At 43.2% G+C, this 279658-nt stretch overlaps 4 protein-coding genes and 2 pseudogenes across 20 annotated transcripts; 2 read left to right on the top strand and 4 right to left on the bottom strand.

The window, feature by feature from the left end:
* Window positions 1-5087: 5087 nt before the first annotated feature.
* RCC1L (RCC1 like) lies at window positions 5088-32062 on the bottom strand. 4 transcript variants are annotated; one of them, XM_036309341.1, is made up of 12 exons: window positions 31667-32059; window positions 30595-30724; window positions 24566-24694; window positions 23668-23734; window positions 23027-23078; window positions 21239-21323; window positions 18999-19180; window positions 14361-14448; window positions 13336-13509; window positions 10931-11016; window positions 5991-6085; window positions 5088-5872 (listed from the first exon to the last, which is right to left on the bottom strand). In XM_036309341.1, the coding sequence occupies exons 1-11, from the start codon at window positions 31988-31990 to the stop codon at window positions 6008-6010; spliced, it is 1395 nt and encodes a 464-aa protein (XP_036165234.1). In that variant the 5' UTR covers window positions 31991-32059; the 3' UTR covers window positions 5088-5872; window positions 5991-6007. The 4 variants fall into 4 exon arrangements, 3 of the variants coding, with proteins under 3 accessions (XP_036165234.1, XP_036165235.1, XP_036165232.1); XR_004967560.1 differs by lacking the exon at window positions 5088-5872 and adding an exon at window positions 12591-12669 and having other exon boundaries at window positions 6070-6085; window positions 31667-32061; XM_036309342.1 differs by lacking the exon at window positions 10931-11016 and having other exon boundaries at window positions 31667-32061.
* Window positions 32063-46839: 14777 nt separating this feature from the next.
* Window positions 46840-90226, top strand: LOC118656017 (general transcription factor II-I repeat domain-containing protein 2). 7 transcript variants are annotated; one of them, XM_036308675.1, is made up of 16 exons: window positions 47107-47405; window positions 53486-53589; window positions 53788-53861; window positions 55054-55192; window positions 62885-63004; window positions 64759-64942; window positions 65274-65302; window positions 66944-66998; window positions 67531-67574; window positions 74317-74394; window positions 78207-78263; window positions 81621-81698; window positions 82827-82910; window positions 83430-83613; window positions 84210-84238; window positions 85040-86874. In XM_036308675.1, the coding sequence occupies exons 3-16, from the start codon at window positions 53841-53843 to the stop codon at window positions 86791-86793; spliced, it is 2856 nt and encodes a 951-aa protein (XP_036164568.1). In that variant the 5' UTR covers window positions 47107-47405; window positions 53486-53589; window positions 53788-53840; the 3' UTR covers window positions 86794-86874. The 7 variants fall into 7 exon arrangements, with proteins under 7 accessions (XP_036164567.1, XP_036164570.1, XP_036164569.1 ...); XM_036308674.1 differs by lacking the exons at window positions 47107-47405; window positions 53788-53861 and adding an exon at window positions 46840-46996; XM_036308677.1 differs by lacking the exons at window positions 53788-53861; window positions 85040-86874 and adding an exon at window positions 88461-90226 and having other exon boundaries at window positions 47099-47405.
* A 5002-nt stretch (window positions 90227-95228) lies between these two features.
* NCF1 (neutrophil cytosolic factor 1) lies at window positions 95229-113632 on the bottom strand. The gene is made up of 11 exons (XM_036308680.1): window positions 113506-113632; window positions 103567-103647; window positions 102298-102373; window positions 101984-102149; window positions 100685-100746; window positions 99302-99424; window positions 98712-98819; window positions 97540-97657; window positions 96280-96387; window positions 95641-95786; window positions 95229-95494 (listed from the first exon to the last, which is right to left on the bottom strand). The coding sequence occupies exons 1-11, from the start codon at window positions 113575-113577 to the stop codon at window positions 95379-95381; spliced, it is 1176 nt and encodes a 391-aa protein (XP_036164573.1). The 5' UTR covers window positions 113578-113632; the 3' UTR covers window positions 95229-95378.
* Window positions 113633-121596: 7964 nt separating this feature from the next.
* Window positions 121597-250801, bottom strand: GTF2I (general transcription factor IIi). 8 transcript variants are annotated; one of them, XM_036308742.1, is made up of 35 exons: window positions 250623-250801; window positions 225405-225508; window positions 217395-217533; window positions 210714-210848; window positions 209276-209459; window positions 209070-209098; window positions 201232-201286; window positions 200724-200767; window positions 187314-187391; window positions 173169-173228; window positions 171140-171196; window positions 168715-168777; window positions 159427-159537; window positions 158497-158562; window positions 155318-155501; window positions 152790-152848; window positions 148634-148705; window positions 147956-148139; window positions 146861-146919; window positions 141918-141989; window positions 140718-140901; window positions 140016-140074; window positions 139600-139674; window positions 134850-134951; window positions 134181-134246; window positions 133466-133649; window positions 132486-132544; window positions 131740-131820; window positions 130683-130766; window positions 128890-129073; window positions 127840-127868; window positions 125870-125911; window positions 125033-125074; window positions 123442-123517; window positions 121597-122731 (listed from the first exon to the last, which is right to left on the bottom strand). In XM_036308742.1, the coding sequence occupies exons 2-34, from the start codon at window positions 225501-225503 to the stop codon at window positions 123459-123461; spliced, it is 3000 nt and encodes a 999-aa protein (XP_036164635.1). In that variant the 5' UTR covers window positions 225504-225508; window positions 250623-250801; the 3' UTR covers window positions 121597-122731; window positions 123442-123458. The 8 variants fall into 8 exon arrangements, with proteins under 8 accessions (XP_036164635.1, XP_036164636.1, XP_036164641.1 ...); XM_036308743.1 differs by having other exon boundaries at window positions 173169-173225; XM_036308748.1 differs by lacking the exon at window positions 250623-250801 and adding an exon at window positions 249128-249497.
* Window positions 177708-178816, top strand: LOC118655905 (annotated as a pseudogene).
* Window positions 182421-184679, bottom strand: LOC118656047 (annotated as a pseudogene).
* Window positions 250802-279658: the final 28857 nt, after the last annotated feature.

Genomic DNA, 279658 nt, shown 5'->3' with positions numbered 1-279658 from the left:
ACAGCATGAAGGACGGCCAAGAAAGAAATGTGTGCTGCTTGAGCACTCTCTGCAGTTAAAGGAAGTTCCTGTAAACACAGTGAAGCACAGCACGGAGGAGGGGGAGTGAGATGAAGGGAAGCACACGGAGGGAGGTCCTTACCTTGCAAAGCTTGGCAGGGGAGCACCTCCTTTGCGATGTGTTTCCAAGAGCTGCACCCGAGCTGAACCAGCAGAAGCTGTCAGCTAGACCTGCAGCCCATGTCTCCACACTGGGGAGCCCCGGGCAGGCGCAGAGAGGGTCCTGATGGGAAGAGGCCTGTGGAAGCAGCAGAGAGGCCATAGCCGGCCGGTGGGAAACAGCCACACTGGATTCAGGAAAAGAAATATTCAGTGTCTTGGAACTCAAGATGACTGTGTTAGGGTTTACATCAGTGGTTCTCAACCTTCCTAATGCCTCGACCCTTTAATCCAGTTCCTCATGTTGTGGTGACCCCCCAACCATAACATTATTTTCGTTGCTACTTCATAACTAATTTTGCTACTGTTATGAATCGTAAATATCTGATATGCAGGATGTATTTTCATTGTTGCAAATTGAACATAAAGCATAGTGATTAATCACAAAAACAATATGTAATTATATATGTGTTTTCCAATGGTCTTAGGCGACCTGTGAAAGGGTCGTTCGACCCCCAAAGAGGTCGCGACCCACAGGTTGAGAACCACTGGTTTACATGATCCAAGTGTCAGAGTTAAAAATTAAACGAATGCCTCAACAATTCCACTCGTAGGCATATACCTAAGAAAATTGAAAACATTCACACAAATGCTTGTGTGGGAATGTTCAAAAAAATACAAAGCTGGGCCAATATAAAACTGACACATGAATGTTTTGGCACTATTCACAATAGTGGAACCAACCGACATATTCATCAACTGATGAATGAGTAACCAATGTGGTATATCAAAAAGAAAGAAAAAATGTACTTCCCCCAATGACCCCATGGTCCAGCCAGGGTTGAAAAGCCGGGGTTAAGGGTACAGTCTGCCCAACGGCTGTCATGAACCCCCCCTCCTGGGCAGCTCTGTGGGCAGGGGGCCTCACTTGGAGGCCGACCAGAGGCAGCCAGGCCCCCGATGCACACGCTGGAACAGACACCTCACCACCGCGTCCCAGCACTGGCAGGGCCTGGAGTGCAGTAGGTGCCCAGGAGTACGAATACATTCCCCTCAAGCCTCTGCATCACCCGCAATATTCTCTCGCTGGAATGAGGGCCGACAGCTGCAGCTGTGGGACATCCTAAAGCCATGAACCTGAACTTGTTTCCAGCTCCAAGGTGGACTCCAACCGGGCATTGTCGATGGTCATGGCCTTGTGTTCCCTGGTCTCCTGGCATCTCAGCTGCATTATGCTACCAGAGGAATAGCAAGATGTTTCTCTGCTCCCCCAGGGGCAGCCTCCCCACCAGCTACAGCCCATCTGCTGGCCTCCCTAGCAACACAACTCCTGGTGTGAGGCGGTGACAACAGTCTGGATTTATCCTTTTAAACTTGACTGCTGAGCATGCACCTCCGTGTGGCCCAAAATCTGAGAATAGCACAGCTAGTACTCCGGACATTGTCTCCGGATCAAGTGTAACCTCAGCTGCTGCTGCTCCATGTTCAACAGCAATGTTTGTGTGAAAGGCCGGGATTTTGTTGTTGTTGTTGTTAATCCTCACCTGAGGATATATTTTTTTAAATATTTTTTATTGCCGAAACCGGTTTGGCTCAGTGGATAGAGCGTTGGCCTGTGGGCTGAAAGGTCCCAGGTTCAATTCCGGTCAAGGGCATGTACCTTGGTTGCGGGCACATCCCCAGTGGGGAGTGTGCAGGAGGCAGCTGGTCGATGTTTCTCTCTCATCGATGTTTCTAACTCTCTCTCTCTCTCTCCTTTCCTCTCTGTACAAACTCAATAAAATATATTTTTTTTAAAAAAAAATGTTTTTATTGATTTCAGAGAGGAGAGGAGAGGGAGGGGGAGAGAGAGAGAAACATCAATGAGAAAGAATCATTGATCAGCTGTCTCCTGCACGCCCCGCATTGGGGTTTGAGTCCGCAACCCGCGCAAAGCCTGACCAGGAATCAAACCGTGACCTTCTCATTCATAGGTTGACACTCAACCACTGAGCCACGCTGCCAGGCCCTCGGCCCACTGACCCCAGTCCCCACCCACCTCCCCCATAGGAGAAGCAGCACTAGAGATGGGAGTGGAGATGGGGCTGGAGCACCCGTGCACCCCCCACCCCTGAGTCCAAGGAAGCTCTGGCTACTGTGGAGCTCAGGTCCGGACATCAGATTCATCTGGGTCCCCAGCTCCATTGATTTTTTTCCTTGCATTGATTTTTAGAGTAGAAGCGGGGAGTTGAAGGGGAGAGAGATTGGTTGCCTTTTGCACATACCCCGACTGGGCCAGGGATCAAACCTACAACCCAGGTAAGTGCCCTTAACCGGTAATCAAACCCATGACCCTTTGGTGCACAGGTCAACCACTGAACTACATACAGGCCTGGGATTTTTTAATAGTCACCTAAGAATATTTTCCCATTGATTTTTATTTTTTAAATATTTTTTTAATTGACTTCAGAGAGGAAGGAGAGACAGAAACATCAATGATGAGAATCATTGATTGGCTGCGTCCTGCACACCCCCTACTAAGATTGAGCCCACAGCACAGGCATGTGCCCTGACTAGGAATCAAACTGTGTGTGACCTCCTGGTTCGTGGGTTGATGCTCAACCAGAGCCACACCGGCCGGGCTCCATTGATTTTTAGAGAGAGTGGGAGGGGGAGAGACAGAGAGAGAAACATCGATGTGAGAGACACATTGATTGGTTGCCTCCCTCACACACCCCAACCTGGCCTGGGGATTGAGCCTGCAACTGAGGTACATGCCCTTGACCGGAATCAAACCCAGGACCCTTCAGTCCTTGTGCTCTAGCCACTGAACCAAACCAAGTAGGACTGGGATTTCTAATTTATTCATTGATTTGAGAGAGAGGGAGAGAAACATCAATTTGTTCCACTTATTTATGCATTCATTGGTTGATTCCTTAATTGGGGCAACCTGAGTCCGAGGGCAGCTGGGGAGTCCACCTGGGAGAGAGAAAGGGTTTGGGGAAGGGGTAAGCCCCTGGGGTCCCATCGCAGGGCAGGACAGGTCCTGGGGTGATGGCTGCCTCGCGGGGACCAGTGCTGGGTGCTACCCCCAAGACCATCTGAAAGGGTGTGTCCCCCAGCAGACTGCATGGTAAACCATGTTGCTTCTCCTGTGGGGGAGGTGGGTGGGGACTGGGGTCAGTGGTTGAGCATCAACCTATGAACCAGGAGGTCCCTCAGAACGGTCTGAGTGGCTCCCTTGCTGGTCAGGAGAGGCCGGGCCCCCTCAGGTGCTGGGACCATTCTTCACCACTGGGCCATGTGGTACTCGGCCCAGCCAGGAGCTTCAGGAAGGACAATGACAAATCGTTTTCAATTTTATTTCAAGTTTATGGAAAAGCCTTGCTGTAATAACGTAAGAACTGGACCCCAGAGAGAAGTGAGCCCAGGCAAGGGGTCCTGGGGCCTCTCCCCAGACACTACATGGCTGCTTCTTGCTGCCTCAGGTCACAGCGATCTGCTCAGTGACAATTCCACTTTAAGCTGCAATTGTCTTGACATCACCGTCTCCTTGTGCTTTGTTTTTTGCCACAGCCCACACAACCATCTAGCGTACTTTGCATTCTGCTTGTTTACTGTCCACTTTGCCCCCTAAAATGTGAGTTTCATGAGACCTGCTTACAGAAACTCTTGTCACCATGACAGTGTGATAAACAGCCTGGCACACAAGGGACACAGGCAACAGTGAGAGAGCTCAGTCTGTGACATGATTACCAGGTGGGGTTTTCTGTTCCCCACCCTTGAGGGGTAGGAGGTATAGTTTACGTCGGAGGACAGGGGCCGGATAGTTTTGGGGGGGGGGGGGTCCTTGCTCTTTACCTCGGCTGGATGGGAACAACAGGGCAAGAATCCTGCAGGAAGCGTTTCCCCAGGCGGTTTCCTCCTGATACAGGGCAAGCACATATCCCATCCCATTACTGTCTGAGGTCCATCCAAATGGAAATGGGACCACCTGGGCTTCTGGCCTTCCTGCTGCGCAAACGTTAAGGGCGTGTACAGACTTTTAATCCATTCCACCCAGGCATTCGTTCCCTTACATCCTACTTCTATATGCACGGTGGCAGCAGGGGCCTAGGGCAGTGGTTGGCAAACTTATTAGTCAACAGAGCCAAATATCAACAGTACAACGATTGAAATTTCTTTTGAGAGCCAAATTTTTTAAACTATATAGGTAGGTACATTGTTATTAACTTAATTAGGGTACTCCTAAGCTGGCCTTTGCTAAAAACAGCCTCAATCTGATTGAGGTGCATTCGCTGAGGTCGACCCCTTCCAACTCTCCCATCCACACTCGTCTTGTATACTTGCTTCGTCTATCTCCTTTCGTTCATCCTCTCTATATGTCCACCCCCCACTTCCTTTAACGCCACTTCAAAATAGACTCGCCCAGGCCGAAAACCAACTTCTGTGCATGGGCCACGAAGTTTCAATTGCACTGTACTTGCGCGCCCGCACGTGGTATTTTGTGGAAGAGCCACACTCAAGGGGCCAAAGAGCCGCATGTGGCTCGAGAGCCGCAGTTTGCCAACCACTGGCCTAGGGCAACAGTCGCCAACCTTTCGGACCTCACAGACCACCAGTTGGCGACCGCTGGCCTAGGGGATCTTGTCCTGTGACATCTACTCCTAAATCTAGTCCTAGCCAATCTTTTGATCTAAAGGCTGAAATATCCAAGTCATTCAAGTTATCTATAACCAATAACTTTACTGGATTATCAGTTATTTTTATACTTCATTATTTTCTTCCAATTGAACTGTGGGAGTAGACTGTTTAGAAAATAGTTTTCAAACAGGACTGTCTTCTACCGTATTTTTCACTGGCATCTAGTAGCCTCTTTATCAAATGCCTTGTTTTTGAAAGCTAATCTCTATAAATGAGCAAGTACAATAAAAAGACCTCTCCAGCTCTTAAGAATAAAAATGCAGAAAACAGACTTTATTCCAAAAGAGGTTTTTAAAATATATTTTTAAAGAATAAGACAAGTTACATTACTCTTTGTTTTCCACAATTTCTGGATCTCTTCTCCAGGACTGGCACTGCAGCCAAGCTTCTGCGGATGTGTTCGGAGCCCTCAGCCACAAGAATCTGGCCTCCATCTTCTTCCCGCGGGGGCTTCTCCACTTCTCCCAGCCGGGCAGTGAGAATGGTTACGAGGCTGATGGCAGCCACGAGCCCATGGGGTGCCGGGCTGGCGCCCACTCTATTTTCAGGGAGAACCCCAATCCAAGCAAAGGATTTCGGCATGTCCCACCAGCAAGCTGGCTTTCAGGGTCCACTTTGGGAGGAGAGACCTGGATGAAAACCCCAGGCCGAAGCCAGCCGGCTCCCTCAGTCAGGCTGGGCTGCCCCGTGCCCACACACGCTCACCCTACCTCTGCTGTGCTCCAGGGGCTGCAGAAGCCGCCTGAGCACTGCACTCTGTCAGGCTCCTTTCAAGATCAAACAAAATGCATATCATGAGCAAATATTTGTGAAGACCAGTTTCTCAGGCCAGACGCGACTCCAGAGGCCATCCCGTGCTCCTAGGAAAGAGCCGAGACATTCTAATGATCCTCACCACGCTGGGGCCGCAGGGCCTGGGGCCCATCTTCCTGCAGACCAGCCCGATAAAGGCAGCCGTGATGTGCTGCACTGGCAGGTCTCACCAGAGCAGGGACCACGTCTCCGGACTTCAGGCTGCACCTCCTAAGGGCTTTAGGAGAGAGTGTCACACTTCATGGAGGGCTCTCGTCCTCTCTGAGCCCCATCAGAACCCCGCGGGCTGCCTCTGCTGAGCAATCCAGGTGGGTCTGAGGCCAGGGCAGGCTCACCTGGGTCAGTAGGAGATTCAGATGAATGACTTGGCCAGAGTCACCATGTGATCCACACCACAGGCCACATCCACGGGCTCCCCAGGCATCGTCACCTGAAAAACAAGAGCCAGCACACAGTGAAGGGAAATGGCCAACTGGGGGACAGACAGGCTTGGCAGTGGCCCCAGCTGGGCCTGATCCGGGCCCTGCATCTCGGTAGGTGACGTAGCCTCTCTGAGCCTTGGCTCCCTCCTCTGGGTGATAAATGGGGACACTGACAACCTACCGAGCAGGTCTGCTGGGCCGAGCAAACGCAATCACCATGGAAAGGCCATCTGAACTCCCCACCTGGTCAGCAGTGGGCGTTACTGTCCAGCCCCCAAGAGGCCACTGTGGGCACAAGCACGAACCCTGAGTGACATCCCACAGAGGTTAGTCCCCTGCAAGTATCACCCCGCCAGAGGGCAACCCTGTTCTCCGGCCAGGTGTTGAGTAGCCTTTCCTAGTGTCACCACCGTGGCTCACTAGAGTGGCTGGAAAAACCCTTTCTCCTGCTCTCAGGTCCACTGTGGGAACTAGGCCCCTGGCCCCGGGTCTTTACCCACTTTGCCCCCAGCTCCAGCTCCAGACACGGGCACGTGAGTCCTGTCACCCTCATGGAGGGACGCTGTGCCTCAGAAGGCGCCCAAGGCCTGGCCAGCAGACCTACCGACACTGCCCATCCACGCTGACAACACTCAGCACAGGAAGGCCCGACTCTCAAGGTAACAGCAGCCTCCCGGGATGTGGAGGCCTCTGTTTGCCTTTTTATTTATTTATTTAGGTTTATCCTCACCCAAGGATATTTTTTTTTAGAGAGAGAGAGAGAGTAGAAGGGAGGGAGGGGGAGAGAGAGAGAGAGAGAAAGAGGGAAACATTGATGTGAGAGACACATCAATTGGCTGCCTCCCACATGTGCAAGATGGAACCTGCAATCCAGGTATGTGCCCTTGACTGGGAATCAAACCTGCAAACCTTCAGTACACAGGCCAACACTCTAACCACTTAGCAACACTGGCCAGGGCCTGCCTGTTTGCCTTTAAAATGACTCATTGTTCACAGCCTGGCCTTGGAAATGAATGTGTCCATGACTCAAGGATTTCCATATCCACATGGCCACCCCAGTTCTCCAGAAAAGGGACACTTTCTACTTGGTGCGAAGAGAAGCAAATGCCACGTACACTGTTTTCTTAGATGGCAAGTTTTAAGACACTGCACTTGTACCACTTACTCCTCAGCCCTCAGCTACAATGGATGCTGCTTTTCTGACCAGATCCGAATCCTGCCATCCTGCCGGGGTGGGCAGTGTACAGCTGGAAAGGGGACCTGTAACAGCCTGTGGAGTTTACTGAGCTTAAGAGGGAGAGGCCTACTCCAGATGGCCTGGCCTAAAAGCCCAGAGGCAGCATTGCCGACCCTGCAGCTTGGCGCCTTTGGCATGGAGAGACAAGTCCATGAAGGGCTCCTGGCCACAAACAAACGGACGCTAGTAACCAAGTTGTGCTCCCCTTCCCTCCCTCCCTAAACAAACGTCTTTGGCAAAGCCTATTAGAGAAATCACTAAACAAACAAGAAGCCCTGCCCCAGCTCATCGCAAAGGCTCGGAGATGCAGAAAGCGTTCCAGGCTGGCCAGGGACGCAGGGGAAAGCCTGCCACCTCTGTGGTGACCAGGCCCAGGCGAACTCTTAGCAACCCCCCAGGGCCATTAGAGCACATTTCATTGACCACTGTGGGCGGGGGAAGTGCCCCTCTCCACAGTAACCTGCAGCCTGGCTACTGCATTTACCACCTCTGTCCTTGTTCCCCAAGTGCTCTGGCCATTAGGGCCCAAGGCAGAGTAGACCACTTGCCTTGGTTTACTCGCCAGGACTATGGCCTGGCCTCGGAGGCCCACCTCTCTGTGGCACAGTGGGGGGGGGGGGGGGGGGTGCCGTTAAGCAGGCACTCGCAGTCTGTCTCTGAACTGAGTCCAGAGAAGAATGCCCTCAGCCATGTTTTATTTTCGTCCTTGTCAAGGTTAAAAGGAGCTTCTGTTCTAAACCAATTTACGCTCACAACATTACTGCAAATGGAAACAGTTCTAAAAACCAAAAGCACCTTTAGCCTGAGTGACTGAAAGGTTTGAGCAAACTCAGTTTAGGAACATCTCTCTCCACAGGGACAAGTTCCTGAATCAAGCACCCATCAGGTGAAAGACACGGGAAGGCTGAGAGCACTGCCCCTGGGCAGTGGCCGGGCCCAGCAGACTTGCTGCTCCCACTTGGCTGCTTCTGAAATTCCCTTCCTGGCATAAGCGAGCAGGCTGGGAAAGGAAAAGAGCTTGACCGGCAAGGAGGCACTGCCCCAGAGTGCCCAGCTGCCACAGGGCACCTCTCCCCCAAGGTGGCCATGTAAGAAGGAGGCCTGAAGGCCAAAGGGTTTCCCAGCCTGTGCTCCCAAACCCAACCTGGTACTGACCAGAGGAGCCATGGCGAGGGGGCAGCACCGCCTGCAGCAAGAAAACATCCTGGAAAGCTTCGGAAGGAGAGGTTTAAATCAGGTGGCTATGATGTCACTACATGGGCCTACAAACTGAGGGAGAAGCCCAGGTTCTGTGAGTCCAAGAACAACTAGTTAGTGCCTTGTAGGCGCTATAAATAAGACTTCACTCTTCCTTTTTCTTTCTTGGAATCCTTTTTAAATGATGTAACACAGCCCCCACTGAAGATTAATAACAAAATACAGTGCTTTAAGCTTAAAAACCTCCTGTAATTTTTTTTAAGTGAATACAACAGAACAGACAGAAGGTCCAGCTACCCAACAACAGACAAATTGAATATTAAAGGAATCCAGCTTGGTTGATCCAAAACCTGGTTCCTGCCACCACCTTTGTCCCAAGCCTCAGCCTTGCACCTCAAGCTTGCAGAGTGGAAAGGCCAGGTCACCAGATCTCAGCACCATTCTTCAAGCTCTCTCCTCACCCATCCACAAAGAGCTCAACAAATGTACAAGAAGGAGGACAACAGTTTGGCAAGAAAGCAGCCAAGTGTCCCTTTGCTGATGGTACAGATGTAGAGAACAACATTCCCAAAGGGAGGTTTGACGAGTGATGAGTCAATGAAGGGGGGTCTGGTCTGAGTGGCAAGTGGTGTCAGCCCCCAGCAGCCTGCTCCTTCCAGCTTCACAGCAGGGCCCGAGGCCTGGCCCAGCCATTTCAATAAGGAACATGCTATCAGATTTCAAATCTCAGTTTATGGCTGTCCTACGTCTTCACTCTAATCTGGAGGAAATGGAGGCAGGTGAGGAGCCCCTCGTCACAGCAGTCATTCGTCCAAACCCCAGGTGCTTTACTGTTTCCTAAGCCCCCCTGCAGAAAGGCCTTTTGGTGAGGTTTGAGAGAGGGCAGTGAGGAACTACCAAGAAAACAAGCAGGATGTTTAAATCACATTATCGGCATTTCCATTACCTGCGGTACCATCCACTGTCCGTCAACTGCCTCCATTCCTCACACATGATGACATTTTCTAGCTCAGGGAATAAGCGAGGGAGCGCCAGCCAGCTCAGGGACAACTCTGGTCCACAACCAGTTTTTCTAACAAGTTCAAAGTCTCTATTTTGACCTATTCTCTTAGAAACTGCACCTACTGTAAAGGAGTCAGGGCCTGCCAAGTTCACAGGGACCAGGAGAGTCAGCAGCCGAGGGGAGGGCCAGTGGAAACAAGCCCCTAAAACAGTGATGGCGAACCTATGACACGCGTGTCAGAGGTGACACGTGAACTCATTTTTTTGGTTGATTTTTCTTTGTTAAATGGCATTTAAATATATAAAATAAATATCAAAAATATAAATCTTTGTTTTACTATGGTTGCAAAGATCAAAAAATTTCTATATGTGACACGGCACCAGAGTTAAGTTAGGGTTTTTCAAAATGCTGACACGCTGAGCTCAAAAGGTTCGCCATCACTGCCCTAAAATAACAAGGAGCCTCAAAACCTTCTGCAGTGAGTTCTGGACAAAGCCTTACTTCATTTCTTTTGCATTTTTACATGTGCTTTCAAAAGATATTTTACACAATTTCAAAGCACACTATTAAAATCAAACTTGTTAAATACTTAGACATGTGCACGCTCGCGCATGCACGCATACACACACGCACTTCCAAAGGCAGAGGCTGTCTCTGGAGGGAACATCAGACACCAATTCTGGTGGCTGCCTCCGGGATAAGACATGGGAAACTGATTTTTTCATAATACACTTTGTACAAGGACATATGTTCTGTATTCAAAAAAATAGCTTTTTTTAGAACTTAAAAAACCTAGTAAACAACACTAAGATAAACTACAATTGAAGAAAGAACTTTTTCTCCTTTAATTTTGAAATGAGCCTTTTTGTCTAATTGCATCTTCCCCCTAAGAAAAACCTTTCTTTTTTCACTTTGGTGCCTGTGGTCAGGCATTCTAAATATTAAACATCCGGCTTTCTTTTAAATTCACTGTAAACATTCCTCGGCACAGGCCTCTGCAAAAGCTCCTGGCATGCCAACCTCTCCATCCCAACCTCTGCGTCAGCATGGAGCCTCGTGCACCCAGCCTGCAGCTAGCTCCTCTCGGAGGCGTGTTTCTGTTTCCTGCTCCACATCCCCAAGGACAGCCTCCGATGAGGCTTCTTACAGAGCACCAAGGGATGGAACCGACACAGGCCATTCCTCCCACGGCTCACTCAACAGGCCACAGGAAGGAGCAAAGGGCAATGAGCCCACAGCCAGAGAAGCTGGTGCTGGGCGCTGGCTCTGCGGCCTCACCTGATGCCACAGAGCAGGAGGGCAGCTGGGACCCGGAAGCGGGAGGCAGTCCTGGGGACCCGGTGCTGGAGCGCTGCTGCCACATCAGGTGCATCTGCCCGGTGAGCCTGCCCGCAAGCCCGCCCAACCCAGTCTTACCCTCCATGGGAAATACTGGTCTTCTAGGCGGCCAATTCCCAGGCACCCTCGGATGTTTTTGCCCCAAACAAACAGCTCTCCTTTGTCTGCAAAGAAAGGAAAATGGTGGCTTGGTTGGGACTAGGCCAAGGCCAAGTCTCCAAGAAGAGGAAGGGTCATGAGAACAGGTTTTCCAGAACCTGGTACAGACAGAGCCCAATGTTAAACTTCAACTTCTACCAGACAAGTAATGCTTCCTTTTGAAGGGAAGTATACAGCCCCATACCAAAACCATGTCCAAGCCCAGACTTAGAGTGTCCATCATGTGGGAGATGAGAATGTGCGTGGAGCAGAGGGCCAAGGAGGCTCCCGCACAGACCACTCTGCTCGCATCCCATGTGGCCCCTCACCCACAGCTATGTCCAACTAAACCTTGCCTCCACAAGTCCTGAAATACGAGCATCCTCAAAGTAGGAAGATTGCCATTCCTTGTCTGGGTTTCCGCATGTCAAGTGAGTGACACATGGTGACTGGGTACCTCTATGGGCCAGGTCTAGGTCTGTGTGCTAGCAGGTGGGACAGGACAGTGACTACACATGCTTGGTTCCTGTCCTCATGGGACTAGTTGAACAGCTAGAAATAAACAAATGATCAAACCAATACATACATGCTTACACATTAACAGTACCAAGAAGGAAAAGGACCGAGAGGCTGTTATAGAGATAGCCGAGGGGACTGCATCTAGACCGGGGCTCTGGGAATGTCAACCTCCAGGAAAGGACCCAGACATGGCAGGGCAGCCTTCCCACAACCAGCCTTCAGTTCTGACTTCCATCCCCATCAGCTTTGGGCACTCCTTGATGCAGCGGCCCTATTTAGCTCCCCCACATCTGGCAAGCAGAAGTAGAAAAGGCAGGGGGAAAGCCAGGACCAAAATAATCTGGGCTGATTAAATAAGGAATCCTTTCGTTACAAGCTGTCAGAGCCCCTCTGGTCTGTCCAACACCCTTGTCCTCCAGCCTCAGATTTTACGTGTTTAACAGAACAATTCAGTCTGGTCCCAAACTGTTAGACTTCAGGGTAAACCAACCAATCCCAACTCCCAGCTGGCCTATGCAAACGCTGAGCATACAGTCAGGGGAGAAACCCACGCTCTGATGTTCTCTCTACTGAGGGACAGTAACTGGCACTTGGGGGAAAGCTACCTAGGGATTTCATTTCAGTGTGACCCAAAATGGCCACACGGATGACACCAAACAGAAAGAGTCTACTCTAGTGGAACACTTCATGTGGGTTTCCAGGTATGTGGCTTCGCATACCTGGAACAGTCTGGAAAATAGATCACTGACACCTCCAGAATTAGTCCACAATGACTCTTATTTACTAAGTTGAAGTAAGAACTAGGTTCATTTGCAGATGGCAGTGGCTGACTCTGCCTGAGTGGCAGTGAGCGATCCCCGCCCATCAGCGCTGCTGCCACCTGGTGCTGTAATGCACAGTCAGGCAAGACTTCCACCACCAGCACAATGGTCCGCACCGCAGCCCCAAGCCTGGTGCTCAGACAATTCTGAATGGTGATCGTCTGGAGCAGTCCTCACATAGCATGGGGCCAGAGCACACAAACAAGAATGACCCGAACTGACTGTCCCAGCCAGATGTTTAAAAGAAAACAATTACTTACCATGAGACAAGGAAATAGTGAATTTGCTTGAGAATCACAAAATGAAATTAAATTAATACAGTCTGATGATTCAAGTCAACTAAAGAGGAACAAATTGAACCAACAGTCACTGTGGTGGAACAGGAGATGTAATCAAGAAAAGCACACATTCTAGAGGTCTGCAGAGTAACTGGATATGTTATGGCTGTGTCACTTGGCAAACCTTTGCAAAAATCTCCATTTCAGCCTTCCCTTTGATCATTCTCTCCCCCAGCACTTTGGAGAAATTGGGCAGATTTACTTCCACAAAACCACGGACAGTCTTACAAGTCTGCCCCTTGCCATCCCACGTTCCTGGGTCAGATTGGGGTTTGGGCTTCGTCAGGCAGTGGGATTAAGCCCCACACATTCATTTCCTAATTATCTACCATGGATTTGCCAAACCTCTGCTGGTTTTCCCCCAAACCCCCAACACACTCAAGGGTCCCCTCTCCTACCACCAACTGGTATCCTCTTGAGAAAACTCACTTTCACATTAGCCTGACCACAAACCAAATGAACCAAGACAAAACTCCAGGATGAAAAAAAGATACACATTATACAACCCCAGGCCAAACAACTTCTGGATTAGCCACTCTCTTTAATTATCCGTACAAGGGTACCGCACCCCTGGATGGATGGAAACTGAGAGCTGCCACCGTCTGAGGTTGAAGCTGAGAGAGTGAAGCTCTGTCAGTCTCCGGGGCCGCATGGCTTGGTCACTTACTGGTAAGGGCAGCAAAGTGGCTGAGTCCACATCGAATGCGGGAAACCTGGACGTCTGGGTTGAACTCCGTTAAGCCAAAGAGAGTGGGTGGAACCATTTCTGGAAGAGCAGTTTCCACTAGGTTTGGTCCTTTCCCAAGAATTCCATAGCCCCAGACAAAAACATGTCCTTCTCCTACATTACAGGAAAAACAACGGTCAGTAAGTCAAACCAAGAGCAGCCCTCACTCACTAGAAATTCAAATTGCACCACCAACAAGCATTACATCCCCATGCATTTTTCCCCTCCTTGCTTGGCAAGAACATGCTGACAGATATTTCATGTTTCTTTTCTCCTCTTTCCAATTCTTGTTTGTGGAGTATGTCTAGCCAGCTCACCAATCTCAGAATACAAACTTCCTACATCCTGAAAGTAACCTGGACAGGACCAATCCATAAATCATCCAGAAACCCCATGTGAACACAGGACAGCCCTCGAAGGACAGTTTCTCCCAACAGCTCTGTGTTTCACAGTGATCAAAAGACCAAGCCAAGTAACTAAACAACTTTTGGGCAGATTCCTAAAACTCTAGAAATGATTTTTTGGTTATAAAAAGTTTAATGCTCATCAGTGGTACCAGATGTTTAATCCGAGAGGCATGGACCTCAGTATCTAAACCCTAGGCTCTTCTCCTCTCTGCCTTTGTTTCCTGGCAGCCTCCCTGGAGAAGGCAGAGCTGGAGTCTCTGGCCCAGGCTAAGGGACAGGGAGAAAGTTCACTCTCCATTTCAGAGGTCTGCTACAGAATTTCTAAGCTCTGTGCTGTCTACTTATATATCACGGCTATTACCTTTCTGTCAAGAATGTCACTGTACCCTCTATTAGCTGAACTCAATCTAACTAGATCTTCCTCCCCACCCCAACACTCCTCCCCCCGCCACATTCCCTTCCTCACCCAAGGTCTGCTGCCTATGAGTCCAATGGACACCGACCTTTCTCTATGCAACCCACCTAGAGCTGCCCAGTGACTCTGCAAGAGGGTCTCACCATTTAACACAGCACAGCCAGTGCCACCACATGCAGCCTGCTTCACCTTGCCCACTCCTGAGAAGGGTAAGCACCGCGGGACGTTCACCTAAATCAAAGGAAGGGTCCACACTGTTAGGAAGACAAACCAGTGAGAACTTGGAAATAATCTGGTCTTGTGTACAGAGTGTATAAGTCCCAGTTCATTTATTCAGCCCACAAGTATTTCCCAGACATTGAACATATGCTACCTATCTAACTAGGTATTAGGGATGAGGAGGAACAAGAGACCTGGTCCTCTCTTAGTCTAGTGGAGGAGGCAGCTGCCAGCCTAAATTAACATAAAATTAATTTGTGCTCAATGCAATGAAGGCAAGTACATGGTCTCTGAGAATGAATGTCAGGGAGACCGACCTAGTTTGAGGGGAGGAGCAGTCAGGGAAGGCTTCATTTTTCTCCTGCTATCTGAAGGATGAGTAGAGGTAACTAGGTGAGGGAAGAAGAACAGGATATTCCAAGGAGGCGAGATGGAATGTGTAAAGGGAATGAGGTGAGCATGGCACATTCAGGGAGGTTAAACAAGGTCAGAGTGGCTAAAGCAGGGAAACGGGTGGGGGGAAGGGGACACACAGTACAAGATGCCGGTGGGGAGAGGGCAGCCAGACCATGCAGGATGCTGCGGAACTTCTAGAGGGGAAGAAACATTGTGGACTTAGGTAACAAGGGAGAAGGACCAGAGCGTGGGGAGGAGCACGAGTTCACTCTTGAACGTATTGAACTCACAGTGTGTAGAGATGACCAAGTGGAAATGTCAAGCGCTACTTGGCGATGTCTGGGACTCTGATGGGTAAGCATAGATGGTAAGTGCAGCCGTGGGTATGGCTAGGATCTTCTAAAGGGGGACTATGGAGAAAAGAAGAGCAAAATCCACGCCATGAGGGTCTCAACATTTAAAGGCCTGGCACAAGAAGAGACCCAGTAAATGAGACCAAGAAGGGCCTGGCCAGCATGGCTCAGTGGTTGAGCTTTGGCCTATGAACTAAAAGTCACTGTTCAATTCCTGGTCAGGGCACATGCTCCGGTTGTGGGCTCGATCCCCAGTGTGGGGTATGCAGGAGGCAGCCGATCGATGATTCTCTCTCATCATTGATGTTTCTATCTCTCTCCCTCTCCCTTCCTCTCTGAAGTCAATATATATATATATATATATATATATATTTTAAAAATGAGACCAGAAAGGGACACTGAGAAAGCTAAGAGAGCACTAGAAGAGTCTAGTCATAGGGCAAAAGGAAAAATGGTTTTCACAAAGATGTCACGGTCAATGTCAAATGCTGCTGAGAGGTCAAGAAAGATACAGAGTGGAAATGTTCTCTAGATTCTTTATTATTATTCTTAGCAACATAGATGTCATTGGTGTCCCTATCAAGAGCCACTCAGCAAACTCGTAAGGGTGGAAACTAAATGGAATGGACTGACAATGAGGAAACAGACAGTAAGTCAATGTAGCTCCTGAGAAGCAGGCGGTAAAGCAAAGGGGTAGGGATGGGGAGAATGGAAGGAAATGGAGGAGCCACCTAGGGCTTTAAGATGGCAGACATACAAGTCAGGTGAAAAGACTGATGGAGGCAGCAGCAGAGAAGGACAGGTTAAAGTTTTGGGAAAGAAGGCCCAGCAGATAGAGGATGGCTCCTGAAAAGGTGGAAGGCGATGGGATCCAGGGCAGAGAGAGAAAAATCAGCTTCAGCAGGAAGAGATACACCTCCTCCACCGCTGGAAAAGGAATGGGTCTAGGGTGGGTACAGACACAGGTACGTGTATGTGAGCCACAGCAGGAAACTGAGGGCAGTCTCATCCAACAGCATCTGTTTTCTCTATTAAACAGGAGGCAAGATCTGCTGAGAGTGAGAGATGGGAGGGTCAGGGGTTTGGAGAGTGAAATGCGGCCAGCTTAGCCTTCCAGCAGGATTTGGTCTTGGCGCCTCTACTGAGAAATAACTTTGGGAAGATAGATTGTAAGTGCTTCAGTGAGAGCCACAAATCTTCATAGATTCACTTTCAAACGGAAACAGCTGAAAGATAACAGTCCCTAAGTTGACTCCAAAGGAATAAAGGAGCTTACCAGCCCAGAAAACGTAGGCCCAGATAAAGTGGGGCTGTCAGGATGGGGCGGGGCCTCTGCTGCTTGGCTCTCAGAGAGCTGCTTTACCTCACCGTGCCCTGGCATGGGGCCCTCGGCAAGTGCTGAGAAATGCTCTCGCACAGCCACTGGAACACACCACTGCTGTCACTGACAGGATGAGGCTTAGACCGCAGTAAAGAATCTTGGTTGTGATGGGCTACTTCTAAGATGACCCCTAATAATCCCAGGCTCCTCCTATTCGCACCCATGTGTAATCCCTGCCCTGTGTGGGGGCTGGACCTACTGACTTGCTTCTTCTTTTTCTTTCTTTCTTTTTTTTTTTCCAGAGAGGAAGGGAGAGGGAGAGAGATAGAAACATCAATGATGAGAGAGAATCACTGATGGGCTGCTGCACACCCCCTACTGGGGACCGAGCCTGCAACCCAGGCACGTGCCCTTGACCAGAATCAAACCTGGGACCCTTCAGTCCACAGGCCGACGCTCTGTCTGCTGAGCCAAACTGGCTCGGGCCGGACTTGCTTCTAATGAGCAGAATACCAGCATTAGGGAGGGAAAGTCACTGCCAAGATGAAGTGATAAAACACTGGCTTCGGTCTCACTGGCACTCTCTTGCCTTCTCATGTGCTCACTCTGATGAAGCCAGACGCCATGTTGCGAGTGACTACATGGAAAAGCCTACGTGGCAGGGAACCATGGGAGGCCTGGCCAACAACTCTGAGCTGGCTGACTGCCAGCAAGGAGGTGAGGCCCCAGTCCAATAGTCCACAAGGACCTGCATCCTGCCAGCAACCCCAGTGGGGTCCTGAAAGCAGAGCCTTCCCCAGGTGAACCCTAAGATGACTGCAGCTTTTGAAAGACTCAGAACCAGAAGACCCAGGTAAGCCAGCCCAAGATTCCTGCTCCACAGACACTGTGAGGTAATAAATGTGTGTTGTTTTAAGCCACTAAGTGTCGGGGTCATTTGTTATGCAGCAATGACAGGACACTGGACCTGTCCCCCACAGGAAGGCCGGAGAGACGTTTTCCTCAGGCCTTGGCATTAGGAAGAGCAGTACTTCTCCTGAACACTTTGTTTGCTACTTATTTTATAGAAACAATGAATCATTTCATTGACCATTTTCTCTCTGCTTTGGGTACTAGGAAACTCAGAGCCAAATCTACAACCACTTCTAGCCCCTGAGCCAGACCACAGAGAATGCATTTTTTCATCTCTTAGCTGATCTTAGTTTTCCTTTGTGCAAGTTTATCATTAACATATATTTAAAACCCCTTCTGAAGAAAAAAACAAACACAACCTTCTGTATTTTTCAAAGTTTGATATTAAAGAATGTAGTGTGTTTTTTAAATAGTCCTTATCTTTCAGAGATACATACTGAAACTTCTATAAAAGAAATATAATACCTAGGATTTAAAATAATCCTAGGATAGAGTAGATGGAATTATAGATGCAACAAAATTGGCCATTAGGGAGTATGGGCTTTTTTTTGGGGGGGGGGGGTATATTAGGGGGGCAGATGAGGTTAATGAAAATGTCTGGAATTAGATAGTGGTGATGGTTGCACATCCTTGTGACTATACTAAAAACCACTAAATTATATATTTTAAAATTGTGAATTATATCTCAATTTTTTAAATGGGCCATTAGTTGGTAATTGTTGAACATGGGTAATGGGTATATAAAGATTAATTAAGCAGTGAGCTCTACTTTTTGTTTAAATTTGAATTTTTCCTTAATAAAACATTTAAAATTCTACTGTATTGTAATCATGGTGGCTTGCTTCAGTGAGGAGGATGGGCTAGTGGTGAGGAGAGGCTGCAGGCATGGCTTCTGAAGGGCTGCTAGTATTCTACTACTTGACCTAGGTGGAGCTGCACAGGTGTCTTAATTGAGCTGCATGCATATGATCTGTGTGCTTTTGGGGCATATGTTACACTGCAACAAAACACAACAGTGTGACATCGTAGGAACTTAGGTAAATAGCCTCCTTATCCAGGCATACCTAAAATACTGCCCTAAACCAGGACTATCTCATCAAAGTATTGATTAAAAAAAATGGCTTTTGCACTTAAGCTTTCTTTCTGGGCTCCAATGAAATTGTCAAGAACTTGAAACCTTACCCAGCTGGTGTGGCTCAGTGGTTGAGTGTCAACCTATGAACCAGGAGGTCACAGTTCGATTCCCTGTCAGGGCACATGCCCTGGTTGCAGGCTCAATCCTCAATAGGGGCATGCAGCCGAACAATGATTCTCTCTCGTCACTGATGTTTCTCTCTCTCCCTCTCTCTGAAATCAATATAAATGTGTGTGTGTGTGTGTGTGTGTGTGTGTGTGTGTATATATATATATATATATTTTTTTTTAAGATCTTAGAGCCTTGAAGAGGCAGTCTTACAACAGGTTCGGTCTTAACATTCTAGCACTTCATACATCACACTTTGGTGAAGAACCTCTTAGAAATGTCCTTACCACGCTATATTTACAAACCTCCCAGCACCATGCTATAAGCGACCTCATACCTGTGTGGAGTCCGTGACAGAGGCCAGCTGCAGATACTCAGAGTTGCCCCAACCAAAGAGGTCTCCATCAGCTGACACAGCCAGGCAACAATCACCGTAGGTGGCAACCTGGACCACCTTCACTCCTGCAAGGTCTCCACCCAGCTTGGTGGGTACACTGGTGATATTGTAGTGACCCAGACCTAATACAATAGAAAATACTTTTAATAATTTATTCTACAACTTACACAGACTTACTATAGGCCAAACACATTTTGAGCTCTTTACAAATATCAAAAACCCTAACTGTTCCTCTGCATGCCAGGCAACTTCTATCTCCATGTGCTCTCAGAGGCAGAAAAAGGCATCACTGTAACTAGATCATATGAAAACTCCTGGACTTTTCTAGGTCCAATTCAAGTTAGAAAAGTTCTCAAGATGAAAGCCCACTATACAATGAACATATGAGACCTTGCATATATTAAAACGAGCAACTTCTAATGCACTGCTGAGCTTGCTGGAAAAATCAAGGAAATCTCTACAGTTCAGCCACCCAAAAAAAGTAAACAGAAACAGGCAAATCAGAGTGGTGAACAGTAAACAGGACAACACAGGGCTTGCCTGAAGGACAATGTCATTATCAGCATTTCAATGGAGGGTAATCCCTGAGCAGCATAGGGAGGCAAAACACTAAACCACAGACTCTGGCTTCCAGGGGCTTCCTCACAAGGGGCTCAAAGCAGGGTCATACTGGCATCAAAAGCTACTACCAACAGAGTAAAAAGGCAAAATGGGAGAAATACTTGCAAATCAAATATCTGATAAGAGATTAATATGCAGAATATACAACAAATTCAACAACCACAACAAAAACAAATGACCCAATTAAAAAATGACCTTCTTCAAAGATAATATACAAAGGGGCAAGCAATAAGCATATGAAAAGATGTTCAAATCACTAATCATTAAGGAAATGCAAATCACAAATGAGATACCACTTCACATCCATTAGGATGGCCACTAGTACAAAAAACACACAAAAATAACAAATGTTAGGGAGGATGTGGAGAAAGTAGAACTTCATACATTGCTGGTAGAAATGTAAATGGTACAGCTACTGTGCAAAACAGTATGGCAGTTCCTCAAAAATTTTTACCTGGAATTACCATATGACCTAGCAATTCCACCTCTGGGTATATACCCAAAAGAGTTGAAAGCAGGGTCTCAAAGAGATATTTGTACACCTGTGTTCACAGCAACATAATTCCAATAGCTAAAAGGTAGAAGCAACAGATGAATGGATCAACAGATGAATGGATAAGCATAATGTGTTATATACATACAAGGGAAAATTATCCAGCTTTAAAAAGAAAGGAAATTCTGACAGATTACACAATGGATGAACTTTGAAGACATTATGCTAAGTAAAATAAGCTAGTGACACAAAGAACAAATACTGTATGATTCACTTATACAAGGCACCAAGAATGGTCAAACTCATAGAGGCAGAAAGTAGAACAACAGTTGCCAGGGGCTGGGAGGAGGAAAGAATGGGGAGTTACTGTTGAATGGGTATAATAAAGTTTCAGTTTAACAAGACGAAAGAGTTCTGGAAATAGATGGTGATGAGGGTTGCACAACAATGCAGATGTGCTTAATATCAGTGAACTGTACATCTCGAAATGGTTCAGAAGGAGCCGTAACTGTGGAAGTTGTATTAACATGAAAAACTGTTTTATATAAATTTAAATGATAAAACAAACATATAAAAATCACACCAATGCTATCATTACAACATAAAAAGATATACTTATATGAACAAGGACTGGAAGAAAACATGAGACGGAACAAAGACAATTTGGTGATGGTAGGATTACTGAGGATTTAAACAAAGATTTAAATCTTAAATTTAAAGGCCCTTCAGATAAATTTCAAAAACAAAAAGATTAAATATACAAGGTGTGAAAGCTTATCCCTCATTCCTTCCTCCCTTAATGATATTCTTCTGAAATCAGTTAAAATGGAGCTCCTTTTAGGCGGCACTTGTTTCTTTACAAGGCTCAGAGCTCCTTTGTTGAGAAGTGGCTCCAATCCTCTATCCAATTCTTTATAATTCATTCCTATGGGAACGGGGACAGGAGAAACGTTATTGTTCCCCAGAGAGGTAAGAGTCAAATTAAGGAAGATGGGTTCTAGCCTATGAGAGCCCTGCAGCTCACAATGCCATACTGCACCATCCCCCAGGGTGAAAGGCACAATACCTGTTTGCCCATCCGCACCCCATCCACAGGAATAGACTTCTCCTTTATCTGTTAGGAACAGACTATGGTCCTGACCACAGGTGACCTATCAGACAAACAGAGGTAAGGTTGATGAGAATTCTTCGAAGCCCAGCATCCTAGTCAATGGACCTGAAGCCCAGTACCATTCCCTACCGCTCCGGAGCACCAAGCAGACGGGGTCCAGCAGGGAGGATGCCCCACACTGTCTCCATCTCTTATTCATTCTTAATGTACTGCACCTAGCCGTCTCCCACTCCACTGAAACTGCTCTTGCTAAAGTAAAGTGCCAGGTGTCCTAAGGAGCAAGCCTAAGAGCTCCTCCACTGCCTCCACACCTGAGGAGCCACTCCCTCCTCCAAAAGCCTTTCTCTTCACTATTCCCCTTCTGCCTCTCTCAGCCGCTACTTCCTACCCTTCAGCGGGGGACTCCTCCAAAGTTCTGTCCTCTGCCCTCTTCTCTCCTGCCTTCACATTTCCCAGGAGACTGCATCCATTCCCAAGGCGTTCACTGTCACCTCCGCATTGTTACCTCCAGTCCCAACAAACCTACTGAGTTTGGACCTATTTTCCTAACTGTCTAATGAAAAGCACTATTTATTGAACACTTAATATGTCAGGCACTTTGTGCTAAGTCAATAACCAAGACCACCCAGTAAGAAACTGAATCTCTGAGAAGTTGGGTAACTTATCCAAAGTCACCCAGTTAATATGTGGAGAAGCAAGGAGTTAAACTTACATCCCTGTGACTTTGAAACACTACATTCCACTGCAAATCCACTCTCTCACTCCTCCGAGCACCCCCTCTCCCAGCCAAACCACGCCTGCCCCTCCTCCAATAGGTCCCTATCTAGGTTGAGAACATGAGCAGCCAAGTCATTTGCCTATGCAATCATGCTCAGCTCCCTCTAGCACGCTCCCTGCCCCGCTAATCAAGGCCCAAACTAGTCAATTCTCCTTATCTGTCTCCCACCATCCCTTCTCCCCACAGCTTCCCAAGTGACCTTCATCCCTTCCTCGCCCCTCTACTCCATACCATGGCCAAAGTTACCTTTCTAAACAGATATTGATTTGGCTGTCACTCCCCTTGATTAGAACCTTTGATAGGCCCCAACTGTCAAGAGGATGAAGTCTAAACTCCTTAGCAAGGCATTCAAGACCTCGCACTGTCCACTCGGAACGTGTCTTCCAGCCCATCCCACACCACTCCCCCGTAAGCATACCAAACTCCAGCCCCACTGCACGTTCTCAGCAGTCAGCGCCTCCAGCTGCTCCCTCCCCTCTGCCAGAAAACTGTTCCTCCCATCCTTCCCCAGTCTACCTGGTCAATTCCTCTGCTACCTCCCCCATGGTGCCTTTTTTCCCTTCCATTCCACCCCTGCTAGACTTAACAAGTCCCCTTCTGCTACTTCTATAGCACTTTCTGTATACGTTCACTTATTTAGGTGTTCATTGTAAGTACCGACCATGTGCCAGGCACTTCGTCAGGAAAGGGAATAACATAAAGCCAGGCCTGATGACAGTGCTCTGATACAGCTGGTTTTTTAACCTGTGTCTCAGACTAGAGTGTTATCCCCCAAACCTGATTAAACTTTGTCCACTGGCGATCTACTGCGAATTGTGGCTACAGTAAGCAAGCAGTAATTTTTACTGAATGATTTATTAATTCAGAAAATCTGCCTACCAAGTTTGCCATCATTCCACCCATCTTTCCCCCTTTCAAAGTGCCCCAGGGAGCAGGATGAGTGGCTTTCAGCCCATGCCTCTTACCTGGACCACTTGTCCATCGAAGTCCTGCATCCTATGGACCTTGTGACTTTCACTACACCAGGAGCAATTTGGGGAGAAGCAAGAGGTATGTTCATGGCAAGCACTGTGGGGTTCTGGCCGCTCCCCTGTCCCCTTAACTGTGGCCCCCACGTATAGTAACTATTAGAAAAACTTTCAAAGTCAAATATAATGGCAGAATTAGGCCAAGGTGTGAAAGTAAAACAAAACAAACAAAACCCTTTGATGATTTTCATATGCTGCCGGAGTTGAGACTGGTAGTATTCAGAATCACCAGCACAATGCAATGAACTAGAGGGAAAATGTTTTTTTGTGTGTGTTTTTTTAAGACTAAATGAATAAGACTGAAATAGAGGGGAATTTTTGCAGTTAATCAATTTGGTTAAAAATACAAAACTAATTAAAAAAACTTCTACACATCACAATCAATGCTCATGCGCCCTCCCCTCCAACCTAGCTAATGAATGGCGTTCAACCTGCAACGGAACAATCTTCCCCACAGTTTCCAGTGATTTCTCACTGCTCCTCACACACATGAGGAACCCTCTTACTGCTCTGTGATCTATCACTCAAGAAATGTTTAATGTTTAACACAACTGGGGAAAGGGATAGCAGGAACTTACCTGTAAATTTCATTTTCGACCACTTTTCTTCCACACTGCCCATAAGAATTGTTTCCCATGCTGAAAACTAAAAAGTAACACACCCAATTAAATAAGTTCTTCAGATTCATGGAATCCTAGAATGTCAGGACTGGAAGGGGGTCTCAAAAGTGATCCTAGTCCAACCACTCACCCTAGCTGCCATTTGGTTTCCTTCTCCAACATTCGCATCCTGCACAGGCAGAGCCACAGGCATGTTGGGGTCTAGACCTGCCACAGCAGTGTGCGCCACCTTTACTGTCCCTTCTGCCCTCCCCTCTGGGCCCTAGTTCCACCTCTCAGCAATCCCACCTTACACAAGGTAAGCACCTCCTGTGAAGGCCTCAGCACCCCCATTTCTTAAACCTGTCACTAGGTTGCCCTTGATGCAAAAATTCCTCTTGAAAAAGCTCCTAAACACTCTCTTCACCTTTTCCTACAAAGCACACTTAGCCAGAAAATGAAATTTGAAAAATTTAGTCAAGTTGGCCTTTCCACAGATACTGCTGTTGTGGAGAGGGTGGGGGTTACCCAGAAGCCTGGACACTAAAAGGCCCCACCACCTGGAAGAAGTGTTTAGCCAACAGACTTCTTTCAGAAGCAGCCCAGCTCGGTGAGTTATGCAAAGGAAGGGAGAGGCCTTGGTAAGGCTGCCTGATGTGTGTTGTCACACCTATAGATAACCTAGATTTTCCAAGAACCACTGAGAGCAGAGAGCATAAAAGATTTAGCAAGATCTGCCCAATACAGCTCTCTTGAGCATTCTACTGATCTGCTCAGGAAATGCCAACAGCTTCACTAAACAGACCTGGCTCAATCAAATGAGCCACTTTAGGCCCAATGGCAAGAAAGAAGTTCCCCCTCCTCCATTAGTCCTTACCTCCTTCACTGTCTGTGAGGACAAGCGAGTGGGCTCTGCCACAAGAGACCTGCAGCACCCGTGTCTCCTGAGGCCTGTCCAGAGGCAGTGGGACCGGCGAGGGCTCCAAAACATACTCGTATCCCCTCGCTGAAACAAAAACAACCGGGCTTATTACACTGACTGAGAGTCACAGCACTTCCAGCATTAGAAATCGTATCATTGAACGGCCTCGTTTTCACTCAGTAAGACATCGGAATGACCTACTCAAGGCACATAAGCTGGTCGCCAAGCTAGGACTGGTCCCCAACTCCAACCCACTGCATCCCATTGCCTCCATTACACATTTATTGAAAAGCATAATAGTCTTTTAATACCATTTGAATTTTTAAGGAAAGTTGCTGGGGTCCAACCCCAGCAGGTCCAGGGGTCCCCAAAGGTGTGGACGGAGTCGGCGAAGAAGGAATGACACTGAGACAGCGTTCAGTTGATCAGCAGCCTAGCCAGGATCTGTAGCCAAGTTCTGGTTAGGATCTCCAGCCAGGTTCTGTGTCCATGTTCTCTTGCTAGGTTCTCCAGCCAGGTTCAGTCACCAGGTTCTAGTCAGGTTTTCTTGCCATGTTCTATCCAGGTTCCGTAGCCAGGTTCTGTCTCTAGGTTCTTCAGCCAGGTTCTCTCGCTAGGTTCTGTCTCTAGGTTCTGTCTCCAGTTTCTGTCCAGGATCTTTTGCCATGTTCTCTCCAGCGAAGTTCTTCTGTCTCTAGGTTCTGTGTAGGTTCTGTGTCTAGGTTCTGTGTCCTGTTGTCTTGTTACATCTGTATTTATACCAGTTGATTCCAATCCTATCAATCTCTATTCCAAAGGTTAGGGCATTTCTTATCTCCATTCCAGGGAGTAAAGATTATGTAGCTTAAGCATGATTGTTCGTAGTTAAAGTGATTACTTACCCGCCAGGCGCTTAGTTAAGGGGTTTTACTCCCTCCCTAACTTCAGGGGAAAATCCCTACCTGGGGAAACAACCTTTCTCTGAGAGGTGACTTTGGTTAAAACACATAGTGCCAAGAAGGTGAGCAAACATATTAAGAACAGTATGCCATATATGCCAGGTCCCTTGAAACAGCAAGGATGGACTGGCTCCCGGCAGAAAGTAAAAGCATTTTCTTCCTGAAATACCCACTAAAACTTCAGTGAACAATAAACATTGTTATATTAAGAGGAAGCAAAAAGAATACGTAGATGCATTTACTTGCATATACATTAAATCACTGTAGAAGGATAACCTAACAACTAAAAAGTAACCCCCCCAATTAAATCAGTTCTTCAGAGTCATGGAATCCTAGAATGTCAGGACTGGAAGGGGGTCTCAAAAGTGATCCTAGTCCCGTGGTCGGCAAACTGCGGCTCACGAGCCACAAGCGGCTCTTTGACCCCTTGAGTGTGGCTCTTCCTAAGCCTTAGAAGTACCCTAATTAAGTTAATAACAATGTACCTACCTATATACTTTAAGTTTAAAAAATTTGGCTCTCAAAAGAAATTTCAGTTGTTGTACTGTTGATATCTGGCTCTGTTGACTAATGAGTTTGCCGACCTAGTCCAACCACTCACAGGCTGTCTTCAGGGACATGTGGCTGGGAGGACAGAGGTGGAAAGCAGACTTTTCATCATATAGTCTACACTGCCTTTAGGATTCTGTATTATACAAAGAAGAAAATTTTAATATTCCAATAAGAGGAGAAATTTTTTAGAAGTCATTCTACAGAAGAACCTTACTGTTGTTTACAATCCTACTAAAGAAGCCAGATTGGTCTATGTAAAGAATTCCTTTTGTAGGTTTTAAATGATGGGCTTTTGAATATTTAAAATGTAGGCTGGAGTTAAGGAGAAAATCTGCAAATGTACTACTCCTCAACTTATACCCCACTAAATAACCACTCTATTTTTCTCTTTTGAACCTCATGCTAAAAAAGATCTTGCCTGCCTGGTCAGCAGGGCTCAATGGTTGAGCGTCGACCTATAAACCAGGAGGTCACGGTTCGATTCCCGGTCAGGGCACATACCCGGGTGGCAAGCTCAATCCCCAGTAGAGGGTGTGTAGGAGGCAGCGATCAATGATTCTCATCATTAATGTTTCTCTCTCTCTCTCTCTCTCTCTCTCTCTCTCTCTCTCTCTCTCTCTCTCCCCCTTCCTCTCTGAAATCAATCAAAATATATTTAGGAGGGAAAAAAACCAAAAAAAAATTTGCCTACCAAATAAATGATTACTGTTATAGCAATAGACCTGCCTATTTGTTTCATTGGTGGCTAATATAATTTTCAGACAGTTTTTGATCAGCATGGAATAATATGCTTATCACAGTAAAATTATATGACTCTAGGCAAAAATCAAAGAAACTAGACAATGTTGTTAGTTTACACAGCCTTATTAGCTGAAAAGATTCAGTACTTTAGAATATTGAAGAGACTCACATGCCCCACTACTATCTGTATAGAGCCCTAAGGGCCAGGAAGCTGTAAATACATAACATTTAAAGGGCATCTGGCTCTAGATCCAACTACCAGTTGACAGGAAATATAAAGGATCGTGTTAAGTGGAAATGCAGGCAGCAAACCCCAAACTGAAAAATTCTATAGGCTAAACAACCTGATTTCTTTAATAAATAAATTTCAAAGGAAAAAGATTAATACAGATTTAAAAGACTTTCAAAAGTCTTATCAAACAAATGCAATGGCTGGATCTTATCTGGATTTTGATTCAAATAAAACAAATTTTAATGTATTTTTATTGGTTTCAGGGAGGAAGGGAGAGGTAGAAACATCAATGGTAGAGCATCATTAATCAGCTGCCTCCTGCATGCCCCCTACTGGGGATCAAGCCCACAACCCAGGTATGTGCCCTGACTGGGAATCAAACCATGACCTCCTGGTTCACAGGTTGATGCTCAATCACCGAGCTACACAGGCCAGACTCAAATAAAATATTTTTATTTTAAAAAATATATTTTATTGCCGAAACCGGTTTGGCTCAGTGGATAGAGCGTCGGCCTGCGGACTGAAAGGTCCCAGGTTCGATTCCGGTCAAGGGCATGTACCTGGGTTGCGGGCACATCCCCAGTAGGAGATGTGCAGGAGGCAGCTGATCGATGTTTCTCTCCCATCGATGTTTCTAACTCTCTATCTCTCTCCCTTCCTCTCTGTAAAAAATCAATAAAATATATTTAAAAAAAATATATATATATATTTTATTGATTTTTTTATAGAGAGGAAGGGAAAGGGATAGAGACTTAGAAATATCCATGAGAGAGAAACATCACTCAGCTGCCTCCTGCACACCCCCCACTGGGGATGTGCCCGCAACCAAGGTACATGCCCTTGACCAGAATCGAACCTGGGACCTTTCAGTCCGCAGGCCGATGCTCTATCCACTGAGCCAAACCGGTTTGGCTCAAATAAATTTTTAAAATAAAAATTTAATGACATTTGTGAGACAACTAGCAACTTGAACACTATCTAGATATTTCATGATATTAAGGAATTATATTAATTTTAAAAAATATATTCCTTTTTTTTAATCCTCACCTGAGGATGTTTTAGAGAAAGGAAGGGAGGAAAGGAGGGAGAGGGAGGCAACATTGATCAGTTGCCTCCTGACCAGGAATCGAACCCACAATCTAGGTATGTGTCCTCATTGGGAATTGAACCCTCAACCTTTCGGTGTACAGGACGAAGCTCCAACCCACTGAGCACATTGGCCAGGGCTATTGTTAATTATTTTTAGGTGTGACAATGTTGTTTTACTTTCTTTTAAAGAGTTCTTACATTTTTAGATATGTACTGAAATATTTATGAATGAAATCAATAATGTTAGGATTTGCTTCAAATGTACTGAGGGGAAGGTGGTGGTAATTAATAAAACAAGACTAACATGAGCTGATGACTGCGGAAGCTGGTGACAGTACACGGGATGCATTACTCTATTCTGTCCATTTCTGCATATATCTAAAATTGTTCTTAATAGTATAAAAAATGTAATGTCACATCTTACAGCTAGTAAGACTTCAATACTAACTTAAATAAGAATTCTGATATAAAATTAAGTGGAAAAAAGGCAGAAAATTAAACATATGCTGTGATCAAAATAAAATACGTATTTGTATATGAATGAGAAAACAGAAAAAAATGAACAAAAAGGTCTGTTCTAGTATGTATATCTAGGTAATTTCTCCCTTAGTTTAAAAAACGTCTCTTATTGTTCTTAAAATACTGTTTGGCTAATGTGTACTTTTAAGAATGTCATTATAAATAATTTTTTACAATCCAACTTTCAAACAACTGGCATAAAGACTCCACCTTAAGGATTTAATTGAATTCCCCCCGAGACCATATCTAGGCACCGTAAAGTATTGCAGGCTCTCTGCAAGATAGGAAAGAAAGGTCATCTCTTAGGGGTCAAAAAGGAACATCTCCACTTATCAGCAAATGCCTTTTTGCCTAAAGATTCAATTTAATTACACCAAAGAGGCTGAAAAACAATCTACCCCAAATGATTTCAAACAACATCCTTCAAGACTGCATCTATTTTGTTGTTATGCTTTGGTTTATGTAATGACTAGTGGCCAGGTGCACAGATTCACACACTGAAAAGAAATTAATTAGAAGAAGTATTTTAATATCGCTATTCGCCCTTTCTCTATAATAGAAGTGTCAACCAAATTCACAATCGACAATGACAGATCGAAACACACGCGTGCTTTATATGTATCACGCATGTGCAAGTCAACTTAGTCTTTTATATATATATACTAGAGGCCCAGTGCACGAAAATCGTGCACTTGGGGGGGGGGTCCCTCAGCCCAGCCTGCACCCTCTTGCAGTCTGGGAGCCCTTGGAGGATGTCCGACTGATGGGGAGTGGGCTGAAGCCGTCAGTCGGACATCTTCGGTGCTGCCACAGGGGCGGGAGATGGTCCCACCACCGCCGCTGCACTCATCAGCCATGAGCCCAGCTCAGGGCTTCTGGCTGAGCAGTGCTCCCCTGTGGGAGCGCACTGACCAACAGGGGGCAGCTCCTGCGTTGACTGTCTGCCCCGTGGTGGTCAGTGCACATCATAGCAACCAGTCATTCCGCTGTTCAGTTGATTTGCATATTAGCCTTTTATTATATAGGATAGAATAAACCTGCTTAATTAGAACTGCTTTCTGATGTAGCTAAACTTTTTCCAGTCCAGTGAAGCACCCCAACTTCTCTTTCAGGTAAATGTCAGCAACTCAGCAGTAAATATCAACACGAAGCAGATTATTATTGTAGATCATGCAGGAAGAACAAAGGGTAAAATATTTAACTGCAGCAGTGTTTGACTATATTCAGAAAACCTGGAGTCATTTTCAAGGTCCACCATTTCTTACTTCTTTTCAGTCGGTCAAGTTTCTAAACTTTCTAAATCTCCATTTTCCGGCTAATGAAAAGAAAACAGGATTCTACCAAGTCTCCTATCTACCTACTACAGGACTTCTGAGGATCAAATGAGATGAGGCATGGGAAAATGCTTCACAGACATTTGGTTAAAGTGTAAAATGTTTGCACCTGGCTATAAAGCAAGTCGTGTTCCTGGGTGGAAGAAACTCCAAGGAGGCTAGGGAGAGGAAGCCAGACATTGCTACGTGACATCATTACCCGGCGCCCACAGCCACCGTTTTGGGCTAGGCTGAGCTGTGGGCTGCATTTTGTGCCATGGGGTTTTGGCAGCGTTGGCTGCGATTTGGTGGGCTGTCACTCCAGGGTGGTGTTGGGGCCTGTGTCCCACTGCGGGGAAGCCAAGTGTTGCTTTGTCAGCACCAGGTCCACGGTGCTGTTTCTTTGTAAATGGCCAGTGCGAGTCATAGCGTCTGACCCCTGGTGGTGAGTGCATGTCATAGCGACCAGTCAGACTCAGAGGGACACTCAGCATATTACCCTTTTATATAGATAGATAGATATATATAGATACACATGAAAATCCAAAGGGAGCTCTCAGACTAGTTACAGCAGAAAGAAGCCAAGTTGAGAACGCTCACTTTTATCTTTCCGGCTCCTGTGAAATCCAAGCTGAGAATCTTTGTTGAGGCCCATACCCCAAACTTTCGTAACATCCTTGGTTTTTGAGGACAGCAATGTGAATCCATAGCCACAAGCGGCTGATGAAATCTGAAAAAGAGTTCCCAATTTGTGATATCAAGTTTTACTCAGCAATTTATGACCGGTAACTTATTCAATTTAAGAACGCATACTGTTAATACAGCAACACACTGTTGATTTTTAAAAAGCCACAAACTGGCAGAAAATATCTGCACACATCATATATGTGATTAAGGACCTATAGCCAGAATACATCAATTACAACTCAATATTAAGAAGTAAACAACCCAACTTTTCATTCACCGTGAGCTTAAATTCCCTGTTTATCTTGAGCTCCTCTTTTCCATTAAAAGATCGTTTGTTATCCTTGACAGAAGTCAGGAGCCAAACTGGTTAAACCTGCTTCTGCTTCTCTTTCATCCCCCACCGAGCTTTACACAACCATCCATCCCAAAGCCTCCCTTTCTCTGAGCACTGGCTTCCGGGATACACGCCGGGCGGAAGCGGGGCGGAAGCGGGGCGGAAGCGGGGCGGAAGCGGTCCCTCGCTGCGATCTTTTCCATCCGAGACGTGTAAAGGCCTCCCGTGAGAATCACTAGTGTGTTCGGACACGCCCCCTTCACTCCCGTTCCCGCCCCAGCTAACGTTTCCTTTCCCTTCTTCACCGACTCCAGCTGGCCCACATTTTCTCGGACCTTCTGGAGTCTCGGGGTCCCAGTGCGAATCCCACTGCACGTGCACCTACCCGCTGTGGGGCCTCCCTTTCCTTCTGTCTAACTGGGGGGACAGCCCCGCCTCCCGAGGTGACGGGCGAATGACACGAGCGGGCCCCAACCGCTGGCAACAGTTCAGCCTCTCAGGTGAATGTCGGCGGCGCCCCCACCGCCCTCCCCTCCTGGGCCTACTGCTCGCTCGGGGGTCGTCCTCCGGAAGTGGGACCACCCAGTGTCGCTAACTCCTCCAAGAGGCCCCGTGCCAAGGGAGGGGGAAGAGGGGAGTGGCGGCCCGCACCTTTTGATCCAGCTCCAGGCGGTAGGGCACGGGCTGGATCCTGCGGCGCGGCCGCAAGCCGGCGCGGGGCTTGGGCTCGGAGCCGGGCAGCACGAAGGTGGGCACGCCCAGCGCCCCCGAGAAGCTGAAACCCCACACGAAGATGCGGTCGACGCGAGCCGCGCGCTCGCCCACGTACTGGAACACGGGCGCGTCCGCCTCAGCCTCCGCCGCCTCGCGCCGGCTCCGCGAGCGCCAGGCCGCGGTCCAGTGCCCTCGCCACGGCCCCAGCCCACGCAGCCCACGCCCCGGCCGAGATGCCGCCGCCAGCGCCGCCAGCGCCATCCTCTGCTTCTCGCCTCAGCGGCTCCTGGGCGCCGCCATCTTGCGTGACCCTTGACCCCACGCCCCGGCGGAAGAACTTGCGACTGCGTTTACCATTGGCTGAAGGCAAAGGCGCTGAGGGCAGCCCTGGCTCCTGGGTGGCGGGAGGGTTGGGCGGAGCCGGGTGCCCCGGAGCCAGGGTGAGCGGGCGGTGGGGACCCGGTCCGGGCCCTGGCCGCCTGGTGGGTGACCTTAGCCCGAGCTCCCGCAGGCGGCCTGAATTCACTTCCTTCCCGCACAATGCATGTTTGCTGAGCTTCTGCTCCGGCGGGCGCTTTCATTTTTTTGCAAGGCCCTTGACTTCTTAGCAATCAGCAAGAATACAACTTAGGGGTGGCCCATTCTGCAAAACTCCAGTGTCGTGCCCTCCCCTACCCTGTTTTACTCCCGTTGCCACGGTCCCTAGTAATTTCTTACCTCGGTGCAGCTATTCCTGCTCCCTTTAGCTACCAAGCCACGCAGTCCGTGCTGCAGCCACAGTGAGACAGAATGCAGCTCTTAATATTGTCATTCTCTGCGCAAAAGCCTGCAGCGGTTCCCTGCTGCCCTCCCCGGCCTCACCTCGACCCTCAGCCTGGCCCTTCACCTGCGTCAGTTCTTTCTACTTGTAATTTTGAACCCCGGTGCTGTTTTCAGGCCTCCCTACTTTGCCCACTGCCTCGAATACCCTGCCCACTGCCTCCTCTCCCTGCAGATTCTGACAAACTCCTACTCATCTTCTAAAATCCAGCTCCAGCACCTCCTTTGAAGTTCCATGAAGGCAGGAACTTCAGTTTATTCAGTTAATCCTCAACAATTTTGTATTAGTGTGGCATGCGGCCAGGAACAAGACACCCTCATGAATGAATAACTCGAAGAGTGTAGAGACCTGGCTCTGCTACTGACTTGCTACATGGTGTTAGGAAATTGTCTCCCTTCTCTGGATCTCACCTCCAAAATAAGAAGGTTAAAAAAATTAATAGATTAAATGAATTTTTTCCCCATAACTAAGGTGTTTGGACTTAATGGCCTGGCAGGATCTCTTGAAGCCCATTATGACCCATGAGGATGTTCCCAAATACTAGTCCCAAATGCTGAAGGCAAACTATTTCTTTCCTCCGTTGCTTCCTTTTTTTCTCGTTCTCTTTCTATTGCTTGATACCTGGAACTAATCCAGTTTGAATACACTCCCAAGACCAGTTCAAGTTACTTTGTTGTCCTGGAATGTACCTTGTATTCAGTCTGTGAAACGTTTTTACTGTCCCGGAGAAATGTGGTTGATGTTTTACCATTCTGTGGGGCTGTTTGATAGAGGGTACTGAGGGAAACTGATAAAATGTGGCAGCCACAAGACTGCTCCTCGAAGGCCTCCAGCTACAGGGGGTATAAGTAGTCAAAGCTAGGCGATCAGTAGTCTGCTGGGCTATCAACTCTATCCTCTGTCTACACGGAGCTCATGCTTCCCTTCAACTGCTCCCAGTGCCCGAGCAAGGCAGGAGCACACACTCAGGCAGGCCTGTTCCTGGGAGGCGTGGACTCCTCTGACCGTCACCTTTAGCTGGAGGACTCCCCAGTGCCCTTCCCAAGCCTTCCTTAGCCTGTATGGCACGAGGACTCTTATCCAGCCTCGCCTGTCTCTCTCACTCACTTAGGGTCAGACTTGCATCAAGGCCTGATGGCTCTCCCAGCTTTCCTAGGCTCCGCCCACCTCCATTTTCCCTTACAGAGGCATTTTCCCTAATAAAATCCTTGTTTAGCTCTTTGTTCTGAGAGGACACAACTAATATATAAGGAAATATTTGAGCCAAGGCATAAAGAAATGAAAGTGTGAGCCATTAGGTATCGTCGGAAGGGTGCTCTTAGACAAGGGGTGCAGCAAGTACAAACGCCCAGAGGTGAGAGACTGCCGGGTGCATGTACTTTTAACTGACCCAAGCCTTGTGCAACTCAGAGGTTGTTTTTGGTAGATGATGATAGCCACCAAAATCGTTGCCTTGATCATGGTTAGCTAAGCCCCACAACTTAATTACTAGGTTATAATAAAATCAAGTCTCAAACAAATCTTGTCACACAAGCAGATATTTAAAACATTCATTAGGAAGCAGGGATCATACGATCCCTAAAACCTGTAAGCTCAGGAAAGTTTTAGCTCTCTGTCCTTTGTGCACAAGATTTTCTCAAAGCAGATAGAACATTCCAGAAACAGAATTTCGTTTCCCTTTTAACAGCAGTTGGCATTATACGTGACAGACCACATGGTTGGTCAAACTTCAGGTGCCATCACTAAGAGTGAAGACCATACTGGATCCTCATACCCAGTTCTTTTTTGTTGTCGATAATCTTCACCTGAGGATATTCTTCCATTGTCTTTTTTTTAAATATATATGTATATTTATTTATGTCAGAGAGGAAGGAAGAAGGAGAGAGAGATAGAAACATCAATAATGAGAGAGAATCACTGATTGGCTGCCTCCTGCACACCCCCGACTGGGGATCAAGCCCACAACCCAGGCATCTGCCCCAACCGGGAATCGAACTGTGACCTCCTGGTTCATAGGTCGCCGTTCAACCACTGAGCCATGCCGGCCAGGATTTTTTTTTTTTTTTTTTTTTTAAGAGAGAGAGTGGAAGGAAGGGGGAGAGACAGAGAGAAACATCAATGTGAGAGAGACATATTGACTTGGTTGCCTCCCACACACAAGGCTAGGGGTCAAGCCTACAACTTGTGCCCTTAACTGGAATCAAACCAGGACCTTTATTCCACAGGTCGATGCTCTATTCACTGAGCAAAACTAGCTAGGGCTGGACCAGTTCTTAAACCAGAGTCCAACAACTGTAGGGAAGGCTGAGTCCACTTAAGGACCCTGCAGAGCCACCGAAAGCATGGTCAGTAAATATGTCCCTAATCATTTCCCACAGGAACCTGTGGTTATTTACCAGAGTAACTAGACACTGGATAAGGAGAACACCAGATCTCCCAGAGTTGGCTACAGGCTCTGCGTTGACACTGACACCGTGGGACCTGAAACATCAGCAAGGCCCCGGTTGGAGTGGGAGCTTGTGGAGCCAGGCACCAGATGTCTCACAGGCGGTCAGATGTGTCCATGCACCACCATGTGGAGATGTCCCTGGTTCCCGAGGACACGATTAAGATGGACGTACTGTGCAGCTTACATTGGTCCCTTCACCCTGCCTTGACCCAGCGAGTATTAAATCAGAACACATACTGCATCCCAGGTGGGACTGTGGCCCGGAGCACCATCTTCAAAGATAAAGGGATTCAGGAGAGGTAGTTCCCATCATATCCCCATGCAGTGCACCTGCTTGGCTCCTGCAAAAACCAGATGGATTATGGCAGATGACTGTGAACTACTGTAAACTTAGTGAGGTGCACAGCCCGATCATAGCTGCTGTGCCAGGAGCAGCAGTCTACTGGAACAGATCCACACCGCTTTGGGAACTTCCTAGGGCTACTGATCTGGTGAACAGGTTCTTCTCAATGCCAATGATAAAGTGGATGAAAGGCAGTTTGCCTCTATACGGGAAGGACCACATTATTCATTAATTCTCTCTGCTCTCACTTCTGATACCTCCCAAGTGAAGAATCTCTGTACAAGACTGTTTCCAGCTCTGCTTCTATTGATGAAGCTGCAACATATATTGATTCAGGAGAGTTACGTAAATATTATGGAAGAATTAGGTAAATATGTATTAGGATTATCCAGAGAAACAGAACCAATAGGAGAAAGAGGAAGTCCACTCTCTGCTCTCTGGAAGCTGGACTCAGGAAAGCCGGTGGTGTATTCCAGTCCAAGTAAAAGGCCTGAGAACCAGGAGCAACAATGGAGTAAGTCCCAGGCGCAGGGCAGGAGATAACCGATGTTCCAACTCAAACAGTCAAGCAGAGAGACAAAATTCAACCTTCCTCTGTTTTTTTCTTCTGTTTGGCCCTCGGCCTTCGGTGGGTTGGATGAGGCCCATGAGATTGGGGAGAGCAATTTTCTTTATTCAGTCCACCAATTCAAATGCTAATCTCTTCCAGAAACACCTTCACAGAAACACTAAAAAATAATAGATACCTACCTACCTGGGTATCTATCCTGTGGCATAGTCAAGGTGACACATAAAATTAACCATCTCACCCTAGCTGGCTTGGCTCAGTGGATAGAGTATTGGCCTGCGGACTACAGGGTCCCAGGTTCAATTCTGGTCAAGGGCACATGCCTGGGCTTAATCCCGAGGGGGGGGGGGCATGCAGGAGGAGACCAATTAATGATTCTCATCATTGATATTTCTCTCCTTCCTCTCTGAAATCAACAAAAATATATATTTTTAGAAATTAACCATCTCAATATTAAGGTATGAGATATTTATATATGTATGAAATACATATACAATTTTCAACTTTTTTTTTCGTAAGCAGGACTGTCCCTGTATATTTTACGGCCTCTCTGATTTTTTGGCTTTAAATATCTGTTCTTTTACAAACTAGTAATGCCAGTAGAAGGTAGGCTTTTAAAAAATTTTTGTCAGAAATAGCTAAGATCTGGAAACAGCCCAAGTGCCCATAAGTAGATGAATGGATAAAAAAGCTCTGATACATTTACACCACGGAATACTATGCAGCAGTAAAAAAGAAGGATCTCTTACCCTTTGAGACAGCATGGAGGGACCTGGAGAGTATTAACCAGTCAGAGAAAGACAAGTATCATATGATCTCACTCATATGTGGAATCTAATGAATAAAATAAATTGATGAACAAAATAGATCCAGAGACATAGAAGCATGGAACAGATTGGGATCTCAGAGGGAAGATGGAGGTGGGTGGGTGGGTAGGTGGGAAGAGATCAACTAAAGAACTCCCATGCATCTATGCATAACCCATGGACACAGACAATAGGGTGGTAAAGGCCTGGCAGGGGGACGGACAGGGGCGGGCTAGAGGGGTCAATGGGGGGCAAAGGGGGACATCTGTAATACTTTCAACAATAAAGATTTAATTAAAAAATTGTCAGAATTTTAAAATTTATAACCATATGTGGGTCTCTTGAATTTCTAAAACATTTTACTTTTCATGGATATCCAAAATACAGAACCTTTGGTTTGATATTTGGAGGACAAAAGGGTGCAGTGACAAACTCTGCAATGTGAACTATAGCCACTGGGTGGCGATGCTTGCCTATCAATTTTGTGGCACCTGTTAACAGAGAAATAGGATAAAAGAAGCTAAAAGCCAGTTGCTTCCAATGAAGAACTGGACTTAAAGTCACAACTGGGCTTTCATATTTTACCATCAAAGCCTGGTTGGTTTTATATACTGGCTGTATGCTGGTAAATACAGTACTTAGATTTTTGTCCAATTTGTTGCTAATACTCTGATACAGCAGAGTATCAGCTCCCCAATGTACTAAAATGTCTGCTGTTAGCCAAGCTAAATTTCCCCATCACGTGTAATGGCATGTTTCTACAGATGTTCTCATTTATTTGTTAATTTGGAGTAGCTGTAATTCTCTAATTTGGGAAAGAGTGAACTTAGTCTTATTTTCTAATTATTAACTTTCAATTATTCAATTAATGTATGATTTTTATCTTTGTAAAAAATTAACAAAACACGATATATGGTTAAGTCGAAAGTTCTCTTTAACTACAGCCCCACATATATCTGGTGCCACAGAAAAATATTATTTTAGTGTGTGTGAGAGTTTAAAGAAAATTGGAATAATATGTATTTCATTCTGCAACCTTGTCTTTTCACTCAAAACTATATTGGAGCCAGAACCGGTTTGGCTCAGTGGATAGAGCGTTGGCCTGCAGACTCAAGGGTCCTGGGTTCGATTCCGGTCGGGGGCATGTGCCTTGGTTGCGGGCACATCCCCAGTGGGGGGCGTGCGGGGGGCAGCTGATCGATGTTTCTCTCTCATTGATGTTTCTGGCTCTCTGTCTCTCTCCCTTCCTCTCTGTGAAAAATCAATAAAATATATTTTTTTAAAAAAAGATGACTGCAGCTAAAATACCTTATTAAAAAAAAAGGAAAAAAAACTATATTGGAGATAATTTTATAATATTTTTTAGGCCTACCCCACTATTTTTCACTCTTGCATTTTAGTATGAGTAAACTACATACTATTTAACCATTCTCTTGGTGGACATTAGGGTCATTTCTATTTTTTGCTTTTTTTTTTTTAAATATATTTTATTGATTTTTTACAGAGAGGAAGGGAGAGAGATAGAGAGTTAGAAACATCGATGAGAGAGAAACATCCATCAGCTGCCTCCTGCACATCTCCCACTGGGGATGTGCCCACAACCCAGGCACATGCCCTTGACCGGAATCGAACCCGGGACCCTCCAGTCTGCAGGCCGATGCTCCATCCACTGAGCCAAACGGTCTCGGCTATTTTTTGCTTTTATAAGGAATATACTTGTACAAGTTTTCTCTTGCACCTGAGTGAGGGTATCTCCTGGGTAGGCAGTGATAAGAACTGCTAGGTTATAGAAAATGCTCACGTTAAAAAAACTTAACAGATGTCTTTAATTTGTTTTCCAAAAGTTGTGCTTCAAATAGTTTATGAGTGGATCTATTTTTCCATACACCCAACCCCTGATACAAACTTTTTAAATGTTTTTCAGTCTGATACCTAAAGCAAATCTCAATTGTATTTACTTTGTACTTCTGTAATTTCCAAGAAGGTTGAACATCTAAGTTAACTGGCATTTCATGTTTCCTCTACTGAGAATTGTCTATTCATACCCTTGGCCACATTTCTGTTGGGTTGTCTCATTAATTTAAGGGAGTAATTTATATGTATATTCTGCATACAAACCCTTATGTATTGAAATGTTATTGTCTTCACTTGTAGTCTCTTTTGACCTACAAAATTTTTTTTATGTAGTCAGTTTTATTAATTTTATCCATTAGATCTTTTTCTTTCTTGTGTCTTGTTTAGAACGACATTCAAGATATAAAGATATTCTATAATAGTTGTAAAACACTTAATCTAATGCTTTTATTGTTTATATATAGATTTGGAGTTGATTTTTTTTAATTTTTGAAAATGTTTTTATTTTTTTCAGAGAGGAAGGGAGAGGGAAAGACAGAAACATCAATGAGAGAATCACTGATGGGCTGCCTCCTGCATGCCCCCTACTGGGGATTGAGCCTGCAACCTGGGAATGTGTCCTGACCAGAAATCAAACCAAACTGTGACCTTCTGGTTCATAGGTTGATGCTCAACCACTGAGCCACACTGGTCGGGCTGGAGTTGATTTTTATGAATGGAATGAGACAGGATTGTATATCACTATTTTTTTCAAACAGGTATTTTATTGTTTGAAAATAATTTGACTATTAACAGACTTTATCTGAAGGTTTGAAATGCCATTTATAACATATAAAAATTTCCATATACATGGGTCAATTTTTGGGAATTATTTCTATGATTCTTGAATCAATATGACAAGGGTTCAAGTGCTATAGCTTTATAACATGCTCTGATTTTTATTCAATCAAATTTCTCTTCTTTGTTCTCTTACAACATAGTCTTTGCTATTCATAACATTTACTTTCATATAAATTTTAAAATCATCTTGTCAAGTTGCATTAAAAAAATCCCACTGGGGTTTTTATTGGAATTGCATTAAATTCATGAGCTAATTGAAAGGAGGTAACTAGGAGAAAAATGATATTTTACAATCTTGAGTCTTCTTATATCACATAAATGTGGTATACTCTAATATTACCTCACTGGTTTCAATCATCGTCTTGAATGGTTTCAAATCTCTGCTTATACATTCTTCTCTTCAGTTTTCTGAGAACAGGATCTTCCAACTTTTTAGGGCAGTAGTCTCCAAATTATTTTGATTATATATCCCTATGAGTAAAATTCATGAGCATGAAAATAAATGCACACACACACACACACACACACACACACACACACGTTACTTACACCAAGCATGTCAAACTCAAAGGCTAACATGGGCCAAATGAAGAAGGTTCAAGTTTATGTGGACTGCAAAAAAAAAGCCTCAATTTTCATAGAAATGTAGGTTTATTTCAATAGAGACATGCTGAATACAAATGGCTGAAATAAATGAGTAATTGTTAACGTAAAATAATTGGACATTTTAATAAAAATTAATTTTTCTTGCCGTAACCGGTTTGGCTCAGTGGAAAGAGCATCGGCCTGCAGACTGAAAGTTCCCGGGTTCCATTCCGGTCAAGGGCATGTACCTTGGTTGCGGGCACATCTCCAGTAGGGAGTGTGCAGGAGGCAGCTGATCGATGTTTCTCTCTCATCGATGTTTCTAACTATCTCTCTCCCTCTCTGTAAAAAATCAATAAAATATATTTTTTTAAAAATTAATTTTTCTTGAACATTAACTTACCAGACACTGAATAACTACACAAATTAAAAAGCATAACGCAAATAAACCTATTTTTCTTGTTCTCCAAAAGCAAAATATTTCCTGTTGCGCACACCAAACAAGTCAGTCCAAGACTAATGATGTGGCAATCGGCTGCTAAAACATTTGCCGCTAGTATTAGTGGACAGAAATGGTGTGCCTGCATGTAAGGCGTGTAAGGGAAATGAATGCAACATGATCACAGTAATCAGTCGTTAGCCAATGTTATAGTTCATTATTAATAATTATGCCTAACAGGATATTGTAAAAATTAAGTTACAAAATTTTGATTAAAACGTTTCTTACATACCATTTTATTGGCTGGGCAACAAAAATATTTGTTGTGGGCTGCATGGTCCATGGGCTGCGAGTTTGACATGCTTGACTTATACCATTATACTAATACTAGAGGCCCAGTGCACAAAATTCATGTATGGGTAGGGTCCCTAGGCCTGGCTGGCGATCAGGGCCCATATGTGGGGTGACCAGCAGGACGATCAGGGAGGCGGGGCCAGCTGGCAAGTGATGGGGGGGAGGGCCCTGCTGGCACCAGCCTTGGCTGGACTGGGGCCTGCGGGCTGGGGGAAACTCCTGTGTTGAGCGTCTGCCCCTTGGTGGCCAGGGTGTGTCATAGCGACCGGTTGTTCCACCAGTCATTCTGCCATTCGGTGGATTTGCATATTAGGCTTTTATTATATACTAGAGGCCCGGTGCACAAAAATTTGTGCACTCGGGGGGGGGGAGGAGGGGGTCCCTCAGCCCAGCCTATGCCTTCTCGCAGTCTGGGACCCCTTGGGAGATAATGACCTGCTGGCTTAGGCCTGCTCCCAGGTGGCAGAGGGCAGGCCCAATCCCTAGGTGCAGCCCCTGGTCGGGTTCAGAGCAGGGCTGATTGGGGAGTTGGGGCGCCGCCCCCTGTCATGCACAGAGCAGGGCAGATTGGGAGGTTGCGATGCCACCCTCAGTCATGCTCAGGGTAGGGCCGATTGGGGGGTTGGGGCACCTCCCCCTGTCACACTCAAGGCAGAGTTGATGGGGAGGTTGCGGCGCCACCCCATCACACACAGAGCAGGGCCCATCAGGGGGGTTGGGGCTCCACCCCCTGTCACGCACAGAGCAGGGCCAATCAGGGGGTTGGGGCGCTGCCCCCTGTCATGCACAGAGCAGGGCCCATCAGGGGGTTGGGGCTCTGTACCCTGTCACACACAGAGCAGGGCCAATCAGGGGTGTTGGGGCTCCGTACCCTGTCACGCACAGAGCAGGGCAGATTGGGAGGTTGCGATGCCACCCTCAGTCATGCTCAGGGTAGGGCCGATTGGGGGGTTGGGGCACCGCCCCCTGTCACACTCAAGGCAGAGTTGATGGGGAGGTTGCGGCGCCACCCCATCACACACAGAGCAGGGCCCATCAGAGGGGTTGGGGCTCCACCCCCTGTCACGCACAGAGCAGGGCCAATCAGGGGGTTGGGGCGCTGCCCCCTGTCACGCACAGAGCAGGGTCAATCAGGGGGTTGGGGAGCTCCCCCCTGTCATGCACAGAGCAGGGCCCATCAGGGGGTTGGGGCTCTGTACCCTGTCACACACAGAGCAGGGCCAATCAGGGGTGTTGGGGCTCCGTACCCTGTCACGCACAGAGCAGGGCCAATCAGGGGGTTGGGGAGCTCTCCCCTGTCATGCACAGAGCAGGGCCCATCAGGGGGTTGGGGAGCTCCCCCTGTCATGCACAGAGCAGGGCCGATCAGGGGGTTGAGGAGCTCCCCCGTCACTCACAGAGTAGGACCGATAGGGGAGTTGGGGCACCACCCCCTGTCACACACAGAGCAGGGCGGATCAGGGGGTTGGGGCGCCACCCTCTATCACCCACAGAGCAGGGCTGATCAGGGGGTTGGAGTGCCTTCCCCTGTCACGAACAGAGCAGGACGGATAGGGAGGTTGTGGCCCCGCCCCCTGTCACACACAGAGCCGCAGGGCGATCAGGGGGTTTGGGCGCTGCCCCCTGTCATGCTGATCCCGGTGCAGAGAGGCCTCGCGGCTCCGCTGATCCCGGTACTGGGAGGCATATTACCCTTTTACTATATAAGATAGAGGCCTGGTGCATAGGTGGGAGCCGGCTGGTTTGCCTTGAAGGGTGTCCTGGATCAGGGTGAGGGTCCCCACTGGGGTGCCTGGCCAGTCTGGGTGAGGGGCTGAGGGCTGTTTTCAGGCTGGTGGGTGACTGAAGCTCCCAACCGCTCCTTTTTTTCTTTTCTTTTTTTCTTATTCTGGGCCAGCTTTAGCTCTGGCTCCAGCTCTGAGGCTTCTGCTGCTGAAAGCAGGTATCTGGTTTGTTTGGGTTCTAGAATCGAAACACTGTATCAACCCCAGCTCTGAGATCCCGGCTGGCTGAAAGCAGTTTTCTGGGGTTTTGTTTAGCTTCTATATTTGTAACAACGTTTCAAACTGCAAGCTCAGAGGCCGGCAAGGCAGGCAGGGAACGTTGGTTTCCTCCGTCACTGAAGCAAGCAAGTCTCATGTTAGCTTTAAGCTGCCTGACTGTCGGCCGCCATCTTGGCTCGCAGTTAATTTGCATATTGCCCTGATTAGCCAATGGGAAGGGTAGCGGATGTACACTAATTACCATGTTTCTCTTTTATTAGATAGGAGGACTAGAGGCCCAGGGCACACAAAATCATGTGCGAATAGCTTGCTTCTGCTTGCCTCAGCTGGCCACTCCGTCCTCCGCTGCTCATAGCTCTTAGTAGCTCACACCCTGCCCCGCCTGCCACGAGAGCCGAGGCTCTTGGGCAGAGGGATTGTGGGGGGACAGAGAGGTGCTCAATGCACTTCCCAGTGGTTGTTACAGCGTTACGGCCACTGGCCTTTTATAATATAGAGAAGATATAGTTTATATACAGAGTAATTATTTAAATGAGATAAAGATGAATAAACTGATTTTTTAAAAAATAAATTTTACTGATTTTTTACAGAGAGGAAGGAAGAGGGATAGAGAGTTAGAAACATTGATCAGCTGCCTCTTGCACACCCCCTACTGGGGATGTGCCCACAACCAAGGTACATGCCCTTGACCGGAATTGAACCTGGGACCCTTCAGTCCGCAGGCCAATGCTCTATTCATTGAGCCAAACTGGTTAGGGCTAAACTGATTTTAAAATAAATGTCTTATTTTGCTTGTTAAAACATTTGTTCTCATTAAAAAATGCTGTGGTTGGCCCAGCAAGTGTGGTTCAGTGGTTGAGCATCGACCCAGGAATCGATCAAGTCAGTAGGCTTGATTCCCAGTAAGGGGCGTGCATAAGACAGCTGATTGATGATTCTCTCTCATCATTGATGTTTCTCTCTCCCTCTCCTTTTCTCTCTGAAATCAGTGAAAATATTTTTTTAAAAAATTGTGGTAAAATATACATAACAAAATTTACCATTCAAACAATTTTTAAATGAAAAAAGTTTATTGAGAATTTTACATTTATGGTCATGATACAGGTCTGTGCTTTACTTTTCTTGCAATGTCATAGCAATGCTGGCTTCATAGAATGAGTTAGGAAGTATTTCCTACCCTTCACCTTTTGGGAAGATTTCTTTTTCCCTTAAATGTTTGGTAAAAATCACCAGTGAAGCCATCTGGACCTGTAATTTTCTATGTGGAAAGGTTTATAATTAAATTTCAATTTCTTTAATATAGGGCTGTTCAAGTTATCTATTGCTATTGAGTGAGCTTTGGTAATTTTTGTCTATCATAGAATTTGTCCATTTCACTTACATGGGCAAATTTAGTGCCAAAAACTTGCTCATAATATTCCCTTATCATGTATTTTACTTGTTTGTTTTTTAGTTGCTTCAGGCAAGAGGATAACTCTAATCCTTGTTACTTCATCTTAGCCAGAAGCATAAGTCAGGACCTGTACTCTTACTCTGAGATAAGGGTTATTGGACAACTTTGAGCAAAGTTGTGAAATGAGTTACTAGTTACAAAATTCTGGCTGTTGTGTTAAGAGTAATCTGAAGAGGGTTAAGGGCAGAATCAGGGAGACAAATTAGTTAACTGCAAGAGACTATATTGGCTTGGACCAGTGTGGTGGTAGTGTGGTCAGTCAGAAAGTGGTAGAATCTTAGTCAAGTTTGAGCTGACTGGGTTGTCTGAAGGATTAGTGTGGGGTGTGGGAGAAGTCAAGGATGCTTCTAAGGCTTTTGTCCTGAGTAACTGGAAGAATGGAGTTTTGCTGAGAAAGGGAAGAAAGACTGCAGGAGGAACTGAGGAGAGGGTGAGGCCTGTTCTCCTTTTTTAAAAAATATGTCTCTATTGATTTCAGAGAGGAAGGGAGAGGGAGAGATAGAAACACCACTGATAAGAATCATGGATCAGCTGCTTCCTGCATGCCCCACACTGTGGATCAAGCCCGCAACTGAAGCATGTGCCCTTGACCGGAATCAAACCTGGGACCCTTCGGTCCACAGGCCGATGCTCTATCCACTGAACCAAACCGGCTAAGACAATGGTAGGCAAATCGCGGCTCACGAGCCACATGCGGCTCTTTGGCTCCTTGAGTGTGGCTCTTCCACAAAATACCGGCTTCTGCGCATGGGCCACGAAGTTTCAATCGCACTGGACGTGCGCGCCCGCACGTGGTATTTTGTGGAAGAGCCACACTCAAGTGGCCGAAGAGCCGCATGTGGCTCGCGAGCCGCGGTTTGCCGACCACGGGTAGGGTGAGGCATGCTTTCCTTGAGATGCCTATTCATCCTCCAAGTGAAGATTTCAAAGTAGGCAGTTGGTTACATAGATTCGAGTCGAGGGGAATGGTCGGTGCTGGAGATACATACTGAGAGTCATAACCATTCCAATGGTATTTAAGGCCCCAAGACTGGAGACTGGATGAGGTCATAGAGGAGTGAGAAGAGGCGGGAAAGAGATCCAAGACTTAACCCTGAGTTAGTGCTCCATCCAACAGACTAAGAACAGCTGGAAAAGTAGACAGAAAACAGTCAAGTGTGGTTTTTTTTGGAAGCCTGCAAGTATTTCAGAGGGTGCAGTGATTGGTTATGTCAAACTCGATAGAACAAGTAATTTATGGACTGAAAAATGACTATAGGATTTAGCAACAAGGAAGTCACTTGTGACCTTGGTATCGTGTGGATTAACTGCAATGGCTTCAAGAAAGAATGAGAGAAATGTTGTATTTGTTAATTCGCCTCCTCACTAAAATGTATAGGTGAACTCAAAACCAATACTCACCGTGCTTTCCTTGGCCTTTGGCAGACACGTGCAGCCTGGCCAAAAATGGGAGTTGCATGCAGCACGTGGTTCCCAAATGAGACAGAACAAAGCAACCATCTTATTTCAATTATTGCACTGATCTGTTTCAAGCTGTATTTTTAATATTTTTGTGGTTTTTGTTGGTTTTGCTGTTTAAATGCCCCTCGAGTATAGTGCTGAGGTGTTGTCTAGTGTTCCTGAGCACAAGGAGGCTACAATGTGCCTTATGTAGGAAACACTTGCTAGATAAGCTTCTATAGGCATGAGCTCCAATGCTGTTGGTCATGAGTTCAACTCATGAATCAAACAATATACAGTAAGTTATCTTTAAACAGATACACACATAAAGCAAGATTATGTATTGATGGGGGGGGGGTGTGATGTCACAAAAATGTAATGACCAGAGTCCGGCAAAAACCTAACCTTGTATTTCCCCTGGGAACAGTGGTTCCGACTTGCTAAGTCAGTGTTTGCTATGACCTAAAAGAACATAACTCTACTGAAGAAGGAGAATCAATTCTAACAGAAACATTTTCAAACATCTCTTTTTAAAACGATGTCAGAAAGGCAGGTACTTACTCCACTAGTTCTTGAATTACCTTTACCTTGCAAGTCCCAATTTTTTTAAAAAGCCATCTGCTGGGACATATTTCTCACTTGAAAAACGTCAGCCTATTTGGGACACGTATCTTTGTGCAAAAGGAAGTATGTATTAGAGCACATCAACTTCAAGACAGCAGTTCTCTCTGGTCAAGGAAAGGCAGAGGAGTGAGGCTGTTGCCTTCACTTGTGTCTAGCATTTCTCTAAAATAGAAATAAGGCATATGATATTATACTTGAGCACTGGGTAGATGATTTATTATCCTATTCTTTTTGGAATATTTAAAATGTAACTATAACTTAATCAGATTAAATCACACTCTTGTAATATTTGACTACTGGCTAAAGTGCCACCGTCAACCGATGGACAGCTCCTGATGAGCCGGCGATGTCACTGACCACATGGGAAGGTCAGGGACACGCTGTTACAGTTCACAGCAAACAACTGGATGGCTTTAGGGCAGACTCACCCCCTCCAAAACGACACATTGCAATCAGGCTCAAGTATTAAATTACAGCCAGAAAGTACCGGTCCCGTTTGGGTTGGGGGCGGTTTCTAGGGCTGAGACCAGACCTGTGCCGGCCACTCACTCACAGGCTGGGGATGGTGAGCAAGTCTGGCCTCCGGCTGGACAGGACCGCGCGCCTCCAACCAGGCTGGGGACCGTCTGGCCGGCCGGCCATATAAGGCCCACAGAATCATGCGGTCCGGCCCTGCCAAGGCATTAGGGGTGAGTTAATTAAACGTTTGACCAAATATAGCAGGCTAAGTTGATAATTTTGTATGTCAAGGGAACGATGTTATAAATATCCAAAAGGCCCCTGGCAGAAGGAGGGTTCCCCACCCCTGCCGGAACTAGGAGCGTGCAGCAGAACTGGATTCGGCGGCACCGGAAACGGCAACTCCCACTTGGGGCTCTGCAGACGGAGTTGAGGCTGCCTTCCAGGAAGCCAAAAAAAAAAAAGGGAGAAAGAGAAAAAGGAGGGATAGCGGGGAACAGGCCCGCGCCCGCCGCCCACGCGCCGCGCCCCCACGTCTTCGCCTTCCCGGCTGCTGCCCTCGGCCTCTGGCCGCTCCCTGGTGGCCCAGCCCTCGGACGCCGCGGCCCGCCGGCCACTGCCCGCCGCTGGGGACCTCAGGTGCGTACCCCGCCTCCGCCGCCATTAAGAGCGGGTGCTTTCCTTGGAACTTTCTGCTCCCCCGGGCCCGCCGAAGGGGAGGCTTAGGGAGGCCGCCCGCCCAGGTGCCTGGAGGGAAGCGCCCCTTCGCCGCCGGCCCAGCGGGCCCCGAACCGCGCAGCTGGCGGGCAGGGCCCCAGGGGTGGGGGTGGGGCGAGGAAGCTCGGCCGCGGGGGTGACGGTCGCACGCACCGAACGCGCCTCCTTCTCCCTTCCGATTGGCCAGGCGGAGCGGTGGGGGCGGATGCTGCAAGCCCTGGGCTCTCGGGGGCCCGGGGTGCGTGAGGCCCCGCCCCGTTTGACGTACGCGGGCCTCTCGCGCTGTGGGCAGACGTGCCTGATTGGTTAGGTTAGGGGGCGGGCTTCCCCTGTTGCCTAGTAACTGCCGGGTTCCATGGAGTCCGGCGCCACCGCCGCTCGCCTTGCGAGTGGCCCGCGGCGTGGGTTTGTCGGGGGTGTGGCCAGTTGGGCTGTCTCCAGCGGCCTGCTGGCCGGAGAACCCGGAGGCCCGAAGAAGAGCCTATGGCCCACGTGTAGTTTAGAGACAAAGGGGGGAAAAGACCCCCAAGGCTGTATTTTCCGCCCTTCAAACCCAACCTTTGCTGTTTACTGAGGTACCCCAATGAAATTCACCCTTTAAAAGTGCATGATTCATTTGGTTTTTAGTTTATTCACGGAAGTTTTGTAACCATCACCACTAATTCCAGAACATTTTGATCACCCAAAAAGGAACCCGGATTCCATTAGACCAGCGGTTCTCAACCTGTGGGTCGCGACCCCTTGGGGGGTGTCCAACGACCCTTTCACAGGGGTTGCCTAAGACCATCGGAAAACACATATATAATTACATGTTGTTTTTGTGATTAATCATATGCTTTAATTATGTTCAATTTGTAACAATGAAAATACATCCTGCATTTCAGATATTTACAGTACGATTCATAACAGTAGCAAAATTACAGTTATGAAGTAGCAATGAAAATAATTTTATGGTTGGGGGTCACCACAACATGAGGAACTGTATTAAAGGGTCGCGGCATTAGGAAGGTTGAGAACCACTGCATTAGACAGTCATTTCCCATTTCCCACCCCAACCCCTGGCAACCGCTAATGTGCTTTCTGTCTCTATTGCTCTGACTCTTCTGCACATTTCCTGTAGATGGGCTAAGGAGCCATTTGGGTCTGGTTTCTTCCATTCTCTTTTATGACTGAATAATTATTGTATGGGTATACCGCATTTCTGTCAATTTATGGCAATTCGGGTTGTTTCCATTTTTTTGGCTATTGTGGATAAATGCTATGAGCATTCCTGTACACTTTTTTTGTGTGCATATGTTTTCAACTCTTGGGTATATACTAAGGAATGAAATTTCTGGGCCAAGCTCTGTGTTTTAATTTCATGCTGGTAATTTGAAGTAAACAGATGTCTAGGTATAAGATTGGATATTGCTCAAAGCTGCAACTGAAGAATTCAACAGCCTTTTCTCCCTCTTTCCTTCCACTTAGAGAGGAAGGCTGGATCAGTGGGACTGGCCACCTGGACGTTAGTGGACGCAGGGCTTGGTGCCAGCTGCAGCAGGTGTCAATCTGCAGTGGCGATTTGGAGTGGGTCACTGTTCTTCCTGCCTGCCTGCTGTCCAGCCTCTGATGTTTGCTGCCCACAGCTCCGAGTTTTTGCCCACACCTTCAGCCTGGAGCGTTTCTTTCCTTATTCTCAGGCCACAGGGCTCAGGTGCTCCCCACCCCACCCCAGTTGTTGATTCTGTGTTCCCACATGCCCTGGACCATTTCAAGGATGTCTGGCTTTTCATTTTGCCTTTATTACCTGCTACTCTGCCATGTCGGTCTGCCTCACTTGAGAGTGCAGGAGGCGGATTTTTCCACCTTTGTTTCCTCCCTGCCCTTCCTGACACTGTGTTGGTTTCACACAGCAGGTGCTCAATACATTTTTGGTTGGTGGCTGTTTCTAAATTTTTTATTAATTATTTGGTGAGGCTAAAGTTCTTGACTGTTTGTTAATCATTTAGATCTTATTGAAAATACATGTTATTTCTATTTCTCTTCCATACTCCTTGAATGCCAGAATATTTTATTGTCTTGAAATTTGTTGTTATTAGTTTAAAAAATTTTTCCAGTTTTATTGAGATATAATTGACATATAACATTGTATTCGTTTTAGGTGTACACCATAGTGTGTGTGTGTGTGTGTGTGTGTGTGTATACACACACACACACACACACACACACACACACATACTAGAGGCCAGGCTCATGGATGGCAAGTGCAACAGTGGTGGTGGGAGCCTCTCCCGCCTCCGCAGCATTTGGACATCCCCGAAGGGCTCTTGGACTGCAAGAAGGTGCAGGCCTGGCTGAGGGACACCGTCCCCCCCCCCCCCCCCCCCCGCAAGTGCACACATTTCATGCACTGGGCCTCTAGTAATTCAATACAGTAAATTCAATAATAAAAATAAGCAAACAACCCAGTTTTTAAATGGACAAAAATTTGAGCAGGCATCTCACCAAAGATGATATATGGATGGCAGATAAGCACATGTAAAGATGCCCAGCATCATTAGTCATTATGAAAATGCAAATTTAGCCCTGGCAATTTTGCTCAGTAGTTAGAGCGCTGGCCCATGGACCGAAGGATCTTGGGCTTGATTCCCAGCCAAGGGCACCTACCTCAGTTGCAGGTTCCCCAGCCCAATCAATGTGTTTTTCTCACGTGGATGTTTCCCTCTCTCCTCCTCCTCCTCCCTCTCTCCACTCTCTTTAGAAATCAATGGAAAAAATATCCTCAGGTGAGAATTTAAAGAAAAAAAAAATGCAAATTTAAACCACAAAGGATTTCACTACCAACATATTAGAATGGCTAAAGCAGCCGTGGGCAAACTAGGGCCTGCCGGATCCGGCCAGTTTGAAATGAATAAAACTATTGAAAAAAAAGACCATACCCTTTTATGTAATGATGTTTACTTTGAATTTATATTAGTTCACACAAACACTCCATCCATGCTTTTGTTCCGGCCCTCCGGTCCAGTTTAAGAACCCACTGTGGCCCTGAGTCAAAAAGTTTGCCCATCCCTGGGCTAAAGGTTTTTTTTTTCTCACCTGACAATATTGTTCGTTGACAAAGGTGTGAGCACCTGGAGTTCTCATGCATTAGTGATAGGAACACTAATGGTACAGTCACTTTGGAAAACAGTTTGGTACTTCCTTATAAAGCTAAAAATATACTTAAGCTATGTCCCAGCAATCCCACTTTTAGGTATTTACACAAGAGAAGTGAAAATTTAGGTTTAATCCAACCAGCATGACTCAGCCATTGAGCATCCACCTATGAACCAGGAGGTCACGGTTCAATTCCAGCTAGGTCCCAGGCCCAGGTTGTGGGCTCGTGGGGTATGCAGGAGGCAGCCGATCAATGAGTTTCTCTCATCATTGATGTTTCTATCTCTCCCTTTCCCTTCCTCTTTGAAGTCAATAAAAATATTTTGTTTTAAAGAACACTTAGGTTGACACAAAAGCCTACCTGTAAGTGGTTGTAGGGGCTTTATTCATAATCATAAAAACAAACTGTGAATAACCCAGAAGTTCTTTAAGAGGCAAAAAGGTAAATTGTATATCCCTACAACAGTGTACTTAGTGAAAAGAAAAAAAACTGATACAGTGAACAGCACAGCGTGGGATTCCATTTATATGACATTCTGGGATACCAAAAACTACCGGACAGAAACAGATCCGTTATGGCCGGAGGCTGGGATGCAGGTATGAATCGGCTACAAAGAGGCCTGGAGGAGTTTTGGGGGTGATGCAGCTGCCTTTGCTATACCTTGATTTTAGCAGTGGCTACAGATGTTATATTTGTTAAAACATAAAACTATGCACTAAAAAGGTGAAGTTACTCTATGTAAATTATACCTTAATCTTAAAAAGTTTTTATGACATGAGCAGGTATTTCACCTCTAATAATCAAAGAAATGAAATGTAATTTTAATGAGAGTCTAAGTTTACATCAGTTGAAAGAATTTTTATAGTAAAACCTTGTTCCTTTACTTTAAAGGAAAGAGTAAATGGTCTGTTTGACCATTTTTCCTCTTTTTTTTTTTTTTAAATATATTTTATTGATTTTTTACAGAGAGGAAGGGAGAGAGATAGAGAGTTAGAAACATTGATGAGAGAGAAACATCGATCAGCTGCCTCCAGCACATCTCCTACTGGGGATCGGAATCGAACCTGGGACCTTTCAGTCCGTAGGCCGATGCTCTATCCACTGAGCCAATCCGGTTTCGGCGACCATTTTTCCTCTTGCTAAATAAAATATGCAGACATAAACAATGATTGACTGAGCTCAGACATGAGCGTCCCAAGCTTTTTGGTCAGCTTCATGGAGAGACCTCTGAGCTTGGAGGTTGTTTTAAGGACACACAACGTCATGACCTCATGTTGTTTTTTTGATTTCACAAACCACCCACATGGGAACATTTTATAACGCGTCCTCCAGGCACCGGAGCGTGAACCGGCTTCTTCCCTTTCTGAGTGCTTGCATGGGAATAATTGGAGCATTAAACTGGATTATGGGAAAAGCACTGGCACCAAGTAGTATGTGTTCTCTGAGTGTTAATTTCTTTTTTCTCCATCCAACCTCTCTTTGATTTCATTTCATTTTTAAAAATAGCTTTATTTACCCCTAGCCAGTTTGGATAGTGGATAGAGCACAGTGGGTCCTGAGGACTGCAGGGTCTCGGGTTTGATTTTGGTCAAGGGCATGCACCTTGGTTGCAGGCTCGATCCCCAGGGCCGAGTGCAAGAGACAACCAATCAATGTGTCTCTCTCATGTAGCTCTCTCTCTCTCTCTCTCTCTCTCTCTCTCTCTCTCTCTCTCTCTCACCCCTTCCCTTCCACTCTCTCTAAAAATCAATGGAAAAATATCCTCGGGTGAGCATTAACAACAACGACAACAACAACAAAGCTTTATTTAGATAAAATTCACATATCACACAATTCACCCATTTAAAGCAATTCAGTGGTTTTTAGTGTATCATCACCACAGTCAATTTTGGAACATTTTCATCACCTCAGAAAGAAACCCTGTAGCTCCCCCTCTCCTCAGCCCGACGCCACACTGATCTTTGTCTCCGAGATTTCCCTATTCTGGACATTTCATATGGATGACTCATAAAATATGTGGTTCCCTTGATTTTAAATTGAGGGAGCTCAGGAATGGCCAGAGGTGAAGGTGGTGGATTTAGTGTATCCTTCACAGAAGAGGAGGCTGGGCGCAGCCCACTGGGGTCAGGGAGCTGGTGAATGGTCTGGGAAACCACAGCCTGCCTCTCTTGGCTGCCAGCTCTGTGGGGACCAGTGCCTCATGCCTCCTGCTGCATAAGCTTACATCACCGGCCTGGGCTGCTTTATTTACCCTTTGCTTACAGATGTAATTAGCCAACTATGGCAGGGGCATGACAAGTATTTATATAACACATGCTTTATTTAACAAAAGCTTTCTATGGTGTTGGAGAAACTTTTTCAAAGAAGCGTTGTAATGCTAACTTGATACAGAGTGTGGCAAAATTTGCAGTGAGCTTTTATGCAGGAGAAGTCCTAGCAGGAAAGGAAAGGGGATTTTCTCTTCCTGTCTTTAGTGTACAAAACCACTTATCTCCTTCTTCTGTGTATGTGAGACAGGATGTGGTGTCTGCCCTGCCATGCTGAAATATGACAAAACATCGCTGGATCGGTAGGGTTCATTTCCTTCCCTCCTCATCTAGGAAATGGTGAACATGCTTCTTTCTCTAGTATAAAACCTGAATTTACTTTATGAGAGGTGGTGTCTAGGTTTCGTGGGAAATACACTACATGAAAGTTAGCATTATTATACAGAGGTCTTGGTAGATCACTTATTGTGTTAAGTATCAATTTCTTCAACTCTACAGGAAGGTTTGAAGCAGGTCATGTGGAGGACCCCCACAGCTCTAAATGTGAGCAGGACACTGTGGATTTCTACCACTTATTTCTTTCTCCTTCTCTTGTACAGGGATCATGGCCCAAGTAGCAGTGTCTTCCCTGCCCATGGAAAATGAGGCCTCCTCAGAGAGCAGGATGGAGGTGACGTTCCTCATGTCTGCTCTGGAGTCCTTGGTGAGATGGTCTGCAGTTCCATCAAACATTCTGTGGTTGGATCACTGTAGAAATAACAGAACCGGGGAATACTTCATTTTTAATATTCAAATTCAGTTTTACGTCCTATCTATATAAGCATACCCTTCTTCATAGAGGATAATGGGCTTGTCATAGTTTGTTTTTCTTACATGATGGATATAATGATATAAATTTAAGCTTTCCAGATCTGACATTTTAATGAAGGCACCTGTGTTACCTTGTTCGAGAATATGTCTTGTCTGAATTCAAAGGTAAATTAATGCGCCACTTGCATGCATCTGTTTACATCCATTGGCAATAAGGGTCAGGCTAACAGCTCATGCCTCCTGGTATGATGCTCTGAGAAGGAGCAGAACCACTTCTGTGGTGTTCCCACTAAACCCCGAATCTAATGAAGAAACATCAGGTTAAGGGACAGTCTACAGATTGGACTTATATGTAAATGTCAGTGTCATGAAAGAAAGAAAAATCTGTTCCAGGTGGAAGGAGACTGAAGAGACAGGACAGCAAATAAAAAGTGTGACCCTGGATTGGATTTTTGATCAGAAAAAAATAGATATTTACTTATTTTTATATAATGAAGATTATTGGGTCAATTGCCAAAATACCAAATATTCACATACACACACACACCTTGACCTGTCATGTTCAGACTATAGAAAATCAAATATAAAGAGAAATTTTGAAAGCAGTCTATGATAACCTGAATAATGGCTGCCCAGAGACATTCATGTCCTCACTCCTGAGCCTGTGAATGTTCCTTGAACTGGAAAAGTGATTAAGTGAAATGTGATTAACCCTCTTGAGATGAGGAGATGATCCTAGATTTTCTGGTGGTAAATAAAACTGTTTCTTAAAAAAACTTGGAATAAGTTCTTTTGTCTTTTTTTAATTTTTATTGATTTCAGAGGGAAAGAGAGAGGGAGAAAGAGATAGAAACATCATTGATGAGAGAGAATCATTGATAGGCTGCCTCTTGTACCCCCCATACTGGGCGTGTGCCCTGACGGGAATCAAACCGTGACCTACTGGTTCATAGGCCTACACTCAGCCACTGAGCGACACTGGCTGGATGGAATAAATTTTAAAAGAAAGCATCAGGATCTATGTGAAGAGAACTAGAAATATCTTAACCAAGAACTGATCACATTCCTTCATTTGACAAATATTCAGGGAGTGCCTCCAGTATCTAGGCCATTTTCCAGGCACTGGAGCTGTAAGATTTGAGAGGACAGAAGAGGTCCCCTTCGCATAAATCTCATATTCTATTTGGGGAGATGGACAATAAGCAAATTCTTTGCATGTGTGAGGCCTAAGAGGTCTGCTTAAGAAAGTACAAAACTAGGTACAACATTTTTTAGAATGAGAAAAATCACCCAGAAGAAACCAAAACTAATTTATCAAGCAAATACCATAAACACCACTTCATTCCTTGTATTTCAGTGCAAAGAACTGGCCAAGTCCAGGGTGGAAGTGGCCTGCATCGCAATGTATGAAGCAGAAGTGTTTGTCGTTGGAACTGAGAAAGGACGAGCTTTTGCCAGTGCCAGAATGGACTTGCAGATGGATTTTGCAAAATACTGTAGGTGTTAATAATTTTATCCTTTGTATTCATAAACTGTAAAATATTTGCAGGCAAGTCTTGTGTCATGTTTTCTTCTAAGACATCATAAGCATTATTCTAAAAACGTTTCTGACCATCTCCTTTGACTTGGCAAACCAGTGCCAAGCCACACTGGCGCGTACAAGAAACATAGTGTATTTTGTGCTGGGTCCTCAGTGGGATGCTGGTTTTGTGGACTAAATTTGAAGTATATAAAGTAAGTTGTCTCTGATTACTAAAATAAACCCACATTTAAAAAAAAATGCTCTTATTTTACTCCTTCCCGAAGAGAAGGGTAGAACTCCTTCGGGGCTTGTTGGGTATTATTTTTGGTTAATAACCATTTTACTCCATTTCCCCATTTTTTACTATGTTACTTTCAAGCCTTCAATATGCAAATATGTGCTGCGAGTGCCCGGGGGCATTTATGAGCATGTGTGGTCATATTCAAGGGAAATTATACTCCAAGGCAGTGATTTCAACCTTTTTCATCTCATGGCACACATAAGCTAATTACTAAAATGTTGCGGCATGTCAGAAAATGTATTTTGCTGATCTGACAAGAGAAATAGGTATAATTTTGATTCATTTACACCAGATGACTATTGTTGTGTTGGCTGTTGTCATATTTTTATTTGACAATCTAAGGGAAAAGAAATCAATTATTACATGTTTTAAAAAACATTGCAGCACACCAGTTGAAAATTGCTGCTCTAAGGTGTTATCTTTACCACTATAAGTCATCTATTAAGTATTGAGTTAGCAATTTTGTATTTCCTGGAATCAAGAAAGGAAAGTTTAATCAAAGGTTAGATATAGATATGTAGATATAGATATATAGATATGTAGATGTCTTTAAGAATTAGCAGAGGATATATATATCTATATATATATTATCTTGATGTGTGTGTGTGTGTGTGTGTGTGTGTATAAAATCTTGATTTGATAGATATACATTTGTTTTGTAATAAAATTATATATATAATATTTTTTTGAGGAGGATGCCTATACAGCATCGATTGCTTTTGGTCAGACTGAAGGAGCCCCTAAGTGCAGTGTTTCCTGAGGGAAGCAGCTGGGGGAGGTCTGGGGGAACACAGAATAGGACTAAAGTTGGAGGGGACCTTAGAGATGCACAGTGAGATGAAAGGAGAGAGTAAGCTCCCTGGGAGCCGTCCCTCAGAAGCCAGAAAGGCAGGACATGTTATCAAGGGGCTCCGGGCCTGGGGAAGAGACTTGATGCCCACTCGGACATTAAGAAACAGGCTCACCGAAACCGGTTTGGCTCAGTGGAGAGAGCATTGGCCTGCAGACTGAAAGGTCCCAGGTTCGATTCCGGTCAAGGGCATGTACTTTGGTTGCGGGCACATCCCCAGTAGGGAGTGTGCAGGAGGCAGCTGATCGATGTTTCTCTCTCATCGATGTTTCTAACTCTCTATCCCTCTCCCTTACTCTCTGTAAAAAATCAATAAAATATATTTAAAAAAAAAAAAAAAGAAAGAAACAGGCTGGGGTGGGACTTGTCCACCAGGAGAATTTCATATATATGTGAGATGGATTCCAATTGACTTCTAAAACCAAAATTTAGGGTCTCTACTATCAAGAAGATAGATTAAAAAATGAAGCAGTGAGTATGGTATGTGATTGATGAACAAGAAGGGTAGTCTCAGTTCATGTCAGCTGGCAATTGGATTTCTAATTGTTGAAATTTAATTACAGCATTTTTTAAAATTTCACAATTGCATGCTAATTTTTCAGATACAGGGCTATTCATGTTTTCTATTTCCTCTTGTACCCATTTTGCTAAACTTTATTTTTAATGACTTTATTTCATCTAAGTTGTCAAATTTCTCATTAAATTTTTTATAATATTTGCTTTGTAATTTTAATCTATGTATTGATGTCTCTATTTTAGTTTCAGATATTGGTAATTTGTGTTTTTTTCTCTTTTTCTTGATAATCTTGAAAGGAATTCATCTATTTTACTTATCTTTCTAAGGAACCAACTTTTGGCTTTTGATTTTCTCTATTTGTCTTTTTTCTTTGTCAATTACTTTTGCTCTTATCTTTATTATTTCCTTACTTATAATTTTTTTGGCTTTACTTGATTTTCTACCTTTTTTGTTTGGTTGCCTAAGTCATTGACTTTTTAAAAAAATATTCATTTAAAATTATAATTTTCCCTTTAGATTCTGCTTTAGCTGTATTCCAAAGACTTTGAATATTGTGCTTTTACTATCATTTAGTTAAAAATATTTTCTAATAACCCTAGTAAATGATTTTGACCCATATTTTCTTAGGAGCATGTGCCTTAATTTCTTAATATTTGGGGATTTTTTGTTTGTTTATTTGTTTTTGTTTCTAATTACATTTTATTATGTTCTAAAAATCTACTCAATGTGATTTTAATCTTTTTTAATTTATCAAGACCTAATTTATATCTTAGCACATCATTTAAGCCATTCCTGGCTACCACTTGCAGTGCCATTACCTTTTGCATCTCTTTTGGTTATCATTTGCATGTAATATCTTTTTCCATCCTTTCATGTTCAGTCTATATATGTCTTTAAATCTAAAGTGAGTCTTGAAGATAGCATAATATCCCATTGTTCTTTATCCTTTCTTCACTTTTTTTTCATTTTTTTTCTTTTTGCTCCTCTAACTCGATGACTTCAAAGACTTGTTTTTGAGTTTGTTTATTCTTCTGCCTGATCAAGTAGGCTGTTGAACACCTCTAATTAATTTTTCAGTTCAATTATTGTATTTTTCAGCTTCATAATTTCCGTTTGGTTCTTTTTATAGTTTCCATATTTGTCAGTATTCTCATTTTGTTCATGTATCATTTAGTTGTCTGTATGTATTCTCTTTCAGCTCATTGAGCATCTTTGTGTTATGACATCATGACAGTTATTTTGAATTCCTTGTCAGGCAGTCCAGAGATCTGCATTTCTTTAGGATTGTTCTGGATTTTTATTTTGTTCCTTTGATTGGGCCTGTTTCTGTGTATGCCTTGTAATTTCTTTTCTTGAATTTGGGCATTTGAAAAAACAACCACACCTCCCAGGCTTTGCATACTGGCTCTGTGCAGGGGAAGACCTTCACTGATAATACTGCGGGCTGTTCTCGGACCTCCCTAACCTTTTTAAGTATCTTTCTCCCCCTGGTGTCTGCCAACAGAACTGCAGCTCTAACATGCTGACGCGCTTTCAGCAGCTACCAAACCGTAGTGCAGATCCCATCAGTGCTTGGAGCGAGACAAGACAGAAACCTCTTCCTCCTGCAGCCCCCAGACAAGCCAGAATGTTGGCCACAGGGTCCACTCTTTTGTTTCCATCCCAAAGGAGGAGCCCCAGCATGGGGGTTTCCTCCCAGTTGCTCTGCAACTATGCGGTGCCAAGCACAAGTAGACACACCAAATGCCAGGAATTTTCCTACCCCTGGAATCCCTTCTTGGTTTTACAATGGGTTAGACCAGCGGTTCTCAACCTGTGGGTCGCGACCCCTTTGGGGGTCCAATGACCCTTTCACAGGGGTCGCCTAAGACCATCGGAAAACACATATGTAATTACATATTGTTTTTGTGATTAATCACTATGCTTTAATTATGTTCAATTTGTAACAATGAAAATACATCCTGCATATCAGATATTTACATGACAATTCATAACAGTAGCAACATTACAGTTATGAAGTAGCAATGAAAATAATTTTATGGTTGGGGGTCACCACAACATGAGGAACTGTATTAAAGGGTCGCGGCATTAGGAAGGTTGAGAACCACTGGCTTAGGTGCTGTGGCTTCTCAGCTGTTCGGTGGAGTTCTCACAGAGATGTTCTGGTCTGTATTTTGTTAATTTGCTGTTGCTTCTTCGTCTGCCATATTGCCAACATCACTCTCCTGCTTTTGTTTTTGAAGAATGCATTTACTTGGTATGGAATTCTAGATTGACAGTTTTTTCTTTCAGCCCTTTAAAAGTTTTATTTATTGCCTTCAGGCTTCCATTGTTTTAGATACAAAGTCAGGTTAGAATCCTAACTTTTGTTCTTCTGAAGGTAATGTGTTGTTTCCCTTGGGTTGTTTAATCTGTGGTTTTCGGCAATTTGTCCATGATATGTCTATTTGTGGTTACCATCAATTATGGACATTTTGGCCATTGTCTCTTCAAATATTTATTCTGATCCATGTCTTCCTCATTCACACATGTAGAAGAAAATTTGATGTCCCGCAGGTCAGTAAGGCTCCGTTCCCTTTTTTTTTCTTTTTTCTTTTCAAGCTTTAGATTGAATTGTTTCTATTACCTTTTTTGAGGACATTGATTCTTTCTTCAACGGTGTGTTGTTAAGTCCATCCTGTGAAAAGTTCATCTCCAATCATTTTTTACTTCTAGAATTCTATTTCCTCCTCTCTCTCTTTCTTTTTAGTTGGCATTTTCATTTCTCTTTAGGGATTCCCCATATACTCACCCATTTTTTCAGCTCCCCTGAAAATTCTTAAATATATTTATAGCAGTTATTTTAAGTCCTTATCTGATCATTTCAACATCTGGGTTTAGGGGTCCTGCTTCTATTTTTTTCTTTCTCTTCATCATGGATCACATTTTCCTGCTTGTTCATATTTCTACTAATTTCTTATTTTATACTGGGTATTGTGTATGATATGTTATAAAAGTCTGCTAGTCTTGCTCTCTTTTTTCGGAAGGCAGTGAAATTACTGGCAGGTCACCTTGACCGTGTGGGGAGCCAGTGTACATTTAGCTCCGTGTCCTACGGCAGTGATGGCGAACCTATGACAGCGTGTCAGAGGTGACACGCGAACTCATTTCTTTGGTTGATTTTTCTTTGTTAAATGGCATTTAAATATATAAAATAAATATCAAAAATATAAATCTTTGTTTTACTATGGTTGCAAAGATCAAATATTTCTATATGTGACACGGCACCAAAGTTAAGTTAGGGTTTTTCAAAATGCTGACACGCCGAGCTCAAAAAGGTTCGCCATCACTGTCCTACGGCATCATTCTCAGTCTTGGAGTGTGGCCCTTACTCCTGGGGTGTACCCATTAGTTTCACAAGGTGTTTATCAAGCTTCTCTAACTTAGCAGAACTTGAATTCTAAACTCTGTCTTTCTAGCACCACACAGCTGTTTAAATCTCTGCTCAGCCCTTTAGCTTGTTGCTTTTTCCTTAAAGTCTCACCCTATGCTGACACAGTTGGGCCAATCAAGAATTCGAGGGAAATTTCTATGAAGACATTGGGTCCCCCACCTCTGTGACTCACTCTGTTCCAGGATTTCCCCATCAGTTTCTGGCCACGGTGGCAGCCCTGACATGTGACATAGATTTGAGTAGCCAGCTCAGCGAGAATCTCCATCTGTGTAAGCTTCCCTTTCTTCAAAGTCTCTGCCTGGTTTGGGTTGTGCTTCAGTGCCTTCAGATACTTGGTTTTAGTATTTGTTCCTGAGCCTATCACTGTGACTAGCAAGTACACACTTCTCTGCCATTACTGGAACTGGAACATTGGGTGTGATTCTTGAATAGGTGATGTTTGTTTCTTTAGAAGTTGTCATGGAAGTGAGGAAAAATTACCGTGGAATAGCAAAAAAGCAACAACACATTTACCTCCCCTCTGAAATTAGCAACCAACTCCCTATGGTATAAGTGTTCATTCACTAATTGAGTACTCAAAACAACAGAAATTTAGACTCAACCTATATTTGCGCTATAGGTGCTTAATAGGAAACAATACAGAGTAAACCAGGAATTGGCAAACCTTTTCTTTAATGGGGCAGAGAGGACATAGGCTAGTCTCTGTGGGGTATTACAGTCTGTTGCAGCCACTCTGCTTGCTATTGTGGTGGGAAAGCAAAACTGGGTAATAGGCAAAGGACTGAGCATGGCCAAGAAAGCCTTGGTTACAGACCCTGAAATTTGAACTTCAAATTTCATATGATTTTTATGTGTCATGAATGATTCTCTGCTTTCAAACTCTCTTAACCATTTCAAAATATAAAACCGTTTTTAGCTCACAGGTCGCGCAGAGGCAGGCAGGCAGTGTGCGGGACCTGGCCCATTGTCTCCTGGCCTCCGGAGTGAAGTCCGCAGGAAGTATTCTCACTTCTCTGCCACTCTGTTCCCTCTTCACCTGTGAGCCAGAACTGTTTCAGTGACCAAACACACATAGGTTTTCAACTGCTTCCTGCTTTGGGCCTCGTTGGCTGGTTCTAACATGTAAATGTGCATAAGCATTGCTTTGCAGAGTTGTATACACAGAACTCTATACTCTGAACCTAATGGATGACTGAGGGTGTTCAGGTATAATTTTGCCCGGCCACAGTTCTTGCTTTACATTCGACCTTAGGACATGACTCCATTGTATGGGCCTCTCTAGCTCAAGACATCGCTGTGTGACAGCTGTCAGGTTATTGCTCTCGGAGTCTGTCCTTCTCTGCCCTGCCCGGAGCTGGAGCTGGGCCCTGTAAGCATCGTCCTTGGGCAGCTGGACGGGGAGAAGAGATCAGGGCGCTGCCCTGGGGAAGGAGCATCTCTTCCTGATACCGCAGGGTTCCCGCCTGCTGGGCCTGCGGCCCCTGGCGACCAGCAGCAGTTGGGATTCCCAGTAGCTCCCCTGCCGCACTCAGCGTCCAGTCAGCTCCGTCGGCACCCCTGCTGGCTTCCCAGCAAGTCTCACAGAAGTCTTAGAAAGTTCCAGAAGGAGGCTTCCCAGTGAATCAGCGGCACACCTCTCCACTCCCCCCCGCCCCAGGCAGTTTCCTGGGGAGGCCCTCCAGTGCCCCAGAGAGTGGCTTCCCAGCTAGTTCTGTTGGCATCCCCCGCAGGTGGTTTCGGAGTTCCACCAGCATCCCGGAGGGCAGCTTCTTTGCAACACCCAGCGAGCCTTGCAGGCCCCTGGGGGCAACTGGCCCATGGTTTCAGCACCTCCAGAGGGTGGGTCCCTGCTGGCTGGCTCCAGCTTGCTGCACCCCAGGCCACTTCCCACTCTCGGACAGGCCATGGCTGCATCCGCCCCAGAGCTCTGCATCTCTCTTCCTGATCCACAGGGTCCCTGGGGGACCCTCTTCCCGATGGGCTCCTTCCTCAGCAGCGGTAGGGCTGCTCCCACGCCAAGCTGCTGTGTGTTGAGTTCTCATTACCCCTTAGTAGTCAACCCCTTGTTGCTAGTTAATGAATCTTACTACACTTCCCCGTTCAAATTAACGTGCAGTTTCTGTCTCCTGACTAGCCCTGATTAAAACCACCGGTTTCAAAACTTTTGGAATAGCAGCTGTAGGGGGCCGGTTGCGGGGAGGATAGGGACCTAGCTGGTCCTGAACGTGTGCAGTGGTGAGGGTCATCCTACACAATGACTGATAGCGAATATAACTATAACAAACACCGAGTCTGCTTGAAAATAATTTCCTTTGATCTACTATTTCCTTGTGTGATGAATCACTTATAATTCTTTAGCAATAAATTCATTTAAAAAATGCTCATCGTGTTATATTATCCTGATCATCCTAAGTAGCTTATTCTTATTTTTATTTAAATAAACAAAGATCTTGTTTTATGTCTATTACTCTTTTCCCTTTCCTTTCCTTATGCCAGAAGCATAGAGATTAAGGACGTGCACGGCACACATGCTGGGTACTGACTGTGCCGATGACTCGTTCACAGGCGCTGCAGAAGGCCTGCCTGAGACCAAACCCCTGAGCCCTGGGAAAGGGATGCAGCTCAACTCGGGAGAAACGGAAATACTCAGGAAAGCAGTGGAGGACTACTTCTGCTTGTGTTATGGTAAAGTGCATTCATGTGAAGCATTCATTCTCCGAATAGTTCACTGTGGAGTGTTAGGTCATCTTATGGTGTGATTATTTAGATGGTTTCTAACATCTGAACATCCACATTCTGATCAAACGAAGAGCCGTCCTTAATTAAGGACCAGCTCAGGTTTTCTTACAGAAGACAACTTGGTTTCTTCTGGTCCATTGAAACCTCTGGATTGATCAGACTTCAGTGTTGGCTCCCATTTGGGGGGCCCCAGATGCCCCCCACTCCTTGGCCAACCCAGTTATTAAAGGTTTTTATTGTTGCTTTGGTCACCAGCCTCTCCCTAACCCTAACCCTAACCCTAACCCTAACCCTAACCCTAACCTACCCACATCTTTCCACATCTACACAGTGTCTTAAAAAGCTAGATAACGGGCCCAGCCGCTGCCGCTGCCGCGTGGGTCTGGTCCAGGGGCGGCGGGCGGGTGGCGGCCTGCGCCAGGCTCCCGCCATGGGCTGGGGAGTCAGTGCCCGAGGCCGCCAGCAGTGTGGTCAGGCTGTGCCTCATGGGGCCCGGCGGCCGGCCCACGTAGGCCCCACGACGACTCGGCCTTTCACAATTAATATTCAGAATTTAAAACAAAACAACAAAAACTTGGTTCCAGTTTTGGTACCACCATTGAAGTTAATTTCTGACTTTTTCTTTTCTTCTCCATTGTGAGAATTATATCTGGTTTATTAAAATCACAAGGTGGTTGTGAACATCACAAGAAGTACTCTGTATGAAGTGACTTTATAAAGTGACTAATAAATGTTTAAATAAAAAAATAAAAAAAAAAGCTAGATAACGAGCTCTGGCCAGCATGGCTCAGTGGATAGAGTGTCGGCCCCTGCACCAAAGGGTCTCAGGTTCAATTCCTGGTCAAGGGCACATACTTGGGTTGCAGGTTCAAGCTCCAGTCCCAGCCAGGGCTCATATGGGAGGCAACCATCAATGTGTCTCTCTCATATCGATGTTTCTCCCCCTTCTCTTCCTTTCTTCCACTCTCTCTAAAAATCAGTAGGAAAAATATCCTCGGGTGAGGATTAACAAACAAACAAACAAAAAAGCTAGCTAACCAAGTACTATACAGGTTTTATATACTTATTTGCGATATAAGCACCTTAGCATCTTAGGGCCTTGTTTATCATTCCTAGACAGCTGCACACATTTATTGACCTGCAGGTCCCTGTGAGCGCTTGACTTTGGGGACCCCCAGCACAAGGGATCCTGGAATCTCAGGCTCTACTTGTCTATGAGAAATGGGGCTCCAGCACCTCTGGGCTGGCGGGCCAGTGTAGAAAGATACACGGCCCCAATGGTGACATGAGGCCATGTTGACCTCGTAACTTCCACAGGCAAGTTGGCCTGACTTGTTTGGTGTGACACAGGGACAGCTACACTTTGAGTGGAGGCTCTATCCAGCAGCCTGCGTAACCACGTGTGCTCTCTCAGCCCTGGGTGTGCCAGACCGAGCACCCCAAATTGCACATCTTCTAAGAGAATGGAGATAAAGACCTATTCTTTTCTCTTTCTTTTATGAAGGTTTAAATATTATAAATATTTTATTTTGGCCCTTTGGTTGGTCATTTTTCTAATTTCCGATATAAAGAAATAGGGTACCGTCTGCTTCTAATGTATCTTCAAATGATGTCACACTTGTGCTTATTACACTAAATGAAATTGGCCGGTAGGGGTGGTACGCGCCTGCCATTTAAAACCATCTTGCCTCTTCTCCTAGGAAAAGCCTTAGGAACCATAGCAATGGTGCCTGTTCCGTATGAGAAGATGCTGCGAGATCAGTCGGCTGTGGGAGTTGAGGGGCTTCCAGAAGGTGTTGCCTTTCAGCACCCGGAGAACTATGATCTTGAAACTCTGAAGTGGATTTTGGAGAACAAAGCCGGGATTTCATTCACCATAAACAGGTGACAGGCTCTGTCCCCTCGCAGCAGTTAGTATACAGTGGGACCTTGACTTACGAGTGTCCCGACTAACGAGTTTTTTGAGATACCAGCTGTCTCTCCGCTGATTTTTTGCATTGAGTGGACAGAGTAATTTGAGTTAATGAGCTCCTTAACGAGCTGGTCTTGGAACGAATTAAACTCGTAAGTCAAGGCCCCGCTGTATTTGAAGATAAGCTGAGAGCTTCATTTCAGTCGGTTCATTATGTTCTATTACATTAGAAGTTATTGTTCGGCTGTTTAATCTGACTTTCTTGTGTGTTCACGTTGGGTAATAGTGTTGGTTTTCTTGCAGACCTTTCCTAGGCCCGGCAGGTCCCCAAGGTAAGTGACAGCTTCTCATACTTAGTGACTGCCCTTGGCTGCTAAACCAGCTCTGCTTTTCTAATTAAAATGCAAGTTCGGCACGATCTAAAGCTTGTTCGTTCTCACTGAGGAGGTGGCCTCTGACATGGCAGGGTGGGTGGTCATGGTGTGTGCAGGGTGTACAGCTCAGGGAGACACACCCCACCTAGAAAGTGGAGACACCAGCCTCCTCGCAGCTCACCTGCTGGGGAGTTTCTGCACCCAGATCTCAGACAGCAGTAGACCCCCGTTGTCCTGGTGCACAGCACTGTGAGGGGCGTGGGGTCCCCTCCTGGTCTTTGACCACAGCCACGGGCCAGGCACGGCTGGGTTCAGGAGTGGGTCTAGGATGTGTGATGGCTCCCATGCTCCTGAAACTCACAGTCTAGGAGGAGGCATGAGACTGTCCAGCAGGGAGCCGGGTGTGGCCTGTGCTCTCAGGATGGCGGGAGGAAATCCCTGAGAGCCCTGCAAAGGGGTGAGAATTGTGTGATTGGAAGGGCTTCATGGAGACGCGGGGGTCAAGCAGGGTGTCCACAGGCTGTTCCTCCAGGAAGCCCATGCCATGTGACCACACAGAAAGCAATGAGGAAGGGTGTCTGAGGCCGCATTTGGGAACCAAGAACCCCTTATAATCTCCTGAACTTGGGATTCTGAGGGGACCAAAAATATAATAATTTAGCAGAAGTGTTTAGAGATCAACTTATGCTTACTTCTTATTTTCTCAGATTATTATTCTGAATGTAATTGGAAACCATAGCTGTATATGAAAGATCAGATCTAAAGAGGATGTCATACTGAGACTGCATAGGTAGGGATGGCCCAGGGGGGCGTAGGGTGGGATACACAGTTCAGAAGGCACACCGCGAGGTGGTTCTTCTGAGCATAGGTGACTCACGGAGCAAAGTCTGTTCCTGGAACAGCGCGAGCTCCTGGACTCCTCAAAGGAGGGACTTGAAGGTGAGGGTGGCAGGTGACAGGAGATTGTTGTGCAGATGACTTGTATTTTCATTAGAGGCTATTTAGTGCTTACAGTGTGCCAGGCACTATTTTAAGCACTTTGCATGTATTCTCACCCAACCACCATTTTCAGATGAGGAAACTGAGGCACAGGGCAGTTTAGTAAGTTGCTGGAGGTCACCCAGCTGGTGAGCAGCAACAGGGGATCCACACCTGTGCTCCAGCTCCGGTCTGCTCCTCGGCCCCCATCCTGCCCGCACGAATGGCCCCAGAACATGGGGTCAGGTTTGAGATGGTCTCTTCCCTCCACTGACCTGGAGATGAGAGTTCTGTTCTCTCTGTATTGGCTTTCATTTTATATATGCCTTTTAAAAAATATATTTTTTATTGATTTCAGAGAGGAAGGAAGAGGGAGAGAGAGATGGAAACATCAATGATGAGAGTGAATCATTGATTGGCTCCCTCCTGCACTCCCCGACTGGGGATTGAACCCGCAACTGGGCATGTGCACTGGCCGGGAATCCAACTGTGACCTCCTGGTTCATAGGTGATGCTCAACCACTGAGCCACACCAGCCGGGCTCATTTTATATGTCTTTGAATGTTGTCATATTTCAAGATGCGGAAAGGGGCTAATGTGTGTCTTTTCACTCCTGCACAGGTGGGCCTGGGGTGGTAACAGATGCTGAGAGAGCAATGTCACTGTCAAGTGAAAGGTAAGGGATGAATAAAAAATACAACCCACATCTAACCCCAAAGTGATCCTTTTTAGACTGGAAAGCCTTCCTTATTTTATTTTCTGCTGACCCTTGAACAGCATGGGTTTGAACCACATGGCTCTTTTTATGCCGCTAGCGGGCCAGCACAGTTCAGACCGTGCTGTTAAGGGGCACCTGTGTTTTTAACCTGCAGCTGGGAATACGCGTATGTGGAGGGCCGACATATGTTATATTCAGATTTCAACTGTGTGGCAGGTCGGTGCTCCTAACCCCCAAGTGTTCAAGAGTCAGCTGTATATTCTTTATTCTGTAAGATGTTTGGGATTCTATCGCTACAGTCAGTTAACACATTTGATTTTGTAACAAACCATTAAGAATGTTAATGTTAAACTTGTGGCAGTTTTGCTCTCAGTTTGGCGTGGGAAGGGGCTTCGGCAGCATGGAGATGTGGGGGTTGTAGCTCAGGGGTCCAGACACCTGTGGGCAGTCCTCACCGCCCGTCTTGACCAGGGTTCCCTTCTCCTTTCAGTGGTGGCCCCATCCATGTGAAAATGGAACCCATGGAAGATTCCGGTATGTATACCGATGCTTTTAGAATCCAGTGCTTATCAGGTTATCATCTGACACCTTTCTTTTGTTTAGTTAAAAAAAAAACATATGGGAACTGCAGTGGGAAGGCCGGGGAGGGTAGGGGGGCAGAAGGGGGGGTAAGAGATCAACCAAAGGACTTATATGCATGCATATAAGCATAACCAATGGACATAAGACACTAGGGGGTAGGGGAGGCCAGGGGATTGTCAAGGGCGGGGGGAAAAAGGAGACATATGTAATACTCTTCGTAATACTTTAAGCAATTAAAAAAAAACAACAGCTGAAAAATAATAAATAAATAAAAGAGGAACTGAAAAAAAAACATATGGGACTCTGAGTAAACTAAGAATAGAGGGAAACTTACTTGGTTTGATTTTTTAAGATCTACAAAAAAAAAAAAAAATACAACTAACATTATACTCGATGGTGAGAAACTGGAATCTTTCCCCCTAAGCGCAGGAACAAGGCAGGGCTATACCCTGTCATCACTCCTTTTCACTTTCATACCGGAGTCCTAGCTCCTGCAGTAAGGCAAGAAAGGGAAATAAAAGGTACACTGATTGGGAAGGAAGAAATAAAACTGTTTGGTCGTAGATGACATGATTGTCTATGCAGAAAACTGAAAGAATCAACCAAAATATGGGGTTTAGGGCACTAATTAACCTCAAATGGGACCTTATTTGCAGAATCATCATATTTTATTCAAATATCTAGAAAACAGCCTTCTAATGCAGTAAATGATTAGAGGGGAAATGTTAAAAGGTTAAAAATAGAATTTCTTTTTTAAAAAATATATTTTATTGATTTTTTACAGAGAGGAAGGGGGAGGGATAGAGAGTTAGAAACATCCATGAGAGAGAAACATTGATCAGCTGCCTCCTGCACACCCCCTACTGGGGATGTGCCCGCAACCAAGGTACATGCCCTTGACCGAATCGAACCTGGGACTCTTCAGTCCACAGGCCGACGCTCTAGCCACTGAGCCAAACAGGTCAGGGCAAAAAAATAGAATTTCTTAAAAACTCAAATGTTTAATTAAGAGATGGGAAAATATTGAAAGTATTAGAAGTGGAAAGGTCAGCCCAGTCAGTGTGGCTCAGTGGTTGAGCATCAATCCATGAACTAAGAGGTCACAAGTTTGATTCCTAGTCAGGACACATGTCCAGGCTATGGGCTCGATCCCCAGTAGGGATCTCATCAATGGTTGTTTTTTTTTAATGTAGATTTTTGGTTTTATTCATGGCTGGTGAAGACATTATTTTTTAAAAATATATTTTTTATTGATTTTAGGGAGGAAGGGAGAGGGAGAAAGAGAGAGAAACATCAATGATGAGAGAGAATCATTGATTGGCTGCCTCCTGCAAGCCCCCCACTGGGGATCGAGCCTGCAACCCCTGCATTTGCCCTTGACCGGAATCGAACCCGGGACTCTTCAGTCCACAGGATGATGTTCTATCCACTGAGCCAAACCAGTTAGGGCGACATTATTTTTTTAATTTAAATTCTTTATAGTTTAAAGTATTACATGTCTTCTTTTTCCCCCACTGACCTCTCCCCAGGCACTCCTACTCCCCAGCACATGCCCTCATACTGTCTGTGTCCATTGGTTATGCTTATATACAAGCATACAAGTCCTTTGATTGATATCTTACCCTCCCACACACACCCTCCCCTGCCTTCCCTCTGAGGTTTGATGGTCTGTTCGATGCTTCTGGCTCTATTTTTGTTCATCAGTTCAAATCATATTCCACATATGAGTGAAGTGAGATCATGTGATATTTATCTTTCTCCAACTGGCTTATTTTGCTTAGCATAATGCTCTCCAGGTCCATCCATGCTGTTGCAAATTATAAGAGTTCCTTCTTTTTTACAACAGCATAATATTTCATTATGTAGATGTACCATCATTTTTTTAATCCACTCATCTGTTGATGGGCACTTAGGCTGTTTCCAAATCTTAGCTATTGTAAATTGTGCTGCTATGAACAAAGGGATGCATATATCCTTTCTGATTGGTGTTTCTGATTTCTTGGGATATATTCCTAGAAGTGGGATCACTGGGTCAAATGGGAGTTCCATTTTTAGTTTTTTGAGGAAGCTCCATACTGTTCTCCACAGTGGCTGCACCAGTCTGCATTCCTACCAGCAGTGCACGAGGGTTCTTTTTTCTCGCCAGCACTTGTTGTTTGTTGATTTGTTGATGATAGCCATTCTGACAGGTGTGAGGTGGTACCTCACTGTTGTTTTGATTTGCATCTCTCAGATGATTAGTGACTTTGAGCATGTTTTCATATTTCTCTTGGTCTTCTGTATTTCCTTAGAAAAGTGTCTATTTAGGTCCTTTGCCCATTTTTTGATTGAATTGTTTATCTTCTTTTTGTTAAGTTGTATGCGTTCCCTGTAAATTTTGGAGATTAAACCCTTATCGGAGATATAACATTGGCAAATATGTTCTCCCATGCACTGGGCTCTCTTGTTGTTTTGTTGATGGTTTCTTTTATTGTGCAGAAGTTTTTTATTTTGATGTAGTCCTATTTATTTATTTTCTCCTTAGTTTCTCTCTCTCTCTCTCTCTCTCTCTCTTTATTTCAGAGAGGAAGGGAGAGGGAGAGAGAGATAGAAACATCAATGATGAGAGAGAATCATTGATAGACTGCCTTCTGCACGCCCCACACTGGGAATCGAGCCCGCAACCCATGCATGTGCCCCGACCAGGAATTGAACTGTGGTCTCCAGGTTCATAGGTTGATGGTCAACCACTGAGCCATACCAGCTTGGCTGACCTTTCCACTTTTAAAAAAAATACATGTTATTGCTGATTTTTAGAGAGAGAGGAAGAGAGAGGGATAGACGGATAGAAACATCGATGAGAGCCCTCATGGAAAGGTCAGAAAACCCCAAATAATCAAGTTCATAATATTCAGACCTCAAAAAGATAAAAATGACACCAGCTGGTTATAAAAGACTAAAACTAGAATTTAACAATGCTCACAAAAGCAACCTAGAATATGAAATGAAACAGTTTCAGAATGTGAAGTTAAAATTAAATCTAAGATAATCCAAAAGAAAAGCACTAGTCAATACTAAGAAGAAAAGATGTAGACAAAGGGAAAATAGAGACCTGCCACAGATAGAACAGGAGGCAGAGCACCAGCACCATAAAGCTTCCAGGTGTGGCTTATCCTCGCCGCCCCCAGGCACCAGGGGAACCCGGACATGAGTGGACCAGTCTCCTTGTTACACCCACGGGTCTCACCTCCACAGCTACAGGGGCTGTGTCCCTCCCAGTCACATGTAAATATGTGCTTAGTAGAAGCTCCACCTTCAATGATAGAGTCTGAAAAGTAATGGTGTGTGCCATGCCAGCACAGCCAAGGGTTTGGTGAGCCTGGGGGGGGGGGGGGGGGGAGTGGCGGTGAAGGATTAAAGGAAAGACAGATGAAGAGAATACAGCTGGGGCTCGGTGGATCTCCCGTGCCTGGATGAGGCCACAGAGAAGGATCCAGCCAGCAAGCTGAGGCTTTATTTTATAGTCAGAGAAAAAACAAGGTAGTGGTCAACATCGGTACAATGTTCTTGTGAGTTTCACTTGTTTTGACAGCACTTGCTGCACCTCCCAAAGCCCATTAGCTACCTAGGAAGGCTAGGGGGCAGCCATAAGGCCAAGCTTAATTATGCTAAGAGGGCTCTACCCTCTAAGCTGGGACTTGTTTGTGGCTCTGCCACAGGTCAATCCGAGGCTTAACTCTAGAGCAGGGGTGGGCAAACTTTTTGACTCGAGGGCCACAATGGGTTCTTAAACTGGACCGGAGGGCGGAACAAAAGCATGGATGGAGTGTTTGTGTGAACTAATATAAATTCAAAGTAAACATCATTACATAAAAGGGTATGGTCTTTTTTTTTCAATAGTTTTATTCATTTCAAACGGGCGGATCCGGCCCGCGGACGTAGTTTGCCCACGGCTGCTCTAGAGCCACTCCCTACATCTGTGCTTGTCCACCTTAGTTATTGTAGGTAAAACCAACAAGTCAGTGAAGAGAAACGAGCCGTTGATCTCGGCCGAGCAGCATTCAGCTGTGGTCTTAATCTCACTTACACATGACATGCCTTCAACTCTCACCCACTTAATCTTAGCCTCGAGTGCTTTTCAAGGCACAGATATGTTCTGCCTGCAGCCCCCACTTAGGAAGACGACAAGTGGGGGCAGAGGGAGTGGTCCGCTCTCCCAGGGTCCTGCCCTCAGATCCAAACCTAGACCTCCCTCGCCTCCCTCACAGCTGTTGGGCGTGAGCATGTCCCTCCCGCTTTAAAACAGGCGTCTAGTTGAGGCCTTTCTTTGGAGATGTGGTTCTGTTTAAACCAAAATATGGTCCCAGTGAATGAATTCTGCTGTGGATTTCATGATGCAATACAATTGCTTCCAGCTGCCCACCAGCTTCGGGAGCTGGCCATCAATCGGCCTATTTCTCTTGATATTTGTGTACACAGAACAAATGTTTCGCTGATTTTGAATTTTGAATTCCTTTCTCTGTCTCTCCCTTTCCTTCCTCTCCTTCCCCCTCTCTTTCTTTCACTACGAGGAAAGACAGCAGTAAATCTGTCTCATTAGCATGTCAAACAAATTCTGCGCTGTCCAATCTGGTTTCAATTGCCTGGATGAAAAAGAAATTGTTTCCCTGACAGCCCAGCTGTCGCTTGTTCATCAGTTGTTTCAGTTAGTAGGGACTTTAGTGCCTAATCAACCTGGAATGTGTACTTTGATTAAAATTTTATTATAAAATATTACAAAAGCTATATATGTTTAAATTTTTTTAAACATTTAATCACCTTTATTTTTTCTTTGTTTGTTGTTGTTAATCCTCACCTGAAGATATTTTCCCATTGATTTTTAGAGAGAGTGGAAGAGAGAGGGAAAGACAGAGAGAAACATTGATGTGAGAGAAACACATCGATTGGTTGCCTCCTGCAGGAGCCTTGACCAGGGCCAGGGCTGGGGAGGAGCCTGCAACCAAGGTACATGCCCTTGACCAGAATCGAACCTGGGACCCTTTGGTCCACAGGCTGATGCTCTATCCACTGAGCCAAATTGGCTGGGGCATGTTCAGATTTTTAAAAACTCAGATTTATAAGAGTAACAAGAAAAATCCCTTTTCACCCTTTTACTCTTTCCTTTCAAAATTCCATCCCCCTAAGTCTCCCTGCACACCTCCAATCCCTCCCCCATCTGAGGTGGCAACAACTTTTAACTCATTGGTGAAAATTCTTTCACATCATGTACAAATAAACACGTAAATGGCATTTTCCTTTTTCTTTTTTATGCTTAAGTGGACCTCCCTTAGTCAACTTTCCTTTGATCTTTCCATCAACTTACCTTTTTGTCCCATTTCTGAGCAAATTCCTCAACTTAATCTAACATTTCACTAATATGGCCATCAGCCCAGCCCATTCTGTTCCTCGGTTGTCCTAACAAGTTTTCCTTTTTGATAATCACATTTTAACTTTTTATTGATTAATTTGAGGGAAAGAGAGAGAAAGAGAAACATCGGTTCGCTATTCCACTTATTTATGCACTCACTGGTTGCTTCTTGTATGTGCCCTGACCAGGGACTGAACCTGCCACCTTGGCCTACAGGAATGATGCGCTAACTGAGCTACTCGCACTTTAAATATCCAGTCTCACTGTCCTTACACCAACAGCTATTACCTTTCAAAAGGCCCTCAGAGCTTGTCAATTGATGCTAAACAGGGAAGCCCGAGCCGTGCCACATTTTTGCTTTTGATGTTATTCACATTCGTGGTAAACTTGCATGTGTAATTCGGTAGCCGTTACCTTCTGCTGTAGTAAAAGGCACCAAAACTTAGTGGCTCAGTGATTCCATTTTGCCACAATTCTGTCTGTTGGCCTGGCATTGCTTCTTGTCTGGGCTGGCGCGGCGGGCTGCATCGCCTGGGAGGCCTGGCTCCTGGGTCTGAGGCCTCAGCCGGGAGAGCTAGACCCCACTCCCCTCCCAGCCTCCAGGAGGCCAGCCCAGGCGTGTTCACAGGGCCACTGAACTCCACCAACAGTAGGCTCCCATGCACACGCTTTCAGGACTCTGCTGTGTCCCATTGGCCAACGCAAGTCACGTGGCCAGGCCCAGCTTGAAAGGGGGAAGAAGTGACCCCATTTCAAGAGAACAGGAGTGGGCAAGTCTCATTGCAAACAGGTGTGCATACAGGATGGGCGCATATTGTGGCTGTTTTGCCAATCTACCACACCTTTCGCTGATAAAAGCTTTTGGTTTTACTAATGTGGTTTCTCCAGGTTTTCAAGTCCATTTCATTGTAGTGGGTTAAGATTATATGTACCTATCAGATCCCCGTGCAGAAGAATGTTTACATATTTCACGTAAATGCACGCATATATTCAGCCTTCTTAAAACAGGACATTTCCCCACACTAGATCTCTCTCTCCTTCCCATCTTTCCTCCCTCCATCCCTTCCTTCATCTGTCTCTCCCGCCTTCCTTCTTTCCTTATATGTTGACATATATAATATATATGTTATTTATGTTTTTTATATGGATAAGCCATTTGTTCACAGTGATGAGCTACAAGTTCTTTCGCTGATTATAATGTTGCTGTGTTCATCAGTACAGAACCCTGATGTTCTATCAGCTGGTCATCTTTCTGTGTTGGTGGGTTTGGCCTAACATGTAATTCTGTCATTTCCATTGCATTCAAAGGCATTTCTCTGAAAGCAGCAGCTGCGTCAGTCAAGAAAGAATCAGAGGATCCTAATTACTATCAGTATAATATGCAAGGTAATACTATTTTATAATCATTTTCTCCTCCCAAAGTTATTCAGGATGAAAAATTACAATTGCCACCCACCTGTGTGGGCTGCCCCTCACCGTCTTCCCAATAGCCCTTTCTCCGCCCACTCCCTGCTGCCACAGCCTCCCTCCTGCTCCTTCCTTCCAGTATGACCAAGCATGGGCAAGAGGCTGGAAAAAGGAAAAAAGCTTTCTTCAGGTAATTGCAAAACTGGCAAATAAACTAAAGGTCAACACTGTCATCAGGCCGTGGGCCCTCCTACAACACTGTTGGCTGTGTGTGTCCAACTTGAAATATGTGAGGAGTCTTCCATTCTGACCTCATTTGCTCTGGTTTCAGTCTTGAGAATGGGAATTAAAGCCCCACAGTGTTAGTCATCACACACTGGATAGTGATAATGTGACAGGTTTCTTCATTGGAAGAAAAACTTGATATCACTTAGTTCTGTGCCCATGTATGCACTTCACAATGAGGAAAAAAATATAAGAAAAGCATAAAAGAAATGCTTTTGTTGTTGTTGCTGGCACAGAAATATTGATTAGTAGAGTCACTGATAATAAAAACCAAAATGTATTGGGATTCAGTAATTTACCTTGCAAATAAAGTATTGCTGGATTCTCCCCTCCCTCTCTATTTTTACTTATAAGAATTTTGGGGCCCTAGCTGGTTTGGCTCAGTGGATAGAGGATCCTGGGTTTGATTACAGCCAAGGGCACATTCCTCGGTTGCAGGCTTGAACCCTAGCCACGTGTGGGAAGCAACCAACCGATGTGTCTCTCTCACAGAAAGAAGCATAAGATGTCCCCTTTTTGCAACCCTTCATGTAACAGTGCATCTCAGCTGTAATCACCAGTGGCCATTAAAACCAATTGTTAAATGTCAATAGGATTTTATCACAAGTAGATCAGGCTGACAGGTTCTAACTCACTCACTAGTCCAATGTTAACATAAAGTAGAGGTAACCAGATATTATGTGCCTCCAGGTGGGATCTAGTAAGAAGTACTCCTTCGGGTTTCTTGCCCTCCAAAATCAAACCTACCTCTGATGCAGTCTTTAGATTTACCTACCAATTTTCAGGAAATGTGGGAGATACAGAAACATAGGAAAACAACACTCCAAGGTCGCAGGCAGTAAACGCCAGAGTGGTAGAAGCTCGACCAGACATGTGCTGATTTCTTTTTCTAATATATTTTTATTGATTTCAGAGAGGAAGGGAGGAGAGAGAGATAGAAACATCAGTGATGAGAGAGAATCATTGATCGGCTGCCTTCTGCACACCCCCTACTGGGGATCGAGCCCACAACCCGGGCATGTGCCCTTGACCAGAATCGAACCCGAGACCCTTCAGTCTGCAGGCTGACACTCCATCCACCGAGCCAAACCAGCTAGGGCATGTGCTAATTTCTTCATCAAATAATTGCAAGGTTTTTTTAAATGGAGAAAAACCTGTTTTATAGTAAAAGACATTTCAACCAAATGCAATGTGTGGGCTTTGTTGGGATCCTGATTTAAGCAAACCAACTTCGAAAAGACAATTACTGCTTCCTGTTGAATGCCAAATAATCACTGATGGCAGGAATTGGAAAGTCCATTTGTAACCATTATAATAAAAGATTGGATCAAGAAGGAATCACCAGCCCTAGCCGGTTTTTCTCAGTGGATAGAGCGTTAGCCTGCGGACCAAAGGGTCTTGGGTTCAATTCCCAGTCAAGGGCACATACCTCAGTTGCAGCCCCATGGGGTATGTGCAGGAGGCAACCAATTGATGTGTCTCTCTTTCCCCACTTCCTCCCTCCCACTGAAAATCAGTGGCAAAAATATCTTCAGGTGGATGCTAAATCTAGAGAGAAATTTAGGAGTGGAATACTTATGTGATCTTAAAGTTTCTCCCCACAGGCTGTTGGCCAGTTGCAAAAGTGAGGAAAAAAACAGTAATTTTACATTGGAAACATCAAAAAATACCTTTATCAGATGATCAAAATTCACATCACCAGAGAGAGACATATGAACTCTTAGTTGGTCTGGGCTGCTATAACAGAATCCATAGAATGGGGGTCTTAGAAGCAACAGGCATTTATTTCTCACAGCTCTGGAGGCTGGAAAGTCCAAGGTCAAGGTGCTGGCAGGTCCAGTGTCTGGTGAGGACCCACCTCCTGGTTCGTAGATGATCTTCTCAATGTGTCCCCCCATGGGGTCCTCCAAGGGAGTCCCTGGCATCTCTTTTATAAGGGCACTAATGCCAATCCTGATGGCCCCACCCCCATGACCTAATCACTTCGGAAAGGCCCCACCTCCAAGTACCATCACATGGGTGTTAAGATTTTGACATATGAATTTGGGGGAAACACAGATATTCAGTCTATAGCAGATAGCATATGCCTCCAGATGTGATACCCTGAGAAGGATAGCCCATCATCTAGGCAGTATTCTGGCCCAAAATGCAAAACTTGAATCCTATCATGAAGAAACATCAGACAGGCTCAAAATGAGGAACATCTATTGTGAGGGAATGAGGGAGAGGGGTTTCTAGTCTTAAAAAATGGCAATGCCATAAATATCAAACACAGACTATGGAACTGTTCCATAAAGGAGACTAAAGAGACATGACAACAAAAACCATCCTGATCACACCCTGGATCCTTTACGGAACAGGGAAGAGCTACAAAGGACATTTGGGGCAACCGACCAAATGCGAATATGAGCCCTGGCCGGTTTGGCTCAGTGGATACAGCGTCAGCCTGCGGACTAAAGGGTCCCAGGTTCGATTCCGGCCGAGGGCACGTGCCTGGGTTGCGGGCTCGGTCCCAGTGTGGGCCATGCAGGAGGCAGCCAATCAATGATTCTGATTCTCATCTTTGATGTTTCTGTCTTTCCCTCTCTCTTCCTCTCTGAAAAAAAAAAAAAAATTTTAAAAATGGGAATACAAATGATAGATTAAGTAAAAGTATTGCCTCAATGTTAAAGCTGTGATTTTTATAACTATGCTGTGATCATATAAGAGAATATCCCTATTCTTAGGAAATAATCACTAAAGTGTTTAGAGATACAGAGCCATGGTGTATGTAACTTTCTTTCAAATGGTTGGGGTGGGGGAATATATATATATATATATATACACATACACACACCATATCAATAGATTGGGGGGAGGAATGGGAAAGATTACAAATGATAAAGGAAGTGATAAAATGTTAACATGTTATCTGAGTAAAGGGTATACAGATCTTTGTTGTATTTTATTTTTGCAATTTCTCTGTAAGTTTAAAATTAGTTCAAAATAAAAGCTCTTTTTAGAAAAACACGGTTCTGAGACAATTAAGAAAAGTTGAACAATGACTAGATGTGAGATGATGATAAAGAATAATTGTTCACCTGGGGCGTCATTATGATATTGGAGTGATGCTGAAGGCAGAGAGTTGTTGTCTTACTGGTACCTACACAGTATTTGCGCGTTGAATTCTACCATATCTGGGATTTACTTTGAATCACCAGCGGGGTTGGGGTGGGGTGGGGTGGGGTGGGCACAGAGGGAACAGGGGCACAGGAGTTGATGACTCTTGGCAATGGGGGATGGGCACGTGGCTTCATTATACCATCTCTGTTATGTATGTTTGAAAATTTCCCAAAGGACAAATAAAGGAACAATGAAAAAATGTAAAGAAAGGGTCACTGTACAAGGAGTCAAAATATTTCATGTACTGTACATCCCTGGGCGGATCTGGAATTATTTGCATTATTTTAAATGATTTTTCTTTTTGTATTTCCAGTTTTTTTACATATTGTTTGCTTTCCTTTCAGAAAGCCATCATTCTTCTGCGATCAAGGAAGTAATAGAAATGCAATTGCCAATGGAAGGTTAGAAACACAAAGCATTTAATTTCGTGTGTGTGTGTGTGTGTGTGTGTATTTTAGTTTACAGTATTTTACAAAGAACACACGTGTATGAAAATAAAGAAGGGGACTTCCTGGCATGCTTTTTTAGAGAGCTGGCTGGGTTCTAGTCCTAAAATGTCATCTTAAGGACTCTCTCACTCTTTTACTTGTGTAAATTGTGGTTTTGCTTAATGCACCTGGATGCAGAAGTTAAGTGGTAAGAAAACTTGACACTGGTGCCATTTGTGGTCTTATTTCATTTTGTCTTTTGGATGGGCATCCCCAGATTTTTTTGAACTGAGCCAAAAAGTATTTTAGGAAATTCTTTTTTTGTTTGTTTTGTGAATCCTCACCCGAGGATATTTTTTTTAATTAATTTTTAGAAAGAGTAGAAGGAAGGGAATGGGGCAAGAGTAAAAGAAATAGAAAGACACACATCAATTGGTTGCCTCCCACACATGCCCCACCAGGGGGCCCTGGATGGAACCTGCAACCCAGGTACAAGCCCTTGACTAGAAATCACAGCCACGAGCCTTCAGTGCACAGGCCACACTCTTAACCACTGAGCCACAGTGGCCAGCGCTTTTGTGGGGGTTTGTCAACGTGGCATAATATTTTAGTAAAACTAATTTAAAATTAAATTTATTGGGGTCACTGTTTGGTTTTATTGTTCAGTGTTTGTTTAAATGCTATACCCAGTAGGTACAAACATATTCTAAGGATATTCTTTATCATTAAAATATTTTTTATTTTTCATAGAAATGAGACCATTTATTCTGGAGTTTGTGGATTTTCAGCCCATTGAATTAAAATAACATACATTTTTTTTTTTATTGTGCTTCATTTAGTAATCTGCTAAAAATATTTTTAGCTCTGATGCTGAAATGTGAGCTGATCCATAGTGTCCTTTTAATATGAGTTCTTTTATTTTATGTCTATAAATAAAGTATATCATTCTATCCTGGCATTTAATAAAATGTCACTTATCTGAACAGATGGGATTTTGAATTAGTAAAATCGGAAGTATAAAATTGCAATTTTATCATTTTTCCAATCCGAAATGATTTAACAAGAAGACAGTAGTACTTGGACCATAGTGTATAAACTATAAAGATTATACTTTTAAAATAAACATTTATACCCTTGAAGTTGTATTTTTTTTTTCTGAGTGAGTCCTTTTTTACTTAGAGATATTACTTACCTTGAAATATCACAGGGTCTGAACTGGTTTTCCCATGACTAGGGGAATTTTGAGATTGAATGAATATTCCCATCCTAATTTGATAATTCCATCATACTTCACTTTTTTGAATTCTAAAAATGGTTTCATGAAGTTGTTTATTTTATGGGGAGGAAACCTCTCGTCATTATTTATAACAGAGAAAACTTGGTGCCATTTCAGTGTCCAGCAGGTAGAGAATGGATCGTGGTGACCCATTTGGAAAAATGCTCCCAGTAAGCTCAGGGAGAAACACGCTTGTCTGGCTCAAGACACGTTATACCCAAAACAGAGAGGGACAAAAAGAAACCACAGTTTACAGTGGGATCTCAATTTTGTTTAGAAAAATTAATATAGTCAAAATAGTGGAGTAAGAAAATGCCGTGCTCACCTCCTCCCAGGACCACATCAAAATTACAACTAAACTATAGAACAGCCATCATTGCGAACCCCCTGAAGTGTAGCTGAACAGAAGCCCCATAACTAAGGACATGTAGAAGAAGCCACACTGAGACTGGTAGGAGGGGCGGACAGGCAGACGGCTGGTCCCACACCTATGTGTGACAGTTTAAAATCTGGAGGGATTTCTTGGCTTCAGAGGTCCCCCATGAGGAGCGAGGGGTCCCAGCCCAGGGTTCCAGTGCTGGGAAGAGAAGTCCCGTAGCTTCTGGCCAGTGGAGATTGTGGCTGAGTGAGACGGAGGCTGCTGGAGTCCCAGGGGCTCCTCCTAAAGGGCCTACGCACGGACTTACTGGGACTCGCTTACTCTAAGCTCCTGTGCTGGGGCAGCAGCTGAAAAGGTGCCAGGGACATATGGAAAGAAACTGAATTGTCTGGTTTCAGGGCAAGGGCTAGAGGGACACTTCTCCCAGACAAATGTGCCGGGAGACACCATTGCTCCTTTGTTGAGCCCTCCCTCCTACCACAGCCTGCAGGCTCAGGCAAGTGCCACATCTGAGTCCCCATTGACTTGGCTAACACCCTTCACCCTGCCCTGTTGATTCCCTGAGACCCCACCCTACCCAACTTGCAGGCCCACCCAAGCTGCTTTCACTGGCTTTTCCATACAAACGGCCCGTCTTGGCTCATACTGCGGGCTTTACTGAAGTCTCTGAAAGGTTCACAAACCCCATACAAGCAGCATCTGGCCTCACCATGCACTGTACCGCTCGCTAAGCAGCCCTAAGCCTGGACTAGCTGCAGCCAGCCTCTCCCGGGCATGTCCACGCACAGCAGAAGTGACAGCCATCTGTAGATCACTGAAGCTCATACCAAGGGGCCCCGGGCAGGACATAGGCAGTGACTGGACCTGGCCTGCACCCCAAATCCCTCCTAAGAGGCCCCAGAACCAGCACCTGGTGGCCAGCTTCACACCACACCGGAGCACCACCCAAACACCTCAACAAATGACACACCCAAAGGACAGACTCGGCAGGCACCGAGGCCCTGCCAAAGTGTCTCCTGGCCCATAGCGTTAACCCCTGCACAGCACTCCGTTTGTAAGGATGGGTTGGTGCTGACTCACCTGTACTTTGCTGCCTCTGTGGCTCCTTGTGTCTGTCTGAAGTCTGGCTCTTCAGACGCATAATCTCAAACTCCCGAGTGATCATTCACACAACACGTGAAGTGAGCTTTGAGTTCCTGGGATAGGACTAGACAGGCTCATTTATATTTCTCACCTAGAATTTAAGTGAATGTTGTATTTATCATTTGACCACAAACATAACATCAACTCTGCTTTTACTCTCAGCCCTTGTTGAGCGTTTCTGTGACTCTGTTAAATCACTTTTCATGGGATGTCTGTCTACTACTTAAATGTCCTCCTGGACACACTTATATGTCTTATTTCTTTTCCCCCTTTTAAACTGAGAATAACAACAAAGGTAATATACCTTTAAACACCCTTCTTTTAAAATCTGCAGTTTAATGGTCAAAATCCCCTTTTGACCATTAAACTGCAGAGACTCAAATATCATCTGATGCCAAGCCATCTTGTTTTCCTGCAGCTAAATGTTCTCAAGGTTTTAAAAAATTCATTCTGGACCTCTGAGTAATGGCACATTTTTAGAGGAGAATTGGCCTAATTTTCTGTAAGTTCTAAATTTCAATTCTGTTTTAAGGAAACACAAATCCATCCAATACTACAAGTTCTGCAGCAGGTGTTGAAGATCTTAACATCGTTCAGGTTACAATTCCAGGTATGGAAGTTTATCTGGCTTCATCATAATTTATATTATACTAGAGGCCCCATGCACGAAATTTGTGCAAGAATAGGCCTTCCTGCCCCTGGCTGCTATCACCGGCTTTCCTCTGGCACCTGGGACCCGGGCTTTCCTCGCAGCTCCAGATTCATCCAGAAGGTCGTCCAGAAGGATGTCTGGTCTAATTAGCATATTATGCTTTTATTATAGACTTTTTATTTTGTTATATTTTAAACATTTTCTTACATGAATTAGTCTCTTGGAGTTGTGTTGTTGTTGTTTCTCCTTAGTTCATCCTATTAATTATGGGATGACAATTCAGGAATATAGAATATGCTGCAAATCCCCACTCACTGAATATCTTGCCTGTATCAAACATTGTTAATCAAATAATTGTTCTCCCAGCCATGCCCTGGCATTAATGGGAAAATACACCTCAAAGCAGATAACTCCAAACACTAGCTACGATTGAATTGGATTTGGCCACAGAAGTGAAATTTTCTTTTTCTGCCCATCAAGTAATCTCCTTTTCTGAGTAAGTGTATGTAAAAGATATCTGGAAAGCTACAACAGAAGCTAATTGCATAGTTCCTCCAGAGAAGGAAACTGAGAACTGAGATGAGGATGGAAGAGAGACATTCACTATGTACTATTTTATATCTCTTGAATTTTGAATCATGTTGTTGCTTTATTTATTCAAAATATTTATTTAAATATTCTATTTAAATTTTATTAAATAGAATAAAAATTTTAAGTATTGAAAAATATTCCCTACTAATCTTAATACATTTTATTTCTTTTACATGTCATATTGCTTTGGCTAGGATTTCTGTTATAATGTTGAAGAGTAGTGGTGAAAGTGGACATCCTTGTCTTTCATAATATTGAAAATGTCCCTGAGAGTAATATGTAGTATGTTCATATGGAGTTATAGTTTGGAAAATATAACTTTGTAATGTAATGGCTTCCATTTACAAATTTCCAAGATGCTTAATTTTTGCCAATACTAAACTGAATGATAAGCCACTTAAAGTGCTTTTTCATATGCTAACAAGCATTTCTTCTAACAGCCTTCTTGGGGGCAGATACATTATTAATCCTCGTTTGTTTGTTTAATTCTTTTAGATAATGAGAAGGAGAGGTTATCAAGCATGGAAAAGATAAAACAACTAAGAGAACAAGTTAATGACCTCTTTAGTCGAAAATTTGGTAAGTTTTTATATCGTTACATATCCAAAATTTATATATTTGAAATAGTTCTTTTTAATTGAATACTTTATCTGAGAAACTGATCTTTCTGTGAAGGAGCTATAATCAAAATGAATGTGTATTTTTACTGAAAAGCTTTTACATAGAAACACTAATTAAAATAATAATAATAATAATAATAGCTATCTTTGATTTACTGAGTTCTTACCATTGCTGAGCATTGTTTTTGATGCTGAACACGTGATTAAATATCTAATCTTCACAAAAACCTTTTTCAGTAGATACTATGATAATCCCTATTCGATGGATTGAGAAACTGAGTCTGCTATACTACCCACTGGCAATTTCAGAATCAGTAAGATTATTCTTACATCACAGTACTCCTGGAAATTAAAATAATAATGGCTCATCACCATTGTTGTCACTTGATGTGAATGCTTTTTAAATCTTAACGATAAAGCATAGTTTGCATTAAGTAAATGATGAATGCAATTAATTTTGCTGTTTGTCTCATCACAGGGGAAGCCATTGGAGTGGATTTCCCCGTGAAAGTTCCTTACAGAAAGATCACATTCAACCCTGGCTGCGTGGTCATCGACGGCATGCCCCCCGGGGTGGTGTTCAAAGCCCCCGGCTACCTGGAAATCAGCTCCCTGAGGAGGATCTTGGATGCTGCAGAATTTATCAAATTCACAGTCATCAGGTAAGTGCGAGTTCCCCTCTCGGTCATGAGAACTCATCTGCAGACAGTAACTTGCCTGCAGTAGATGAGGGCGGGATAGGGACTTTTACCCCCAGGAGGTGGGCGATGGGTCCCTGCAGTCAACTGCTGTGCCCTGCTGCCTCTCAACTCATTTTATCATATTCTGCTTCTCTGAGCTGTGTGTCCCTGTCCCTGTTTCTTTTGTTACTGTTATTTTTAATCCTCATCCAAGGATATATTTTCCATTGGTCTTTAGAGAGAATAGAAGGGAGGAAGGAAGGAGGAGACAGAGAGAGAAACATTGATATAAGAGAGACACATTGTTGGGTTGCCTCCTGCACGCACCCCGAGCAGGGGTCAGGGATCAAACCTGCAACCCCAGTACATGCCCTTGACCGGGAATGGAACCCACAACCCTTTGGTACTCGGCCAGGGCCCTGTTCCTGTTTCTTGGTGATCATGGGCAGCTGTCTCAGTTTTATATCTCACTGCAGTAGCATAGAGCTGACACTCACAAAAGTTTGTCAAATAGAACTAAATAGACAGGAGAGAAAAAATGAACACTGTTGCATTCACCAATATCTCTTTCTCTTCAGACCACTTCCAGGCCTCGAGTTTAACAATGGTGAGTATTCGGGAGATGATATCATTCCAGTAGCCGCTGTGAAGCGGAAAGTGTCTTGGTGGGAACTGACGATGGGGTCCTTGCTTCTTGAACCTTAGCGCAAAGCATGCTGCTCTTTATACGCATTTTCTTTTTCCTGCTTGTTGCAAAGTCTCTTCATTCTGTTCCTTGAATTTTCTTAGCCAGGCTTTTTTTTTTTTTAATCCTCACACGAGGATATTTTTCCATTGATTTTTAGAGAGAGTGGAAGAGAAAGGGAAAAAAAGAGAAACATTGATGTGAGAGAAACACATCTATTGGTTGCCTCCTGCCTGAGCCCTGACCAGGGCCCAGGCCAAGGAGGAGCCTGCAATTGAGGTATGTGCCCTTGACCAGAATCGAACCCGAGACCCTTCAGCCTGCAGGCCGACACTCTATCCACTGAGCCAAACCAGCCAGGGCCTTAGGCATTTTTTTCTCACACATGAGTTTGATGGACCTTGCTGCACAGCAGACTGTGTGTGATACGTGAGCCCTTTATGGTTGGGGCTCATATCATAATACAGTGGTGCCTTGACTTACGAGTGTCCCGACTAACGAGTTTTTCAAGATACGAGCCGTCTCTCGGCCGATTTTTTGCTTTGAGTTGCGAGCTAAAATTCGGGTTACGAGCCAGCTTCAGATACCCCACTGCTAGTTGGCGCAGCGAACGTCACAGTGAACGCCACAACATCAGCCCAGCATCACATGTCTCACTCATTCACTTTAAGCGGTTAGCTCTTAGTTGAAGCGTCAGTGTTGTGCTCGCATTTGTGCTTGCAGTTATTTTGCAAAACTTCGGTTTTTCAACCATGGATCTGAAGAAAGTAAGTGCGAAAGACAGTGCTGAGAAGAAGAAGCGGATGATGTGCATTGAATTAAAGAAAGAAATTATCGCAAAACATGACCAAGGTGTGCGTGTAATCGACTTGGCGAAGCAGTACGAGCGTAGCACTTCTACGATCTGCACCATACTGAAGCAGAAGGAGTCGATACAGGCTACAACTCCAGCCAAGGGCGTTAAAATAATTTCTAAACAGCGGACATCTACCCATGAAAATATGGAGAAGCTGCTAATGGTGTGGTTAACGGAGAAGCAGCTCGCAGGAGAGACCGTGACGAAGGCTGTAATCTGCGAGAAGGCACGAGCTATTTACGCTGATTTGCTGCAGCAGACCCCAGGCACTTCAGTGGACGAGGCACCGGGCGAGCCGTTTAAAGCCAGTCGGGGCTGGTTCGAAAATTTTAAAAAGAGGACCGGCATCCACTCCGTTGTCAGACATGGTGAGGCAGCGAGCGCGGATATAAAGGCAGGTGAGGATCACCTCAAAACGTTTGCTGAAATTATAGCAGCAGAAGGATACATCCCCCAGCAAGTCTTCAACTGTGACGAGACAGGACTCTTCTGGAAGAGGATGCCAAGGAGAACTTATATAACGGCAGAAGAGAAGAGGCTGCCAGGCCACAAACCCATGAAGGATAGGCTAACCCTCGCACTGTGTGCCAATGCAAGCGGCGACTGCAAGATTAAGCCCCTGCTTGTTTATCATTCAGAAAACCCCAGAGCCTTTAAGTCACATAAGATCCTGAAAGAAAAACTGCAGGTTATGTGGAGGGCAAACCCGAGGGCATGGGTCACCAGGCAGATCTTTGTGGAGTGGGTGAATTTGGTCTTTGGTCCTGGAGTTAAGAAATATCTCCAGGAAAATAACCTACCCCTGCAAGCTCTTCTTGTCCTGGACAATGCACCTGCCCATCCACCTAACCTTGAAGATGACATCCTCGAAGAGTTCAAGTTTATAAAGGTGCTCTACCTTCCACCTAACATCACCCCTATCCTGCAGCCAATGGAACAGCAGGTGATTTCTGATTTCAAGAAGCTCTTCACCAAGCACCTGTTCCGCCACTGCTTTGAGGTGACGGAGAGCACAAACCTCACCCTTCGAGAGTTCTGGAAGGACCACTATAACATCGTGACCTGCCTCAGAATTATCGATATGGCCTGGCAGGGTGTTACAAAGAGGACCTTGACTTCTGCGTGGAAGAAGCTGTGGCCTGAGGTAGTGTCTGAAACGGATTTCGAAAGACTCGAACCCGCAGCGGCAGTGGTGGAGGAGATTGTATCCCTCGGCAGGTCCATGGGCCTGGACGTGGATGAAGGTGACATCAACGAGCTCATCGAGGAGCACTCCGAGGAACTGACGACGCAGGAGCTAAAGGAGCTACACGCGCAGCAGCACACGGAGGTTTTGCAGGAAATAGATGACACGGAGGAGGAGGAGGAGGTTATCTCTGTGAGTGAGATAAAGGAGATGTTGGGAGTGTGGGAGAAACTTTCAGACTTTATTCAAAAGAAACACCTAGAAAAAATTGCAACTGGGCGTGCGATGGAGCTATTTAATGACACTTGCCTAACTCATTTCAGAAATATTCTGAAAGGGAGGATGAGACAGATCTCATTGGACAGATTTTTATCGAAAACCCCTGTAGATGAAAGAGAAGAAAGCATGGCGAAAAGGGCAAAAATCAGCAAATAAGATTCAGTTATTCAATTATTCAGTTCAGCCTTTCTCCTCCAACTCCATCAGCATCTTTAAGTCGTTTGATCTCCAAGGTAAATGCTGTACATTAAACTTAATAAAACAAGTTTATTGCACTACATTCTATTGTTCAGTATTGTGTTTTTATACAATATTTGTTATTTTTAAATACATTTTTCTTATTTAAAAACATTTAACAAAACAATTGCGGTGTTTTTTGGGTGTCCGGAACGGATTAATGGCATTTCAATTCATTGTAATGGTGAAAATTGATTTGACATACGAGTAATTTGAGTTACGAGCTCCGTCACGGAACAAATTAAACTCGTAAGTCAAGGCACCACTGTACTGAACTAGTCCATCTCAGTTGGTAGACAGTGATTCCTGGCCACCCCAGCCCCAATCCCTGGGGCCCCTACCCCCCAACTCCCACAGTTCAGAACTAAAAGTGGTACCACCTGGCACAGCAGTACTCCCAGAACCCTCCAAGCCCCCCTACCAGTGCTGAAAGTGACATCTGTTCTGACTGAGCAATGCCCCAGGCACTCTGCTGGTTAAATATTTTTAATGTCTCCCCTAGAGTCTTACCAGCAAGCTACTATCCTATAGGGTGAGTGAGGCAGGAGGTGTAGAGATGTTCTCAAGAGCTTGAATCCCTAGGGAACCTCCTCACTTAAAGTATTCTTTTGAAATGCTCAGTTATTAGTCCTAAACTCATCTGGTTGCTAAATGATTTTTACATTTTTAATAGCTTTATCGAGGCACAATTCACATGCCAGGAAATTCACTCGTGGAGAGTGTACACAATTCAGTGATTGATTTTTAGTAAATACTGTAAAGGGAGTTGTGCAGCTATCACCACAGTCTGATAGAAGAACATTTCCATTGCCCCCCAGACATTCCTCCTACCGATTTCCAGTCATTTCCCGTTCCCACCCCCAGGCCCAGGCATACCAACCACTAAATTGACTTTCTGTCTATATATATATATATTAATTTGATGTAAAGTTCAAGCATTTAATTTGCTATGAAAGTCTACCAAAAGTGAGTTTTCATGTCTGTGTTCTTTCGAAGTAAAGCGTACTTGCATCATGGCCAGGTTCTTTCAGTTTAAAACAAGTTAAGTTCTGTGCGGTCCTCTGGCCATCACCTGTGTCTTTTGTGACGCTCAGCAGGTGACTCATACACCTTCTGTGCTTGTTCCCTTCTCTGACTATAAAGTTCTCTTGAGAATCAAAAGAAAAAATATGTTCAATGCAAATGTACTTTCAAACCATTCCTCTTTAGACCAGATGTGGCAAACAGAGCTGCTTGCTGAACTTGACCAGGATGTCTTTTGTTGGGCTCATGGTACCTTTTAAAAATGGTCATCTGGCCACTATTAAAAAGCCTGGGACTTTTTCCTGAAAACCAATTTCCAGGTTTTCTTTAGAAATCTGCCGGTCTGGCCTCAGAGGCCATTTCCCTCTGGCAGCCCTTTGCTGGGGCTGAGTGTCCACCGATCCTGGCTTCAGGGGCGGCTTACTCTCCAGTTAACCACACCCCCTACCCACTTTCTCTCTTCCGCTTATCATCATGCTTTTGCTGCTGCTTTTCTAATAGCAGAGTTAAAAGAAAAGTGAACTATTTCTTTATTTCTTTATTCTCTATGTCTTTATCAAAAGTGGGAAAAAGAAAGATAGACCTTGAGGGCCGTGTCTTTCAAGAAAAGTGGGAGAGAGCGTATTTCTTCGTGGAAGTGCAGAATATTCCTACGTGCTTAATATGCAAACAGAGCATGTCTGTGTCCAAAGAATACAACCTCCGACGCCATTATCAGACCAACCACAGTAAGCACTATGACCAGTACACTGAGAAGATGCGCGATGAGAAGCTTCATGAGTTAAAAAAAGGCCTCAGAAAGTACCTCTTAGGGTCATCAGAAACTGTGTGTCCTGAGCAAAAAGAATTGTTTGCAAATGCGAGTCCCAACGACAACGCTGCCATGCAGGCTGCAGAAGATGTGACTGGGAACTTATGGGAGAAGTTACGTGAAAAAATCAGATCATTTGTGGCCTACTCGATTGCGATCGATGAGATCACAGACATTAATAACATCACCCAGTTGGCCATATTCATCCGTGGTGTCGATGAGAATTTTGATGTGTCGGAAGAACTTTTGGATACAGTGCCCATGACAGGCACAAAATCTGGAAATGAAGTATTTTTGCGTGTTGAGAAAAGTCTTAAGAAGTTTAATATCGACTGGTCGAAATTAGTGAGCGTGGCCTCCACGGGCACCCCTGCCATGGTTGATGCGAACAATGGGCTGGTGACAAAGCTGAAGTCCAAGGTGGCCACGGTTTGCAAGGGCTCGGACCTGAAGTCCGTTTGCTGCATTATTCACCCGGAATCGCTCTGCGCTCAACGGTTAAAGATGGACCACGTCATGAACGTGGTAGTGAACTCCGTGAACTGGATATGCTCCCGTGGCCTGAACCACAGCGAGTTCACAACTTTGCTCTATGAACTGGACTGCCAGTATGGCAGCCTCCTCTACTACACGGAGATTAAGTGGCTCAGTCGTGGGCTGGTACTGAAGAGGTTTTTTGAATCGTTGGAAGAAATTGATTCCTTCATGTCATCCAGAGGGAAGCCCCTGCCTCAGCTGAGCTCTCAAGACTGGGTCAGAGACTTGGCCTTCTTGGTCGACATGACAATGCATCTGAACACTTTGAGCCTCTCTCTCCAAGGCCACTCACAGATCGTTACGCAAATGTACGACTTGATTCGGGCGTTTCTGGCAAAACTGTGCCTTTGGGAAACTCATTTGGCAAGGAATAATCTGGCCCACTTTCCCACCCTGAAATCAGTTTCCAGAAATGAAAGTGACAGCCTGAACTACATTCCCAAAATTGTGGAGTTAAAGACCGAATTCCAGAAAAGATTGTCCGACTTCAAACTCTACGAGAGCGAACTGACCCTGTTCAGCTCCCCGTTCTCCGTGAAGGTCGAGAGCATCCACGAGGCCCTGCAGATGGAGGTGATTGAGCTGCAGTGCAACATGGTGCTGAAAACCAAGTACGACAAGGTGGGGGTCCCCGAGTTCTACAAGCACCTCTGGAGCAGCTACCCGAGATACAAGAGCCACTGTGCAAAGATTCTCTCCATGTTCGGGAGCACTTACATTTGTGAGCAGCTGTTTTCCATTATGAAACTGAGCAAAACAAAATACTGCTCGGAGTTGAAGGACTCCCAGTGGGACTCCGTCCTCCACATCTCGACATGAAGAGCATGCTCCCGGCAATGCCCCGTGGGCTATAAGACTAGAGTCCTCTAGACCAGCGGTCGGCAAACTGCGGCTCTCGAGCCACATGCGGCTCTTTGGCCCCTTGAGTGTGGCTCTTCCACAAAATACCACAAAATACCACGTGCGGGTGCACATGTACAGTGCGATTGAAACTTCGTGGCCCATGCGCAGAAGTCGGTATTTTGTGGAAGAGCCACACTCAAGGGGCCAAAGAGCCGCATGTGACTCGCGAGCTGCAGTTTGCCGACCACTGGTCTAGACCCAAGGGATTTTGAGATGGGGAAATGAGTTACTAAATGTTTCTGTTTTTTTCACTATGACTCACAAATTTGATTTGCAGTCTCATACCTGTTTTTATGACATTTTTGGCTTCACTATAGTCCAGTAAAAATCGAGAAAGTTTTCTTGTATTTCTAGTTGACTTTTCTTACGCCTGGCCCTTGTCACTCATTCACATGGTACTTGCTTGACCCCTGTAGGCATTGGAGCTGGCATCTCCAGGTTTAAATCAGTCAGCAGAGGCCAGAGGGAGGAAGACAGATGTGTGTGCTCATTGAGGGGCATGTATGCACACACATTTATCACACACACACACACACACACCCCTTTTGAGTGGTGTCCCTTGTGACCTAACATGATTACAAGTTTAAGCAGAGTTGGTTGGAGATGTAGTATTACTGTGTTATCAGCCTCTGCCTCCACATGAACCCAGAAAGTGAGGGTTTAAAATGGAAAACCCCAAAACAACATTTGCCTTGAAAAGGCAAAAAAAAAAAAAATAATTGAGGTTTGGAGGTTGTCTCTTTTTTCAACATTATTTTGTGTGCTGCGCCAGCATGGCCAAGGGTGACCCTGAGTGGGGGCGGTGAAGGATTTAGAAAAGACAGACAAGAGAATAAAGCTGGGTCTGAGTGGGACACTGCCCTCTCTGATGGAGAGAGCACCACGGACTACAAGCCATGTCTTTATTTTATAGCCAGATTCCACAAGGTAAAGTAAGGGCGTGGTCAAGATGTTTACAACATTCTCGTGGGTTTTGATCCTACTCAACTACATACAGCTGAACTCTATCAAGCCCACATCACTCAGACACGTGGTGCCATGTGTTCGGACCCTAGGTTCAAGCTTACAACTATAGCTGTTGGCTATAATTGTGCTGGGAGGGACTTGTACATGGCCATGAGAGGACTGTGCCCTCTCATTAGTCTGAGGCTTGAACCTGTCCAAACACTGTAGCCGCTCTTCACAATTTTGAAATAATTCAAATTTATAGAAAAGTTGCAGAAATGAAAATAGTATGAAGAACATTTATATGCCTTTTAGCCAGATTCTCATATTGCAACATTTTACCCCATGTTTTATTATTTGTTTGCTTTCTCTCCCTCTCTCTTTCATGTGTGTACAACATTATCTATAAGTGTATAGATGAATGAGTATATAACACATATGTAAACATATATACATAATTTCTTTCTGAACTATTTGAGGGCAAGTTGTACACATCATTTACCCCTACATACTTTATGGAGTATTTTCTAAGAGTAGGGATATTCTCTTAACATTACCAGGCTTTAGTTACCAACTCCCGTTAACCGAACATTGATGCAATACTTTCACCCGATTTACCATTCATACTCCAATTTTGTCAGTTGACCCAAGATGTCCTCATTTTTTTTAAAGAGTAATGTGTTTTTTGTTGTTGTTTCTTAAACATATTTTTATTGAGTTCAGAGAGGAAGGGAGAGGGAGAGAGAGATAGAAACATCAATAATGAGAATCATTGATCGACTACCTCCTGCACGCCCCCCACCGGGGATCAAGCCCACAACCCGGCACATGACCTGGACCAGAATCGAACCTGGGACCCTTCAGTTCGAAGGCCAATACTCTATCCACTGAGCCAAACCAGCTAGGGCCAAGATGTCCTCTTTTATAGCATATTTCCCCTGGAGGGTTGTCATTTGAGAGCATATATATATATACCTGTGTTCTTAGTCTCTATTCATCATTGGAATTAGGGACCCAAAATTGTGAATACTTTCCAGGTTGGAGGACTTAATCTGACTAGAATGCAAAAAGGCCGAGGATCCTGTCTTGGTGCCCCCCTCAGGAAGCAATGGAGAGAAGGCTTCAATACGAGTGAAGGGAGGCTGCAGGAGGGGGAGACCGGCCTCCAGGTGGTGGCCTGCTCAAGGCACCCAGCCCGCTGGAGCCTGATGCTTGTCCTCAGACACCCGGGAAATGACCCAGGCCGGTAGCTCCTGTCCCTGGAAGGTTGGCTACAGGCACAGCTGGGTGGACTGGTTTACAGAGGGGTGGGGGACCAGCTCCTGGTGCACCTGAGCAGGTGTGGACCCCGGATATCAGAGCTGGGGCCCTGCATCAACCAGGCTTGCCTGAGACCTAACTGATAGTGGTCACAGACTATCTTGAGATTTGGGATCTTAGGTGGTCTTCAAACAACGCAAGATGGCCGGCAGGAAAAGCTCAGCCTCCTCGATTTATAGACAGGCAGCTGAGGCCCCGAGTGGGTGAGTGGCCTGCCCAGGCCACACATCCAGTAAAGGAGTCTTCAGGATTCAAACCCAGGTCCGTGTGACTCCAAAGTCCATGGGGTTGTTTGTTGTTTGTTTTTCCTTTTCTAAGTGGCCACTGTGCCTGACCTGGTGTGCAGCCTCAGCTCATCTGCTTGTGTGTGGCTCCCTGGGGCTAGCCCATCGGTGACAGGAAGGGACAGCAGGGTTCAGCCTGACTTCTGTTGACTGGACCATTCATGGGGTGCTCTGAATCAACTCCTGAGGCCCCTGGATTCCTTCTTTACTCCGCAGTGTGTGTGGGGACCAGGGTGGCTTGACCACCCGTCACTCACATGCTGGGGAAATGACTGAAGGAGTGGGCTGGTTTCAGCAGTCCTGGTGAGGCGGTGTCTATAGATGGGAACACTTTGGAGTGCTGTGGTCACAGAGAGAGGGAAGGGCCCAGCACAGTTCCTGGAACTGGTGGGTGCCTGTGAGTTCTCGGGGTGAAGGAACCCTGTATTCCCATCCAGGTGGGCAGAGGAAAGAGCTGCTTACTCCTCCAACCCAGGAAACGGAAGGGGGGCTGCGGGGAGGGGGGGCTCTGGAGGTTGTCCCACAGCACACTCCCTCCTCTGGGCATCCCTCAACCACGGCACCGCCCACCAGGACTGACGCACAGATCATGAGCTCTGCAGAGTCCCGTGGGGCTTTGGAATCAGCAAAAGGAAAGCCTGGGTCCACCTCCCACCTCTGCCACCTACTTGCCCAATTATCGTAAAGAAATCACCCACATTTTCTGAGCCTTGGTTTCCTCACCGATAAAGTACCTACCTGACGGAGTTGTTCTCAGAACTAGACGCAGTGTGAAGAGCTCGGCACTATGCTTGGACTCCAGAAAACTGGCTGCACAGACAGTGCGGGCTAGCTCAGACCTGGCGCCTACCTCACGCCCCACTGGCAGCTGTAGTCAGCTTTCCTGTGACGGCAGAGACCTGCGGGGTTGCCCTCCTGATCGGGCACACCCACCACCGGGTCCTCTGCACTGGCAGGTGGCTGTGGGGCCAGCACAACACCAACTCGAGGGAACCAGAAATACAGGAAAATGTGGGGGAAAGGACTTTACCTCAAAAAAAAAAAAAAGAAAAAGAAACTGCTCTGGCTGATGTTGTCAGTGGTTACAGCATCGCCCTCAAACCAAAGGGTCATGGATTTGATTCCCGGTCAAAGGCATGTACCTGGGTTGCAGGTTTGATCCCTGCCCAGGTCAGAGCGCATGCAAGAGGCAACCAATCGTTTCTCTCTCTCTCTCTCTCTCTCTCTGCTCTTGCTCTCACTCTCGCTCTCTCCCCCTTCCTCCCTCCCTTCCACCCTCTCTAAAAATCAATGGGAAAAAATATTGTAGCCCTAACCAGTTTGGCTCAGTGGATAGAGTATCAGCCTGTGGACTGAAAGGTCCCAGGTTTGATTCCGGTCAAGGGCATGCGCCTTGGTTGCGGGCACATCCCCAGTAGGAGGTGTGCAGGAGGCAGCTGATCAATGTCTCTCTCTCATCAATGTTTCTAACTCTATCCCTCTCCCTTCCTCTCTGTAAAAAATCAATAAAATATATTTTAAAAAATATTGTAGGGTGAGGATTAACCAAAAAAAAAAAAAAAAGAAAAAAGAGAAAAGAAAGGAAAAAAATGAAACTAAAAATTATGAAAATAAATATTTTGCCGTATACTGTATTTAATTTTTTTAAGTTATAATTGCACTGAACAACCTAAAAGGTTGGGGCTGCCTGTGGTTAATCATTCCACAGCTTTGTATGACTTTTTCAGCAAACAAGTGTCTGCAAAATGCAAACGGAGTTAAGGGCCGAGTGGTTTTCTCAAGGCCTCTCTCCATCGTTTCATAGTCAATTATTCTCTTTTGAAGCACCTATCCCCTTGCTAATTTTCTCTGATCTCTCAGGGTGGCAGCCTTGTCTAACCTCAGGTAGCCGCTCCCCCACAGGTGCAGCTCTTCATGCTACCCATGGCCTTCATGAAAAACTCGGACAGGGCTGTGACCTCCGCTGGGGGGTCGTGGGGGAAGTTGTTGACGCCGAGGTCCGGTTGCATACTGCCCTGGCCTTGGCCCAGATCTGCAAGATTTGCAGCTCCAATGTGCACCTTAGAGTCTTCGCATTTTGGGAAAGACCTACAGCAAAGCCTTTGAGGCCATGGGCTAGCGACAATGCTGGGGTAAGTGGCGGGGAGCTGTTCATCTGAATATTTGCTAACTGAGCAGGTGCCTCCTCCCTCTACCTAAAGTGCAAATGTTTTGTCAACTAAGGCGCACACACGAAGTCACTCACTGCCCTGACTCCCCTCCCTGCGAACTGTGCCCAGCCCTTCTTCGGGGCTGTTCTGTGGTGGAGCCAGAGTTCAGGCAAACGGCTGACAAACGAACGGCCAGCGGTAGACACGAGTTCCCTTTGCATTTGGCCTTGTGCAAACCTGATCTTGGCCAAGGCCGGGGCAGTATGCAACCGGACCTCGGCTTCTGCAACTTCCCCCGCCTCCCCCCGCCCCGCCCCCCAGAGGTCACAGCCCTGTCCAATTTCTAGCCCAGCACCCCCTCGAGTCTCTGCGAAGCCACTGTCCACTCTAAGCAACATTTATTGAGGGTGGCGGAGAGCGAGGTGGGGCGGGGCCCGGAGTGCCTTAGGCAACCAGACCTCAGGCTCTCATCACATATAGACAGGGATCCCGGCGGAGGGCACAGAGCGCCATCGAGGGTGGTGCCCGGCCTCAGACGGGGGACGCCAGCTTCCGCTTCGTGCTCTCGCTGCAGCGGTGCAGGATGAGGTCTGCGCTGGGCCGCGGGGGTACCGCCGGCTGCGGCTTCGTGCGGTCGGTCTCCTCGGCTGGCAGAGGGCACGGCTGGGTAAGAGGCCCCGCCCCCGGCCCTGTCCCCCCCCCCCCGGCCCCGCCCCGCCTCGGCCCTGCCCCCTCCCCGGCCCCGCCCCGCCCGCCTCCGCGCATCCTCCCGCCCCGGCGTCGGGGCGCTCACCCAGCGGGCTCCCTGCGCTCTGCGGCCCGGGCCGCGCCTGGCGGCGGCGCTGCTGCTGGAAGCGGACGCTGTTGCGCCGATAGGTGTCCTGGCTGACGCGCTTTCGCGATCGCTGGTGGATGCTCTGTGCATTGCGGATGGACGACCTGGGCCCGGCGGGACGGGACCGTAGGTCATCGCCCCGCCCCGGCGTCCCCGCCGCCCGGCATCGGCCGCGTCCCTGCCCGCGGGGACTCGCCTGGCCCCCCGGGGGTCAAACGACTGGCCCGAGGAAGTGGGGGGCGGGAGGGGCGGGAGGGGCAGGCGGGGAAAGGGAGGTCCGGCGCGGACCCTTGCGGGGCCTCAGAGCCCAGGTCCATTTCCCACGCCCTCACCAGCCTTCAGCCAGCCCTCTCCCCAGGAAGCCCCCCGGACTGCCACCGCCATCACGGACCATCCCCAGAGACTCTAGACATAATGCCTTTACCCCGACCGCACACCCTGCTCTCCTACGCCCCAGTGAGGGTGCTGCCTTCCCCGCCAGGCTCGGAACCCTGCCCTGTGTCCCCTGCCCCAGTCCTGCCAAGCCAAGGCCCACAGAGGGAACCCGTGGTGCACCCTCCTGAGCCCCGCCCGGCGCCCCCAGCCCACAGGACTCACCGGCGGGGCGGCGCCCCTCGGCTCTTGATCTGGCGCTGGGCCTGAGCTATGTCCTGCCCCGACTTCTGCAGGTAAATGGCCGGGAAGTGGCCTGTGGCGTCTTCTTTCCTGCAGCAGAGATGGAAGTCCAGTCAGTGGGAAGATCGGGGCTCCCTCTACACGGCTGGGTTCAAGGCAGCTGGGAGTGGCAAATACCCGCTGGCCAGCACCAGACCCTGCCCCTCGGGGCCTCGGTTTCCTCATCTGTGCAGCACAGGCCCTCCGGGCTGAGACGTTGCGAGGAGGAGAGAATTAGCAGGTCTGGATCTTTCCGGGGACACGTGTTTGCTATCAAACATCTGCAATGTTGCATATGTCAGTTTTTCTTTTCTGGAGGTGGCCTGTGTGTACTAAGTAACTCCACTCATCACGTTCTCCTATGCTTTCTTCCAAAAGCTTTTGAGTTTAGGGTTTTTGAACTTTGTAAAACCCGTGATCCATCCCAAATGTGTATGGTGTGAGGTAGGGTTCTAGGTTTATTTGTTTGTTTCCATATGGATATCCAGTTGTTCCAGCACTGTTTGTTGGCTAGCTTTTCCCCCCTATTCTATTATATTTAGGATGGGGGAGGGGGAAACTTTACATAATACAGACTTCACTCAGTAAAACTGATTTTTCTTGGACGGTGGAAGAATCACAAGCAGATTCTCAGGGGTGTGTGATATGGGGTTCACTACGTGTGGATCTAAAAGTGTGGGAAACCCTGTCTTGGGTGGGTGGAGGTGGAAGAAGATATAGATTGGATAAATGGTGATGGGGAAAAAATAAAAATAATACAATCAAGAAAAAAGAAAAGAAAGAAACTCTGTCTCAAAGCCTCCAGCCCAGGACCATGCTGAAGATGGGTGTTGTGGCCACAAGTTCGCTGAGTCATGGCTGGCCCTGTGACCCGAGGCCGTGAAAGCATGTCAAGGACCTGGGGAGGCCCAGTGGCTCCAGGGAGAAGTCTCTGCTTTCCCTAGAACTGGGTCAGGGGAGAGGGCTGGGGGGGGGAGGGGGACAGAGGGAGGACACTGAACCCCAGAGACGAGGACACTGAACCCCAGAGACAAGTAGGGTGGGACCATCATTCATCGGCCCCCATTATGGACACTGAGCCCAGAGAGGCACAGTCGCTTACCCAGGGTCACACAGCTATGTCAACCCATGTCCACCCTGAGCCCAAACAGACCCTGCCCCAGGCCAGGGCTGGTGAAGTGGGAGGAGGGGGTGCTCTCCTACCTGATGACCCACCAGCCGTCCAAGAGCTTATGAATGACCTCGATGGTTTCGCCCTCCTGGAGGGATATCTCATCTTCCTCTACAGCAGTGTATGCTTTGATGGTGACGTAGGGCTCACCTGGTCCACAGTGGGGGGAGGGGGGAGCATGGTGTGAGGATCTGCCCTGCACAGGACTCATCACCCCTCCTCTCCTCTCTGGGCCTGGGGCTTCCTCCAGCTGGTCCTTCTTGGTCCCCTGCAGGCTCCTCCCAGCTCCTATGGGGACATCCTGGAGTTCTGCCCTCTCTACCCTCTCCAGCGGTTCTCAACCTGTGGGTTGCGACCCCTTTGGGGGTCGAACGACCCTTTCACAGGGGTCGTCTAAATACATCCTGCATATCAGATATTTACATTACAATTCACAACAGTAGCAAAATTAGTTAGGAAGGAGCAACAAAAATAATTTTATGGTTGGGGGTCACCACAACATGAGGAACTGTATTAAAGGGTCGCGGCATTAGGAGGGTTGAGAACCACTGCTCTAGACCCACCATCCATACCAGGGGCCAGGAGCTCCCACGATTTCAGAGCCCTGGTCAGGCATGGAGGCAGAGTGGATCTGCCGGAAGTGCGGACTGCAGCGCCGCCCACAGGGCACCTGAGCCACTCAACTCCGGCCAGCTGTAGGCATGGGGGCTGCAGGCCCCGCATACACACCTCTTCCAGTTTTAAAGAGGAAGCATAAATCCACATAAAATTATGAAATCTCTCCACTTTAACATACGGGTAACCAATTCTAACTGCTGACAACCTCCACAAGACTCCAAACAGCCCAGGAGCTGCCAGTTTTCCCTTCAGTCAGTATGATACCCCCTCCTCCAGGCAGCCCTCTTTCCTGAGCCTCAGGTCTGCTCACCATTCAGCTTCCCACTGGACCTGGCCCTAGCCAACTGCCACCCAGGATCCCAGGCTGACCTCATCACCCCCCACCTCTATTCCTCCTCCTGGTTCCCTGCCCTGCCCACTGCCTACCAGAGCCCCCAAGCCAAACTGTGGGGTCTCAGCCCTGACTCCCCCTCTGCCCAGCCCCCATTATATCCAACCCCAAAGGAGTCACTTCTGGCTTCTCAATATGCCCCTGCCCCTCCCCCGCTTCCTCCCACACCCTATGGCCATGGTGGACAGGGGGCACCTGCGTAGTTGGGCTCTGGGTCCTCTGCCTCATCAGGACTGTCCAGGGGCTCCAAGTAGGAGGCTGGGACCCAGCCTCGCTTCGTCTTCATTTGGCAGAACCACCAGCCTGTGCCCGGTGTGTGAGACAATAAGTCAGGTTGGGCCTGGCAGCCTCCCTCAGCCATCTGGGTGGTGAGGACAGTTGGACAGGCACACAAACATCCAACACTCGGATTCAGAAATGTCACCTTCGCCACACCCCACACCAAAATCACCCCCACCCCCACACACAGGGTCACAGAATCACAGCGTGGGACCCACTTCACACACACGATGAGGAGTTGGCCTGCCCCCCGGGGAATTGACCCTCAGAGATGCACAGTGAAGCCTGCAATATGTGCAGATGCTACGGCCGCCCCAGGGTCCACGCTCAGAGAGAGGGTGACCTGCAGCGTGGGGGGGACAGTCAGGGCCCCAGGGCCAGGCAGGGAGGAGGCCCGAGGCTGCCTGGAGGGCAGAGCCTTGGCGGGGGCGGGGGTGGGGCGGCTTGTGGCCACAGGCCCAAGCAGCGGGGGAGGGAGGTCCGGGCAGGGCAGGCAGGAGGCTGACCGCTCTCGCCCTTCTCCACGACGTCCACCACGTCGCCCGTGGCCAGAGCCATCTCGGTGCCCGAGCTCTTCTCGTAGTCAGCAATGGCCCGGTATGTCTGCAGGATGATGGGGCCGGTGATGTCTGGGCAGAGGGAGGACAGGGTGAGTGATGCTGTGGGGTGAGCTGCCCCTCCTGGCTCTCCCTGTGGTCCCCACTGTCCTATCCCCACCCAGCTACAGGCACCCACAGGTGGCTGCGCCCTGCCGGCGGGAAAGCAGCAGAGATGAGCTTTGCGGCCCTGCATTTAGTGAGCGCCTAGTGTGTTCCAGACACTGGTCACACTACACACGTTCCCTTTCTCATTTGATGAGGTTACCAAGCAGTCCTCCTCAACTTTAACTGCACACAAATCGCCCAGGGATCGTGCTGAAATGAGTTTCTGATTCCATAGGTCTGTGGTGAGACCAGAGAGTGCATTTTCAACCAGTCCCAGGGGCTGCTTCTGCTGCTGCCGTTATGGGCTGAATTTGCGCCCCCATATAATGAAGCCCTAACCCCCAGTACTCTAGAATCATAGTGTATTTGGAGATAGAGCCTTTAAGGAGGTGATTAGGTTAAATGAGGTCATCAAGGCGGGGCCTGACCCAATAGGACTGGTGTCCTTATAAAAAGAGGAAGAGCCAAAACCGGTTTGGCTCAGTGGATAGAGCGTCAGCCTGCGGACTGAAGGGTCCCAGGTTTGATTCCGGTCAAGGGCATGTACCTGGGTTGTGGGCACATCCCCAGTGGAGGATGTGCAGGAGGCGGCTGATCGATGTTTCTCTCTCATCGATGTTTCTGACTATCTCTCTCCCTTCCTCTCTGTAAAAAATCAATAAAATATATTTTTTTAAAAAAAAAAGAGGAAGAGTCACCAGGGGTGTATGTGCACAAAGGAAAGGCCATGTGAGGACATGGCAAGGAGGCAGCCGTCTGCAAGCCCAGGAGAGAGGCCTCAGCAGAAACCAACCCTCACACCTTGACCTCAGACGTCCAGGTTCCAGAACTGTGAGAAGTAAATGCAAGCTGCTGGCCTGTGGTACTGTTATAGCAGCCAGAGCTGGAAAGGATACTCTGTGTCACCCCTGAAGGCCACATTTGCCTTCAACCCTGTTGATTCATTCAACCACAGCCTCCCCCAGCATCTGTGCTGGGCTCTGCAGCCGCGGAGGCCGGGGAGGTACCTTTATTTGCAAGGAGCTCCCTTCGCTATCCAGGGAACCCCAAAGATCCCAGAGTGTAGCCACCAACACCCTCCACAACTGCTCTCGCTGCTCTTTCCCTGTGCACCCTGAGCCCGGCTCCCTAATCATGTCAACAGTCCCCCTGGGTGACCTGTCCTGGCTTCCCCGGCCCACTCACCGGCAGCGGCAGCGTTGGTCTTGCCATCTTTAGGCACCAGGTAGGTCTCCGGCTTTTTCACCCTGCAGCAGAGGAGGTCTGGGTTAGCCTCGGGTTCCCCGGGGAATGGGGGTGCGGGGGATGGGACCGCTGCAGAGAGAGGGCCGCGACTGGCCTGGCAAGGAAAGGGCATTGGGGGTTACGGGGGTTGCTCCTCCAGCCTGAGGCGGGGACCCCAAGGAGAAGGCGCCAACCGTCAAAGGCTGAAAGGGCCTCCTCCCAGCTGAATACTGAGGCCCTGGCTCTGCTGTCAGCTCCCCGACCAGCAGCCAATGGGAAGGCCCCCCCCCCCCCCCCCCGCTGGGAGCTGCCCTTCCCGGCAGCAGGGGTGAGTTCAGGGGCCAGTAAGCACCGGATGGTCTTCGGCAGCCCTTTCCTCCCTCCGGTCTCCCCCCCACCCTCAGTGGCCGGAAAGGGACAGAGAGGGGGTCCTGCCAGCCTGTCCCCTGAGATCCCACTCAGCCTCAGGTGCTCCCTGTGGACAGGAGACCCTTGGGGCGGGGCTGCCAGAGAACCAGGTGACAAAAGGGAGCCAGGGGCCCAGGACCTGTTCAGCAATTCACAGAGGCCGCGCACCCCACATCCTCTCACACTTCACTCTCTGTAAGCCAGTGGTTCTCAGCCTTCTGGCCCTTTAAATACAGTTGCTCATGTTGTGACCCAACCATAAAATTATTTTCGTGGCTACTTCATAACTGTAATTTTGCTACTGTGATGAATCGTAATGTAAATATCTGATATGCAGGATGTATTTTCATTGTTACAAATTGAACATAATTAAAGCATAGTGATTAATCACAAAAACAATATGTAATTATATATGTGTTTTCCTGCGGTCTTAGGCGACCCCTGTGAAAGGGTCGTTTGACCGCCAAAGGGGTCGCGACTCACAGGTTGTGAACCGCTGCTCTCCGTAGCACCTGGGACTACATTTGGCCCTCACTGCCCCATCACACATGGGTAAACTGTTTTCAAAAGGCTTTTGGACCCCCTGCCCCCAGTGCCTCCTGCAGCCTTGACGCTCAGAGGGGTCCAAGTGGAGACTTGGAAAGGATGCTGAGTGGCTGCAGGTCACACGAACCAGGGTTGGAATTTTGCCTCCTTCTCTTTCTGGCTGTGTGACTTCGAGCAAGTCAATGCCCCTCTCTGAACTTCAGCCTCCTAACCTGTAACCTGGGGGAAGTCCCACCCTGCTAGGGGGAGGGTTACCACCCCATTTCCTGTCCCACCTGCCTCGGAACAGGAAAGGAGGCCACTCACTGGCTGTCGGTGGGGAGCTTGAGGTCGTCGGGGCGCACCTTGAAGAAGTCAAGGAGTAGTGGGCAGCGGGAGATCTTGACCGGCAGGCCCATGAGTGCATTGCAGTACTCGGTGAGCGTGCCCTGGCGGTTCTCGGCTGCCCGCTGCCCGTCAAACCACCTCGGTGCTGACCGGATCAGGGAGGGGCACCAGAGAAACAGTGAGCACATTCTCGAGGTCCAGTCCAAGCAGGGGCAAGGACAGAGGGGGCAGCTTGGAGGGCAGGTGAGGGGAGCCAGGACAGGTGACCCCACCCAGGTGACTCAGCCCCTCACCTGGCAGATGGGGGATGATCCTGTCCTCTCGGTTGATGTCCCCGGCCTCAATAGGAAACATTTCCTTTAAGGTTTTCTAGACAGAAAAGAAAACGAGAAGGAATATTTTTTCATTGCAACACTGTAAAAGCACAACATTAGAAACGACCTAAATACCCTTCTAATCCTCTGGCCACAAACTTCTGGTGACGGCCTTGATTCCTCTTTTCCTCTCCCACCCCACAGCCAGCCACCAGCAGATCCTTTCGGTTCTACTGCAAACATCTATCCAGAACCTGACCCTTCTCACTACCCACACTGCCACCACCCTGGTCCGAGCTTCCACCAGCCCTGGATTTTATGTCCTTCTTATGTCTCTTTCCCCTTCTGCCCTTGAGGGATCCTCTTAAAACCTAAGGGATCCTCTCAATCCAGCATCCAGAGGCATCCTCTTAAAACCTAAGTTGGATCCTGTCCCTCCTCTGCTCAGAATGCTACTCGCCTCTCAGCTCCCTCAGAGTGGAAGCCAAAGGCCTCATGTTGGTCTACAAGGCCCTGCTAGACCTGGCCCTGCCCACCCCACTCACCCCTTCTGCCATCACGCTCCCCCTGGTACACTGTGCTCCAACCAACCTTGAACACTCCAGGCCCACTCCTGCCCCAGGGCCTTTGCATGGGCTATTCTCATTCTCACCCTACATACACTGAGTGGCCAGTTTATTACGACCAGCCAGATTATTATGACCACCCCATCAGTACTTCATTGACACTTCCAAAAATACTGCATATTGAAAACTTCCTAAGCAAATACTCTCAAGGTTTTGTTGTTATTATTATTATTATTATTATTTGCATAACTAATTCACTTCATTGTACTGATGGGGTGGTCATAATGATCTGGCCACTCAGTGTATATCAAGTATGTCCCTAAAGAATACTCTCTTGAGTTCGTGTGGAATGGGCACGGAGTTTCTGTGTGGGAAGATGAAGGCATTTTGGAGATGGATGCTCATGATCAGCATATGACATTGTGAATATACTGAATGCCACTGAGCTGTACTTAAATGGTTAAAATTGTAAATTTATGTTATGCACATTTTACCACAATAAAAATAGATTAAGTAAAATGTTTCTTAAAGTTTAAGAAATGCCCCCTTAACTGTGGGCTGGTGAGGACAGACTCCGGGCGCCTCAGCTCCCAGGCAGCACCTGGGTCTCTCTCCCCCCTGAGAGGCAGAGCTGGGACTGGGTGTGCCGTCCCTCCCTGCCCCCCTGCCCCCAGGCACTCACATGGAACTCATAGATCTCGGTGAACCGCCGGTAGACCAGCTTCTCGGACAGGTCCTGCCACTTCACCAGGAACATGTACACCTGGGGGTGGGAGGGCCTCGTTCAGCTTCCTAGGAGGCATCGCCCGCCCCCAAGTGAAGCCTGAAGGACTGGGGACAGAGCGCTCTGTGGGGCACCCTGACCATAGAAAAGGCACTGGATTCAGGGACCCCAGAGCTGCCACGCTCCAGCTTTAGGACCCAGGACAAGATGATCGCCTTTCTCCAATTCCTCACCTGTCATTGGAGATAAAAGTAGGACCTCACCATAGGGCTGGTATGAGAGAGTTTCAGGAGGTAAGATACAGAAAGCGCTGAGCTCAAACAGTACAAGAACCCAGTAAGGTACTATATTGTTCCATGTACATAAAATGTCCAGAATAGACAAGTCCATAAAGACAGAAAGTAGATTAGTGGTTGCCAGGTATGGGGAAAGAATAGCCACTAGCAGGTATAGGCTTTGGGGCGGGGGGGGGGGGGGGTGTTAATGGAAATCTTCTAAAATTGATTATTGCAATGATTGCGCAACTCTATGCACATACTAGTACTAAAAACCATTGTATGCTTTACATAGGTGCACTGTATAGCGTGGAAATTATATCTCAGTCAAGCCATTATTTAAAAAATAATTAAGCCTGGCTGCTGTGGCTCAGTGGTTGAGCGTCAACATATGAACCAGGAGGTCACAATTTGATTCCCGGTCAGGACACGTGCCCGGGTTGCAGGTTCTATCCCCAGTGGGAGATGTGCAGGAGACATCCAATCAACGATTCTCTCTTATCATTGATGTTTCTATCTCTCCCATCCTCTCTAAAATCAATTAAAGAAATATTTTTTTAATGGTGGAAATGGGCCCTGGGCGGTGTTGCTAAGTGGTCAGAGCATTAGCTGGAGCACCGAAGGGTCACAGGTTCAATTGCCGGTCAATTACTGAGGTGCAGACTTGATACGAGCCTGGTCTGGCTGGAGCACATGTGAGAGGCAACCAATTGATGTGTTTCTCTCACATCAATGTTTCTCTCTCTCTTCCTCCCACTCTTCCACTCTCTCTAAAAATCAATGGGAAAAAATGTCCTCAGTGAGGATTAACAACAAAAAGGTGAAATGGTAAATTTTATTATATATCTTTTTTAATCACAATAAGTTTAAAAAAAAACAGCAATGTGATACTATGAACAATAAAAATGGTACAAAATAGAAAATCTAGAAATAGATCAAGTACATATGGAAATTTAGGATATGAAAAAAGTGGCAATTCCAATCACAGATGTAAAGGTGGATTTTTATAAAATTGGTGTTGGGACAACTGACACGCCTTTTAGGAAAAGGGAAAATTGGATTTGTTTTTCACACCACACAGCAGAAATAAACTCCAAGTGGATCAGAGTCATAAATGTAAAAACTGAAACCATGTGAGTGCAACGAAACCGGCCCCCCCTACACTGAAACCAGGTGGCCCCCGAGGCACCTCAGACCGAAACCAGACCATAATGGTTTTTCTCTCTCTGTTTATTTTTAGTGTTTTTCAGCAGATTAACACCAGGCCTCCTCACCGTCCTCCAGGGACCACCAGACTTGGCTGGTCCCAGAGGCGGAGCAGGCGCAGTTAGCAGGCAGATGACCCTCGGCAGACCTGGAGAGCACGGCAGAGCCAAGCCCTCGGAACCCAAGTAGCAGCACCCTTGTTGGCCAACTGACTCTTTTTTTTTTTTTAATCTATATTCTTATTGATTTCAGACAGGAAGGGAGAGGGAGAAAGAGAGAGATAGACACATCAATGATGAGAGAATCACTGATCAGTTGCCTCCTGCACGCCCTACACTGGGGATCAAGTCTGCAGCCCAGGCGTGTGCCCTGACCAGGAATCGGACTGTGACTACCTGGTTCACAGGTCAGCGCTCAACCACTGAGCGACAGCAGCCGGCTGCTGCCTGACCCTTGAAGAAACTCGAGGTTTGTCAGTCAGGACGAAGGGATGTCTAGATCAAATATGGACACGTATAGGACTAACCAATAGACTCTGCCGGGCTGACATGACCTCATGCTGTCCTGCCCTTCCACGCTCCTTACCTTAGTTCCCACACTATCCAGGCCCTGGATTAGAACTGATGACTATGATAGCCCCTCCTCACCCTAATTCTTTAAATTTAAATTTACTTCAAATCTTTATTTGGGAGTCAGATTTGGGCTTTCTCCCTGTCTCCTCACCTGTCTACCTCAGGAATAAAACTCCCTTTGTCTGTGAAAAACCTGCTGTGTCAGTATCTGGCCTTTCTGTGTGCTGGGGCAAAGGACCCACCAACTTTAGTCTGTAACACAAGAAGGAAACATTGGTATACGGGACTTTCTAACAGACTCAAAACCAAAAGTCATTAGAAGATTGTTACTTCAAATACATTAACATTCTTTCAAATTTTGTGTATGAAACCATAAGCAATGCCAAAATGCAAATGATAAACTGGGAGAAAATATTTGCAATACACATCACAGAGGTTTATCTTCATTGTTCTTTACGGTAACATTATATAATGAATAAATACTCTCCTCCAGAGAGCAGAGGAAATGCAGCAGGAGCAGGAGAGCTGGGCAGGTGAGCTGGGCAGGAGAGCTGGGCAGGAGAGCTGGGCAGGAGAGCTGGGCAGGTGAGCTGGGCAGGAGAGCTGGGCAGGTGAGCTGGGCAGGTGAGCTGGGCAGGAGAGCTGGGCAGGTGAGCTGGGCAGGAGAGCTGGGCAGGTGAGCTGGGCAGGTGAGCTGGGCAGGAGAGCTGGGCAGGTGAGCTGGGCAGGAGAGCTGGGCAGGAGAGCTGGGCAGGTGAGCTGGGCAGGAGAGCTGGGCAGGTGAGCTGGGCAGGAGAGCTGGGCAGGTGAGCTGGGCAGGAGAGCTGGGCAGGTGAGCTGGGCAGGTGAGCTGGGCAGGAGAGCTGGGCAGGTGAGCTGGGCAGGAGAGCTGGGCAGGTGAGCTGGGCAGGTGAGCTGGGCAGGAGAGCTGGGCAGGTGAGTTGGGCAGGTGAGCTGGGCAGGTGAGTTGGGCAGGTGAGCTGGGCAGGTGAGCTGGGCAGGAGAGCTGGGCAGGTGAGCTGGGCAGGAGAGCTGGGCAGGTGAGCTGGGCAGGTGAGCTGGGCAGGAGAGCTGGGCAGGTGAGTTGGGCAGGTGAGCTGGGCAGGAGAGCTGGGAAGGTGAGCTGGGCAGGTGAGCTGGGCAGGAGAGCTGGGCAGGTGAGCTGGGCAGGTGAGTTGGGCAGGAGAGCTGGGCAGGTGAGCTGGGCAGGAGAGCTGGGCAGGAGAGCTGGGCAGGTGAGCTGGGCAGGAGAGCTGGGCAGGTGAGCTGGGCAGGAGAGCTGGGCAGGTGAGCTGGGCAGGAGAGCTGGGCAGGAGAGCTGGGCAGGAGAGCTGGGCAGGTGAGCTGGGCAGGAGAGCTGGGCAGGTGAGCTGGGCAGGAGAGCTGGGCAGGAGAGCTGGGCAGGTGAGCTGGGCAGGAGAGCTGGGCAGGTGAGCTGGGCAGGAGAGCTGGGCAGGTGAGCTGGGCAGGAGAGCTGGGAAGGTGAGCTGGGCAGGTGAGCTGGGCAGGAGAGCTGGGCAGGTGAGCTGGGCAGGTGAGCTGGGCAGGAGAGCTGGGCAGGTGAGCTGGGCAGGAGAGCTGGGCAGGTGAGCTGGGCAGGTGAGCTGGGCAGGAGAGCTGGGCAGGTGAGCTGGGCAGGTGAGCTGGGCAGGAGAGCTGGGCAGGTGAGCTGGGCAGGTGAGCTGGGCAGGAGAGCTGGGCAGGTGAGCTGGGCAGGTGAGCTGGGCAGGAGAGCTGGGCAGGTGAGCTGGGCAGGTGAGCTGGGCAGGAGAGCTGGGCAGGTGAGCTGGGCAGGTGAGCTGGGCAGGAGAGCTGGGCAGGTGAGCTGGGCAGGAGAGCTGGGCAGGTGAGCTGGGCAGGAGAGCTGGGCAGGAGAGCTGGGCAGGTGAGCTGGGCAGGTGAGCTGGGCAGGAGAGCTGGGCAGGTGAGCTGGGCAGGTGAGCTGGGCAGGAGAGCTGGGCAGGTGAGCTGGGCAGGAGAGCTGGGCAGGTGAGCTGGGCAGGAGAGCTGGGCAGGTGAGCTGGGCAGGTGAGCTGGGCAGGTGAGCTGGGCAGGTGAGCTGGGCAGGAGAGCTGGGCAGGTGAGCTGGGCAGGAGAGCTGGGCAGGTGAGTTGGGCAGGTGAGCTGGGCAGGTGAGCTGGGCAGGAGAGCTGGGCAGGTGAGCTGGGCAGGTGAGCTGGGCAGGTGAGTTGCCACTCAGCACCATCACACTTCCGTAGAAACAGCTCCAAGGATTGGGGGAAATCACAGAAGGGAAACGTTTTAAAAATTGACAGTTTTATCAAAGTCTCACAGGGTCGCCCATTTATTCGGGGTTGGGAGAATTATTTTACCTGTAGTTAATTCCGCAATCCAACTTTCCTGATCTACCCCACCCACAAAGGGTAAAGTTAGAAAAGAAGTAGATTTAACCCAATGCAGGAATTTTCGTCTGATGCAATAACTGAAACAGCTTTCAGGTAAATTGTCAGTCTCTCAGGTTTCTCCTCACCGCGCCTCTCCTTAAGATGACAGCAGGTTGGCAGTTACCACATAGCTTCGGGGTGTAAAAGTACAGCACAGGGAGTCTGGCCAATAATATTGTAATAACTACGTACGGTGTCAGGGGCACCGGACTTCTCAGGGCATCACTCCATACGCAACAGAAGCGTCTAACCACTGTGCTGTACACCTAAACTCATACAGTATTGAATGTCCGCTGTAATTGAAAAAATTAAATCAATTGACTGTAAAAAAAAATACACATCGCAGATAAAGGGTTAATATTTCCAATATATAAAGAACTTTTTTTAATTTGAAGAAAAAAAAACACCAAAAAAATCTGATAGAAAAATGAGCAAAAGGTATGAACAGACAATTCATGTCACACACGTGTATGTGTGACCCCTACACACATAAAGAGGTGTCTGGCTTTTCTCACAAGAACATAAGTGCAGGGTGACTAGGTAATTGCAAATTAGTGGAAACAATCTAAAGGGTTGTTTGAAGAAACAATGGTATAGTCATACAATGGGGTATTTAAAGATGAAAAAAAATACCCAAGAGACTCAGTGAATTTGGAGGTAACTCCAGGATGTTATAGGAAAATGAAAAATGAACATATGTCACCTTGTTTGTTATCTGTGGTCGTAAGGAAGAAATAATAAGAAAATTTCATATAGTTCCACTTATTTTTGTAAAGAGAAATACAGAAAAGATGAACCAGAATGAGTGTTTGGTCATGTTTTTATAACATTTTGATGTCTGGTCACATGTGAATATTTCACATATCTAAAAATAAAACTAAACCAACAAAGAGGGGCTTCAGCTCCAGGACAGCAACACCGAGCTCGTCTCCTCGCAGGAACACATCAAAGCTACACCAGCGGACGGGGCAGTTCCCCCTGAAGAAGAGCTGAGGGCTGGCCGAAGGGCTTCTGCACAGCAAACAAGAGAGGCCGCCCGGAACAGGGAGGAGCACGGGAGACGGCAGGTGGGCACCCACCCAGCACACTGGCCTGGGGCGCCTGCCCGGAGGTACAGCTTAAAACAGTAGTTTAAAGCAGCGGCTGCCAACCTTTGGGACCTCACCAAAAGGACCGCAGACCACCGGTTGGCGACCGCTGGTTTAAAGGGTACCCAGGCCACACAGGAAGGAAATCCACTCACTCATCCTAGAGCGGCGGTTCTCAGCCTGTGGGTCGCGACCCCTTTGGCGGCCGAACGACCCCCTTTCACAGGGGTCGCCTAAGACCAGCCTGCACATCAGATATTTACATGACGATTCATCACAGTAGCACCATGACAGTTATGAAGTAGCAACGAAAATAATTTTATGGCTGGGTCACCACATGAGGAACTGTATTTAAAGGGCCAGAAGGCTGAGAACCGCTGCTGTAGAGCCTTTGCCAAGTGGGAGAGGAACTGCAGAAACTCTCTCGGGTTGAGGGCAACAGAGCACCATGTGTGTCCCCACGTCTTTCTTTTGTTTCGTTAATCCTCACCTGAGGATATTTTCCCCATTGATTTTTAGAGTGGAAGGGAGAGAAGGAGGGATGGAGAGAGAGAGAGAAGCATTGACATAAGATTAGTTGCCTCCCACACATGCCCTGACTAGGGAAGGGGATCAAACCTGCAACCCAGGTACGTGCCCTTGACCTGGAATTGAACCCACAACCCTGCAGTGCGTGGGCCAACGCTCTAACCACTTAGCAATACTGGCCAGGGCTGTGCCCCACTTCTTTTTTTTTTTTCACTTGAAATCGTTACATTTATATTATGTGAATTTCACCTCATTAACAAAATAAGTTCAAGAAAAAAGAGGGCCCTCCCTCCTTATCTGCTGTGTGGCAGTGGGCAAAGCTCCTAACCTCTCTGGTCCTCTATTTCTTCAGCTGTAAAAGGGGACCACCGCAGTCCGACCTCACAGGAGGCTCAAAGATTAAAGGCGGAGCACCGTGTGCCCCCACTTCTTGATCCAGACACTCCAGCTGCAGGCCAGGGCCGTCCCAGTGCACCCCAGGCCCCCGGGCTCTGCTGCCTGTCCCCAGGACCCGCTGCGGCTGGCCCAGCCCCAGCAATAGGTCCGGCTGGCCTATCAGGCCGCCCTGCACTGCCTGCCTCCAGACTCTCCTCAGCCTCACACCTGCCACAGCTACTACTTCTGCCCAGGTGTGGCTTGCCCCTGAACTTGCTGTGGACCAGCAGTCGCCAACCTTTCAGACCTCACGGACCACCAAGTCCAGCCCCTGAGGCTCCCATTTGCTCCTGTTCAGCTCCAGACCCTGGTTCAGCTTCTCCCCGGGGCCTAAAAGAAACCTAAGCCAGCCAAGGCAGTCCTGCTGCAGCCTGCCCCAGTGACTTCCCTTGGCCCATACCCCTTCCAGCTCCAGCTCCAGGCCCCAGTGAACTTGCCCCCAGGACTCCCTTAAGGCCCACAAGTGCTCCAGCTCCAGGTTCCAGCACCAGCTGGCTTGCCAAGTGCACCTGGCTCACACACTCTGCAAAAGGGAAGTGGCTACACTGGGCCACTCATTCGAGACCAGGAGAGGTTGCTGGTTCACCTAATTCATATAAACAAACACAGAGACAGCCAAAACGAGCAGAGAAGTGTGTTTCAAATGAAAAACCCAGACAAAACCCCAGAAAAAGAACTAAATGCGACAGAGACAAAACATTCTAAAGAGTTCAAAACACTGGTTATAAGGCCGCTCAATGAACTCAGGAGAAGAATAGATGAACTCAGTGAGAAATTTAACAAAGATAGAAACCACAAAAAAGAACCAGCCCGAAATGAAAAATACAATAACTGAAATGAAGAATACATTAGGCCCTAACCGGTTTGGCTCAGTGGATAGAGTGTCAGCCTGTGGACTGAAGGGTCCCAGGTTTGATTCCGGTCAAGGGCATGTACCTTGGTTGCGGGCACATCCCCAGTAGGGTGTGTGCAGGAGGCAGCTGATCGATGTTTCTCTCTCATTGATGTTTCTAACTTTCCATCCCTTTCCCTTCCTTTTTGTAAAAAAATCAACAAAATATATTAAAAAAAAAAAAAAAGAACTGCAAAAAGCACTTAAATTTGCCCTGGCCAGTGGCTCAGCAGTTAGAGCATTGGCCCGTGCACCGAAGGGTCAAGGATTCCATTCCCATTCAAGGGCACGTACCTTGTTGCAGGTTTGATCCCCAGCCCCAGCCCCAGTAGGGGCTTGCAAAGGAGGCAACCAATTGATGTTCTCTCTCTCTCTCTCTCTCTCTCTCTCTCTCTCTCCCCTCCTTCCCTTCCACTCTCTCTAAAAAAAAACAATGGAAAAAATATTCTCGGGTGAGGATTTAAAAAAAGAAAACTTGCCCATCTGGCAGGGCTCAGCGGTTGAGTGTCGACCTATGAACCAGGAGGTCACAGTTTGATTCCCGGTCAGGGCACATGCCCAGATTGTGGGCTTCATCCCCAGTGTGGGGCGTGCAGGCTGCAGCCGATCAATGATTCTCTTTCATCACTGATGTTTCCATCTCTCTCCCTTCCTCTCTGTAAAATCAATTTTTAAAATATATTTTTTAAAAAAAGAAAACTTACATTTGACTTACTAGGTTAGTAGGTTTATTGTAATAGTGAGATGGGCATAGTAATTCTGAAACAAGTGTATGTGTTTTGTTGAATTGAGCAAAGAAGTAAATACATGGATGTTGTTGGGAGCCAGGCTTCTCACAGTGAGAGGAAGGAGCTACAAATATGAAATGGTGAAAGGCAAGAATGAAATGAAATGGCAATTTTCCCCAGTCTGTCTACTAGAAGGACACGAGTGATGACACCTCAGTGGCAATGAGCACACCTAGCTTCCAGATCTTGGGTTCTAATATCACTCCCCACTAAAAAGAATCAGGGGTCCTTAGCAACATGGCTGAGTCCAGGGGTGGGGCTGGGAGAGTAACCTGGACCATCTTGTGCCAGAAGTAAGAATGTGCCCAGGGAATGGCAGGCACAGAAGCCAGCTTGAAGGAGCTCCCACTGACCAAATCTGAGCATCAAAATAAGTTATGATAGTAATGGATTACAATCCATTGAATAAAATCAGAATCCATGGATCCATATCGGCAGAAGTAAACAAATAAAAGGAGAAGGGAAGGCCCTTACAGAAAATGTTGAGTGATAAATGCAGAAGGAATGATTGAGTGTAAAAATCATCATGTAGCAATCATTGTAGTCATCTGATTCAGCCATCAGCTACTATAAGGAACGGGATATTCACATATCTTCAAATATCTCCCCACAGGTCAGTCTATTTAAAACAAAGCGGGGGAAAGTAACTGTCCAGTAGAGGAACTTGGAGGACCTGCCCAGGACTTGGTGCCCAATGCTCTTGGCCAGTATCAGAACCAGTCACAGTCCCCTGCCACCTGGTAGGATCGATGAGAACCCAGCATCACCCAGAGCCATCTGTGCATAACCTGAATCGAGTGAAGTATCGGACACACCCAAATCGAGGGACAGACTACAAGATAACGGGTCCCATCTCTTCAAAACGGCCAAGTCGAGAGGACAAAGGAAGACGGACTGACCCGGATGAAGGAGTGCTGAAGAGACAGGACAACTGACATGGAACCGGTGATCTGGGATTGGATCCTGGACCTGAAATAGTCTTACAGCACAGAGGACAGGTGACATCCGAATAAGGTGTGCGGTCGGATTACAGTGTTTATCAATGTTCATTTCCTCATTTTGACACATTTGCACCCTGGCTCTGTATGAGAAAGTCGCTGATTTTAAGCAATACACACCACAGTGTTCAGAGGTTATGAAACAACTGCTCCAACTCAGCTCTCAAGTGCTTCAGGAAATTTATATTCAGAGACAGAAGGGACCAGGGAGGGAAGGAGGGAGAGAAGGAGGGGGAGAGGGAAAGGGGGAGCAGAGAAAAGAGAATGCAGGTCGTCCCTGGCCTTCCTCTGGGCTTGGGGACCCTATATGGGGTGCGATGTCTGGATAGACACTCCCCCAGGTCCCCATGCGGCTGCGGCTGCGGGGAGACTGCGGGGATGGAGAGCCCGCCCCCCTCCGGGAGGACCTCTCCCTAAAAGCCGGGGTGGTCAGGGAGGGCTGCCTGGAGGTGGAGGCGCACGCCCTGGGCCTGAGCGCGGGCTGGCTGCCGGGCAGGGGCAGGGTACGGGAGTGGAGAGGGGGCTCGGCTGGGCGCGCAGTGAGGTGGGCTGGCAGGGCCGGGTGCCCGGGCGCGCATCCTTCTAAGGGTCCCACGTCCACTGCTGACCCCGACGGGCAGACTGAGGCCCGGAGACAGGGAGCCCTTCGCCCGCGGTCTCGCCCTGCCACCCCCGCGGTCCGGGACCCCCCGCCCCCATCCACCGCTCACGTAGTGCTGGCTGGGGGCGTAGCGCTTCTCGAAGCCCAGGAGGGCGATGTGGCGGATGAAGGTGTCTCCCATGGCGGGCTGCGCGGCCGCTCTGGCCCCGGCGCCCCGGGCTGGGCCTTAAATGGGCTGGAAAGAGGAAGTGGCCCCTGTCAGCCGGGCTGGGGCAGGAGGGGCGGAGGGCGCAGAACGGGCTTCCTCCTTCTTTCATCGTCTGGGTCGCCCAGGCCCCCACCGCGGGGACGCGGACGCCACTCGCACGCAGGGGTGCGGGGACAAGCCTGTCCTCGTCCTTGTCCTCCCCGTGGCCCGCAAGGCCTCGCAGGTGGGGACTCCCTCACCACCGCTCCTGGCGGCGGCCTCTGCCCCCCCATGTCCTCTGCCGCCCCCAAACACAGCGGGCTGCCCCCCCCCCCATGTCCTCTGCCGCCCCCAAACACAGCGGGCTGCCTCCGCGCCCCCTGGCCCATCTCCCACAGACTGTAACTCCCACATAAAATAGCAAAACTTCATGCCTCCCCAGGCCGCCTTTCTGTTTTTATTCAGAGTACTTCCCACAACTGGCAAATTACCCATTGCACGTTTGCCGGAGTGTGAGCCCCGTGAGCACAGGACTTGGCCTGCTCAGGCCCCCAGTGGACCCCCTTCAGCATCTGGAGAGCGGCTGCCTCACTCACTGCTGAATGAATGGACGCCTCCAGGGCCGTGTGCGCAAGGGTAGGAGCACGAACACATCCCTGTGTGAGCCCGGCTGAGGGCCAGTGGCAGCTGGGACAGACTTTCTGACCTGAGTTCAAATCCTGGTCAAAGAATGGGCCCTCAGAGCTGGCTGTGTCCTCCTGGGTGAAATGGGCCATCTCTGCCCAGAAGGGGATTTGGGAGGAAGAGGTGAGGAGGGGAGCAGCACACCTGAGAGAGGCCAGTTTGTGGCCCAGGTGGGCAGATTGCAAAACTGAGACATGACAAAGGCAGGGGGCACCGAGAGCGCTCAGGGCCATGGGCCCCCCTGGACTATTGGGGGCGAGGGTTGGGTTGGTGTCTGGCTCACAAGAACTTGTTTGGGAGGTCCCCTTCAGCCGCTGCTGCTCCCTCCCACCTGCAGGTCACCAGCCCTGGGTGTGGCAAGCCTTGCAAATCCTTTCCATTGACGCATCAAGGATCTTCCCACACAGGATACACTGCTCAGCAATGACACGGAACCGCCACACACAGGGGCGAACCTTCCGACAGTGCAGTGGGGGAGACGGCAGGGGGAAAGCACACCTGCAGAACGTGTCTACCCAGCACCAGCTGCCCACGCCGGTCTGGGGGGTTGGAAGGCAGCGTGACCTGGTGGGAGCCGGTACTGCCGGGGGAGCAGGAGGCCGCAGGTGATGGGCCTTTTCTTGATAAGGATGCTCGTTCCACAAGTGTGCGCACTTTCTGAAAATTAATGTAGCCCCAGGCAAGGAAATTTGTGGATGGCTTTGGTCTCTGGGTCTGTTTTACTTTAATAAAAAGTTGAAAACAACGAATGGACTGAGTGACTTCACATCAGGCACAGAGCGCTGGGCTCACTGCTGAGCGGCTGCCCTTTAATTGTTCAGTAAGTGGCCCCTCCCTGACGGGCTCTGTTAGTCTCTGGTCTGCCCTGTCCCACAGGTGCTGCTTGGGGTCCCTGCGCAGAGGTCATACTCACAGCACTGCTTACCAGGGCATGTCTAGGGGAAGGGCAAGCAGGACCTCCTCCTGAGCTCAGGATCCGTGGCCCTCAGCACTTCCTTCCCTTCCTCCCAGAAGTCTTTCCACTCTTGCATAACTGCCTGGCTGGCTGCCCTGGCCAGAGGACACCAGCCACAGCGGCTGGGCTGGAGCCGGGAGCCGGCAGCTGCTACCTTTCCACTTCCCTCCTGCGGCCTCCCCATGGCTCGCCTTGCCCCTCACATGGCCTCCGGCAGAGAAGTGGCCAAGGCGCGAAGTGATAAGAACTCGTTTTACCCTGTGGTGACCCATCAGCAGACTTACAGCCTTTTGCCACCATGAGGTAGGACTGAGTTTTATGCACTGGCTGCCGGCGACCAAATGATTAGAAAAGGAGTAAACAGAAGTGAAGGAAGGAGGTAATGAATAAATATCAGATTGGGGAGTGTGAGATACAAACTTTTAAAGTTTTAAAACTTTTAAATTGTGAAATACATAGAAAATTGCAGAAAAATGTACAGTTTCTTATAAAGTAGATATCTAGTTCCGTGTCACCTAGAGCTAGGTTCTATGGGTCTGAGAACAATACCGAGTCCCCAGAATCCCCCCCTTCCCAGTGAAGTGCGTGTTAGTGAAGGACTTACCCTGGGTCAGGAGTGCTTTATATCTGTGATCACATGTTCTCCTCACAATGAGGTGATCAGGTAGGTACAACTATCATCCCACTTTATAGATGGGAAAGCTGAGGCTCAAAGAGGTAAATAGGTTGCCACAACTGGTTAGCAAAGAGCTGGGGCTTGAACCCAGGCAGTCTGGATCCCAGGTCCCTGCTCCTAACCACTGGGATCATCTGCTTTGTTTTTTAACATTTTTTTTAAACTTGATTTCAGAGAGAGGAAGAGAGAGGGAGAGATAGAAACATCAATGATGAGAGAGCATCATTGATCGGCTGCCTCCTGCACGCCCCTACTGGGGATTGAGCCCACAACCGGGCATATACCCTGACCAGGAATCAAACCGTGACCTCCTGGTTCATAGGATGCTCAAACACTGAGCCATTCAAGCCGGGCTCTTTTTTCTTTTAATCCTCACCAGGGGATGTTTATGTGTGAGGAAGTGAGGGGTGGGGGGAGGAGAGAGGCATTGCTCAGTTGCCTCTTGTATGGGCCTGGACTGGAGATGGAGCCTGCAACCTAGGTATGCGCCCTGACCGGGAATCAAACCCATCACCCTTTGGTACACAGGACAGCTGAGCCACCCAGCTAGCCCTGCTTGGTTCTTGAACAACATGAGAATGAATGGTGATTGGTGGTTCACACGGGAGGCCTCGCCAGCCTGCATGAAGCCCCAAAAGAGGGAAACTCTTACATTGGGACAGACTGGAGGAGAGGTGGGGCTTCCCAGTCTGGCCTCAAGAGTCTTGGCTTCTCTCTAGAGGCCACTTTCTCCACTCGGAGGCCTTACCCAGAGGAGCTGGGCTGGGCTGACCAGTTCCTCAACCAGGAAATCCCCGAGGCGGGCCATGGAGACAGGCTGTGTGAAGAGGTGTTTGGCATCTCAGCCTGAGGCCCAGGCAGTGCTTCCGAGGGAATCCTAGAATTGGAACAAGTCAGCCCTCGCTTAGGAGTTTTCCTTGAAGCCCTCCTGCCCCCTCTCAAGCGAGCAGCCTGGGTCCCCATGCCAGGCCCAGCGAATAAGGCCTCTGGGGCCAGCCCACAGGGCCAGTTCTCACCTGGTGCCTAGAGTAGATGGGGCCCCGAGTCCCTGCTGACAGGTAGGCAGAGGGGCCACTCAGTGGTGGTGCCAGCTGTGTGGGGCTGAGGCTCTAACCGCAGGCTGGTGTCTCTATGCAGAAATGTCAGCCGCTCACTATCCGCTTCCCAGGGGACCCTGAATCTTCCTTTCTCGCAAAATCAGACTAGGAATGGGCTCTGGCCAGGTCTGGGGTGGACCTCGAGTCCTCCTCAGAAGGGAACAGGTGCCTGCACTTAGGAGACAGGCTCAGGGCACAGAGTCAGTGTTGGGAACCATACGCCCTGGAGTCTCTCCCCCCCTTGGCCTCTGGAAGGTGGAGGGCATGCGCACACTGACCACTGGCTGTGGGCACGGTGGCTTGACAACCACATGGGCCTGCTTTGAACCCTGGTTCTTTCATTTCTGTGTGTCCTTTGGCAAGTTAACACTAACAGTGAACCTATTTCTTGGGCCATTGTGTCCCATGACAGCAGGCACTCAGGTTGCTGGGACCACCTGTGCAAGGCTTGGACCACGGGTGGGCTCACGTTCTCTGTGGGAACTGTTGGTGGGAGGTGGGCGGGACTGTGGGATACAGCCTCGGGTCTAGGGCTGGCAGAGCTCAGCCTTTCCTCTGCCAGGGATAGAGCAGAGGGCAAGGCCTCACACAGAAAGAAGCCTGGGAGTCTGTCCCACTGTAATGCAGCTTCTGACACCAAAAGGGCCTTTGGCAAATACCTAATGAATGGGGATCCTGCAAGCAAGTCCTACTCCAAAACCAGGAGCCCCAACTCCTCCCACTGTCTCCCGGGGCCTGCTGTGCCCGGCTCCAGACCCACCTCCCGACTCTTCCTTGCTGAGTGGGCCCAGATGTGGCATTCAGTGAGTTATTTGAAACTCATCAACCACCCACCCAAGGTTAATCCAGCAGCAAGCTAGGACCTCAGGGAGTTTTGTGACGATGCTTGAATTTGAAATGAAGTCCAGTACCAGGGAAATCCTGCCTCTGGATCCAGTCACCAGGGCTGGGCGGCGTTTCCACATCTCCCCAGCCCTGAGTGCAGGAGTCAGCTGGCGGCATGATGAGGCCAGGCTGGGATTTGCCAAGGGCTCAGTACCTTTGGCAATTCCAAGGGTACACAGGACAGTAAAGACACACAGGAACACACAGGTCTGGAGGGGTGGGTCTCCTGTAGACAGGTAGCTAACAGATGTGAAGTGGCCGGTCTTGCATGAAGCACCAGGATCACAATGATGCCACTTGTGGGACGGAAGCCCCCGAGAGCCTGCGAGGCCACACTTGCTTGCCATCTTCTACCAAGGGTTTTTCCTAGAGGATCTAGACTGGTCGCCATAAGGGAGAGGACACTTTTAGCCTAAATTGCAGAGCATCAAGTCAATAGGCCCTTTCAGGATTTATCTTGATCTCATGACCTAGGATGTGGGCTGTCTATTCTTTTGCTGCCTCTTGGTGGGTCTGCCCCACTCTTACTGAAACACGTGGGGACACCCTCACCAGGTCCTCTCGGGCACTGGCATGGTCTTTGATCGCTTTATGGAGCTTGAGGCACTGGAGACTTCAAATGAGCAGCCTTGAGACCACGCATGAAGTGGAAGCCTGTAAACCACCTTGCTTCTGAGAAGGAAATCTGGCAGGAAACACCTTTGCAAATGGATATTGTATCATAGCTTGCTTTCAGCACTAACTTTTCTGACACTTCCTCAAAACAAAACCAAGAGGTATGCGCGGCTGGGGGTGAGGCAGGGCAGGCGGGGGAGGTAGAGTGACACAAGACCCTATTAATCCTGCTGTGCTTTGTTTTTCTCAGCTCCAGGGGTGAGGAAGACCCTGGGGCAGCCAGGCTGGGCCAGCCCACTCTGTTTTTTAAAAGTCAACAGGTCATGAGGCTCCTAGGGAGTCATTTCTACAAACCAGCTGCAAGCGGCCTTAAACTGCTCTGAGCCAAGGTTGGCAGCCAGGAGGTGAAGCACAGAGAAGTTAATTACCTCTTATCCCATATTGGAGTAAAACAGAAGCCAAACTAGAGGCTGGGAAAGCAACTTCTGGGCGGGGGGCAAACAGAAGGATGAACAGCCCCATTTGTGCTCATCCCGCCAGACTCACAGGTCTGAGCAGCACAGTGAAGGGCCCATACACTAGAGAGCGGCCTACAGGCCATCTCAATTCCTAACATGCCACCCCCCCCCCCCCCCAAAGAACCCGAGGCATCCCTGGGAGAACGGCTCTTCTTCCAAACCCACACTTCCACTGAGGACAAGCACTGGGCCGTGCGTTCCAGAGATGCCCACTGGTGTGTGGCAATGATCTGCCCACTAACAGTTAAGCCAAGCAAGTTCCCGGAATTCTAGTCAGGGGCTGGGGTGCCAAGTGAAACTGGAAAGGCCTGTTCAGTCTTCCTCTCAGGCAGACCTTTCGGTCCCTGGGGGGGAAGAAAGCAGAAACGGAGGCAGGAAGGATGCTCAGAATGACCAACTGCTTCAGGAGGGAACTGCTGCCTGCTGTAAACAGCTGCGTTATGGGAGGACGAGGGCCACAGACCTGGGCTCAAGTCCTGGCCCCCCGCCTGGGAGTGAGGCTGAAGCACACGGAGCCCAGTAAACACCATCTCACTTCCTGTGTGCTAGTGATTAGACCAGTGAAAGAGGCAGGTCTCACGGTGCGCCAGCTGCTGGAAAGGGTAAGCTTATGTGCACTGGGAAGTTCAAGTCTGGGCCGGCTGGGCCACCCACAGAAAGCAGACAGGCTCCCCGCGCTGCCACAGTTGCTCGGCCCCACCCCCGAGGATGGCAGCTGCTGGAGGTCCAGAGCTTGGGGTGGCGGTTGACAGTATTCAATTAACACCATGTAGGCATTTCCTTGATTTTATGGTTTTTTTCGATGGAAATTCCCTCAAGAAAACTGCTGTCTACAAGTGGAGTTTCAGTTTGGTCACAAAGCCTATGGTCTTAGTCACTCTGCTCCCTGGTAAAATGTTTAACCTGGACTGTTATGGAATCAGGACGCTTCACAAACACTAAGCACATTGAAATGACTGGCAAGACCTATCTGAACAGGACCTTGCTCTTATGTCTGGTCCTTACTGACTGCATAAAGGTCTTGGTGGGCAAGCTTAACCCCCATCCCCGAAGGACTGTCTCGCTTATGGATGCACCGGCTATTCATTACCCCAGGAGCTGAAGGCTTCATCTTACAGAGGGGGCTCCGGTGGGGGGAGCCAGGGCGACACTGCCACCCCCGTCAGCAAGTGCATGGCGCTGAGACCAGGGCGAACGTTGCCATGCGGGTAAGGAGGCAACCTACCAGGAAACAACGCTGTTCTACGGAAGCTAAGATGCCTGACTGGACTGTAGAGGTGGAGACTGAGGAAGACATGTTAAAAGCTTCGGGAGACAGTGAGTTAAGAGAAATGACCTGCTCCCCCACCCGCCCCCCCCTCCAGAGGACAGACTGATGGATGGATGCAGCAACAGCATCCCTTGCCTGAGGCTCAACACTTTGTTGACGGAATTAAGCTTGCTTTGTTCAGGGGAGAGACAACATTCCTTCAGGAGAGCATTCCTTAAACCAGCGGTTCTCAACCTTCCTAATGCCGCGACCCTTGAATACAGTTCCTCATGTTGTGGTGACCCCCAATTTTATTGTTACAAATTGAACATAATTAAAGCATAGTGATTCATCACAAAAACAATATGTAATTATACATGTTTTCCGATGGTCTTAGGCGACCCCTGTGAAAGGGTCATTCGACCCCCAAAGGGGTCACGACCCACAGGTTGAGAACCACTGCCTTAAACCATGAGAAAGTTATGAGGGGTTGCAGCACTGATTCTGTACTGTTATCCAGAGCACAGAAGCTTGTCTACTTGGTAGATGTGAGAACATTAAAAAAAAATGCTAACAGTATATATAATGTGTATGTACACTGACTTTTTATATTGGATAGGAACACAAATCTCTGGTAAGTCTGTGATCCCACAATATTTCCGTTTTATAGTAATGAAAGATCCATGAGATTCTACTGTAAAAGCCATCCCCTGATTTCATTTGGAAGATAACAAAGTAGGTTTCCCTGAGCACAAATCTGTAGGGTACAGAAGAGGCAGAGGGCTGTGCTGGGAGAATGCCCTGAGCCAGTGTCATTTTCAGGTGGGAGGAGCTAATGTGTATGTGCTCTGTCTGGGAGGGGTTCCGACTTCACAACCATCTGTTAGCTGCATGCACTTGGCATGTACAGATAAAAAGTTGGGGTCTCTAGCCTCAGCTCCAACGAGACAGTGGTCTCAGAAATAGCATAAACCAGTGGTTCTCAACCTTCTGGCCCTTTAAATACAGTTCCTCATGTTGTGACCCAACCATAAAATTATTTTCGTTGCTACTTCATAACTGTAATGTTGCTACTGTTATGAATTGTAATGTAAATATCTGATATGCAGGATGGTCTCAGGCGACCCCTGGGAAAGGGTCATTTGACCACCAAAGGGGTCGCGACCCACAGGTTGAGAATCACTGCCATAAACGATGGTGTCCTTATGAGCACCTGAGCCTCTGAAGATGAATGCCAACTTAACCCTCACGTGCATTCCACGGACCACCGAACCACACCCACCAGTTTCCCCAGACATAATCATGAAAACACCTTAAAAAGAAATGAATTAGTGTGTGAAAGGCATGAATGGAGTTTATTTATTACCCTATATCTACATTTTAATTTGAGGTAAAATATAAGCAACACATAAAAATGCCTATTTTTGCTACCATGTAATATAATTCTCCATTATGAATATTGTGATAAAGCTGATGAACACTCTATGCCATCACATACTCCAGCTTTTCATATCGCTGGTATTTTACAACTCTTATTGTCTGTGAGATCTTAACACATGTAAGACTCTCCTACAAATGGCGCAGAACATCAGCGGGTGCATAATTAGCTTACGACCCCTCACTCCCCACACTGGAGCCTCAAGTTATAAGTAGAATTATAAAATAATGAAGGCAATAAAACCCCTTGAGATTGATCCAAAACTGGAACAGTGTTCCGAAAAAATCCACACCACAATAGGTTACAAGACAGTGAGGCTTTAGTGTCATTTAGCTTGCCCACTCATACCTGGTCTTAAACTTCTGGTACACCATGCACTTTATTTGGGTGAAAGTAAATGTGGAAGAGGTTCTCTGCATTCCATCTGTAAGCCACACGCTGAGATACTCATCTCTCATTGGCTATTAGGTACTCCAGAGAGTTGTGTGTTTTTAATTATGATAAAAAACGTATAAACCATGATAGATAGCTTAGGAAAAGGTTTAGTCAAATATACAGATACTAACTGTTCACTTAGTCATTAAGGAGAGCCGTGAACAAAAGGATCATTTAAGTGATTTTTTCAAATAGAAAAACTAAAGAACTAAACTATCGTAGGTGTCTTCTTCACTGCAGAAGCTGAGATGTTCCAGTAGGAGATATCTTCACTTGGTTGGAAAATAAACACCATAGCTGAAGGCTCTGCCGAATCCATAAAAAAGTCTGGTGAGATTCATCCCTGTCATTTTCCCTGTCGTTTTCCAGCATTGCTGTAAAATCCTTAAAATACATTCCAAAGTAAACCAGCCATTCCAAATCTACAGTCACTCTGCTCTTTAATTCAATTCACAGAACTGCTGAAAAAGTAGACATTTCTATCTAAAAGTAGAAAAAAAGGTTTGTATAGAAGGTATTTCTGTTATACAAGTATATTACACAGCTTGGGGCAGTAACAGGTCCGAAAAGCTCTTCTCACCCACTGATACTTTAAGCTAAAATAGGAGAGAGAAAACGAACAAGAAAACAGTTAATCTGGTTATAGGAATTAAACATTCACAAACACCATAACTTAGTACTTAAATCCATGAGTTGACAGTACGGGGCAGACCCCATGAGAAAAGAATCTATGAAAGCACACGGCCAGGTGCAGACGGGGACTGGGAAGCTGTCCTGGGACTATCGCCGAGACATGGGACAGGTCAGGCATAGTGAGATTCAACGGACGTGTGAACCAAGTTTTGCTGATTCCTGGTCCAGGCTGCCCCTCCTGCCACTAACCTGGCTAAGTTTAAGAAGTCTGGAATAATAGGGTCAGGCTTGTAACTTAACTATATAAGATGCACAATGAACTGTGCAGCTCAGCCAGACTGCGAATACTATCATTATGATTAGGGGGAAAGTCAGTGAAGTGATACTAACTCAGTGAATTCCAATGTGAGGACAAGATTTACCCTGTGAATTAAAATAAAACATTTTCCTTTTAAGGCAATAGTGCATTTATACCTTTGACTGACAGATATATTGATCCAAGGAAAAATCCTACTTGAATCTTCTAGCTAAAAACAGCCCCTTATGGCTTACACTTGGCCCCTGAAGGTGGGGCCACATTTATGGCTAAAGCAGGGAAAACACACTGGCTTATAAATATGCAGGTGGGCTCAGATGGTCATTATACACATCCTGGACACAGAAACCAAGTTACCCTAGGAGGGAAGAGGTCTACCACGTAGGGTCTGGTTCTTGCTTGATCTGAGAGCTTCCATCAGTCTCCTTTATTTCTATCAAGAAAACAAAAGGGAACTGTTTAATAGCACCATTAATGCAAATCTGCTCAATTATAAATCCACGCATACCAAACTATTTACTAACATAATTCAACAGGAATAATAAGATACTAAAAATAATTACATTTTCAGAGATAACAATGTTTTCCTAGCTATAAGTTCTAAATTTTGCTACTTACATATTCAAAGCAACAAACATCTTAATTACATATGTATGTAAATGACCTATACTATCCAGGTTATGTAGCAGTCAGTCATTCTATGGTTTCAGAATTCATTAACCCTTTGCGGTCATATTAAATTTGGACATGGGTGTCGTACTGGTCGGAATTAATTTCCATTGAAAGAGCAGTGATACATAACATGCAAGATTATGAAGGATAAACAAGATTTATTAATTCTTTTTTGAACATTAGATGTATGTTTAGACAATAATGTGTTTCAATAACATGTTTTTATGTAAAAATTATATTTTATATTTCTCCATTGTGTGGTATCTTTGAAAGCAGTCTCCAATATGCAGTCCTGGTTTTCGACTACATGTATCGCAAAAATAATTAGTTTGGCGTCTTCCGCCCTTAATCTTTCTGTTCGAACATACAGAGCAATCTTTACTTTTCACACCTTCACAGTGTCGCAATATATGCAGTTTCCCATTAAGCCTTTCATCTTTATCTGAGGCCGATGGTCTTCCTGCCAAAATAAAACTCTTCATCGTTACTTTCAGATTTGCAGTACGCTTCTTTCGGTAACTTTCTTTCTGCCATTTTGGAGTATTATTTTGAAATATCCTAACAAGCGAGAATGCCTAATTACAGTTAAACGTAATTTGTAAAGCTTTATTTGAAATTCTGCGAAGTATCTCCGAAGCTTGTCGATTTCTTCACTCTCAAAAGGTGACTGACTCGCCATGGTGTTTTGCATGGCGAGTGTGGAACGACCGCGTTTGTTTATATTGAGTTTCGATATCTCCGATTTGCCGGGGCAATGTTTTGGTTCGTGACAAGGTCACTTAGACACTTAAGAGCTTTCAGAGAAATTATGAACTGATACATGAATGGAGTTAAGATTCATACAGTTCCTTGCTGTGGTGGCTGAGAGCAGACATACGACCGGAACGGTAAAAAAGCTTTGGTGGCTGAGAGTAGACAAACGATCGCAAAGGGTTAAGAGTCATTTGGGGGAGCTCTGGCTGGTCTGCTCAGTGGTTAGAGCACCAGCCAACAGACCAAAGGGGTGTCTCCCTCTCTCTTAAAAAAAAAAAAAAAAAAAAAATCGAAGGGAAAAATGTCCTTAGGTGAGAATAATAATTAAAAAAAGTCATTTGGGGGAGATGGAGCAAAATAACCCATGAGTCAACTCTGGATACAATGTTTCTGGGTATAAACTACAAATCCAATACACCCAGAAACAAAAGAACCAAACCACCACAGTTCTAGTTTTTAAAAGCTGTAAAAACACAATTAATCCTTTGTCCTAATAAAAGACTTAAGGAACTTCAGATTTTACCTTCTGTTGCAGGAACCTCCAACTGGCTTGGCTCAGCTGATTCTGAAAAGAAACACATGTAGCTTTACTGTAACATTGTCCAAAAGTTGCTTTCAATTTTTTGAAGAGACCAGAGGGAAAAAAAGGAGAGAAAGCTCTCCAGCAGTGTACTCGAATCACAAGGCTAGAATAAAACAACAGCCATAGACTCTTGGGATTAAACACACAATTACTCAACTAGACTCTCAAAAATCTACTTTTATGAAATGTGTTTGTTAGCTTGCATAACCGAAGTCTTAAATAACAATCTTAATTAGCACAGCTCTAAAATGAAAGTAAGAAGTTCCATTTTTGTCTCCCTGCCCTTTCTTCTGTGAGTTCCCTTTTAATAAAAAGCCTTTTATTACTTTCAATGAATCACAGTAGCAGGTCTAAACACTAGTTTCGAAGGAACTTTTAAAACCACAATACACGTATTTCCACCCAATACAATTTGGCTTACAATTACTATTATAAACAAATGGCATGAAGAATAAATTTAAAAAGACAACCTTCTCACTGAAAAATTGTATTCTATGCCATGGATCTCAGGGTTCCTGACCTCAGACCTTCCCTGAGACAGTGGGATCAAATGGCATGTGGTCCACAGTTCTCAATTAGGATCTACAGACTGAGCTTACACAGGCTTCCAAACAAGAGTCAAAGAAACAAGTCTGGGTGCAAGTATACCTGGGTGTGCTGCGTAACTGACTCTTTAAAGTTACATAGGCGTAAGCATGTGAGGCCACACAATTTTATTTGATCTGTTTTACTAAAAAGGTAGGAATATTTCTATGTTTATTACCCTCTTCAATTTACCTTGTATCACTGGGCCTTCTGACTCACTCTGATCAACCAACTCTGAAAACAAAGCAAATTCATTTAATAATGTGATGGCACATTGTTACATCTGACAAGCATTTCTATATACATTCTATATTTTGATGCTCTAATTTTGCCATAATGGGCACTATTTTCCTTATGACAAGAAGGGAACAAACATTAAGAGTTCTGGTATGTCCCATTAATAACTAACTCATAGTAATCACCACAAAATTCTATTATAGACATGTGTAGGATGAGAACAAAATTAAACATTTTAACATAAAGTAAAAGGACAGAAAAAATGAAAACACAATGTTCTTTGAAACTTATACAAAAGACAGGGGAATTGAGATTAATTTAAAAAGAAAAAAAGAAAAGATGCCCTAGCTGGTTTGGCTCAGTGGATAGACTGTCGGCCTCGGACTGAAGGGTCCCGGGTTCGATTCCAGTCGAGGGCACATGCACGGGTTGTGGGCTCAATCCCCAGTAGGGGTGTGCAGGAGGCAGCTGATCAATGATTCTCTCTCATCATTGATGTTTCTACCTCTCTCTTCCTCTCTGAATTCAATAAAAAGGAAAAATAATTATCATGGGATTTCTTTAAATAATAAAGTTTCCTGGTGTGATTAAAGCTGAATGTCCCAAAGATTATTTAAAATCGATGAAGCAAGATATACTTCTCTTTTATACTGACATTACCAGATATTAACATACTTGACCATGAGAGTGCGTAAGCTAAAACAGAATCTATAAAAAAAGAACTCATGGATTGGGAGTATAAGCAAATGAATAAACTTTATGATAAATCAAAACTCAAAAGTTTGGAAGCAGAAGAGATGTAACCAAATCAATGATGCTGAAGAGTGAAAGCCAGAGGACAGGGTCAATAGAGTGAGGCAGGATGGAATGGCAGGGGACAGCTCTCAGGTCAGGGGGGCAAACCAACTACTCACAAGGCTGTCATTTAACGGTCACTGATAAATCCTGAACATGAAACTGAAGTCTTACACTTTCCTAAAGAATAAACTATAGAACTGAATGGATTTTTAAAAAATGAGAATAATAATGCTAATTGGAAAAGACTGAAATGCCAAAGGTATTAGAAAAGGATTATTCTCACAAAATTTTTAATAAAAAGTTAACAGAACAAAAAATAAATAAAAATTAAAAAGTTACCAGAACACAAAATATGCAAGCACAATTAAGTTTTGCTAAAAAAAAAAAAACCCCCCAAAAAACAAAAACAAAACAAAACAGGGGGCTATTTAAAATATGAACACCAGAGAAATGGAAGAACACGTATATGTTCACACAATAGTATTTGAGAGCCCAGTGTCTACCAGACACTGCTTAATATTAATAGAAGCAAGCTAAATCAGATTAAAAAGACCCACTTATTCAAGCACAGTAATTACATAACAATAAATAAAAGTAATAAAAATAACAACTCCAGACTGTATTTACTGAGGACATACTGTAAGGCCAGGCACTGTTCTGGGCAAGGGGTCCACAACTTCTTCATAAAGAGCCAGTTAGTAAATATTTTAGACTTTTCAGGTCACATAGTCTCTGTTGCAAATTCTGTCAACTATGCCACAAATTAGCCTGGCAGTGTTTTAATAAAACTTTATTTACAAACATGGGCCATAGATCTATGCCATGGATCTCATATATAATGAGTCATTTAAAATGTTCTAAAACTCTCAAAGTGAGTACTAATATTATTACCATTTTATGAATGAATAAACTGAGATTTTAAAAAGTTAAGCAAACTTGCTCAATATTATATCTAGAAAGTACCTAGTGCTTTAACACTGTGGGCTAAATTAACAATGACTTTGCATGGTTACTGCTATGGGTGTAGTAAAATTTTACATTCTTGTGAGCTAAATATGTGGGCACACACAGCCACACCCTCTCATATTCCAAAAAAGAAAAGATCAAAGACTTCACGAAATACTCACGGTTATTAATCACAAGTCCTGGAAACGGTCTAAAGAAACAAATAAATTATTCAACAGTTTAACTTTACAAGAATTACAGGTACACACAGCTTATACAACTAATTTTTAAACCATGTCACTTATGTGCTAGAATGAGAAATGTTATCTGTAACTTTTTAATCTTACATACTTTTTGATCAGTCAATTGTTAGATATACAGGGTGTCCCCCCAAAAATGTATACACTTTGCATAAAATCAGTATTTATTAACATAGTTCATTTTCAAAATTAAGTGAGTTATCAGCTGTTAAAGTAGATACATTTTTGGAGACACCCTATATATAGATGAATAGTTAAAATAGAACATGAGAAAATGTTACAGTAAAGATGGTAGAAAAATAAAAAACAGGAACAAAGAAAAGGGAAAAGAGTAATTCTGGTGAAACAATCCAATGGAAGAAGGCGTTTTGTATATCCCGGGGAATGGCATGGAAAATAAACATTGGTTAAGTGGGACAAAAACATGGAAATTGTAAGGAAAGGGTATTGGGAGAAGATGAGTGGGTGAGAAAAAGCTTTGGAAGGTAATGCTTTCAGCTATTTCTCAGTGTTAGTCCTAAGCCATGTACACTAGAGACCGTGGGAACTTGACAATGAACTGACTGGGTAGATTTAGTGATGGCTAAGTTTCTGTGAGTTGCAAAAGAAGAATAAAACACCTTGGGACTTTTAAGTAGATGGATGGAAAAGAGGACATTTGTTGTACACTTATCGTGACGAGCACATATTAATAATGTAATCCTCATAGTGCTGTTAGAGGGTAGGTATAATCATCATTCCTGCTTTGTAGATAAGGAGCTGATGCTCTCAAAGGGAACAATTACAATCTCACCCCTTGCCTTACCTCCAGAGAATGAAGAATCAACTCAGGGAGGAGAAAATCTAATAGTACAATAACTAAAGTATTTTATGTGTTCATTACATGGTAGACTTGATTCTATTACTACATATGACTATGTTTTGGATGCAGATACATTCATTCTTATGAGCAAACAGGTAACTCTCACTTACCTAATGACTGTGAATTTAATGAACTCAGCTGAATCTAGAATTCTTCTCATGGAGCTAATTTCCAGGTAACTGGGGGCTTTGAATGACACTCCAGGAGGCATGCCATCAACCACCACACAGCCAGGGTTAATTGTGATTTTCCTGTAGGGAACTTTCACAGGGAAACCCATACCAATGGCTTCTCCTGTAGTGACAGAAACAGCATAAAAGCATAGATTAACATACCACCTTAGTGAGTGTTTAAGAAGCACATGACCAACATTAATTTTAAAGACAGTCTCCACTATTAACTAAGGTCTTTGTACATTTCAAACAACCACATATAAACCTTAATTTTATTCACTTTAATATTGACCATCTATATTAATAATAGACATATATAAATTGACCATCTCTCCGTGATGCCCACAGCCAAGCAGGAGTGAGTATGCAGATTAACCCAACAAAGATGGCAGGCCTATGGGCAGCACGCATGCACGCAGGCTCCAAACGGCCAGATGGGACACCTGCCTACCTGCCGCGTAGCCGGGGCGACATGGCAGGCGTCCCCGGGACCCCGCTCGCTCCGAGCCTGTGGCCAGTGCACACGCACACCGAGCGGTTGGGGCCCTGGGGACGCCACTGGAGTGTCCAGTCCTGTCAGCCCAGCCTGGGGGCGGCTGGAGTTCCCAGTCCTTTTGGTTTCTGCAGCCCCTGGACTGGAAGTGGAAACCAAGAGTGCAGGGAGCACCAGAAAATCTGGGAATCATAGTTCTGGTGGCAGCCCCTGGACCAGAAGTGGAAGCCCAGAGTGTGGGGAGCACCAGGCATGCTGGGAGTTGTAGTTCTGGTGGCAGACGTGTTGCGGGATCTCCTAGACACTAGAGCAAAGTGAGCCTGGAGCAAGTTACTGTTGCAGGTGGGCGATGGAGGGAAAGCAAAGGTGAGAGACATTAAGTAAAGCCAGAATGTTGAGGAAAAATTAAAAGGAAGATATCCTGCAACTTCTAGGAAATCTCTACCAATGGAGCAAAGAAAAAAAAAAGACCTCTATTATTCTGTGAGCACCAAACCAAACTGGGTTGGGGTCTCAGACAATTATCTCATATGATTGCAAAGTCAGACAGAAACTCCTAGATTGGAGAGGGCTCCCCTGAGGGCTCCCAGATTGGAGAGGGAGCAGGTCGGGCTGAGGGACCCACCCCCTGTGCATGAATTTCGTGCACCGGGCCCCTAGTTATCAATAATACATTTAATGTTTTCTTACTAAAGGACTTTAGCAAAACCAAAATACTTATTTTACAACTTTATTTCCTTTTATATAAGATTATAATTATCTAAGCATAATTTACTGTTCTGTTTTTAAAGATATTTATTTTATTTTCCAATTTCACTTGATATTCTCAATCATAATTCACTGAGTACTATTTATGTTTGTTTTCTAGGGCTTTCATAACAAAACTAGAGGCCCTGTGCACAAAAATTCATGCACAGCGGGGTTCCTAGGCCTGGCCAGTGATCAGGGCTGGCCAGGGCCTTCCTTGGTTCCATGCTGCCCCCTGCTGGTCAGCGCATGTCATAGCGAGCAGTCGAACTCCTGGTCTGGCAAACTCCTGAGGGGACAATTTGCATATTAGCCCTTTATTATACAGGATATCACAGACTAGGTGGCCTAAACCAGATATATTCATTTTTTTCACAAGTTTGATGTTTGAAGTCCAAGATCAAGGTGCCAGCATGGTTGTTTTTGCTGTTTCTTATTGAAACAAAATTTCCTTGCTTGTTGCAAGCTGTACTATGCAAATGAAACTTACCAAATTTGCGACTGAAGAGGTCATTAACTTGTTCTCGTAGCTGTCTAGCTTTTTCAACTTTTGAAAGTCTTTCATTATCATCATCTAAAAAAAGTTAAAAAAAAAAACCTCATAATACTTTAATAATACAATTTTAATTCTAAGTAAATGTTTAGGTTCTCTTTGTAACTCACTTTGTTTTTTGAATATTCAAGTAATTTAAACTAATCAAGATTGAAATGATTTACATAAAAATGATTTAACAATAAAACCAAATTGAAAATGATACTTTATTCCTGTTATCAAGAAGTTTACCTGTTATTTCATACAAATTTATTTATTATTATTATTTTTTATTAATCCTCACCCAAATATATTTTTTAATTGATTTTTAGAGAGTTGAAGAAAGGGGAAGAGAGTGGGAGAGAAGGGGAAGGCGAGAAAGATGACCACTGATGTGAGATACATCTATTGCAGTGGTTCTCAACCTTCTGGCCCTTTAAATACAGTTCCTCATGTTGTGACTCAACCATAAAATTATTTTCGTTGCTACTTCATATAGCAACAAAATGTTGTTACTGTTATGAATTGTAATGTAAATATCTGATATGCAGGATGGTCTTAGGCGACCCTTGTGAAAGGGTCATTTGACCGCCAAAGGGGTCGCGACCCACAGGTTGAGAACCGCTGATCTATTAGTTGCTTCCCAAATGTGCCCCAGTCCTGCAACCCAGGTATCTGCCCTTGACCAGGAATCAAACCTGTGACCCTTTGGTCTGTGGGATGATGCTCTCACCACTGAGAAACACTGGCCAGAGCTAAACAGATTTTTTAAAACAAGACACTAGGTATCTGGGTGGTCACCAGGTTTTAGCTCACACCAAGTACAATGAACTGCCTAGAGTTACTTAGCAAAAAAACTGAGAAGATGATGTATTTGGTTAATTTCTGCGAGGTATGGGAAGGAGAACACACAATGTGCCTTACACTCAATATCCCCAGTAATCCATATCCTGAAAGTGAAAAAACTGAAAAGGAAACCACCCCATAAACTATGATAAAGGCAGAGAAATCATACCTGGAATTGTCACCTGAATGATGTTAAGATCTTCAACACCAGATGCAGTAGTATTAACATTAGGCGATGAATTTATTTTTCCTTAAAATTACAACAGATATAAAATAATTAAATCTTCTCTAATAATCTCTACATATAAAAGCCTAAGTGACTATTATGACCAGTCAACCGAACGATCGGTTGCTATGACACGCCCTGACCACCAGGGGACAGACGCTCAACGCAGGAGCTGCCCCCTGGTGGTCAGTGCACTCCCATAGTCAACCTCCTGCAGCCCCTTTCCCTTCCCCCCACAGCCCTGATTGGCCCCAATTGCCAGCCAGGCCAAGGGATTCCACCTGTGCACAATTCGTGTACCGGGCCTCTAGTGTGTTATAATTCAGACTACGCAAAATAGTATTTTAACCCAACTTTTGTTTAAGGTTTGTCCTTTTTCATGGAATGTTTTGTCATTCTGCGATAGTAAGCTTCCTAAAAGGTTTTTTACTTTTTTCTCTTCCTTGTTAAGCTTAGGGTAGCAGACACATAGAGATTCTCAATTATTAAAGAACTAAAAACCATAAACTAGTCACAATTCTAATTTTGTAGGGTTTTTTCTTTTTCCTTTCTTTTATTATTTTTTTTACAACCCCCAATTTTGAATGAGCTTTCCTGCTTTTAGCTCAATACTTGGTCTTTAGACAATTTTTAAAATCACTGCTGCAAAATAAATTTCCAATCACATGTTTTCTGTAGCAACAACTTACTTGGAGGGCTCTTAGAGGAGGAGGTGCTCTCCTTAATTGCTGTCTCAAACATTTCAGGCCTAAAAACAAAAAAAGAGAAAAAACATTTGTTAATTATCCAATAATAAAACATTAAAAATTAAACATGTAAAAGATTTTAAAACCAGTAATTCTCTGTAAATATATACTAGGTTCTTAGTAATGGAAAAACAGAAAAAGCTAGATTATCTAAAGGAACACATGCAAAAAGACTAATAATAATTGTGATTATAACATCCATCCAGCCCTATCTACTTTCAATAGCTTCTTCTTCCTCTGATTTCAAGATAACCTGGAGAGATTCAGCGTTAGACTTGAGAATGGGACAGGAAATGCCCTTTATGAAGGTACCATGGAAAGGTAAGACAGGCTGTGAAAACTTGAGCAAAAGAGTCTTTCTTCTTAGGAAGCCAAAGCAGAGCCATACCTCCAACAAACCTGGATGTAAGTACAAAAGGTGACCATTATGTTGGCAATGTCAGCTTTGATTATGTGACAGCATCTCTGGGCGACTCAAAAGTAAGCGTTAATAAACAAAACCTAAAATTCATTTCAAATAATTCTTGAGCATCATTATGTATTTTCTAATTTTAACTATTCCCATCGGTTTCAATTATGCTACAAGATCTCCAAGCCAACAGGAGAGAAATTTAAAATACTGTGTATGTTGGAGAAATAAAATGGTTTTATAAAACTGAATCACTGCTTAAATTCCAGCTGCATCAACCATTAAAAATACAACTGTGGGTAGATTTAACAAAATAAAATTGTTATCCCTCTGATGAATTAGAGCCCTCCTTCCCTCTTTTAACCAATTATGAAAAATTTTAAACGTATAAAAAAGTATAGCTTAAAGAGCTTTGTTGACACTAGGGCTAAAATGGCCCTATTACAAAGGTGAATCCATGAACCACCTCTCAATGTCGAACAGTATCAACTCATGGCCAATCTCATTTCCTTACTTTTTAATAATGAACTTAATTTTGGCTTTGTTTCTGAGTATCTTCTCCAGCCTTGGAATGCCAAAAGTAGATGGTCGTCGGAATGGCACACCCTCAGGTAAGCCTTCTACATAAAAGTCTTCTGGGAAAGACTCAAATAATGCAAATGGCACTTTCACAGCTTGTTTAAGGCCCAGAGCTTCACCTACAAAACACACATATATTTCTTACATTTATAACTTAAAAATGCATTTTAAATTACATTTTTGTGATAACAAAAATTACATTTTAAAAAATTCTCGATGCTCAGATTAAGTGGGAGAAATTATGAAATTCATGCCTGCAAGACCCACATACTTCCAATAACAAACAACATAATTTAAATGTTGAACATTTTACTCTGCTTACATTCTTCAATTTTTGTTGTTATTAATCCTCACTCAAGGATATTTTTTTTCCATTGTTTTTCAGAGAGAGTGAAAGGGACAGAAGCAATGAAGAGAAGAGAGAGAGAAACTTCAATGTGAGAGACACATCAACTGGTTGCCACCAGGGACAACCGGGGATGGGGATTGAACCTGCAACCCAGGTACCTGCCCTTGAATAGGAACTGAACCAGCGACCATATTTGCATGGGCTGACGCTCTAACCACCGAACCACATGGGCCAGGGCACATTCTTCTATTGCTAAAAAGGTGCTTTATATTTTAATAATAATGTTTCAAAATAAACTTACCACATTTTTCATTGAAAAGATTTTCAACTTTTTGTTTTAGATCTGTGATTTTGGCATTCCAGGCCTCTGTACATAAAAAAAACCAAGATAGTAAATTTGTTGATAATATTTACCAATATACTTCCATGGTCAGGGATTTATTTTATTGTACATCTTTAAGTACAAACTAAGAAAATACATAGGTTGTTAACACAGTCATGGTTTGACAACTACTCTAATCCTGACACATTATTTAACTGTTTTATTATATCATTGATATGTTGGCTACCAATAAATGACATATGCTAAAGCAAATATAAAACAAATAAAGCCCCCAAACCTCCCAAAAGACAATTATAGTATCTACTACGTATCAGGTATAATTCTACCCTGTAAAATGACTTCATATTTATAATCCTCATTATAACCCAATGAGCCAGGAAGTAATGTTATCCCCATTTACAAATAAGGAAACTGAGGCACAGAAAAGTTCAGCAGCTTACCCAAGGTTACAGAATTATATAGTACTGGCAGCAGATTGAACAAGCTGTCTGACTACAATCTGTGCCTTTAAGTACTAATTAATAATATAGTAATAAAAATAAAAATTCCCCTAGTAAAATAAAGCATTTTTGTAAATTCCTTTTATTTAAAATGACAAAAATCAAGAATAATAAAATCCATACTTACCAAAGGAAAACTCTCTCCCTCGAGGCTTAAAGGGCACATTAGAGCCATTTGTCTGAGTAGGGGTTCGAACAGCTGAAGTCTGAGGGCTGTTGTTATTAGGGCCTAAAGAAGAATGAAAAAAACAACAACATAATAAACACACATATTTAATTATGCTACTGAAGCCTAGCCTGCACTGGAATACAAAGTTAGGTCTGAATACAAGGTTAGTGCATAAGCACCCTGCAATGAAAACAGGCACTGCTGCTAGTTGCACAGACTCCCACCCATTTTTCTATTTCTATCCTGACAATTAGGCATTCTCCCCCAAACAGAATTAGCTTTCTGGCTCATCTTAGTTACATTCAATTCACTTAATGCTTCATCATGCCCTCTTGGAAACATGTAATTTTTGGTTACCTATGTTTGCTTATATGTTTTCCTTTCAACCCTTGAACACAAGCACAACTTTAGGTACAATTGTATTATCTTCACTATTAAGTTTTCCTTTGGATTCTCTAACTGACCATTCTTTGAATTCTTAGCACAACTTAGAAACAATCAGTTGTTTTCCATTAAATAAAAATGACTGTTAGTTTCAGTTATTCTTATAAACCCCAGGCCCCTAACTCTTTTTTATGTTGGGTCATCTAGTGATTAAACTGGGGTGGGGAACCTTTTTTTCTGCAAAGGGCCATTTGGATATTTGTCCAACATTTGTGGGCCATACAAAATTATCAACTTAAAAGTTAGCTTGCTAGTGGTTAAATAATGTTTATTTTTAATTACATATTAAAGAAATAAATTTAAATGTTTGTGTGGCCAAAAAAAAAGTAAAGTAAGTTTATGTAGAATGTTTGTTAATGGTGCTTATTTTTAAAATGTAATTCAAGTTTACAGTGTTACTGCTGCTTTAGAGAATTTTTTTCCTTTCTTTCTTTAGAAAATTTAATAGAAAAACATGGCTAGACTACATCTACATCCCAAAGAGCCTTTTAGAACTTCACAGTGTATGATGAGAAATTTTATGATTTTCCATCAAGTTGAGCAATTGACTTTTATGGTCCAAATAATGAACCTGTTATTAACAAACTAGAGGCCCAGTGCATGAATTTGTGTATGGGTGGGGTCCCTAGGCCTGGCCAGTGATGGGAAATGGGGGGAGAGTAGAAGGGGGGGGCCAGCCAGCTGGGAGGAGGGGCCACAGGAGGTTGCCTGGCTGTGGGAGCGCATTGACCACCAGGGGGCAGCTCCTACATTGACAGTCTGCCCCCCAGTGGTCAGTGCGCATCATAGCAACTGGTTGACTGGTCGTTTGGGCTTTTAAATATATAGATGACTGAGTTAACTGTGGGACTTCTCATTAAAGTACATCATTGCAACTATCAGTTGGAGAATATATAGTAAAAATTTCAGACAGTATACTAGTATTAGAAACTAAATGTTTTTATTTGTACTAATAGAGGCCCAGTGCATGAAATTTGTGCACTGGTGTGTGTGTGTGTGTGTGTGTGTGTGTGTGTGTCCTTCAACCCAGCCTGCACCCTCTCCAATCTGGGACCCCTTGGGACAGTCAGACATCCCTCTCACAATCCAGGACCACTGGCTCCTAACCGCTCACCTGCCTGCCTGCCTGATTGCCCCTAACCGCTTCTGCCTGCCAGCCTGGTCACTCCCTAACCACTCTCCTGCCAGCCTGGCAGACACCTAACTGCTCCCCTGCCGGCCCGATCGCCCCCAACTGCCTTCCCCTGCTGGCCCGGTCGCCCCCAACTGCCCTCCCCTGCAGGCCTGGTCACCCCCAACTGCCCTCCCCTGCAGGCCATCTTGTGACCACAAGGGAGTGGCCATCTTGTGCGAGGGCACGACAGTCAACTTGCATATTACTGCTTTATTATATAGGATAAAGAAAATGTAATTTTGCTGTTAACTCTACTTTTTTATTGAAAATGTTTTGTAACTTTGCTTATATCCCACCACTGCCACCAAAAAAAAAAAAAATTTCTTATGAAGCCATTTACAAATTACATATTTAATTTAATAAAATACTTTAGACACAGAAAAAAAAAATTAGCCTGGCCCTGACCGGTCTGGCTCAGTGGATAGAGCATCGGCCTGTGTGGACTGAAGGGTCCCGGGTTCGATTCTGGTCAAGGGCATGTACCTTGGTTGTGGACACATATGCAGTGGGGCGTGTGTGGGAGGCAGCTGATCGATGTTTCTAGCTCTCTATCCCTCTCCCTTCCTCTCTGTAAAAAAATCAATAAAATATATTTGGCTATATTTGGCCAAACATTTAATTAATTCACCCCTAACGCCTTGGCAGGGCCAGGCCAAATGATTTCTCGGGCCTTATACGGCCTGCGGACCAGACATTCCCCACCCCTGCTCTATAGAATAGTGCCTATAAAAACAGTGTGTATTAACTGGATGTTTGATTATCCCTGATTTTAATATTTAACATTCACAGATTAATTTGAGATCGGGACACTAGTATATACACGATATAACTTTACACTAGTCACACAGGAGAAAAAAAAGGTTAGCAGTGTAGTGACTTTTACTGCATGTTTTCTGTCCTCTATGTACAGAGTCATGTTTCATATATATATTTTATTGATTTTTTACAGAGAGGAAGGGAGAGGAATAGACAGTTAGAAACATCGATGAGAGAGAAACATCGACCAGCTGCCTCCTGCACATCCCCTACTGGGGATGTGCACGCAACCTAGGTACATGCCCTTGACCGGAATCGAACCTGGGACCCTTCAGTCCGCAGGCCGACGCTCTATCCACTGAGCCAAACCGGTTTGGGCTAGAGTCATGTTTCTTAATATCCAGAATGTTTTAAAATAAGAAAGTTTGTAACTCTACCAGGGTTCTTTGACAGCAGTCTCTCCTTTTTTGAGGTACACAGTTTTCTTATAACACCTTTACTCCTATCACGGGTATATTGTTATATTGTAAAATACCCTTTCTATCTCTTGATTTAAGCATTTTATTCAACTTCTTGATTCTTTGTCATGTCACCACCCCTCCTTTTCTTCTCTCTTTTTGTGACCTTTAATCTCACAACCTTAGTGACATTTTGGGGCCATTACTCCTTTATTGATTTTACTCATTAATATCAAATGAAGACAGCACTGATCATTCATATCAAGAATGCAACTATTATGACCCTAGAATTAGCTGGTTCCAGGACTTTTCTGGCCACTGAAGCCTTAAAAGGTCCTGAGATAACAAGTACAGTTGGAACAAGATGCAAAATGATGTGCCCTAAGACATGAGATTATTTGTCATCACTCAAACTGTGTTACTGTATTTACTAGTAATCAGTACCTTTGCTCACGCTATGCTCTCTCTGGAATGGCATTTCTGTCTCTGCCTAGAGATATTCTGCTCTTCCAGCAAAGCCTAGTTCACATGTAATCTTCTCTGTGAAGCTTTCATCACCATTTTATGCAGTATCATTGTTCATATTGTCAAAATCTATATGGTTTCAGACCCAGGTTTGTCTGGTTCCTCAGCATCTCGATCTTTTTACTAAAAGTAACACCCTAAGCATCTTACTTTTTACTTGAGTTCCTTCAGGAAAGCATGGAAAATTTGTGTATTAGAGAAAGCTTCCTCAGATCTTATCCTAAAAGAGGAAAGTAAAGGATTGAGTACCTTTAAACTTGTTTGCTTATTTGTTTTTATTGATTTCAGAGAGAGGAGGGGAGAGAGATAGAAACCTGGGCATGTACTCTGGGAATCGAACCGTGACCTTCTGGTTCTTTGGTCAACGTTCAACCGCTGAGCCACACTGGTTGGGCCATATTTAAATTCAATTTTTAACAGACATTACTAAACTGGTGTATGATATCCATAAATTGAACAAGAATTCCTGATGCCTTTCATGTGATAAAACAGGTTCTCTGTGAATATACAAGATAACTGAATAGGGATGGACTAAGGCTCCATTTAATATCAACATGAAAACTTAATACAAAACTTGAGGTTATATGACAACAAAGAATTACCCTCATGAAGTTATCTTTTTCTTCTGTATTAATGAAAAGATGGAAGGACATAGCCACACCTAAGATATAGGTTGAGGATTGTCTTTAATACTATATGAAGTACTTTCACATGTGATCCTGAAAAGGTATGAATCCACAAACCTAATGGAAGTGGAGAAAAGGAAGTAACCTGAGGATGTAGAAGGAACTAGTTTAATCCAAGGTACTGCTTTTTATTTTATTTTTTAGAATACATTTAATTTATTTATTTTTGTTAATCTTCACCTGAGGATATTTTTCCATTGATTTTAGAGAGAGTGGAGGCAAGAGACAGAGAGAGAAACAGCGATGTGAGAGAGACACATTGATTGGTTGCCTCCCACATAGCCTGCAACTGAGGTATGTGCCCTTGACAAGGGCTGCCTATTATACCATATCCCTAAACTTTTTTCCTGAAAAGAATAGGAAATAAAGGATATCAGGAAAAAAAAAATTCCATACATTCCTGTTACCTTAATAAGACAGGAAAAAATTTTAGGGATTTTCTTGCAAGCAGTTTACAATATGCTCAATGAACATCATGTTAACCATTTTGAAAATTTCAATTAGAAACATTCAGAAATTTAGCTTTAATCAGGTAGTATATTCACATCTAAAAGCAGTATTAAAAAAACTCATTTGCATAAAAATATACATAGTAATCTGAAGAATCAACAAACATAACCAGTGAAGCGGAAAATCAACAGAAGCATGCCACAGCGTGGCCTCACCTTCCACAGTGACCTCAATTTCAGGAACTTTTGAATTACTCCCAGGGCTTCGTGGTCTTTTTGGGGACTGCAGGGCTGTCAAGTAAGCACATAATTATTTTTGCATATTGTAAGAAAAACAGAAGGGGATGCTTTATAAGAGCGGAGTATTAAAATTCATACAGTTTGGCTCTTTTCAAAGAAACCTGAAGAATTAAACTGGTAGTGTTATCCTCCACATGAGTCTCAACAAAGCTGTGGAAACATGAACGGAGGATTGCAAACATGAAATTTTAAATGAATGTTTGAAAAACAAAAGGTCCATTAAATAAAATACCTTAAAAATATTGGTCAATGTTTCAGTATGATTTACGTAATGTTGAAAAACAATGTTTTAATGCACTGAAGTATAATAAAGAGTATATATAATCTCTTACCTTTAGTGTTTATTTTACTAGCCATTCCAGGAGGCAAGTAGGAAATAACTAGTTCAGGTCTAGAGAAAAAACAAAGAAACATTACAATAACCAGTATAATAATATTGGTCTTCACAGTTAGTAAAAATGATCATGACCAATATTTTTAATAAAGGTGATCACAGGATCATTCTGTAATGCAACAATAATGTCTACTTTACTGAACCTAAAAAAACTCAAATTTCCTTCCCACAACTATCTACTAAATGATTTTCGGAAAAATAAATAGCTTATTTCATGAAAACGAAAATTAACACTAGTTTCTGCAGCTACTAAAATTATGCAGACAAGTAATTAGGAACTTAATCATTGAGATTCAGTTGCCCCTAAGTTTAACAAGGAATAAGAGAGAAGATAAAAATGAACATTTTCATCCTCCATGCAAATATTCAGCCATATTAAGAGAGAGTTGTTTCTAACCAACTTGAATATCACCATTGTGAGGCAGGTGTTGTAATTCTTTTTGTACTAATGAAGAAAATCAAGTATAAGTTAAAGAACTTGCAAAGGCAATGGACAATGCCAGGGCTGTAGCTCAGAGCTATGCTTTTCCATCCTGGATGCCAAAGGCTTAGCTGTCACATGGAGCTAGAAAATAATTTAAATAGAAATAATAACTTTATCATAATTCCAGAAATGACTACATTGGCAAATAGAACTTACTTTTTAACAACAAACTTGATTTTATTACTGCCACGAACAATCCTTTCAAGTCGTGGAATTCCAAACCAGGTAGGGCTTCGGAAGGGAATTCCTTCTGGCAAGCCTTCTACATAAAGGAACTCAGGATTTGATTCAAACACAGGGTATGGTACTTTTACTGCCTCTGTGAGTCCAAGGGCTTGAGCTGAAATCGGGAAAACAAACAAACAAACAAACATATGGAAGATAAAATTTTACAATCTTTTATTTTTGTCTGACAGCATTCCTTTTTCATGTTTTATCTTTTCAAGAGGTGTAATTGACATATAACATCATATTAGTTTCCAGTGTAAAATATAACAATACAGTATTTGTACATATTGCAAAATAATTACCACAATTAACCCAGTAAACATCTGGACATTCTCAAATATGTTATGCAAAAGTTCCCTACAATCTATTAATATCCATTCAATAGGAAGGCTTAGTATATTGTGCAAAACTGAAGAACAAGCCTAAAAAATAAGTACTTTTAAGATGAACATTTTAACACTTCAAATCAAAGGGACAGATATATTTCTAGTCAAAATTATCTCTGTGCTCTGGACAGAATGAACTATAGCACATACCCAGCCTTTGTATGTCACCTAGATGCAAGTTTGCTGTTTAAAAAATAAGTTGCATATGATGTATCTAAGCATAACTCAAGTTAGAGATCAGAGGCCGAGTAAATAAGATTCCTGATATAGGACACAAACGTCAATACCAAGTATTAAAAGGACGATGGGACCGCCAGGGAATACTGCTATCTCTCCCACTCCCTACTTCCTTCTCCATGACAGACACACCCAGTCAACGGAAACACCTGCTGAGCCTCCTCAGAATCCCTCTCCAGACAGCGCTCCAGGAAACCGCTGTCAACAACTCTACGCCGAAACGTGGTGAAACCTAGTGGCCATTCGGTGTCAGCCAGATTGGAAGCACAGCAGAGGAACTGAGATTTAGCCCAACTCCTCCCTTGCTCTCCCATTTTGACATATGAGAAAACTGAATCCAAGAAAAATAAATTGTTCAGTTTGAATAGTGAATTTAGTAGCAGAAATAAACCAAAACCCATTTTCTGGGACTGTCCTTCTTTAGGTCATGAACTGATATAATTCATTCACAACACTGCCTTTCATTTGTTTTTCAGTTAAGACATAATCACTGAGTTTTACTTACCAAATTTCAAATTAAAAATCTCTTCCACTTGCTTCCGTAGCTTGGTAATTCTGACATTCCAATCTTCTTTGACTACAAAGCAAAAATAAAACTAATTAATAATGCTCCTTATTGGTTCTGACACAAAATTAGATTGAATGCTGTTCTTTCCAGTGATGCTCTTTTTAAAAAATTGAGATGTGATTGACATATAATATATTAGTTTTAGGTGTATAATCCAGGGATACTCTTAATTCAATTTTATTTAAGAATAAAAACATTGGATCTTAAGGAAATAATGATTTCCTGCCCTAGCCAGTTTGGCTCAGTGGATAAAGTGTTGGCCTCAGACTGAAGGGTTCCAGGTTTGATTCTGGTCAAGGGCATGTATGTGGGTTGCAACTAATCAATATGTCTCTCTCACGTTGATGTGTCTCTCTGTCTCTACCCCTCCCTTCCACTCTCTCTAAAAATCAATAGAAAAATATCCTTGGGTGAGGATCAACAACAAACAAACAAAAAAGAAAGAAAAAAGGAATGATTTCCTGCACTTGTCAAATATCAGAAGAACTGAGACAGACAGGGTTCAAATTTAAGTTCACATTGTAAACAAAGAACTTGTTCATGTTCAGCCCAGCCGGCGTGACGCAGTGGTTGAGTGTCAACCCATGACTCAAGAAGTAGCTGGTTTGATTCCTGGATGGGGCATGTGCCCATGCTTTGGGCTCAGTCCCTCTGGTGGGGGTGGCTGATCAATGTTTCTCTCTCATCAATGTTTTTATCTCTCTATCCCTTCCCCTTCTTCTCCCTCTCTCTAAATAATAAAAACATACTTGAAAAACAACAACACAGAACTTGTTCACAAGAGTGCTCTAAATGAGTGTTTTGTGTGTTTTTTAATCCTCACCCAAGTATATGTTTTTAATTATTTGAGAGAGAGAGAGGAAGGGGGAGAAACAGAAACACAGATGTGGGAGAGAAACATCTATCAGTTGCCTCCCATATACACCCAATTGGGGATCAAACCCACAGCCTGGGTATGTGCCCTGACCAGGAATGGAACCCATAATATTTTGATGTACAGGACGGTGTTCCAACCAACTGAGCCACCAGCCAGGGCTAGATAAGTGGTTTTCAAACATTCCTCCTTGGAGTCACATCAGAGAATCCTGTGGGGATTGGGAAGGCCTATACCAGGTTCAACCAACAACTTCACTTGCAATTGCTTTGCATACAGGCATTCCTTGTTTTACTGAACAGATAAGTGGCTAGAAACCCACACAAAGCAAACTTTACTAATCACAGCAAGAAATAAATGGTAAAGAAATGGAAATAAATGGCAGAAATAAATGTTAAAGAGATTTGAGAGTTGTCACTCAACACTATTCATATCTACAATGGGTTATTTCCTTAACCCTTATTTACAAGACAAACATTCTCTTTTAAATGTAATGTAAAAATTAAGAAAAATATGTCATTAAAAAGATGTGCAGGATGTCACTCACTGGGACAGATAATCAGGACTTGTCTGACAAAATTAAGTGTGAATGTCATTGTGTTTACTGACAAAGGCAGTAGGAGACGTTGGAGAGGTTCTGAAAATATTGCTAAAAGTTGGTGGCCTCAGAAAGTCTCTTAATATTTCTTTACCTTTACCGTACAAGATCATTAGAAGTTTTGCTTTAAAAGAAAACTAGCATCTCAAGGATTTAGCATGGTAGTGTAACCATTCAGCCAGAGTAACTCTGGTATAAACCAAATCTGAATTATTACTATAAAGATATCTAGCCTCTCCTTCTCCAAGGTAAAGAGCTTCTGTTAACTTGTTGCTCAGACACCCCTTCTGTCTCACCTCATCCTACAATTCCTTTTCTGGTTTTTTTTTTTTTTTTTTTTTTAAATATATTTTATTGATTTTTTACAGAGAGGAAGGGAGAGAGATAGAGAGTTAGAAACATCGATGAGAGAGAAACATCGATCAGCTGCCTCCTGCACATCCCCCACTGGGGATACGCCCGCAACCCAGGTACATGCCCTTGACCGGAATCGAACCCGGGACCCTTCAGTCCCCAGGCCGACGCTCTATCCACTGAGCCAAACCGGTTTCGGCTCCTTTTCTGGTTTTACAAAAGATCTCTGAACTACTCCTCAGAAGAGCCAAGTAATACCACCCCATTCTTCCCATTCAAAGCTCAATTGCCTGGCTAGCTCCACAACTTTCTCACAGTTGACATATTATCTTTTATCAAATTGAAGGTGAAGTACACCTACAGTGTATTTAGGCATACAACTGTTACCTAATCCCAGGTCATGCCAAGAATTAAAAAGACATTGCTGATGGCAATAGTGACTAACACAACTTTTTTTGTATAGTCTAAACTTGAGTTGGCCCAGCAAAAGACTAATGACTGGCTCACTGGAACACCAACTTAACGTTTTGTTGGGATGAAGAATGATAACCTTCAATTCTTTCTAAAATCTATGACTAGTAGGAGGCCAAGCATTGTCAATGATTCAGAGAATTGGCTCTTTTGACGACAGGACCTGAATTATCTATGCTAGGAGGCAGCAGATCAAGTACTGATGAAAACGCTGTTACTCGATCCTTGGAGTGGCGTCTGTGGCGCCAGTACACCCTTTCAATGACGCATGTTTAACATTCTCAGTTTGCAGTCAGTATGGAGCAGTGGTCATATTACTCACAAACTTGAATTTGAGGTCTGTCTTGAGAAATGAAAGGTCATTCATAGACTTCCATCATATTCTGGCTAATCAATATTAAAGCTCTACCTTTGGGAATACTTTTTAAAAATATATATATTACTTCCCTTAGCAAAATCTGTGTCATCTCCAATCTTCAATTCATCATCAATACATTGTTTCTTGCCTAAATCAAAAATGCATGCTGAGGCGGTTGCTGTGCTGATTCTGATGCTCAACCTGCAGGATTCCTGGCACAGGATAATTTTGTTTCCCTAGTTCAGTATTTCTCAACCAGTTTTCATGCCATGATTAACACAACATTATACAACCTATTTGGCATACTGGCTGACCTTCACCAGTTGCTCCAGGTACCCTAAGAGTTGAAAGATGAGTATTTTAGTATAGAAAATAACTCCATCTTGTATAATAGTTCATTTACCTTAGTATTTACAAGAATGGTTAACTACACACACAGAGAAACAGCCATTGGTTCTTGGCAACAAAGTCCCTAAGATTGTAAAAGATATACAAGTTGTGGTCACTTTTCTGACACTCTGCAATGGAAAACAAAAAGATGACAAAGAGCCAGACAGCATGGTTCAGTGGTTAAGCATAGACCTATGAACCAGGTCACCAGTTGATTCCCAGTCAGGGCATATACCCGGGTTGCAGGCTTGATCCCATGTAGGGAGTTCAGAAGGCAGCTGATCAGTTATTCTCATCATTGATATTTCTATCTCTCTCTCCCTTTTCCCTTTCTCCCTGAAATCAATACAAAAACATATTTTAAAAAAAGATGGAAAATAAAAGCAGACTTATAGCTTAAATAAAGAAAATAAACCATTCACATAATTAAAACTGAGACTTCATATATCTTTCTATTGGCCAGTGCAATTGCTGGAATTACAGTATTTGTCATCTGAAAAATAGGGTATAGCCCTGTTCAGTGTGGATCAGTTGAAGCAACGTCCTGTACAGCAAAAAGTGGTGGGTGTGATCCCCAGTTGGGGTCCATTTGGGAGGCAACTGATCTATGTTTCTCTCTCACATTGATGTTTCTTTCTTTCTCTTTCTTCTGTCTTTTCTTTTCCCTCCCTCCCTGCCTCTCCCCTCCCTCACTCCTTCCCTCTATCTCCTACCCACCCCGCCCCACCCCTTCCCCTCTCTAAAATCAATAAAAAGCATATCTCAGGTGAGGGAAGGAAAAAAGATGAAAAAACAGGGTTTGTATAAATAAAGATTAAAGTTTAAATCTGCATAGTCTGCAACATTTGCCACATCTGACAACTGAGCACTTAAAACATGGCAAGTTGAATTGAGATAAGAGTATAAAATACACATGGGCATTTCAAATAGAATACCCTATCCTATATCATAAAAGGCTAATATGCAAATTGACCGATTGGCAGAATGACAGGTTGCTATGACACACACTGACCACCAGGAGACAAATGCTCAACACAGAAGCTGCACCCTGGTGGTCAGTGCGCTCCCACTGGGGGAGCGCCACTCAGCCAAAAGCCGGGTTCATGGCTGGCAAGCACAGCAGGGGTGGCAGGAGCCTCTCCTGCCTCCACAGCAGCGCTAAGGATGTCTGACTGATGGCTTAGGCCTGCCCCCCAGGAGAAGCGGGCCTAAGCTGTCAGTCGGACATCCCCCGAGGGCTCCTGGACTGCAAATTTCGTGCACTGGGCCTCTAGTAAACATATGAAATAAAAAATGCAAATTCCTTTTTCATGTATATTTTATATTGATTAGGTTAAAACAGGTTTGTTTACTAGAAAATTTAAAAAGACATATGTGGCTTGCATTTGTGACACACATTTTATTTCTACTGAACACCACTGGTCCAAATTCAAAGCTCAAATTCTCTAAAACTGCTTATGTTCATATTGATAAATCAAGTAGTGTCTGTACTGAAATTCCTCAAAATATATTTTTGGAGAAAGAAGAGGAATTCCATTGCTTTAAAAGGTTTTTTAAAAGCTTAAAAATAATTTATCTAATAAGGTTTTATCCCTTCAATTTATTTATTTATTGATTTTAAGAGAGAGAGAGACAAAGGAAAGAGAGGGAGAGGAAGAGGGAGAGAGATCAATTTATTGTTCCACTTATTTATGCATTCATTGGTTGCTTCTTGTATGTTCCCTGACCAGGGATCAAACCTGCAACCTTGACGTATCAAGACAACACTTTAACCAACTGAGCTATCTGGCCAGGGCTTCATAAGCTTTTAAAAAAGAAATTCACTATTATTTTACCTGGTGTATTCGTTCTTGGCTGAGTAACTTCAGTAGTACTGTGAGTCAGAAGTTCTGGTCTGTAAAAATAAGTTGACATTAGTAACAGAGCATTTAGGAATGCCTTACAGGCCTTCTCCACACATATGTGCATATGGTTCATTCTGCCTTCTTGTGTAATGAAAAGTACCATTCTGGTGACTCCAGATTATTTTGAAAATAGCAATTTTAACAGATTCAGGTGGAACTACCTGAATGTCCTGAAATGCATTTTAAGCTTAAATGTACAAAACCTTTCCCTCCAACCAGCTCAACCTTCTTTTTTTAAATCCCGAATGAACTATATCACAATATAGCTAGAAATATCTAGCTATGTCATCCTAAAGTTGCCTCTCCCTTATACAATTAGTCCCAACAAACATACACAAATGCACAACCCCCAAACAGTAATAAGCAAGTAATAGAGTCTTCATCCACCACAATTCTTCCGTATTAAAAACAGGCCTTCTGTTTACACTCCCTGCTCCCAAATTACCCATTCTGCTATCCTTCAAACCCAAGCCAAAACAGCATTTCTAAAATGTAAATCCAAATTATTTTAAGGGGAATCAGCTTTAAAATTGTTTAATTACTCCACTGATTGTATAAGACATAAGGCCTTTCCTCCACTTGGCTGCCTCAATCTGTCTTTCACTCAGTGCACACAAGGCATCTCAGCCCACTCCGCACAGAATGGTGCGGTTAGGTAAACATTAAACTACATTCGATACTTCTTGCCCCCACTTACATTATTTCCTTTATCTGAAACACCTTTTCTCCAATCTCTATGTACAAGTGACCAATCTACATGCTACCCCTAGTCTTCTCCCCCAAAGTGCTTAGTAATACTTTATTGAATTTATGTCTGTAATAAGTCATCTGAACTGTCATACCCAATTTTGTACATCTGGTACCTGGCACTAAATAAACATTTGCTCCATAAATGAATCTAAATGTAACACCTTAATTCTGAATACTAGAATAAGTCCAACTGAGAAGCGAACATAAAGTCATCCATTTTCATTAAATTAATATTTAAGACAACATTAAATTTATTTCTGTAGACTATAATCTTACCTTTTAATAACAAATTTAATTCGATTGCCCACTTGAATAATTTTTTCAAGCCTTGGGATTCCATACCATGAAGGACTTCTAAAAGGAATGTTTTCTGGTAGTCCTTCCACATAGAGATCATTAGGATGTGCCTCAAATTTCTGGTAAGGTACAGCCTTGGCTTCAGTGCTCCCCAAGGCTTCAGCTTTACAAAAGAAAAACAATTCAGGAGACTAAGTTCCTGCTGCAATCATATTTTGGTACAACCCAAATCAGTGTACATGTCAATGTTTTAGAAAGCCAAGTACACTCTGGAAACAATACACTAACCACGAAATAGACTTAAAGCAGCAATTGCAGGTATAAAGGGCCGCTGATCAAGGGTAACTTGTGATGGACTTAATGTTTCCTGATTCTAAGACCATCTTAATAACATTAAGATCTTGTTATAAAAAACTTTTCTGTATCTTTTGAAAGAAATAAGAAAAGAAAACTATGACACAATAAAGAGTATCTGGGAGTTTGTTACACTATTCTCTCCCTTTGGTACAGGTTTAGAACGTTTCATTATAAATATATATTTGAAAACAATAGAGAAAAACTAGAAGTGAGTCATATTTATTGTATTTACTTTGTTAAAGCAAAATTTGGGGAAATTATTCTCTAATATACTTTAGTTGGGGGAAAAATTAGACTTACCAAATTTTTTGCAGAAAAGCTGATCTACCATCTTTCGTAATTTAGTAATTCTGGCATACCACTCTTCCTTTACTGTCAGAATAAAAAGGATACAAATTTCCTCAATTTGATGCCATTAATATAATTATGAAATAGGCAATATCATTTTGCTATTCTGACTAAAATTATTCCTATGATTTCAGAATGTGTTTATTAAAACAGTACTAACACTGAATAAAAAGAGTAAGAATAAAACAATTGACAAAATGGAAATTTATAAGATAATTTTACATAGGTAATAGGTGTTCTAAATTGTCATAATTAAAGATAGAAAATAATACAATTCAGTTTATTCAGAAACAGCTAGCAGATTTATGCAATGATAAATTTAGGCATTTAAGACTACTCGCAAGCATTCCACTACACAAACTCTAAGTGATGCAAATTGTATTTTTAAAAATTTTTTAAGAAAATATGTTTTTATTGCCTGGCTGGCATGGCTCAGTGGTTGACCATCGACCTATGAACCAGGAGATCATGGTTCAATTGCCAATCAGAGCACATGCCTGGGTTGCAGGCTCGATCCCCAGCAGGCATGCAGGAGGCAGCCAGTCGATGATTCTCTCTCATCATTGATGTTTCTATCTCTCTCTCCCTCTCTGAAAGATTTTTAGAGAGAGAGGAAGGGAGAGGGATAAAGAGATAGAAACACATATGAGAAATATCATTGATCAGCTACCCCCTTTACAGTCCCTACTGGGGATCGAGTCAGCAACCTGGGCATGTGCCCTGACTGGAAATCAAACTGGTGACCTCTTGGTTCACGGGTTGAAGTTCAACCACTGAACCACACTGGCTGGGCTTAAATTTTTATTTATTGATTTGAGAGAGAGACAGACAGAGAGGGAGAAAGAGACATTGATTTGTTGTTCCACTTATTTATGCATTCATTGGTTGATTCTTGTATGTGCCCTGACTAGGGGTCAAACCTTGGTGTATCTGGATGATGCTCTAACCAACTGCACTACCCGGCCAGGTAAATTTTATATACCCATCCCAGTCTACTCTCTTGCAAAAGCAAGCAAGAGAACAAATCACGATTGTATTTCCTTCAAAACACAATTAACAAACAACTGATAATACTGTTGCCTATATGCTTTAGTATATCTTTTTATGTCCTAGGTATAATGATGAATGATTATTTAATTGGCTAATGTATACTTGGGTAATAAATTGTTCAAGAGCCCTAGCTGGATTGACTCAGTGGATAGAGCGTCAGCATGTGGACTGAAGTGCCAGGAGCCGGTCCATGCTTGCTGTTTCAAGGGACCTGGCATATATGGCATACTGTTCTTAATATGTTTGCTCACCTTCTTGGCACTATGTGTTTTAACCAAGGTCTCTGAGAAAGGTTGTTTCCCCAGGTAGGGATTTTCCCCTGAAGTTAGGGAGGGAATAAAACCCCTCAACTAGGTGCCAGGTGGGTAATTAATCACTTTAACTACGAACAATCATGCTTAAGCTACATAATCTTTACTCCCTGGAATGGAGATAAGAAACGCCCTAACCTTTGTAATAGAGATTGATAGGATTGAATCAACTGGTATAAATACAGATGTAACAAGACAGCAAGACTCAGAACTCAGAATACAGAGCTTAGAACACAGAACTAAGAAGACAGAACCTACACAGAACCTACAGACAGAAGAACTTCGCTGGAGAGAACATGGCAAAAGATCCTGGACTGAACCTGACTACAGAAATTGGCAAGAGAACCTGACTAGAACCTGGTGACTGAACCTGCCTGGAGAACCTAGCGAGGGAACATGGCTACAGAACCTGGCTGGAGAACCTGGAGAACCTAGCAAGAGAACATGGACACAGACCCTGGCAGGAGATCCTAAGCAGAACCTCTCTGGAGATCCAGACCAGAACTTGGCTGGAGATCCTGGCTGGAGATCCTGGCTAGGCTGCTGATCAACTGAACACTGTCTCCGTGTCATTCCTTCTTCGCCGACTCCGTCTACGCCTTTGGGGACCCCTGGACCTGCTGGGGTTGGACCCCGGCACTGAAGGGTCCCAAATTCCGGCTGGGGGCACATGCCTGGGTTGCAGGCTCAATCCCCAGTAGGGGACATACAGGAGGCAGCCCATCAATGATTCTCTCTCATTAATGATGTTTTTATCTCTCTCTCCCTCTTCCTTCCTCTCTGAAATCAATAAAGAGATATATTAAAAAAAAAAAATGTATAATTCCAGGAAATGGAAGAAACTAATATTAAAAAAATAAAAATTGTTCAATACTTTATCCCAGATAATGTTTGCATCTCAAAAGAACAGATATGCTTCCTTTAGTCTACCCAAAAATATGATGCTGATTTGTACTTATTTATAATGGGTTACTATGAAGAAAATGAGTTTATTGTTCTAGAGAGTATTGGAAATATTTTGACATTGTATATTTCTTTTTTTTAATTAATATACTAGTGGCCTGGTGCATAGATTCATGCACATTGAAAGGAAATTAATTAGAAGAAATATTTTAATATCATTATTCACCCTTTCTCTATAATAGAAGTGTCAGAGATGAAAGAAAATGGGTAAAATGTATATGAAAATAATATATAAATTGATTAATAAAGAAACAGTAACAACATCAAGTAAATTTTCCATCAGTTGGTTTTTCATCGGAGAAATTTAGTGATAGGCAAAATTGACATGTGACATTCATTCCACCACAAATATGTTCGTTAACTGCATCCTCATTTATTTCATTTTCACTATGAAGGCAGTTCCTACCAGTACTGGTAGTACTTGTTGATGACTGTTCTTCAGACATTCTGTTGACAATGCTGGCTTTTTTTGGCTTCAGAGGTACGTTGTGCCAATAGTTGGTCTTCTGATACATTCTGTCAACATTGTCACTTTCTTTCAGCGTCATAAGTACATTGTGCCAATAGTTGTTCTTTAGAGATATTTTGTCGACAACGCCGGCTTCTTTTGGCTTCCGAGGTACGTTGTGCCAATAGTTGGTCTTCAGACATATTCTGTCGACAATGTCACTTTCAGCATCAGAGATACGTTGTTCCAATAGTTCGTCTTCAGACATATTCTGTCGACAATGTCACTTTCAGAATCAGAGATACGTTGTGCCAATAGTTGTTCTTCAGACATATTCTGTTGACAACACCGGCTTCTTTTGGCTTCAGAGGTATGTGTTGCCAATAGTTGGTCTTCAGACATACTCTGTCGACGATGCCACTTTCTTTCAGCTTCAGAATGTCAACAAAAACAACCAAATTCACAATCGACAATGACAGATCAAAACACGCATGTGATTGGCGCCAGCAAGAGCTTTATATGTATTGTGCATGTGCAAGTCAATGTTTATTTTTAAATTGCCAGTGCACATCCTATGTACCAGCTGGCCGGTCAGTCAGTTGGTCAGTCAGTCACTTAGCCTTTAAATATATAGACTAGAGGCCCAGTGCACAGATCCGTGAACACTGAAAGGAAATTAATTAGAAGGTGGCCGGTGGGGCGAGATGGGCTGGACATGTCCTGGAGCCATCTTCCCGCGGTCCCTCCCCAGCAGCCGCACCTGGGGTGGCGCCAGGGCTCGAAGGGCGTCTGTGGAGTGAGCCGGGTCCCTCCAGCAGGTGGGGTTCCTCAGCCTGGCCTGAGGGACTCAGGCTGAAACCGGCAGTCTGACATCCCCTAAGGGGTCCTGGCGTGCAAGAGGGCACTCTGCAAAGTTGCTGTCGCTCGGCAGCTTCTGGGTTGAGCACCTGCCCCCTGGTGGTCAGTGCGTGTCATAATTACTGGTCGGAGTGTCTGCCCCCTGGTGGTCACTGTGCATCATAGCAAACGGTCAGACGGTGGGACAGTCACTTAGGCTTTTATATATATATATAGATTTTCATTGATTTCAGAGAGGGAAGGAGAGGAAGAGAGCGATAGAAACATCAATGATGAGAGAGAAGCATTGATTGGCTGTCTCCTGCACGCACCCTACTGGGGATCAAGCCCGCAACCTGGGCATGTGTGCCTGAGTGGAACTGAAGGTGGGACCCTGACCCCTCAGTCTGCAAGCTGCTGCTCTACCCACTGAGCCAAACCAGTTAGGGCACATTGTGTATTTCTTATACAGAAGGTTCTGATATGACTTGAGACCTACCTCCTGAAGCTGGTTTATCAAGCTGTAAGTCCTCACGTGTTGAATTCAGAAGTTCATGTCTGCAAGGTAAGAAACAATACTAAATATTCACATGGTAATATTAATCAAAGTAGTAACTACTAGTACCTATTTAATATTCAGTCATTAAGACCAGTTTCTAAAGAAAAAGACAATCTGGACTCCCGAGTAAAATTAAATTCTAATTTCTTGAGATTTCCTCAGAGTAATAAAACTCAATGGTAATTACACATTATTTAATAAGATGCTTCATAGAGCCTGCGTCCTGACAGAAAAAGAGTTAACTTTGCAAGCCAAAGGCATTTTGTAAAAGCATAACACCAAAGAAAGCAAACTACAAACATTTTAAATGAGCACCTTTAATTTTACATTTCATTCAAGACTACCTTACTTCAACATATCTATAAATTAATGATAAAAATGCTAAACATATTTCAATACTAACATTTGTAGGACAATATACTTGCTTTTAAAGTTTTTCCTAATACACAAATGGCCCATAAAACATAATCTCAAGATGACATAATTTTCACAATCTAACTTCCATATCACTCTATTTTATTGTAATGGCCTAAAGTAATTGGGAGTGTGTGTGGGGGGGGGGGGGGGGGGAGAAGGAGGGGGAGGGAGGAGGAGGCAGCAAAGATAAGCATAACCATGTCTATATTAACAATAATTCCAGAAATGATAGAATCTAATACAGGATTAGGTCAATGATATACAAAATATTTGATCAATAGTGAGCTGTGAAATAAAACATTGCTAAACTCTATAGAATTACCCTTCTAAATAAACAAAATAGTTTTTGCTTATCAAGACCAACCACATTATCCTTTGGGGAAAGGCTTTACAAAGTCCCTTCCAAATGTGGAAGATGGTTTCCCATAAATGAGTATATTGAAAGGACTTGAAACAGGATGTGCAAAGCATAAAGGAACTTGTGATAAGCTTGCATGAACATTTAAACATCTAAACAGAGTTTTATATGCTTTAAGATTAGCAAACATAAGCAAAACCTGTTAAAATAAGTTATACATTAATTTTGTTATTAAAAATAAACTTCAAATAAGTTAAAAAACAATTTAATAAAATGACAATACAAAAGAGTTCTTAAAACAATAAACTTATTAATACATCAATATGTAGGGGGGAGGTTAATTCTTGTTTATGGCTCTTGGCTAGTGTCAGGATTTTAGAACAAGCCATTTTGTTTACCATTCGATTTCATAAGAGACTACTAAATCTTTTTTAAAAAATATTTTTTTATGGATTTCAGAGAGGAAGGGAGAGGAAGAGATAGACAGAAACATCAATGATGAGAGGGAATCACTGACTGGCTGCCTCCTGCACGTTGGACTGAGCCTGTAACTCAGGCATGTGCCCTTGACCAGAATCGAACCTGAGACCCTTTCGTCTGCAAGCTGACACTCTATCCCAGCTGTGGGCAAACTACGGCCCGCGGGCTGGATCTGGCCCGTTTGAAATGAATAAAACTATTGAAAAAAAAGACCGTACCCTTTTATGTAATGATGTTTACTTTGAATTTATATTAGTTCACACAAACACTCCATCCATGCTTTTGTTCCGGCCCTCCTGCCCAGTTTAAGAACCCATTGTGGCCCTCGAGTCAAAAAGTTTGCCCACCCCTGCTCTATCCGCTAAGCCAAACTGGCTAGGGCAAAGACTACTAAATCTTTAAATCACAACATATTGGGGGGAAATAAACTGTTAGCAACAAGTTCCACCTCGTGGATGACCTGGTTTTACTCCCTAGAACCAAATGATTTTTTCCCTATCCTTAGAGCACTGAAATTCTATGAGGTGACTCATTTTTGATACCTCTTTCCGTTCTAAGTCAGATGTTACTAGATGAGGACTACCAACTCTCTAGCCCTGTCATTGAAAATTTTTGTTTAACAATTACATTTTATCATTTCCAAACTATTCTCCATTGTTCTCCTTTACAAATATATCTAGTACTCGTTTCATGGGTATAACAGGAAATTTCTATTGCAAAAATATGTTGATAAATGCCCTCTTAGTTTTTAAACTTTTATTGTACTCTTCATAGAATATAAGAGAGTAGAAAATACAAAAATGGGTGATGTGGCTGCCATTTTTAAATGGAAGCATTTACACTTCCAATTCAATAGCTGCACTAATTTTTTTCAATTCTCACCTGAGGATATTTATTGATTTGAGAGAGAGAGAGAGAGAGAGAGAGAGAGCTAAAAAAAAACAAGACATTAATACTTTGTTACTACTTTCTTTAGCATACTTAGCAAAAAACTAGAAAAGAAAATTATATTTGTATGCAATCATATATGAGCAGGCGTTTATGTTCTAAAAGCCAACTCTGACATGACTGACACAGGCACACTGACAAGTGGAAAATAAAATAATATATATAATAATTAAAACTTAATTTATGTATAGCTTAGTGGTTAATAGTTGTCAACAATATTAAAAAATGCACTAATCATGAACAAAGAAGAGTGCAAGAGTCTTACTTCTTAATCACAAAACGAATTCTTTCCTTTGCAAGTAATATCCTTTCAAGGCGAGGAATTCCATAAGTAGATGGCCTTCTAAAAGGAATTCCTTCTGGAAGTCCTTCTACATAAAGGTCTTCAACATGTGACTGGAAAAGAGGGTATGGGATCGTCACAGGACCTTTGGCTTTTATAGCTTGAGCTTTAAGGTTGAAAAGAGAAAGAGAAAAATCATTAAATGACAAGGATTAAGCACAAAAATAGTTGAATATGTATTGCTCTGTAACTTATATAATTAATTTTTACTTTTGTTTATTATAATTGAATCAATAAAACAGTACAAAAGAATTAAAAAGAAAAGAACACCAAAGATGCCAATGGTCTATTTAACCAAATCTGCAATGAACTAATATATATTTTGAAGTAATGTAGACCTAGCTAGACTTCCTCTTGAAATCTGAACATAAATGAACCCAGAAAAACAAATCAGTTGATAACAGCTAACACATACAATATGTAATGAGAGCAGTATTTTTAAACATTTAAACATTAGTGTAAAAGTATTTTCTTTTAAAAAACTGAAGCAGAAGATTTACCTAAAAATTCTGCTAGATTTACTTATCCAAGAAGAAAATAATGCAACAGCTGCAAAAAAGTGGAAAGCATGGGGAGTGTTAAGAATTAAATATACTCAATATTGTAATATCTTTATATGGTGATAGTTACTAGACTTATGATGATGATCACTTTGAAAGATGTAAATGTCAAATCATTATGTTGTACACCTGAAACTAATAATGATGTATGTCGATTATACTTTAAGAAAAGAATAAACTATAATGAGTAGACATTGATTTTATTAAACAAACTCTGAAGGGTCAGTTTTTCTGAACAGGAGACATTTAAATATCACTGAGTATTAAATGTTTTTATTTGTTATAGTGGAACTGAGATTAAGACAATGCCTTCCTCTCACCCAACTCCCCATTTGAAATGACAAGGATTCAACACAAAATCCTTTTGAGAGGTGAAATGACATGACGCTAGGATACCGGAGTTTTAAAATATTCTTACATCAAAAAGAGATGGGACAGAAAAGAACAAGAAAGAAAATTCTGTAAAATGTTAAAGGTTGTTGATTTTGAGTAATGGATACTTAGAGGGTCTTTGATTCTTTACTTTCGTTTCTGTTTGGAAATTTTCATGATAAAAAGGTATTAAGAATATCAATTATGTTCATCTATAACACAGGCACATTTACACTTAGTACTGAAATTTTCACAGGTAAGCCTTTTGTCACTAACTAAAGCAATGCCACATTTTCTATGACTATAGACACATATCAGACACATTCCATTATTCTTTCCAAGACTTCTATATTATTTTAATACACACAGCACAGTTACCTAAAATGCTAAGTACCCTAAAAGAACAGCAGAGGTGCTAATGACACTGCCAACAAAGTCCCAAAGCTAAAGTGACTCCTATGGATTCCCTTCAACCTCTCCTCCCTCAGGAGTTCCCATCCAACAGCCCCACTTTATTTTGCTGGTACTTTATGTAAAAGTCTATTTGCTAAACATTAATATTTGTACTATAGTTTTGAGTATACCATATTACACATTAACAATGAGATAGATTTAACATCCTTTGTTGATATACATCTGGAAATCATGTCACATATAACAATGAAAATAGCTTCCCCTAAGGCAGTGGTTCTCAACCTTCCTAATGCTGTGAGCCTTTAATACGGTTCCTCATGTTGTGGTGACCCCCAACCATAAAATTATTTTCATTGCTACTTCATAACTGTAATTTTGCTACTGTTATGAATCGTAATGTAAATATCTGATATGCTATATGTGTTTTCCGATGGTTGCGACCCACAGGTTGAGAACCGCTGCCCTAAGGCAATCCCCATGTTGTGGTGCTTCCGGTGTAGAATATGTTATCTGTTGTTGCTTTCCCGTGGACCAATTAAAATCACTGGCAAAGGCTCTGACTATTGAAAAATGGGATAACTACTAAAAAAAACTTCTAAAAATGACTGAAAATATTAAGGAAAAGCTATTTAATTTATTATTAAATTTACTCTAAATCTTCATTGATGGTTAAGTAATCATCTGTGATAAAGAGAGAAATGTTCACTTTAAGTTTATTAAAGTACATAATGCCATTGTGACTTATCATTTAAAAACTTCTCTTAGAAAAATACAGTGAGACAGGAGAGTACCATAGAAATGAGATTGTCAAGTTAAAATTCAGAACATTATACAATTTCACAACTGACTGCAAAGAATCCTCCAAATGACAACAACAAAAACCCCCCAGCAAAACATGATCTTTTAAAATACTAGTAATTGTTGCACCCAGCCGGTGTTGCTCAGTGGTTGAGTATCAACCTATGAACCAGGTCACAGTTCGATTCCTGGTCAGGGCACATGCCTGGGTTGCGGGCTTGATCCCCAGTTGGGGTATGGAGGAGGCAGTCAATCAATGATTCTCTCTCATCATGGATGTTTCTCCCTCTCCCTCTCCCTTCCTCTCTGAAAAAAATAAAAATATATTTTAAAAAACAAAATAAAATAATCGTTAAGATAGAATATTATTTAAGAAAACAATCTTCCATTAAATCTCCAAGAACCAGGACTTCGCAACAAATACAGTGGGGCCTTGACTTACGAGTGTCCCGACTAATGAGTTTTTCGAGATATAAGCCGTCTCTCGGCCGATTTTTTGCTTTGAGTTGCGAGCTAAAATTTGGGTTACGAGCCAGCTTCAGATACCCCACCGCTAGTTGGCACAGCGAACGTCACAGTGAACGCCACAACATCAGCCCAGCATCACGTGTCTCACTCGTTCACTTTAAGATTTGACATACGAGTAATTTGAGTTGCGAGCTCCGTCACGGAACGAATTAAACTCGTAAGTCAAGGCCCCACTATACAGGGTAAGGCAAAAGTAGGTTTACAGTTATTCGTATAGAAAATAATACAATACTTACATGCTGAAAGTTTAAACAAAGATTCAAATATTTGGACAGATACTATCCAACGATCTTTCCAGGGACAGATATACAAGTAAGGCACAATTCACTAATAGAGCTGGACTTGCTTACTCACGTTAGAGGAACAGTAACTCCATTGTTAAAAAGCTTATAAACAAAATATTACAAGAATTTTTGAGTTTAGACTTACCATATTTTCTTTCAAACAACTCTTCAACTTGTTTACGTAGATCAGTAATTCGAGCATTCCATTTCTCTGAAAATTGAAAGTTAAATCTCAATAATAAATCCCTGTTTGGGGGCACTAATAAGTTCTTAAGATAACCCAACATCTAATGATGTTTTCTACATAATATGTCCTAATTTTTAATAATCCATCTTCATCTATATAATTTTACTGCTTTCCTAAGAACTTCTCCAATCTGGTAGTTCTTAGAATTGGTTCAATAGGAGATTATAGGGAAGGTTTTAAAGTTTATTTTCAAAACATTTCATACCAAGTACATCTTTTTAGCCTAATGTTTCTGAAAAGCAGGAGAGCAGAAAAGACCAATATAATACAATATTACAAAATGGAGGCCAAAAAAGGGGAGGTCTCCAAGGTCATTCAAGAAACTCTAAGTTGTATGGAAATGAGACTTTATGACAAGTTAAAATATTAACATGTTATCTTAAAAATGTACATAAGCTAAATGTTTTATCTATTCAAAATAGAGATCACAGCACAATTCACCACTAATATTTTATTTAGTCCCTTCAAAAGGCTACATACATCATCCATTGGAGTTTGGTTATATTAGCTGCTGGCAGTTACACAGAACAAGATATTAAAATATATCTTAAAGAAGGTTTTAAAGCTAAGAAAAATAATTGAATTACTAACTCATTAATACTGATTTAAAGTCTACCTATAACATCAGAAGATACAATGTCTCATGCTTTGGTAAACCCAAACTATGTTTAAATAATGTAAAGTTACTTCAAACTGCCTGTAGTTTTCCTCAGATTAGATTACAAGACAGTAATACATTTAAAGCATGCCCCTAAAGAATGCCTTTTATCACTAACAGAAAGAGTTCAGAATCAAAGAAAACAGGCCCGTATTTAACCAAGAACTTACCAAAGTTGAACTCCCTCACTTTCCGTTTTCCAGCGTTGGCAGGTTCGGCGGCTGGTGGCTGGGGTGGCTCGTTGCTCTTTGGTCTCTTGGTAGGTGGAGAATAATCATCATCTTGAAAAAGAAAACTGTCATCACTGGAGGAACAGACTAAATGACTGACAGCCACCACCTATTAAATCCTCAACAATCGAAAGATATGAGGGGACATGAAATATTTTAGTATTGTCATTTTCATCATATTTTTCCCAGTTACATTTCAAGTTTTCCTACTCTTTTGAGATGTGCTCAAGTGAATATATCTCATTTTCCCTGTTGTCTTCATTTTTTTACTTTGCTTCATTTGAACTGTCATTATAAAATTCCCCTTTTCCTCTCATACCTGCTCTGAGATAGCTGCTAGAATTATATTCAATTTATCTGTCAAGAAAAAGGATTTTAATGGAGACAGCTAGCTGGGGAGAGAAAATACAGCTTGAGCGGAAAATATTTAAATTTATATATAAAATTCAAGCATACATAAACAAGGGAGGTTGAGTAACTGTAACTATATATCAAACAACACACAAACAAAATTTATAGAATTAAAGAAATAGGACTACATTATTTGTGAAACAGGTAATATTGATTTGGTCAATACAAAACCTATGTAGAAATGAGCAATCAGATATTTAAGCACAGAATATAGACTTTTCAAGACATCTGTAGTAAGAGTTCACACTAATTTCCTCATGGATATGTCTGTAACTCAACACTGCTGATACCTTAATATAGCTAAAGCTAGAATTAAGGACATTTGGCCATCGTATAGTCTCTGAAAATGTCAAGTGGCACACTACTAAGATTTCTGCTTAAACACCATGTATAAATTATTGAAAATATAATTTAAGACATCTGTACTTAAAAATAAATGACAGAGAAGAACATAATTACTGTGTTAGACACTAGCAATAACAAAAAGATACCATTAAAATACAAACTACCTTTTTAGATCAGTATAACTTTCATTCTCATTTTATAGGCAAAGAAATGGGCTCAAAATGTTATGTGACTTAACCATGTCACATCATTAGATACTGTACCTGAGATTAGATCATGAGCAAAACTTTTCTTCCTAAACTAACAGGTAAACTATCAAACAGATAACATGAAATCCAAAATCAGCCTACTATACAATGTTGCCTGAGAGAGCAATAGATACTAATCAAGGAAAAAATCTGACGAATGCCTGAAATACTTGTATCTCATTGCTATCATTGCATCAGAGTAACCGACATTGTTGCCCTGGAGCCCTGACTTTGGCTTCTTCCTATAATGCCAACAGATATTCTGGAAACCTGTAATTATTTACTGACTATTCTAACCAACAGAAGAAAAAGGTACCAAAGTCACCAATACCAGATAAGGTGTTATTATGACTCATCTATGTGCTAGGAAAGACAAAGATGCTAATTTCAGGAAAACATCATATAGACAACTAATGACACTATGAAAATGTTCATGTGTTGCCCAGCCAGCGTGGCTCAGTGGTTGAGTGCCAACCCATGAAACAAGAGCTCACAGTTTGATTCCTGGTCAGGGCACATGCCTGGGTGGTGGGCTTGATCCCCAGTAGGGGACATGTAGGAGGCAGCCAATCAGTGATTCTCTCACATCACTGATGTTTCTATCTCTTCCTCCCATTTCCTCTCTGAAATCAATAAAAATATTTTAAAAAATTGTTTTTTATGTGAATACCACTGTAGAAATGCATGTTCAAATTTAGAAGAAAAAAACCCATCTATGGTAGAAAACTATTTAAAAAGGACAAACTGTCCTAGCTGGTTTGGCTCAGTGGATAGAGTGTCAGACTGTGGACTGAAGGGTCCCAGGTTCGATCCCGGTCAGGGGCACATGCCCGGATTGCAGGCTTGATCCCTAGTTGGGGGCATGTAGGAGGCAGCCAGTCAATGATTTTTTCCTCATCATTGATGTTTCTATCTCTCTCTCCCTTCTCTCTTCCTCTCTGAAATCAATAAAAATCTTTTTTTAAAAAAAAATTTTTTAAAATGACAAATAGTAAAATAAAACTTTTTTCTGTCACCTGGGCTTATAATTATTAAATTCCTACAAGAATTAAAAGTGGCCCTAACCAGTTTGGCTCAGTGGATAGAGCGTCAGCCTGCGGACTCAAGGGTCCCAGGTTCGATTCCGGTCAAGGGCATGTTCCTTGCTTGCGGGCACATCCCCCGTGGGGAGTGTGCAGGAGGCAGCTGGTCGATGTTTCTCTCTCATCGGTGTTTCTAACTGTCTATCCCTCTCCCTTCCTCTCTGTAAAAAATAAATAAAATATATTTTTTAAAAAAAAGAATTAAAAGTGGTCAAAAGATCTATAATAGATTATTAAGTAATTAGATTCAAACCCTAAATAGAAACATTTGAGAAAACATTAGGTATCTTTAAACATTTGGCGTTCGCCTGGCTGGCGTGGCTCAGTGGTTGAGCGTCAGCCTAAGAACCAGAGGTCACGGTTCAATTCCAGGTCAGGGTACATGCCCAGGTTGTGGGCCTGATCCCAGTGTGGGGCATGCAGGAGGCAGCCGATCAATGATCCTCTCTCATCATTGATGTTTCTATCTTTCTTTACCTCCCTCTCCCTTCCTCTCTGAAATCAATAAAAATATTTATAAATAAATAAATAAACAAGCAAATAAATAAAACATTTGGCCTTCAATTCTGAAAACATGATGCGAAAAATAAACACTTTTCCGCTGTCCAGATTTTTAGAGGCTTAAGAGTATTTATATGCTAGTTTCCAAAGATAAAATGAAATATACATTTCACCTACGAATATTATCAAAGCATTTTAAACATTCAATATTAATATTTCTGCCTAAACATTAAGCAATGGTGTTTAAAACAAAAGTATTTTCCCTATAGGATAATGTCATCTAAAATATCTATAGATCACCACTTAAACAGGTTGTTAATTGAATGAATTACATAAAATGAAAGCTGAAAGCGTATAAAATAAAAATATAGCTGTAGGATGGTAATGAAGAATTGCAGTTATTAATCTCAATTATAATCTAAACTGTTTAAAATTGAGGCCAAGATGAAAGGCCAAGAGTGCTTTTCTTAGTGTCAATACCTCACTTCTTCAGTCTATTTTACAAGAGAAAGAATTTAAAAGTATAAATATATTTACAAAAGTAACCTCAGTGATCATAAACAGGAAAAAGGCAAACCTGGGAGAGTATTTAACAAGAGAACATAAGATTTAGAATCTTTTTTTTTTTTTAAATATATTTTATTGATTTTTTACAGAGAGGAAGGGAGAGAGATAGAGAGTTAGAAACATCGATGAGAGAGAAACATCGATCAGCTGCCTCCTGCACGCCCCCCACTGGGGATGTGCCCGCAACCCAGGTACATGCCCTTGACCGGAATCGAACCCGGGACCCTTGAGTCCGCAGGCCGACGCTCTAGCCACTGAGCCAAACCGGTTTCGGCAAGATTTACAATCTTTAATCAATATTATAAAATATGAAAAAGTGATAAGTAATGAAGTTCAATCTACTAAATGGGAACAAATACAAAGAGATGAATCTAATTATTTGTGCTGATAAAATATCACGCCACACACATCATATGAAACATGGAATAAAGTCATAATAGCAATGAACTGAGCCACACCTTCCATTTTTTTCTCCAGTTTCTGCTAAAAAACAACTATAATTGGTGTTGAGAAAGGAGAAAATATGTTTATTGACCTCAAAATCAAAATTATTTCTCTGTATCAGAGAATATCAAATAAAGCTCCAAGAGTTACTTCTAATAATTGGGTCCAGCAATAGTACTGTTTTCTAAATAAGTGGAGTTTTAACATTATGAACCACTTTTGTGTAAAAAGACACTATTTCAGGATGCTTCAAAATTTAGCCCGAACTATTTATAGCATCAAAATTAAAAGCTTATAAAACAAGTTTCAAAATACTTAAATATGCAAAAGCTGTTATTCAAGACTATATAACAGTTATTCTACCAGTACTAACACAAGTGACTCCACACCTCAAAAAATGGCAGCAACAATTCCTAATTCAACATTTGTATTTAGAAATAAATCTTTTTTTCTTAGCATCGTATTTACAAATACACTTATCAATAAAACAGACTTCGGAGCTAAAATTTATTACTGCAATCTTATTGGTGAGTGCATTAATAGAATATAAAACATTTTCTGATACTCTAGTTTTCAATATAATCAAATTGGTAATTTTTTTAAAAATATATTTTATTGATTTTTTACAGAGAGGAAGGGAGAGAGATAGAGAGTTAGAAACATCGATGAGAGAGAAACATCGATCAGCTGCCTCCTGCACATCTCCTACTGGGGATGTGCCCACATCCCAAGTGCATGCCCTTGACCGGAATCGAACCTGGGACCCTTCGGTCCGCAAGCCGACGCTCTATCCACTGAGCCAAGCCGGTTTCGGCCAAATTGGTAATGTTTTATCAGATAATCTGACACTTATTCCAAGTAAACAAAAAAAATAAATTAAAATCAACCAGACTATGTATTTCCTTTAAAATTACTCAAAGCTATTAGTTTCCCTACACATTTCAAATTAATCCAGGTCATAACTCCTCTAAACACAAAATCTTCAAATGGGCCCGTGAGGCTTGGCTGGTTGAGTGTCATCCCATACACTGAGAAGTCACCGGTTTGGGTTGATTCTCGGTCAGGGCACATGCCCGGGTTGTGGGCTCGAGCCCCAGTAGGAGGTGTCCAGGAGGCACCAGATGGATGTTTCTCTCTCTCTCCCCCAATCTCCTTCCTTTTTCTTTAAGTTCAATAAAAAATACATTTTTAAAAAACTTTCAAATGCTAACCTACTCCACTACGGATTCTATGAACTGTCCAGTTACATTTATAAGATACGCACAATAATTAAACAATGACAAACAGCAAAGCTTATTGGCTCTATCTTTAGAACATACCCAGAATTCAACTCCTTATGTCCACTGCCACCGGCCACCTCTAAAGCACCATGTTATCTGCCCTAGACAATTGGAATAGCCTTGCAAGCTGGATTTCTTGCTGCCATTATGCTCTCCTCTCAGACTTTTGCAAGATAGCAGCCTTGCTTCTCCAAGGTAAAGGACAGAACCTGTCGCTCCTTTGTTTAAAACTCTGCAATGGTCTTTGCCTACCTTGCTCACTCCTAAATCTCTGCCACCTAGTACCTCCCAAGTACATACAAATTGCTGGCTATGTGCAGAATGATTAAATGAACACTTGATCTCTAGCTGGTTTGGCTCAGTGGATAGGGTGGCGGCCTGCGAACTGAAGGGTCCCAAGTTCAATTCAGGTCAAGGGCACATGCCCAGGTTGCAGGCTCAATTCCCAGTAGGGGGAGTGCAGAAGGCAGCCAATCAATGATTCTCTCTCATCATTGATGTTTCTATCTCTCTCTCCCTCTCCCTCTCCCTTCCTCTCTGAAATCAATAAAAATATTTTTAAAAAATAAATAAATGAACATTTGAATAGTATAATTTTTATTTATATGCAAGAGCCAAATATTTACCAAGGTCTTAACATGAATTTCACACAAGGATACCACCAGAAGATGACAGGTAAACAACCACTGAAACTCTAAAACAGAAATTATCTAAATGGCAGTCCATGTACCATATATGGTAATGTGAACCAATTATATGCAATATTTTGTTGAAATATTTATGTATATTTTTCAATGTATATAAAAAGGAAGTACAATTTAAAATGTCAAAGACAGTTTCACTTTGGAAGATGCAAAATTAATTTTTAAATGAATCCATTTAAAATCCATTGAAAGAAAAAACTTTAAGTAATGAATAGGATTAAGGTTTGGCCACAGCAGAATGAACACATGTGAATGACTCAGGTTTGGGAAACAATGCCCTAAGACCGTGGTTGGCAAACTGCGGCTCGCGAGCCATATGCGGCTCTTCCACAAAATACCACGTGCGGGTGTGCGTACAGTGCGATTGAAACTTTGTGGCCCATGCGCAGAAGTCGGTTTTCGGCCTGGGCGAGTCTATTTTGAAGAAGTACCGTTGATATTTGGCTCTGTTGACTAATGAGTTTGCTGACCACTGCCCTAAGAGAACTGCATGATTCAAAAACCTCTTTGAAAGCAAAAGACTTCCCATTACTAGCTTGCCCAAAATAGCTGGACCTCAAACAAGTGTGAGGTAAGGTTTTCTCTCCATGCATCAAAGATTTGACAGCAACTTGAATTTACTCTAATATATAGTCAGGATGTTTATGAAATGAAGGCTTGCACAGTGGTATTATTCCAAGGGCTCGTTCTCAAACCTAAGTTGCACAAGTTATAAATGTGTACCACTAATTTAAGTACAAGTGGACCACTACAAATGGAAGAGCACACCACCGGCAATGGGTAAGGAATATTATCCTGCAGAGATAATGCTCCTGCTCAACGCCATAACTCCACACAATCCTATAGAATAAAGAGGCAATATGCAAATTGACCCTCACATCATAACACTGTCACAAGATGGCGGCGGGCCCAGCAGGGGCAGGGCCGGCGGCCGCTCTGCACAACTTCTGTGGGCGTTTCCAAGGCCCCGCAGGGGCAGGGCCCGGCGGCCACTCCACGAGGCCTGGAGGCAGGGCATCAGGGCGGCACTCCAGGACTCAGGGCGGTCCCATGGCACACGGGGGGAGGGGGGTGGGAGTCCCGGGTCTCACGCAATTTCACATGATAGGTCACTAGTTTCAAATATAGATATCAGAGTTCAAGTACTGTGAAAAATCTGACAAACTTACGTGATGATCAAGTTCTTTTTTTATCTTTCCTACAAACTATTTGCAAAATGCAGAAAGATACAACAGGAGAAAATAAAAGTCATCCATGGGCATGCAGGATTATCTTCATTTATCTTCTTCCAGTATTTTTCTGAACAAAACTGACATCATTCTATATATACACTTTTTGTTTTAAACTTGCCTTGTTCATGAAGGGCAGGAACTTTTCCTCCAATTAAACAAATGACAATAGGGGTCTTTTTCTGGATCACTTATATATTTTTTTAAAACCACACTTTCAGTGCCTGTATATTTTTTTCTATTATAAGGATACTAGAGGCCCGATGCACGAAATTCGTCCAAGAGTAGGCCTTCCTTCCCCCAGCTGCCGGCACCGTCTTCCCTCTGGCACCTGGGACCCAGGCTTCCCTTGCAGCCCCGCCTTCGTCCAGAACATCCGGTCTAATTAGCATATTACGCTTTTATTTTTATAGATACTAAAAGTTAGTTCTCTAACTATAAATATTAAATGAGTTTCTACCATTTTGCAATAATCTTTCCAGAAAAACAATAACAATTTTTATCAAATAGATGTCCAAGTTCTCATTTGACCTTCCTTGTTAATATCAGACTTAACTTTATCCTCCTTAATGTATGGATAAAAAACAATTAGCAATTTAATTGAGGCTCATTATAGTTTGTTCACAAACATACATGCCATAGAAAATGCTACTCTGTAAAGTAATTACTTATACAGACCTGTATTTCACTGCTCTTCTGAACATATAGCCACCTATTTAGCAAAATTATATTACTTGTTGACAAATTTGGATAATGAAGCTTTTTATAGTATGTTTTAGTTTAAAAAAAATAAGACATCACTCCCTCCAAAGTCTTAAAATTGAAAGTACAGACACATTTCAGGTTCGTGAGCCATTTATTTTATCATTAACATCTCTTTAAAGGTCTTATACTATGAAAGTATATATTTACTTTCTAAACAAGTTTAATACAGTCTCTATCTCCTCTAAGATTTGATAAAAATAACCTGGTTATTTTCTAATTAAAGTTTTGTCCTAATAAATTTAAATAATAATCTAAATTTTTTCTATCTGTATAGAAGGAACGAAGTTCTCAGTATTTATAATATTTATAACTTCTTAAGATTTTCTTGATAGTTAATGAGGTTTATAACTAAAAACACAGACAATTAAATACAATCATTTAATGCTAAACTAGAAACAATTCAAAATTGTTTTTAGATTAGTAAAATTATATTAATGATAAAAAGAAATATATATTTATTATTTTGAGACAGGAAAGATGAGAAAAATTCTCATATTATGTGAAAGCTACCAATCAACTTATATTTTAGAAGCAATGAAGACACACATTTTGAATAGTTAGCTGTAAGTAGCCAAACACCATAACCAAGTGACACCAGGAGAAGACAGGTTGTTAAAGAGAGAAATAAAACCAAGGAAGGTTATGCAGCATTAAAAAAAAAAAAAAGATGAAGTACCAAGATGTATTATGGAAAAAAGCCAAACCTATGAGAAATGTGATATATGTGTATTTTAAATGTTCATTATAATGTTGCACATCATTTTTATAAAACCATATGTATGTATATACACACTCATATACATGTGTATACATACATCAAGTTATTTTTAGATTAATACACAATGAAATGAGTACAGGGGCTTTAGAGCAGGGCAGGTGTAAATATAACTTAGTACAGTTTAATTTGTTGTATTGTTTCAATATTTTTCCGTAAGAAAAACTTATTTTGAGGGGAAAAATTTATAGAGTAGTACAAGACAATTTAAAAGGAAAAAAATCAATATGCACTTAATAATTATGAAATGATAATGTTAATAATTCTATTAGCTGAATTTTTAAATAGCTCAGGACAAACTGGCACATCTGCATTCATGCATTATGAAGAAGAAAAAACTAGGTTTAAAGCAACCTGAGCTAAAGAGATTAGTTTAGACTATAGTATAGCTACTGATTCAAAAACAGTTTTTAAGAGCAGATTACATGTTAGCCTCTAATAGTATTTTAAGGGGAAAACTTGCTTTAAAAACTGACTGAACTATCAACACTCTCTTCCTCTACTTTACTCAAGTAAATATCAGTGTTACTGATATTAGATCTGGCTATCACAGCCTGTAACAGATTATAGAATCTGGTTTCATGTGCATCTAGTCTGGTCATAGTTTTGGTTTTTTATTCTCAATTCCCAATGATAGGAAGTATAGTCTGGTCCACCGCTCATTTTCATGGTTTACTTTTCTTGTCTAAAACTCCCAAAGCACTGGGTGCACTGTTGAGAAGTGGGCTGCTTTGGTCACACATACACATATATACTTCAATTTTTATCACAAGTTTCCTTTAAGAATGAATGAAATGCGTACTTAGAAATGTGAATGAGACAAGTGTTTTTATGACCAGAAGTAAACTTTTGGAATCAAGGCTTTTCAATAACTAACCTTCAATAGTCACCTCAACTTCAGGGTCCTCACTTGTTTCTGAAGGGACATGTTGAGTAGAATCTTGAAAAAAATAAAATTCTAAAATGACATTCATTATAAAGCACTTTCTATATGTTCCAACATTTTATTGATCTGATACTCAAAAAGCAGCCTACTATAAAATTTTACTGGCATTTTAATTCATCTCATATTTATTAAGATATAGGATCCCTTCAATTATAAATAGGGATAAAAAATAGAAAAATTCTGGAAAACTATTACATAATACCAAGTTAACTGCATTAATGGACTAAAAAAAACCTTGCATTTTTAGGAGTAAGGTTATAATGAAGTCACAGTTATTTTCCTGCTGTAACTAGAAAATGCTAGAATAAAAATTAAGACTTAAAAAAAAAAACCCTATTTCTCCTCCCCTTTCAGAAATCTGAGTGCTTTATATTTTTAAATAAAACCACAATTTTTTGTAGTGGGGCCCTTCAGACCAAGAAAATGACTATAAAAATGCATATAGGACTATATCCCCTAATTTTATATGCAAGATACTTTCTAAAATAAAATATTTTATTAATATTTGTTGTTACTGCACAAAACAAATATATGTACATCAGAATGTTAGTGCTAGAAGCTAGAAAGTATTTTTATCAACTCTCTTTGATTTTGCAAAGGTTGAGAGATTAATTGATTTGCCAAAGATTATGTTTATTGGTTAGTAAAAGAATAAAGACCAGAACCCAGGTTTGATTTAACTCTATTAACATTGCAATACAATAAAAATCTCCTCAAAAATACAGTATTTGAAAAGCCTAGTATCTAATGACAGAATTGTAAATTGTGAAGTAATTCATACTGCCTGATGAACCCTGTCCCATGTATCTTATATACAGGTATTTCATGGTAAATACTACCTATTCAAAATAGAAGGTTTTGTTACAGAGAAACACATAATTACCTTCACACAGTAAAACATAAAAAAAAAAAATTCATGCACATTATCTTCTATAAATAGATCTTTTAAAAAAACCCACTAAAGTATTTAAAATGAGCATCTTAGTATTTCTGCAAGAAATGTATTCCATTTAGAAACCCTAATTCTAAAATTGAATTTAGAAAGGTTAGCTAACATTTGAGAGACCTTAAGAACTCCCTCCACTCAGACCGGGTAAAATATCAGAGTAATAATTTTTAAAAATTAAATGAAAAAGCAAATATACGGAATAAAAAGTTACAAAATAGACTCAATTTTTATCCAGAAAATAAAGTACAATACAACTAGTTTATGAGAGAAATAATAATTCTAAAATAAGACTCAGTTATATTACCAGTCATTTTCCTTGGGAACAACCTACAAAAACTTTTTTGAAACTATATAAACCACTTAGAAATTGGAAGCCATTTTACATGCTAACAGTTTAACTCAAGAGTCCAGTAACTTAAAAATCTGTACCACAGTTAAATATTCATTCAATCCCGAGAGCAAAGGAGGATGGCTAGTAAATAGAAAAAGTAGTTCATGGGGTAGTTGTGGGTATAAAAATAAGCAGAGGAAATCTTTCTTTTATTAATCTTATATAGAATGCATTACTCTACTCTAAAAAATGGCACCATTAGCCCTGGCCAATGTTGCTCAGTTGGTAGAGCATCGTCCCATGCACTGATAAGTCAATTCCCGGTCAGGGCACAAGCCTGGGTTGCAGGCTTGAGATCCAATAGGGCGCGTGAAGGAGGCAGCTGATCAATGTCTCTCCATCTCATGAATGTTTCTTTCTCTCCCTTTCCCTTTCTCTATCTTTAAAATCAATAAAAACAGATTTGTTTTAGTGGCATCATTAAGTATGTTTAAAAAGGAAATATGAACCGAGCCAGTAATAATTGTAATTCTAAAATACTGAAACCTTTCCTTCTTTAAAAAATGTTAATATGGCACAAGATGACCAGAAAAAAAAAAAAAAGGTCAGCATTTTGCATCAGGAAGTACTACTTACCTAAGTTTTCATCTCATATGCTTTATTATTCATACAATAAAAGAGGTATATTACATCTTAGGACTAAGAAAAAAAACCTGTTGGCTAAGAAAGCATATCAAAATAATCATCTTTTTTTTTTTCCCCCCAAATAAGGTGTTTTAAGGATAGTATCTCTAGCCCTAGGTGGTTTGGCTCAATGGATAGAGCAGTCGGCCTGTGGAATGAAGGGTCCCAGGTTCGTCCCGTCAAGGGCACATGCCTGGGTTGCAAGCTCGATCCCCAGCAGGGGGCGTGCAGGAGGCAGGTGATCAATGATTCTCATCATTGATGTTTCTATCTCTCCCTCTCCCTTCCTGTCTGAAATTATTAAGAATATATTTTTTAAAAAAACAGTATCTCTATAATATAGAACAAACATAAGATAAATACAGCAAAATAAAAATCCCTTTATTTCTAACCTTCTGCTGGTACTTCCACTTCTGTTCCTTCATTGCCCTCTGAAGAATGATGGCTTCCTAAAATGAAAATAAACCACATATAATAAAGCAATAAAAACTGACATAGAAAGAAGAGAAACTAGGTAACAGTGCAAAAAAATTAAAACATGTAACACAACATATACAAACTAATTCTTTAACTCCTGAGTAGTTATTTCAAACAATGCAATCTAATTCAGATAACATTTAACACTTCACTTGAAAACTCAAAGAAATTATTTAAAAATGTAAAACATATAGTGTCAACCTAAGTAGGTTTGGGGATTTATAGTTAGTTACTATAACTACACAATATAATTACTAATAGATGTTAGAATTTGAGAAATAGAACAATTATGTTTCAAAGTACCATGCTCATCCGCCAATGACACGCACACACAGAAACACACAAATCAAAGTCTTCCTTTGCTCATAGACTATTCAATATAGATAAACAAGTTCAGGTTTTGCTGTGAAATGTTTCCTACTTTCTATTTTTACTGTGGTGGGAGCTATGGAAACTCAATCCTCATTATTTAGTCAAAGTTGTATTTAAAGGACATTTGTAAATTAAAATTTAAGATACTACCTTTAGTCTCAAAAGCATTTTAATTCAGGTAATATACTCTGCCTGCTTCTAAAAACTGGAACATAAAGCAATGTATCAAGTTAGGCAGTCACAAGGTAAACAGGCTCACCATAATAGAGCAGAAGCTTTACGCACAAATAGGAAAATAGTCCACTAAATTATTAGAGAGCCACTTAGGATTAAGTACCCAAACTGCCCCCAAATACTCATCCTCTGCCCTTGAAATGTCTGAGCTACCAACATGGAAAAGGTTAAAAGTCACCGCCTTTGTGTATAAATATATTACCTATGAGTAAATCCCATGGGGAGAAGGGAAACAAAATTGAATTTATCATCCACTGATAACTAATTTCAGAAACTATACATACAACTAAACATACAACAGTGAGACATAAGTTTTAAATATATTTTATCTTGATTTTTAAAAAGCATTGATTACAGTTTCAAAAACTCTCACTCAGTGTCTAGTACTTTTGAATTTAAAATGCCATAATTATCTTGGGATTTTTTTCCACTTCATATTATGAAAACTCACCTGAACTCAAAAGACTAGATAAACCTATAAATCTAGAGCCATGAATTATTCTTTAATTAACTTTTCAATATACTTTCTCAACAAACAGTCCCTTCCCTCAGTTTTTAAAACGTCAACATTTGGATTTATTCTTTGACTCCAATGTCGAAGAAAACAAAAATGTGAGGTCAAAGTAATGAGAGGTAATGAATAAGAAACCAGTACTTAAAAAAGGAAACATTAGGTAAAAAATAAGAACACTTAAGGTGGTTGTTCCACTTTCACAATATTACATGTAAACAATGATTCTTTGTGTCCTTTTGTTCTCTTTAAATCTAAAATAAGCAATTATATTTACATTAAAGAATAAAGCTAAAGAAAGTAAATCTTATGTGCTCAAAGCCAGAGTAGATAGAATTAAAAGCCATCACAAATAGCCTATGATCATCAAGTTAGGGAACACTATACAAAAATTCTCAAAAAGTATTCAATTTATAAACGTAGCGATTTACAAGTGAATTTTTACAATTTCTCAAAAAGCTAAGTATCAACATGACCTTATCGATATTCACATTACTAACTATACAATAAAAACCTTACTTCTGACTATTCTGATATAAGGTATAAATGTGTACTTTACCTTAAATATGAAAGTGTGTCATGTACCCATTTCGAGATTCATTACTAGATTCACAAAAGGGAAAATTGGTTTTGAAAAATTGTTGCTTGTGAAGTTCATTTATATGTTTTTCAAAAAAAAAAAAAAAAAAAGGCCAATACATTTTTTTCCTTTTCCATTTAGAAAAGTAATAATACAGATATAAATACTAAAATACAGTCTGTTCAATATAAAGAAACATTAAATAAAAACAATATGTGGAAAAATGGAAGTGAAAAGTTATATATACCTTGCAAAGACTTCGAAAGGGGGAGTTTGTCATCAACATCATCAGTTTCAGAAGGGCCTGCTTTGGAATACAAAGATAGAACTTCAACAGTAATCCCAAAAATGTATTTTGGGTCACTTAGTAAAGAAATGTGGGTGAAAGATATGGAATAACACAGCCTTTTCATGAAGGGGGGAAAAAAAGGCACAATTAAAAAAAAAATGACTGACAAAATGAGTGGTGCCAATTTATGGTCTCAGTGAGTGGGAAAAGTGGGCTCAGGCAAATTCATATCTAGACAGTGAAAAGAAATTTTGAAAATGACTAGACATATGGATTGAATGGGAATGATATGTCTAAAATGGTGAATGTGGCTTTTTTAAACACTAACGGGTACATAACAGCAAACTGCAACTTTTATGTTATACAGATTGTAAGTGCAGGTTTATCTTACAAGGCGTATTTGTTTCTTCCTTGACAAATATTTGTTTAATTTTTTGTCATACTGAAGAAAAGTGCAGAATCAAATTGTTAAACCTTTCTTAGGATCTCTACAATCATGTAATTAAACTATGAGTACACTTGAATCTCCTTTGAAATTGAAACATGACAAACTAACAGTTAATTCAGAATCTCCCTTTTCTGCAGATTCATCAACACCTTTTAATAACTTAACATGGTTTTTCCCAATATTAACATATAAAATATTTTGGGCTCATTAAGCCTTCACAAAATGCTATAGAAATTAAGGTAACACATAAGCATGTATTATTCAATCATTTTAGTAATGAAACATTTAAAACAGAAAAAAAAGTGTGTTCAATGATTAACATAAAACATGTTCTTGCATGAATATGAATACAAACCATCTCACTATCTGAATATTATTTGGAAAATATCCTAAGACTCTTAAAAGGTTTGGAATGCATAAGGAATTTCAGAGGCACAAACCCACACATTATTAAGCAAGGAACACATCATAGAGGAACACAATTTAATAGAAAATACAAAAATTATTTATATTTGGAATCTCAACTAAGAGCAAGACACTGAATGAAAGAGACCTGAATTCAAATGCCAGATTCACTGCTTCCTAGTCATGGGTTCCTGGGCAAAGATATACAGAAAAAAATTAATTAAATTATAGCTAAGGGTAGTAACTAACTTCTAAATACTGCTTAGTCACTTTTTCAAAAGTTTAGCTATGTCAGTGGTTCTCAACCTTCCTAATGCCGCGACCCTTTAATACAGTTCCTCATGTTGTGGTGACCCCCAACCATAAAATTATTTTCATTGCTACTTCATAACTGTAATTTTGCTACTGTTATGAATCGTAATGTAAATATCTGATATGCAGGATATATTTTCATTGTTACAAATTGAACATAATTAAAGCCTAGTGATTAATCACAAAAACAATATGTAATTATATGTGTTTTCCGATGGTCTTAGGTGAACCCTGTGAAAGGGTCGTTCGACCCCCAAAGGGGTCGTGACCCACAAGTTGAGAACCACTGAGCTATGTGCTATTTCCAATATTGATCTGTTCCTAAATTCTTTTTCATGAGGTCCTCTTTAAGTCAAAGTATATTTCTTTTTTTAAAAATAAATCTTTATTGTTCAGATTATTACAGTTGTTCCCCGTTTTTCCCCCCATAGCTCTCCTCCACCCAGTTCCTACCCCACCCTCTGCCCTTATCCCTCCACTGTCCTCATCCATAGGTGTACGCTTTTTGTTGCCGGGTCATACACATGGAAAATGTAGATATTTCCATCCGCGACGTGTCCCTGTGTGACCGTCGCAGCCTCACAGGGGCCATCTCAGCCACACAGGGGCCATCTCAGCCACACAGGGACCGTCTCAGCCTCCCAGGGGCTGTCTCATCCTCACCGGGACTGTCAGCCTCGCAGGGGCCGTCTCAGCCTTGCAGGGGCCGGCGCAGCCTCGCAGGGGGCGCCACAATCCACGTTGGAGGTGAAGGTGCGAGACAGAAGCTCTCTCGCTGTCTCTCCTGCTGCTTCCTTGCGTATCGCCGATGTTGGAAGTTTCTGAGAGCAATCTGCAGGTGCTGGACATCATACTTTAACTGGTCAACACGAAGTTTGGTATTCTGTCTTTTGTTGGGTGGCTCCTTGCTGGACAAAATCTCCAGGCATTCTTGCTGGCTGAATATCTGGTATGCTTGCTTGGATTTCATTTTCTACTAAGTGCACAGACTGCTTGTCTGCCGTCTCCTAGCTTCCCATGTGAGACTGGATCTGGTGGACCTGTTTGTGCATTTGCTGGTACAGCGGTTCAATGTTGCCAGCCCAGCCGGGACCCATTCTGGCTTCCTCCAAACCTGATTCTGCTTCTTGAGTGTGTTCCTTATGGGTGCGAGGAGCTGAAATATGCAGTATGTTGGGTTAAGGTGCAAAAGCGCAGGTGGTTCTTTTTGTGCTGCTGGCACAGCTTGGGCGGGGATGTAAATTGAGTAGGGCGGGTTCTCAGGGAGTCACCAGGGCGGAGCAAACAGCAATGGCGTCTCCGCGACTCCGCGTCCCCGGGTGCCGGACGCCGGAGAGCAGCCCTGAGAGAAAGCCGCCCTTGCTTTCCGACCCGCTGCAAGGCTGTCCCGCCTCTCCCCGTAGGGGTCTGGGACCTCAGAATCCCGCCCCAAACAAGCTCAGTGGATTTGAGAGTTTGTAACCCCTTTTGATTGAAAACAACCGCGCATCCAGTTGCAGCCCGCCTGGCGCGCGACTCTGTACCTCTGTTCTTGGAGCCTCTGCACATCCTACTCAGTCTCAATGCTCTTCTTTCTTTCCTTCCAGCTGTAGAACTTCCACTGGGGCAGCTTTCCCATGGTTCTGAATGATAGCTGTTTTGTCTTATAGTTGGTATTTTCAATGTTGTTGTGGGAGGCAGCACGCACAGGTCTGTACCTTACGCCGCCATCTTGGTTCTTCCCAAAGTATATTTCTTAGGATTTCCATTATACAGAATTTCTATTTTAAATAACCTGTTTATTACTGAGTTCTAAATTACATTATGTTCAGGGAATTTTTAAAGGCTATCTGTGAGCAAGTATAAAGTCAATTTTTGTGAAAGATCCATGCTTTGTAAATAAACACTTATTTGCTAGAGTTCTAGATATACATCAATTAGCTCATGTTTTTAAATTGTACAGTTCAAATATTCTATTTATCATGTATAAGTAACTCAATGACTAGAGATCTGTAAATATACCCTAATTCTGTCAATTCTTTATTTCTATTTTTATTATGATGCTACCATTTTAGGTATATAAAATTAATGATGACTTTATCAACTTAGTGACTTATCCTATCTAGAGGCCCGGTGCACGAAATCCCTGCATGGGTAGGGTCCCTAGGACTGGCCGACCATCAGGGCCGATCTGTGGGGTGACTGGTGTGGTGATGGGGTGGGGAGGAGTAGAGGAGGGCGCCGCTGGCACCCACCTTGGCTGGCTTGGCACTGCCTGCTTGCTGGCCCCGCCCCCTGACTCCCACCGGTCACCTCCCCCTGCAGGGCAACCAGCAGGGAGATCAGGGTGCCCCCACTGGCACCCGCCTTGGCTGGCCTGGGGCCTGAGGCTGGGGGCAGCTCCTGCACTGAGGGTCTGCTCTCTGGTGATCAGTGTGCATCTGGTTCAGCTGGTTGTTCTGCTGTTCAGTCAATTTGCATATTAGGGTTTTATTATGTGGAATAAAAGGCTAATATGCAAATTGTCCCCTCGAAGGGGAGTTCAACCTGGGGATGGGGTTGGCCAACCAACAGCTAGTGGCCCCCCACCCATCTGGCCAATTGGGGCTGGCCACGGGACCCCTATGGGTGCACGTGCACCAAGCCTCTAGCTACTATACATATTCTGTAGTCTTACTCTTTATACATGTTACTTTTTCTTTTCGATTTCCTTTAGCATACTGACATAGATCATTAAAATTTCTAATTATCTATGATGTTTCATTTTAGCTATAAAGGTGGGTTTTTAACAAATGTTTTCATTGATTTTTTTTTTTTTTTTAAGAGAGAAAGGAAGGGAGAGGGAGAGACAAAAACATCGATATGAGAGTGGCTGCCTCCTGCACACTCCCAACTGAGGACTGAGCATGACCTGGAATGGAACCACCCAACCAACAGAGCCACAGGGCCAGGGCTTACTCTGTATCTTTTACCAGCATACATTTGGAATTTGATCCTCACACTCAAAATGCTAGTAATGTCTACCAGGCATTGTGAAAATCGAGTGTTACCAACAGTCACATCTGAGGACCACTACCTTAGAAGAAGACTGACATGGGAATACCGAAAGTTTTGGAGGAAAACATAAATGTCCTTATGTAGAAGAATGAACACATGACCACACAATATAACCACCACAATAAGAATATTAAATCTACATGTGACAAAATACATATACCTTGGAAACATATATTGAAGGACTGATACATAAGAACATATACAAGTGGCCCGGGCGCCGAGCGGGGGCAGCGGCAGCCCCCTTCCAGCGGGGACAGCCTGTGTGGGCGCTGAGGGGGCCGGGCCCAGCCTTGCGCATGTTGCTGGGTAACGGTCCTGCTCCCCACCGTAGTGTACCCCAAGAGTCGGCCTTTGCGGGGGAGGCCGCGGTGTTTTGGAGGAAACCGGAAGCCCGTGCTGACCCCTGGCGACCTGTTTGGAACACAGGGGAGCTGGGGAATTCAAACTCAGAGGCCCTACCTAGCCTGACAGGCTTACAGGCGCTCTATTAGATGAAGAAACAAGTTCTATGGGACGAGAACAAGTAAATAAGGCCTATATGCATATCAAGAGGTTTGTACCGATAGAGCTAATTTAAAGAGCAAATTGGATTAAATGAACAGACAACTCTGAAACTTTGAAAGTACTGAATGAACAGCTGCAGTCTAAAGAAGTAGAAATCCTCCAGCTAAGAACAGAGGTGGAAACTCAGCAGGTGATAAGGAATTTAAATCCACCTTCATCAAACTGGGAGGTGGAAAAGTTGAGTTATGACCTGAAGATCCATGACTTGGAACAAGAACTAGAACCAATAAAGAAAGAATTTAACAATCTCAGAATAGAACTACAAAACACCAAACAAACGCATCCATCTCAGGAAGACAATCTGCAGAGCAAAGCTCTCCAAAGACTAAGCATTTCAAATGATGATATGCAAAATGTATACTGGGAGCTGAAGAGAGAAATGTCTAATTTACATCTGGTGATTCAAGTACAAGTTGAACTACTGAGAAAACTGAAAACCCCAACTGCGATCAAGAAAACCTGCACTCCTGTAGGATTTATGGAAGACCTTGGGAAAGACAGCACAAAACTGCACTTGATGAATTTCACTGCAACATACAAAAGACACCCCCTCTATCACCAAATGGTAAAACTCTTTGTCGTAAAGATTTTATCAGAGAAAGCAATTCTGCAATCATGGACAGATAACGAGAGACCCATTCCTCATGACTATTCAAACTTTCAGGAACACTACTCGTATGACAGAAATTCCCTGGAAGATAATTCTTGGGTACTCCCAAGCCCTCCTAAATCAAGTGAGACAGCATTTAGGAAGACTAAAAATAAAACTTTACCTTTACCCATCCTGCCACCCCCCTTTAACTTGGATCAACGTAATCAAAACTGCCTTTATAAGAATTAATTCTGAAGAGATCTGTGACTTGGTCATGAGGTTGCTGTCCTCCCACAAAGATACTCTTGAGAAATTATTTAATAAACTGAAAGCAGGTTTTGATTAAACTTTTGCAAAGTTCTTCAATGTACACATTTGCACATACTGTACTGTATTATATAGTTGACTTCCCAGTATACGAGAGCAACCCTCCGGCTTCACATTCTGGCTAAGAATCAGATATATACTACTAATAAATTAATAAACTTGAGGTGTTTCAAAAAGAAAAGAGAACATATACACAACAACATATACAGTATGATACCATTTGTATCAAGCTTAAAAACAGAAAATATTATACATATAATGGATATAGATAGATAGATACTTCTCTGGGGATATATACACAGTAACAGTATAAAATCATTATGAGGAAGGACGACCATCATTTCAAGACAATGGCTAACTCAGGAGGAACATGGGAGAAAGTGGGAATCCGAAGAGCTCAAAGGAGGGTGTCAATTACATTTTTGGCATGTTATGTCATGTGGGAATGGGGACAAGAAAATATTAAGATTCAGTAAACCTGAGCAAATGTACATTTTGCTTGTAGATTTTAAACATTTCATTTTAAAAAGCATTTTAGAAATTATAATACAGCAATGCAAATAAATGAAGTATACCCAACAATACGTCTCACAAATTGCTTTACAAAAGAAGCCTAAAACAAAGAGTACATGCTGAAGGATTCTATTTACATGAAATACAAAACAGAAAAACTAATCTAGGCTGTTACAAGTCAGGACAAGGGTTGGTTGCCAGGAAAGTAGTCAAAGGGAAAGAACTTCTAAGATACACTTAAGAGGCATAAAGCACAAGTGACAAATCTGAAAGGAGAAACAGATAAACCCACAGAGACCATTTGACATTTTAATACTCTTGCAATTTATAGAACAAGTAGACAGAAATATCAGTAAGGATACAGCAGATCCGTACCACTGTATCAACCAACCTTAACAAAGTTAAAATAACCAAAATTATACAAAGAATGTTCTCTAAACACAATGGAAATAAACTAAAAATTGGTAACAGAACCATATCTGAAAAGTCCACAAGTATAGGGAAATTAAACTACACACTTCTTTATAAATCACAGAACAAAGAGGAAATCACAAGAGAAAGTAGAAAATATTTTGAATTGAATGAAAATACAAATCAAAGTTTATGGGATAGTGCAAAAGTAATGCTTAAGAGGGAAGTTGCCGAAACCGGTTTGGCTCAGTGGATAGAGCGTCGGCCTGCAGACTGAAAGGTCCCAGGTTCGATTCCGGTCAAGGGCATGTACCTTGGTTGCGGGCACATCCCCAGTGGGGAGTGTGCAGGAGGCAGCTGGTCGATGTTTCTCTCTCATCGATGTTTCTAACTCTCTATCCCTCTCCCTTCCTCTCTGTAAAAAAATCAATAAAATATATTAAAAAAAAAAAAAAAGACGTTATCTTTAAAAAAAAAAAAGAGGGAAGTTTATGGCATTAAATGCTTGTATTAGAAAAAAAATCTCAAATCAATGATTTAAGCTTCTATCTTAAGAAATAAAATAAAAACAGATAAAATTAGGCCAAGCAGAAAAAAAAAGAAACGTAAGAGCAAAAATCACAAAGTAAAAGCTGGGTCATTGAGGAAAAAAATTGTTTGAGAAAACTATAGACCTGGACCAATGGTCTCTAGAGATAGTTTTAATTGTCACAACTAGAAACTGCTACTGATACCTGGTGGTTAGAGATCACAGAGGCTACTAAACATCCTATGATACACAGCATACAACACATATCCACAACAATGAACGGTTTGATCTAAATATCAATATTGCCAAGCTTGACAAAACATGAGCTAGGCCTACCAAGGAAAAAAAAAAAAAGACACAAATTACAAAATTGGAAATGGGAGATCAGTGATAAACTTTACAAATATTAAAATAAAAAAGAAAACAAGACAAAGTAGACAAGTTCCTTAAAAGATACAATTTGTCAAATCAATCAAGAAGAAATTTTATAAACAGTCCTAAATCGATTAAAAGAAATTTAAAAATAACCAAGTAGGGTTTATTATCCCAGGAATACCTAGATGATTCAACATTTGAAAATTAGTATCAATTACCATTTGAATATTCTAAACAAGAAAAATTATTTAATCACCTCAGATACAATAAAGGACATTTACAAATACCCAGCATAAAAATTCTTCACAAACTGACACAGAGAACTTCCTGAAACTGATGAAGAGCATCAACAAAAAACCCACAGCTATTATACTGAAAGATTTCCTTATAAAACTGTGAACAAGGTAGGGATGTCTGCTCTCACTACTCCAATTCACCATAACACTAGATGATCGAGCCAGTACAATTAATATAAAAAAAAAGAAAAGGAAAAATAACAATATCTACTAAGAAAATCCCTAAGATTTTACAAAAAGTTGCTAGAATAATAAGTGAATTTTAACTAGGTCACAAGATACAAGGTCAGCACATAAAAAACCTATTGTAATTCTATATATTAGCAATAAACAGTTGGAAGCTGAAATGTAAAAGAACAGTACCACTTAAGGCAACACAATAAACATTAACAACTTAGATATAAATCTAACAAAGTATGTACAAGATCTCTATACTGAAAATAATGCAATGATAATGGAAATCAAGGCAGAGCTAAAATGATGATATGTATGCCATGCTCATTAATTAGTCTATATTAACACACTGCGGATGGATCACAAGAATTCTTGTGTTTTCATATTACACAGTGTTTTACAAAGTATCATACTTTAAAAAGCTATTAGTTGTAGGAACATGTAATAAATAACTATAAAATGCAATGGGTATTTAATTTTAAGGCATGCCTTTAATATTTATGCAAAAATTTTTTTTTATACTCATTCAATAGAAACTTATCTGGCCACTGGGTAAAGCTAGCAATAAAACTACTAGCCCACATTAAGATATTCAAGCCAAGTTTGTCTATAGATTCAGCAAAATCATCATTAAGATCCCCAAAGGACTTTTTAACCAATCAACAAGCTGATTTTTAAAATTCATATGAAAAGGGGCTAAAATAGGCAAAATAATTTTTAAAAAGAACAAATTTGAAGGACTCTCACAGTCTAACTTCAAGACTTACTATAAGTTACAGTACTCAATGTAATTTTTGCAAAAGGACAGACACAGAGATCAATGTAAGAGAATATACTCAAGAAACAGAAAGATGTAAAGGTAATGCAATGGAAAAGGGACAATTTTTTCAACAGATGATACTGGAAAACCTGAATATCCATAGGCATTAAGTGTCAGCTCAGTATCTTGAACACTATACAAAACCCAGGTCTAACTAATCACAGACCTAAGTGTAAAGCTATAAAAACATTTATGAAATATAGAAGGAAATCTCTGTGATGTTGGGTCAGGCCAAGATTTCTTGGCTATGATACTTAAGCACAATCCATACAAGGGGAAGAACATACATTAAAAATTTTTTAAACATATTTTTATTAATTTCAGAGAGGAAGGGAGAGGGACAGAAACATCAGTGATGAGAGAATATCATCAATCAGCTGCCTCCTCCCACTGGGAATTGAGCCTGCAACCTGGGCATGTGCCCTGGCTGGGAATCGAACTGTGACGTCTTGGTTCATGGGTCAATGCTCAACCACTGAGCCATGGCAGCCAGGCAGAAAATACATACATTTGACTTCAAATTAAACTATTTGCAAATCACTCCACAAAGGACTTTTACTCAGAATATACAAAGATTGTCAATTCAATTATTGGGAAAAATATGCAAACTGTATCTCAGCTTGCTAAGTAAAAAACTAGTTGTCAAGCTCTCATCTTCTTCAATTGCATTTAAGATATCATTTCATATAATCTTTTACCCTCTCAAAATATCCGATTTCCAACCCTTTCCTCTTCTCCCCCTTCACTTGCTTTAATAGCTCTAAACACCGAAGAGCAGGGGCTTGGGTTTCACTGGCTCTGCTTTAAAAACATCATGGCTTTCTGTTCCATAAGCGAGGAGGGGACCGCAGAGGGCCCAGCCCACGGCGGGTGACTTTGGTTAAGTCCCTGGTCTTGCTGCATAGACGAGGCTGGAGTACGAGAAGACACGGAGACACAGCTTCGAGGTTCCTGGCTGGTCCGACCCAAACCTGACAGTGTGCTACCTCGTTCCACCACCAGGAGGCGACTGTTCCATCTGGCTTTTCTGCCTTTGGGGCTGCTGCTGCAGATGGAGGCGGTCTCCCCAAGCACCACCATAGCACAGAACGAGCTGGGCTCGACCTTCTGTGCCTCCTGGATACGGGGTGCCTGGGATAGCCGCGGTGCGGGAAGGCCACGTCACCGCTGGTCAGCAGCCCCAAGAGGCAGAAATCATTGGCGAGGCGCTCGAAGTGCACGTCTTGGGTCCGCCTGCACAGGTAGTCGCTGAGCACCTTGTGCTTGCACCATGTTGGTGGGGCACCTCGTGCAGCTGTGCATGTGGAAGGGCCGCAGGGCCAGCAGCCCCGTGCATCAGGCCCCGACGGGTTGCTGAGGATGCGGCCGAACACACCCAGAGCGCTCTCCACGCTGAAGGTGCTGGCATCTGAGATGAGAATCACCTCGAGGCAGGCACCCTACTGGGCCACAAACTGCAGCATGTCGCCCAAGCCCGGGGAACTGGGGAGGGCTTAATAAACAGCACGCAGGTCCCGCAGTTGCACGCCCTGCTCACCCAGGTACTTGAAGCCCTCCTGCATATACTCATAGAAGCTCTTGCGGAAGGTGGCGCACAGGCCCTCCAGCAGCCTCTGGACCGGCGTGGCGCGTACTATCAAGTCGCCGCTGTTTTTGTCCACGATAGTCCCGTCAACATCGAAGGTCAGGAGGAAGCACGCAACGTGCCCTGCACCGCCATCCCGCCGTCCAATTCCCCGGAAGGACCGTGTCAGCGGGTGGAGTTTGTGCCAGAGTCCGAAGCAAGCGAGCAGCAGAAGCAATGGAGCTTGGGGAGGTAGGAGCCTCCCACGCCAGACCCCGACATGCCCTAGACGGGCATCAGAGGCCAGCAACGGAAAATACCCAGTCATGGTTGGTACACCACCCTGAGCACTACCCGTAGGGACTGTTGGTCTCCAGCCCTCATCCAGAGCTCCTGTAGGGCAGTTTTGTGCAGAATGATCAAATCATTCCATGTCGTCCCAAAGAGTTCCTCAAATAAAAGGGGCACAGGATCTCTGAGCTTCTCCAGCAGGGTGCGGCGCGGTGGCTGCAGAAGTCTGTCCCGGCTGAGTCTGAAGTGCAGAGTGGAGACAGAGGCTCGCAGAGGTATTCGGGCGCAGGATGAAGCCTGGGTGCTTACGGGAATTGGAGGGGACGCGGTATCTTATCCTCCCTCGGATTTCGGGGCTCCGGCTCATGAGTGCCTCCGGTGTGGAGGGGCCGTGGATGATGTGCTTCTGGGCCATCCCCTCCACCTGCCTTCCATCCCCTTGCCCGGGCCACCACGCGTCCCCTTTACATGCCCGGGAGCCAGAGCTGGAGGCGCTGGCTCTGCAGCTGCTGCAGCGCCCGGGTCCCGTGCACGTCACAAGCGGCTGTCCCTGACTTCCAACTCTTACTATTCAGTCATCATCACTCCCAATTTCAAAAGGGGACAGAAAAAAGCTTCTATAATCATGGATGACATAATGGAAATGTTAAAAAGGCAGTAACGCCCGGCCAGAGTGGCTCAGTGGTTGAGCGATGAGGATTCCGGGTCAGGCCATATATCCGGGTTGTGGGCTTGATTCCCAGTATGGGGCATGTGGGAGGCGGCCAATCAATGACTCTCTCTCATTGATGTTCCTATCTCTCTTTCCCTCTCCCTTCCTCTTTGAAATCAATTTTTAAAAAAATATATTTTATTGATTTTTTACAGAGAGGAAGGGAGAGGGATAGAGAGTTAGAAACATCAATGAGAGAGAAACATCGATCAGCTGCCTCCTGCACACTCCCCACTGGGGATGTGCCCGCAACCGAGGTACATGCCCTTGACCAGAATCGAACCCGGGACCCTTGAGTCTGCAGGCCGATGCTCTATCCACTGAGCCAAACTGGTTAGGGCGAAATCAATTTGTTTTTTAAATGGCAATATCAAAAACAAAAATAAACCTATTTTAAAAATTAATCATAATCTGTGTAAAAAAAGGTGAATATAACAATATTAAATGTATGCAAATGTTATTAGGGTACCAACAACTGCTTAAAGGCTAAATATTTTCCAAAATTTTAACTTTTAATTAAAAATCCTCAAAATTATCTCAACCTTTCAACTATGCAATTCCAAATGTCACACAAAATGTTCAAAACTGACAGATAAAATTCACTATGAAATGGTTTAATATATGTATCAGTTATTCATTCACATGATTACAAACCAGAATAAATTTATTCATAATATTTTCATGTTACAGAATTGATAAAGGCTAATCATCTTCTTTTTTTTTAATATAGTTTATTGATTTTAGAGAGGAAGGAGGAAGGAGAGAGAGATAGAAACATCCACGATGAGAGAGAATCATGGATCGGCTGCCTCCTGCAAGTCCCCCACTGGGGATCGAGCCCACAACCTGGGCATGTGCCCTTGACCAGAATGGAACCTGGGACCTTTCAGTTTGCAGGCCGACGCTCTATCCATTGAGTCAAACTGGCTAGGGCAAGGCTTATCTTCTTAAATGAACTAAACCTATTAAGCAAATGCATATTAAAAACAAAATGAGGTTCCATAAGACACTCACTAAAATGGCTAAAAAGAACAAGACTGACTGTATAAGTGTTGACAAAGATGTGGAGCAACTAGAACTCCCATACACTGAGGAAGGAAATGTTAGTGCTATATGCTCTCTGTAAAGTAGTTTGGCAATTTCTTAAAAAGTTGAATACCTACCATATGTCCCAGCTATTCCATTTTTAGCAATCTACTCGAGAGAAATGAAGGCATATTCCACACAAAAATTTACACACAAAAATCAACAGCAGCTTTATTTTTTAATAGCCCCAAACTGGAAATCAACCAAATGTCAATAAATAGAAAGGGATAAACAAATAGAAAGGGATAAACAAATAGAAAGGGATAAACAAATTACCGTATAGCCATACAGTGGAATAACACTCAATAATAAAATGGAATTAGCTAGTGATATATGCAACATCATGGATGAATTTCAAAACAATTATGTGGGATGAAGGAATTCACAGAACCCTACCCCAAGAAATAGTACATACTTGATGATGATTCCATTTATATAAATTTCTTAAAAATGGAAACTAATTTAAAGTAATAGAAAACAGAGCAATGATTGATTAGAGAGAACAGTGAATGACAATGGGACACAAGGAAACTTGGAGGTTAGGGACATTTCATTATCTTGATTGCAGTGAAGATAGCATGATAAGCATATATAAAAAAACTAATCAGATTTCACTCTTTAAATGTTTTGATGTACCTTATGCATCTATAAAAATTAAACTTATTATTAAATCTAGAAAATATTCTTCTAAACTAAAATCCATTGATGCATAAAAGAGAACTCCATTGTGAAATTATAACCTTTAATTCCTTCCTCATAATCGAGCAAAAGGTAACAAAATAAAAAACAGCTAAAATTTGTCTTACCTTTTATAGATTTCTAAGATAATGATAGTTATTTTTATTGCACAAATAGAACTATTAAAGTTTCAGAAGACCATTTATGCCTTAAATAATGTTAGAAACTGGAGTTGAATTCTAAATTGTGCCACTTTTGTTTTTAAGAATATTAGCCCTGGCCAGTGTGCTCAATGGTTAGAGCATCGGCCAGTGCACCAATTGCAGGTTGGCTCCTTGCTCCCAGTCCAGGCATGTGTGGGAGGCAACCAGTCAATGTGTCTCTCTCACATAGATGTTTCTCTCTCTCTCTCTCCCCCCACTTTCCTCCCTCCCTTCCACTCTCTCTGAAAAGCAGTAAGAAAAAATATCCTCGCCCTAACCAGTTTGGCTCAGTGGATAGAGCGGCAGCCTGTGGACTCAAGGGTCCCAGGTTCGATTCCGGTCAGGGCATGTAACCTTGGCTGCGGGCACATCCCCAGTAGGGGGTGTGCAGGAGGCAGCTGATTGATGTTTCTCTCTCATCGATGTTCCTAACTCTCTATCCCTCTCCCTTCCTCTCTGTAAAAAATCAATATTAAAAAATATCCTCAGGTGAGGATTAACAACAAAAACAACAACATATTTATATGTATATATATATGCATAATATATATATTAATTTAATGGCTACTTTACATTTCCTCTGTAATTGTTTAAGTTTATTATATTGCCCTGTTTTTAAAATCTGTTTTATTCTAGTGCTAAATTACAAGTATACATGCCAATCAAGGAACAATAAATAAAAAGCATCTCAAGAACTCAGGCAACTGATAAATTTAAATTTTCACCACTAATAACTTTTGGAAAGAAAAACTATTAGATAGTATTACCTTGAATGTTATATTGATAGTAATCGGGATCTTCTGATTCTTCCTTTACTGTCACAGCTGCCATTTCCAAAGAAATACCTGTTAAAGCAAATAAAATCACACAATTACAGTGGGGCCCTGACTTACAGAGTTTAATTCGTTCCACGACCGATCTCGTTAAGGAGTTCGTTAAGGAGCTCGTTAACTCAAATTACTCTGTCAACTCAATGCAAAAAATCAGCGGAGAGACAGCTGGTATCTCACAAAACTCGTTAGTCGGGACACTCGTAAGTCAAGGCCCCACTGTATACTTCAGGGCACTCAGCTAAATGGTGCAGGGAAATCTATTCTGCCCTCCTAATAATGCGTGTAACACATATATAATTTTAAAACTTTGAAAGGACAAAAGTATGCTAGGTAGCAGGGGAGGCGGGGGAGAGGTGTGAATCACCTAAAACCCAACCAACCTAGACAAAGTTTTAGCCACTGTCTATATTCTGGGATTATTTACTGCCAGATTTTTTCTCTGACAGTGCTTACCTTTGGATTTAAAGAACATTAATCACACTCTATATTCATTCACTATTAAAAATACTTTGCCAGCCACTGGAAATTACTCATAAACATTAGTTTTAAAAACTCAATGTTTCAGAGTAAAGGTGGCAAAATTTTTACCCATATTATAATGAGATACACTAATGTTTTTTTCCTCCTAAAAAATCCCTTTGTTAACTGGTACAAAGCACACTTTTCTGCATAATCCTTTGCCCACTATCAGGACAGATAATTTGAAGTGGACCTTTGTAGCCAGTTGTAAACGAGTGCATAGTATACAATTCCACGCATAAAAAGGTCAGAATTAGAGAAAAGAAATCTTTGTGATTAAAACTCAAGTAATGTCAATTATACCTCAGTAAAGCTGAAGAAAAAATAAACTAAAATGCACAAAACTCTAGCTAAAAAAATACTCAAGCAAGTGGCTGACTTTGGGAAAAGAGTAATGAGAGGGGGAAAGAGAGGGACTTCTTGGGGTGTTATTAATGTTCAGTATGGTCATGGGAGTGTTAGATTACAGAGGTGTGTTTACTTTTTACTTAAACTTTATATTTCAATTTAAAGTTTTTTGTGTGTTTTTTAAAAATATATTTTATTGATTTTTTACAGAGAGGAAGGGAGATTGATAGAGTTAGAAACATTGATGAGAGAAAAACATTGATCAGCTGCCTCCTGCACACCCCCTACTGGGGATGTGCCCGAAACCAAGGTACATGCCCTTGATCAGAATCAAACCTGGAACCCTTCAGTCCGCAGGCCGACGCTCTAACCACTGAGCAAAACTGGTTAGGGCCAATTTAAAGTTTTAAGAAAGAAAAGTATTCTTAACAAATTCCTTAACAAATTCTTATTAAGGATGTATTCCTCATATATTAGGTAAGGCAAAAGTTTAAAGTTGTTCGTATGAAAAATAATACAATAATAATAAATAACACAAGAATAAACTATTTCAAGTACTCACAATTGTAAACCTACTTTTGCCCTGCCATGTGCTGTTCAAAAATAGGGTAAACAAGGTAAATAAAATAAAAAGCACAAAGTGGGCCTGGCCGGTGTAGCTCAGGGATTGAGCATCAACCTATGAACCAGGAGGTCACAGTTCAATTCCCGGTCAGGGCACATGCCGGGATATGGGCTTGATCCCCAGTGTGGGGTGTGCAGGAGGCAGCCAATCAATAATTCTCTCTCATCATTGATATTTCTATCTCTTTCTCCCCACTTCCTTCCTCTCTGAAATAAAAAAAATATTTTTAAATATATTTTTATTGATATGAAATCAATAAAAATATTGATTTTATATTTTATAAAATCACCAGGGGGTGGTGCAGAACAAAGGAAGGCCCCAGCCAGCAGCCGGGGGAAGGCAGGTCCCGGCCAGCAGCCAGAAGGCCCCAATTGGCCCTGATTGCCGGCCAGGCCTAGGGACCCTACCCATGCAAGAATTTCGTGCACCGGGTCTCTAGTATTGTAATAATTAGGTCTGTTGTCAGGAGGGTTCTAGACCTACTTATGGGAAGGATCACTTCATGAGGTATGTAAATGTCTAACCACTATGCTATACACGTGAACTAATATAATGTTGAATGTCAATTGTAATTGAAAAAAATGTTTAATAAAAACAAATAAGTATCCCTTGCTAAGCAGTCTAACAGGGCTAGACTACAGGAGCTTTCAAGAAAGAAAGATTTCATCATATGATTGCATATGCGGGAGTAGATAATACTCTCAAACAGCTTTAAGAAATGAACAAGGAGAGTTTAAAAATGGCGGCAGAGTAAGTGGATGCGGCATGGACACGCTCCCAGGACCAAACAGGAATTACAAGTAAAATACAGAAAAACTTCCTAAATAATCAACAAAAGACTCACTGGAGAGAACTCTGAAAACCAAGATGGGAAGTGGACACCGCATAGAGATTGGATGGGTGAAAGTATGAGAGGGCTGTCCAGGCGCCTGCAGATGGCAGCTGATGTTCCAGAGAGATAGCTGTGGGGGGTTGCCACTGAGAACTCTGGGAACTAATCCCCAAGCTAAGCCGCCCAGCAGAGGCACCAGAACTGAGAAGGGTACCCACATAACATACGGCTGGGAAAAGCAGTGGGGTTGCTATCTGACAGGGAGAGATGGCTGGAAGGCACCCTCTTAAAGTGCCAGGACACAAAATTCCCTGTGAAGCCACTCACCTTGTGCTCCGGCAGAGGGAGGGCAGAGTGCACTGGAGCTGTGTGAGCAGAAGCCAGGACTGGGGGCTCTGGGGTAAGAGCTCAGAAGGCAGACACCCTGGCTTCCTGTGCAGAGGTCATCTTTCTCACACAGACATTTGCTACACAGGTGGCTTTGCCTGGGGTGAAGACCGCTGACCCACCATATTGGAAAATACCTTGCCCCACGGTAGAAAAAAGTTTCTGAGGCCCAATAAGAGACTGAGAATAACAATTAGCGTCCAGGCAGAAGCAACTGCCCCACCCTGTAGAAAAAATTCGAAGTACCTCTGTGGATGATTGCCTGAGGGCAATTCAAGACAGAATCCTATCAGTCTGTAGACCAGCGGTTCTCAACCTGTGGGTCGCGACCCCTTTGTGGGTCGAATGACCCTTTCACAGGGGTCGCCTTAGACCAGTAATGGCGAACCTGACACGTGTGTCAGAGGTGACATGTGAACTCATTTTTTGATTGATTTTTCTCTGTTAAATGGCATTTAAATATATAAAATAAATATCAAAAATATAAATCTATGTTTTACTATGGTTGCAAATATCAAAAAATTTCTATATGTGACACGGCACCAGAGTTAAGTTAGGGTTTTTCAAAATGCTGACACGCCGAGCTCAAAAGGTTCACCATCACTGCCTTAGACCATCGGAAAACACATATATAATTACATATTGTTTTTGTGATTAATCACTATGCTTTAATTATGTTCAATTTGTAACAATGAAATTGGGGGTCACCACAACATGAGGAACTGTATTAAAGGGTCGCAGCATTAGGAAGGTTGAGAACCACTGCGTAGACCAGCCATGGGCAAACTACGGCCCAAGGGCCGGATCTGGCCTGTTTGAAATGAATAAAACTATTGAAAAAAAAGACCGTACCCTTTTATGTAATGATGTTTACTTTGAATTTATATTAGTTCACACAAACACTCCATCCATGCTTTTGTTCCGGCCCTCCTGTCCAGTTTAAGAACCCATTGTGGCCCTCGAGTCAAAAAGTTTGCCCACCCCTGGCGTAGACAGAGGCGATCTCTGGAGGTATTGAGTCTTTGCCTAATCTAATTAGACAGAAACAGTGTTTGACACTGTCTACACTAGAGACTGAGAGGCATAGCAGATCTACCTAATACACAGTCACAAACCCAAACAGGCAGCCAAAATGAGGAGACATAGAAACAACACCCAAATGAAAGAACAAGAGAATTTTCCAGAAGAGATAAATGAAATGGAGATAAGAAATTGATCTGTGCCCTAGCTGGTTTGATTCAGTGGAAAGAGCATGACTCAGTGGACAGAGCATTGGCCTGGGGGCTGAAGGATCCTGGGTTTGATTCTAGTCAAGGGCACATGATGGGTTGCAGGCTTGAACTCCAGTAGGGGGCATGCAGGAGGCAACCAATCAATGATTCTCTCTCATCATTGATGTTTCTATCTTTCCCTCTCCCTTCCTCTCTGCAATCAATAAAATATATTTAATAAAAAAGATTTATCTGATATAAAGTTCAGAATAATGCTGGTAAAGATGCTCAACAGCATGAGAAAAGATACAGTAACTATGAAAATAAAGAATGGCACAGCACAAATAAAGAACACATTGGAAGGAATACACAGATTAGGGGAATTTGAGGATCAAATCAGTAAATTAGAAGACAAAGTTGAAAAAAATCACTCAGAGAACCAAAATGAAAAAACAATTAAAAAATAGAAGGACATCTTAAGGAAGCTTTGGGATGTTAAACTTAACAATATTCAAATAGCAGGTGTGTCAGAAGAGGCAGAAAGAGAGAAAGAGATAGAGAATGTGTTGAAGAAATAATGGCAGAAAGCTTCCCTAACCTGGCAAAGGAAAAAGTCACACAAGTTCAGGAGGCACAGAGAACCCCAAACAAAAAGAATCCAAACAGACCCATGCCCAGACACATCATAATTAAAATACCAACAATTAAAGACAAAGAGAGACTCTTAAAGGCAGCAAAAGAAAAGCAAAACTGTTACCTACAAAGGAGCTCCCATAAGGCTGACACCTGATTACTCATCAGAAACTGTACAGGCCAGAGGGAATAGCATGAAGTACTCAAGGTAATGGAAAGCAAGGATCTGAAACCAAGATTACTCTATCCAGCAAAGCTATCATTCAAAACAGAAGGTCAAATAAAGAGTTTCCCCAAAAAAGGATAAAGGTGTACATCACCACCAAATCAACATTACAAGCAATGTTAAAGAGATTGCTGTAATGAGAAGAGAGAGAAAAACCTAGGCATACAGAATTAAAATGGCAACAAATAAGTACCGATCAGTAATCATCTTAAATGTAAATGGATTAAATGCTCCAATCAAAAGACAGCATAGCTGAACAGATACAAAAACATGACCCAACTATATGCTGTCTACAAGAGTCCCACCTCAAAACAAAAAACACACACAGGATAAAAGTGAAGGGATGGAAGAAAATTTTCCATGCAAATAGATAAAATTTTTAAAAAGCCAGAGTAGCAATACTCATATCCAACAAACATATTTCAAAATAAAGGCCATGACAAGAGACAACAGAGGTTACTACATAATACTAAAGGGATCGATCCAACAAGAGGATATAACTCTGATAAGCACATATGCACCCAACATAGGAGTACCTAAATATATATATATAAAAAACTTCTAGAGGACTTTGAGGGAGAAATCGACAATACAGTCATAGTAGGATACTTTAACACCCCTCTGACTTCACTGGATAGATCTTCAAGACAAAAATTAACAAAGAAACAGTGACTCTAAAGGACACGCTGGATCAGATGAATTCAATTGACATTTATAGAACATTTCACCTCAAAGCTGCAGAATATACATTCTTTTCAAGTATGCATGGATCATTCAAAAGATAGACCACATATTAGGACACAAAACAAATCTCTACAAGTTCAAAAAGATTGAAATCATATCAAGCATCTTCTTAGATCAGAGTGGGATGAAATTAGAAATCAACTATAGTGAAAATACCCAAAAACATTTAAACACATGGAGGCTAAATAGCATGCTATTAAACAATGAATGGGTTACCAACGGGATCAAGAAAGAAATAAAAAACTTCCTGGAAACGAACGAAAATGAACACACAACAACCCAAAATCTCTGGGACACAGCAAAAGCAGTCCTGAGAGGTAAGAGAGAAACTGAAGTTATAGGCTGAAAAAATATACATGTAAATGTATGTAAACACGTACATACACAGATTCCCTAGCTTTGTCTTGTCCACTTAGAAGCAGTGACATCCCAATTGCAACAGCACATCCAGCACCAAGATACTGATTCCTTAATACCACTGTCCTCAAAAAGAAATTGGGGCTTCTTATGAAACAGATGAAAGAGAAAGAATAAGATAAACCCTGACCACCCTGTTTTCGAAGAAATTAAAAATGAAAAGTTCTATACAACTGATGGTGATATTTTCAAATGACATAAAGATCAGGAATGGACACAGAGGACATCCTGAAGTGGCTCCCAATAGCCAGAATAAGGATTATTTGCAAATCAAAATAAATATTGATAATGGATTGGAATGCATTGAATAAAATAGAAAAATATGGCCCTGGCTGATGTGGCTCAGTTTGTTGAGAATCGTCCCGTAGCTGATTCCATTCCCGGTCAAGGCAAATACCTGGGCTGGAGGCTTGATCCCCACTAAGGGGTGTGTAGGTAGCAGGGGTGTGTATCACCACCAAACCATATTACATGAAATGTTGAAGGGTATTCTTTAAAAAGAGGAGGAGAAGAAAGGAGGAGGAGAAAAGAGGAGGAGGAGGGGGAGGAGGAAAGGGAGGAGAAGATCAAATATATGAACAATAAAATGGCAATAAATACATAACTATCAACAATTGTATTTAAAAATCAAAATAAATGAACAAAGAATCTAATGAACAAAAGGAACTGATGAGCCCTGACTAGTTTAGCTCAGTGCCGAGAGCATTGGCCTGTGGACTGAAAAGTCCCAGGTTCGATTCCGGTCAAGGGCATGTACCATGGTTGAGGGCACATCTCCAGTAGGGGGTGTGCAGGAGGCAGCTGATCGATGTTTCTCTCTCATGGATGTTTCTAAGTCTCTATCCCTCTCCCTTCCTCTCTGTAAAAAATCAATAAAATATATTTTAAAAAAAAGGAACTGATGAATAAAATTGAACCAGAGGCATGGAAACATGGAACAGACTGACAAATCTCAGAGGGAAGGAGGCAAGAGGGAAGGGGGAGGAGGGAAGGGGAGGCAAGAGAGGTTAACAAAAGATCTTACATGCATATATGCATTACCTCTGGACACAGACAATAAAGTGGTGAAGGCCTGGGGCAGGGCGGGAACCAAGGGGGGGGGGTATTAGGGGGGAGGTGGGGACATCTGTAATACTCTCAACAATGATTTAAAAATAGATATTCCTTTAATAAGGAAATACTGTAAATACCCATTTTTCTTTGCCAATCAGAGGCTAATTGTAAAATACATACAAATAGAGGCCCAGTGCACAAATCTGTGCATGGGTGGGTTCCCTTGGCTTGGCTGGTGATCAGGAATGATTGGAGGGGCTGGCCGGCCAGGGGGAGGGACCGTGGGAGGTTGGCCAGAGGGCCAGGGAGGAGGGACTGCGGGAGGTTGGCCGGCCAGGGGGAGGGACCGAGGGAGTTTGGCCAGCCGGGGGGAGGGACTGTGGAAGGTTGGCCACTCACGGGAGGTTGGCTGTGGCAGCTCACTGACCACCAGGGGCAGCTCCTGTGTTGAGCCTCTGCCCTCTGGTGGTCAGTGCACGTCATACCAACCAGTCAACTGGTCATTCAGTCGCTTAGGCTTTCAAATATATAGACTAGAAACCTGGTGTATGAATTTGTACATGAGTGGGGTTCAGGTGACTGGCCCTGATGGGGGCCCAACAGGCGGGGAGCAGGGACCGCAGGAGTTGGATGGCCGGCCCCACCCCCAATTGGAGTGTTGGGGGCCGGACTGGCTGGTGGGGGGTTGGGGGGTGATCAGGGCCCAGATCAGGCTGGTTGGCTGCCGCAGTACACGTCATAGCCAACGGTTGTTCTGCCATTCCAGTCACTGGGTTTTTATATATATAGATGATCTTTTAAAATTATGTATTATTTTTAAAAGATGAAATTGCTTTCATTCTGAGTTTTATCATAAAAGCAGGATAAGAAAAAATTGTAAGAATAAAATTTATAATCAAGTTAGGAAGAGCTATGTCCTCTTTAAATAAGCAAAAACACTTGTGCCCTAGAAATGGAACATTGCAAGAAAGCAAACATTAAGTAAAATTTCACAGATCACACTCAGAGCTGAAAGTACTTGAACAGTAAAAATCATTTTAACTATAACCCTGCCGATGTGGCTCACACACCGAAGGGTTGCGGGTTCCTGGTCAAGAGCACGTACCTGGGTATCCCTACCCCGTCAGGGAGCATGCAGGATGCAACCAATCAATGTGTCTCTCTCACATCCATGCTTGTTTCTCTCTCTCTCTACCCCACCCTGCCACCACCCACCCTTCCAGTCTCTAAAAATCAATGGAAAAAATATCCTTGGGTGAGAATTAACAAAAAAATTTCAAAAACAACATTTAAACTATACAGTAAAAGTGGGAAAAGGAAAGAAGGATTGAAAGTAAACAGTATAATAATGATATCCTCATTTTCCCTATATTCATAGCCAACAAAACCAAACTTTAAACTACATAAAATACAATGTGGTATTGTCATAAAAATAAGTACTAGAGTTCAAGGGAATAGAAATGAAAGCAAATGTAGCTAACTGATCTTTGACAAAGCACAGGCAATCACAGAAGAAAGGAAATCTTTTCAATAAATGGTGCTGAGCCCTAGCTGGTTTGGCTCAGTTGGTAGAGCATCGGCCTGTGGACTGAAGGGTCCCGGGTTCGATTCCGGTCAAGGGCACATGCCCAGGTCGTGGGCTCGATCCCCATTAGGGGGTGTGCAGGACGCAGCCGTTCAATGATTCTCATTATTGATGTTTCTCTCTCTCCCTCTCCCTTGCTCTCTGAAATCAATAAAAATATATTTTAAAAAATAAATGGTGCTGAAAAAACAGTATATACACACACACACACACACACACACACACACACACACACACACACACTTGGAAAACTAGGTTGCACCAAAATTTTAAACCTTTAGGCTTCAAAGGAAACCACTGACTCAAAAAAAAAGGGCAAGAAAACAAACAATCCAATTTAAAAATAGATATGGCCTTTGGGAGATCATGATGTGTCAAAGTAGGTTCATCAATGTGCACAAATTTACCATTCTGAGGTGGGCTGCTAATACCAAGGGAGGCAGAGCATGTGTGGAGGTAGAAAGTATAGCCGGTTTGGCTCATTGGACAGAGCATCAGCCTGCAGACTGAAGGGTCCTGAGTTTGATTCCGGCCAACGGCACATGCCCAGGTTTTGAGCTCGGGCATGTAGGAGGCAGCCGATCAATGATTTTCATCATTGATGTTTCTATCTCTCTCTCCCTCTCCCTTCCTCTCTGAAATCAATAAAAAATATATAAATAAAGAAAGTATATAGGAACACTCTGTAGTTTCTATCCAATTTTACTGAGAAACTAAAACTGCGCTAAAAATAAAATGTCTATTTAAAAGCAAAAAAAGAAAAGAAAGAAAAACCCAATAGGACAACTATAATAAAAAAAGACAGAGAACAACAAGTGCTAACCAAGATATGGAGAAACTGAAACCCTCATACACTGCTGCTAAGAACATAAAAAAATGGTGCAGCCACTTGGTAAAACAGTTTGTCAGTAGCTCAAATTAAGCATAGAATTACCATAAAACAGCAATTCATTCCTAGGTATCTACCCAAGAGAAATGAAGATATATTTCCATACAAAGACACATATGTGGATGTACATAGCAGTGGTAGTCAAAACAACCCAAAAGTGGAAACAACTCAGATGTCTACCAAACAGTCCAAGGATTCTAAAAAGGTAGAATATCCATACAATGGAATAACATTCAGGTCTGAACTACTTAAACACACTACAACATGTTTTAAAGATGAGCCTCAAAACACGATACAGAGTAAAAGAAGCAAAATGTGCCCTAGCTGGTTTGGTTCAGTGGATAGAGCAACAGCCTGTGGACTGAATGGTCCCAGGTTCAATTCCGGTCAAGGGCACATGCCCAGGGTGCAGGCTCGATCCCTAGTAGGGGGAGTGCAGTAGGCAGCCGATCAATGATTCTCTCTCATCATTGATGTTTCTATCTCTCTCTCCCTCCCTGAAATCAATAAAATTATTTTTTAAAAAAGAAGCAAAATGTAAAAAATAATGTGTTATTTGATTTCACCTGTATTAAATGTCTATAATAGTGGTGGGTATAGGGAGTGACTGAAAATTGGAACTAGGTTTCTAGAAGTGGTGATGGAAATATTCTAAAAGTAGATTGTAGTGAACATTACAAAACTTTGTATACGAGGGAGCAACTAAGATGGCATAGGTAAACACCGGGAAATTGTCGCCTCACACAACAATTGAAAATTACCGCAAAGGACTGAGCAAACATCATCCAGAACAACAGGAAGGCTGGCTGAGTGTAAATTCTACAACTAGAAGGAAAGAAAAGCACACTGAGAGCCAGAGGCGCTGCGGAGGTGAAGTGCAGAGGTACGGCGGCGCGCGCGCGCGCGAGGAAAGGGGGTAGCACCTGAGGACGCGGCTGACTTTTTGAGTCACAAGCTCCTGACTGCTCTGAACTCCGGTTCCGGGAAGTCTCTGGGGACCCAGGACTCATACGGGGAGAGGCTGGTCTGTCCGGCAGCGAGCGAACTTGAGGGCGGCTTTCCCTCAGAGGTGCTTGCAGCCGTTACCGGGACACTGACTGAGACGCGCGACTCCGGGCGGAGAATCGGCCATGGCTGCTTTCTCCGCCCTCTGACTCCCTGAGACCCCGCCCCACCCAGGCTGCGGCAGAGGCTTTTGCATGTGAATGTACCTAACTGCAGCCAAACCAGGCAGACCCTGAACTTCCAAGAGAAGGCCCAAGGCCCCGCAGCGGCTTGCATTGCTTCACAGCTGAGCCTCTTCGTGGCTCCTGCTGTGTGGCTTCAGGCAGAGGCTGAATTAGCACCTCCTTAGATCCAGGAGCCACTGTACCCAGTGGTCAGAGGGGGTCCATCCAGACTGCAACTCCTCAGACCCATAAGGGACACACTCAGGGAGCAGACTCAGTGAGCACCAAAGCCCCACTGAAGCAAGTCTTGCCCCAGAAGGGTGTCTTCAGCACAGAAGTTCTCTCACTTTAGACACAGCTGATTCTCATAGCCAGTTGGCCTGGAGGTCAATTCCTCCCAGTGATTCTACAACAACCAAGGCACCAAGAGTGCACCAAGAGTGTCCACCCCAGGTAACTGGGGAGGCTGAGCTACTGGGCCCTACAGGACACCTGGCGCACAGGGCCACTCTATCAACACAGGGAAGCTGCCAAAATGCGGAGACAAAGAAACAGGTCACAAATGGCAGAAATGGAGGAAAGCAAACGATTGGATATAGAGTTCAAGGCCACGTTTATAAGGTTTTTCAAGAATTTTATGGAAACCGCCGATAAATTTAATGAATCCCTCAATAAGTATAGTGAGACCATGGAGGACATGAAAAAGGACCAACTAGAAATTAAGCATACACTGACTGAAATAAAGAATAATTTACAGAGATCCAGCAGCAGACAAGAGGATCCCAAGAATCAAGTCAAAGATTTGAAATACAAAGAAACAAAAAATACCCAACCGAAAAAGAAAAAAGAAAAGAGATTCCAAAAGTATGAAGATAGTGTAAGGAACCTCTGGGACAACTTCAAGCGTACCAACATCAGAATTATAGGGGTACCAGAAGGAGAGAGAGGGCAAGATATTGAAAACCTTTTTGAAGAAATAATGACAGAAAACTTCCCCTACCTGGTGAAAGAAATGGACTTACAAGTCCAGGAAGCGCAGAGAACCCCAAACAAAAGGAATCCAAGGAGGACCACACCAAGACACATCATAATTAAAATGCCAAGAGCAAAAGATAAAGAGAGAATCTTAAAAGCAGCAAGAGAAAGACAGTCAGTTACCTACAAGGGAGTACCCATACGACTGTCAGCTGATTTCTCAACAGAAACCATGCAGGCCAGAAGAGACTGGCAAGAAATATTCAAAGTGATGAATAGCAAGAACCTGCAACCAAGATTACTTTATCCAGCAAAGCTATCATTCAGAATAGAAGGTCAGATAAAGAGCTTCACGGATAAGAAAAAGCTAAAGGAGTTCATCACCACCAAACCAGCATTATATGAAATGCTGAAAGGTATTCTTTAAGAAGAGGAAGAAGAAAAAGGAACTCTTACCATTTGCCACAGCATGGATGGAACTGGAGAGCGGATAAATACCACATGATCTCACTCATTTGTGGAATATAATGAACAACATAAGCTGATGAACAAGGACTGATCCAGAGACGGAGAGGCATTGATTGGACTGTCGGGACTTGGAGGGAAGGTAGGGGAGGGTGGGGGTAAGGGGGAAAGATCAACCAAAGGACTTATATGCAAGCATATAGGCCTAATCAATGGACATGGACAACGGGGGGGTGAGGGCATGAGCGGGGGTGGGGGGGGTGGGGGGTAGAGGGTAACGTGGAGACAAGGACACATATGTAATATCTTAATCAATAAAAAATATATTAAAAAAAAAAACAAAACTTTGTATACTTACATAACATCATTGAATTACATACTTAAGATAGGTAAATTCTATGGCATATAAATTATATCTCAATAAAGCTATCCAACAAAACCCATATGAAATAACATTATAAACATAACATTTAAAAATAAGGAATCAGCTGATTCCCTCTCGTCAGGGATGTTTCTCTCTCTCTCCCTCTCCCTTCCTCTCTGAAATCTATAAAAATAAATATTTTTAAAAAATGAAAAAAAAAAATAAGGAATCAAATAACAAAACAAAGATTAGACTTAAAAAGTTTCCTTGCTAAGTAGAAAATGGGTGTGCAAAGAGAAAAGGAGAATAAGAGAGTATTACACTGAGTTTTGTAAAAAGGACAATAGAATTAGCTGACATTTTACACTATTATTCCTCTATAACTGGGAAAAAACTATTAATAAATTTTGTCTACAAATGTGTAATTAGCAACAAATTTCTAGTTACTATTTATCAAACACGTTATCTTTTAAGGTTTTGTATCATATGATAACAAATGTCACCACTGAAATAAATTTGTCCGCTTCTCATCAAAACAGTAAGTAATGAGTCAAAATATAACCTACTAAATTAAAGGCTTTCTTACTTAAATTTCATAATTATTTTTAAAAGCAGTAGTACAGCCTTGGTTGGTTTGGCTCACTGGATAGAGTGTCAGCCTGTGGACTGAAGGGACCCGGGTTCAATTCCAGTCAAGGACCCATGCCTGGGTTGCAAGCTTCATCCCCAGTGGGGGGCATGCAGGAGGCAGCCAATCAATGATTCTCTCTCATCACTGATGTTTCTATCTCTCTCTCCCTCTCTCTTCTTCTCTGAAATCAATAAAAATATATTTTAAAAAATTAAAATTAAATAAAAACCTACCACTATTAAAAGAAAAAAAAAAAAGCACTAGTACATACCAGAATCTTCTGTGGGTTCAGTTTTCACTTTGATGGGGCCACAACTGAAAGGAAAAGGAAACTCTGATGAAGCTATAACTGGTGAGGGCCACTCACACAGTATTAAAATGCACTGGATCTCCGTATAAAATCACCCACCTGACCAAGCTGAAAAAAAAAAGGCTCAACTTTAAAATTTACATTTTTATTTCTTGCATAAATATGACTTGCCAACTGAATTTAGTATTTTAATACCAATCGAATTTTTTTTTGGGGGGGGGGGGGAATAATTGAAAAAATATGGAGTAGCAATTAACTTTCAAATTCCACTTTACTATAACGCCTTACTATCACATCAGTTTCCCCCAGTTACTACTGTCATTCAGAACTATTAAGTCAAAAGCTGCTATTTTCACAGGATCCCCAAGTGATTCAACTGCATATTAAACTTTAAGATGTGTGACATGGGTCTTTTTAATATTCTAATACCTCAATAATCTAAAAACTAAAACTTGGTGAAATGTTTTACCTTCCACCTGGAGACAGCATTGACCTTTCAGCATCTGTTCCCATCACTCGACCACCTATATATACAAAAAAAAAAATTAGATTTAGGTTCTTCCAACACTTTAAATATGACTAATATTCCCAAAGGACCTAAATATAGAATGCAGTGGGAAAGGGCGAGTTCACAGCTCTGGGTCATACTAGACTGAATATTGCTTTAGCTTATAGAAGTGTCCTTTGTTCTCCTTTATAAGGAAGATAATTAGGGATGACAATCATCTAACAGTTTTTATCCCCTCACCCACAGCAGCCTCCCTTTAATAAAAATAATCTTATTTTTATCAATGAATGAAACAAATACAGCAATATACTATTACTCTAATAATGAGAATAAGACTCTACTGATGTATAAAAGATAAAGATTTCTATTAAGTGTATATCTGGCTCTGACGAACTGAAAAAAAAAGGGACTGCTGACAAGTACATGGTTTCTTTTAAGAGTGATGAAGATGTTCTGGTTTTCTATAGCAGTGATAGCTGTACATCTTGTAAATATACTAAAACCCAACGAATTGTACATTTTAACACTGTAAACTTTAAGTTTAAAAAAAAAAGAATGAAAAAGACTGACTTCTTCAAATACTGATGAAAATGTAGCCTTATATACTGCTTGTGAGAATGAAACAAATTATGCAAAAAAAAGTCTGGCAGTTTCTTTAAAAGTTTAATGTAAAACTACCATATGAGCTAAGCATTCAAACATTATATATTTACCAAAGAGAACGAAAATGTATGTATGCCCAGGATGGCAGTGTCGATAAACGCTGGTACTTGCCACCTCTTACAACAACATCAAAATTACAACTAAAATACAGAACCATCATCATTCAGAACTGGCTGAATGTCCTACAACTAGAGAAGTAAAGAAAGTACATCAAGACATATCATAATTAAAATGCCAAGGTTTAAAGACAAAGAGAGAATCTTAAAAGCAGCAAGAGAAAAGCAGGTAGTGACTTACAAGGGAGAGCCCATAAGACTGTCAGCTGATTTCTCAACAGAAACTTTGTAGGCCAGAAGGGAGTGGCAAGAAATATTCAAAGTAATGAATAACAAAGACATACATTGAAGATTACTCTATCCAGCAAATCTATCATGTAGAATTAAAAGTCAGGTAAAAACAAGAAAAAGCTAAAAAAGAGTTCATCATCACCAAACCAGTAATACAGGAAATGAAGGAAAGAGGAAGAGAAAAAATAAAAAATATGAACAATAAAATGGCAATAAATGCGTATCTATCAACAGTTGAATCTAAAAATCAAAATAAACGAACAAGAAATCTAATGAACAAAAGAAACGGATGAATAAAATAGAATCAGAGGCATGAAAACATGGAACGAACTGACAAATCTCAGGGGAAGGTGGGGGCAGGAAGAGATTAACAAAAAATCTTATATGCATATATGCATTACCTATGGATACAGACAATAGGTTGGTGAAGGTCTGGGCTGGGGTGGGAACATGGTGGAGTGGGGTAAGAGGGAAGGGAAAGGAAAAAGGAGTATCTGTAATACCCTCAACAATACTTTTTTAATTACATTGGGGGGGGGGGAAATATATATAGATATAGATATAGATATAGATATAGATATAGATATAGATATAGATATATAGATATATATCCTATATAATAAAAGGCTAATATGCAAATTGACCGCCTGGGGAATGACTGGTCGCTATGATGCGCACTGACCAACAGGGGGCAGACGTTCAATGCAGGAGCTGCCCCCTGGTGGTCAGTGTACAGCAGCGGAGGCGGGAGCAGCCTCCACGGCAGCGCTAAGAATGTCTGACTGTTGGCCATCAGTCAGACATCCCCCCACCACCCAGGGCGGCGGTTGGCAAACCGCAGCTCGCAAGCCACATGCGGCTCTTTGGCCCCTTGAGTGTGGCTCTTCCATAAAATACCACGTGTGGGTGCGCACGTACAGTGCGATTGAAACTGCGTGGCCCATGTGCAGAAGTTGGTTTTCAGCCTGGGTGAGTCTATTTTGAAGAAGTGGCGTTAGAAGAAGTGGGGGTGTCGGTCAGTCTGGTGATGGGAGATACGGTGCAGGCGGGCCGTGGAATACGCAGCGCGGGGGAGGCGCGCGCGATTCATGCAGAGTTGAGTGAGCCAGTCAGTCAGCAGTCTCATTGTGCAGTGGTTAGAGCTAGTCGCGTCCACAACTCGCGCACAGGTGACAAAAGATAGACAAAACAAGTATACAAGACGAGTGTGGATGGGAGAGTTGGAAGGGGTTGACCTCAGCGAACGCACCTCAATCAGATTGAGGACGTTTTTAGCAAAGGCCAGCTTAGGAGTACCCTAATGAAGTTAATAACAATGTACCTACCTATATAGTTTAAGTTTAAAAAATTTGGCTCTCAAAAGAGATGTCAATCATTGTACTGTTGATATTTGGCTCTGTTGACTAATGAGTTTGCCCACCACTGCCCCAGGGCTCCAGGACTACAAGAGGGTGCAGGCTGGGGGCTAAGGGACCCCCCACCCCCCCGCAGTGCACAAATCTCATGCACTGGGCCTCTAGATATAGATATAGATTAGATATAGATATAGATATAGATATATAGATATAGATATAGATATAGATATAGATATAGATAGATATATAGATATATCTCCACATGAATATCTGAAATCAAATATTCATAGCACTTTCTTTATAATAGCCAAGTAATGGAAACTCAAATTTTCATGGACAGGTGAATAAGTAAACAGATTGTAGTGTATATACAATGGAATACTACTCAGCAATAGAAAAACAATAACTATTGATACATTAAACAACTTGGATATCTCAAAGTAAGAAATCAAACAAGAGTATATACTATATGACTCCATTTATATTAAAATATCTAGAAAATGTAAACAAATCTAGAATTTCCGCACAGTGGTTGCCTGAGGACAAGGGTAGGAGCAGATGGAGGAATTACCAAGGGGTGTAAGAAAACTTTGGGATGAAAGATATGTTCACTATCTTGATTGTAGTGATAGTTTCACGGTGCCAAACCTTATCAAGTTGTACACTTTAAATGTGTGTGGCTTACTGGACATAAATTATATTAAAGTAGAAAATATAATCCCATTACAATCACAACTTTTTTTTTAAATCCTCACCCAAGGATATTTTTTTGCCAATGATTTTTAGGGAGAGCAGAAGGGAGGGAGGAAAGGAAGGAGGGAGAAAGAGTGAGAGAAACAAACATTGATGTGAGAGAGACACATCTGGTGGTTGCCACCTGAGCCCCAACCAGGGCTGGGGAGCGAACCTGCAACCCAGGTACGTGCCCTTGACCGGGAATCAAACCCAAGACCCTTCGGTGCACAGGCCAACCTTCTAACCACTGAACAATACCAATCGCAACTTTTCAATTACTTTGAGAGTTGGTATGGCAAAGAAGCCGAACCATACAGACCCATCTACTCGGACTACTCATTATAAAACACCCTATAATCTTTAATTAATGACCAGGCCCCAACGTTTCAAAACAAGTTTCTAGAATAAAAAATTTCACAAAATACAAATGGCAGACTAAGGCTAACCTAGAAAACTTAAAGGAAAAAGAATACTGATGATGAAAACATCTGAATTTTAATTTTAAACATGACAAAGAAAATTTTTTCTCTCAGTCTTAAAAAAGTCACATACAAAAAACAACAGCTACATCATAATGGTGAAAGCCTGAATGAATCCAGCCAGCATCTAGGACAAGGCAAAATATTGTATTGGCTATCCTAGCCCAAGCAACAGAATTAAAAAATAAAAAGTATTCAGATTAACCAAAGAACTTATATGCATAACCCATTGCCGGGAGCCGGTCCATGCTTGCTGTTTCAAGGGACCTGGCATATATGGCATACTGTTCTTAATATGTTTGCTCACCTTCTTGGCACTATGTGTTTTAACCAAGGTCTCTGAGAAAGGTTGTATCCCCAGGTAGGGATTTTCCCCTGAAGTTAAGGAGGGAATAAAACCTCTTAACTAAGTGCCAGGTGGGTAATTAATCACTTTAACTACGAACAATCATGCTTAAGCTACATAATCTTTACTCCCTGGAATGGAGATAAGAAACGCCCTAACCTTTGGAATAGAGATTGATAGGATTGGAATCAACTGGTATAAATACAGATGTAACACACAGAACAGACAGACAGAACTTAGAAGACAGAACCTACACAGAACCTAGAGACAGAAGAACTTCGCTGGAGAGAACATGGCAAAAGATCCTGGACTGAACCTGACTACAGAAATTGGTAAGAGAACCTGACTAGAACCTGGTGACTGAACCTGGCTGGGGAACCTGGACAGAACCTGGCTGGAGAACCTAGCGAGGGAACATGGCTACAGAACCTGGCTGGAGAACCTGGAGAACCTAGCAAGAGAACATGGACACAGAACCTGGCTGGAGAACCTAGCGAGGGAACATGGCTACAGAACCTGGCTGGAGAACCTGGAGAACCTAGCAAGAGAACATGGACACAGAACCTGGCTGGAGATCCTAACCAGAACTTCGCTGGAGATCCAGACCAGAACTTGGCTGGAGATCCTGGCTAGAGATCCTGGCTAGGCTGCTGATCAACTGAACGCTGTCTCCGTGTCTTTCCTTCTTCACCAACTCCATCCACACCTCTGGGGACCCCTGGACCTGCTGGGGCAGGACCCCAGCAACCCATGGACACAGACAATAGTGTGGTGAAGGCCTGGGGGGAAGGGAGGGTAGGAACTGGGAGGGAGGGGGTCAATGGAGGGAAAAAAGGAACACTGCAATACTTTCAATAATAAAGATAAATTATTTTTTAAAAGCATGCAGATTGCAAATAAATAAACTGTCTTGAGTCACATATAGTACGATTCACTATGTAGAAAGTCCAGAAATAAACAGTTATGGTCAACTAACTTTTAACAAAGATGCCAAAGCAATTCTGGAGGAAAGGATAGTCTTTTTAGCAAACTGCACTAGCACAATTGAAATATGAGTGTATACCCTTACCAGGTACCATATAACAAAATTATCCCAAAATTAAAAGGATATCTAAATGTAAGAACTAAAGCTACAAAACTTAACAGAAGAAAACATAAGAAATCTCCATGACCTTGGTTTAGGCAACAGTTTCTTAGATATTGATGTCAAAAGCACAAGTGATATAAGAGTAAAATGAACTTCATAAAAATTAATAACTTTCCTTCCTCAAAGAACATTATCAAGCAAGTAAAACGGCAACTTGTAGAATTAAGGAAAATATTTATAGGAAGAATATATAAAGAACTCTTACAACTCAATAATAAAAATATAAATAAACCAATTAAAACATGGAGAAAGAATATAAATAGACATTTCTCCAAAGAATATGCATACATGGCCAATAAGCACGTGAAAAGATACTCAACTTTAGTAATTAGGGCTGCACAAACCAAAACCACAATGAAACCATTTCACACCCATGAGAATGGCAAAAACCAAAGGAATGTAGAGAAACTTCAACCCTCAAATGATGCTAGTAAGAACATAAAGAGGTACAGTCACTGTGGAAAACAGTTTAGCAGTTTCTTAGTTAAATGAAAAATTACACTATGACCCAGCACTTCTACTCCTAAGTATACATATCCAAGAGAAATTCAAGTATACATGCAGATAAAAACTTGTTTAATTACATTAATAGTATTATCCTACATAATAAGAGCATAGTATGCAAATCCCCTCGACGGGGAGTTGGTCCAGGAGTTCGACCAGGGGGCGGGGGCAGGGCCGGCAGGGGGAAGGGAGGGAGGCCCCGGCTGATGGTGGCAGCAGCAGGCAGCCAGGGGAAGGGAGAGAGTACCCAGCCAGCAGCTGCTCGGGACCCTACCAGTGCACGAATTTCATGCACTGGGACTCTAGTTGTTAATAATAGCTAAGTAGGAAAAATTTAAATGTCTACCAATTGATGAATGGATAAATGGGTGGTATATTTATATGCTGGAATCCTATATAATAAAGAGCTAATATGCTAATTAGACCAAACAGCCGAACAACTGTCCAGACGACCATCTGGAAGACCTTCCGGACGAAGCCGGGGCTGCAAGGGCCGGCAAGGGCTGGCCAAGGCAGCTGGGGCTGAGAGGGCCGAGCCCCTTGCATGAATTTCGTGCACTGGGCCTCTAGTACTTTATATTCAGCAATAAAAAGGAAAGAACTATTTGATATACCCAACAACCTGGATGAATCTCTAAGGAATTATGTTGGGTGAAAAAGCCAATTTCTAAAGGAAACATACTGCCCTAGCTGGTTTGGCTCAGTGGATAGAGTGTCAGTCAGTCTGGGGGTTGAATGGTTCTGGGTTTGATTCCAGTCAAGGGCACATGCCTAATTTTAGGCTCGATCCCCAGGAGGGGGCATGCTGGAGGCAGCCAGCCGATCAATGATTCTCATCATTGATGTTTCTATCTCTCCCTCTTCCTTCCTCTCTGAAATCAATAGTAAAAATATATTTTTTAACAAAAGGAAACATTGTATATTTCATTTATATAACATTTATGAAATAAGAGATGGGATGATGAAAATATTCTAAAATTAGATTGGGACAGTGGTTAGAAATCTTTTTTAAACTTTTTTAATTGTACATTTTCCAAAATTCATTGAATTATGTACTTAAAACAGGTGAATTTTTTGGCATGTCAATTACACCTCAATAAAGCTTCTAAAAAAATAATCTTTTCATCATGGTGAGAACAAAATAAAGATTATTTAAGAGAAAACAAAATATGTTTGGGTATCTATACATTATTGTCCTTTCATCCTTACATCAGTTAAGAAGTTGTCAATAATAATGGTTATTTCCTTTCAAAGGTCTCAAATAAGCTTGGCTCCAAAGAGTGTCAGTCTTCTAAATATCACTTTTCCCTTCAAATGGAATGGCTGGACTTCCCCGCCCCCCTGCCCCCGCCAAAAAAAAAAAAAAATCCTTCCTCATTTCTTCAAGAGCCCATCCTTTCTCTTTCTCTTTCTTTCTCTCTCTCTTTCTTTCTCTCTCTCTCTCTCTCTCTCTCTCTCTCTCTCTCTCTCTCCTTCCCTCCCTCCCTCCCTCCCTCCTTTCTCTCTCTCTCTCAGAATAGTTTATTGATTTTTGAGAGAGAGAGAGAGGAAAGACACATCAATGTGAAAGCCTAACGTTGACTGGCATCAAACTAGGAGCCTTTTAGTGCCTGCAGAGAACACCCCCCAACTAACTGAGCCACAACAGCCAGGGTTTGAAGGGTCCCTCTTAATGCCCTCTTTTTCATGAAAGCCTTCTGGGGCTATGAAAGAATCCTTTCTCCAACACACTTCCACAGTACCTTCTCTAACCATTCCTGTGGTGTGTACCTTATGTTCTTGCTATGATGACTTTATGGACTTTTTATCTTTTCCATTAGACTACCAGACCTTAAAAGCTTTAACACTTACACAGAGTTGTGTATTCCCTCCCCACCCAATCTTGTGCCTAATAATTCCATGCCTGGTCTATAAACATTAGGTAAATTAAATCATACTCATAATTCTTAGAAATGAGGGTACATGCCAGTATATGATCTTATATATTACAAACATAAAACCTTGAGTACACATCATAAAGCAAGAAGCAGAACCAAATCAATTCTACTTTTTAAGCTCAAAGACTTTTCACTGGTTTATATAAATATCAGAATACCCCACTCCAAAATGTCTTACATCATATTCTCAAACAAAGTAAAAGAGAAATCATTATAAGGTATTAAATTTGGCAAAAACAGGTTTAGGAACCCATTCAGCTATTGGGTAAGTAAAGCAATCACTTACCTAGGTGCTTCTTTGGCTCTAGGAAAGGTCTGCATTAAAACAAAACAAAAAAAATGATAGATGAATACACAAACAAAAATTATTGTGAAGCATAAATTTAAATGACTTCTACAGTAAACATGAACTGTTAAAATATATTAAAATAAGCTGAATATTCAATTTTATACAAATAAACTGTTGGTGGGCAAGGGAGAATAGTACTTTACCTCTTAATGGTAAATGAAATTCCTGCTTTGTTCTCTAAAATCCATTTCAGAGTTGCAAGATCATAGTTCTCAGGGTGTTTAAAGGCAACTCCTTCTGGAAGCCCCTGCACTACCACAGCCGACTGATCTCGCAGCATCTTCTCATATGGAACAGGCACCACTGTTGATTTTCCTAAAGCTTTCCCTGGGGTGAGGGACAGTGGTGAGGTGAGAGGAAAAGAAGATAAAAATCATTAAATGTTAAGATATAAAAAACTAAACCATCAGTTTATCTTGACTCAATAAATGGCATTCATGCTATCTTGTAATACCTGATTTCCAAACTACTTTGAAAAACTATAGGGCTCTACTCTCTTGTTAGCAGAAATTCTAAACCTGAAAGAAATCCAAAGGGCCATAATGAAAGTACATAAGATATTTATATAAAACCTACACAAAAGGAGAGAAACAATCAATGGCTGATTTCTTGGATTATTCTCTTTCTTCACAATAGCCTCACTCTGGCATAACACAATCTTTCCATATCAATTCAGCCTCAGAACATGGAAGCTCAACAAATCCAACTGTTACCATAAACTAGGCAATTTTGGGCTAATATTCTTACTGAAAACTTATTAGAAGAACACAACGTACGTTTACTAATGAACTGTATTTTGTCAGGCTGCCAGTGAGTATAAGGCAGTGAGTCCATAGATCAGTGGTTCTCAACTTTCTGGCCCTTTAAATTGAGTTCCTCATGTTGTGACCCAACCATAAAATTATTTTTGTTGCTACATCATAACTGTAATGTTGCTACTGTTAGGAATCGTAATGTAAATATCTGATATGCAGGATGGTCTAAAGCGACCCCTGTGACGGTCGAACGCCAAAGGGTCGCGACCCACAGGTTGAGAACCGCTGCCACAGATGATAGAAACTCCATTACACAGAGTAGAATTTTACATAAAATCCAGTATAACCTATATCTTTGCCCTCTGCCCATTTTTGTTTTCTTAGAAGAGCTTTGTTTATTACATAATTGGATTTACAAAAGGTGGTTTTTCAGGAAATTGGCACCCATGTCAAAAATAAACAATTCTCTTTTGATGATTATGATGTGCCGATGCAGGTTCTCTGCTGGGGGATACTGATAGTACACAGCTATGCATGTGTGAGGGCAAGGGTTATATGAGAAATCTCTATGCCTGCCTCTTAGTTTGGATATAAATCTAAACCTGCTCTAAAAAAAAAAAAAAAAAAAAAAAAAAAAAAAAGCACAGTTCTAATAGCTATATTTATTTCTTAGTTCTTTCAAACTGAAAATAGAAAATAAGGTTGATCCTAATGTTAATCCAATATTTAGAAATTCATTCATTCAATTTGTGAAAGTGTGTTGTATGTTCTTAGAAAACTCAATTAAATAATGTATCTTTTAGAAAATTCAAGTGTATAACCTTACCATAGCAAAAGCAGAAATAGTCCTCGACTGTTTTTCTCAGTGTTTCAATCTCTACAGCATCTACATTCATCCGATTTGCCTGGGTTGTAGATTTCATTTTATGCATCTCTGCAGCCTTTTCTTCTTCTTCAACACCTGTAAAATTAATGATATACAAAGGCCAGTATCCATTACTTGAATATCTTGCTTTTAGTAAGAATATTTTTCTTATATTCTAACATTAATTATGTATTACATAAAGACAGGGGAAAAAAGGGAAGAAAGGAATCTTTAAAAATAAAAAGCTGCCCAGCCTGTGTGGCTCAGTGGTTGAACATCAACATATGAACCAGAAGGTCATGGTTCGATTCCTGGTCAGGGCACATGCCCAGGTTGCGGGCTCAATCCCGTGTGGGACTTGCTGGAGGCAGCCAATCAATGATTCTCTCTCATCATTGATGTTTCTCTCTCTCCCTTCCCTTTCATCTCTGAAATCAATAAAAATATATTTTTAAGAAACTAGGTTTGGCTCACTGGTAGAGCATTGGCCTGCAGACTGAAGAGTCTCTGGTTCAACTCCCGGTCAAGGGCACGTATCTCAGTTGCAGCTTCAATCCCTGGACCCAGTCAGGACCATGTGGGAGGCAACCACTCAATGTGTGTCTCACATTGATGTTTCTCTCTACCTCTCCCCTTCTCTTCCACTCTCTCTAAAAATCAATGGGAAAATATCGTTGGGTGAGGATTAACATACATACATATATACATACATAAATAAAAGCTAGCCTCCCATGCACCAAGAGGTCATCAGTTCAATTCCCCATCAGGGCATATGCCCAGGTTGCAGGCTCGATTTCCAGTATGGGGTGTGTAGGAGGTAGCTGATCCATGGGTCTCTCTCATTGATATTTCTTCCTCTCCCTCCCTTTCTCTCTCTATTAATAAAGAAAAAAGGATTTTAAAAAGAAAATATGAATACTAATAGGGAGGGACTACAATTTACAACTGAGGACAATTCTCCTAATTCTTAGTTCTAACCACTGGAGAACCACATAAGCAAGGCAATAAAGGAAACAAGAATATAAATACAGCTGCCAGTGGAATTATGGTATTCATGGGACAGATGGCAGCTGATATAAACATAATCAAAGCAACATTAGTATAAATTTAAATACACAAACATAATCATATTCTTAAAAATTATCAAAATGAGTCCTAGCTGATTTGGCTCAGTGGTTGGGTTGTCGGCCCTTAGCCTGAAGGGTCTCGGGTTTGATTACAGTCAAGGGCCCGTACCCTGGCCCTGGTTGGGGTGCATGCAGGTTCGATCCCTGGCCCTGGTCGGGGTGCACGCAAGAGGGAACCAGTCATGTTTCTCTCCCTGTGCCTCTCTCCCTCTCTTATACTCTCTCTAGAAATCAATGGAAAAAATATCCTTGGTCCAACCTGCATTGACCTATGAAATAGGAGGTCACAGTTCGATTATCGGTCAAGGCACATGCCCGGGTTGCAGGCTTGATCCCCAGTGTGGGGCATGCAGGAGGCAGCTGGTCAATGATTCTCTTATCACTGATACTTCTATCTCTGTCTCCCTCTCCCTTCCTCTTTGAAATCAATATCCTATATAGTAAAATACTAATATGCAAATCGACCAAACGGCTGAACGACTGGTTGCTATGATGCACACTGACCACCAGGGGGCAGGCATTCAATGCAGGAGCTGCCTCCTGATGATCAGTGCACTCCCACAGTGGGAGCACCACTCAGCCAAAAGCCCTAGGCCGGGCTCATGGCTGACAAGCGCAGCAGCGGTGGCGTGAGCTTCTCCCACCTCCACAGCAGCGCTAAGAATGTCCGACTCGCCCTGACCGGTTTGGCTCAGTGGATAGAGTGTCGGCCTGCAAACTGAAGGGTCCCAGGTTCGATTCCGGTCAAGGGCATGTACCTTGGTTGCGGGCACATCCCTGGTAGGGGGTGTGCAGGAAACAGCTGATCAATGTTTCTCTCTCATCGATGTTTCTAACTCTCTATCCCTCTCCCTTCCTCTCTGTAAAAAAAAATCAATAAAATATATATATATATATATATATATAAAAGAATGTCCGACTGCTGGCTTAGGCCCGCCCCCATGGGGAGTAGGCCTAAGCTGTCAGTCAGACATCCCTCAAGGCCTCCTGGACTGCAAGAGGGTGCAGGCTGGGCTGAGGGACCCCGCCCCACCCCCACGAAGTTCACATATGTCGTGCACCGGGCCTCTAGTATATGTGTGTGTGTGTGTGTGTGTGTGTGTGTATTTTTTTTAATCCTTACTCAAGGATATTTTTCCCATTGATTTTTAGGGAGAGTGGAAGAGAGAGGGAAAGACAGAGAGAAACATCGATGTGAGAGAAACACAGAGACTGGTTGCCTCCTGCACAAGCCCTGACCAGGCTTCGGTCCCAAGGAGAAGCCTGCAACCAAGGTACGTGTCCTTGACCAGAATTATACCCGGGACCCTTTGGTTTGCAGGCAGACGCTCTATCCACTGAACCAAACAAGCCAGGGCAATAAAAATATTTTCTTTTTTTTTAAAAATATGATCAGTTGAGGATTAACAACAGAAAATTTTTTTCTCAAAAAAGATTTTTTTTCTCAAAATGATACTAAATAAAAAAATAAAAAAGAGATTACTGGCAAGCTGGAATTACATCTGAAATATAGAAAGGCTTCCTGCATAATCAATTAAAAACACACAGGAGAGAACCCTGATACCCAAGGACCAAAGGTGGAGAAGGCATAGAGACTGGTAGGAGGGGCGGAGGCACGAAAGGGCTGGAGGGGCACCCACAGACAGCAACTGAAGTTCCAGAGAGATGTCTCAGCTGTGGGGGGCTGCCACTGAGAACTCTGGGATCTATCCGAAGCCGAGAGCACCAAACTGAGGAGGGTACCCACATAACATCTGGCTGTGAAAAGCAGTGGGGTGCTGTCCACCAGGGAGTGGCAGCTGAAAGTTTGGGCACCCTCTTAAAAGGCCAACCCACAAAAATTCCCTGTGGAGCCACCCACCTTATGCTCTGGCAGAGGGAGGGTGAAGTGGACTGGAGCTGTGAGAGCAGAACCCAGGACTGGGGACTTGGGGGATAGAGCTCAGAAAGCAGAGATCCCAAGTTTCCTGTACTGAATCATTTCCTCACACAGTAGAGGACATCTTTCCCACATAGACATCTGCCTTGCCTGAGGAGGAAGACGGTCGACACACCCTATTGGAAAACACCTTGCCCTGAGGCCACTTAAGAGATTAAAAGTAACAATTAGCCTCCAGGCAGAAGCAACTGCCCACCCTGTTGAAAAAACTCATACCACACCTGAGGATGATTGGCTGGGGGCAATTCAAGTCAGAATCCTATAAGTCCGTAGACAGAAGCAGTCTCTGGAGGTTTTGAGTCTTTCCCTGATCCAATCAGTCAGAAACAGCCTTTAACACTGTCCTGCACTAGACACAGTGGTTCTCAACCTGTGGTCTCAAACAATGAAAATACTTCCTGCATATCAGATATTTACATCACAATTCATAACAGTAGCAACATTACAGTTATGAAGTAGCAACGAAAAGAATTTTATGGTTGGGGGTCACCACAACATGAGGAACTGTATTAAAGGGTCGCGGAACTAGGAAGGTTGAGAACCACTGTGTGACTTGAGAGGTGTAGAGGATTTACCTAAAACGTAGTCACAAACTCAAACAGACAACCAAAATGAGGAAACAAACCCCAAATGAAAGAACTAGCGAATTCTCCAGAAGAGATAAATAAAGCAGAGATAAGAAATTTATCTGAGCCCTAACCAGTTTGGCTCAGTGGACAGAGCATCAGCCTGAGGACTGAGGGGTCCCAGGTTCGATTCCGGTCAAGGGCATGTACCTTGGTTGCGGGCACCTCCCAGTTGGGTTTGTGCAGAAGGCAGCTGATTGATGTTTCTCTCTCGTCAATGTTTCTAACTCTCTATCCCTCTCCCTTCTTCTCTGTAAGAAATCAATAAAATATATTTAAAAAAAAAAAAGAAATTTATCTGAAACAGAGTTCAGAGTAATGATGTTAAAAATGCTCAACAGCATGAAAAAAGATACAGGAACTATGAAAAAAGAACAGTCTGAGATAAAGAATGACATAACACAAATAAAGAACACATTGGAAGGAATACACAGCAGATTAGGGGAAGCTGAGGATCAAATCAGTGAATGAGAAGACAGAGTTGAAAATATCACTCAATCAGAGAACCAAAAAGAAAAAACAATTAAAAAACAGGAGGACAGCTTAAGGGAACTGTAGGACAATGTGAAACGAACAATATTAGAATGATAGTAGTGCCAGAAGAAGCAGAAAGGGAGAAAGGAATAGAGAAGGTGTTTGAAGAAATAATGGTAGAAAACTTCCCTAACCTGGTAAAGGAAAAAGTCACATAAGTTCAGGAGGCACAGAGAACACCAAACAAGAAGAACCCAAACAGACCCATGCCCAGACACATCATAATTAAAATGCCAAAAATTAAAAACAAAGAGAGAATCTTAAAGGCAGCAAGAGAAAAGAAAAATGTTACCTACAAAGGAGTTCCCATAAGGCTGACACTGATTTCTCATCAGAAACTCTACAGGCCAGAAGGGAATGGCATGAAGTACTCAAAGGTAATGGAAAGCAAGGATCTGAGACCAAGATTACTCTATCCAGCAAGGCTATCCATCAAAATAGATGGTCAAATAAACAGTTTCCCAGACAAAAAAAGGCTAAAGGAGTTCATCACCACCAAGCCAGCATTACAAGAAATACTAAAGGGATTGCTGAGAAGAAGAAACAGAGAGAGAAACCTAGCCATACAGAATTAAAATGGCTATAAATAAGTTCCTCTCAATAATAACCCTAAATGTAAATGGATTAAATGCTCCAATCAAAAGGTGTAGGGTAGCTGACTGGATACAAAAACATGACCCAACTATATGCTGTCTGTAAGAGACCCACCTCAAAACAAAAGACACACACAGGATGAAAATGAAGGGATGGAAAAGTTTTTCATGCAAATGGGAAAGAAAAAAAAGCTGGAGTAGCAATACTCATATCTGACAAAATAGACTTTAAAAGCATCATGCTAAGCGAAATAAGCCAGTTGGAGGAAGATAAAATATCATATGATCTCACTCATTTGTGGAATATAATGAACAACACAAACTGATGAACAAAAATAGAGCCGGGGTGGGGGAAAAAATATTCTAGAATATAATAGAAGTAATCCTTTTATTTGCAGATTTTTAATATTTCCTACAACTTTGTGATATCATACTATGTTAGTACAGTTTTGGTAATAATATTATACTTAAAATCCTTTTATTCTTGAAATATTAATGTTATTCCATATAATATTATTGTATGTAAGATCATTTTTCTTGAATAATTGGTGTTTATTGCATGAAACATTATTATATTTAAGATCATTTTCCTTGAAATATTAAGGCTAATTGCAGGTAACATTATAGTTTAAAACGTTTTTCTTGAAATAAAAAAACTGAGGAAAAAACATGTAAAACTGATTTTTATATAGCTGAAGTCAGCAAAACATCAAAGACTACTAAATTCAGTTGTTATTATTGCACATCTGGATGTTATAATGATGGATTAGTTATGTTTGGAAGAGTAATAAAATAAAAACATATGTAATTTGTAAATTATTACATTTATTCCATAGTTTCTTTTTCTTGCTTTCATTTCAGCAGAATTATGAATTATACTGTTGTAATGAACATTATCACAAAATCTGTATTCTGTTAGCAGTGTTGCCAAATTACACCACTATTCTTGAGTCATTGAAAAAAAAAATTACTACCATTAAATTTAAATGATCATAGCTGGGTGGGGAGGAAGGCATATAGCGAAGGGGAAAAATACATTTTTTAAAAAGGACTGAAAACACAAGAAATGAAATTAATGAATTAAGAAACCTAATCTAAGTTGATAATGGAAATTTAAATTTGGATCTTAAAAACATATACCTTACATGCCAATATAGATAAATATACCAGCCATTGCTGTTTTCTTTCTGTGTTTAAAAAAAAATGCTGTATCACAGAATTAATATAAAATCTCTGGACAGTGCTAGGTTAAACACAGATACAAAATTGTCATACTGTAGAAGGCCATAGGTATAAATACCCTACAGTGAATTTCTCTACTGCACTGGTTCCAGTGTCAAGTAAGTTTACCAACTGGATGAACTCCCAATTGGAGGATCACAGAACTCAATGAAGACTGACAAGTTGATTCCATTGAGGGAGCTGAAGAGACCTGTTTACCTTTGCATCATGCTTACAAAAAATTAATGCACAGACTTGTTTTCAACACGCCTATTATCTATCAAGAAAAGAACTCCTTATGTGAGTAAGAACTTTCACTCAATTCAAAATTTACCTTCTCTTTAATCTGTTTCACCAATTCAGAGTAATGCCTTGCTAGGGGCAGAGTATAATTAACCATTTTCTTAAACTCTTCAGTATGTACCCTTATATATTTCCATGTCAGTGATTTGTTTTGAGCCTTTTGAAATGTCTCCATGGACATTTCAGAAAGTATATTTTTAGTATAAATCTCATTCTGCTTTAAAATACCACATGTGTTAATGCATAAATATTTAGGTTTAATATTTATGAAATACAAAAGATGAAAATACAATACTCACAGTATTTCACAAAATCTTTCTGAAAATCCTTTCTGGTGTTGACAAAAGCACGTCCTCTCTCCGTTCCAACAACAAACACATCTGTTTCGTACACTGCAATGCAGGCCACTTCTGCCTTGGACTTGGCCAGTTCTTTACACTGAGATAGAAACAATGAAGTGTTATATACAGATATAAGTTAAAAACATTGTTTGTGCTCGATGAATAAAAAATCTCATCACCCGGCTGGCTTGGCTCAGGGTTCAGGTGTGTGGACCTATGGACCAGAAGGCCATGGTTCAATTCCTGGTAAGGGCATATGCCCAGGTTGCAGCCTTGATACCCCGTAGGGGGCATGCAGGAGGCAGCTGGTCAATGATTCTCATCATTGATGTTTCTGTCTTTCTCTCCCTCTCCCTTCCTCTTTATAATCATCAATAAAAAATATATTCTAAAAAAAACACCTTATCACTTAATCTGTCTTAATATATAATCTGGAAACATAAAGTTCCTAGCTTCTGGCCTTAAAGTTATACACAAAACAAGTCCCCATTTTTTTAAGGAACTTCTCTTTTTTAGTAGTTTTTAACCCTGATTTTAAACAGAATAAAACACAAAATTTATAAGACAAAGGGCAAAGACCTCTTGTAATCTGTTAAAGGCCGAATCCCCACCCCCACCCCCAAAAAAGGACTCAGATATGCACACAGACTTACTGGAGAGTACTCTCAATAATAACATCTGTGAAGTGTGAGGGGAGCAGGATTCGGCACCTGCATCAGGGGAGCTCTGGAGCTGGAATGGTCCTTCCCAGAGAAGGGGAGAGATCTTGGGCAAGGGATCTTCTAACATGCACGAAGCTGGGGTGATTGGTGCCTTTAGTCCTACAGAAGGGTCTGGAAGCCATAGCATAACACCCACTACATAATCCCACCTCTACAAGTTTTCCATATATATACACAATTGGGATAACTTTTAGGTGTGATACTTATTACTAAGAATGATGTTTACTAAGTATATTCCTAAGAGATTAAATATTACTTAAAATCTTAGAGTATATAACATAATATTACATTTTATGAATATACAATAATTTATTTCATGTTAACCTTATTGAAAATGTTCCTGATTCCAATTAGCACTCCTAAAAATAACATTGAAACAATAATCAAAATCTTTATGTGTATTTTTAAAAATACATTTTTATTGATTTCAGAGAGAAAGAAAGAGGGAGAGAGAGATAGAAACATCAATGATGAAGAGAATCATTGATCGGCTGCCTCCTACATGCCCCCTTCTTGGGGATTGAGCCCACAATCCAGGCATGTGTCCTTGACGGGAATCGAACCCAGGACCCTTCAGTCTACAGGCCAACGATTTCTCATCAGAAACTCTACAGGCCAGAAGGGAATGGCATGAAGTACTCAAAGGTAATGGAAAGCAAGGATCTGAGACCAAGATTACTCTATCCAGCAAGGCTATCCATCAAAATAGATGGTCAAATAAACAGTTTCCCAGACAAAAAAAGGCTAAAGGAGTTCATCACCACCAAGCCAGCATTACAAGAAATACTAAAGGGATTGCTGAGAAGAAGAAACAGAGAGAGAAACCTAGCCATACAGAATTAAAATGGCTATAAATAAGTTCCTCTCAATAATAACCCTAAATGTAAATGGATTAAATGCTCCAATCAAAAGGTGTAGGGTAGCTGACTGGATACAAAAACATGACCCAACTATATGCTGTCTGTAAGAGACCCACCTCAAAACAAAAGACACACACAGGATGAAAATGAAGGGATGGAAAAGTTTTTCATGCAAATGGGAAAGAAAAAAAAGCTGGAGTAGCAATACTCATATCTGACAAAATAGACTTTAAAAGCATCATGCTAAGCGAAATAAGCCAGTTGGAGGAAGATAAAATATCATATGATCTCACTCATTTGTGGAATATAATGAACAACACAAACTGATGAACAAAAATAGAGCCGGGGTGGGGGAAAAAATATTCTAGAATATAATAGAAGTAATCCTTTTATTTGCAGATTTTTAATATTTCCTACAACTTTGTGATATCATACTATGTTAGTACAGTTTTGGTAATAATATTATACTTAAAATCCTTTTATTCTTGAAATATTAATGTTATTCCATGTAATATTATTATATGTAAGATCATTTTTGTTGAATAATTTGTGTTTATTGCATGTTGTAACATCATCTTTAAAATCATTTTTCTTGAGATATTAATGTTTATTGCATGTAACATTATATTTAAGATCATTTTTCTTGAAATATTAAGGTTTACTGCATGTAACATATTTAAAAGTTGTTCATAAAATAAAAAACTGAAAAACACCACTAAATATTCAAAATTGAATGTGAAAAAAAAAATCTGCTCATTTTATCTTTCCCTTAATTAATTAGTAGTAAGAATTACCAATGTGTGAAATTTTTAATAGAACTATAAAGTCTACCTAACCCGATAATCCTTTTACTGTTTACCAAACTTTACTTTGATATGCCTGTATGCATTGCTAAACGGCAAATGTGTATTCAAGTAAATAAATAGCGGACCAGGCCAGAAAAAAAAAAAAAAAAAAAAAAGAACTATAAAGTCTAAAAATATATATAAAAATAAAAATATATTTTAAAATAAATAAATAATAAAACATCATCTTAAATAAATGTTACACTTAGTGCAATGATCAGAAATCTTTTGAAGTATTATAAAGCCATAGTAGAGAACTTCCTACCTAGAGGTGAAACCAAAGTTGTTTCTAGTAGGAAGATCATGCTGTACTATAATTTTGTTACACTACATTTATATCAGATGTACTTAAGCTGCTCACTGTAATAGTATTATTACTTACTTTGTGATAAATGAGACTGCATTTTTACTGCATTATTCACCCTCTTATTTGGACAGCCCTGTCACCAAAGGCAGTATTTATGAAACAGCAAAGTAAAGTTCATGTGCCATCTAAGGATTACATCAAAAAAACTTATAGGCAGAGAAACCAAGATGGCGGCATAGGTAAACAACAGAGTTTGCTGCCTCAAACAACCACTTCAAAAATACAACTAAAAGACGGAACGGACATCATCCAGAACCACAGGAAGGCTGGCTGAGTGGAAATTCTACAACGAGAAGAAAAGAGAAAAGCATACCGAGACTCAAAGGAGGCACAGTGCGGAAGTAAAATATTAAGGTACAGAGGTGCACATGGAGAGGGCTGGCGGCTGAGGGTGTGGTTGTCGTTTTCAATCGGGAGGGAGTCTCAGGCTCTGAGCTCCAGTTCTGGGCGAGTCTCTGGGGACCCAGACTCATACGGGAGAAGCAGGACTATCTGGCATCAGTCAGAACTCCAGGGCAGCTTTCTCTCAGAGGGGCATGCAGCGATTGCTGAGACACTGAGAAGTGGAACCTCTGAGAGCAGCCAAAGCTGCTAGCCCGGCCCAGTTGATCCCCTGGGACCCACCCCACCCAAGCCCTGCAGGGAGGCTTTTGCTGGACAGCCTAAGGCAGAGGCTGGATTAGCACCTCCCTAGAGAGCCAGGAGCCAGTGTACCCAGAGGTCAGAGTGGGACCATCCAGTTTGCAGCTCCGTGGAACCACAAAGGACACACTCAGGGGGCAGACTCAGTGAGCACTAAAGCCCCAATGAAGCAAGTCTTGCCCCAGAGGGGTGCCTCCAGCACAGAAGTTCTCCCACTGCAGACACAGCTGATTCTCACAGCCAATTGGCCTGGAGGTCAATTCCTCCCAGTGATCCCTACAACAATCAAGGCTTAACTACAACAAGACTGTGCACAAAGACCACAAGGGGGTGCACCAAGAGTGTCCTCCTCAGGTAATTGGGGAGGCTGAACCACTGGGCCCTAGAGGACACTTAGCACAGAAAACCACTTTATCAACACAGGGAAGCATAAAAAATGCAGAGACAAAGGAAAAGGACACAAATGACAGAAATGGAGGAAAGCAAACAACTGGATATAGAGTTCAAAACCACACTTTTAAGGTTTTTCAAGAATTTTCTAGAAACTGCCGATAAACTTAATGAGACCTACAAGAAATCTAATGAGACCCTTGAGATTGTGATAAAGGACCAACTAGAAATTAAGCATACACTGACTGAAATAAAGAATATTATACAGAATCCCAACAGCAGACAAGAGGATCACAAGAATCAAGTCAACGATTTGAAATACGAAGAAGCAAAAAACACCCAACCAGAAAAGCAAAATGAAAAAAGAATCCAAAAATACGAAGACAGTGTAAGGAGCCTCTGGGACAGCCTCAAGCGTACCAACATCCGAATTATAGGGGTGCCAGAAGATGAGAGAGTGCAAGATATTGAAAACCTATTTGAAGAAATAATGACAGAAAACTTCCCCTACCTGCTGAAAGAAATAGACTTACAAGTCCAGGAAGCGCAGAGAACCCCAAACAAAAGGAATCCAAAGAGGACCACAACAAGGCACATCATCATTAAAATGCCAAGAGCAAAAGACAAAGAGAGAATCTTAAAAGCAGCAAGAGAAAGAAACTCAGTTACCTACAAGGGAGTACCCATACGACTGTCAGCTGATTTCTCAACAGAAACTTTGCAGGCCAGAAGGGAGTGGCAAGAAATATTCAAAGTGATGAATACCAAGAACCCACAACCAAGATACTTTATCCAGCAAAGCTATCATTTAGAATTGAAGGTCAGATAAAGAGCTTCACAGATAAGAAAAAGCTAAAGGAGTTCATCACCACCAAACCAGTATTATATGAAATGCTGAGAGGGATCCTTTAAGAAGAGGAAGAGGAAGAAAAAGGTAAAGATACAAATTTTGAACAACAAATACACATCTATCAACAAGTGAATCTGAAAATCAAGTGAATAATCTGATGAACAGAATAAACGTGATTATACTAGAATCAGGGGCATAGAAAGAGAGTGGACTGACTATTCTTGGGGGGGAAAGGGGTGAGGGGGATGCGGGAAGAGACTGGACAAAAATCATGCACCTATGGATGAGGACAGTGGGTGGGGAGTGAGGGAGGAAAAAAAGAGGAACAACTGTAATAATCTGAACAATAAAGATTTAATTAATAAAAGAAAAAAAAAAGAAAACCTATAGGCCAAGCAAAGAATGAGGTCAACCTAAACACCTATAATTATACTTCATAATATACAACTAGGAACATAAGGAGAGATACTTTTACCCTGCTGATGTGGATTAAATAAAAACTAAGAATAATAAAGTGACTGCCAAAGATGAGAAAACTATAAAGATATTCGACAGAAGAGAACGCATCCTATGTGACCCTATATTATTCTATGTAGAGATTAGTAGGAAAGAAAATATTTTAGTATCAACAGAATAGGATTTAATCTCTAAATTAATATTTAACATTATGGGCCAAATTTGGCTGAGTTTATGATCACAAGGCAGAAATAGTGACTCTCAGAAAATAACAGTAAGTAGCCACTAACCATTCTGAAATTTCTTTCTTTAAGGAGATACTTTTTTAAATTCTTAAATAGCAGAAAAAAGAATTGCCCTAAGGGGAAAACAAAAAAGAATCTACAAACTATGTCATACTGAGACCTGTGAAGTTAAATACTATCTAATACCAGTTAACACTTAACACAGAAAATACATAGCTTCTGCCCCACCAGTATGGCTCAGTGGTTGAGCTACAACCTATGAACCATGAGATCATGGTTTGATTCCCAGCAGGGCACAAGCCCAGATTGCATGCTCGATCCCCAGTAGGAGGCATGCGTGAAGTAGCCCATCAATGATTCTCTCTCATCATTGATGTTTCTGTCTCTCCCTCTCCCTTCCTCTCTGAAATCAATAAAAATATTTTTTTAAAGGAAGAAAATGCATAGCTTTCTCCTACTTACAATATTTAATTTCAATATGTCAAAAAATACCTAAATCTGATGTTTTATAAATCTACTAGAGGCCCATTGCATGAAATCCGTGCACTTGGGGGGGGGGGGTTGGGGATTCCCGACTGATGTGGAGGCAGGAGAGGCTCCCATCACTGCTGCTGCACTCACCAGCCGTGAACCCGGCTTCTGGCTGAGCGGCGCTCCCCTGTGGGAGCGCACTGACCACCAGGGGGCAGCTCCAGCATTCAGCATCTGCCCTCTGGTGGTCACTGCGTGTCATAGCAACTGGTCATTCCACTGTTAGGTCGACTTATATATTAGCCTTTTATTATACAGGATGAACTCAAATAATAGGTTTCCAGCTACATATCCATAAAAACATGATAAGTAAATTATACTAATAGTTTGCTATAATTATATACGATATAGGTCTTTGGAAAATAAAGAGCTAACACACTACATATTTAGGTATCAGGTGGCAGGGTAAGGACAATTATTGATGCATAACACAATAAAATAAAGGGTATAAAATACTGAATATGCTCTTGTGACCCAAAATTCTGATGTGTTTTTATACAGATACTATAGACAACAGTACCACATTATAATATACCAACTCATTCTGAGAAACTTCAAATATTACACATAAATTCAAAGTTAATCACTGTAAAACAAGGGATTGCCTAAGATATTTGTAGGTAAAAAGTTAAAATTAAATGTAAAATATTAAACATTTAGAGAAGTTAACACATTGTATGCGGGAAACGTATTTATACATTTTACGTTGACTGGTAGTAGAGCGGCGCGGGACACGTAGTATTAATACAGGCTAGAGGTAGAATGCGGGTAACGTATAAATACGTAAACTAAAGTTATCGTAATTTTCCTGAACGTTGCCATTTGTGCAAAAAATTAGCAAAAATGGCCCGCGCCACCTGTTAGTGCGCGATAAAAACTACCCGCAAACAATGTGTTAAGAAAATTCTGGCCCAGCAGCACGGCTCAAAGGCCGAGCATCGACCTATGAAGAAAGAGGTCATCAATGCACATGCCCAGGTTGCTGGCTAGATTCCCAGTGTGGGGCGTGCAGGAGGCAGCCTATCAGTGATTCTCTCCCATCACTGATGTGTCTATCTCTCTCTCCCTCTCCTTCCCTCTCTGAAATCAATGAAAATATATATTTTTTAAAAAAAGAATATTCTGAAAAATGGTAATAAAATTTGATTTGAAAGGCTTAAATCCATAACTATTATTCAAGCAAAAAAAAACTACTCTTACGCTGGCCAGTGTTTCTCAGTGGTTAGAACATGAGCCAACCCACCGAAGGGTCCTAGGTTCAATTCCTGGTCAAGGGCACATGTCTGGGTTTCGATTTCAATCCCAGGCCCAGTGGGGGTTGTTCAGGAGGCAACCAATTGATGTGTCTCTATCACATCGATGTTTCTCTCTCTCTCCCTCTTCCCTTCCTCCCTCCCTTGCACTCTCTCTAAAACTCAATGGAAAAAATATCCTCGGATGAAGCTGAACAAAAACAAAAACTACTCTTAGCCTGGTTGGTGTTGTTCAGTGGTTGAGTGTCAACCTATGAACCAGGAGGGCATGCTTCAATTCCCAGTGAGGGCACATGCCTGGGTTGCAGGCCTGATTCCCAGTGTGGGGTGTGCAGGAGGCAGTGATGGATAATTCTCTGTCATCATTGATGTTTCTCATCATTGATGATCCTCTCTCTGAAATCAATTTTTTAAAACCATTATTTATTTATTTATTTTTTGCCTTGGCTGATTTGGCTCAGTGGATAGAGCATTAGCCTGTGGACTGAAGTGTCCCAGGTTCAATTCCAGTCAAGGGCACATGCCCGGGTTGCAGGCTCAATCCCTGGTGGAGGGTGTGCAGGAGGCAGCCGATCAATGATTCTCTCTCATCATTGATGTTTCCATCTCTCTCTCCCTCTCCCTTCCTCTCTGAAATCAACGAAAATCTATTTTAAAAAAAGCAACAAAAGAAAAAAGTGTGTTTTTTGAAAAAGAAAAACTAGAAACATATTACTAGTATATGTTTTGTAAGAACAAATCAATCTCATCCACAAATCCAATCTTATACAAACATGGAAAGTTTACAGAAGTGTAAAGCCATCTCACCATGGACTCAAGAGCAGACATGAGAAACGTCACCACCATTCTGCTCTCTGAAGACTCTTCATCTTCAACCGGCAGGGCAGACATTGCTACTTGGGCCATGATCCCTGTGCAAGATAATTAAGAAGAAAGTGAGTAACTGAAACACAGTGTTCTGCTAAATGTAAGGTTATAGATGTAAGGTCTTCCACAAACTGCTTTCATTTATATCGCATAAGAGAAAAATAAGGCTCAAAAACCAAGTGTTATTTGCCAAAAACTCCTACTTCATAAAATAGAGCTTCTATCTCATAACTTTCCATCTAGTTTTATTTCCATAAAATTAGTTCAGCATCATCCCCCAAAATAAATTCCGAACCAGTTAAAATTTCTCCCAAGTAAAAGATACACGTCACAGCCGAGCTGTAGTTTAACAAATTACATCATAGAAAACAGATGCAAAACTCCCTTTCTCCCATATACACACTGACTATAGAAAAGGGGGTAAAGTAGACTGAAGCTGGATAAAGATTATTTCTTCTTTCTTACTAAAGAGGAAATAGGTTGCAGAACAAATGCCATCTAAGATTCCTTTACAATACAGCATATTATTCTCTTTAGAAAACATTTCTGATACTCTGATATCAGCAAAAAGCCTCAACTGAATTGCAAGCACTATAAAAATATAACACATAAATATCAAAGAGTTAAGTGCTGACAAGGATGTGGAAAAATCTGTCCCCTGTGCACTGCTGTTAGGAACGTAAAATGGTGCATCCACTGTAGAAAACCATTTAGCAGTTACTAAAAAATTTAAACAAAATTACCACCCTGTCAGAGTTGCTCAGTGGGTTGAGCGTTGTCCTGTGCATCGAAAGGTTGCCAGTTCAATTCCTGGTCAAGGCACATGAATGGGTTGTGATTTTGACCCTCTCTCCCTTCTCCTTTCTCTCTAAGCTTGTCCTATGACAGGGGTGGGCAACCTTTTTGTGAGTGCGTGCCAAAACCAGCAAAATCTGACTCAAAATTCTTCTGTGTGCCAACCCTAATTTTTTGAGAACATGTTATGCCTACTTGATATCTCTTAAGATGTACGTATGTGAAGAACCTTGAAGAAATAATAAAATTCATTCGAGTGACAAAAACACAGTATCTGATGATGAAAAATACATTTATTTTTTAACACATTGTTTGCGGGTAGTTTTTATCGCGCGCTAACAGGTGGCGCGGGCCATTTTTGCTAATTTTTTGCGCAAATGGCAACGTTCAGTAAAATTATGATAACTTTAGTTTACGTATTTAAACGTTACCCGCATTCTACCGCTAGTCTATAAAAAAACGTATTAATACGTGTCCCGCGCTCTACTACACTGGTAGAACGTATAAATACATTTCCCGCATACAATGTATTTAATGTATACATGTTCACTGATAGTCCGACAGAAAACTTTGACTCCGTTTGATATTATCAGTGGGACTTCTGCTGCTGCATCGCTGATGACAGAGATTTTACATCAGGTTTATATTTCGTGACCTTCAGAGATATGCACGAGCTACTACTTTCATCTGTCAGGCTACTCCTATTACGAGACTTAACAAAATTCATCACTGAGAACAAAGATTCACAAGTGTATGTGGATGAAACCCAAACACTGGTCGGATCTAGGAAGGCAGGGAGAGTTAAGGTAGAGGCATAGAAACTGCTCTTCCCCTCTCTCATCAATCCATGTCTATGGTCTTTAAGATAACTTGTTATGTAAAATTATTTATTTATCTAAAATGCACCTACACTGAATTTATCTGAAAAATAAAGAAGTCGATATTAAGAAAAAAATTGTAAATGGAAGATTATAAGAGCGGGTTTCACGTGCCAGCAAAAGTTACTGGCATGCCATGTTTGGCACGCGTGCCAGGGGTTGCCCACCCTGTCCTAGGATAAGGATTAATAATAATAATGATGATGGTGATGGTGATGGTACATTTAAAAAAACACACACAAAATTAACATGCTGCAGAAATCCCACTTCTGTGTGTATACCCAAAAGAACTGAAAGCAGAGACATGAACAGATATTTGCATACCCATCTTCATAACAGCATTATTCACAATAGCCGAAAGATGGGAACAACCCAAATGTCCACTGTCAGATAAATGGATAAACAAAATGTGATCTATAGATGCAATGGAATATAATTCAACCTTAACAAGGAATGAAGTTCTGATACATGCTATAGGACATACAGTGGGGCTTTGACTTATGAGTTTAATTCGTTCGGAGACTGAGCTTGTTAAGGAGCTTGTTAACTCAAATTACTCTATCAACTCAATGCAAAAAATCGGCCAACAGACAGCCGGTATCTCAAAAAACTCGTTAGTCGGGACATTCGTAAGTCAAGGCCCCACTGCAGATGAATACTGAAAATATTCTATTTTTTAAAATAAATGAATAAAAAATAAGAACATTATTCTAAGTGAAATAAGCCAGACACAAAAGGACAAATATTATATAACTTTTCTCACATGAGACATCTGTAACAAATTCAAAGAGACAGAGAGTAGAATGGTAGTTGTCAAGGACTAAGGGGAGGTGATAATGGGGAGTAACTATTTAATGCATGTAGAATTTCAATTTGGGATGGTAAAAAAGTTCTGGAGATAATGGTGATGGTTGTACAATAATGAGAATGTACTTAATGCGAGGAATAGTATATTTTAAAATGGTTAAAATTGTAAATTTTGATATAAAATTAAAAAGCAAAAACATACCACGTAAGACACTCTAAGGCAAAAATCTAAAGCAAATTTTTAAAAATTCTCATACCAGCCCTGGCAGGTGTGACTCAGTTAGTTGGAGCATCGTCCGTGCACCAAATGGTCTCAGGTTCGATACCTAGTCAGGGCACATACCTAAGATGCATGTTCAGTCCACATTCAGGATATGTTCAAGCGGCAACCGATCGATGTTTCTCACATCAATGTTTCTTTCTCTCTACCTCTCCCTTCCTCTCTCTCTAAAATCAACTTTTTAAAAATTAAGGACTAGAAGTATAAATGGGAATTCTAAAAAACACATCTATATATATTTAATTTACTGAATACTTGGGTATCCCTTAACTGAAGCCCCAATATTTCAGGAAACATACAGAGCTGTTAACATGAAAATCATCTTGGTTAAAAATGTACCTGAATCTTTTCCCTATTTTTAAACTGGATGATCTATTTCCTTATTATTAAAAACTCTGATCTATTTCCCATCTGCTACCACGTGAATCAACTGCTAGACTAGAATTAGGCATCAACATATAGTAAAGTATATATATACTGAGGAAATGAAAGTTAGTAATAGCCCTGGCCAGTATGGCTCAGTTGGTTGAGCATTGTCTCATGCACCAAAAGATCCCTGGTTCAATTCCCAGTCAGGTTTCAGGTTTGATCCCCAGTAGGGGACAAGCAGGAGGCATGTTTCTCTCTCAAATTGATGTTTGTCTCGCTCTCCTAGGTGCACAGGACAACGCCCAACCAACTGAACAACACCAGCCAGAGCTGTATTTATTAATAATCTAACTTTTCCTTTAATTCTCCAGCAAAAGAAAAAGGAAATGTGTTCTCATTTTACAAATGCAATGACTTGTCAAGGTCATTGCCCTAGCAGGTTTGGCTCAGTGGATAGAGTGTCAGCCTGGGGACTGAAGGGTCCTGGGTTCACTTCCAGTCAAAGGCACATGCCCGGGGTTGCAGGCTCAACCCCCAATAGGGAGCGTGCAGGAGACAGCCAATCAATGATTCCCTCTCATCATTGATGTTTCTATCTCTCTCTCCCTCTCCCTTCCTCTCTGAAATCAATAAAAATGTTTTTTTAAATTATTTTAGCCAAAACCGGTTTGGCTCAGTGGATAGAGCATCAGCCTGTGGACTGAAAGGTCCCAGGTTCGATTCCGGTCAAGGGCATGTACCTGGGTTGCGGGCACATCCCCAGTAGGAGATGTGCAGGAGGCGGCTGATCGATGTTTCTCTCTCATCGATGTTTCTAACTCTCTATCTCTCTCCATTCCTCTCTGTGAAAAATCAATAAAATATATTTAAAAAAAAAAATTATTTTAAATGTGAAGCCCATGCTAAAAACAGCTTCTTCTAGGTATCTGGGAATACTACCTGCCTGGGATCACCATAATCCCAGTTCAAGGATTCAGGTTCCTTGGACCACCAAGAAAATGTTAACCCAGAACACAAATGGGGATGTAGGCTGATTTAATTCTCAATTACTCCTTTTTTGTACTCCCAGTTTATTGAAGAGAAGGGTCCCTATATGACCCCTGAATTTTGTACAAGTTCTTTTTTTTTTTTTCTTAATTAAATCTTTATTGTTCAGATTATTACATTTGTTCCTCTTTTTTCCCCCCATAACTCCCCTCCTCCCAGTTCCCGCCCCTCCATCCGCCCTCACTCCCCACCCACTGTCCTCATCCATAGGTGCATGATTTTTGTCCAGTCTCTTACCGCATCTCCCACACCCCTTTACCCCCCAAGAATAGTCAGTCCATTCCCTTTCTATGTCCCTGATTCTATTATGATCACCAAATTATTTATTCACTTGATTCTTAGATTCACTTGTTGATAGATGCATGTTTGTTGTTCATAATTTGTATCTTTACCTTTTTCTTCTTCTTCCTCTTCTTAAAGGATACCTTTCAGCATTTCATATAATACTGGTTTGGTGGTGATGAACTCCTTTAGCTTTTTCTTATCTGTGAAGCTCTTTATCTGACCTTCAGTTCTGAATGATAGCTTTGCTGGATAAAGTAATCTTGGTTGTAGGTTCTTGGTATTCATCACTTTGAATATTTCTTGCCATTCCCTTCTGGCCTGCAAAGTTTCTGTTGAGAAATCAGCTGACAGTCGTATGGGTACTCCCTTGTAGGTAACTGAGTTTCTTTCTCTTGCTGCTTTTAAGATTCTCTCTTTGTCTTTTGCTCTTGGCGTTTTAATGATGATGTGGCTTGGTGTGGTCCTCTTTGGATTCCTTTTGTTTGGGGTTCTCTGCGCTTCCTGGACTTGTAAGTCTATTTCTTTCAGCAGGTAGGGGAAGTTTTCTGTCATTATTTCTTCAAATAGGTTTTCAATATCTTGCTCTCTCTCATCTTCTGGCACCCCTATAATTCGGATGTTGGTACGCTTGAGGCTGTCCCAGAGGCTCCTTACACTATCTTCATATTTTCGGATTCTTTTTTCATTTTGCTTTTCCGGTTGGGTGTTTTTAGCTTCTTTGCATTTCAAATCTTTGCCTTGATTCTTGCAGTCCTCTGGTCTGCTGTTGGGAGTCTGTATAATATTCGTTATTTCAGTTCGTGTATGTTTAATTTCTAGTTGGTTCTTTATCATAACATAGAGGGTCTCATTAGATTTGTTGAGGATCTCATTAAGTTTATCAGCGGCTTCTAGACAGTTCTTGAGAGACCTTAAAAGTGTGGTTCTGAACTGAATATCCTCCATTGACAGTTTTGTCCTGTTTCTTTGTCTCCGTATTTTTTATGCTTTCTTGGTGCACCCCCTAGTGGTCTTTGTGCGCAGTCCTCCTGTAGTTAAGCCTTGATTGTTGTAGTTAATACTAGGGGGATTTGACCTCCAGGCCAGCTGGCTGTGAGAATCAGCTGTGTCTGCAGTGGGAAAACTTCTATCCTCTAGGGAGGTGCTAATCTAGCCTTTGCCTGAGGCTATCCGGCAAATGCCTGTGTGCAGGGCTTGGGCGGGGCAGGTGGGTCGCTCGGGCTCGGGATCAACAGGGTGGGCCGGAGAGAGCAGTTCTAGAGGCTCTCAGTTCCGTCCCTAGGGGCTCTGCCTCACAGAGTCCCAGCAACCGCTGCAAACCTCGGAGAGAAAGCTGCCTTCGAGTTCCGACTGAAGCCAGACAGTCCTGCTTCTCCCGTTTGAGTCTGGGTCCCTAGAGACTCGCCCGGATCTGGAGCTCAGAATCTGAGACTCCCTCCCAATTGAAAGCACCAACCGCGCCCTCCGCCGCCAGCCCGCTCCGCGCGCACTCCGTACCTGAGTATTTCACTTCAGCACTGCGCCTCCTCTGAGTCTGGGTATGATATTCTCTTTCCTCCTAGTTATAGAATTTCCACTCAGCCAGCCTTCCTGTGGTTCTGGATGATGTCCGTTCCGTCTTTTAGGTGTGTTTTGATTTGGTTGTTCAAGGCAGCAATCTCCGGCGTTAACCTATGCCGCCATCTTGGTTCCTCCTCCTGTTTTCTGTACAAGTTCTGAACTTTGATTTCTAAGACTCTCATCTCACAATGTTTTCAAAACTCAAGTTCATGTCCGGCCAGTGTGGCTAAATGGCTGAGCATCGACCTATGAACCAGGAGGTCATGGCTTGATTCCCGGTTAGGGCACATGCCCAGGTTGCAGACTCAATCCCCAGTGTTGGTATGGGTGTGGGGCATGCAGGAAGCAGGCAATCAATGATTCTCTCTCATCATTGATGTTTCTATCTCTCTCTCCCTCTCCCTTCCTCTCTGAAATCAATAAAAATATATTAAAAAAACAAAAACAAAACCACTCAAGTTCATGTGGTAAAACTGGCAAACGCCCACAGGACAAAGGTAATTCTGAATTCTAGTATCAGTATTCCCACTTTTCTTTTAATATTAGCCTTTTCACATTATCCCTCCAAAATGTATCTCAATTTTATCAACTTTTTGGTATTTTTTACCAACATTTTACTTTATAATTTTATAACATGCTTATGAGTTCCACCAACTCCAGGAACCACACCTTATATTATTTATTCTCAAGAACAAGTTATGAATTAGCCAGAACTAGTAGATTACAAGGTTATAAATTCTCAATTCAGACCATCTCAAGTAAAGAAGGGAATATTTATTGGTCATCTCTATTCCCTCCCTGTGGACCTGCCTCACTTCTTGAGCAGATGGGTTTCTTCCCTAAAACAGAGATACAGACACATGTTTCTTTAAGTTTACCACACACCTGTACTATATAATCCAGAGGCAACAGACTATCATATCTTCCTGCTACTGTTTACACAAACGTTTTAGGGGTCTGTGTCACAAGCTTATCCTACCCAAACCCAATCAACTATGACTAGTCAGAAAAAGATCACCTGGGATACCCTGTGATTAGCACAACAGCTAGAACCACATGAAATAGAAAGACAGGCAGCTACTCAAAAGGCAAAGCAGGACACTTATCTGGAGGAAAGAGATGAGAAAAGCATGCCAGGAACACAAACATAACAGCTACCTGAGTCTGCCATATCATCTTTCAATTCCCTTAATTCTTCCATTCTGAATGGTTTTTTAACTTTTGTGACTCTAACTTTGATTTTAATACTTTTGTGAGTTTCAAATATGAACAAATTGGATTGTTCCTGTTTCATTTCCTTAGCTTTTATCCTTGTCAACTATTGTTTCATAGATGTGATGGCCTTCATTTATCTTTCTGAAAACGGACTCCAGCCATTCTTTAAAATCTCCTTGAGTTTCTTGTTGGAGATCCATTTCAGGGATTGGGCTTATATGTGTCTTTACTATTCTGTTCTACCTCAAAATATGCCAATAATTAATTCCACATAATTTTTTTCATTTCCCCATACTTCTGCTTTGAATTTACTGATCCTTGTTGTTAATACTGCACAGCAAAATAACAACAATTATAGTGAGTGGAAGAGAACTCTTAGAGATTTTCACACACACCATCATCACTCTAACAAAAAAAAAGACCCGATGTTCTTAATATTATTTATTATGCTAATCTCTAAAATATTACTAAATTTTCAACATATATCTGCTTCCGAGTAAGCTTCAGGTAAGACTGGTAAGTAGAGGAGACACGATCACCATGATCTTGTTTTTTTATTATATTCATGTCCTATTTCTTTCTTGTGCTATTATGTTGTTTTCAACAAACATCTTTCCATTTCAATCTTACAACATGCAATCTTAAATCAAGATATTAAAAAAAAAGATATTTTAGTACAATCACTTTATTCTATTATTTTAGAAATGAGAAGCCCAACCCAGAAAGATTAGCCATCTTGCTTAGGTCATACAGTTAATTTTATAGTAAGAGACTAGAATCCTATCTCAAAATTCCAAATTACCTCTCTCATGCACAATAATAATCAAAGAAAGGCAAGTAAAAAAAAAAAAAGAAAAAGAAACCAAGGTAAATAATTATATAGTAATCACACTGTAGGCAATCTTTTTTTTTTTTTTTAAATATATTTATTGATTTTTTACAGAGAGGAAGGGAGAGAGATAGAGAGTTAGAAACATCGATGAGAGAGAAACATCGATCAGCCGCCTCCTGCACATCTCCCACTGGGGATATGCCCGCAACCCAGGTACATGCCCTTGACCGGAATCGAACCCGGGACCTTCCAGTCCGCAGGCCGACGCTCTATCCACTGAGCCAAACCAGTTTCGGCTGTAGGCAATCTTTATGACACAGTAAATTAACTGCCATTCATCATAAACAAAATGAAGCAAAAGTGTACCTCTTTGGCCATTACATAAAGATTATGGTTGGCATTGAGGAGTACTTTACATATCAACATCAGTCAAATTCTACAAAGAAAATAAAGAATTCAGTTCAAAGAAAACCATGAGTGTGTTACAGAACAACTATCTAGATCAGTGGTTCTCAACCTCGGCTGCACATTAGAATCACCTGGGAATCTTTTTAAAATCCTGATTTCTGGGCCTCATCCTCCGGAAATTTTGTTTCTTTGTTATGGGGTGGGGCCACAACATTAGTAACAAAGAAACAGAATTTCCGGAGGATGAGGCCCAGAAACCAGGATTTAAAAAAGATTCCCAGGTGATTCTAATGTGCAGCCAAGGTTGAGAACCACTGATCTAGATGAACACATAACTTACGTCAGAAAACGCTGCTGACAGCCACCAGCTGGCTGGTGTGCTTAATACTTACAGCATTCGCCTGCGCACCAAAAGACTGAGGGCTCAGATTCCTGATCAAGAGCACATACCTGTGTTGCAAGTTCGATCCTCATCCCTGGTTGATCCCAAGCCTTGGTGGGGGCACATGTGGGAGGCAATCAATACATGTGTCACTCTCACATCAATGTTTCTCTCTCTCTTTCTCTCTCCCTCTCCCTTCCTCCCTCCCAATCTCTCTCTAGAAAAAAAAAAATCAATGGAAAAATATCCTCAATGAAGGTTAAACAAAAAAAGGTTAAAATAAAGACGATGCTCCTCCAATTTATTTAGTTAATATCATTATCTACTATGAACATTAGTATCAGAACTGCAAGTTAGTATAACTTGGTTAAAAGCATGGGTTCCAACTGCCTAAGTTTATATTAAAACTATCCTTCACAATAGTTCTGGATTAATTAGCATCTCAAATTCTCATTTATTTCAACTTTAAAATGGTAATCCTAACAGTCATCTGCTTTAGGACACAGGATTGCTGTGAAGATTAAATGAAGTAATGTAGGTAGCACTTAGAACAGTAAACTTATTATGAGCTCTCAAAAAATGTAAATATTTGTCATTGGTTTTATTGCCTAATTCTCCCACCACCATCCCCAGTTTTGACATGTCCTCCAGTAGAGAGCTTGCTATTTTTAAAGTAACAATTTGCAATTACAGTGGGGCCGTACTGAACTAGTCCCTACAATGAGAAGAACCTTCTTGTACAAAAAAGGCCTTTCAATGAACTGTGTTCCCTTCACAATTCTCTTCTCTAAATTAAGCATGCCCAGTTTGTCTTCTGCTTTCCTTGTAACATGATTTCCAAAACATTTCTCAGCTGCAATAGCATCAAAATATTCTCTATTTTGTCCAGTGTCCCAGAAGCGGACATAACATTTTGGATAAGATCGGATCACCAGAGACTACACTGGGACTTGTAACTCCCATAATTTCCTTGTTCCTATTAACACAGAAAAACATTTTAATTCACATTTCTAAGAGATTATCTCCATAGATTTAATAAATACTTTCCAAAGGGAAATAAATTAGGCTGGTGTTTCATTGAGATGTTCCATTTCATAAATCTATATATATAAAAGCGTAAGCGACCAGTCGATTGAACAACAAAACGACCAGTCAACCGGTTGCTATGATGCACACTGACCACCAGGGGGCAGACACTCAACGCAGGAGCTGCCCCCTGGTGGTCAGTGCTCTCCCACAGGGGGCGTGCCGCTCAGCTAACCAATGGTGCCAGATGTCGGTCTCACGGCTGCAGTGTCGCTCGCCTCTCTGGATGGGGACTGGGCGCGGGCAGGTGCAGCAGGGCTGGGATGAGCGGGAGCAATGCGGCACCAGGCTTGGGCTCGGGTTCCTTTCTGGCCGCTTGCCACTTCGAGCACTACTACATCCCTCGGGGGATGTTGGGCAGAAAGTGGCAGTCCGACATCCCCAAGGGGTCCCGGATTGCAAGAGGGCGTAGGCCAGGCTGAGGGACCCCACCAGTGCATGAATCCGTGCACGGGCCTCTAGTACAGTATTTAAAAACAGAATATAGCCCTAGCCAGTTTGGCTCTGTGGACCAAAGGGTCCCGGGTTTGATTCCTGTCAAGGGCACATACCTCAGTTGTAGGCTCCTCCCCGGCCTGGGCCCTGGTTGGGGAGTGTGCAGGAGGCAACCAATAGATGTGTTTCTCTCACACCAATATTTCTCTCTGTCTTTCCCTCTCTTTTCCAATCTAAAAAACCAATGGAAAAACATCCTTAGGTAAGGATTAAAACAGAAAACAATAACAGAATATAATGTGTCATTTATATTAACATATAATGTGTTAATTATATGTTAACATACATATTTAACATATACACTTCAGCAAACAGGAAAAATAGAGCCATATAGCCCATTTTAGTTCATTTAACTTTCATTCACTTTTAGAAATTATATATAACGAGAGGCTCAGTGCACGAAATTCATGCATGGGGGCGGGGGGGTGTCCCTCAGCCCCGGCCTGCACCCTCTCACAATCCGGGACACCTTGGGGGATGTCAGGCCTAAACTGGCAGTCTGACATCCCTCTTGCAATCAAGGACACTGCAGTGACCATACGTTTCATACAGGTAAAGGCATCTTGCTGTTGTATAGGCAGCTACATTTTTTTGCCCTAATTATAAAAATATAGTACATAACATGATCCTTCTGAGGCAGTAGAACCATTTCCCCCATCTTATGGGTGGAAAAACTGAAGCAGAGAGAAGTTAAGTAATTGGCTTTGTCACACAGTTGTGTCAGAATCAGGGCTGACCACAAAATGTGCAAGCCAGAGTGCATGCCTGTCATCACTGCATCATCCTGTTTTTTCAGTGTTAGAGTAGCCTTGCCAGGTTTTAAGTTTTAAATCTACCAGGAAGAGACTGTTTCCAATATATACGGTAGGGTCCCTAGGCCTGGCCAGTGATCAGGGCCATCTGTGGGGCAACAGGCAGGCGAAGCAACCAGGGGGCCCCCACTGGCACCCACATTGGCTGGCAGCCTGGCGCTGCCCTGGCCGGCCCCACCCCCCAATCATCACCGCCAGTTGCCTCCCTCTGCGGGAGGTGACCAGCAGGGCGCTCACCAGCCCGCCCTGGCCCACGACCCCTCCCCGATCGCCACCGCCAGTCACCTCCCTCTCAGGGGGCACACGCTCAACGCAGGAGCTGCCCCAGGGTCAGCTCCTGCATTGAGCGTCTGCCCCCTGGTGGTCAGTGCATGTCATAGCAACTGGTTGTTCCACTGGTTGTTCTGCCATCCAATCAATTTGCATATTAGGGTTTTATTATATAGGATGGCAAGTACTTAAAAATAAAATTAGAAATCCCTAAGACAAAACTGATCAAGACTGATTTTTGTTTCATTTTGTTTGTTAAGCCTCACCAGAGGATACCTTCTCTATTGATTTTTAGAGAGTGGAAGGGAGGGAGGAGGTAGGAAGACAGAGACAGAAACATCAACATGAGAGAGACACATCAATTGGTTGCCTCCCCAATGTGCCCCAACCAGGTATGTGCCTTTGACCAGAAATCGAACCCTTGACCCTACAGTCTGAAGGCCAATGCTCTAACCACTGAGAAAATCAGCCAGGGCAAGATTCTTCTTCTTCTTTTTTTTTTTTTTTTTTTTTTGATTTCAGAGATGAAGGGAGAGAGAAAGAGTGAGACAGAAGCACCAATGATGAGAGAGAATCATCAATCAGCTCCCTCCTGCATACCCCACACTGGGGATCGAGCCTGCTACCCAGGCATGCGCCCTGACTGGGAATCAAACCCTGACTTCCTGGTTTAAGATCAATGTTCAACCACTGAGCCATGCCGGCAGAGCAAGATTGATTTTTGAAGTCAAGAATTCTAAGTTTTTATAGCAGACTATGCTTACATTTATTTTAAGATACTAAATTCTGAAATTCTATCTGCTGAAATAAAGCTGGTAATTATATCAATAAAAAACAAATGTTCCCTCAAAAAGAAACAAAATATACTTAAAAGGTTAAGATTTGAAAGTATTAATACTTAAAAATTTATTCCCTTCTCCACTCAATTTCCAAAAATTTTGAAAGAGCTAACAGCAATAGATTTCTAAAAAATGTAAGCCTGGTGAAAGGAAGAATGACAAAATAAATGAGGCCAGGGAAAGAGGATTTGCCCAATTTGAGGATCACATGTTCAATTCTGAGTTTCACAGTAGCCAAAACAATGTCCTTGAAAGACAAATAAAAAAAACCTTATCAGCTATTCAGGAACACCCACACTTTTCTTGGCATTACAGTTTAAGAGAAAATCTTTGTGCCGAAACCGGTTTGGCTCAGTGGATGGAGCCTCGGCCTGCGGACTGAAAGGTCCCAGGTTCGATTCCGGTCAAGGGCATGTGCCTGGGTTGCGGGCACATCCCCAGTGGGAGATGTGCAGGAGGCAGCTGATCGATGTTTCTCTCTCGTCGATGTTTCTAACTCTCTATCTCTCTCCCTTCCTCTCTGTAAAAAATCAATAAAATATATTTAAAAAAAAAAAAAGAGAAAATCTTTGCAATGCAAATATGCAAATTTTTGTAAATTATACATTTAAATTGTCAATCCGGATTTTAAAAAGCAGTAGCTTGTCCTCCCAATAGACAAAGAATGTGTCCATTTGACCTTACTCCAAGTTTAAAAATCATTTGGTATTAGAAAAGCTGGATCACTTGTTCTTTTTCTAACTGTATGAATTGGAAGCAGAAATGAAAATCAAGTAATTATGGTTTAGAAGTCCATCTTTATTTTTTCAAATGTACTGTTCCCAGAAGGCAGGCAACAGAGCAAAGCTATTATGAACACCAATTTTGGAATCAGGCCAAAGTTCTGAATTCAAGTTCTATCTGCAATACGAGATATGGCTGACCTTGGAATTTGTTTTTTGTTTTTTTATTGTTTCTATTGATTTTAGGGAAAGAGGAAGTGGAGAGAGAGAGAGAGAGAGAGAGAGAGAGAGAGAGAGAATCAATTGGCTGCTCCCATACACACTCCTACTGGGAACCCAAAACCTAGATATGTGCCCTGGCTGGGAATCAACTGGCAATCTTTCGGTGCATGGGATGATACTCCAACTGAGCTGCATGGGTCAGGGCTCACCTTGGGATTCTTTTTTCTTTTTTTTAAATATATATTATTGATTTTTTTACAGAGAGGAAGGGAGAGAGATAGAGAGTCAGAAACATCAATCAGCTGCCTCCTGCACATCTCCCACTGGGGATATGCCCACAACCAAGGTACATGCCCTTGACCGGAATAGAACCCGGGACCTTTCAGTCCGCAGGCCTACGCTCTATCCACTGAGCCAAACCAGTTTCGGCACCTTGGGATTCTTTAATCCTAAATTTACCAGTCTAGAAAAAGACAGTAATATGTATACTTACCTCACAAGGTTGTTATCAGAATGTATTTATTTACCTTTTTATTGGGGGGGGTGGGAGGTAGCGATACAATAAAGACAACTTTATTATAAACTGGGCGTTAGGCCCAGCCGGCATGGCTCAGTGGTGAACCAAGAGGTCACGGCTTGATTCCCAGTTAGGGCACATGCCCAGGTTGCAGGCTCAGTCCCCAGTGTGGTGCGTCAAGGAGGCAGCCAATCAATGATTCTCTCTCATCATTGATGTTTCCATCTCTCTCTCCCTCTCCTTCCTCTCTGAAATCAATAAAAATATATTTTTTTTTAAATATATTTTATTGATTTTTTACAGAGAGGAAGGGAGAGAGATAGAGAGTTAGAAACATCGATGAGAGAGAAACATCGATCAGCTGCCTCCTGCACATCTCCCACTGGGGATATGCCCGCAACCCAGGTACATGCCCTTGACCGGAATCGAACCTGGGACCTTTCAGTCCGCAGGCCGACGCTCTATCCACTGAGCCAAACCGGTTTCGGCGAAATCAATAAAAATATATTTTAACAAAAAATTAAACTGGGTACTAGAAGACATTAGGATATTATTAATTTTGTTAGTTGTGATAACATTCTTGTGAATATATTAAAAATGTGTTTATTTTTGCCGAAACCGGTTTGGCTCAGTGGATGGAGCGTCGGCTTGCGGACTGGGGGGTCCCGGGTTCGATTCCGGTCAAGGGCATGTGCCTGGGTTGTGGGCACATCCCCGGTTGGAGATGTGCAGGAGGCAGCTGATCGATGTCTCTCTCATCGATGTTTCTAGCTCCCTGTCTCTCTCCCTTCCTCTCTGTAAAAAATCAATAAAATATATTTTTTTAAAAAAATGTGTTTATTTTTTGGAGATGTACACTGACATGATTAGGAGTAGATATTCAGAATGTATTTAGTGCTGAGTAGTTCACACAAGCATTCAGTAAATTTTTAAAATTCAGTAAGCATTTAAAATTTAACTAAAATGGCTATTTTAAGAACACATTTATATTTATCTATTGATTTACATATAAACTCTCAAAATCCAAGTTTAATAAAATGAAAATTTCCCAACTAACTGCTTTAATTATCACTACTAAATAAAATAACTTATTTTCTGATGGGGCAGGAAAATTAATCAGTAAAATGTTAAAATAAATCAGTGAGGTTTTTTCATATTTATTTTTACTTATTTATTTTTCACAACTTTATTGAGATATAGTTGACACAATGTTGTATAAGTTTAAGGTATACAATAAATCACTGCTTTGAAATAAAGTACGTACACCTTTTAAAGAATGCATATGCAACCATGAAAATTTACTTACATCTAATATACTCGAGATTATGTTTTAAAATTTAAGTTAAAGTCACCTTACTCCAAATATCTAAACAAGTTAACTAGACTGAATATATAAACTAAACTAGTCTTTATCCTGAAGCTCTCAACAAAAAAATATTATATAATTTGTTCAAGAAACAGATTGTGTTCTGGGGCCTCACAGAATACCTATCCCAAAGGCCCTCAATATGTTAGGTAAATGGATAAATGAATACTGTTTCAAATGTAAAAAAGGATCCCTTCTTTTTCAAAGCTTAAAATAAAGAAGATGAATAGTGAACAATAGCTCAACCACTCATTTTGCTATTTTTTTCTGCAGATAAGGCTACAAATGAAGGATAAAATTATGAAATAAATTCAAAAAGTGAGTATTTAGTTGGGTAAAGTAACTAACTACCTCACTGTTTTACAACATACGCTTATACACTTCTCTAAAAGCTACAAACAATTCACCTGACAAAAATACCTACTCAGAAATTAATTAACTTACTATAAAAATACTAAGGCCCATGTATGCAAATACAATAAAAACACACAGTAATTCTCAAAAGTATGGAACTTATACAATCAGAAATCTTCATAGGCTGTCTAACCAGAATTCATTTTTTTAAAATATATTTTTATTGATTTCAGAAAGGACGGGAGAGGGAGAGATAGAAACATCGATAAGAGAAAAATCATAGATCTGCTGTCTAGTGCATGCCCCTCCCTCACTGAGGATCGAGCCTGCAACCCCAGCATGTACCCCGACCAGTAATAGAACCATGGTTCATAGGTCCACGTTCATCCACTGAGCCATACCAGGTGGGCATAATCACGACTCATCTTAACCAACTCTTCACTACTCTCCACTTCTACAATTATAATATAATCTTATACAGTAGTTTTTTTCAAACATTATTTCCTGCCCTGGCCAGTGTGGCTCAATTGATTGGCCATCGTCCCATGCACTGAAAGGTTGCCAGTTCAATTATCGGTCAGGGCACAAGCCTGAGTTTCAGGCTCCATCCCTAGTAGGGAGCTTGCAGGAGGCAACAATTGATGTTCCACTCTCATATTGCTGTTTCTCTCTTCCTCTCCCTCTCTCTCTAAATCAATTCTTAGAATCTTTTAAAAAATAATTATTTCCTTTGCCATACAATAAAAACAAAAACTTCAAAAACCCAAAAATCATAATGAGGATTAAAAAGGAAATTCAGACACATCCTACAACATGCACATTATGCTAAGTGAAATAAATGTCAAGATTCTTTATACTACTGAGAGATTTCTCCAGATCCATCCAAATTCATCTGCCCTAAGAAAAGCATTAAAAAGGAAAAAAACAATAATGCAGCAATTCCACTTCTAAGTATATACACAAAAAATTTGAAAGCATGGATTCAAAATACACGTGTTCACCAATGTTCATAACTGCAATATTCACAACAGCCAAAAAGTAGAAACAACTTAAATGTCCTCAACTGATGAATGGGTAAATAAAATGTGGTATATCATAAAAAGGAACCTTATCTATATATATAAAAGCCTAAGCAATCGTTACAACCTGACGACCAGCTGGTAGCTATGACGTGCATTGACCACCAGGGGGCAGATGCTCAATGCAGGAGCTGACCCCTGGTGGTCAGTGCGCTCCCACAGCCAACCTCCCATGGTCCCTCCCCCACCAGCCTGCCTGCCCCAACTGGCTGAGGGACCATGCACAAATTCATGCACCGGGCCTCCAGTTCAGTTATAAAAAAGAATGAAGTTCCAATACATGCTATGATACAGATGAACCTTGAAAATAATATACTAAGTCAGCGGTTCTCAACCTGTGGGTCGAGACCCCTTTGGCAGTCAAACGACCCTTTCACAGGGGTCACCTAAGACCATCCTGCATATCCTATATTTACATTACGATTCATAACAGTAGCAACATTACAGTTATGAAGTAGCAACGAAAATAATTTTATGGTTGGGTCACAACATAAGGTACTGTATTTAAAGGGCCAGAAGGTTGAGAACCACTGTAAGTGAAATAAGCCAAACACAAAATGACAAATACTGTACGATTCTTCTTATATGAAATATCTAACATAGGCAAATTCTGGGACAGAAAATAGATTAGAGGTTACCAGGGACTAGGGAGAGGGAAGAATGAAGAGTTATTGCTTAATGGGTACAGAGTTTTTATTTGGAGTGATGAAATTTTAGAAGTAGTTGTGATGGTTTTGACACTGTGAATGTAATTAACGCCAGTGAGTTAAAAATGTTTAAAAATACCTAAAATGACATATCAGAAAGAAAAAGAATGAAAAGAAAAAACGGAACTAATAAATCTCCTTTTACCCCTTTAGCCCATTTTAAACAAATTCCAACTCTACAATTACAACTGATTAATTGAATTTCTTATGTTCTTTCAGTTAGTAACAATGAATAAGCTTAAGCTCAAATAAATGTATACACCTTTTAAAGAAAATGCTATGAATGAGCTTTAATAGATTGCTGTTAATAAAATTCTTCAAATTATCTTTCAAATAAATTGCTTCTAATGCATATCTGAAAAGTGAAATACCATTCGCAAAGTATTCTCAAACTTATTCTTCAATAAAATGCTTTCCCCAGACCTACATAAAAATTACTTGATTGGCATCTGCTGAACCCAAAGGTTAAGACAATTTCATGCTAATTGTAACCACAATCGTTTAGAAAGAGATTGCAATATTTAAAAACTCATGTTTTCAATGAAGAGTAAAACAATAGAATTGAATTAGGTAGAATGCAATGCAAATAGTTAGTCACCAGTAATAAGAGAAAAGGTTGTGGTTAGTGATTTTTCAGTGTTTTACTTACATCATCAATCTATGCATTATCAAAAATGATAGAGCATAATTGTCCATTAATCCCATCCCTCCTGCCTAATTTGAGATTACTTTCCCCATTAAGAAATCCAGCCCAGCCGAAACCCGTTTGGCTCAGTGGATAGAGCGTCGGCCTGCGGACTGAAGGGTCCCGGGTTCGATTCCGGTCAAGGGCATGTACCTGGGTTGCAGGCATATCCCCAGTAGGAGATGTGCAGGAGGCAGCTGATCGATGTTTCTCTCTCATCGATGTTTCTAACTCTCTATCTCTCTCCCTTCCTCTCTGTAAAAAATCAATAAAATATAAAAAAAAAAAAAAAAGGAAAGAAAGAAATCCAGCCCAGCTGATTACACTGAGCAAGGTTCAATTCCCGTTCAGGGCACATGCCCAAGTTTCAGGCTCTGCCTGCAGTGAGGGGCAGTGCAGAAGGCAGCCGATCAATGATTCTCTCTCATCACTGATGCTTCTCTCTCTCCCTCTCCATTCCTCACTTTGAAATCAATAAAAGCAGCCCGGCCCACGTGGCTCAGTGGTTGAGCGTCGACCAATGAACCAGGAGATCACAGTTTGATTCCTGGTCAGGGTACATGCCTAGGTTGCAGGCTTGATCCTCAGTGTGGGGCGTGCAGGAGGCAGCCAATCAATGATTCTCTCTTCTCATTGTTGTTTCTATCTTTCTCTCCCTCTCCTTCCGTCTCTGAAATCAATAAAAATGTACTTAAAAAAAAAAATCAGCCAGGGCTGGTTTGGCTCAATGGATAGAGCATCGGTCTGAGGACTGAAGAGTCCCAGGTTCGATTCCGGCCAAGGGCACATGCCTGGGTTGCAGGCTCAATCCCCGGTGGGGGGTGTGCAGGAGGCAGCCAATCAATGATTCTCTCTCATCATTGATGTTTCTGTCTCTCTCTCCCTTTCCCTTCCTCTCTAAAATCAATAAAATATATTTCATAAAAAAAAATCAATAAAAGCATATTAATAAAAAAAAAAGAGCCCGGCCCATGTCACTCAGTGCTTGAGCACTGACCTATGAGCCAGAAGGTCACAGTTTGATTCCCGGTCAGGGCACATGCTTGGGTTGCAGGCTTGATCCCCAGTGTGCAGGAGGCAGCGAGTCAGTGATTCTCTCTCATCATTGATGCTTCTCTCTCTCCCCTCTCCCTTCTTCTCTGAAATCAATAAAAATATATTTAAAATATATTTTTTAAAGAAATCTATTATAATTTTAAAAAACAAAATCTTTCTCAACAAGACTTGTGCCCCAATAAGTGGAGGGGGTACAACAGGGGGACAGGAAGATGTTAATCAAAGAACATACATGCATATATGTATAACCCATGGACACAGACAATAGTATGGGGAAGGCCTGGGGTGGGGGTTGGGTGGAGGGGAGCAAAAAGGGAGAAAATGGGAGACATCTGTAATATTGTCAACAATTAAAACAAACAAAATAGTAAACCAAATTCTTGGATGTGCAAGCGGCTGGGGGAAGTAGGGCAGGAGCCCGGAGCTTCCCAGCCTCATCCTGGCCCAACCTATCTCAGTGCCATGCTCAGGCCCTATGACCCCCACCTATTCTGGGTTCCCAGACTTTATACTCAAAGGTGTAGATGGGATGCTTTAGACATCCCTGGAAGGAGATAAATGCCTGTGCCGTGAATAAATTAATAATTGAACGAGAGTGGGGGAAAAGCCAAAATTATTAGGTTTCTAATTTTATTCTGTACTTAAATATCCTTGACTCTTTTTTAAACTGGACACTTTATTTCTTAAACTCTTAATTTTCTAATCATGGCTAATAAAAATTCTTAACTCTCAGTTTTCCAACCCAAACTACAGTAAACAGCTCAAATTATTTTTGATTTTTTTAGAGATATATTTTTAAAGTAATGAAAAGCAAATATCTACAATAAATTTTCCTCACTTAAAACTTTAACTTGCTGTTCGGCAGGTGTGGCTCAGTGCTTGAGTATCGACCCATGAACCAAGAGTTCATCAGTTAAATTCCTGATCAGGGCTCGATACCCAGTAGGGAGCATGCAGGAGGCAGATCGATGTCTCTCATTGATGTTTCTATCTCTCCCTTCCTCTCTCTCAAAAATAAAAATAAATAAATACCAAAAAAATAACTTAATTTGCTATTGTGACTAGTTCTCAAGCATCAACACCACCAGGAAACCGGGTAGAAATGCTAATAACAGGCCCCACCCGAGACCTGCAGAATCAAAAGGAGGGGCCTAGCAACTGGCCCTCCGGAGGATGCTGATGCTTACAGGAGTTTGAAACCACTGGCTTCGAGGTTAAGATTCCGGCTGCCTAGATTCAAATCTTGGAATCAAGAGTTACTTGACTGGATAATCAAGAGTAAATTACCCAGCTTCTCTTTGCTTGTTCCTCATCTATAGAATGAAATTATGGGGTTGTTCTGAAGAGTAAATAAGAAAATATACAGTAAGAGCTTAAGAGCAGCCCTGACTGGTTTGGCTCAGTGGCTAGAGCATCAGCCTGCGAACTGAAGGGTCCCAGGTTCGATTCCGGTCAAGGGCATGTACCTTGGTTGCGGGCACATCCCCATTAGGGAGTGTGCGGGAGGCAGCTGATCCATGTTTCTCTCTCATCAATGTTTCTAACTCTCTATCCTTCTCCCTTTCTCTCTGTAAAAAATCAATAAAATATATTTAAAAAAAAAAAAAAAGCTTAAGAGCAATTCCAGGCACATAAAAAAAATATTCAAATGTTAGCTGTAGTCAAAGCACCTTGACAGTTGTAGACTGGAAGGGGAAGAAAGGCAGAAAAGCCTAATCCTTACCCATCTAGGAGTTTAATACCTAGTGACTAGGCCAGACACACGTAAACAGAAACAAACACACTCCTAGAGGAAATAAAGATGCCCTCCTTGGCGCGGCAATCAAGTTGACTGGGATACTGTAAGAACAGCAAATTCTGACCGAACAATACAGGCTTTAAGCGAGAAGAGCCCGAAGAAAAGAAAAAAATCATTCCAGCCTACGAGATCCCAGAGGCAGGCCAAAGGAAAGCACAGGCAGCAGACTACAGTGGCTAAAGAATGGACAAAACAAAAACATGTACAGTAGTCCCCCCCTTAGCCACAGGAGGTATGTTCCAAGACCACCAGTGGATGCCTGAAACCACAGATAGTAGCAAACCCTGCACATACCATGTTGTTTTCTATACAGACATACCTTCCTGCTGAATCAGCTCCTGCACCTCTCCGGGAGATGTGGCAGCAGCTTCTTCAACAGCAGGCGCAGCCCCTGCAGGAGCTCCTACATTTCTCAGCCCAAACCTATTCCTGAACCTGTGCAACCAGCCCTTACTTGCAGTAAATGGCTTGGTGTCCCTCCTCTCAGAGGATCCCTCGCTCAAGTCTTCGTACAGGCTCAGTGCCTTCTGGCGCAGCATGCTGCCATCCACTGGAACACATTTTCTGTTCATGTCTTCCACCCACAAACTTAATGCCTTTTCCATCTTAACTAAGCCCTTGTCACGCACGGTGGCCGTAACTTTTGCAGTCTGAGGTGCAACCGCAAAGCTAGCACGGATTTCTTTTTCCTTCTTCACAATTTCACGGATAGAAGATTCGTTCTTACTGTAGATCTTAGCCACCTCGGCATAGGATTTTTTTTCTTTCCTTATCAAGTCAAGAATTTTCACCTTTTCGCTTAAAGGGAGCACTTGGCGGCTTCTTTTTGGCATCTCTGAATTGCCAGCATCACTACTCTTGCGCCTCGGGGCCATTAAGGAAAGCAGGTGTTACTCGAACACCAGCACTGCAGTATCAAAACCGAGATGGCAACAAAGTGACTATGGGCTGGTAGCTTACACGGCGTGGATACTCTGGACAAAGGAATGATTCACATCCAGGGCGGGACAGAACAGGACCTCATCATGTTACTCCAAACGGCGCGAGAAATTTAAAACTTATGAATTTTTTATTTCTGGGAATTTTCCACCCAATAGTTTCTGACCTCAAACTGGAACCGCGGGAAGTGAAACCGTGGATAAGGGGGCGGGGCCTACTTGTGGTAGAAAATTAAATCAGTCATCCCAAATCATAGGCTTTAGAGCAGTGGTTCTCAACCTTCCTAATGCCGCGACCCTTTTAAAAATATATATATTTTATTGATTTTCTACAGAGAGGAAGGGAGAGGGACAGAGAGCTAGAAACATCGATCAGCTGCCTCCTGCACACCCCCCACTGGGGACGTGCCCTTGACCGGAATCAAACCGGACCCCTCAGTCCACAGGCCACGCACTATCCACGGAACCAAACTGGTTAGAGCCCCGCGACCCTTTAATCCAGTTCCTCATGTTGTGGTGACACCCAACCATAACATTTTCGTTGCTACTTCATAACTGTAATTTTGCTACTGTGATGAATCGTAATGTAAATATCTGATATGCAGGATGTATTTTCATTGTTACAAATTGAACATAATTAAAGCACAGTGGTTAATCATAAAAACAATATGTAACAATATATGTTTTCCGATGGTCTTAGGCGACCCCTGTGAAAGGGTCGTTCGACCCCCAAAGGCGTCGCGACCCACAGGTTGAGAACCGCTGCTTTAGAGGGAGAGAGGGAGGGGAAGCCCTGCCTCCTCCGGGCACTCCAACGCACATTCTGACTTGCAAACTCCCCCTTTTGTTTCCTCAGCACCCAGAGACTGCTCTTAGGCACTGTGGGCCACCAAGCCATCGTCTGCAGCGAAGTTGAATGCAGAGAAGAGAGGTTGACTAGTCGGCAGGGGGTCCCGCATTCGCAGGAGCGAGCACGGCTTGCACAGGACCCAACATCTGAACACGCTCCGCCGCAAATCAGCGCAAAACCCTAACACTTAAAAAAAAAATCTCGCTTTACTAAAGGAAAAACTTGCATAAGCAAAAGTGGAAGGGGGAGGGAAGGGAAAGAAAGGCAGTTTTTTGTCCTCTTCCTCCCCTGAAACCCGTCTGGGTGCCGGCCCAATCCTGACGGCTTATTTTCGCGGCCTGGAGGCAGAGGTTTTCCTTCCGGTCATTGTGTTTATTTCCACCACAAAAACCGGCCCCGCGGGCCTGGCGCGCCCGCCGGGCCGGGACAAAGCCCACTCCCTGTTCCACCTGAGGGAAGGGAGGGAAGGCAGGGAAGGACCGGGACGCAGACGAGGAGGGGCGGCGCTCCCCAGCCCGCCCGCCCGCCGGCCGAAGTTACCGAGCAGCGTGGCGCCGACCCCGCCCCCGCCGCCCGCGGGCCAATCCGGCGAGTCTGCTGCCCAGGCGCACCAGCCCCGGAGACACCAAGCTGAGCGCGATCCCACCGTTCGGGCCTGGCACCGCGCGCGCTCCCGCAACGCCCGAGCCGGCCAATCAGCGTCCGGGCATGCGCAGCCGCAGGCTCGCTCGCGCGCGGGCCTCACGCGTGAGACCACCCCCCCTCTCGCGGCGCCAGCGCGCGCGCCCCTCCCCCATGAGCACCCAGGCGCGCGCGTGCAACTGTCGTCCCCCGCGACCGCGTCTGTTCCTGCCCCACCCCCAACGCCGGCGGCCCGGGGTACCCCAACACGGCCGCCCACGGTCCCCAGACTTCCGACCGTGCAGGCCCGGAGGGGTCGTCTCAAATAAAGGCTCGGCTCCAATGGCAACTGGGGCGAGGGGCAGGGGATGAAGCTACAGGGACTCACCCGAGTGCAGCCGCCTCCAGGCAGCGCCGGGGTAGGGGTGCCGAAGGGAAGCGAGAGTGGGTTGTGCGCGAGCTGCGGCCGCGGAGGAGCCGCCTCGGGGCGAGGCGAGCTGGTAGCGGGCAGGAGGTGAGAGGGCGAGGGGCCCGTGCGTCTCCGCCGAGCTTCTGTCACCGCCGCATGGCCGCCCAGCCGGGCCCCGCTCAGCGCCTAGATCCAATGCCAGGGACCGAGAGAGAGGCCGGGGTAACCGCAGCAGGCGGGCGGCCGCGGCTAGAGAACGCGTGCGGGGAAGCGGGGGGGCGATCGGTGGCCCCTTTTCTCTGCTCTCTGAGCTTCTCTCTCACCCTCCTCCTTTTTTTTTTTCTCCTTTTTTTTTTTTTTTTTTTGTTCCTCGAAGGCTTGCTGCGCTTGCGCACCCGCAATGCCGCCCAGCGGGAGTTGTAGTTTCTGACTCTTCCCCATTAAAGCGCTAGCGGGGGCGGTGGACTACGAGTCCCAGGAAGCATCGCGCCCGCGAACCCCGAGCCCGGGGGACGCCGAGAGCGCGACGCCCGGCCCTCTCCTGCAAGGACTGTCAATGGAGGCGCGGGGTGGTGGGATCGAGAACATGGCTGCACCTGGGGCCTGTGCGGCCGCCCGGTGGGGGAGGGGAGCTGGGGTGCAAGGGCGAAAATCGAGGCCGCGGGGGGCTCCAGCCTCCTCTCTGCGGAGCACCAGCCGGCTTCAGCCGCCGTGCGAAGCTCGCGCTTGCTCCTGCACCCCAGATTCCCGGAAAATTGCGAGACGGGAACACGGCGAAGGCCGGGGAGCCCCCGAGCGGCCCGCCGGCCTCCGTGCTCGCCAAGGGATTTCCTCCGCCCTGCACCGCCCGCGGGGACACAAAGAACTGAGTTTTGAGAGCGAGCCTCCGAGGAGACGGTGTGCCCGGACTTTGGAGGGGGAGGGGGGGGGACTCTTCGGTGCCCCCCAGAGGCTTTTCTCACGTGTCTACACTCGACATTTAGAAAGAAAAGTTGAGAAAAAGCCATGGGGCGGGAGCAGATATCCTGATTTGTAGCCAGGTTCGTTCTGTCAACCACTAAGGCTTTCGAGTCACATCCATCACCCCCCCCCCCCGCCTCCAGTTTTTTCTTTTGCTTCTCAACTTTCATCAGCTCATGAATTTCCAGAAGGCTGAGACATTACTGTACACTTAAAGTTTAAAAACTTTGAGGTTTCAGACGTGAATGCAAAGCGCAAAGTCGAGTGGTTTTGTGATTTCCCTCCCCATGGGGGATTCAAGCCACGCCGGCCATCCTTCCCCTCCCCCTCCTCCTCGGTAGGCGGCGACCACATCGTCTTTTCCAGCCTCTGTCGCTGGCAAGAAAACTTTCCAAACAGCCATTCTTTGGATGTACAGCAGTCCCCCTTATCCGCGGGAAACACCTTTCCAGACCCCCCCGATGGACGCCTAAAACCCCAGATCGTACCAAGCTCTTTTCCTGTGCATACATACCTTCCTCCTTAACCCACTGCACCTCTGCGGGAGATGTGGCAGCAGCTTCTTCAACAGCAGGCGCAGCCCCTGCAGGAGTTCCTACATTTCTCAGCCCAAACCTATTCCTGAACCTGTGCAACCAGCCCTTACTTGCAGTAAATGGCTTGGTGTCCCTCCTCTCAGAGGATCCCTCGCTCAAGTCTTCGTACAGGCTCAGTGCCTTCTGGCGCAGCACCGTGCTGTCAACCGGAGCGCATTTTCTGTTCATGTCTTCCACCCACACACTCAATGCCTTTTCCATCTTAACTAAGCCCTTGTCACGCACGGTGGCCGTAACTTTTGCTGTCTGAGGCGCCACCGCAAAGCTAGCACGGATTTCTTTTTCCTTCTTCACAATTTCACGGATAGAAGATTCGTTCTTACTGTAGATCTTAGCCACCTCGGCATAGGATTTTTTTTCTTTCCTTATCAAGTCAAGAATTTTCACCTTTTCGCTTAAAGGGAGCACTTGGCGGCTTCTCTTTGGCATCTCTGAATTGCCAGCATCACTACTCTTGCGCCTTGGGGCCATTATTAAGTATTAAAAAAAAAAAGAAAGAAAAGGTTACTTGAACACCAGCACTGAGATACCGAGACCGTCGATCTGATAAGGGAGACCGCTACAAAGTGACTCATGGGCCGGGAGCCTCTAGCGTGAAGACGCTAGACAAAGCATTAGAAAGTGAGTTGTTAGGCAAAAGTTCATTCAGTCACGATTACCCTTGTCATCATTAAAAACTTTGGGAGATAGTTCCCTGCTTCTGTGAGTTTGTTTAAGGCTTCAGAATGGAACTGTGCTCCTTCTTCATGAACGACTCCAACTTCTTTGATGTTGAAACAAGTTTCTGAAACTCTTAAATCCGAAGCAGTTTCTAACACTTTAGCTGGTTTTGAATTGCCTCTAGACGTAAACCTGGCCCTTTGGGGACAATGAACAGTACTGTATATAAAATGGTGTGTGGTTTAAATAGCAAGTGAAAGCCGAGCCTTTTTCTCAGTGTACTGATTGATGATGGGCATAACCCTCAAATTTATGTCCATAACAGTGATTTACAACCTTTTTCATCTCATGACATATATAAATTAATTACCAAAATTCTGCAGCACACCAAAAAAAAGCATACTTTTTTTTTTTTTTGGTTAATCTGACCAAAAAAATAGATATAATTTGATTCAGTCACACTGGGTGGCTATGATGGTGTTGGCTGTTGTCATTTTTTAATTTGACAATCTAAGGGAAAAGGTCCCTGGCTAAAGAGTCAGGTATTAACATGTTTTATAAATTGGCACACTAGTGTGACATAGGACACCAATTGAAAATTGCTAGTCTCTAGTCATTAAATATGCTTTTCAGTCTTCCCTAAGGCCTGGCTCACTATCTTGGCTGTTATTGGTATACTTGTTGCTATTTGTTAGCCAATTTCTACCTCACCTCATTGGTACAGATACTTTGTTAATTGTGATCATGTTATAAGCCACTTTGGATACCATCTCTCAGCACAGCCACTTGTTTTTTTCCACACAGGATTGAATTGATGTCTTTTGGGTTGAGCAACAAATGAAAAGGAAAATTATTGATTTGTGTTTAAGAATGGTATAGTATGGAATCCTCCTTTGTTTAAATCATATTCAACTTACTTTAGAATAGCGGTTCTCAACCCGTGGGTCGAGACCCCTTTGGGGGTCAAACAACCCTTTCACAGGGGTCGCCTAAGACCATCGGAAAACACATATATAATTACATATTGTTTTTGTGATTAATCACTATGCTTTAATTATGTTCAATTTGTAACAATGAAATTGGGGGTCACCACGACATGAGGAACTGTATTAAAGGGTTGCGGCATTAGGAAGGTTGAGAACCACTTAGAATAACATTCAACATAACAAGATATGTGTACCATGACTAAGATTGTAGGAAGAGCAAGTTCGCAGCACTTTATTCATTCTCACTTCAGTGCACAGATAACAACAGGTGGCAGAATCTTGCATGTTATTTATTTCAAATTATTCCAAATATTTCTGTTGTTTATGTTTATTGTTTATTTATTATATCTTTATTGATTTCAGAGAGGAAGGGAGAAAGAGAGATAGAAACATCAGTGATGAGAGAATCATTGATTGGCTACCTCCTGAATGCCCCCCACTGGGGGTTGAGCCCACAATCCTGGCATGTGCCCTCACTGAGAATCAAACTGTGACCTCCTAATTCATAGGTTGACATTCAACCACTGAGCCATGCCGGCTGGGCTCTGTTGCTTATGTTTAACCTAGTGTATGTAATCCTGCAGATAAGTGTCCATATAATATGACACTTCCATTCTATTGTATACTTGGGAATCAAAAGCCAAGTCAAACTAGTCTAGACCAGGCTAGAGATGAACTTAAATCAAATTTGAGCTCTCCCACCAATTCAAATTCATCTTCACGTAGACTCTGAACTTACAGTCTTGTTGACTGCTTTTAAAAAACAAGGGATTGGCCTGACCAGTTTGGCTCAGTGGAGAGAGCATCGGCCTGCGGACTCAAGGGTCCCAGGTTCGATTCCGGTCAAGGGCGTGTACCTTGGTTGCGGGCACATCCCCAGTAGGAGGTGTGCAGGAGGTGGCTGGTTGATGTTTCTCTCTCATCGATGTTTCTAACTCTCTATCCCTCTCCCTTCCTCTCTGTAAAAAATCAATAAAATATATTTTTTTAAAAAACAAGCAAACAAGGGATCTGTGCCCTGGTTGGATAGCTTAATTAGGATCCTTCCAATACACTAAAGTTTTGGGTTCAATCCCCAGTCAGGACACATATTGCCGGGGTCCAACCCCAGCAGGTCCAGGGGTCCCCAAAGGTGTGGACGGAGTCGGCGAAGAAGGAAGGACACGGAGACAGTCTTCAGTTGATCAGCAGCCTAGCCAGGATCTTCAGCCAGGATCTCCAGCCAAGTTCTGGTCTGGATCTCCAGAGAGGTTCTGGTTAGGATCTCCAGTCAGGTTCTGTATCCATGTTGTCTTGCTAGGTTCTCCAGCCAGGTTCTCCAGCCAGGTTCTGTAGCCAAGTTCCCTCGCTAGGTTCTCCAGCCAGGTTCTGTCCAGGTTCTCCAGCCAGGCTCAGTTACCAGGTTCTAGTCAGGTTCTCTTGCCAATTTCTGTAGTCAGGTTCAGTCCAGGATCTTTTGCCATGTTCTCTCGCTAGGTTCTGTCTCTAGGTTCTGAGGCCAGTTTCTGTCCAGGAACTTTTGCCATGTTCTCTCCAGCGAAGTTCTTCTGTCTCTAGAGAACGTTCTGTGTAGGTTCTGTGCCTAGGTTCTGTCTCTCTTGGTTCTGTCTTCTTACATCTGTATTTATACCAGTTGATTCCAATCCTATCAATCTCTATTCCAAAGGTTAGGGCGTTTCTTATCTCCATTCCAGGGAGTAAAGATTATGTAGCTTAAGCATGATTATTCATAGTTAAAGTGATTAATTACCCACCTGGCACTTAGTTAAGAGGTTTTATTCCCTCCCTAACTTCAGGGGAAAATCCCTACCTGGGGAAACAACCTTTCTCAGAGACCTTGGTTAAAACACATAGTGCCAAGAAGGTGAGCAAACATATTAAGAACAGTATGCCATATATGCCAGGTCCCTTGAAACAGCAAGCAGGGACCGGCTCCCGGCAACATATAAGAAGCAACCAATGAATCCATGAATAAGTGGAACATTAAAATACCAACAGCATATTTCACAGACCTAGAACAAACTCTCCAAAAATTCACATGGAATTAAAAAAGACCCTGAATAGCAGCAACAATCCTGAGAAAGAAGAACAAAGTTGGAGCGATCACAATACCAGATATCAAACTATATTACAAAGCCACTATTCTCAAAACTGCCTGGTACTGGCACAAGAACAGACATAGACCAATGGAACAGAACAGAGAACCCAGAAATCAACCCAAGCCATTAGCTCAATATTTGACAAAGAAGGCAAGAACATACAATGGAGTCAAGACAGTCTCATCAAAAAATGGTATTGGGCCCTAACTGGTTTGGCTCAGTGGATAGAGCGTCGGCCTGCGGACTCAAGGGTCCCAGGTTCAATTCCGGTCAAGGGCATGTACCTTGGTTGCAGGCACATCCCCAGTGGGGAGTGTGCAGGAGGCAGCTGATCGGTGTTCTCTCATCGATGTTTCTAACTCTCTATCCCTCTCCCTTCCTCTCTGTAAAACATCAATAAAATATATTTTTAAAAAAATGGTATTGGGAAGATTGGACAGATGTATGCAAAAAAATGAAACTAGAACACCAACTTACACCATACACAAAAATAAACTCAAATTGGATAAAGGACTTAAATGTAAGACGGGAAACCATAAAAATCTTAGAAGAATCCATAGGCAACAAAATATCAGACATATGTTATAGAAATATCTTCACCTGTACAACTCCTAGGACAATGGAAACTAAGAAGAAAATAAATGAGACTACATCAAAATAAAAAGCTTCTGCATAGCAAAAGAAACCATCAACAAAACAACTGCATGGGAGAACATATTTACCAATGTTATCTCCAATAAGTATTTAATTTCAAAAATTTACAGGGAACTCATATAACTTAACAAAAGGAAGATAAACGATCCAATCAAAAAATGGCCAAAGGACCTAAATAGACACTTTTCGAAAGACGACATATAGAAGGCCAAAAGACATATGAAAACATGCTCAAAGTCACTAATTATCCACGAGATACAAATCAAAATGACAATGAGATACCATCTCACACCTGTCAGAATAGCTATCATCAACAGTACAGCAAATGACAAGTGCTGGAGAGGATGCAGAGAAAAAGGAACCCTCAAACACTGCTGGTGGGAATGCAGACTGGTGCAGCCACTATGGCAAACAGTATGGAGTTTCCTCAAAAAATTAAAAATAGAACTCTCATTTGACCCAGTGATCCCACTTCTAGGAATATATTCCAAGAAGCCAGAAACACCAATCAGAAAGGATATATGCACCCCTATGTTCATAGCAGCACAATTTATAATAGCTAAGATTTGCAAACAGCCTAAGTGCCCATCAGTAGAGTGGATTGAAAAACAGTGGTACATCTACACCAAGCATGTCAAACTCAAAGGCTAACATGGGCCAAATAAACAAGATTTAAGTTTATGTGAGCTGTAAAAAAACAAAAGCTTCAATTTTCATAGAAACGTAGGTTTATTTCTATAGAGACATGCTGAATACAAAGGGCCGAAATAAATGAGTAATTATTAACAAAATAATAGAACATTTTAATAAAAATTAATATTTTTTCTTGACCATTAACTTACCAGACACTGAATAACTGTACAAATTAATAAGCGTAATGCAAATAAACTTATTTTTCTTGTTCTCTGAAAGCGAAATATTTCCCATTGTGCACACTACACAGGTCAGTACAAGACTAATGACATGGCAATTGGCTGCTAAAATATTTGCTGCTAGTATTAGTGAAGAGAAGTAGTGTGCCTGTGCATAAGGCACGTAAGGAAAATGAATGCAACATGATTATAGTAATCAGTCATTAGCGAACATTGTAGTTCATTATTAATAACGAGTAGCCTGGTGCATGAATTCGTGTACATTGAAAGGAGATTAATTAGAAGAAATATTTTAATATCACTATTCGCCCTTTCTCTATAATAGAAGTGTCAACCAAATTCATGATCGACAATGACAGATAGAAACACACGCGTGCGATTGGTGCCAGCGAAAGCTTTATATATATAGATAACCTTGCTTAATTAGACCTGCTTTCTGATATAGCTAAACTTTTTCCAGCCCAGTGAAGCACCCCAACTTCTCTTTCACGTAATTGTCAGCAACACAGCAGTAAATATCAACACGAAGCACATTATTATTGTAGATCATGCAGGGAGAACAAAGGGTAAAATACTTAACTGCAGCAGTGTTTGACTATATTTTGCGTAGTGAGAAAACCTGAAGTCATTTTCAAGGTCTACCGTTTCTTACTTCTTTTCAGTCGGGTCAAGTTTCTAAGCTTTCTAAATCTCCATTTTCCGGTGAATGAAAAGAAAATAGGATTCCACCGAGTCTCCTACCTACCTACTCCAGGACTTCTGTGAGGATAAAATGAGATGAGGCATGGATAAACGCTTCACAGACATTTGGTTAAAGTGTGAAATGTTTGCACCTGGCTATAAAGCAAGTCATGTTCCTGGGATGAAGAAATTCCAAGGAGGCTAGTCGTTGCTAGGGAGAGGAAGCCAGGTGTTGCTTCATTGTGGACCACAAGTTTGACATGCTTCATCTACACAATGGAATACTACGCTGCTGTAAAAAAGAAGGAACGCTTACCATTTGCAACAGCATGGATGGACCTGGAAAGCATTATGCTAAGCGAAATAAGCCAGTAGGAGAAAGATAAATATCACAGGATCCCATTCATTTGTGGAATATGATGAACAACATAAACTGATGAACAAAAATAGAGCCAGAAGTATCAAACAGACTGTCCAACCTAAGAGGGAAGGTGTGGGGGGGGGAGGGGAGAGGAGGAAGGGGCGAGGCGGGGTAAGAGCTCAACCAAAGGACTTGCATACATGCATATGAGCATAACCAATGGACACAGACAGTAGAGGGGTGAGGGCATGTGCTAGGGTGTGGGAGCAGCTGGGGAGAGGTCAATGGGGGGCAAAAGAAGACTTGTGTAGTACTTTAAACAATAAAGAATTTAAATTAAAAAAAATAATAAATAAGTAAAACAACTAACCAATGTATCTCTGGCTCTCTCTCTCTCTCTCTCTCTCTCTCTCTCTCTCTCTCTCTCTCCCTCCCCCACATCCCCCTCATCAATAAATAAAATTTAAACTAAAAAACAACAACAACAAAAACCAAGGGTCCTGAAGGATAATTATCCTCTCCTTGGGTTTTCAATACTTGGTGTCAGGAGTGGACCGTCTCCATTATCATGTGACCCACCCAGAATAGGAACCCCTGACCACCCATTCTGACAGAACTACACTTACACCACTTGGTCAAGGTCATTGTTGTTGAGATCATTTATGGCAGTGCTCCTTTTAAAGATGCTCTTTCAAATCCAAACTGAATAATCTTTTTGCCACTCTGCCATATAGTTTAAATTGCCCAAAACCATAGTTGAGAAGCTCTTGGCACAATTATTTTTTGCAACACATCAGTATTTTGATAAATACTAAACAGAACTCTTTTCCAACACTTCCTAATGCAGTCCCAATATGTTCTGAGTTCAATTTATTGGTTTTTCTTTATAGTACATATAATGTGATATAAAATATATATCACTTGTAAGATAGCAGTTTGATCTTTTAGATCAATGTTCCCAGTTAGGATTTGTATGCCTAATTTCCATCACATGGGTAAGGTTACAGTAACATCTTTGGCTGTTAAATAGTGTCTGGACTCCTGGAGGTAACATCTTTGTTATTATTACAAAGATGCTTTTTTAACCGATTACAAAACACTGTTTTTGAACAGTTTTTGTTTGGATAATAATATTCAGATCATATTTAGAATCCTGGATAAATGACCTCTTCCAAAGGTAGAGAGAAAATAAATCCAACTTATAATTTATTCATAATAATTAATAATGTAGAAGTGATCTAAATAGACCTTCCAGCTCTTACTATGCCTTTTGTGCAAATATCTGCCCTATGCAGTAAACCTAATCATGTAACACCAGTTGAAATAGTTTTATTTGTTGAGTTAACCAGATTTAGATGAACATTATTTCCTATTTAGTATTATGATTATATTTTTGTGATTGTTCTGTAACTTAATTTTTAAAAAGTAAAATCTCTGTAGTATTTTCTCTGCCTCCCTCAAGGATTTGGGGGATCAGATGATATGCAAATGAAAGTACTTTATAAACTCTTAATTAAATGTTATGTAAATATTAGGTGTAATAAGTTAACATTCAAAACATTATTTACAAATATCTTACGAACAAAATGTCCATGTTTTGTTTCTTTTTCTTCTCCTTCTTCTCCTTTTTTCTTTTTTGTTAATCCTTACCCAAGGATATTTTTTGCATTGATTTTTTTTTTTTTTTTTTTTTTTTTTAGAGAGAGTGGAAGGGAGGAAGGGGGAGCGAGAGAGAGAAAAACAGCAATGTGAGAGAGACACATGGATTGGTTGCCTTCCAAACTCACCCCTACTGGGCTGGAAATAAAACCTGCAACCCAGGTACCTGCCCTTGACCTGTAATCAAACCCAAGCCACTGGGCCACACCAGCCAGGGCTCCGTGTTTCATTTCTTTTTTAAAAATATATTTTTATTATTTCAGAGAGGAAGGGAGAGGGGGAGAGAGATAGAAACATCAATGATGAGAGAATCATCTATCGTTTGGCTGCCTCCTGCACTGGGGATCAAGCCCACAACCTGGGCATGTGCCCTTGGCTGGAATGGAACCTGGGACCCTTCAGTCCACAGGCCGACACTCTATCCACTGAGCCAAACCAACTAGGGCTCCAGGTCTCATTTCTAACTAAAAAAATATCTTGCTCATTTTAAAATTTTACTTTAAACATTTTTCTTTTATTATTTCCAATATAAACTTAACTTTGTTTCTTTTCTTTTCTTTTCTTTTTTAAAAAATCCTCAACCAAGGATATGTTTACTGATCTTAGAGAGAAGGGAGAGGGAGAGTAACATTGATGTGAGAGAGAAATATCAATTGTTGCCTCCCTGACAGGGAAATGAACCCACAACTTTCTTAGTGTAAGGGCCAATGCTCCAACCCACTGAGCCACCCTGCAGGGGCAAAGTTCTGTTTCTTTATTCTTTTTTTTTTTTAATTAAAAATTTTTCCCAATTACAATTTTCACTTCAAAATTACTTTGTATTAGTTTCAGGTGTACAGCATAGTGGTTAGGCAATCATATACTTTACAAAGTGTGCCCCTCAATATTTCCAGTAGGTTTCTTGTTTTGTTTTGTTTGGTTTGGTTTTTAAGAGTGAGGAAGACAGACACCCAGCCGGTGTGTGACTCGGTGGCTGAGTATCTACCTATAAACCAGGAGGTTAGGGTTTGATTCCCAGTCAGGGCACACGCCCAGGTTGCGGACTCGGTCCCCAGTGTGGGGCATGCAGGAGGCAGCCGATCAATGATTTTCTCTCATCCGTTCCTCTCTGAAATCATAGAAATGAGTTCATGCTATGCATATTATTCTTTTTTTAAAATATGTTTTTATTGATTTTAGAGAGAGGGGGAGAGAAATATGGATGAGAGAGAAATATCAACACCTACCAGCTGCCTCCTGGATGCCCCCCACTGGGGATGGAGCCAGCAACCCAGGCATGTACACTGACTGGGAATCTAACCGGTGACCTGCTGGTGCATGGGTTGATGCTCAACCACTGAGCTATACTGGCCGGGCTATGCATATTATACTTATCAGTTTCCTAATGACGGATATTTAGGTTGTTTTGTTGTAGGCAGCAGGAATGGCACCCGGTGTTAGACCAGTGGGGTCAGATCAAATCTGGGTTTAGCAACCTTGGTACTTGGGTTCTGGCTAAGAAAGAATTCAGAGTCCAGACCCCAACTGTAAGAGAGCATTTATTGGGTAAATTACAGAGGTAGAAAAAGTAATTCACAGGAGAAATTGGTTTAGGAAACAAGTTATAGAGGTAAAGGAAGGGTCCTTGGAGCTTGGAAGTGAGGAAGCTAATGGTAACTTGCCTGGGGCAGGGAGGGGGGAAGGGAAGGGAAAAGAAAGGCACAGGTGTGCTCCCTGGAGGGAGAGTGCAGTGGGTCCTTCCTTCTAAGGATTTTAAGGGCGGAGATTTTAGGGGAGAGTCCCAGGGGAAGATCTCAATAGAATATTCAGTAGCTTTCCAGGTGTGTCCATTTAGGGTTGTGGTCTCCGCTGATTGATTTAAAAATATACTCATAAAAATGACCTTGGAGGAGGTCATTATTCCATGCAGCTGGTCCTGACCTCTGCCATGGCTGACGCTGTTTGCTTATCTGGGCCTGGAGCTGAAATACAACTTGAGACCTAGGTGTTATCGCTAGGAAGGAAAGGCCAGGGGGTCCAAACCTCATGACCAGGGATATGCTGGGGGAGGAAAAGTTACCCTGGGGGCAGGTCCCCCCCTACAATTGATTGTCCATTGCTAGGCACCTGGGGCTTTCCATCCTGGTGACCTTCTGTGCCTGGCCCATCATTCTTGCTCTGCTCATATCTGTCTAACTGCCTACAGCAGTTTCTTCTTTTTTTGCTACATTATTGCTTGGCATATTTTTATGAGTATTATTTTTAAAGCAAATTCTTAGTAAAATTATCACAAAGCATCTGTGCACCTAAAATGTTGATGCACATTGCCAATTTACCCTCCAAAAAATTGCACGACTGTTAATTCTGGTGGAAAGCAGCATTTTTTAGCAGTTTTGATATACATATTAGTTATGAAAAATTAGGTATCTTTTCACATTTTTACTATCCATTTGCATTTATGTTTCTGCAAACAATATGTCATTTTCATTTCACAATTAGATCCTATGTGGTTTTCCCTTATTCTCTAGTATAAGTTCTTTATAAATGAAAGAAAATCGCCTTTTGTTTGTTATGTATGTTACAAATATTTCTCTGGTTTGCCTTTTGACTGTGACATCTTTTTTTTTTTTAATATATTTTTATTGACTTCTGAGAGGAAGGGAAAGGGAGAAAAAGATAGAAACATCAATGATAAGAAAGAATCATTGACTGGCTGCCTCCTGCACTCTCCCTACTAGGGATTGAGCCTGCAACCTGGGTATGTGACCTTGACTGGAATCAAACCTGGGACCCTTCAGTCCGCAGGCTGATGCTCTGTCCACTGAGCCAAACCAGCTAGGGCTGTGACATCTTTTTTATGTTATTGTTATACTTATTGTTATATTATCATTATGTTATCTTTATATTTCATTTTTACATAATCAAAGTTATCAATTTTTTTTATGTCTTCAGTATTGTAAAATCAATGGTGAGAAAAGCCTAGCTTACATCAAGATAGATAAAGAGATAGAGACAGACATATCCTATATAATAAAACCCTAATATGCAAATTGACCAAATGGTGGAACAACTGGTAGAACGACTGACCGGTTGCTTTGATGTGCACTGACCACCAGGGGCAAACACTCAACACAGGAGCTGCCCCCTGGTGGTCAGTGCCCTCCCACAAGGGGAGAGCGGCTCAGCCAGAAGCCGGGCTCATGGCTGGCGAGCGCAGTGGTGGCAGCGGGCGCCTCTCTCTCCTGCCTCTGCGGCAGCACTAAGGAGCAGTGAGCCAAGCCGTGAGGAGTGAACAGGCGGGTGGTTAGGAGCGAGGGGTCCTGGATTGCTAGAGGTGCAGGCTGGGCTGAGGGACCTCCCTCCCTTCACTAATTTTGTGCATCGGGCCTCTAGTATATTGTATGTATGTATATACAACACACACACATATTCTTTTCACAGCAAGATTTCTACATTTCTCTATCTCTAGCATCTTCCTTGTTTGGGTGAGCTGTCTGGGACTTTCCATTTCAGGGGCCCTTTAAGGCTCTGCCTCGAGGTAAGCCATGCACTCCTGCTCCAGGGGCATCCTTTTCTGCGTCCCCTCTTGGAGCGGGGCAGCTGCCTATAACTTGCTTGCTTTCCAGCACCGAACCCACAAGCTCATCACTTCCCTGGCTGCCTCGGGGCCATCGTTTCCCAACCCAGAGTGAAAGTCCTCCTCTACCCTGCACCGAGAACTCCGTGCTTCCCTGCAGGCTCCCAACACCAACTTATCACTTCTTTGATGCCTGGGATTGCAGTGGCTCTGGGCAGCCCAAGAAATCCCAGGCACAGGCACATGGCCAGTGGAGTGTTTTGGTGGGTACTTATGTACTGGTTGAGGGGAGTGGGGAAAAGGACCCATGATCCTCCTGAATCCTGCTGCAATCTCAGGCACCTAGCCAACTAGTGAGGAAATGCCTACTTAGGCATATTCATACAGCTTTGAACAAAAGCCAGGTTGGACCTTCTGGCAACTCGGTTCCTCAGTATAAACTGTGAATAGATATTCTGACTTTATAGTTCAGTCTTTGTGACTTGCTCAGGAATTACCCTCCCCATTTACGCCGCTGTAAAAAAGAAGGAACTTTTACCATTTGCAACAGCATGGATGGAACTGGGGAGCATTATGCTAAGTGAAATAAGCCAGTCAGAGAAAGATAAATATCCCATGATCTCACTCATATGTGGGATATAACGATCAACATAATTTGATGAACAAGAATCCAGAGACAAATGGCAGGGGAGGGGGTGGTTAGAGAGCAACCAAAGGGCATATTAGCATAACCAATGGACACAGACACGGGGGCAGTAGGGACTTGCCCGGGTAGGAATGGCCGGGGTGGGGGGGCGGGGGGTGTCAATCGGAGAAAAAGGAGACATATGTAAAACTTTAGACAATAAAAAAAAAAAAACATAAGGTAGCCCTAACCGGTTTGGCTCAGTGGATAGAACATCAGCCTGCGGACTGAAGGGTCCCAGGTTCAATTCCGGTCAAGGGTATGTACCTTGGTTGCGGGTACATCCCCAGTAGGGAGTGTGCAGGAGGCAGCTGATTGATGTCTCTCTCTCATCGATGTTTCTAACTCTCTATCCCTCTCCCTTCTTCTCTGTAAAAATCAATAAAATATATTTTTTTAAAAATATAAGGTAAAATGTTGGTCCTAATTTCTAAATTGTATTATTCTGGGTGGTACCATGAAGTAAAATATGGAGCACAATTTTTATCTGCTCTACTAATCACTTGGAAAGGAGGAGAAAACAAGTAACACTTGGCTGCAAATAAAAGATTTACTTTGTTTTCAAGTGAGGTGAAATGATCTATAATCTGTTTCCTGACAGATTGAGGACAGACATGGTAAGTTAAAGATTTTTTTAAAAAAAATATGACTAGGAAAGTTCACTCTCAAAACCAGGTTTCAGAAAACAAAACGGACAAACCTTATTCACCACCCATATCTGGACATTTACTGCAGCCCAGCTGTGTTCTAGGGACCAGCAGAGACATTACATTTAGAAACTGACAGAGGACTTTGTGTTTTGCTCCTTACTTTTATGATGGCCACATAGTCTAGACTCAAATTCTAGTGAAAATGCAAGCAGTGCTGGCATGAACCTAGTTAATGAAACCAACCAGATTTTTGTTGTTGTTGTTAATCCTCACCCAAGGATATTTTTCCATTGGTTTTTAGGGCTTGGAAGAGAGAGGGAAAGACAGAGAGAAACATCAATGTGAGAGAAGCACATCGATTGGTTGCCTCCTGCATGAGCCCCGACCAGGGCCCAGGCTGGGGAGGAGCCTGAACCAAGGTACGTGCCCTTGACCAGCAATGAACCTGGGACTCTTTGGTCTCCAGGCCTACACTCTGTCCACTGAGCCAAACCGACTAGGGCTTATGATAAAATACAAAACACAGCTGTGACTGAAAGCCCACCGAGGGACTGTAAATTCAGTGGCCAAACTATTCCCTTCGATCCGTAGCTGGCGGCCTCCTCTGAGATGGGGCATACTAAGCTTCCATGGACTAGGTCCCTCTGGGGTGAAGGGGAGGGGCTTTTTTAATGAGAGCCAAGGGAGAAACCCTTGTCAGGCTTTGAAGGATGAGTGGAACTTTCCTTGCAAAGGAGGTATGGGGTAGAGGTATTGAGGGCAAAGAGAAGGTGGGTCCTGGGCATGCTGGTGCATACAGCAGAGGGGAGGAAAGGCAGTTTGTATTCATTCATTCATTCATTCATTCATGTTCCCATCCAGTATATGTTTCACACTGTGAGCTTTTCTCCTATATGAGCTCCCTGAAGAGAGGGACCAAGCTTCATTCATGGACCTTCCCTGTGAGCCTAGGACAGTACCTGGTGCACAGTATCACTGAGTGTTTGTTGGCTGAGTAAATAGGCTTTGAAACCTTAGATTTGACTCTGCCACATCCTGCCTTTAAGATCTTCAGCCTAAACTCTCTGAGTCACATTCTTCTCACCTACCAGTTGGGGGGAACATTTATTTCTTAGGGAGGCTGTGAGAATTTATTTAGCAAATTTATTTTGGCCTACCATATTGCTTAACAGGCATTCAAGGAACACTTTGTTGCTATTTTTGGGAGATGTGCTATGTATTGTGGGGGATGCAGAGAGAAATATGGCACCGTCCTTGGCCTCAAGGAGATTACAGACCTGTGAGAGGACAGAGCAGTAAACAGGTTAAAATACAGTAGGACCGGTGCAACTGTAATGGGAGCCCAGGGAGAAACATTTGAGTCAGGTTTTGAAAAATGCATGGAACTTGCCTAGCAAAGGAGGTGGGGTGGGGGGTCTTGAAGTCAAAGAGAAGAGCATGTCAAAGGAATGGAAATGTCAAAATGCTCAGCTCACAGGGGGAATGGCAGAGTTTGGGCTGGCTGCGGCTCGGGGCCAGGAGCAGACCAGGGCTCAGGGCTGGAGACAGACTTTGGTCTGATAACAATGAGCCTTCTGTGCCACTTCAGTAGTTTGTGCTGAACATGTTAGTCAGGATGCCTGTCATTCCAGCCTCCATTTCCAGGAGAAATTGTTTCACCCACTCAGGGAAGCTGGAATAAGCTTATTTAAACACACACTCACACACACACACACACACACACACACACACACACTTATATTCAAATATTTTATTTACATAGAATAAAATGATGCAATTTTATGTGTTTCCTTTATATATATATATATATATATATATATATATATATTTTTTTTTTTTTTTATTGATTTTTTACAGAGAGGAAGGGAGGGAGATAGTTAGAAACATCGATCAGCCACCTTCTGCACACCTCCCACTGGGGATGTGCCCGCAACCAAAGTATATGCCCTTGACCGGAATCGAACCTGGGACCCTTCAGTCCACAGGCCGATGCTCTATTCACTGAGCCAAACTGGTTACAGCTGTGTTTCCTTTTTTTTATATATATATATATTTTATTGATTTTTTACAGAGAGGAAGGGAGAGAGAGATAGAGAGTTAGAAACATCGATGGGAGAGAAACATCAATCAGCCGCTTCCTGCACACCTCCTACTGAGGATGTGCCCGCAACCCAGGTACATGCCCTTGACCGGAATCGAACCCGGGACCTTTCAGTCCGCAGGCCGACGCTCTATCCACTGAGCCAAACCGGTTTCGGCTGTGTTTCCTTTAAATGAGTTTTGACAAATGTATTTACCTCCACCACAATCACGATATAGGACATTTCCATCACTCTAGAAAGTTCCCTTGTGCCCCTTTATATTCGGTGAGCCCCTCGCCTACACTCTGGGCCTTGCAATCCCTGATCTGCTTTCACTAGGTTGCCTGCCCCAGAATGTCATATAAGTGGACTCATCCAGTATGTAGCTTTCGTGTTGGCCTTAGTCACTCCCTCGGCCTGCTGTTCTGGAGATTAATTCTTGTATGGTATGCATATGTATCAGCAACCGGATCCTTTTTACCACTGGAGCGGTATTCCTCTGCATGGATGTGGCACATTTGTTCCCCCATGATAAACGTCAGCTTGTGCCCAGTGGGGTTGTTAGGGGACAAGCTGCTATGAATGTCCTTACACAAGTCTTTGTGTGGCTATGCTTTCACTTCTCTTGGGTAAATAGCTGGAAGGGGCATTGTCCACTTCTCTTAGGGTAAATGTACACTTAACTTTAAAAAACTGCCAGACTGAGAGAGAGTGGGGGGAGGAGCGAGGGAGGAGATAGGGAGATAGAGAGGAGAGAAGATAAGGAAGAGGAGGAGGAGGAGGGAGAGCACACGCCAGCCGACATTCAGTTCGTAGGGCCAATGAGGGGAGTTAAGGTGGGAGGAAAGCAGCCAGGTTATCTAGGTGAGGGGCGGAGATGTGGGCCTTCCCTCATCACTCATCCATGCACCCACACCTCCATTCTAGCACAGGTCACCATGGCCTCCTCTAGCATCCTGAGCAAATCACCTCTCCTAACGCATAAGCCGTGCAGATTGTACATAGGACCCAAGGACCCCTCATGAAGATGCCAGGGCAGGTAGGGCTAGGAATCCTCGGAGGCCTAGGGACAGACAGTCTGGGGCCTCCAGGGAATAAGGCCCAGGGAAGGCCGGGGGTGGGACAGGGTGGGAGCTCGCAGGACCCTGGGCTCTGATTGGAGGCACCTCCCTGGTGAGCCCCCTGCCAGGCTCCGACAGAGGCCTGTTGGTGCCGCCCCAGGACACTCACAGCCCTGCACAGGCAGCCAGCTCCTTGCAGACCTTTGAGTTGTAAAAGGGAGGGTGGAACTATCCGAATAAATTGCACAGTAACAAAAGCAAAGGGAGCGGGAAAGAATAACAGTGCTGCGGTTCAGTGAGGGCCCTCCCCACCACATTCCTGATGCTTTAGAAACGTGGGCGAAGCCGGAGGTTGTGCTGCTGTCCCGGCGCCCCTGGCAGTGCTGCCATTCAGGGCATTCAGGCTGCAGGCCTGTGCTGGGCCCCATTCTGCCAGGAACACCTTCCACCCAGGAGCAAAGTTTCCAAAACATTTTGTAAAATAAGAACTCTTTCCGTGTGGAGACATTAAGAAGCTGTTGTTAATGGGCTTCCTGTCCCAGTCCTCAGGACACCTGCTCCCTGCAAGTTCCTCCTGGATCCCGCCTGCCTTGACCCTGAGCCAAGTTGGCACCGGAGGCGCAGATAACATTGGGAGGCTTAGGAACAAATCCTCAAAGGCAAACCTGCAGAACCAGACGGAGTCTTTTGTGAAATTCCCAGGCCAGAGCTCTGAGCCCCCAGGCCTCTCGGCGCACCTGGCCCTGGTTTGATCTCTGAGGTGGTTGCTGTTCCCTTTTGCAACTGGTTTCATGTCAGGTTTCAGCTCCAGGTTGCATCCTGAGAGCCCTCTCTGCAGGTCCATTCTTGTATAAGTTGAAAGACCCTGACCTTTCCCAGTTGCCACATGCACACTTTTCTTTTCTGCTCATCCAGATACACCTGGAGCAGCAGTTTCACAGAACAGGCTGCCATGGCTCCCACAGATGGACTTTGTCCCACGCTTCGTCCTGTAAAAACTGTGTTTAAGGGAGTATATGTGCATGCATGAGAGGGTGTATGGGTGTGTTTTACATACTTGTTCACAAAGTTCAAGTTTTCAGGTCTGCTTTCTGACTGTGAACTTGATGTGACACAACTTTAGTTAAAAACGTTTGCTTGCACAAGAAGACAAACACTATGATTTCCCTTGTATGCAGTACTTAGAGTAGTTAAATTCATTGAGACAGAAAATTGAAGGGTAGTTTCTAGGGACTGGGGGGGTGGGAGGGATGGGGTGTTGTTGTTTAATGAACATAGAGTTTCAGGTTTGCAAGATGAAAGGAGTTCTGGAGATTGTTGTACAACAATATGAATGCATGTAACACTACTGAACTATACTTTAAAAATAGATAAAATGGTGCCTTGGCCGGTGTTACTCAGTGCTTAGAGCATTGGCACTGAAGGGTCTTGGGTTTGATTCCTGGTCAACGGCACATACCTGGGTTGCAGGTTTGATCCCTGGTCCAGTCGGGGCATGTGCCAGAGGCAACATTCAATGTGTCTCTCTCACATTGAAGTTTCTCTCTCTCTCTCTCTCTCTCTCTCTCTCTCTCTCTCTCTCTCTCTCTATCTATCTCTATCTCCCCTTCCATCCCTCCCTTCCAATCTCTCAAAAAAAAAAATCAATGGAAAAAAATATCTTCGAGTGAGGATTGACAATAACAACAAAAGGATAACATGGTACATTTTATGTTATATGCATTTTACCACAATTAAAAAACAATTTGTTCATATGAGCATAACCAATGGACACAGACTGGGGGGCGAGGGGGATGTGCTGGGGGTAGGGGGTAGCCGGGGAGAGGTCAATGGGGGAAAAAGGAGACTTATGTAATACATTAAACAGAAATAAAGAATAATAATAATAAATCTAGTACCATTAAAAAAACAACAACAAAAAACCAATTTGTGCTCCGAGCTGGTGTGGCTCAATTGGTTGGGCATGGTCCTGTGCACTAAAAGGTGCCGGTTTGATTCCCAGTCAGGGCACATGTCCAGGTTGTGGGCTTGATCCCCAGTTGGGGGTGTACAGGAGGTAGCTGATGGATATTTCACTTTCACATCAATATTTCTCTCTCTTTCCCGCTCCCTCCTCTCTCTAAAATCAATTTTAGCCCGGCCAGCGTGGCTCAGTGGTTGAGCATCAACCTATGAACCAGGAAGGTCACGGTTCGATTCCCAGTCAGGGCACATGCCTGGGCTGCAGGCTTGCTCCCCAGTGTGGGGCATGCAGCCAATCAATGATTCTCTCTCATCGTTGATATTTCTATATCTCTCTCCCTCTTCCTTCTTCTCAGAAATCAATAAAAATATATTTTAAAAAAGAAAAATGCAAGCACACATATGAATGAATATTCTTATTAAAAAATTCAACAACAATTTGCTTGGTCTATAGAAGATGGTAAATATTTTGTGGCTTTGTAAGACCTAAGAGTGGACAAGTTTGTGTCTAAGGATAATCATCAAATACAAGCTCTTTGCAGGCACAGAATATAATGAGAAGTTGGGATGGGCCATCGATGTGGTCAGGGCGATACAACAAAGGTGTTACAGACATGCAGTGTGGCACATCCCAGTGGATACGGGGCCTCTCATAGAGACACACCTAGACTCCAGCAGCCTGAGTTTCGCTTTGGGCCAGGGGTTGCTGCCATGGACTGCCCTTCCTCTCGGTTCTAAGGCTGCCGGACAGAGAGTGACTTTGTTTTGAAGAGAGAAAGTTCAGTGCACATTTATTTTCTGCCAAGACATGTTAGGACCACATTTTACAAGAAGACCTTGTTTCATTTGCTATTATTCCTGGAAAGGAAAGATTTATGAAAATTGTTTGGGTTTTAATCGGGAATAGTTTTTTGTTTGTTTTATGTAGGGCTTATTTTCAAACGTAGGCAGATACCTTCCAGAGAAAGGTACTATTATAGCAGATTACTCCTGATCAGATGGAATGGAGGAAATTTGTGCAATATTCACATTTGGAGATTCCCTAGAATGAATGCCCTTGACTTAAAACGAGCTAAAATTTGCTAATATTTTCATTAGAGAGGCTTAATAAACTCAGTTGAAACAAATAAATTACTTATGTTACTAAAAAATCCCTCTGAATTTAAGCATCATTTTGGGGAAGAGCTGGGGTAGATTTGGAAGAGGGAAAGAAGGAAGGTGTTAAAATCGTGTACTGGCATAGTCATCTGGTGCCTTTGGCTATTTGGACATTAATTCCAGAAGTGTCCTTATAATTATATTAGCGATCTCTCAAATTATAGGCCACAGATAACCACTTTCAATGTTGAACAATTCTACAAAGATGCTAGTTAAAAAGCTGCTCGAATTCCAGAATGAGAGCATGCCCATTTAACTCGGTGAGGTCCGGCCAGCCTTGTACCCCAGGGGATCTGTTAGGTGGAATTTGAAGCAGCTGTTTAACAGATTCATTTAAGCAAAAGCTTTGGTTTCGCGGCTGGCAGTGTCCTCAGCAAGGAAACCATGTGACCACTCAGCGTAAGGCAGAGAGTCCCTTCGAGGACGTTCAGAGGATTTACCAAGTGGCTGCTTCAAGATCACCCCAGCACAGACGGGCTGTGTCCCTTGCCCCCTGGTGGGGTGAGGGCTCCCTGGTGATTCTGATATGCAGCCAGGCAGGTTTAAGAATCAGCCAAGACTTGATTGAGAAGAGGATGATAACTTTGATTTTATTTCCATGTAAGTTCTTTCTTGTATGTGACACAGGCAAAGGGGGAAAAAAGTGGGTGGGTAAAAATCTTTTGGTGACCTGATAAATATTTGCTATAACTCCAACCAAACTTAAGAGTTTTAAAAGTGTTTTCAAGGACATTCTCCCCTTGGCACTCTACAGTCCTGTGAATAGGTATTGTCATTATGTTGACGGTTGAAAAAAAACTGGTCTAGTGAGATCAGGTGAGGGACCCAGCTGGTAAGAGGCGGAGCCAAAGCTCAGGCTTGGCCTAATCCATCTGCCCCTTTGTTCGGTCTGAAACAATTCTCTTCTGTAAGGGCCTATCCATTCTGCTTTTTGTTCTCTGCGGCCATTCAGCTAGCTTGATTCTTTTCACTCTTTTTTTACTCGCAGTGTAAATTGAGATCAGTGTAATTTCTGAGAAAATAGAAATTAACAGGGCAGCCAGCCTGGGAGTGGAAAGTCAGGGACACACTCAATGGGCCTTGAAGCATGAAACACTTCCAGATGCCAGAATCACTTACTGCTAGCTTCACTTTGCCTGGCAGGGCTCAGATTAAACCCTGCTCTCCGGTAGCTGTGGGGGGAATTGAATTTTGTATCTTCATTAGACCGGTTGGAAATGACCTTGAAAGACAGAGGAAACTCAGTTTGTATTAGTTGGTAGAAAATATCAAGAACATAGTGACACTTGAAAACAGTTTCCGTTTTTAACCCGGGGGATTTTAAAGCATAGATTTTCTTTAAAAACAAGCAAAGGTCAAATGTAGGAAAGTGATCTCTTTAGTGGCAGAAAAAGAAAAAGGAAATTTCGAGTAAGGTTACGTTTTCCACAACTACTTGAAGAACTGCTGCCACCTCATGGAAACATTTTAGAAACTTCCAGTTTAGCCAAGAATCCATGTTTGCTGTCTTCCCGTCTTCCTCTAGTCCTGTTCCTGTGTGATGGCCTCTCAGACCAAAACCCCTGAGTGTCTTTGGTCTGCAAAGGGCAGCTTTTTATGTTCTGTGGGTCAGTTCGAAAGTGGTTAGAATATCAGAGAAACAATGTGATTAGAAATCAAGAAATAATATTTCTTGTAAAAATATGTTAAATGTTGATATTTTTAATTGAAATTTTAAATATATATGTATATATATATACATATATATATACATTATTATCTAAAGTTTTACATATGTTTCCTTTTTCCCCAATTGACCCCCCCTAAATATTTATTTTTCAAAGAACTATCATTTCAGTTGTCATTGAAATGTGCAGAGAGGACATAATGATTAAGAACCCTGCTCTCTATCTCTCTTCATCCCTGTTATTTTAAGGAGAACACTTCTGTAACAAACACACCGATGTTAGCTGAACACAGCGAGCCCCTTCACGCCTGTTGCGTTCACACAGACCTGGAATGACCTTTGCACTGTTGGCTTCGAGTGAATTCTTTTTTCAAGGGTCAGCTAAGGAAGGGCTCCCCCGTGGAAACATCCTCAACTCATCCCGGTGGAGTGGGTTCCTGCAAAACTTTCTGCCCATCGCCAGGGTCGTATTTACTGTTGTCATATTTACCGCCAGAGCGCTGAAAGCATTTTATTGTGATAGTTTTGTGGAGGGAATGAATAACAAGAAAGCTAAGAGCTCCCATTCCCGGTTCAAATCCTGACTCTCCTTTTACTAGCTGTGTAACCTTGGCAAGTTTTATTTGCTACAGAAGGGAGATAGTAGTATCACCTCAAAGGGCTGTTTGTAGTGACCCTTAAATGAGTTAGCACCCATCAGGTGCTGGGAGCAGGGCCTGGCACAGGGGGAGCACTGTGGAGGTGTGAACTCTCGCTGCTACTGTCCACGCTGTAACTGCCCGGAGCCGGGCTGTCTCTCCCCCCAGACGGGCTCCTGCAGAGAAGGATGGGCTTTGTTCATCGTTAATGCCCCTGTGCTGAACAGAGTGTCAAACTGTGCTCCCTTGTGTGTGATGGATGCAGGTGTGCACAAATGAGACATTTAAAATCCCATTTCCCACACAAATATTACCACAATGATGATCTCGGAGTGTGTGTGTGTGTGTGTGTGTGTGTGCGTGCTGGAGCCATAGCTCCCTCACTACTGCCCTAGCATGTTCTAGCTCCACATGCCAAGTCCAGCCCCAACATGCGTGCATTGTACTAAGCTGAGGAGGCGCCTCAGGCACGCCGAGTTGACAATGGCTAATCTGTAAGGCAGAGCAGAACCGGTAATGTGCACCTGTTGGGAATGCATCTGTGTCAGAAGTCTGACATGGGAAGTGAGGTTGCCTTACAAACCCCAAGCCACAGACACTGCCAGGTGCCTCCAATTTCTCCATTTTCCCTGTCTCCGTTATTATGTTAATGTCCTAGGGCTGCCATGACATGGGGCCATAACCTAGATGACTTAAAATGATCAGAAACTTATTGTCTCATAGTTCCACAGACTGGCAGTCCAAGGTCAACATGTCAGCAGGGTTGTTCCTTCTGAGGGTGGTGGGGGAGGCTCTGTTCGGGGCCTCTCTCCCAGCTGCTGGTGGTGTCCCAGCAATCTTAGGCATTCCCTTGCTTTCACGTGGCATTCTCCCATGTCGCTTCACATGGCCTCGCCCTTCTGTGGGTCTGCCTCTGCCTAAATTTCCTTTTTTTATAAGAACACCAGCCATATTGAATTAAGGACCATGGTGATGACATCATGTTAACTTAATTATCTCTATGAAGACCCTATTCCCAAAAAAGGTCACATTCTGAGGAACTAGGGGTTAGGGCTTCAATGTGTCTTTTCTGGGGACAACACAAGTGAACCCATAAGAGTTTAGAGAAGATTTGGAGATATTACTGCTGGAGGATTGGCAGAAATGTCATTCTTAAGCTTCATGAGTGAAGTTGAAGCTGATGTGATAGAGTATTTCAGATTTGGGGCTACTATTTTTTTCCAGTTTTATTGAGGTGTAATTGATATGTAAGTACATCTATAATAATAAAAGCGTAATATGCTAATTAGACCAGAAGTCCTTCCGGCGACCTTCCGGACGAAGCCAGGGCTGTGAGGGAAGCCTGGGTCCCGGGTGCCAGAGGGAAGCCGGTGCTGGCAGCCAGGGGAAGGAAGGCCTACTCTCGCACACATCGGACCTCTAGTATATATATAATTCTTTACTGTTGAAAGTATTACATATGTCTCCTTTTCTCTCCCATTGACCCCCCTTGACTGCCCCATTGTCTGTGGCCATGAGTCATGCATATATGCATACAAGGTCTTTGGTTAATTACCTCCCACTCACCCACCCTTCTCCCCCACTCCCCCTGCCCCCCCATTCCCCGCCTTCCCTCTGAGATTTCACACTCTGTTCTATGCTTCCATACCTCTGGATCCATTCCATTCATCAGTTTATTTTCTTAATTAGATTCCACATATGAGTGGGATCATGTGGTACTTGTCTTTCTCTGACTGACTTATTTCACTTAGCATGATTTCTCCAGGTCCCTCCATGCTTTCTCAAAGGGTAAGAGATTCTTCTTCTTTACTGCTGTATAGTATTCCATGGTATAAATGTACTACAGCTTTTTTATCCACTCATCTTCTGATGGGTAGTTGGGTTGTTTCCAGATTTTAGCTATTGTAAATTATAACACTGTATAAGTTTAAGGTGTACAGCATAATGACTTGACTTACACATATTGTGAAATACTATTTGGTTTTAAAAGGGCATAGGGATCAGCAGAGATGTTCACTGCTGGGTTATTTATAATGGTCAAATAGAAGAGATATCTAAATGTCCCGCAGAAGGAGGATGGTTAAGTGGATGATGATGATGATGATGATAACAAACTGTGCCAATGACTTTATCTGAAAACTATCATTTAAGAATAAGTTATAATTTACCAGCCTTACAAAATGCATCTACAAAACCCCCATATCTAACATCATACTTAATGGTGAGAGACTAAAAGCTTTCCCCCTAAAATCAGGAACAAGACAAGGATATTCCCCGAGGGCTCCCAGACTGTGAGAGGGTGCAGGTTGGGCTGAGGGATCCCCCTCCCCCCCCTCCCTGGTGCATGATTTTTGTGCACCAGGCCTCTCGTCTATTTATAAAAGAAGGAAACAAAAATTCAGAAATTCAGGTTTAAGAAACGTGGCATTAAAAGAAAAAAAAAAAGCTTGTCCAATAATTTGCTCTCAATAACAATAAAGAAGAAAAAAATTAAGGAAAACCTCAATTAAAGTAAAGATATCACATGCTCATCCAGAAATAATAAACTCTTACTTTTCTGATCAATTGATCTTCAACGAAAGTGCCAAGATCATTCAATGGGGAAAAAGTCTTTTCAACAAATGGGGCTGGTACAATTGTATGTATATATACATTCAAAAGAATAAAATTAGACCCCTGTTTCATACTATATCCAAAAATTAAGTCAAAATGGGACATTGACTTAAATGTAAGAAGGAAAATCATAATAATCTTAGAAGAAAACAGAGTAAATCTTTGTGAGCTTGGATTAGGCAGTGATTTCTTAGATATGACAACTAAAGCATGAGCAACAATAGATAAATTGGACATCATTAATTTTTTAAAATTATACTTTACTAGACACCAGAAAGAAAGTGAAAAGACAACCCAGCTGGTGTGGCTCAGTGGTTGAGCATTGACCTAGGAACCAGGAGGTCAAGGTTCGATTCCCGGTCGGTGCACATGCCCGGGTTGCGGGCTTGATCCCCAGTGAGGGGTGTGCAGGAGGCAGCCATTGAATGATTCTCTCTCATCATTGATGTTTCTATTTCTCTCTCTCCCTCTCCCTTGCTCTCTGGAATCAATAATAATCTATTTTTAAACAACAGAGGGAGGAAGAAAAAAGGGTCTAACAGCATTCTGGAATTACCTGTTATCACTCAGCCAGCTCAGGCTCAAGGCAAGCTGTGCCCCAGTGACTGGGGGGGTACTGGGCTGAGTGTGGGGAGAGCCAGGTAGGGATGGAAGGTTTGGCAGAACCCTGTAGTTTGAACCACTAGCACCAGCTTCAGAGTTGTTCTGCAGGCCTTGGTGTGAGGTTTAGGCCCCCGCCCATCAGCTGAACACTGCAGGCCTCCAGAAGACTATCAGAGTCCCACCTGGGCAGGAGGCCCAAGGGGCAGGCGCAGCCTGGCAGAGGAGAGCAGTGGCCAGGGGAAGCTGGGATCCGGGCCGGCGAGGGGATGCAATGCAGGGGCCCGATCTGTGGCCCAGCACAGCTGTGGCATATAAGGCTGGCCCCAAGCTCCCCAGAGCTGGGCTCTTGCTTTCAGGAGCAGGGCTGCTCCCCTCCCTGCTGCACAGGCCTGGGCTTACAGTCAGGTCCCACTGCTCACACAGCTGAGCAGATCCGGGGAGCACACAGGAGACAGGTGTCTCACCCAAGTCACAAAACAGTCGGGCCGCCGATGCGCTCGCTATTTGTCAGCAGCTCTTTGCTTCCCGGGACCTTCATGGCACCTCTCTGTGCAGCCGAGCGGTTGGGGGTGGGGGCGCCAGTGCTGTGGTCCTGGACCTGGACCGCCTTCCCCACCAGGGCCCACCTGCTCCAGTTTCCTCTCTGGTGGCAGCTGGGGGCTTCCTGTCCCCCCGGCTGGCTGAGCAGCGTCCTCATTTCTCTCTCCACATCTTGCCCCACGTGTCTGGATGGCTTCTGCTCTTGGAAAGTCTGGCTGGGACCAAGCAGAGAGCCCCTGGGACTGTTCAAAGGGACACCACGGAAGGAACTCAGCCTGGCAGGGCCCTGCTGAGCTCTGCGGAGCCGGTGCGGGAGCCATTTTCCTGAGGCCGGACTGCTCTGCTGCTGCTCCGCCTCCCCCACTCAAAGGCCTTCTGTTTGCAGATAACAGAGTCTGGCTCCTAAGGGACGGTTGCCAGGAAAATACAGGAAGCCTAGTTCAATTTGAATTTCAGATGAACAACAACAAATAACTTTTTTTAGTATGTTATGTCCGACTTAATGCATGGAACATGCTTATACTAAAGAATTATTTGTTATTTATCTGAAGTTCACATTTCACTGAGCATCCGATGTTTTTATTTGCTAAATCTGGCAACCTGATCCTAAGATGGCTCAGCTTTCAAAGTTCTAATCAGGTTTCCCAGGAAGGAAAGGGGGGGCGGGGGGCGGGGGGGGAGAAGAAAAAAATCCCCCAAAGGGAGCAGGCCTTGTGACTCACAGCTGCCCCTTGGAGGTCTGAGGGCTGAGAGAACACCTGTGTGCCCAGAGTCAGGTGCCCCTGGAGAGAGGACCAGGCTGGGGAATGGGGAGGCACTGGGTGCCAATCCTGACTCTTTTACCAACTTCTTGTGGGTCACCCTGGACATGGCTGGGCTTCCTGGCTCGTAGGCTGACGCCTTTGGCCTCCAGCACTCATTCATTCATCACTCTTGTCCCGAAAACCCCCTCCCTGTGCCAGACTCAGCCTGAGAGAGGAGTGGGATAGCCAGGCCCTTGAGCAGCTGGCCAGCAGTTGGCCTGTGGATGGTACAGACACGATCCAGGAAGATAGGATTTCTGCTTCTCTCTTTCAGCCGAGAGTTCCTTGGCCCCCACTAGGCCTTGCACCTGCCCTCTGCCTGGTGCCAGTGGCCACTCAGGAATCTGCAGGGGCTGCTGACCGGGAGCATCTGCTTTGGTGGCACTTCTCACAGTACCCAGCGGTGGCACTGCCACACCAACAAAAAGTCACCCGTGCAGCCATTCTTTCTCCTGCAGCCCCCAGGACGGCAGCTTGCTGAGCAGGAAGGGGTTCTGGAGGGACTTGCTTTCCCTGGACCAGCTGGACCGGGTTGTGCTGAAGCCAGTTTGTGTCTCCTAGACACCCACCTACAAGTGTCCAGGGTCTTCGGATCGCCTGGTGGAGGTGGGAGTCTTTGAATGGCAGGCAGAGAGGATGGTGTGGTCAATACTACCTGCTTGACCCAGCTTGGATGGATGGCAGGAAAAATGGAAGGAGGAAATTTGATTTTGATGACCAAGGGAATAATCTAGAAGCCACCATTCTCCACACAGCAGCCAGAGTACTTTTTTAAAAACTGTTTTTATTGTGGATATATATATATATATATATATAGTTAACATTTACTATTTAGGTGTATAGCTCAGTGACATTCAGGACAATAGTTGTGTAGTCATCACTACTATTTCCAGAACTTTTTCATCATCCCAAACAGAGACTCTGTAACAATTAAACAGTAACTACCCATTCCTCCCCTTCGCTCTGTGGGAGTTCTGCGCTAGTCACCTGGAGCTGTGCCTCTGTGGTGTGTAGTTGTTTTGAGTTAAAGGCAACTTCAACTAGAGGGCAGGGGGCTGGAGTTCTACCCGGGGAAAATCAAGGCCCAGAAAGGCAAGTAAGTCCTCCTCCCGCCCATCGTAGCTCATGTGATAAAGGTGTCTTATCCTTCTAGAACAGTGGTTCTCAACCTTGGCTGCACATTAGAATCACCTGGTAATCTTTTTAAAATCCTGATTTTTGGGCTTCATCCTCCGGAAATTCTGTTTCTTTGTTACTAATGTTGTGGCCCCACCCCATAACAAAGAAACAGAATTTCCGGAGGATGAGGCCCAGAAATCAGGATTTTAAAAAGATGCCCAGGTGATTCTAATGTGCAGCGAAGGTTGAGAACCACTGCTCTAGAAGTAAATAAATAAATGCAACTTTAGCTGTAGGCTCAAGAGAAACTCTGCCCCACCTTTCACCACCTACAGTGGTTCTCAACCTTCCTAATGCCGCGACCCCTTAATACAGTTCCTCATGTTGTGACCCAACCATAAAATTATTTTCGTTGCTACTTCATAACTGTAATGTTGCTACTGTTATGAATCATAATGTAAATATCTCATATGCAGGATGTATTTTCATTGTTCGCGACCCACAGGTTGAGAACTGCTGAAAGAACTTGAATTAGGGGCCTTGTCCATAATAAGAGATTATCAGAGAGAACCTCTTTTGATCTATCTATCAGGACCGCTGGCTCCTAACTGCTCACTTGCCTGCCTGATCGCCCCTAACCTCTCTGCCTGCCGGCCTAGTCGCCCCTAACTGTCCTCCCCTGCTGGCCAGGTCACCCCTAACTGCTCTCCCCTGCCAGCCTGATTACCCCTAACTGCCTCTGTCTCAGCCCCACCACCATGGCTTTGTCTGGAAGAACATCCAGAAGATGTCTGGTCTAATTAGCATATTACCCTTTTATTAGTACAGATTCTTCCAGCCCATGAGCATGGAATATCTCTCAATATCTTATATAGTTTTCAGTGTACAGGTCTTTCTCCTCCTTGGTTAAATTTATTCTGAGGTATTTTATTCTTTTTGATGCAATTATAAATGGGTTTCTTTTAAAATTTCTGATAGTTCATAATTAGTGTATTGAAATGCACCATATTTTTGCATATTGATATTGCATCCTGCAACTTTACTGATCTTGTTTACTAATTCTAAGAGGTTTTTGGTGGAGTCTTTTTTTTTTTAAAATATATTTTATTGATTTTTTACAGAGAGGAAGGGAGAGGGATAGAGAGTTAGAAACATCGATGAGAGAGAAACATCGATCAGCTGCCTCCTGCACACTCCCCACTGGGGATGTGCCTGCAACCAAGGTACATGCCCTTGATCGGAATCGAACCTGGGAACCTTCAGTCCGCAGGCTGATGCTCTATCCACTGAGGCAAACCAGTTAGGGCTAAAAAATGTATTTTTAAAAGTTTTCATTTCAGACCATCCTTTGTGGTTACTTTAGGCCTCTGAGTTTAGAAGGCCACCACACAGGCCTTCCCTGAGCTTGGCAGGTTAGCACGTGGCCCCTTTTCATCCACAATTTTTAGAGAAAGGAAGGGAAAGGGAGAGAGAGAGAAACAACGATGTGAGAGCCTAACATCGGTTGGTCGGCAGCCTTCTGCACCCTCCCTCCTGGGAATTGACCCCTGACCAGAATCACACTGGCAACCTTTTGGTGCCCTGGACGACACCCAGCCAACTGAGCTACCCCGGCCAGGACCATGCCAACATGTTTACAATGGCCAAGATAACGGAAGCCATTAAGTGTCTCTCAATGGACAAATGGGCAAGAAAAAGTGATATACACGATGGAATATTATTGAGGCATGAAATAAAGAAAGGAGATCCTGCCATTTGTGAGAACATGGATGGACCTTGAGGGCATTATGCTAAGAACAAGTTAGAGAAAGACATATGCTTTCACTTATATGTGGAATCTAAAAAAA

Source organism: Myotis myotis, unplaced genomic scaffold, assembly GCF_014108235.1.
Source record: "Myotis myotis isolate mMyoMyo1 unplaced genomic scaffold, mMyoMyo1.p scaffold_m19_p_5, whole genome shotgun sequence".
Taxonomy (NCBI): domain Eukaryota; kingdom Metazoa; phylum Chordata; class Mammalia; order Chiroptera; family Vespertilionidae; genus Myotis; species Myotis myotis.
Note: the sequence above shows the minus strand (reverse complement) of the source record. Positions and strands in the feature narration are given on the sequence as shown.

Coding starts and splice junctions, on each gene's coding strand:
- NCF1 (XM_036308680.1), bottom strand. CDS start 113,577: ATGGGAGACACCTTCATCCGCCACATCGCCCTCCTGGGCTTCGAGAAG. Junction 100,747..101,983: donor AAGCTCCCCACCGACAGCCA/GTGAGTGGCCTC, acceptor CCTCTGCTGCAG/GGTGAAAAAGCCGGAGACCT. Junction 95,495..95,640: donor GAGCGCAGGGAGCCCGCTGG/GTGAGCGCCCCG, acceptor GCCCTCTGCCAG/CCGAGGAGACCGACCGCACG.
- LOC118656017 (XM_036308674.1), top strand. CDS start 53,491: ATGGCCCAAGTAGCAGTGTCTTCCCTGCCCATGGAAAATGAGGCCTCC. Junction 66,999..67,530: donor ATGTCACTGTCAAGTGAAAG/GTAAGGGATGAA, acceptor TTCTCCTTTCAG/TGGTGGCCCCATCCATGTGA. Junction 81,699..82,826: donor CGTTCAGGTTACAATTCCAG/GTATGGAAGTTT, acceptor TAATTCTTTTAG/ATAATGAGAAGGAGAGGTTA.
- GTF2I (XM_036308742.1), bottom strand. CDS start 225,503: ATGGCCCAAGTAGCAATGTCTGCCCTGCCGGTTGAAGATGAAGAGTCT. Junction 148,140..148,633: donor GCTTTTCTGCAAAAAATTTG/GTAAGTCTAATT, acceptor TCTTTTGTAAAG/CTGAAGCCTTGGGGAGCACT. Junction 133,650..134,180: donor TCTTTTCAATGAAAAATGTG/GTAAGTTTATTT, acceptor TGTGTTTTGTAG/GTGAAGCTCTGGGCCTTAAA.
- RCC1L (XM_036309339.1), bottom strand. CDS start 31,990: ATGGCGCTGGCGGCGCTGGCGGCGGCATCTCGGCCGGGGCGTGGGCTG. Junction 14,449..18,998: donor CTGTCACGGACTCCACACAG/GTATGAGGTCGC, acceptor CCTTTGATTTAG/GTGAACGTCCCGCGGTGCTT. Junction 6,086..13,335: donor CCACTTTGCTGCCCTTACCA/GTAAGTGACCAA, acceptor CTTGTTTTTCAG/GTGACGATGCCTGGGGAGCC.